Source organism: Uranotaenia lowii, chromosome 2 (assembly GCF_029784155.1).
Source record: "Uranotaenia lowii strain MFRU-FL chromosome 2, ASM2978415v1, whole genome shotgun sequence".
Taxonomy (NCBI): domain Eukaryota; kingdom Metazoa; phylum Arthropoda; class Insecta; order Diptera; family Culicidae; genus Uranotaenia; species Uranotaenia lowii.
Window position 1 is genome coordinate 337,975,292 of NC_073692.1, and position 288,358 is coordinate 338,263,649.

The window sequence follows — 288,358 nt, forward strand, 5'->3', positions numbered from 1 at the left end:
TTTTTGTTGATGAACACTGATGAAAACTATAGTATTCAAGTATCACACAATCAATCCTAAAAATATAGTTGAATTAACTATATTTGTAGTTCAATACCTAGAATCAATCATACATTTGTAGATGAATATGTCATATTTACGATTGAATCTATTATACCCATGCAGTTGAATATATCATATTTATAGTTAAATGTTAGAGGTAAACCAGAAATTTATAGTTGAATTTATTGTATTTATAGTTGAAAACCTTAACTCAATCAAACAATTGTAGTTTAACTTATCGTATTTACGGTTCAATCAATTATACCATTACAATTGAATCATATTTATAGTTAAATGTGAGAGACCAACCAGGAATATATAGTTGGATATATTATAATTGATTGCATAAAATCAATCATACAAATATAGTTGAATCTATCAAATTAACAATTGAATCAATGCCTAAAATCAATAATTCAATTGTAATTGAATCTATCATATTTAAAGTTGAATCAAATATATTCATAGTTGTCAATCAATCATCAGTTTGTAGTTGGAAGCCAAAAAATCAACTACGATTTGATGATTGGTATAACCAGCTGAAATTACAACAACTGTGGTCTTTTTTCTCCGTGCAAAGAAAACTTTGTAAAAGACTGGATAAAAGTAGCAGTCTGTGCTGAATCTTATGAGCAGTCTTCGATCAAACATTCGATGACGGGCTTACGATTGACTGGAATCTAACTGTGAAAGAAGACTATAGAGCAAATAAAAGTAAAAACTAAATAAATTTGCTCCTAAATTGTACTTAACCTGATCATTTTACATCGTGCTTAGACATAATGGGACGCCCTATATATCATATCTTCGATAAACTTAAGGGCATCTCTTAGAGTTTGGATGGGTAATCAATGGAGGGAGTCGTATGAACTATTAAACTCTATCTTGGACGTTTTAAACTATCGCTCAACACTCAATTGAGGCATGAATAAGACATATTCTGTACATTTTCTTCATTTTCCTATCACTCAACGTTGTTCGGTTTTTTGGCACGTGTGAGGTCTTCGATTTCAGGATAGTCTGCCCCACTCCGTTTCTGAAGCCACCAGCTAGCCAGCTCATGTGTGGTCCTGCCGAAAAGGTGAATTCGGTTGTCATATTTTGTCGTCACTCTGCTGTTGCTAATCGATTTCGGTGGCCATTGAATCTTTTGTGCTTTTTTTGGCAAACGGAGATGCCCCAGTGCTTTGGTACCTGTTGAGTCGGGTTCCTCCCGTAAGGTTGTTTTTTTTTTCTTCATATGTGTCGGCAGGTTAGATCACATTCAATACTCACAGCATGTAGATTTTTTTTTTTCGTTGGCTCAGACGACCAACAAGGGATGGAATCCTTCGAAGCACGCTTCCCTTAGCTTTGGTCTCCTTTTCTGATGCTTTTTTCTATCAGGGATGCTGCACCGTTGATGAGGGGGAGGAGAATCCGATATCGGGTCATCCCCGGCTTCTTATCATGTGTGCATATCGACTTGGGTGATGCAATATCCCTGTCAGGATTTGGAACTCCCATGTTTCACCGACAGAAATGCTAGCACAAAACGGAACGACCAGTAAGCTTCTAATCCTAACATGTTTATTTGTTGACATACAGGTTTATTTATTTGCTGGTGTCTTTTCCTCTCTCCAGCTCAAGCCGATGTTAGCTTTCGGTCTTGGATGACTTATTTTCTATCCGGACGGATAGTCAGTCAAGGATCGAATCCTTTTCTGTTATCCTTTATCTTGCACCGAAGGCTTTGACCTCTCTGCCTAAGGTTTATCCTGCAGGACAGATTAGGGCTGTTAATTACAATCGTTGGATCGGAAACAACGAAATAATAGACATGCGATTTTGCACCTTAACCCTGTTTTCTTGGCCCGACAGAAAAAAAAACTAGAGAAATCGTCTGCTGAAAAAACACAACCCTAGAAGACGGAGAAAATCCGATTTAGACTGAGATTGGGATGGCGCACTCCCCGGGGGCGTAAAAAGTGCACAAACACACGAGCCAATCTCATCATCGATTTAAAACCTAGCCCTGGCAGCCGGAAAAATCGGGCAAGGTACCTAATTATTTCTATCCCAAAAAAACATACCCAAGCACAGGTTTTCAGATCGCTCGGCTGTAATTGGATGATCCGGCTTGGAGTCGGTGCTTTATCCGATTCGACTGTATCGGAAACTGAAAATGTTTGGAAGTTAAAGGAAAAAAAAAAGTTCAATTCCTTCACCGTTCGGAAACTAATCTGGTTCTGAGATTGACTTTGCAATTATTTCCAAACGAGATTCTTGGAAAATATTTTCACTCGCCTAAGAGAAAGTCAAAACCATGATCCTATTTTGTTGGGGGCTTTGGAATGGAAAATTTAAATATGCTGATTGATTTTTTTTTCCTTACTTTTGACCTTTGGATAAGAAGAGCTTGATAAAGCTATCAGTTTGACTCTGACGGATGATCACCATAATCCCGAAAATAAATGAACGTTTGACTGATTCCAAAGAAACAGTGAAGACAGATATGAATTCGAAACTCAATCTGGGAAGTCAAAATAGGAGATTCAAGGTGTATGTACACAAGACCACTGCAAGCTTTGTATAAAAATTTCAAATTTATTAAATTGTATACCTTCCATAACTTTTTACTGCTACAAATTGCTATTTGGAAGCAATTAATTCAGTCGTGAATTAGTGCAACGAGTTTAAATTTTGTTTGAAAATTTTTATAGGAAAAACAAACTTTCTCATTAAAAAATCACCAAAGATGTAGTTCTAAAAAATAACTTTGGATTATAAATATTTCTAATTTGTACCCCAGAAAAATATCCTATGTCATACAAAATTTATTTTTCAAAACACGTTCGATGGAAGCTTTGGTGTATAGCATAGACCATGACGGCTTGTGAGTCAATCCAAACGATCAATTGCTGAAGCAAATGGATGATAATAACCAAACAGTAGCGCCACCAAGTCCTCCATAGTACAGTTTAAAGCATTTTTGATTTTTTTTTTTTGGAAAATGCATATAAAGCTAATAAGCTAATAAAAATATTTGACAAAGTGGAAGAAACCGATAAAACAATCCAAATACACCATGTTGGCCAAGTAGACCAAATACGAAATTAACGAAATTGACAAAATTGACAAAATTGACAAAATTGACAAAATTGACAAAATTGACAAAATTGACAAAATTGACAAAATTGACAAAATTGACAAAATTGACAAAATTGATAAAATTGACAAAATTGACAAAATTGACAAAATTGACAAAATTGACAAAATTGACAAAATTGACAAAATTGACAAAATTGACAAAATTGACAAAATTGACAAAATTGACAAAATTGACAAAATTGACAAAATTGACAAAATTGACAAAATTGACAAAATTTACAAGATTCACAAAAAATTGATAAAATTATTTCACAAAATTGATGAAGTCGTCAAAACTTGACAAAATTGACAAAATTGACAAAATTTACAAGATTCACAAAAAATTTATAAAATTATTTCACAAAATTGATGAAGTCGTCAAAACTTGACAAAATTGACAAAATTGACAAAATTGACAAAATTGACAAAATTGACAAAATTGACAAAATTGACAAAATTGACAAAATCGACAAAATTGACAAAATTGACAAAATTGACAAGATTGACAAGATTGAAAAAATGACCGAATTGACAAAACTGGCAAGATGAAAAAATAAAAAATATTGACATTTCAAAATTGTCAATATTTTCAGATTTTAAAGTTATTTCTACCCATTATTTCACCCTACGTTGCCGCATCGTATTTTACTCTAGCAATTGTAATTTTATCCAATAATTTTATCAATGTAAAAGATGCCTGATCATGTATTTCAAATATTTCAACCATTCAAGTAAAAGGAAACAATTTTACTTGAGTGGTTAAAATATTTTAAATACTTGGTCAGACATCTTTTTTCAAATTGTAGTCTTAATTTTCATACCTCTTCCATTTTAAAGAAACCATATGCTGAAGCTTTTCAAGGACTAAATTGAGTGAGATTATAAAGTCATAGAAACGGAATCATACAAGATATTCCGGAATCCAGTCATTCAAAAATCTTCAATAAATTGCTAATGATGTAATTTATATGAGAATAATGATTACAGACCCCGTTCGTTTTTGGCAACATTCGATTTTAGCAAAATCCCATAAAATTATTGAAAGCTTTAGCAAGCAAAGCCTGGCAGTTTTGAATAATATTCGATGGATTCAGGTTTTTTACGATTATAACATTTTTTGTGAAATACTTAACTTTTTCTCATGTCGACAAAAAATTAAAGACAAACTTCATTTCAAGCTTGTTTGTATTACCTGGATGATTTAATATGCAAATTTTTTTTCTTCTATTAAAATTGAAACGCGTTGCGCTAACTCAACCAAATCTTCTCATTTCACATAATGCTTGGCGCCTCAAAAGGCATCGAGAAAACATATGGAAGCAAAAGCTTAATTTTTGCAGATGTTCTATGACGTGTACATGAAAGGTTTAACATGAAAGTAAAGAAACTGACAAACCAACTATTAGATTTCAACTTTTTCAAATTTGAATACAGTACTCGCTCGATATTCGAACGCTGTTGGGACCAGAGAGTGTCCACGATTAGCGAAAACGTCTAATTACCGGGAAAAAAAACGCCCTTACTCTGTTACCCTGTGTAAGATTTTAATAAGTAAGGAAAATGAATTGAAAACGAATTGAAAATGCTATAATGTTGAAAAAAACGACTGTTAGACTTACTTGCTGTGCAATGAGCCACGAGTTGAAATAATTATTAATTAACTGACCATAAGAAAGCATTGTCAGCTGACGGATTATTTTTGAAGAAAACATTTGATCGGTGGAACATTTTTCAAGAAAAGTTTCATTTACTGGGCTAGCTTCAACCCCAAATAAACGCCCGATTACCGAGCTTGTCCGATCAAAATGTGTTTGATGAACTGTACTGTACTGTAGTATTTTTTTTTTTTTTCAACTAAAGCTTAGTTCTTTTAGAAATGGACACATTTTTTGGTAATAGCTCATTTACTAGTAATCAAACATTCAAAAATTTGATAGCATATTTCTGACTGTAAAAAGTACTGTCAGATTTATTTTGTTGTCAAAATTTTAAATTTACGCGTTTTTTAGATATTTGCGATGTAAGAGAAAAAAAAATTATGCACAGTTTCCTACATAATCCGTCATTATAAAATTGATAGCTGATAAAACCGTTTATTATTCAAAAAATTACTGTGTGATAGTGGTGGAAAAGTATGCAAACATTGTCCACAAAGTTAAAATCAAGCATTGGAGTAAAGCACATGATCGGCAACTACGGTTAAGGATCATTAGAGAAGTGAAGTCTCATACCAGCATTATTAATTTTAAATAAGCGAAAAAATAAGTGTAGATCGCTGAAATGTTTGAAAAATTTTCCGATAAGCTGAGAGTGTTACCTAGTTATGAGTCATTGAAACCTAAGTTCAAATAGCAATTTTTTGCTAGTTCCAGAGCTCGTAAGCTGTATAGTCGGTACCGAGGCTATGCGACAGATGATTTCTGATGAACGACAAAACTTATGAAGAACCCTAATTCAAACAAATTCCAGCGTATGAATCTTTTACCATGTCTGCTCGTAGCAAGGTCCCTAGCATACTAAAGTATGTGTTTGCTGATTGTTTTGTATAAAATAGAATGATTTGTTCAAATTCTGCTCCTGTGGAAAAAAAACAACAGTTTTCAAAACGAAAATTGGTGTTTTGACTATTCAAATTTGGACGTATTTTGCGTAACTCACTCTTGGCGACGAACGTGTTAAAGAATTTTTTTTTCAATCGAAAACATATTAACATCGCTAGAACGTACTCACAGAACCTTTAAATGAACCAGATTGTTATGGTGATGCTAAGATAAGCTTGCCAGATTTTCCGATTTTACCCGGACTTGATATTTGACTTGATATTTCTTCTTTTTCTTCTTCTTCTTCTTCTTCTGGCATCAACATGGCCAAAACTTGTATGCATCCTGGAAAATGAAAAACTTACGTTCCTCATTTTACTTTTCAACATAGTATCTGATACATAGAACATACATTGCAGATACTACTACGGCCAGGCCAACCATGTGATGATAAACGCCAAAGATACAGGAACAAGGGAGGAATGAAGCGTGGAGATCCCTGCCAAACGCTTCATATGACTGTATAGGGTTTTTGGTTATAAATTTTCAATAGAATATAAATAAATAAATAAACAGAATAAAAATTATATAGAACGTGCTCACCAAATCAAAGGGAAACTATAATTTCGTATGATTCAGGACGCAAGAATAGCTTTAACTGCAGAAAAAATTTCTGGAAACTTGGCTTGACTGGATCAGGGGATGTTGGGAAAACTGCAAACTTTGCTTCTTCGCAGGAACACTAGTAGGTCTTCATTTGGGTGGGCTTCTATTCCAGAGTCCGGTCGGTTCCATTACTCGGACTTTAGTCACCAAATAGCTTCCGATTCCGAATATTTAACATACATCACAAATTGCAGCAAATTTTCCTGTCAAAAAATCAACATGTCCGCTTTCTTCGCCCACAGCCTACTTCCATGATATTTGACGCAAAATTCAGGAAATTTTCGGTCTGGCCCGGTTGCCCGGTTTTCGTAGAAAAAAGCCTTAATTTTGTACAGATTTATTCACTTTATTTCCAAAATTGGAAAAACTTCAATTGAGTTATGAGTAAATTTTTGCGTCCAAAGACATTTTGTTTTAGCAACTTTTAGCTGAATAATCAAGTAAATCTGCTGATGTGTATTGCTATAAAAATATATTTTCAAGTGTGTTCTTTTGTTTTTTATTGGATAACTCCATGGTTTTTACCAAATTTGCCTGAATATAACCAGGATTTTGGGTTGAATTTTTTTTTAAATCAAATGGCCGGATTATGCAGATTTTTAGATAAAATTGTCCGGAAATTTTATTTAAATGATTTTCTGTGCTAAACCAATGAATTTAAATTGAAGCTAATTTAAGGTTTAAGTAAGTCAATGAAACTTCATAGAAGTGTCATTTAATCTTTACAGCCTTATCGAGTTGAGAATATTTCTAAGATAGAAAAAATAGGCTATGGAATGGGTGACTAGTTTGGGTCATGATTTTACGAGTGCCCGAATGAATGCATTTTTAGGGAGATACGTTTTTAACACAAGGCAAGAGTTTTATGAATTCACTAACTCAAAAAAAAAACAAAAACTTTACAAGGTGTTAATACATTTCGATATAATATTTTAACTTTTAAATACAATACGTAAAGAAGCTCAAAACAAAAACTGGGTTGGTTTTTGTTTCTTGTTCAAATGAACTTTAGAAATGAAACTAATTTAAGCTTTTATGAAGGTTTCATAATGATTAGTAAGTGGAATAAGAGAGTGTTTTTGTATGCTCCCATCATGTTTGTAAAATACCGCTATCCTTAAATAACAGGTCGAACAGAATAAATCTATGATTTTTATCATGAAAACTTTGAATCTAAGCTCAAATAAAGATCTTAAGAGAGAATTGAAGATCTCAAAACAGTTTTGATACAGATTTTCTTATGGATGAACTGCCTCCATAATATGGCAACCCCAAATTTTGTTTATTCCTTGAAATAATTATAGACATAGATTTTTATACAACTACAGTTTTGCCGTATGAAAGTTATCAGTTTCTAGCATTTTCAATGAAACACGGAAATATTTCCAAAAAAACATAAATCTCGTTTAGCTCGCACAGTTTGAGGTTCGGCGTTTTAGTCAACAGTTATAATAAAATCGTTTTTTCGAAAACTGAAGGAGATTTCAACACACAAATTACTCCAATGTATAGAAAACAGATGCTTGCTAATATTTATGTAATTTTTGTACTCATATTCGATGTTATATTTGATTAAATCAGCGTTCTGCTTAATAGGCGCATATAGTCTATTCTCTAAGGGTGCTGCATAGCATACGTTTAGGTAAAGAAAATACAACAAAAAATTCTACTAGCTGAAATCATAAAAATTTATCTTTGAATGGATGAAATTTTCGAATTAACAATCGCCTGATGCGAAAAACCGTATTCCAGCATATGGAAACGAGATTTAAAAGTTGAATCTTAGATTTGCATTTTGATGCATTTTAACCCAGACTGATAACTGAATTATAAAAATATATATTTAAAATAAAAGGTGACTGTCCGAAAAATATTTTTACACAGTGTTGGTATGTATAGGATAATAAAAACAATATAAAGTTTGTAGGTTATATAATTTAACCAATCCGTCATAATGGATTTACGGCATCGAAAAATGTAAAAAAAATATACATCTGTTGCTTGAGTTTTTAAATTTTTTTATGAGAATCAGAAACTGAAAAAATATCTCAAGTTGTCAGAAACAATGTCTTCATCGTTTTGTAATTAATAAATGATAACTTTATCACATTATATAAAAATAAAAATTAAATAAGTGTTGTGGTATACAACTGTTGCCACATGTCATGATATAGGCTAAAAATGAGATAAGATCAAACATGGAATACGGCCACAATTTAGAACGAAGGCCTTAATATTGAGAATGTAAATCAATAATTTGAATGGATTGTTCTCAAATTACCCACAGTATCAAAGCCAAGACAAATTTTTACTACATTCCAGGCAAGTAAGCAAACATATTGGTCGAAGGATAATCATAGCTTCACATAAAAAACATCGAAACACAAAAACCGTTTTGTTTATAATATTCCTAACTTAAACGACACCAATGCCTCAAGGATGGTTAAGCGTCTCTAAAGAAACTGTACAAAAAAATGGAACTCATAAAGATTAAGCAAATTATAAAAAAAATTTCATCTGTGACTAACACAGTTTTGTTAAGAAAAATTCATTATCCATTCATCATTCGGTATAGATCCTAAGATTTTCTTATAAATATCAGTGTCAAAAAACAAACTAAAATAAGTTGAATTTATCATTAACATTTCTTATCAAAACTTTTATCTTAAAACATGCAGACATTCATTACAAATCAATATAATCTGAGTTTTAAACAACAAGGCAGGTTCGTCGCCCATGCTTTGTGTGTCGATTCAAGTCCTTCAAAAATTGTCAATTTATTAGTATTTGGAGTAAGCATCAATTTTCCCTGCCAACCTTGAAAGAAACCCTTTCCGAAATACCTTCGATGATTCAGTTTCTCGAACTTCCAATCGAAACGCTGGAATCCTGTTAAAACTGGAGATTTCTGAATTTACATAAAAATGGAGCACATTTTGCCTGTTCCCGTTTTACAAGTTGATCGGCTTTAGTTTAAGTTTTCATTTATGGAATGGGAATGTCTTTCGAAGTAATTGAAGCATTCTTTTATTTTCAGAATTTGTTTATTTTCAAATTGAGTGAGTAAGTGTAGTGTTTTTCTTTTACTTTTTAAACCTTTTCATCTATTCAACTTCGAACTCAAATAAGAATGAAGAGCTGCTACAGCATATTCTGCAACTGACTTTTGGATTTTTTCCCGTTTTCAGAATTGCACACATTTCAAACTAAAGTCTTACATTTTTGAGTTTGTTCTGCTTTTGTAGGTTTCTTTTCTTTCAATTTATTTTACAGAAAAAAAGGGAAGCGAATCAAACATTTTCGCTCGCATCAATTGAATTTACAATAATGTCCTTTCTGCGGGTTTTTTTTCTTTTTGTTTTCATTGTTTCAGTCTTCAAAAGTTTTAAAGTGTGTGTTGCCTCATCAACTCTAAAATCGCTGCATAAGTTTAAAGTTAGATTTTTTTTAATCCTTTTCTATATTAAATTTGTTTTCATCTGTATCGACCTCAACGCAGCGGATCTCTTAGAAACTTTGCTGAACTATAAAATACCTTTTCAAAGTTTTTTATCTGCTCTTTCCAATCAAAGTTAAATTGAAAAAGAAAGTTCATTCCTTAGCTTTCCTTTTTCATTGTTTGCTAATTGCTTTTAAACCTATCTTGAATTTATCGTTTGAGCTTGAATTTGTTTTCACGCCAAAATTTCAAAGGAAAATAGATTTTTCCAAAGTTTTAATTCTTGGGGTTTGAACTTCATCTCAAAGAAAAAAATCCCAACCGAAATAAAGAAAATTTGCTTTAGCCAGGACACTTTTTGGGTAGCTTGAGCAAAAAAAAATTACCCGTTGCGTACAAGCTTGTAAGCAACATTGTACGGAATACACTGACACAAAACATTCATTTTATTCTGACACGCTTTCGGTCGTTTCAGTTAGAAAAATGTATTTAAAACTTTCAAAGGATAAATTGCAATTCTAATTTCAGGGTAGGGTCCTTCCTTTTTCTCATCATGACAACTGAAAAAATGTAATGAAAAAAAATCAAGGTTTGAGATGTATCAATTTTTCAATGCATTTTTGATCAATTTGAACAAAGATTTCAGACTATGATTTTCTGCGATTTGGTGTCTTTGATTTGAATAGTGAATGCAATTCACATTAAATTTGGGTGAAAACAAATTCGAAACCCGTTCACGATGGGGAAAGCTGACTTCAGATTGATATGAATAGTACAGAAAATTTTCATCGTTCAACCGAATGGTAATTTGATCAAGAGTTTGCTTAAAGTTTCTCTAAGATTATGTCACATTTCTTTCGTTTTCGATTGTTCCGAGACTAAGCGATGCGCACGCGATTTTTCTTTAGAATGTTGATCTGTTTCAGGCGCCCTTTCCAATAATGTAAGGATCTGTATCGATTGATGCATCATTTAAGGTTTTCTTCATATTTTAGGTAGGTAATATCATAGCTAATTTCACTGCTCGTTTCATTTGTTTTAATAGCACTGCGAGTTAAGACTACCATTTCAAATGTTGTTCATAAAATGGGGAGAAAAGGGCGGAAAGGTGGTAGTGCACGTCATCTTTTGGATTAATGGGGTTAAGCTATAAGTGGCTTTTAATCTATGAGCGTTTGGATTATTCTCCCTAGTTTCTATGCGTCTCTTGCTAGAGATCGTTAAATCTGCATTATTTCTTTTCGTTTGTCCTTTAAGTACTACCTAGTAATGTTGAGAAATAGTAGTTTGGGCTGAACATAGTTGCAGGGAAGATTTGAGTAAGTTCTGTGAGTATGCTCGCAAACCTTTCCCATGTAACTCGGCTACATTTAGGTCTTAGTTTTGCTTTTATTGTAATTTTTATTTTCTAGATTTTTTTTTAATTCAGTAGGACAAGGAAAATACATTTTGTATCACGCGCAAAATTTCAGCTATCAGTTTCGGTATTTGTCTAGGTTCTATATTTTGTTTAATGCTTAATACGCAACTCTTTGCCTAGCAGTATTTGCCTAAATGCTACTGTCGCACTTTCGTATTTCAGTTTATTTCATCTAAATATCAAATAGAAAGAACCGGAAATGGGTGAAACACGCCATCTTCCATTTTTTTTCTGAAGCTGTGTCGCTCCACGTTTTTTTCCGTTCGTCCTCCGGAACAGAAAAATAAGATCTGGTGGCAAACTTTAATAGCTAATATCACTTTTATCACTTCTTTTTGCACTCTCCATCGGCACTGTCCCCCCTTCCCTTGACGATCAGGTCATTGTCGCTGTTCGGTTCCGTTTCGTCGGACCCATCCGTTTCCGTTTCCTGTTGTGGGTGACTATGCTGCTTGTGATGATGATGATGGTGGTGGTGATGATGTAGATGGCGATGATAGTGAGCAAGATTCCTATTGCTGTCCGAACCACTCGAGGAGGTTCGGGAAAGTGAGCAGCGACGTTCCTGAAGGGCGGCAACGATGGCTGCCGGAGCATCGGAACAGGTCCGTTCTTCCGTTCCCAGATGGATGTCGGTCAGTGAGCCATCATCACAGGGAGCTGATTGAGACTGGGAGATGAGATTTTTCAACGGGGTGCGTATCTTGCGGACGTGTCCATGGTCTGTCTTGTAGAACCGGAATGGAAGCTTCGAATGGTTCTGTTGTTGCTGCTGCTGTTGTTGGCTGTGGGTTCGTTCCTGAGGATTTATTCCACGGCATGAGCCCGTCGAGTGATTGCCTTTGTACTTTTTCAACGTCGCTGGAAGACTCAGGGAGCCGTGGCGTTCCATGGTGAAACTCTATAAGATAAATAAGATTCCTAGTACCTATACCTTCTTCTCTTCATAAGTACAACATTCAATACTCACATCACTATCATCCAAATCATCCTCCTGGGAGCAGGAAGTTCCACCCATCTGGTGTTTCTTATTCAGGGCCGCAGCCAAACAGCTCACGCAGATATCGTTATCCCGATCGGTCGGAAGAGCTTCCTCGGTTCCAGCTCCTTCGCTTTCGTCGGCACAGTGGCCGGAAGTGTCTACGCAAACGGTAGCCTCCCGGATCAACGATTGTCTGTTTGAGTGAGGATTCGAGCTGGATCCCATCCGGTGTTGTGGCCTCTGCCGGTCATTGTCCGAATCCGATTCCGAGGAACTGCGAGATCTCTGAAAATAAAATAAGAAACATTTTAGATTTAGAAATATTACTCCGTTAGGGAAACTTTAACCACTTACCGGATTCTCGCTGGAAGCCCTGATTTGGGGCAGAGGACTGACGCTATTCCGGCGCTGATAACCACCCCCATCGGTGCTGCTGTGGTCATCGATCAGGTCGCCCTCCTCCATGTCCAGATCTAACTGCAGAATGCTCTCCTGGCTGCCGGTGAACTGTTCCGATTTTGGGATGAATGATGAAGAAAAATTAAGGCATTTGGAAACAGTTTTAAACTTAAACTGATATACAGTATGATGTATGAGAAAGGGTTAGTAAAAACAGTTTGTGAATTATGAAGTATCTACAAAAATCTACAACCTTAATTAATTTTTAATATCTAGCAAGAATGTAAAAAAATATAATTTCTAAAAAACACATGCTACCTTTAAGAACACAAATTAAAAATTTAAGGACAATACAGAAACTTAAAATTTGACTGGGCGATGTGAAAACACATTCAACGCCCTTACCAGACTTATTTACAAATAAACGCATAAATCAATTCTTAACAGCCTAGTAATATTGGAGTTCGTAAGGAGTGTATTCGAAAAAATAAGCAACACTTTGTTTCATGATTAGCTTTTGAATGCATGGGCAGAAATTGATGAAATTTTCAGTAGAACTGCCTAGTAATGTGCTATGTATACGTGCACAGAATTTGGTGACAATCTGTCGAGTGGTTTTTGAGATAGCGTCCAATACTGAAATTCATAGATAAAATTATTTGGGTAGGATCGAGAGATATCCAGAAAAGTCCCAGTGGAAGACCCAAAAACAGCTGAAAATCAACTAATCGACCAAAGTTCACAAGGTAAATCTTTAAGTCCTAGAGGACCCAAAAGTGCGCTAAAATTTTAATAAAAGTGAAGATTGTTGATTCCATGAAGTGAGAAGAATGTGAGTAATGTTTTCATATGTTGATAAAAAGTCAATTTTTTTTCTGAATTGTTCGTCTAGCTGACTTATAAATAGGCTTGACTACATTTCTACAAGGTAGAAAAGCTGCCCACCGGTAAAATAAACTAAATACGGTGGTAAAATCGTGCGCAAAATATTTGGACTGCTTGTGGAGGGATATTTTAAAAAAAAATCGTAATAGACAGCAAAACGAACTCTTTAGCGCGCATCTGGCAGGTTTCCAACCAAAAACTTTTCGTTGACAAGTCTTGCCTGAATTTTTCGCAGATAAACAAGGGTGAAAAATTGAAGAATTTATTGTCTAGTACTTGAGGAGGCAAAAATCGCCTTGATTTTAAAAAAGGTGGTTTATAGTATGCATTATAGATGGCGCACGTGTTGCCCCCAGGTAACTTCGCTGAAAATTTCATCAATTTCCATCTATGCATTCAAAAGTTATTCACAAAACAAAGTGTTGCATTTTTTCGAATACACGCCTTACTCATAGGAGTTTATTTCGACTGCAAGCTCTTTTGTTCCATCCAAGATCAACTCCTTGTGTCCCTGATCAGACACAACTACCAAATGTTATTCTTGAAAAGCCAATAGTCCTATTTGCCGCTGATAGTGTTCGTAATATGATGCTGTTTGTTTCACCAACACTTTTCCGTTTTGGAACAATCAACCTAAAAAACGACCATGTGTGTCGACCGGCTGCCCGTTTTTTGTTCCGAGAGTTTTTGAGGTTAATTGTCCCGTCTCATCTGTACACGCTCAGCAAGTGTGCGTAAGAAATGTCAAAAACAACTCTATGCAGAAACATTTGAAACGGCATCAAATGAGCTGATTTATTAGACTGAGTCGATTTGGGGTCATCAAACCCTGTGGTATTAAAAGCTTCGTTTTGCTTCAAACATAATTCATGAGCTTTTGCATAATTTTGAAGGAACGTTTACATGAGTAAATTTGTACTTTTGGGTTTTTATGGGAAAATTGAATATTTTTTACTGAAAAATCAACATCATTTTTGTTTCTTCTGTGAAACCGAGCCTGCTTGTAATTTTTATGCCAATTTATAAATTCAGTGAAGGAAATCCGCTGAACAACTTTGGCGAAGACTGTAACTTATTAGCTGAATAACAGGGGTATGTCTTTTGGCATTAAAAACAAGAAATTCAATTGACATCTTTACTTGTGCCTCGCCATGCAAAACCTTACTAGGCACCCAGGAGTGATTTCAATTGAATTTATTGTTTTCCAATGCTAAAAGACAAACCCCTGAAACAAAAATGATGCTGATTTTTCAGTAAAAAATATTCGATTTTCTCATCAAACCTAAAAGTTCAAATTTATTCATTTAAACGTTTTTTAAAATTCTGGAGAAAATCATGGAATAGTTTTGGATCAAAACGAAGCTTTTTAGACCCCAGACTTATCAAAATTATAATGAATTAAAAAATAGTAAGGAAAATGTGCCTTAGTTTAAATAGTTAAATTTCAAATTCAAATAAGTTTAGTTTTTTTTATTTTTTTGCATCATATTTGAAATTGATTTTGTTACAGCTGTCTTCAATCGAATATTTTCTTATGTTCTTTTGATTTGTAATCCAATTTATGAATTTTTATAAACCAGCTAACCCGGCAAGGAATATTCAAATAAGGTAGTGTCGAGAGCCATATTGGTTTTTTTGTGACGTCACAAAAACGATTGTATCGATAGTTTATGTGAGAATGGTAGGAATTTCAAAAAAAAAAACACGTTTTAAAACAAAATTGAATTCCAATTTCATTTTGATTTTGTTGTAAGACCTCTATTTCACTATGTTATGAAGTTTTTTGTTCCTTTGAAGATTGCATTATGTTTTTTCGTAATTTATTAATGAATGCAATGTCGCCTAGAAGCTGAACGTGCGTAAATGAAGAAAATATCAGCTTCAAGAAGGTGTAGATGGTAGATATTGAGTGTTTAACAGATTGTCATGATTTTAATCCAACCAGTTTACCATATACAATTCTTATGTAGAACAATTAACATCAATTCATGATTGTTAACTCATTTACTAAAATGCCAATAAAAGATTGTGGTTTCGTACAAAAAATGTGTTTTGATCACTTCATTGTAATGAGGAGCTAAAATCTACCATTTTTTCGAACTTCAAAGGCCAATTTTATAGAAAATTTGTTCGAAAATGCAACTTTTTTTTTGTACCCATCTTGAAGAACAAGAATCCTTCTACAATAACATGTTTTCAAATTGGAAAATTTCCAGCAGATTCTTCGAATTATCATCGAAAAAGAAAAGTTTCCTAGTAAATTAACAGATTTTTCGTGATTGTGACGTCTCAGCCTATACCAACACTTGAGCAGGGCTGCCTTGGCACTACCTTCTTTAAATATTCCTTGCTGACCTGACCCGGTGTGTTTTGCTATCTATTCCACGGAAAAAATTAAGTTCTTTAAAATTACTTTAATTAAAATATACTTTATTTTAAATTAAATTTCAACATTATTCAAAAGCAAACTAATTTTCATGGCATCTAAGCGTCTAGATTGCTTTAAGTCTCAACGTTCCAGGCTGAAAGTTGAAGGAGCCACAATTATTAAAACCTTCTAATAAAAAAGCCTCTTTTTAAGCGGGAGGGGTTTTTTAATATGGGCAAATTTGAACATAATCAAAAAGTGTGTCAAACTTTATGAAAGCATTAAGATTGGTTTTGTTATCATATGTATTTTACGTTTATTGAATAAGAAAGTCTTCATTCATTACAAAGGGAAACGTCTATTTATACGGTATATTATCTAATTTTGTGATAAGTGATAACTTATTTGTAAATTGTTTATCATTTTTGTCCAAAAATCTTTCTAGAATTGTTAAAATTTGGTCGAATAGTATATTTTGATATAGAACCCTCTTTTTTGTGTTCAGAGGAGTTTAAAAGTTAAAAAAAACCATTCCCGGTCTTAAAACAGCTACACACAAAATTTCACGTTGGTAGATTCAGTATTTTCCAAAAATTGTTCTAATTGTGTTGAATTTTTGTTATTTTTTTTATGGGAGCGCCCCTTTTTCGAATTCGGAGAGATTTGAAAGAAACCATTCTTGGTCTTGAAAACGTCTACATACTTAATTTAGCGTTGGTCGGTTTAGTAGTTTAAAATTTTTCTTTTCAAATTGTGTCATATTTTTATTCATTTTGTATGGGAGCTCCCCTTCCTTTAAGTCGGAATGGTCTGAAAGTATTTTCGAAACCATCTGCGACCCCAAAAACTGATACATATCACATTCATTCAAACATTCATTTTTATATAGGGGAGAATGAGGATACTTGATCCCTGGGGATACTTGATTCCTTAGCTATATCTCGAAACTGGAATGTCTTACAAAGATCAAATGTTCTAGAAAAATGTGCCAAAATGAGCAAAATAACAATGCTTGTAGTTTAAAAAATCTTAATAAAATAATTGTTTGAGTAATTGAACTTTGTTTGAAAAATTTCACAAAATGTAACTTGAAGATCTTTTTTCATCACTTTAAAATGTTCCTTATATGGGAAAATTATGAAAAAAATATTTGTTCCAATGTATCAATCGTTTGAGCGTAAAATGAACTCCATAATGCCATATTTTCAAAGTAATGGAAAACTCTCAACTTTTTTCAGAAAAAGTTTTCTAAAATGTTGATTATGGGTATAATTGATCCCCTAGAGTTGGGTACAATTGATCCCCCTCCAAACGGCGTATTCTTCTTCTGAATTGATCGTTATGATTGCTGATTACGAAATTATTAATATTTAACCAAAAACTAATATTTATCAAACAATTGTCTGAAGAAGAGAGCAAAAATCATTAATTTTCTATTAATTATAAAAAAATAGCGCCTTTAAGTATGCAATGTAATTAGCGTTGAGACAAAGTTATAAAATTTTCTTCTTATGTCTTCTATAAATTGTGAAATGAGAACAAACATGACCAAAATAGTCAATTAACATTCTACTTGCGGTTTTGTTTGATTTTTATACATGGATTAGGGCTTCCTGAATAAAAGATCAAGCCTCCTTCAATAGGGGATCAAGTCTCCCATAACTTCAGAAAAATCGCAATTTTTTTACTCCTACGAAAATGCTTCTAGTTCATCAACGGGTTCAAGTATCGTTCTAATTTTTGGAGCATAGAAACTTGAAGTTACAAGCTGTCAGAAAATGTCAAAGACGGCGAGTTGCTAAATTTTTTCAAAAAGATATGGTGAAAATAAGAAAAGGGGATCAAGTATCCCCACTCTCCCCTACAGTTTTTTTTAGGAAATCCCTTGAAAGTGTTTGATTGGTGCAATACAACATATAGCTTTAGGAGGTTTCCTTTACAAAAAATGTAAGGGGTGTTCAATATAAAAAATCATCTCTTTATATCAAAACACTCTCGAACCCATTTCGAAAGTTAAAAAGTCTTTCAATGCAGTAAATTAAAATAAGGATAGAGTACCAAACTTTAGAAAAATACTTGAAAGTTGTTCTCGATGATTATATTCATGTGGTCAAATCAAAAACTTATCGTTTTTTGTGAATCACTGAAGAATTTCTTTCTGTATGTTGGTAGCACTTTTAACAAGATCTGATTTAAATTTTCAGCAAAACCATTATAGCGTTTGAGTTACGCTTGCTTCGTGAAGTGAGGTTACAAAAAGAATTTCTTCACGACTCTCGTTTTTGTAAGAATTTTTTTTTTTGGCAAAAATATCGTGTTTCTACAACCATACTCGCCTTATTAGGCTCTATGTGACTTTTGGCTTTTCAACAAACTCAAAAGGCCACAGCAGGGACACCGTTTTAACTGATTTGAGTATAGACACTATAATTGTATATAGTCTGGCAAAGAGCTAATCGAACTGTCATTTGCGGGAGCCAATCGAGCAAACTTTCTAAATATTGGAAAATCATAATTGATTTTGGGCTTGAAATATAGCTCAGTTGGCAAGTCAGTTTGTTCCTGAGCAGATGTTCGTGAGTTCGAGCCCAAGAGTGAACATCGAACACAGTTCTACCGGATAAGTTTTTCAATAACTTTCCGCCATTGATAAAGTCGCGTATGCCACGAATGTCGTAAAACGACTATAATCGAAACAAAAAAAAAGGTAAGATTTACAAAAGTTATAAGGTAAAATTTTAGCTATTTTTTTCACCTATTGATCTTAATTATTGAAATATTTTTCAAAAGCGTTTTCGAGTTAAAGTGATTAAAATAAAATGTAATTAACGAATATTTGAAACTATTTTTTAATTTGCAACTGGAAAGTAGACTGGCCCAAATTTGTATGGGATGATTTTTACAACATTTTTTTCAACGCGGCACCCCCTAGATTGGTGCTTTTAGGTGAAAAAATGACTTTCTGAAAGTTTCAGGTCATTTGGCCGAAGCACGAGCTGGCGCAAATGACTTGAAATTTGTATGGAGATTTTCGGAAAAATGTATGAAGAATCGACATACTTTCACTCTTTGTGTTCTAAAATATGTTTCCAGTACGCTAGAAAGCTCAGAATTTCAGGAATTGTAGTTCAAACAATGACAAACAAGTTTGTAGAAGATTGTGACGCGATACGAGTTGACTGTGATGAGCTATGTGCAATCGAATGTGTGATCTTTTTTGCATTTCATCGATATATCGTGAACGGTGTATAGGTGGATTATTAGCACTAACTTGATCGCATTGTCACACAATGAGAATAACAGATAGAAAGTTTGTGTCCTTGGCAAAGTTGTTACTTTTTTTATAACAAATATCTTTGCAAAAAGTTGAAAGAAAGGTTTGAAAAACTATGAACTGCTGCATTGTGTGACGATGCGATCAAGTGAGTGCGATTATTAGCCCATACACCGTTCACGATATATTAAAGAAATGGGAAAAACACACATTCAATTGCGAATAACTCATCTCAGTCAACTCGTATCGCGTCACAACCTTCTACAAACTTGTTTTTCATTGTTTGAACTACAATTCCTGAAATTCTGAGCTTTCTAGCGTACTGGAAACATATTTTAGAACACAAAGAGTGAAAGTATGTCGATTCTTCATACATTTTTCCGAAAATCTCCATACAAATTTTAAGTCATTTGCGCCAGCTCGTGCTTCTGCCAAATGACCTGAAACTTTCAGAAAGTCATTTTTTCACCTAAAGACACCAATCAAGGGGGTGCCGCGTGGAATATAAGGATTTTTTTGGTTATGGGCCAGTCTACTGGAGAGAGAGTTATCAAGAGCTTGAGCATTATCATTGAATGCTCGATTGGCTCCCTCGAATGACAGTTCGATTGGCCCTCGTCATTCTCTCTGCCAGACTATATGAAATCATAATGTCTATAAATTTAGGGGATAAAAGCCGATTGAAGAAGGCGTTGACATAATTTGAAGGAAATATGAAGGCGATATACATATGTATTTGATGTAAAAGAATACTTAGAGCAAGTTCACTGGTGTTGGGAAAAAGTGGTAGAAATTTTGACATTTTGAAAATTTTACCATGCAAAAATGTTTTCAAGATCTTGGGGCGTTGTATTTTTTTACAACACTGTTTCTATTTCAGCCGTATGTGATAGAAATATTGCTATTTTTGCATCACAGCATGCAAAAATACAACACGTGTTGTAAAAAAACTAGAAGTCCACAGATCTTGAAAATGTTTTTGCATGAGAAAATTTTCAAAATGTGCCGTAAGTGTCAAAACTTCTACCACTTTTTCCCAATACCAGTGAACTTGCTCTTAGAGATTTTGAAAATATAAAAAAACCTGTCAATTTAATCTTAGTAGTAGGGGAGAGTGGGGATACTTGATCCCCTTTTCTTATTTTCACCATATCTTTTTGGAAAAATTTAGCAACTCGCCGTCTTTGACATTTTCTGACAGCTTGTAACTTCAAGTTTCTATGCTCCAAAAATTAGAACGATACTTAAACCCGTTGATGAACTAGAAGCATTTTCGGGGGAGTAAAAAATTGCGATTTTTCTGAAGTTAGGGGAGACTTGATCCCCTATTGAAGGAGACTTGATCTTTTATTCAGGAAGCCCTAATCCTTGTATAAAATCAAACAAAACCCCAAGATAGAATGTCAATTGACTATTTTGGTCATGTTTGTTCTCATTTCACAATTTATCACTGACAGAAGAAGAAAATTTTATAACTTTGTCTCAACGCTAATAATACTGCATACTTAAAGGCGCTATTTTTTATAATTAAGAGAAAATTAATTATTTTTGGTCTCTTCTTCAGACAATTGTTTGATAAATATTAGTTTTTGGATAAATATTAGTAATTTCGTGATTGGCAATCATAACGATCAATTCAGAAGAAGAATATTCCGTTCGGAAGGGGGATCAATTGTACCCAACTCTAGGGGATCAATTATACCCATAATCAACATTTTAGAAAACTTTTTCTGAAAAAAGTTGAGAGTTTTCCATTGCTTTGAAAATTTGGCATTATGAAGTTTATTCTACGTTCGAACGATTGATACATTGGAACAAATATTTTTTTCATAATTTTCCCATGTAAGGAACATTTTAAAGTGATGAAAAAAGATCTTCAAGTTACATTTTGTGAAATTTTTCAAACAAAGTTCCATTACTCAAACAATTATTTTGTTAAAAAATTTTAAACTACAAGCATTGTTATTTTGCTTATTTTGGCACATTTTTCTAGAACAATTGATCTTTGTAAGACATTCCAGTTTCGAGATATAGCTAAGGAATCAAGTATAAAGGCCTTGTGATTCATCTTATTACTTCAAAACGGAGATGTGTGCCAAATTTTATCAATATAGTTTGCAATGCGTTCGAGTTCTGTTACATTTTCTCTAATTCTATGAAAAAAAAAATGGAATTTTATTCACTTTTTGTATCCTTAATTTCATTGAATTTTTCAATATGAAATTACGAAATTTATAGGTTCTGTGCAATGATATAGTTCACAATTTTGTCGCGTACAAGTTTTTGTGCAATTTATTTATTTTTTTTCATTATTTTTCATTATCTTCTCCCTCCTTCGCAATGTTCCAATTTCGAGTGACAAAATAAGAACTTACTTACTTACTTAATGATCCCGCGCCGATCCTCCGGTGCATAGGGCCGTGGTAAAAGACCTCCACTGTTGACGATCCGGAGCCAGCGTCTTCACCTGGTCCCAGTCAAGATTCTCGTCGACAGTTCGGATTTCAGCGGCTAGGCTTCGCCGCCACGAGTTTCTGGGCCTGCCTCTTCTTCGATGACCTTCTGGATTCCAGTCAAGCGCCTCTCTGCAAATCTCGTTTTCATCTTTTCGCAGCGTGTGCCCAATCCATCTCCACTTTCGTTCCCGAATCTCGATTTCTAGCGCCCTTTGATGACACCGGCGATGTAGTTCCTCATTCGAGATCCAGTTGCCAGGCCACCAAGCGCGGATGATGTTCCGCAGGCAGCGGTTTACAAATACTTGCAGTTTTCGCGTCGTCACCGCATATGTGCACCAAGTTTCGCACCCGTACAGCAATACGGATTTGACGTTTGAGTTGAAGATTCGGATTTTCGTTCGTAGAGAGATCTGGCGTGACCGCCAGATGTTTCGGAGACTCGCAAACGCAAATCGGGCCTTTCTGATCCGGGTTTCGATGTCTTTCCTGGTACCACCATCAGGCGTTATCTGGCTACCAAGATACTGGAAGCACTCCACTTTCTCAACTTGTTGCCCAGCTACCATGAAACTGGAGGGATTTCCTGTGTTGATCTCCATCGACTTGGTCTTTCCGACATTGACTTTGAGACCTGCTGCCTTGGAGCTTTCGGTGAGGTTGTCGAGTTTGCTCTGCATGTCCGGTTGTGTTTGGGCGAGCAAAACAATATCGTCAGCCAGGTCAAGGTCGTTCAGTTGCTCCATTGTTAAAGGATTCCACGGCAATCCTCGGTTCGGTGCACAGTCGATCGATCCAGTCAGAATCTCATCCATTACGATGAGGAAAAGTAGCGGTGATAAGATACATCCTTGTCTCACTCCAGCAGTTACCGGGATTGGTTCGGACAAGACACCATCGTGCAAGACCTTGCACGAAAATGCCTCGTATTGTGCTTCGATGAGATGGACTAGTTTCTCTGGGACCCCTCGTCGCCTTAGAGCCGCCCAGATGTTTTCATGATTAAGTCGGTCGAATGCTTTTTCGAAATCAACGAACACCAGCAGAAGAGAGTCCTGGAATTCGTTGATTTGTTCCAGTATGATTCGTAGCGTTGTGATGTGGTCCACACATGATCGTCCGGATCGGAATCCAGCTTGTTGCCGTCGGAGTGTAGCGTCGATTTTCTCCTGGATCCTGTTCAGGATCACTTTGCAGAGTACTTTGAGGGTTGTACAGATCAACGTTATGCCTCGCCAGTTACCGCACTCTGTCAGGTCTCCTTTCTTCGGGACCTTAACGAGGATACCCTGCATCCAGTCGGCCGGGAATGTTGCAGTATCCCAGATGTCAGCGAAAAGACGGTGCAACATTTGTGCTGAAAGGGCAGGGTCGGCTTTCAGCATTTCAGCAGGGATGCAATCGATCCCAGGTGCTTTGTTGGATTTCATGTTTTTGATTGCCGCTTCTATTTCAGCCAGCGAGGGCGCTTCCGAGTTGACGCCATTTATGCGACTTACTGTTGGCGCTTCAAGCTGCGGGTTCTGTTGACCATCGCTATTCGTGACTCGGAAGAGTTGTTCGAAGTGCTCAGTCCATCGTTTGAGCTGATCTGTTCGATCGGTCAATAAATGACCTGCTCGGTCTTTCAGCGGCATTCTTGCATTAGTCCTTGCACCACTGAGGCGGCGAGAAATGTCATAAAGTAATCGGATATCTCCATTGGCGGCGGCTCTTTCCCCCTCTTCGGCTAGGGAGTTTGTCCAGGCTCTCTTGTCTCGTCTACAAGCTCGTTTAACTGCCTTTTCCAGCTCCGCATATCGTAAGCGGGCGGCTGCTTTGGCTGACCCGGTACATGCCTGCTCAATTCCGACTTTCGCCTTTCTCCGATCATCGACCATCCTCCAAGTTTCATCCGACATCCATTCACTTCTTCTTCCACAAACTTTACCGAGAGTACCATGGCTCGTCGTGATAAAGGCATTCTTGATTCCACACCACTGTTCTTCGACTGTTCCGTCTGTCGGCAGCTCCGAGGCCCGGGATTCTAGCTGTTCAACGTATGCCCTTTTCACCTCTGGATTCTCCAACCGGCGGACGTCGTATCGACACCCGACTTTCTCCTCGCGCCGTTGGACACGCGCAACTCTCAGTCGTATCTCGCCAAGGACGAGGTGATGGTCAGATGCAATGTCTGCGCTTCGCTTGTTGCGAACATCAAGAAGACTCCTTCTCCATTTTCGGCTGATGCAGATGTGGTCAATTTGATTTTCTGTTCGGCCATCTCGGGATACCCAAGTGACCTTATGTGCTGGTCGATGGGGGAAGAGCGATCCACCGATCACCATGTTGTTATTGCCACAAAATTCTACAAACAGCTCTCCGTTTTCGCTCATCTGTCCTAGGCCATGGCGCCCCATGATGCGCTCAAGGTCTTGATTGTCGGAGCCAATCTTTGCGTTGAAGTCGCCCAAATGGATTTGAATGTCACCCTTCGGAATTCTCTCTACCACGCTGTTCAGTTGACTGTAAAATTGCTCTTTCTCCTGCAAATCGGCAACGTCAGTTGGCGCATAACACTGGACCATTGTAAGGTTTCTAACCCGTGTTCTAAAGGATTTTAAATTTGTTCCGGCGCAAAATTCATACCAAAATATAGCTTTGAAACCATTGTAATATGTTTCACTACTTTAAAAAATGGTTCAATTGTGTAAGAACTATATAGAACCGAAAAAGTGCTGAAAATTAAATTCTTTAGCTCCTATGATTATGCATAAGGTTGCCAGAATTTTTCAACACGTATCCGGGCCGAGCAAATCCGGGCAATTTTATATAAAACCTGGCAAAATCCGGGCACTTGATATCAAAATTGGCGACCAAAAATCGTTCGATATCCGGGCTAATTTTGTCAAAACCCAGAAGCTACTAAACAAAAATTAAGAAAAAATTTTAAACAGTCTTTAAGGCTTCTGAAAAACCTTTCATGATGATTTTTATAAAACTGGCTCAAAAAACCCCGTTTTTTATGCATAAATAAAAAAATCTTTCAACACAGTTTGTTGTTTTTTTGTTTGATTTGCCAAATATAGTGAATAAATCCGGGCAAATCCTAGCATTTTTCAATGAAATCCGAACAACAGCGCCAGGCCCGACTGTTCCTAAATTTTGTTTTAAATATCCTGGCCAACCATGGTAAAACCGGGCAACCTTAGTTATGCAGTTTTGAAAAAAAAAAATCCTCAGCAAGTAAAAGCAAATTTTAATAACTGAATTTCAGTCAAAACTCTGATTGAAAATGTTAGATATTAATTTGATTTCAAAATTGCACATGAACATTGCAATTGATGTTCAGAGATTCTGTTTTTTTTATTGCGAATATAATCATATAAGTACTCAAAACTCAATTCTGCAGTGTTTCGCAATACGATCACGAATGTTTTCTGTTTGTTTTTGAGATATTAATTTTTATTAAATGCTTCAGGGCTAAGATCATTTCCGGTATGAGAATGCTTTTTTCCACTTATGTTCCATTTTATCGTTTAACGGGCAAAAAACGATTCACAAATGAAAAGTTTTTCAAATATTTAACTCAAATAAAAAGTAAATTGCTACAAAAGTTGATCGTTTTTTCATCAATTTTCTAAATAAGTTCCTGTTTCGTCCAAGATAAAAAAAAATATCGCTAGTTTGAACATAAATTGGTGATACCATTGCTGAGCAACTGATCCTTTATACCATTAAGTTCATTGGAAAAGTAATTTGAATGCACATCAACGGTTTTCATAAGTTTTCATACTAGCTACTTGCTTATTTGTTCCATAGTATATGTGATGTGCTGATTTTATAGAATTCAAAACTAGATCAACTTACTACTGACAGGTAAAATTTTTAAATTTTAATTTTCGTCAGCCGATTTTCAAGGTTGAAAGAGACTAGCAATAAAAATTAAGTTCTGTCAGTTTTTGGATCCAAACACTTTTTATCATGTACTTTTTTCAGATTTAGCTTATCTGTATTTGCACATCCAAAACATTTTGTTTTTGTGTTATAAATCTTATTTCTTACACAGCTGTTCATAAAAAAAGATGAATACTATTTCTTCGGAATAAAATTGCTAATTCTATATTCAACTGCAACCCATTTTGAATAAGCTAGTTTGTTTTATTTAAATAATATCGTTCCACTTATATAAAAAGGACTTTCAAAGTATACCCTTTACTACACCCTAAACCGAAAATAACCTCCACCAAAATACCACCTTAATGTTTGTTAGTAACAACTGAACGAAATGAAGAAAACTGAAAATTAACTTACATTAGCAAAACCAAGAAGAACAGCGCAGGAGGAAGAACTGAAGAAAAACCTGCATCTAGAGGATGGAGATTCTACAGCAGAATTGGTGTTACATCTTAGAACGAGCTACCGCACATTATCAATAATTTTTCACAACCGAAAACATTCGACATTTTCCACGTGGTGGTACGTTCAAATTTAGACAAACTGTTCTCCCGTTTCGCGCCGAGTGCAGTTTTACCGAATTTACCGATTTCAACCGTGTTTTAGCAAAGACAGAAACCAACTGAGCTGAGAAAACCCGAACAAAACGAACAAGATTTTTCATGTTGCGTGACATAAAACTTGAGTACGATAAGTTACATGCAATAATCACAAAAAAGGTTTGTGTCCTGTATGAAGTTGTACGAAAGTTTGAATGATTGTATGAAATGAAGAGAAGGATGGAACACGGAGAGAAAAGTAAAAGTTGATTCGGCCGGAAATGTGAAAACAGGAAAACTTAAAAATTGTTTTTCAGTAAAAGTTGTGTTTTGAAAAATTTATTGGGTATTTTCTTTCCCTTTTCACACATTCGAAAAAGAAAAGAAACTTTAAATACGGTACGGTTATTGCACGGTTTGCTGCACACACACTTCTACTTTTAGTTTCTAACTTTGTTGGTTTTTAAATCTAGTTTATCTTGATGCTGCTTTTTATTTGTGTGTATCGGTGTGTTCCTATAATTTGTTTAATATATGTACCTACATCGGTTGTTGAGTTACGAGTTTGCACCTCTGTTAATCTTGTTTAATCCTAAGAACGGTTTTGTTTGTATTTTTTTTTTCAGTTCTGTTCGGAAACAAACTAAAGCAAACGTAAGACTTAAACAGGTTGAAATCATCAACTTCTACTATTAAAGGTCGATAGGCGTAGAAACTAACATAAGAGACTATAAGCACAACAAACTGACTTCAATTGATCTCTACCATAGAGTGGCGGGAAAAGGGAACGAATTGAATATTCTGTCCAAATTAAAACAAAAAGGATAGGAAGAAGGGAGTTTTTAAAATCTATCTTCGAAGATATGAGCAAATCGCTATGTTTAAAAGGACTTTACTTAAGTTGTATTTGCCTAAGTAGTTGCAGTAGTAGTGATGGTAGCGGTAGAAGTTTGCATAGTTTTTTAACACAAAATTCACATGTTTCACAATTTATATCACAGAGGCTAGCACTACCTGTATGTAAATTTGCATAATTTGGCGGATCAAATTTGAAAACTCTTTTAATAGTTATGTTTATTGAAATTTAGGAGTTGTTTTTTTTTGCGGAAAAGTTTAGTTCAAAGTTTCTCACCAGTAAACTGCCTTCAATGCCAAAAAAAAGCTCCGCTTTGCTTAGTTATCTGACGAGATACTAAGTTATGGTTGACGAATTTGTTGGCCCGCTTTCAGAGTTAATGGAAAAAAAACAAGTTCGTTTTTCAGAGCAAAATGTCAAAATTTTCCATACAGAACCGAAAGTTAAAATTTACTTATGTAAACGTGACTCGAAAGTTCTTCATAAAAAAAACAATGGACAAGTTTTGAACCAAAACGAAGCATTTTAAAATTCCGGGTTTCAGAAATTCTAAAATGACCCAATTGAAAAAGTAAACATGAATTCTCTATACAAGTCCTCATTGATGGATTCTTTGAGAATGTTCCATTATTCTTTGATATTTCCAAAAATATATGAATATAATAAAGAAATCAAAAAATAAGAAAGGTTTCATAATCTATTGTAAAACTTTTAATCAAATAGATTTTTTTAGACAATGAGCAAGATTGAACGGCTTCTCCTAAACCACAAAAAGAAGAGAGAATACAAAACACTATTTTCACTCCGGCTTCCAAATAGAGATGCCAACTGTTTCTCAGAAAAGTCTGTTCTATTATGAAAAAAAGTCTGCAAAATTGTGGATCACAAACTTAATAGCTAACGATCTTTTTTTTTTTGGTCGCCTGATCAAAATATTGGAGACACTCATTACTTTATAATAATCATATATATTCTATACAATCCCAATACTTCACTTCCTGTTAAAATCCATCTTCGTAGCATTCCTCACTATTCAATTACTAAACCGAGTAAATTTCTGCCATTTCTTTATTAACTTTTAATTTTCACTATTTGGTAAAAAAAAATCATGTTCAAATTAAAAAGTCTGAAAAGCCTGGAAGTAGTGTCAAAAGTCTGGGAGTCTGGATATCTAAAAAAATTTCTGACGAAAGTCCGGAAGTCCAAAATTCAAACAAAATCTGGAAGGTTGACATCACTGCTTCCGAGTGCAACAGTGATTTCAACCGTCCAGATTTTTCTAGATATTCCAGAATTTTGGCCTTCCCCCAGACATTTTTTAAGGTTTCATTACTATCAGACAATTCCACACTTTGGAGCTTGGACATGAAATGTTTAACAAAACATCCAAAATTTCAAATTTTCGTGGTAAAATAACAGGGAATGATTCAAATTAGTAATTGTAAAGTGAGGAATTTGACGAAAATGGAGTTGAAACAGGGAGTAAAGCATTAAAGCTTCCGCCACATTAGTCATCTTGTCATATTGATATTGTTTGAAAATATTGCGATCTGGCGTCAAAAAAAATTTAGTCAACTTTAAAATCGCCATCCAGACTTACCAGACATTTTTTTAAAAATCTTCCAGACTTTAAAAAAAAAAATGGCATCTCTGTTCGTTTGCTGATCATCCTCCACTCGTTTCCGAATCTTCACGAGCTGTAGGAACGAGTTCTACACGAGCAGACAGCAAGTGCGAGAGCAACCTCAACTCGGAGAGGGAAAGAGAATTCTAGCCACGACCCCCGTGGTTGAGTGACAACCAGAGATGCCAATGTACCTGATTTTTCAGGATTTGCCGGATTTTTCGAGGCTCAGCCTGACACCCTGATAAGCCATTGAATTTCCCTGATTTTTGAAAATAGGCCTGATTTATGTGAATGTGATAAAAAATGAGTTGTAAGGAACTGGATTAGGTACTATTGCTGAAGTTAAGAAGTGAAATAGTGGTTGAATCAAAGAAATCTAAAGATTCCCTCTTATTCTTATTTTTCAAAGAGAATTGATTCAGTAGAATTATTCTTCCGAGTAGGCTCACACACAACACATATAAGAGTGAAAACGTGGAGCGATGATCAAAAAAAGGTCATCACTTTGAGCGACGTCTCCGTTACTTTAGCGTAGCTCGATTTCGCCTGATTTTTATTTCACCATTTCCCTGATTTTTGAAAATAAACATTTCAGCAACCCTGGTTACAACATAAACATCAGTGAAAAAACTGCGTTGACTCTTGAACAAAACATAAAAAACACATTCAAATCTGTTCATTGACTTGAATAAATCTTTCTTATTTCTTCTGTATCTTTTAGTATAAAGTCTTCAGCGAAATCAGTATTAACAACCCAAAAGGTCACAATTAGAATATCTGATATTATTTCTCATAGTTCATGATTTTCGCATATACTCTCTAATTCTGTCTCTTCTTAACAAAATGTTCAATCGCTTTGGTTTCTATTTCCAATTCCAAAACGTTTTTTGAGGTCTTCATTTCAAAAAAGAAAAAAGTATACAAAATCTCGAAAAACCATCTCTTGTACATATAGAATCTGAACTAAAAAATAAATCAAAATTCTGTTTTTCTAAATAAATCTGTACATGCGAAAACTGTGGGCACAGCTTTTTTTGGATTTTTTTTCTTAAAAAAATGACTGTCTTGTAGTAGCTCAACAAAAAACTGATTTCGCTCTAAGAGTTCTCCTCTACACAATACGCAATAGAATTTTCTACAGGAGGGATTTCTTTTTATCAGCAGATGTGAATGCTCTCGCTCACTTTCATGTGTTAACAATCTCACTCTTGTTAGCAGTGCGATTAAGCTCTCTCCACAAAGCATGGGAGGAACAGTAGAAAAAAATGCGATGTCTTTAATTGGACAATCTGAACTGATGAGAAATTCCAATAATGATAATGAGTGTGGAGGCCATGAACATGAAGAAACCTGAAATCCGTCCATTTATTCCAATTTTCGTTAAAAATTTCTTAAACATCACGTTTTTGCAGAAATATGTATTTTTTTTTCTCAGTCTCCATCAAATCAACCTTGAGATATTCTTCAGAATGATCAGATTTTTTTTAACTTTTAATGTATAATTACTCAAAAAATAGAAAATGATTCGATGACAACCTTGACCAAAGTTTTGAAAATCCTACACGGAAAATTTAAAAAAGGTAAAATTTATCGAGATAGTAAGGTTAACGCTAGTGAAAACCAAAAAGGTAACTTCTACCTCTTCGCGAATCTATTGAGGTTTTAGACATCTACCAATTTGTCAACCAGTATCAGGAGAAGCAAAGGAAAGAATCATCTGATCGGATCATCACAAAAAAGTTCGGAAAAAGCTGCGTTGGTTAGCTTGATCTGGTTCCTCGTTTGAAATATGGCGACAGGTATGCTATTCAATAAGTTTTAATTCCGCTAATCAGAAACAGATTCAGTCAAATGTACGACCCGCTGGCAGTACGAAATATAAACAAATCTCATAATATTTAAGCAGAAAACTCAAGGTATGAATAAAATCAATTTTCAAATGAATTCTATTTATTGAAAAAACCAACTAGAACAAACGTTTAACTTTTGGCAGGGTTAATGAGAAAACGCTACAATTCACTATTTCTCTAAGTGTATGAGCAAAAAGTAGAGTCTAACTTTTTTCAGAGTGAAAATCAGAGGGGTTAAATTTTCCTTTTTGTTAGGTGAATGAAAAAAGTTAAAATTTACTGAGAAAGAGGGGTGAACAAAATTACCACTGCTTCGCGCAAAATTTTACCTGTTTTTTATTTTAAGTGTAAGCTGGAAAAAACAAACCTTTTTAATTTTTTTAAATACTTCTCAAGATAGGTTAAAAATTACTAATTTTTTCTTGATAGATAGTATATTTTGAAATCTTGAGGGCAGCTGTAAATGTGCAACAGTGTTGCCAAAATCTGTTTTTTTTTTCATTTTTAATGATTTTATTTCTTTTGGAGAACTATTTTCAATTCCGATCTTAAATATTCTAGGCTGAGATGCTTTTTTTTTATCAAGGCAGGAACAAATATTCAATTCTTCTTTTGTCACACCCCTCCCACGATTCGATTTTTCTGAAAATCACGAAGGGAGGGCGAGAATGATAATTTCTTAAATACAAATATATTGCAAGCTTCTGTCCAACTTAATCCAATTAGGCCGGAACAAATATTGATTTCTTCTTTTTTCACCCCCCCCCCCCTTTAAAATTTTCAAAAAACCCGAAGGGGGGAATAAATAAAGTTTGAAGTTTTTTATGGAAATTTCGAAAAATTTATCAAAAATTCCAAAGATTACAAGAGTTAAAACCAAATTGTGGAAGACGGCGTTTTATCACCGTCTGTATTCTTTATTTTAATGATTTTTTCGATAAAATATCACTTTATTTATAGGTTTTGTGCAAGTATGTAGTATGAAATTTTTTGGCATACAAGCTTTCGTGCTATTTATCCCAATTTCTTATTTTTTCGCATTATTTTTTATTACTCCCCCCTCGCGATGTTCCAACTCCGAGTGACAAAAGAAGGATTTGAAGTTTGTCCCATCCTTATTGAAAATTTGGATTATTTTCCATTCCTAGTGACACAAGATGTATTTCAATTTTGTTCCGGCCTAATTGTGCTTTCATAAGAGAAAGTCGAAGTATCGAAAAACCTTGATGAGCTGTTCCAGAAATCTAAAATGGTTATTCATATTTTGGAACTTTCATAACATGTACGGGAAAATTGGCATTAACCAGCAATCAACAATCTTACATTTTTATAGAGCCAACCTTGGCCAATAATTTTTTTTCCAAATTTTGAAGCTCTAAACAACTTTATTTTTCTGAAAAATTTGCCGTGCGAAGGCTTATGTTTAACCAATTTCAAACCAGTTAAATTTTTGAAACTATTGATTAAAGTAAGGAAATTAATTCTCATAAAAATAAAATGATGTTTAGTAAAGCTTGTCGTTTTTAATGGGATTCAACTGGCTTTTACTTTTGCAAGATGTACAGGTGTATACTGAAAATATGTGTTACAAGTTACAGGAATATCATGTTGATGTCCCAAAATAAGAAAGCAGTAAGTTAAAGAAAATCTTCATGTTATTTTTTTTTTAATTTTCGTATGGCAGTTCAATCCAAAATAAGGTTTATTTTATTTGACACAATATTTTAGAAACCATTTTTTTTAGAATCTCGACTTCGCAGAAGGCATTCTTAATTTTTTCAACAAAATTATTTTTACAGTACATTGGGTTGTTATCAGAAGATGATGTTATAAAAATGGCCGTGCAATGTTTTACTCTGTCCGAAATGAAATTACAAAATAGTTCATAATTTACAAAATGATGAGAACAATTTTTATTCAAACAAAACAATTGGAATTAAACAGCCCCCAGAAAGAAACTTCAAATAGTAACAGGAAAAAATAATAATTTTACAAAAACTTCTGTGATTTGCAGCCTGAAATCAATGTCCTTTTTGTAACTGTCTTTGCCTATAACTTGTTTTAATCAGTGAAGTCACGCTTCTTCGAAATTTAAAAAATAAGAAAGGTCAAGAATGTTACAGAAAATAGTAACATTAGATATTTGCCTAGACAGCAAGAACAATTTTAAATTATTTGCAATTTTAAACCTGCTCTTTACACTTCATGTCAATTTCATGATTGATTTTTCGATGTGTATTTTTCCAAAAATCTTGCACAGCTGAAGCTGAAGGTGTAACTGGATAAAACTTATTTGTTTTTGGATATCAGTGGTTTTTGCATTCAATTTCATAAAATTGCAAGAATGTTTAAGCATTATCTCTATCCTTTTCAATAGAACATTTGGTAGTCTCTTTTTTAATTAGGCAAAATTTCAAAGATGTAAAATTTTGGGAAACAGAAACAACCTATCATCGAAATATGTTTATACGTTATTGCAAAATTGTTGCTGTTCAAAGATCGATCAGTCATATCTTACACGATTAACATAAATCGACTTATTGAACATTGAGAAAAAATCTCGATTAAAACAGTTGGTCAGTAATTAAAGATGTTAACTTAAGTTCACAGAAGGGATGAATCATTCTAAGGGATGAAAATCCCGGAAAAAAATAAGTTCACAGAAAACAAAAACAACTCCTATTAAATTGTTATAAGTTTGAGTTTGAGGTTTGAGTTTCGACAAGAATCGCTTGTCGAATCATCGGATTCGTTAGCCTGTTTTGCTTGACTAGTACCTGCTGCTGGAAGAAAAAGTTGCCATGTTCATGTAACAGACAATCTTCGAATCGCTTGACAAATACGCTTCATTCATACTGTGTATAAAGCTAGTCAAAATTGAACCGGTATGGTTTCATATTTAAATGTAGAATATAAAAATACTATCTAGTTTAAGATGCTTCCTAATCACGTAAAAAAACGAACTGTTCATTCGTTTGTTATCATGTATCGTAGTATGACCTATCGCTATCGCCGACGAGCTGCGAATCGAAGTCTAACAGGTTAAGAGCTAAACACGTGTGAATCAACGATTGACGTAATAAGGTAGTTGAAAATATTAACTTGGCACGACAATAGGCTCGTTCCATTTCTCTCTACTAGCTTATTCTCTAATCTAAAAAAAGTTCACACGACCCGATCAAAATAGAACAACTGACAGAAACATCACATTCCCATCAGCCACGTGGCGCGTTGATCGATGACGAGCGAGCGAGAGAGAACGGGAGATCAGACATCGGTAATTTGTCGACTGTCACTAAGTTTGCCACCCGGGAACCCGGAAGAGGACGACGACGACGATGGACCATTTCCAGAGGAGCTTCCACTCAAATGTGAGCTTCTCTCGCCGCTGATCGGAATCTCGCTGCCACTGTTGATGTTTATGATGATCGTCACGATTTGATCGGATTCGACGTTACCACCACTACTATTGCCACCGCCATTGTTGGTAGCCACTAGGACCCCAGAGCTACCAACGGTGATCGAGGTATCTCCCGAGGATCCACCGACAACGGAACTCATACTTGAACTCTGCTGACGTTGATGATGACTGGTAGCAACGGCCACGGCTACACTACTTCGACTACCATTCGGGGGGGCATTGGCGCTACCATTACTACTACTGCTACTATTACTACTACTGTTACTACTATTGCTACCGCTACTACTATTGCTAAAGAATTCGGCCATTATCGGATTGGACGAGTTGATGATGGCGGACGGGGACGAGGACGAGGAGGAACCCACCACAAAGCCGTAATGCTTCAGGATGTCCATCTTGCACATCGGGCAGGTCCGGTGCTCCAGCAGCCACGGGTCGATGCACGCCTTGTGAAATTCGTGTCTGAAGAAAGCCAGGAAAAAATGATAAACAAAATTCGGCTAAAAGTGCCAAAGAAAATCAGAAGATCACTCACTTGCAAGGAAGAACGCGTATCACATCAGTCACTTTGTATGGCTCGATGCAGATGGCGCAGCAATCGTTGTCGATTTCCTGAAAAATACGAGAAAAACATATTAAAAACACTTTCAAGCTATTTTTCGATGTACATTAAAATCTGGTTCTGAAGTTTCCTAAAAGATTTAGTTTCAGGAAAATTGCGATTTGATGGAAACAACTTTAAAGTTTTCGAGAAATGATACAATGCAATGAGTTGCACGATAAGCTACTTAATTACCGTTCATTGAATTTTCAGAACTTACTTTTGGTTTTATATTCAGCCTATTTTTGTAAAGTATCGCAGCGAAGTATGGAGGAAATTGATATTCTGGTAAATTTAAATTTATTGCGGAAATCTTGAGTCAATATACTCAAAATCCAGTGCAAAGTTGTATTTTAGTGCAAGAAAATTTGCAAAAATAACAAATTCACAAAAAGTTAAAAGAAAGAAACTTTGTTAAAAATTCTGTGTTTTGTGTTTTATGTTTTGTTTTGACAAACTTGAAACGCAAAAATATGTTAAATTACGTCAACTTTTCAATCCCCTTTTCAAATTTATCTGGTGTGACTTAAACAATTTTGACGGTTCATTTTTGGAAAAGTACGATTTTTACAAAACTTTTTTACATTTTTTGTGGTCATGATCTTTACAAAATTCAAAATCATATATCTTTGAGTGCACTGTATAGCTTCTAACATCAGCTTTCTTGGACACTCAGTAAAATTTTGTTCGAGCACTCCATAGCTGATTAACAGACACATACCACGCGCTTGTACCGCTCAAAAGTGATTTTTATCCGTTTGCGTATCAAAAAATCTCAAAATTGTCTATAATTTTGATGATTCAAATCACACAAAACCAACGGAAAAAGGGAAAAAAGTTTTTTTACACATGTTTTAGATGATTTTGAAAATCATTTTTTTTTGTTAAAAAAAGTGGTGTTTTTGACAACTTTTACAAAATCATTAATTTTAATATATGGATGATTTTTTTTTGGAAATATTTTTAGTATGATCAGAAGCGAAAAACACGGCTTCATTTTGTAGAAAAAAGAATTTGTTTATATCCAATGTAGTTGGTTTGAAAAGCGAACATGTGCAAATGAGTGAATCCACGTCGCAAAAAAGGGATGGTTTTAATTTTACGAGAAAACTCTGACTTTTTTTTAAATTAAAAAATGAGATTTTCGTTGAAAATGATAAGACGATTCTAAAACTTAAAAATTTATAGAAATCGGTTGGAATCTAGCTGAGTTACAACAGCGCGAATGAGTGAATTCACGTCACAAAATTTGATTTTTTTTTAAATTTTCTATGAAAAATGTGCTCTGAAAGCGGTTCCGACATTCTAGATGGTCGGATTTTTACAAATCGAGCATAATTTAGTTGATTTTTTTAATAAGTTCATTATTTTCAAATAAAAATACAAAAAGATTGAAAAAAAAATAGAATTTTTTTTTGGTGAATCTTTAAATGAAGACAGTAGTAATTTTAACATATGATCCCTCAATATTTTGCTATTCAAGGTCCAATCAAAATAAGGAAAAAGTTAGGTGCAGATACTGAAAATTTATGATTGCAAAAGTTGGAACAACAAAATATCGTTTTTGAAAGTGTACATAAAATTTGAAGACTCCAAAGAATGGTTCAGTATAACCACAGTATAACTTTATATTTTGTGACGTGAATTCAGTCAACTACCCTGTTCTGTTTGAACTGAGTGAATTCACGTCACAACTTCAAATAAGCATAACTTCGTTCGTTGTCGTTCAATCGAGAAGCTGCGTACATCAAATTGTGGGTAATTATTTTCTTTACAACTCATTCGAAGACACCAATATTCTATTTCCACAGAGAGAACAGGAAATCAAAGTTGTATGTACTTAAGTCCAAAATGGTTAATTGTAGCATGAATTCACGTCACAAAAGTAATCAATCACAACTAAAACAACTTATATTTTTCAATGACCAAATTATATTCATTTTGAAGGAAATTCAATTTTCGACCGTTTGCTACAATTTTTTTTCATTTTCAAGTAAATTGGTTGACTTCTAGAGTGATAACAGTGCAGAAAAGTCCGGAAAAGCGATTTCACGTCAATGACTCGATCGTGGACAAACCCTTTCCCAACGATTTCCTCTGCGAAGAAGGTAAAGCCTTATCCCCGCAGCTTCAATCGTCGGGAGCCACACTACTCAGATACTCCTGGAAAGTGGAGCATCCTACGCACGAACGAGGCATACCCACGACCTCCGCTACGTAGAAGATGGCCTTCCGTCGAGGGAGTCAGTCTACTCCGATCATTGTCCGGTCTTTTTGTATCCCTTTGGATGGCAACCCTTGGACTTTTGGTCCGCGGCTTTTTCTGTCCGTCGAGTGCAGATCGAAAGCAGCTTGTCCTGGACTTGCACCTGTTGCGGCATACATTCGGGACTTTAAACACTACGACTTGGATGTTTCCCGACAGTGACGACATTCTACACCGATTCGAGAGGCTTGTCCGGCATCGAGACTACTGTCGTATCGGGCCCAACGCAATCCTCGAACAGGCAAACACCACGTTTTCGAGTTTCTTCTCTTCGTCACCACAAGCTGGGCAATACAGCAAAGCCACATGTCCAAACCGGTAGTGGTACTTCATGAAGCATGGATTACGTCATATGGATGTCCACTTCACCCTATCTTCTTCCGATCCAGCTCCCGATTTGTGGGATCAGTCGATGTGTCCAACCTCCTCTTGTTGAGCTGTCTCACAGCTGCTGCCATTTGGACATAGAGTCCTCATTGACAAGATCTTGTACATTGGGCATGCCTTTATTGTTGTAACATTATACATCCTCTTCTAACAAAACCGAGATGAGAATGAAACCCGCTACTACGCAGGCTGTTTCGAACGAGATGGTTCGGTATCCACTGGCAACCCGCTGAACGCTGCTAAGTCTCTACAGGTTACACTGTCTTCCCAAGGCTCGCCTCCAGGTCTCTGCTTCATACCGTAAAATTGACGTGGTTACGCTTGACAGTATCCTCTTCTCACTACTGCGGATTGCCGAAAAGTTCCATGTGAGTGCGGCCGTGGCCATTGCCGCTATCTCACGTAATCGACATGACTCGTGAAGCTGAGTCTTTCGTCGATCATCACTCTAAAATAGGTACTCAATTACGCTTTTGGACTCGATATCACACGGCCCAACTGCAATGGTATCTGTTTGCGGTGAGATTAGGTTGGTGGGCTAGACGCAAACACTTGAAGTGCATCCAGCTTTCCACTGCCTGGATATGATACTACATCAAGGGGTAGGCCGTGCTCATGTACTTATACATCTCACCCTTTTCCTTTTCCTCTTTCTCAATTTTGGTCTTTCTCCTTTATCATTTTTCTCCTTTATCATTTTTCTCCTTTATCCTCTTTCTCCTTTATCCTCTTTCTCCTTTTTCCTCCTTCTCCTGTTCCTCTATCGCCAATTCCAGACTGGTACGGAAGACCCCGAGACGTGTGCCGCTTATGTAACGCTTTCACAGCATCCGCGCCCGTCACAGTATCCACTCCCGCAGGATTTCTAGACACCAAGGCATGGCCGATTGAGAAACTACCAAACTAGAATCCCGTCACGATCACCCCGAATGGTATCTCCGCTTCCTTTTGCTGCAGGAATGATCGTAGCTTTAGTATTGACCCCTGTAGTAAACCAGCCGAAACCTCTTGTGTCCGTATGCCATCACAGGTCATATAATGATGAATGAGCGACTGACGCTGTTGAAGGCGTTCTTCAAGTACAGAGTAACAACCACGCAAAAGAGAAGTCCTCTCCACATCGCCCTCACTTTCAGTGTACCTCTGTCGATTCTGAATCACCTTCTCCAGGACCTTACCTCCTGAACCTTTGGACCTCCTGGACCTCTGGACCACCTGGAGGCTTACCCGGTTTTGGGAGAAGCACTAATTTCTGCCGCTTCCATGTGTCACCCTTTCCGTCACATATCGTTGCAATGATGACCAGAACATTTCGGAAAACTCCCTGATCGCGGCCTTCACTGCGACGTTCGGAATGCCATCCGGTCAGAGGGCCTTCGTTGGTTGGAGAAATTTTCGGAAGTTTATCCCCCGTAATCGTCTCCTTTATGCAGGTGTCCTAGTCATACGGGACTGTTGGCAATTTGTCTGGGCACTGTTTTAGCCATGACTATCCGATAGGCATCGCTTCATGAACAGTCGTTGGCGTCACGACATAGTTGTTTGAAACGTGCCCTCTTGCTAGCATTGAAGGTCTTGCGAAGGGCTGATCTCGCACTTGTTAAGAGTGGCTTAAGCTCCTTTCTCTCTTCTCGGGTACTTGCATTATGTATCTTGCGCCTTGCCCTATGGCTCAGCTGATAGGTTGTCCAGCTTTCTTTCTCAATGCTACAAGGCCTCGTCTACCTGTCCGCGTACTTGAGCCCAACCGATTGCGGAGGTCTCGCATATCATCCAATTGCACACCAACCCTGGGCTACCGAAGGTGACATATATGGTCGACTCGCTCCCGTTCCTGTGGTAGGTCCTGGTGCTACCTACGTTCGCCAGGTCTACATTCAGCATTGCCAGGGCTACAAGAAGGATTCTTCTGTGGTTCATGAAACGGCTATTCCATTCCCCGCCCCGCGCGTTAAAGTCGCCAGCTATAACAATGGAGCTTCTTCCCGTAAGCACCTCAACAATCTTGTCAACCATAGTGCCGAACCCCTCCAAGGACACTCCTGGGGGTGCGGAGCAGCTACAGAAATAGATCCCGTTAGCTTTGGCTATCACCATGCCTTCGATTTTAGTCACCACCACCTTTTGTATTCAGAAACTACCTGTTACCCATATCGCGGCCAGTTTGGCGTCATCGGGCACCGAATTAATGCCATGCGAAGCTCTACGGGTCTGCCTCTAGCGCGATGTCCAATTTTTCGTCAACTGTCACCTGTTAAAACAGCTGGTGTGCTGTATACCAGTGGTTGAGGTTGAGTTAAACGATCTCTCTGTTCTTGGTACCCGGGGTTACACCGCCTGCTCTTTTTTATAGCCGGGTCACCTAGGGTTGCCAGTTGTGTGGTCTCCAGTGCAGATAGGGCATTTTGCAGTTGACCGACTTGTGGCCGGTTTCACTGCAGCGCCAGCATATGCCACTTCCGTCTTGCCCAGTGCAGTCAACTACTTATGGCCGGACTCCGTGCACTTGAAGCACATGTCCGGTTGCTGGGGTATGGATATCTAACCTTTAGCCATCCACACTTAAGTGCAGATACAACCAATCCAGATCTGGGGGGTGAGGGTGCATTCTTCAAACAAACTGCTTTTTCTGCGCTTCAATAGACAGCTCCGCTCAGTTGCCTGAACAGTGGAGGCAGGTTACTAAGATGCATATGCCTAGAGGTCAAGGTGTGTTGGATCTCGTCTACCCGTGATCATATTCTTACGAGTATGATTCTTGTTTCGGATGTTGAATAAACTTCTTGTGAAAAGGTCGTTGGAGCATTCAGCGAGGAATAAACGAGGGTATCGGCCTATTTTAGGATCAGATCGAAACAAAACGGTTCTTTTCAGGACTAAATCAAGGGTAGTGATTTTCATCAAACGGTCTTTTTCAGGATCAACTCAAGAGTCACGGATCTTTTCGCGAACCAGATTGAAACGCACAAAACTGGAAAGGACCGTTTAGTTTGGTCCTGAAAAGAGTCGTTACCTTTCAAACTGGTCCTAAAAGAATCGTGACTCCTGATTTGGTCCTGAAAGGTCCTGACCTGATCCTCATATAGGACCGATACCCTCTTTTGGTCTTGAAAAGGACCGTTTGCTCTGGTTTGGTCCTTACAATTCAATCCATAACCAACTCACGTCTTGGCTGTTTTTGCTCTCATAAGGTTTTCAAAACTATAAGTTTTGCACATATCGGTTGAGAAACAGCGAAATAGCGATTTTAAGCAAGGAGTGTCAAATTGTCACTCAAGGTCTGATTAGGGAGTTTTTTTCCTGGGTTTTTAGGGTGCATCATAAATAAAATAATGATGCAAAATTAAAGATTTCAAGATTTCAACAGGTGTTTCCGAACAAAATTACAAGCCGCCAAACTTCCTATATTGTCATATTGACACACTAGAGCGGATAAGATTAAGGTGGCCATTATGCCCTTATCTCCTAGTTTTAATTATTGAGTAAAAAACAAAACTTTAAGCGTTATTTCAATAAATATAAATATCATGAATTTTAAAACTTTTACATACGAGCATTATAATTTTGAGTTGAAGGGAGAGAGTTATTTATATACCTACTCCTATGTACATAGGACTCGTTTATCATGAGCATTTCGAGAATTTATCCGGGCTGCCCGGATGTTTGATAAAAAATTGAAGACAAGTCCGATCCGGCCCGGATGCTCGAGATTGGAAATTTAATTGTGATATCAAAAGACTTAAAAATAGATGAAATGTCAAGATCCGGTGTTGTCTCGAAAATAATTTTTTGTAACACATCGATTTGCTGGCACTATAACAACCTCTGGGATTTAGCATTTCTGGACTTCCTTTGGTTCCCCCTTGAATGACTTGAAATCCTAATGTAGATTTTTGACCAAAAACGTCGATTTTATAAATTCGACATGACCTTTTTGGCTGCCACTCAAATAAGTGAATAAATATTTTTATTTTTCGAAAAAATTGGACTTTGCATAAAAAATAAAAAAATAAATAAGATTGTCTATAGAGCAAGACCGTGCGAATGGGAGGGGTTTTAGGGGTTTAACCCCCCTCCCCCCTCTCCCCATGGAGATTTTTCCAAGTAAAATTTTCATCGTAGTTTCGGGAAATTACTTGATCTTAAAAGGTGTTTGAAAATAAGTGTTGACAAGTAGGTCAGAAATTTGGCTCACCTCCGGCAGAATTTAGTTCTAAATCACCCTAGGTTTGAGACATGTCCTTTTACAACACTATTTGACGTTCATGAATTGAAACTAATTTCTTGTTGTAAATTTCGATTTGCAATTCAATTAACCTTTTTTTTAGAATAAGGAGCTGAGCATCGAAAGCTGGAGGTTCTATAATATACAGAAAAGGAACGAGGCTCTCGAAGTGGTCTTTACCGTGGACGAAAATTCTTTGAGGGAGCTAGAGGAAAGGAAATTCGTTATCTACTACGGATTCGGTTCCAGCAAAATCTGGAAGTTAAACCGGAAGAATCCAACAGACAGCAGGGTTGACCGAAGGGAAAACACCGTCAAAGCTGCTCAAAAACCTGGGCTGCCTAAACCGGGCCTTGTAAAGGACCAGTCGGCGATAGACCAAGTCCGATCCGCAGAAGGAGAGATGATTAGCAAAGGTACCACTGAGGCCTCACTAGATCTCAATGGACTGGAGTCTATGAACCAGGGCCAAGCTATGGACCAGGGACAGGACCCCGGGACTAACGAGAACAATGAGGAGAGCCACAGTGGATCCAATGCCAATTGCTCACCGGAAGGAACTGGGAAGTTGTATAAGAGCCGCACTTTGGAACTTAATCAACAAAAACCAGGGCCGAGCGGGATGAGCAGCGTTGGGGGCATTTTACCCTCCAATAAACCTGGTAACACAAAATCGAAGACCGATAAAACGGCTCCGAAAACACCGAGCACATGGAGCAAACCGCAAAAGGAAAAGCAAACATGTGCAAATGGCAAAAAGCCGGTGAATTGCCCCACATCCACGGGCAAAGCACTACCAAAATAAACACCTTAAAGTGTGTCCAGGCGAATCTTCACCATGCCGTAGGAGCCTCGTGCACACTACTCAGAAGATTCGCCGCCGAAGACCTGGACCTTGCCTTTAAAGCAGTTCTCACCCAAGGGCTGCTTTACTAGTAAACAATAGAATTCAATTTACTCCCTTTACAGAATTCATCAGCGGAGACATCGCAGCTATACGGATCGAAATACCAACACCGAAAGGTAGGCACACGGTAAGTGTAGCGTCAGCGTATTTCCCCGGAGATAGCACAGATATACCCCCACCGATGGTTGTAGAATACATGAGAAAGTGCCGGGCTCAAAACCAGCAATTCCTCGTATGCTGCGACGCTAACGCACATCACACGCTGTGGAGAAATACCGACATCAACGCTAGAGGTGAGTCCTTTCTAGAGTTTCTTTCACAAAATAATATCGAAATTTGCAATGAGGGAAACAAACCAACGTTTATAACGAGAAATAGACAGGAAGTCCTCGACTTAACTCTATGCACACCACTACTTCTAGATAAAATTAAAAACTGGGAGGTATCGGATGAAGAATCACTGTCTGATCACAGACATCTCTCATTTGATATAGTGGGAGGGGTTATAATCAAGGACATTTATAGAGATCCCAGGAACACCAACTGGAGTCTTTACAAACACACACTTGAAGCTTGCAATCCTTTGTTGGAAACGAAAATACGAACAACAAAACAGTTAGAGGCAGCTTCAAACAGTTTCACAAAAAAAATCATATAGGGGAAGAGGGGGCATAATGCCCACGTTAAGAAGAAAGCCTTGTTTTAGAGTACATTTGAAAATATTCACTCAAATTTTCGATTGTGTTTGGAAGTTTGGTTTATTTTTTGTCTAAATCTGATAGTTTGAATAACCGGGATGTCAAAAAAGGCCACAATTTTAATGAAGTTTGAGTGTAGCTTGGAAATTGGATTTCAGAATCAGTTGGGGCATAATGCACATATGTGTGTACAGAACGAACCACAACAAAGGGTTAAAATCCTCCATAATAAAGGGGTAAAATGCCCCAAGTGAAAATCTATTAGTAGATCCAGAGCTATGGTTATGTGATTTTAAATGAAAATTCTAGACTTATCATTCTATAAAGTGTTTTTAGCCTTATTACTTTATTGAATTTTGTTATACGGAGTCATTGATGCGTTCTACAGCTATGTCTTGGATAACAGATCAAATTTTCAATTGATTCATAAGTTTTTCTCAGAAGAAGGGTAATGCGATGGATACATGAAAATGAAACACTCGTAGGTTGAAATTAATTCTCTTTTTTTATTTAAATTCATGTTTACTCACATATTCTTTTGAAGTTCAGAAATTGATTTTTTATAAAGAAGTAGAAAAAATAATAATAGCAAAGTAAAACAATTATAACAGCAAAGTAAAAAGATCATAACAGCTAAGTTGACACGAATGCCACGAAGATCGTAAAGTGTCACTAATAAAACTTAATAATAAGCTAAGTAAAAAAATTATAACAGGAATTTAATAAAGATTTCACGCTTTCGTTTCTCTTCAAACACACATTCCACAAGTGATTGAATCAGGATCGGGAGCACACTTAGTGTGAAACCATGTCGTATGGGAACCTAAAAACTGTCGATAAATGTTACTATTTCAATGAATTGATCAATTCATAAAAAGATTTACTTACCGTGTTGAAGCCGGTTTCGTCAGCATTCCAAACACGGCTGGGAGGTAATTCTGCACTGTCGTAAACTTCTTTGAAGAGCTCATAAAAGCGATCAACATGGGTCCGATTTAACCCTTTGAGTCGAGCTAGAGACGTTGGCTCCGAGGATCTGAGGGAAAGCTCCGGATGCCGCTTCAGGAATCCCGACAACCTATCACGTCCCGTGAGCTTCTTGTCACAATTGAAGGGATGCTTCACTCGATTTTTCTCTGCTTGTTGAAAGGCGATGCTCTGCATTTTATGTTTTGTCACACCTAGGCCTGATTCACTGATTCATTCGGACGACGTATTGCACCAGGTCCTTTTCTTGGGCAGCTTTAAACACGGTAGAATAGCTTCCCAGGGGCGAAAATGCCGGAGTCTGCTCGCTCGTCGAATCGATTTCCAGATACCGGGAATGTGTTTTCCTGGGTATTTTGTAAATCGCCGAGGCCTGTTTTCGATAGTCCCATCTTGATCGCGTTCAAGGCTGCCGCAAATGTGTCTTCTGACCACGCCCGACGGTCCGTTTTTCTGGCGTAATTATGAGGCATTTTTCACTGTTTTAATCCGCTAATCCGATCTAAAAAACACAATTGACGAGCTCGACGACGCACTATTTTGGTTTTTGACGTTTCTTTTTTGTGTATTGCTACGCGCGCATGCGCTAGGGTTTGGCTGTAAACAGTGTTGCTGGAAAGAGGATTTTTTTTATTTCGGAACAGTTTAGGTACATTTTTCTTTGTGGAATTTTGAACAACAAATGCACTTAAAGCATGTATAATATTTTCAGATACATAATTTTGATATATTCTAACATATCTACTACATTTACAAGTCATAAAATCAATATAATCAATAAGAAACCTGGAATAAATGCTATACACATTATTGATTTTTTCTGATAATGTTTGGGTGCACTGCAAAAATTGCTTGAGTAATTTCGTCCTTATAGCGGTGCATTTTGACCCGTAGTGACTTAATGGACTAGATTAGATTAAATTTTGCCAAAATTATCAACTAAATTATGTTTTGTAAGATTACTTATATCGTAAAGACCAGTAATCATCAGCAGAGCAACAGAGAAGTGAGTAGTTTTAATTATAAGAGAAGCAAACCTTACGAAAGTCAAGGCACAAATTGCACGGAATAAGGCTTGAAAAATATTTTCGGATTTTTGAAGTGATTTATCGCATATTTGATTCTAACGTTTTGTACAGAAGGTTTCTTTTGTTAATTAGAAGGGAATAACGTACAGAATTTTCAATATAAGTGTATATCAAGCTAGATATCGCAGTGGGGCGTTTTGGCCACACTGGGCATTATACCCCCAGTTCCCCTACGCATTCGAAGCCAGCTGCCCACTCAAGGAACGTGTTTCAAACAGGAAAGTTCCTTGGTGGAACAGACAACTAGAAAAGTTGAGGAAAAAAACAAGAAAACTTTTCAACAAAGCAAAAGCTAACTCAAACTGGGACGATTATCGTAAATCCCTAACAGAGTACAATAAAAACATTCGAAAAGCTAAGAGGAGTAGTTGGAAGCACATGTGTGCAACCGTGCAAACTACACCCGAAGCTGCCATACTCCAGAAAGTTCTATCTAAAGAACACTCAAATGGACTGGTTCAATTGAAGAAAAACAATGGGGAGTTCACTACAGACCCAGAAGAAACACTTCAATTACTACTAAGTACGCATTTCCCAGGATCCATTGAAGGGACAGAGATTATAGACACTCCGGCTGGAAGACCCAGACGAAATGTCAGACGCGAGGAAGCTCTTTGCAAATCGCGCGCAATCTTTACACCGTCAATGGTTGACTGGGCGATAAGTACATTCGAGCCATTTAAAGCTGCTGGTGAAGATGGAATTATACCAATCCAAATACAGCAAGCAAAACAAATGGTAATACCTGCCTTGGTAGAGATGTTCGTCGCCAGTATGACCCTCTGTCGTATTCCAACTCAATGGAAGAAGGTGCGCGTGATCTTTATCCCGAAACCAGGGAAAAAAGATAAAACTCAACCTAAGGCATTCAGACCTATAAGTCTAACGTCCATTATTTTAAAAATAATGGAGAAGATACTTGACGAGTATATTAAATCGCAGTATCTTAGCTTAAGTAAGCTAAACAACTTCCAGTTTGCTTACAAAAAAGGTATGTCCACGGTTACGGCCTTACATACATACTTTTACACAAAAACTAGAAAAGACTCTAGAGGCAAAAGAAACAGCACTCGCTTCTTTTTTAGACATTGAAAGGGCATTCGACAATGCATCTCACACTTCAATCGAAACAGCTATGAAAAGACGAGGGTGCCACTCGGCAATTGTTAACTGGACTAGTGCCATGCTAATAAACAGAACCATTTATGCAAGCTTGGGAGGACTTACAATCAAAGCCACACCAACGAAGGGATGTCCCCAAGGCGGGGTTCTATCACCATTGTTGTGGTCCTTGATAGTGGACGACCTCCTAAACAAACTTGTATCCATGGGATTCGAAGTTATTGGCTTTGCAGACGACGTAGTTATTATAGTTCGGGGAAAACATGAGAATGTGTTGTCTAATAGAATGCAAACTGCTCTCAACTACGCACTATTTTGGTGCAGGGAAGAGGGACTAAACATAAACCCTACCGTGATAGCCTTCACTAGGAGACGAAAAATTACACTAAAACCTCTAACATTAGATGGGGAAGTGTTAACCCTCGAATCACAAGTGAAATATTTAGGCATAGTACTAGACTCAAAGCTATCATGGAACCCACAGATAGATCATGTAATCGCTAAGGCTACAACAGCTCTATGGGTCTGCCTCAAAGGAGTAGGGAAAAAATGGGGACTACAGCCGAAAATTATCTGCTGGATATTTACAGCTATTATAAGACCCAAACCCAGCTAACATGAAATCGTAATAGAAATGATAATCCAAATCGAATATTAAGACATTTTCAATAACTATCGTAAACACGTTGGTATTGAGTGATTTTCTATCATTCATTTACGACAAGCTTTGCCCAAAAATAGTTGAGTCGGATAGCAGTTAAGTCAATTCGTAAATATGTTGCCAATATGTTGAGAATATGCTAATTCAACATTTACGATTTGAGTGAACCGATATACGATAAATGGGCGGTCCTTCAATTGCCACTCTCTCCAGTCTCTTCCTTTGACCGGTTCGTAAAAAGAAAATCTCATCTATAGAGCTATAGCGTGGACCTTATCGACTGATGAGTTGGCATAGTGGTAAGATACCGGACTGCGAACGCGGAGGCTTGAGTTCAACTCTCGGTCGAGGATTTTTTTTTCGTTTATTTTGCATTTTGTTGGAAAATCGAATCGTTAGAATCTTGTCATTGTAGATATATCGCCTCCACTTTTGTAGCTATATGCTATTTTGGTAAGTTTAATACAATCTTTTTATCTGATATATTTGTTTGAATAATTCTGCTGTTCCTGCGTTATACCTTCATAAATGTTTGCTGGGAAATCTCTTATGCCTCCTTAGTATGGTGGACCAAAACTATGCAAATTACAGTCCAGAAAAAACTGGCGAAGCTTCAAAGACTAGCAACGCTAGCTATAACTGGCGCAAAGCGAAGCACACCGAATGAGGCTCTAAATATACTACTAAATATTCTGCCTCTATATCAATTCGTTGAGTTAGAGGCGGAACGCAGTGCCTTGAGACTCTCCAAACACAAAACGCTCTATGAAGGAGATCTTACAGGACACCTCAAAATCCTAAAGAAATTTAAATTAAACTCACTCATTGTGAAAAATGATGACTGGATGGAGCCCGTTTTCAACCTAGACATACCATACAATGTAACTATCAACGATAGGGACGTGTGGGAGTCAGGTGGACCTGCGGTTCCTCCCAGATCGATCCTATTCTTCACTGATGGGTCAAAAATGGATAATAGAACTGGGGCAGGGGTTTTCGGACCTAGACTCAGGATCTCAAATCCTATGGGAAACTGGCCAACAGTATTCCAAGCCGAAATTCAAGCAATTCTAGAATGCACTTTAGCCTGTTTGAAAAGGGGATACAGGTACACAAGTATCTGCATATTCTCTGACAGCCAGGCTGCTCTTCAAGCACTAAGTACGTTCACATGTTACTCCAAATTAGTTTGGGAGTGTATAGTTGCACTAAGAAACCTGGCCATAAGGAACAGAGTATCTTTATTCTGGGTACCAGGCCACTGCGGCATCCTAGGGAACGAAGAAGCAGACCAACTAGCTAGGGAAGGATCTCAGGGACTGTTGATTGGACCTGAACCTTTCTGCGGAGTATCGAGAAGTGCCTTGACTATGGAGCTCTAGAACTAGGAAAGCACCAATATTGTTTCCAACTGGAAAACAGCGGAGGGAGCAACTCAGGCAAAAAGATTCATTGAACCAAGCGCACGACTCTCCAAAAACATGTTGAACTTAAGTAAGCACGAGTTAAGTACTCACACAGGTATCTTGACCGGACATTGTCCAACAAAACAGCATCTCAAAAGGATAAACATAATTCTGAACGATGACTGTCGGTTCTGCGGGTTCGAAAAAGAAACTGCAGAGCATCTTCTATGCAACTGCTGCGCCCTCCTAAATAGGAGAGAGCGTGTACTTGGGGCAAAGTTAATAAGCGCACAAGACATATGGATGCATATCAGCCCTAAGAAGGTTATATCATACATCTTTGATATCATACCCGATTGGGATAAAATGCTTAGTCAGCAATCAACTGTCACTCCAATCAATAGTGCAGGTGAACCTGAAAGCATATAGTAACGCGGGGTAAATACTACAATAGATCAACTACTGGTCACAGTGGGCTCTCCCCCACAAGGAAAAAAAACCTTTTGTATTAAAAATCTTAACTTGACATACAAAAACCTTCCCTCGTCTTTAGAGGGGGGTTTATTGAGCAGCGTAACTTAACTAGAACAAAGTTTCAAACGAACCATTTCAACTTTAACAGTAATCCATCAAATGTACCTCAAAAAAATTTACATTTTATAATCAGCTTTTGATATTATAATAACTTTTGAAAACAGAGGTGAACCAGCCTGTGGCTGAAAACCTCTTTAATTAAGGCAAAAAAAAACTTTTGAAAAAAGGTTAAAATTATTTAAGAAAATTAGTTTTTTTTTAGACAAAACTTTAAAACAAAAGCATAACATTTTAAAATAGAAGTTTTAATTTTTTTTCTTTTTTATGGCAATTTAACCCATTAAGGTCATTCTTTCTCGAAATGTTTTAAATCAATTATCATCTTTCCTCAAGACTTCAAGTAATTTTGAGTTCAGCGCAAAAAGTGATAGAAATTTTCTATTTGTTAACTTTTCCTCATTCAATAAATTTTCTTCTTTTTCTTCTTCTTCTTTTACCAACATAGCCAAAACGTGGATTATGGATATATGGATATGGATATGCATATGGATTACTTAAATACCTACAGCATAATTTGAAAATAGCTACACTAATCTAATGACAATTTGTATTAGGAAAATAACGTTTAATATAATGGAAAAGGTTTGATCTCACCAAATAAGTCTCGGAAGTTTTCGACTAGAAAACTTTTCCTCTAGTCCGGAGCAACTGACTTTAAAATTCCTTCCGAACTCTCTCAACCAGGTTTCAGCATGCCGGAACAAAGTGCGAACCACTCCGGGAACAACCACCAGTCACTTATTCTATCATTTTCCACTGTTCAATTTTAAAATTTCTAGTTTTATTGTAATTGATTTAAAAAAAATTCTCTTCCTCATTCAATAAATTTTCAAAAAAATTTTAAACCATATTGAACTTTTGATATTTTTGATGCATAAATATAATCGTTTTGTAGGTTTCAACAAATTTGTTCAATGAAATCAAGTTTTTTTTAAACTTTCTCCAGTAAAGTCAAAAATATTTGTACCTTGAGCTGCTAATTATCAGTGTCAGACAGCCGATAATATGATAATATCAAATTAAAAAAAACTGTTGAATTTAACTTTTTTAGATCATACATAATCATCATCAAAATATTTTTCCTTAATTGAATGAAGAATAATAAATTAAATCAGGATAAGATTTATTCTTAAATGAAGGATTGATAGTAAATCAGTTATCATTATCAATGAATGATTTCACCTAAAACCGACACATATTAAAACTCCATATAACCAAAACTAGATGTGATAGTCCAAATTTGACAAATGATTCGAGGTCAAGACGCTAAAACCTTCCAATTCAATCATTAAAACATAAATGCTTCTCCCTTGAGTTATCAATAAAATTCCACAGGTAATTTCTTTTAATAGTAAGACGTGTTTATTGAAAAAAAAATTGTTATTGGTAAATCTTTAAATCTTCATATTTTGTTTAAATTTTCAAATGAATTTATCGAATTTTACAGGGCAGTTTTTTTTTCAATTTTTCAATAAATTTACAGAATTTTAAGTCAAACTATTTAATTTTTTTAAAATATCTCTGATAAATTTGTCTAAGTTTTTCAATACCGAATATTTGGTGTTCTAAAAACACAATCCTTTAGTTTATTTTCTATCAATCTATCTATCTATCCAGATTTTTTCCCAATGAAAAATTCACATTTCAAATTGCGATTAACAATTTTTTTTTCAAATTCAAAACCCTACACTGGAATTTTTCAATCAACCCTTAAGTTGTAAATGAAGAAAAGATATTAAAATTAAATTGAATAATAAATAACAATTAATATCATTCTCCTAACAATGATTCATGGTTAATTTTCTACCTGATCTGACCCAAGTAACTCTGATTGTTTTATTAGATTCTCCAAGCCTCTTGTGAAACTTAAAGTTGATCTTGTAGCCGGTTATGAAACCTGAAATGTTGCTTGGAAACATTTATTTAAGAATAAATTTTATTTTTAAATAGGTGTTTTGGAAGTTTTTATTTAAATTTTTAAACTGAAGCAAATTCCTGGTTCAGAATAAAAAACATCATTTTGAAAAAAATATCAATGACTTACCAAAAATATCTTGATTTTAAACTTTCATTGTGATTTGTTTTGGAAGTTTCAATTTATTTTATCAGTAAAATTTATTATTTTTTGAGTTTGTGTGATAATTATGAGTAAAAAAATGATGTAAGAAATCCATTTCCTTATTTATTGTGTATTTTTGGTATTGTTATCATTTTTGACTATATTTTAATTTCAAAAACCCCCCTCATGGACGGGTCCTTCGCACGGGCCTGCTATAGAGTGTCCATTTTCCTGCCATTTCAGCGTTCCCGGAAATTGCCATATCAGACGATCCTTTCCCCTAGAATTCTCGGGATCCCAGGAAAAATGGAAAATTAGGATAAACACTCAAATGCATACTTAAATACATGGTATTTTTCCATGTTAAGATATTAGTATTGCAAAACTTTTAAAATGCTTCAAAAATTTATTTGGTAATCATAAAACCCAAGGCCCAAAAACAAAGTACTTTAACTAACCGACACACTTGACTGATGCTTCCTGCAAAAATTTGAAATAATTGAGAAAGCATTTTCACTATCGATAGAAGTTGGTTGACTACACTTCAGGCTATTCATCAGTTGATTTAAATTTCGTAAATTGTCAGATAACTATCCTTTTGTTTCAAATAGATTTATGTATCATTTCTTTGCCGGTGATTTTGCTCTTGTCAACAGATCAACTAGTTTTCAGGAAAAAAATTTCAAATCTAAGCCATATATCAAAGTAAAGCTATCAATTTCCTTACTCAATCTGATCCAGTTTTAATATTGAGGTCGGGTAAATTTTTAGTAATTTGCAACTTTTTATTCGTTTCGTGCACAGGAATTCCCGGTCGGATAATCTCGAGTAGAACAGTCTAATTGTCTTTGAGGAACTTTAAAGTAACATAAAGCTAGTCTCAGATCAAAGCACTTGATACATCTAAACCATATCATATCGTGAACCTCCTCAAAATACATGATTGATCTTAAACAGAATGGGACATTTAACAATGGGTAACAAAACGCAGAATTGAATGAATGAAATGAAAACTTCAAAAGAAATAGAAGGAAACGAATAATGTTATAAAAGATGTAAGAATAATAAAAATTGATTAAGAATCTTCAAAAATTAACAGTTCTTGAATTGAATAATGAAATTGGAAAAAAAACTCTAAAATCTTATCAGAGATCAAGTTTTGTTCTGTAATAAACATGTGAATGCGACTTCAAAATATTCAGGATTGAATAGAGCATAAATTTAGCTTAGATTAACCCTCTAGAACCCATTTTTGTTATCGCTGAAAAATTCACAGAAGTTGTATTTTGTTTACGAAAAACCATATTAATGGAAATTACTTTATACATCAAACACAGGAAGCTTTTTTTCATAATTTTTAACCAACTTCGGTTAAAAATTTTCGTTTTTTTATCAATCTAGAGACTCTTTTTTACATTTCAGGCTTAAAATTTATGATTTTGTGTCAGAGCGAAAAAGTATGATATGAGACTGCAAAAATAATTTTTTTTTAGCAAAATGGGCCATTTTATCATTTTTTTTTTTTTTGGTTTTAATATTTCTCTTAGTTAGAAAATCTTTTCAATCATTTAGCGAAAAAAAAATTTGTAAAAATAACTATTCAACTGTCTTGGATCAATTCAATCCAATTCTTTTAAATGTTATTGAATTATTCTCGATTGAGAAATAAATCCTGAAATATATTATGCTTAAAACACTTGAAAAACGTATTCGGTTTACACAGTTGATGAGTGGAGTGAATGTCGAAAATTCATTTCAATATAAACCCACCCCAAAAATAATCAGGATTCAGTTCAATATTCGAGTTATACCAATGTTGAAAAAGTTAAACTTAAAATTTGGACTAAATTTTCGAATTCAAATCAATTTTTTCAACTTGAGGTTGTCAATTTTTTGCTCATATATCCGAGCCAATCCGAACCATTTTATCTAAAATAAGGTTGCCAGATATTTTTAGCAAGTGCCGAGTCGGATAAATCTGGGTAATTATAAACAAAAACCTGGCAAAATCCGGGCATTTGATTTCCAAATTTACAATCTTAAATCCGGGAAATATCCGAGGAAATTTTATCTAAATTTAGAAATTACTCAACAAAAATCAAGAAAAAAATGTATTTAAGGCTTCTAAAAAACCTACCATGATTATTTTTATTAATCTTGTTAAAATTTCGTTATGGAGGTTTAAATTGAAAATTTTTACAACACAATTTGTGTTTTTTTTCGGTTTTATTTGCCAAATTTTTGAATAAATCAAAAATCCGGGCATTTTTCAATGAAATCTGCGAAACCGAGCCGTGTCGGACTGTTCCCAAATTTTGTTTTAAATATCCGGGCAAACACGGATAAAACCCGGCAGCCTGGCAACCTTAACAAAAAAAACTTAGTAAAATCCGGGCACTTTATTTAAAAGATTTCAACAGTAAAAGCGGACAATTTCCGGGAGGGTTTTGTGCAAAACCCAGAATGATTTTATTAAATGTAGGAAGAATATCACTAAAAACTCAATTTTTTTATCAAAACAAATCAGTAGATTTTAAGAGGTATCTTAGGCTTCCAAAAAATCGTGTGTATTTCGATAAAACTTGTCCGAAAAAAAGTTTAAATAAATCAAAATTTGAGATAATTGTTCGGTTTTTGGAAATAAAGTGAATAAATCCAGCCAAAAACAAGGCATATTTCAACGAAATCTGGGCAACCGGATCAGAACCTTATTATTTACTTGATATTCGGGCATGTAGAGTAGACTGGCCCATAACAAAACAAATCCTTATATTCCACGCGGCACCCCTTAGGTTGGTGCTTTTATATGAAAAAATGACTTTCTGAAAGTTTCAGGTCATTTGGCAAAAGCACGAGCTGGCGCAAAGGACTTAAAATTTGTATGGAGATTTTCGACAAAATGTATGAAAAATCGACACACTTTCACTCTTTGTGTTCTAAAATGTGTTTCCTGTATGCTAGAAAGCTCAGAATTTCAGGAATTGTAGTTCAAACAATGACAAACAAGTTTGTAGAAGATTGTGACGCGATGCGAGTTGACTGAGATGAGTGATTTGCAATTGAATGTGTGATTTTTTTAAATAAATATTTTAATAATTCAGTTCGGTGTCTGGAGTAAAATGCAACAAAACGAAAATCAAAGAAACGCCTTGTAAATCTCATTTCCATGTGCTGGAAAATGAATGTTTTGCATCACGCGTTTGTAAACATTGAAATTTCTTTCATCCAAACATATATTTTTATGATTTCAGCTTGAAGAATTTTTCTTAGCATTATTTAACCCCTAAATGTATGCAGCATCCTTATTTTCAGAAAAAATATGAAAATTAGTTTTTACGGACCAAAAATTGGTGTTTTCATGCGCAATGGTCTTATAGGCATCGCAAATATATTAAAAACTATAAATTTCCATACTTGTTATAAGATTTTTCATTAAAAACAAAGTTTGTTGCAAGTTACCCCATTTTCTAAGGAGGATGAAAATCGCATGTTTTTAGAAAATTAAAAATAACTAAAGAAACCAATAATTTTTCTTACTACGCCAATTTGATGTCCCATCATCCTTTAAACTTTTGATGCATAATGGGAGGGATTAACTGTGAACATCAGTTTTTTAGAAGCCATTGAAATTGAAAATTGTTGCATGTTGCCCCAGTTGACATAATCAATGAAATGCGAAAATAATCACACATTAAATTGCAAATAACTCAACACAGTCAACTCTTATTGCGTCACAAGCTTCTACAAACTTGTTTGTCATTGCTTGAACTACAATTTCTGAAATTCTGAGCTTTCTAGCATACTGGAAACATATTTCAGAACACAAAGAGTGAAAGTGTGTCGATTTTTCATACATTTTGCCGAAAATCTTCATACAAATTTTAAGTCCTTTGCGCCAGCTTGTGCTTCTACCAAATTACCTGAAACTTTCAGAAAGTCATTTTTTCACCTAAATGCACCAATCTAGGGGGTGCCGCGTTGAAAAAAATGTTGTAAAAATCATCCCATACAAATTTGGGCCAGTCTAATGTAGAGCTTAGTTCTTTTAGAAATGGGACAGTTACAAATGCTTGTATCTCAAAAACCATTCGTTTGATCTAAATACTTCTTTGAAGTAATTAAAGGTAATCTTATGATAATTCATAAAAAAAAATTTGTAAGAAAATTTTCTACTTTATTCTAGGTACCTCCAATCGGCCGGCGCACATTTTTTCATTCATGATATTCATTAGATTTTACAAACTTATACTTCGTCTAATCTGTATTTTAGGTAGCTGAATGCTCCTCCTTCAATTTCTGCTAGTCAATATTTCTCTTTTAAAAGAAACTGAGGGCAATTTAGTGGGTATAGATTTTTCGAAATTAACAAAACTTGAATATTTTAAGCCACTTAAAAGCGTTTTTAATGGAATTTATGCTGGCAAAATCTGACTATATCGAAACAAAACCATCAAAAGTTTTAAAAACAGCAAAAACTAAAGTTTTTGTAGATCATCGAAAAATCGACATCGAACCAACATCAAAAAAGGTTATCTGTGGAAACTATAAACAAAATCTGTAGTTTTTTTTTTAAATTTTGTTTGACTGTGGATACTAGTTCTGTTCTCCCAATTTTTCAATCATCAAATACTTGTTTAAAATCCGTAAACTACTTTTAACTGTTATCACTTCTCAAACGACATGGTTTCGTTTGTCTATTTCATAACGCTTTTGATGGTTTTTTATTTCAAAAGGTGAAATCTGTACTTATCTTAGCATGATACTTAAAATTTGACTTTGTTGCTTTATGAATCTGTACCAAAAATTAATGAATAAGTCTGTACTTTTTAAGATAAATGTGTTCTTGTGGCTACCAGACCCACTGTTGATTGCTATTTTGATTTTTTCTTGAAAAAATAATTGATAAAGATGGCGTTCAGAGCACAGGTTCCAGGTGATTTCGTCAAAAAATCAGGACACCACGAAGAAAAAAACAGCATTTTCAGGACACCAGAAGTTTGGTGTAAATAAAATTCAGCTCTTCTTAGATTGCATAGATGAAGGCAAAATAATAGTGCTTCAGACGCCTTATTTTATGCAACAGAAGAGATAAAAAGATAAGAAGTTGGCTGGCTTGCGGCTTATTTCCAAAAACACTGTTTAAAACCCATCTGAACTGAAGATCACCATCGGTTTAAGAGGTTGAACTGTTTTATTACAGTTTCTTTTGATGATTGGGTGTTTTTTTTTTTTTCAAAAATCAGGACGATCCGAGAGTTTTTGAAAAATCAGGCTGCTCTGGCACCTCTGGTTCGGAGAGCAGCGTCTTTTCTTAAGAACGTACCAAGAAAAAACTATGTTAGCTCTCAGATTTCTCCTCAACACAATGCGCAATAGATTTTCCTGAGAAGGAAATTCTCTTCATCAGCGGATGTAAACAGTGTAACTACATCAAAATCTGTAGTTTCGGGCAAAAAAAATCTATTTCATTTGTACTTTTTTGAAAAAAATCTGTACCAAAATCTGTACCAACGATATATGAAAACTCAGTGCCATTAACACATTTTTTTATCAGTTTTACAACTCCATTGTATGTAATAGATACAATTTCGAATATGTTTACCATTTATAGTCTCTGAAACTTATCTCTCTAATAAACTACAAATATTTCATTAAGTCTGTATAACTACATGGTTTATTTAAAGCTGCACTACTATACATTACACCTAATGCCAAAAATCTGTACAAATCTGTAACAAATTTTAAAAATCTGTCATCTGCACGTACAGTATCTTTTCAAAAAATGAGTCCAAAAATTTGTACTTTTCTAGATAAATTTGTTAATGCGGCAACCATGGATGTAAATGCTCTCGCTCACTCTTATGAGTTGACAATCTCACTGTTGATTGCAGTGCGACTCATTCTTCCCCGCAAAGCTTGGGGAGAGCAGACGAAAAAAAGCACTCTCTTCCACTGGACAAGCCGATCTAAGGAGTTTGGCCATCCATTCTGTTGGACTTCGAATATTTCAGAAATCTTGTTCAATTCCTTTTAATTTACTTGCCTTTAAAAGAAGACTTTTATATTGCTTTGAGTGTAATTGGTGTTTGCTTATGTTAAATTCTACTTCAAGAAATATATCATTTTCACATTTTGCTTGTGAAATATTTATGCATAATAGGAATGCTGCCGGATTGAAGTAATTTTTTTAATCTGTTCTTCATTTCCATTGGAGATACAATTATAGAAATGTTGATAACAAAATGCAGTTTGTTATGAATTGACTAATTACAAAAATTATACACATTATGAAACACTCTTCAACCTTAACCTTAATTACCGGTGCAACTTACCTTGTCATCTGATTTAATACTCTTGGTAGGAATTTTGGCAATAATTCGTTTTGCTACATTGCAAAGTCGTCGCTGCAACGGTCCGAAAAGAGTGTAAATAGAAAGAGAAGAAAGACAAAAAAACTCGGATTAATAAAAGCCAGTCAAAAAATAGAACAGCCTAGGTAGGTTACAACAATTGAACAATTCGGTTAACCGTGACTCGAAAAGAGATCAGAAGGAAACAAATGGTGATTTTAAGTAATAAGTCAACAGACGGTTATGATCTGTATGTTTTTTTCGCTTCAAACTGTGTCAATTCCTCGATTTACCGGTTGTTGTTGTACTGTAATTCACTTCTCATAGGCTGTTCGAGGGAGGGTGTGTCTGTTCGTAAAGCAAATCTAAGCCGGCTAAGCATTCGAGTCGTCACGATTCATAAGACACACCTCGCGAAAAGCAAATATGGGTACAAATCTCGACCTAAGAAGGTCCTACAACAGCTTACCGATTGTTTATCTTTGGTTTGCAAATACCGAAACCGTTGGACGTAGTAGAACACCAGCCAAACGAGCGAGATGATCATCAGCACGATGAACGAGATCGACACAAACAGGACCGAGGTTCTAGAAAAATGGAAAAATAAAGATGATGAAGATATGATTAAACAATTTAAAAATTAGGAGCAAACATACCTGTTGATGCTCGTTAGTGATCTGTACTGCTTCCTGCCTTCTGTAATAGTCATCGTGACGGAGAAGTTTTCACGATCCAGAAGTTCGCTCAGCTGGAGCCCTTTCGCTAGCGTTGTGAAGACGGCAGTTATGTTTCCTGAAAGCAATAAGAGACAAATTCCAAGTTTTAAAAAAATTACTAAAAATGATTTAGAAACGATTGTAAAGGGTAATAAATGAGCCCTAGAGAGCCACCAGTTTTGAGTTCAAAGCCCACAAAGGGTATTTGAAACTTTTAATTTTTTTTACAAAAATTTTTTTTCACACGAAACCACTTTTCTAAAAACCAAAACATTTTTTTTTAAATTAAGATATTTCTTCCCAAATGATGGTCTTGGTCATTGACTTGAGTTCGATTCATGATTAACCACTAGACAAATAAACTCATGCCTTCCTCTGTTCCTCTTTTCCGCACCCTTAACACCTGTTGAGGATTTTAATTAGTTGTTTACTACGAGGCGTCGTGGTTGTAAACAGACATTCTTTCGCGGCGTCATTTGAAAAGCGAAAAAATAACGAATGCCCGATTGATGATAGAGTAGTACCACGGCACCTACATATATAAAACAGGTCGTCTCACCACCATTACAGTATAGTGTCTGAGCCTGGGTACATATGTTATCTAGAATGGGTAATCAACAATGTATTATTTACAAACACGATTCTGAAGTGTCTCTTGAACGGGCGAGTTTAATTATCTATGGATACGTCGCAATAAGGTTCGGTTTTTCGTATCAGATTGAACGATGAAACCATCTGGAGGAAGACCTATCATTGTCCAAATAGTTTCGATTGTTTAGGTTCGGCTGAATTTTTCTAATTACTTATTGTTGCATCAGCAAGCGTTCAAAGGTGACGATATGTGATACAATAAACCATTAGATTTAAAAACCATACCATAGTTTACTTGGTGATTGAATGATCAAGGTGCTTGCTCAATCTGTGAGGTGAGACCAAAATTTTGCTCTCATTACAAACGAGACAAAAATACTTTCACGTAATGCGATTGATGTCATTTAAAATATCTATATACAAATATAAATGAGCAATTTCGATAGTTAATGCTGAAAATTCAATCCTTCTATCGAAAAACTTATCAGAAACAGCCAAAAAAAATTTTTTAAGAAATGGCTACGGCACAAACAACAGACAGAGCATTGACGCCGTTATTTGCTCACGGTGTCTTTTTATGAACAATTTCAAGAAAAAAGTCGGCATCTCTGAAATTTTGCCACATTATAGAGGAGACACTCCCTTATCCAACGCACTATCAGGAAAAAAAAATCGGTTGGTGTCTAGATAACATTAAAATCTATCGAAATGTAATTGGATACTCGAAATAAATATTGTCAGATATTCAAAAAACAAACTAAAAAAATAAAAAATAAAATGGCAAAAAATAAAAATTAAAAAAAAGATTAAACTGTGCCAATTTTTTTTTGCGATAAATATGTATTAAAAGCCCCCAAATAATGAAACAAGCAATGGATTATGCTGAGTACTTAGAACAAATCCAGAAAGAAAGTGTTGAACATCTTTAATAAGTTTTGGATAATAAGTTTTTTGAAATGCTTTAAGAAGAACGCGCTACGAGCGTATGTAAATGCAGTTGATAGTTTTCTATGGAAAAAAAATAGATATACTGTCATTATATATTTTATAATTTTTAAAAATGTTAACAATGGCTCATTCCGGTATCAAAATTCAACATTATGTAATTCCATGTTTTGTTGTAAATGTTGCAAAAATAAAGCACTTTACAAACATGGAAATTTTGCTTGAAAGTTGCTACTTGCCATCATTTTTGAAACTTTTCATAGATTAACTTGAAACTCATGATCGATTCATAAACGATGATTTAAAATAAAAAAAAAAGTGACACGCATATAAACTTTCAAACGCATTTCATATAGTTTAAAATTTAAAACTCTGGATGTGTTTTTGCTGTTAAAATATTGGTTCCTGACAAGGACAAAATTAAGAAACTGTGTTTTCCATTTTCTAACTTTTGAACTGTCGTTGATGTTCAATGTAGTCGATTCAACCATCCAATTTTGAAAAAAATGTATTGTAAAACTGTTAAGTACTGCAAATTCAAACAAATGATATCTTAGAATTCAACATTGATTACTCTTCAAAATTATTAATGATGTTTGTACCCAAGAATAGAAAATTTGAAGGTGACTTCGGTTCAGAGATGATCTGTTTTCGATAACTTCAAAAAACTTTTAGTGAGCTTTCAACATTTAAAGTAAACTAAGGATAAAACAGTGTAAATTAAAAAAGCGAAAAAATACACACATACAATTGAAAACATGCAAAGTAAGTTTTTATCATGGATCAACAGAGTTCGGAAGTCTTTTTTAGAAATTTCTGAGTAAATAAAATTAAAACAAACAAATGTACAAGAAGATTATCCATCTTGAAAAATGGGATAATCTCTTACAGAGATGTTCATAAGATAGAAGATAGGAAAGATTAAAAACAGTTTTATCTTTTGAAGAAAAAAAATAGGGCCAAATCTATTCAAGGTTCGTAGAAAATGATGGATGTAAAAAATGTTTTTCGTGAAAGGATGAATAAGCATTCAAGAGAAATTATTTCAAATTTCTTTAAATCAAAACCTCATAAGAATAATTTTTTCCTTAATTTGAAAACGATAAACAAAGTGAACACTCTCAATGAAAACTATAAAAAGACTAACGAAACTTACATGGCAAAACTTGGGCCGATTTCTTATAATGATGAATGTAAATCTTCCAAAATTTCGAATAGTCAAACGATTCATATTGATTTATAATTAATGTAAACCCGAGCCAGGGTGGCCTCAATCAGCTAGTTCTTAACAAAATTTGAAGAAGATTTTGTTTTCAAAAAACCAAAAATTCATATTTAAAAACCAAACACAAACATATTATAAAATATCTCAAAAAATTAAAATAGTTAACATAGATATACGTTCAATTCATTTGAAAATTTAAAAAACTATGCAATAATATTTGGTGAATATATATGAAAATACAAACAAAATAGGGAAATCAAACAAATGAGTTTTTTAGAAGAATTTGTTTTTTTTCAATAAAAACCTTCTACCATTTCGAAAATTTATATATAGAATTCAATTAATTACAAAAGGAAACAGCATTTTGGTGTCTATGCAAATTTGGTAGATTTCGAAGTTTCCGAAATTTTCCTGAACTCGAACATTTACATAGATTTTGACTATCGCCTTTAGTTAATAAGTTAAAACATGTTTCAGTGTTGAGTGAAATCTATCATTGATAATTGAACTAACCATACTTACATGAAAACAAACTGAATCTTAATTTGTTAAATATTATTTGATAAAAATATTTGATTAAAAGTATTTAAATTTAAATTTGATTAAAAATATTTGATTAAAAAAACTCCATCATTATTGAGCTGAGCGGCCATTTTCTTCATAGATACAATTTTTCAATTTGTTTCTATAACGAGTTGGTATCTAAAAGCCTACTCTTCACTTGAGCAAACCTGATGCAGCTGAACTGATGTATTCATAGAGCAAAATCATACAAAAAACTTAAATTGAGTTATTTTTATTTTTCATTTTTGCGCCCGGAAACAATTTTTCGAGCAAGTTTTATCAAAACAATCATGAAACCTAAAAAACGAAAAAAAAAATTGTATACCCAATGTGTTGTGGATTGTGATGCAAAAATAATATTTCAAGTTTTTTTTTCATGATGTTGTTTAATAATTTCGTGATTTCGTCCATTTTCACCCGAACATTGATTGGATTTTTATTTAAAACTAGCTGACCCGGTAAACTTCGTTTTACCTTAAACGTAATAAATCATTAGAAAATGTTTAACTTCATCTACACATCTTGAACGAATTCTTGCTCGTGAATAAGTTTTCATAAAAATCGTCTAAAAGTTGTTCAAGTTTTGTGCAATTTAAAGATGATTTTGTATGGGAGCCTCCCTTCCATAAAAAGAGAAATTCTCGAGGCTATTATACAAACCATCACTGACCCGAAAAACCCTCGGATACCGAATTTCACCTCATTCTGACCATCCGTTTATACATCATGGTGTTACAAAGAAAACGCCTCCATTTGCTTATACAGGATTTTTGAAATCAAAAGCACGAATGTTGCTGGATTTTTAGATGCAAAATTGCCCAGATTTACCCGGAAAATTTTTTTGTGGAAATTTTTGCATTATGGATCCGCTTATGGGCTTTTTTTTGTAAACATCGAGAGAAAAAACGTTTACATCAATTCGTGGGTGTTCGATAGTCGAAATTTTATTATTATTATTAAACATTTTTTATTCTGTAACGTAAGATATTACATTTTGTGCGTTGATTGAATTCAAGTGCCTTGAATCTTATTTTAATCTTCTTATAACAAGATATTTGAACAATTAAAAACTAACTTAATTTGTGAAGTGCTCAATTATTCTCATCTTAAAAACTGCGAACGAGGTTTCCAGTGTTGAAGAATTAGGAAGGGCATACCAATAACTCACACCTCTAACAAAAACGAATTGCCATCCAGCTCTGATCTGTGGCGAGGAATAACAAATTTTAAAGCTCTTGAACTTCTTAGCTGAGATAATTTTATATAGAGGCATGGGGTTTTACTATAAATAAGATTGTAAATAAAAAGGCAGCATCTTATTTAAGAAAAACTTTCCAAGGAACATCCAAACAAACGAGTTGTAAATGTGAAACGTGATCCATCCGGTTGAGGTTGAAAGCAAATCTTACACATGAATTGAGGACGACTCTAAGTTTGTTAAGAACTGTTAGGGAAACTTGAGATAGTAGAAAATCACAAGCTATAAAATGAGGAAATATCAAAGCCTTGAAAAGTTTGATCTTCATATCTGTATTCAAAAATATTTTATGAAGTCGAAGAGTTCTCGAACAGTTCTAAATTTTCCCGCACTGCTGAAGTACATACGAATCAAATTTAAAGTTGGATGTATTTTAAAACCTAAAATTACAGCCTCTGACACAATTATAATCGGAGTGTTACAAATTTTCGGTATTATTTGCATCGAACTATTCTTATTCAGAAAAATTGCATACGATTTATTCACATTCAGAGACAACGCGTTTCTCATTGACCAAGCATGGATAGACTGGAGGTCATCTTTGATTCGAAAATTAATGCATTGTTCTGTCAAGTTGCAATCTGAATAGAGTTGTACATCATCTGCTAAAATGGGTATTTGAAAAAATCTTGGACCATTTGGTATATCGGTGATATACATGGTGAAAAGAATGGGTTCTAAAATAGAGCCCTGAGGTACTCCAGATATAATCGGTAGAGGAGATGAGAAAAAACGCAATTAAAATGCGTTTTTTTTGTGGGAGCCCTCTTTCCATATACTTTAAGGGTCACCATTTTTGGCCAAAAAAAAACCCTCGGGTAGAAACGTTTAAATCATTTTCAAACCCCGTTTATACGTGATAGGTTGCCGGATTTTTTTTTGCGGACGTATCCGGACCGGAAAAATCCGGGCAATTTTATTTAAAAACCTGGCAAATCTCGTGCATTTCAAATTGCAAATAAAAAAAAACTCCTAATTTTTTTTCATCCACTACATCAGCAGATTTTAATTCGTAATTCAGGATTCCAAAACACAAGTCATGATTATTTGGAAAAAACTTGCCATAAAAAATCCTTTTTGGACGTGAAAATGAAAAATTATAATTACTAATTATTTTCCAAAACAGGTGAGTAAACCCGGGAAAAATTCGGGCTTTTCCAACGAAATTCGAACAACCGGGCCAGACCGGACTTTCCTCAAATTTTGTGTCAAATATCCGGGTCAGTCCGGATAAATCCGAGCAATCTGGCAACCTTTGACTGATAGTGTTACAATAAGCTTACAAGATTGCCCGGGTTTAGCCGGACTTGTCCAGATATTTGACTTAAATTTTAGAAAAAATCTGGTTCGGCCTAGTTGCTCGAATTGCAAAAAAACTTAAATTGAATTTTAATAGTTTGAGATTTTTCATCCAATAACCATTTTTTAAAGAACTTTTTTTTTTAAATAATAATGACCGGTTTTTTGGAACCCAAAACTACGATTTAGAATCTGCTGCTGTGTTTTGATGCCAGATTGAAGGAAAAAAATATTTTAAATCTTGATTTTCCTTGATTTTTATTCAAAAGTTCCGTGGGTTTTCCTTGATTTTTATTCCTTTTCCTTGATTTTTATTCCTTTCTTTCCTTGATTTTTATTCAATAGTTCCGTGGTTTCGACTAAATTTACCCGGATATTGCTCGAACTTTCGGTTGACAATTTGAATGGAAATGCCCGGATTTTGCCGGATCATTAGATAAAATTGTTAGAATTTGCCCGGTTCGGAAAAATTCTGGCAACTTATGATACAAAGAAAACGCCTTCATTTTAATATATAAGATTCATGCACATTAGTGCAAATTATACCTACTCGACAACCAACGTTATCTGCTGCGTGGATTTCATTGGAAAGCCCGGATTTGGTTTGGGTGTATTCTCATTCTCAAATTAAACTTAAAAAAACGAATTGTGTTGTAATTTTTTTTAAATTTATGCATCCAAAATGAAATGTTTTGAGTAAGTTTCAAAAGACAGACATCAAATACAAACATTTGATATCGACATTGTCGATGATAAATAAAAGGTTTTTTGAAAGCTTAAAATACGATTTCAAACCTACTGATAAACTTTGAAGAATTTTTTTTCAAGTATTATTTTTTGATTTTTGAAGAGTTATTCCTGGGTTTTAACCCAATTTGCCCGGATATTGCCCGGATTTTAGTCGACAATGTCGACATCAAATGTCTGTATTTTTCTAGGTTTTTAAGACAAATAGACCGTATACGTGCTGAAAAAATTCTTACAACCTTAGATAAACTATAACCTTTAGGTAAACTCTAACAATTGAGTGTTTGTTACATGAAGAAAAAAAAATACTTTGAAATGTTACGTTTTGTTTTCTATCTGCTTAAACAATAAAAAAAATTGTTAAACCATCGAATCAAGCCGATGTCGAATCATTCAATCATTCAATAACCCAATCCAAACCTGCATAATTACAAGCACGAACCAACGGCAGCAATTAGATTTCGCAGATAATTGGGCAATCGGTCTGGCATGCTGCACAGTCAAAGTTCAGCAACCTCTACGAAACCAAATAATTGAATCGTGTCGTTGGAAAGCAAAACAGTACGTCAATCAAACTGCGGACTGGGGAGGGAACTATTCTTGCACAAAACCCATCATAATAGTTGCTGCAGTCAGTTGACAATGCATTTGTTGTAACCTTTTTCGACAAAGAGCAAAAAGTTAGCCACCCAGTGAATAGAAATCACTCATTATCGCAATCGGTGATCTAGATCCTAGGCAATTTGAAGTAACTATAGAGGTGTATTTCAAAATTTTGATGACCGGTAGTCGCAAAATTTAATTTAAGGTTTATTTCTTTAAACTCGAACACAATTATTGTAAAAATAGAACTAAACAGACTTCAAACTTGCAAGGCAGAAATATACCTAACTATAAAAGTATTGCGGAAACACCCAAACTCCAAAGACTCTTTCCACTTACAGGCTTATGAGTTTGAGTATCTTAATTGATGTAGTGCCTTTGATTTTTACTCCATCAGAATAAAAACAACGGAAGAGCTAAAGAGCAGCAGTAAACTTACTCAATCGTCTAATCGAAAGTTCCTGTTCTCACGCCCTTGGTTTTGAAATCATCAAAGACCAGTAGGTAGTGTGCAGGCATGGCAGGAGAACTTTGGAGCGAACGAGGTTGGGGATAATAAAAGTGAATGATCATTCTCACAGTTACTAGGCATCACCAACCAGAAGGGAACAAAATTACCCCTCGTAGCCGGCCAAGCACACGTTGCCAATCGATAAGTCAGAGAGTGGTCGGTTAAATACCGGACGGGGAATAAAAACAAAAATACAACAAAAAATCCTAACCACCCCCCACATGCTTTGCATGATTTATTGCCTTAGGAAAACCCATTATGATCGGAGTATTTGTGGTTCGAAAAAGAGGCTGTTATGAACTTGAAACCGCAGTTCAAAATGGGTTAACTCGTTGGACTAATCTTTATATACACACTTTTTTTTTAATAATTATTACGTAGACTTGTTTTAGTGTCTATTGGATCTGTGCGGCAAAAGTCAACTGAGTTCACAGTCATTGACTGAGCAGAGCAATACGTTTGCATTCTCCAAACAATTCAAACGTTCCCAAGAAGTGGAAGAAAAATACAACAAAATTCCGTTCGCATGAAGCACGTACCTACGACGGTGGAATTGTTGCATGGAACTATTTTTTTAAGGTGACTTATTGAAACGGAAAATAAAAGTCTGGCACAGCAAATATGTAATAGCGTATGCAGTAGACTGAGTCGATTTAGGGTCATTTTTGAGTTTCTGGAACCCTGAGGTCTAAAAAGCTTCGTTTTAGTGCAAAACTCATCCATAATTTTTTGCAGAATTTTTAAGAAACGTTTTTAAGAGTAAATTTGAAATTTCAGGTTTTTATAGGAAAATTGAATATTTTGTACTGAAAAATCAACATCATTTTTGTCTCTTCTGTGGAACCGCTAATGGTTTTTGTGCCAATTTTTTAATTTGGTAAAGAAAGTTTTCTGCTGATCAACTTTGTCAAAGACCGCAACTTCGTATCTTAATGTACAAAAAAGTTATTAGCTGTTTAACAGGGGTATGTCTATTGGTATTGAAAAACAATAAATTTAATTGACATCACTGCCAGGTGCTGAGCGAGATATTTCACGAAAAATAATTAAAAGGTAAAATTTGCCAAGATAGCAAGGGTAACGCTCGTGGAAGTCGAAAAGGTAACTTCTACCTTTTCGAGGTGAAACTAACCTCACAGTGAGGTAAAGTTTACCAGGATCGAGCTGAAAAATTCACCGAGGTAAAAGGTGAATCCAAAAAAGGTAAATCTTACCTCATTGCGAGGTAAAGTTCACCTAAATTGACCTGAATTTAAAAAAATAACTCACCTAGAAAAAAATGGTAAACTCAAAACAGGTAAAACTCACTTCGTAGCGAGGTGAAGTTGACCTTTACCTGAAACAAAAATCAATTTTTTAATACTTTTTGTTTTGGTGTTATTTTTATTAAAAGAACCAACCAAATCAACTTGCATTTAACTTTTAAATCAGTGAATCGGAAAACGGTATTATTTCCTATTTTGCTTGGTGAATGTTAAAAAGGTAAAATTAACCTTTTGACTAGGTGAATTGAAAAAAAAGTAAAATTTACCTTTATGCTAGGTGAATAAAAAAAAGGTAAAAGGTAAAAAATCACCACGCTTCTCGGTAAATTTTACCTTTTTTTTATTTTCCGTGTGCATGACTACTTTTCATGCCTAGCAGCAAGGTTGCCGAGATCACAGACAAATCTACGATTTTTTTCGGCGCGTAGAAGGTTCTCAACATTCTCCTAGGGGCTGAATAGCATTCTCTTCGGCCATTGGAATGAACTTTGAAGTAGCTTTAATTTCTTAAATTTAAGGCTGATTAGCATCCTGCACAGCACAGCATCTGCAAAAGCTGATGAAGCTTCTATGGTACCTCGATATGGAACTTTTACTTGCTTTGGGTAGCCATAAATTTTATTTAGCTATGGTAGTTCCTTATAATAATATTTTGCTAATATTACAGATTGCCCAGATAGGGTTCCAGAATTTTCTCGGAACAGTCACGATCAATATTAACTACCAGTTGGCCGGATGAGTCGAACGGAGGAGGCTGGGCACATCCCAGCAAACAAGGAATCGTATCAGAAATGATAACTGAAGTCGTTTACAAGGGTGATCCGAATCGCTATTCCAAATGCAAAGTGAAAAGATCGTATAAAATGTCGCCTGAAGTCAGTTTAAATCGGATACGATAGAAATTCCGCCATGTTCGTAATTTTTTATATAATTTTTTTTCCACGCGGGCTTAAAGTGAGAAAATCATCGTCATGTTCTCTTTGTAACCATCATGTTTACAGGCGTGTAATATTCAACTCGCACTGAAAATTCCGTCATATGTGATGTTTTTTTTATTAACATCATATGTGATGTAATTTAACAACTTTTTTCTGGTCACACAGAATTCTTAACAGCACTGAAATAAAAATTTCTTAAAATTATACGACATGGAATGTTATAGGACATTGAATTAATATTCAATGAATATTTTAAAACCCTGAACGCGTTAATGCCATGTAAAAATACAGACTGTCAAAAACAGGCACACACAAATGTCAACAAAGTGTTAAGTCAAGTCGTGCACCATATATAATATTTTATAATATTTTATTGAAGCAGTTTTCCCGCGAGTGAGTTAATCCATCTTGCTGGTTGCTGGAGATCTTTGATGCGGATCTGGAAGTGCCGTTTAATAAAATGAATTATATTAATTATAGAAAGATTTTATTTTTTATTAGGAAATGAGAAAATTCCATTATTGAATCATATTAACGATTAAATAAATAAAAAAAAAATTCAATTGGAAAGTTTTTATTCCAGTATTCAGTGATTTTATAATTTACATCATTTTGATTTTACACGTTGCAAAGTTTTACATCACTTTTATTTTACACGTAGCAAAATTGTACTGGCGTGTAATTTCAAACTAGCACTGAAAATTCCGTCATATATGATGCTTCTTTTTATTTACATCTCATGTGATGTGATTTTACAGATTTTTTTTTGTAGTGTGTACAGTGTACACCAATTGGGCCTTCTCCGACACCTTGGCTGATATGAATAAAGCTCAAGTAATTGCTTTTGCTATTTTCGAGCAGTTTTGTGAGTCGAATACTCCGAATGGCAAGCATATTTTTCGTCCGGAGCTGGTTGAAAGTAAATGTTCTACTCTGCTTTTTCATATCTAGTTGAGCAAATGCTTTCAAATTTTGCCATTCTAAAGTTCGAGCTAAGTAAAAGCTATCGAAGCAATTGCTATTTTCTTATTCATACCGCCTCTTATTCGTACCTATCGGAAGAATGCAAGAGAGCGCAAGGTTTTGTTCTCACAGCTTTCAAATCTTTCCCAGCGACGATATTTTCTAGTTCTAGTTCTAGTACTCTTATTGGTCAATATTACTCAAATCCTATCTGATATTTAGCCATCTGGAAGCCCTGCTGATTGCAGAGAGAACATTAGAGAACCTGCAACGGTTCAGGTGTAAATATTGATTTTAAGTATACCGGTTTGTGCACAATTTTAAATTTTGAAATCGGCTAAAACACGCGCTCTCCACCGGTGTGATGGCAAATTTAAAACGGGTACACTTTTATTGCAGACACTCAATAATTGAGAAGAAAAAACTCATTTGATTAGAAAAATTGCTAAGTTTTGAGTCATTATTCTACCAGAATTTCATTAACATAAAGTCTTTTAAATGATGTTTGTTCGAAACAAGGAGAAATGGATTGACGATTGAATACCTTTTTTTCCAATTGACTTCGACCGATATCGGTTTTTTTTAGCCAGAAACTGAAAGGGATTTTTTCTAAGAATCTTGTCAGTTTAGTCAATGTTATCGAACATCAATGTTATGATATATTGTTCGTGTAGATTATAAATATTGTTAACAACTTTTGACAAAAATCGGTCATTACACTGATATTAATTTTTTTTAATTTTTTTTAAAGTTTATTGTTGTTTTGCGTTAATTTCATTAGGATGCTTCTGTTATTTTCCTTTTCTTAGTCATATAACGTTTGAACTCGAGAAACGCTGTTTGGGCTCACTAATTCATTGAGGCCAAAAGCTATTTATTAAAATATGAAGTCTAGAATAGTGTGACATACATTTTTTTACTTGATACGGTTTTTGTTAACATGTTTTCTCAATTTATGTTACGTATTGACCGGTTTTGGCGGGAAAAAACATTCAAATAATTTCTCAAAAAGAAACAATTATTACACCCAATGCTACCCAAACATGTGTGATAATAATCGTCATTGGCTAAAATTTTCTCACCGTGAACCCCAAATGTCTAAATCGGTCTGTCGTATGTTTTGAAATCCTGTTCGAAATTTGCATGAATTTGGAACAAAGGCGTATAACTGTTAGAAATTTTGAAATCGATAACTGTGCTAAAACAGCAATTTACGCCACCGGTGCCAGACGGACTGTTTTAGCGTGGTCGAAAACCGTGTTTTGCATCTACCGTTGGGACAGCCCTTATGATGATTTTCTCACTTGAAGCCCGCACGGGAACGAAATCATTTCAAAATTTACAAATATGGCGGACTTTTTATCATAGCCAATTTAAACTTACTTCAGACGACATTTTATACGATCTTTGCACTGTGTAGTTGGAACTGCGATTCGCAACACCATTGTAAACTACTTAAGATATCATTTCTGATATGATTTCATGTTTGCTGGGTTATTTCCAAAGAAGTGTGCAAAACCATAATTATGTATTTTATGGTAACGATGATTGTATCCCATTTACCCGAAAACCATTGCCCAGAATGAATTTTTCCCAGAATGACAAATACCCGAAATCAAACCCCAGAATGAACCATTTCCCAGAAAAAAATTCCCCAGGATGCACCATTTACCAGAATTTTTTTCCCAGAATGGAACATTTCCCAGAATGGTACAAATCCCAGTTTTTTTTATCTTGTATTTTTATTTGTTTTTTTTTTTCTAATGAATTCTTGTAAATTTCATATGATTCGAAAATAATTTCTCAAAATGATTTTTTTTAATGAAACTACAACTTTGAAATTTTCCAACTAAATTCATTTTAGAACCAATTTTGTGCTTTGTTTATGGTTTATGGTACTTTAATTGATTCAATGCTTACCATGGTCCTTTAAAAAACCGTTTTGGTATCCGACTCCTCACGCTGCGCGTTCGAACTTGAAAGACGTTTTGTCCTTCACGCTGTCGCGTGGCGGACGGGGCTAAGAGATCACCCCTAGCTTTCACGCAGACCTAGGAAGCCCCAGCAGACCTAGACCAATGTAATGGGGCCGCCGCTTCCGACGGCGGGTCGGCGGCCACCTCGGATTTGGGAGCTTTGGTGGCTTTGTGCCGCCTCAGCCCCTTCATCCTCGTTGGTTGCGGCTTTGCCGCAAAATAATTAAGTTATGAAACCCCATTTTTGTCTAACAATTCTTTTTTTTTTATTAATTTCTAGTAAGGATAAATGTTTTCAATTCTCTAGGAAATGGTTCTTCTGGCGAAAAAATTTCTGGTAAATGGTTCATTCTGGTGAAAAAATTTCTGGGAAATGGTACATTCTGGCGAAATTTTTTCTGGGGAATGGTTCGTCTGGGGGAAAAAAATCTGGGGAATGGTTCTTTCTGGCGATTGAAATTCTGGGGATTTTTCATTCTGGGCAATGGTTTTCGGGTAAATGGAGTACAACCGGTAACGATAGTCTTTTTCTTAAGAAAAATCAAATTTTCAATGAATGTGTGTCTTGGTTTTTTATTTTTTGATTCCAATGGTGTCCATCCAGAGCAACTAACATTCACTTTTTAAATAGGTGGAATGAAAAAAAAATCAAAATTACCTTTAAAATCAGGTCCATTCCTGCTAGAATGTACCTTTCGGCCAGTGAATCCGAAAAAGCAAAAATTTTCCTTTTTAAGGTAAAAAGGAGAAAAGGTACAATTTTGCTAAGTGAATGAAAAAAAGGTAAAATTTACCTCGAAAGAGGGTTGGAAAAAAATACCCTAGTTAGTTACTCGGTAAATTTTACATTTATTTTTTAAATTCTCCTTGTGTAGAACCAGAAGGTTTCCTTCTACAATAGTTCTTCATACCTCCACACCAGTTCGAACTAAAAGCAAAACAAAATTGACCCTGAACGTCGTCACCGAGTAGGTAAACATGCAAACTTGGCCGTGAAACCATAACTTGCAAATTGAAACTACAACAACGCGATGCAAAATTCTAAAGAAACCACATGCAGTAAGTCAATAAAATAGAAGAGCTCACTCTGTTTGGCTAGATATGCAAAAAACGGATGGAGACCTACCATCTGTAGTTCACAATAATACGACAACAAATGTATGTTGCCTCTTTCATATTCAAGGAGTTCTAAGTGTCTCCCTTACTACTTGACAGGGTCGAATCGAGTGAAGGGCTCTCACGTTTGTTTTGTATTAAGGGTATCTCTCTTGGGGCTGATTTGCATGCTCAAGCTGAATAAACATTGCAGTAGATACTATCTCTTTTATGTTGATTTTTTACTTTTAGTAGAATTGAGATACAAGACGACTTATTACAAAACACCAAATTTAGGGAGCACTCACCACAGTTTCCAACAAAATTACCCAATCACTATGCAAAACTTTTTCAATTACCTGCGGCCAAAGTTCACAGCTAATTTCCATCATTACTTCATAACTGCGGTAATCACTTTGAAAAGCGCGCCCATCACTCTCCTCTTTTCGATAAAAGTCAATCGAAAATAGATTAAGGGTACCCACCAACCACTTTTCATATGCATCTATCTATGGAAAGCCATCATTCCGAAATCGATTATTGTCGGCATCAGCAGCGTGGTGATATCCAATATGGCGGTCACGACGACGAAAGTGAAAGTTCAATCAAGGCAGTTTCCCATACCGGGCACCGAAATGTTGCCGAAGTGATTGCTGCTTTTTCCTTGAATGGGAAGTGCCGGTTGTGAAGTTATCAAAACAATTATTTCGAGCCAGCTGTATATACAACATACACGAGAGGAGAGGTTGCAACTTATTGATTTGGATAATCGGACAGGCATTAGGAGTGATGTTTCGTTTGAGTTTTCTCCGTACCCTCTCTTGATAGCGGCTGTTTGACAGCTCAAGACCATGTGTATGAAGTTGATTCGAACAAAGCTGTTGCTGTTTGAATCATCAAGTAAGTGCTTTAATGAGAAATTTCATAGATGTATATAAGCGAAGTACATAATATATAATTTCCGTCTAGCTCTAGCCTCCAACCTATAGTTCTGTTCCAAATAATATTTAAAAATGATACTCCCAAACACGTAGCAGGTTTGGGCGGATTACTCCACCCCGGGAAGTATCCGACTTGTAATGAAGATGTGTGGTTATAATATGAACATTTCCGATACAGACCTTTTAACAACAGTTACTTGAATTTATGGTGATTTTTTGGCTTTCAGTCTGTTCAAATAGCAAAAACGACTATTTATTTAACATTCCAACGTTTAAATCCATATAGGATCGTCATCAGGGACTAAAATGTGTCGTATTTCTTGTCAGGTTTGATTCGGCTGATCGGGTAAAGCTGTCATTTGTGTTGTGTGAAAATCCGTATTTCTCCCTATACGGCCTGAAAGCCGAAAAAATCACCTCTTAGGGAAATTTATGGCATCGTGAAGTAGTTCCACCTTCTTGTAGTCAAGAGAGTAAAGACCACTGAGGCAACCACGGATGAGAAGTGGGCTCTTTACAAAGTTAAACAGGCAACTCAAGACATGTGACCCTTGAAAAACGTCCCCAAGGACAGTCGATCCTGCAAGATCCGGTAGAGTATGAGCACCTTAAAGATCATCGGTCGAGTGGCAAAAACTGAACACCCCTCATTTTTTAGGTTTGTAGAATGATGCTTCTATTTGGATTTTGACATTAGACCATTTAGTAATCAAAATGGCGTTCACATTTAAAGCACTACGAATCAAAATTATGTATAAGCGTCGTGAAAATCCAAACTACATGCTCGCAGAAATAGCCAAATTGATGAATGTGGTCAAATCAACTATCCTAAAAGTTATAAAAGTGTTCGGGGAACGTTCGACGACAACTAGGAAGCCTGGATATGGGGGAAATCGAAAGCCGGGAGCCACAGTGACGAACAGAAGAGTTGCTAGCGCTAGTTGCGTGGTAATGGACGACGAAACCTAAGCCAAGGCAGACTATAGACAGCTTCCTAGATAAGGGATTATACATTAGACTGAGCCGATTTCTGATCACTTTTGAATTTCTCAAACTCTGGGGTCTTAAAAGCTTCGTTTTGGTTTAAAACTCAAGCATGATTTTTTGCAGAATTTTTAAGTAACTTTTATATGAGTAAAAATTGAATTTTTTGATAGGAGAACCGGGGGTAAAATCGTCACCGTTGGAGTTTTACTAGAAAACCTGGACTTTCAGTGTTTTTAAACATGTTAGTATTTGTAATTTTAGACATATTGATGAACATCAAACTCATCGTGCAGCATCAAACGTCAAAATAATAAACAAAACAATCCGGAGTGCCGTTGATGCGCAATCGACTGTAATTTTTCGCAAGTAGAATTTAAGGTTTAATTTGTGAAAAGAGTTCCAAATCCGTCGTTGTTGGTGTGCAGTTGGTATCTTTTCTTGTTGGTTATCGCTGAGATTCGAGTTGAGGTAAGTTCCCAAGCAACCAAAAGTCTCTTATCTACTAAAACTCGTGCCGCCAAAGTTCGAATTTCGCTGAACAAAGGTTCTAAAGGGATTTGGTACCGAATTTTCTCAAATGTAAGCATGAAAGATACAAAAGGTTCCTCAAAAAGCCTTCTATGGACTTGAAGTTCCAAAAAGTTCATCGAATAGCTTATTTTGTGACATGTTAATCGTATCCACACAGTATAAAAGTTACAAATTAGTTCTCATATAGCCTTCTGTGGACTTCAAGTTTCAAGAAGTTCCTCAAATAGCCTTTTTGTGACATGTCAATCGCATCCACACAGTATAAAAGTTACAAATTAGGTCTCAAATAGCCTTCTGTGAACTCCAAGTTCAAAGAAGATCCTCTAATAGCCATCTGTGAACTTCAAGTTCCAAGAAGTTCCTCAAATAGCTTTTTTTGTGACATGTCAATCGCATTATTCAAAATAAAAGTTACAAATTGGTTCTCAAATAGCCTTCTATGGACTGGAAGTTCCAAAAAGTTCCTCAAACAGCCTATTTCGAGACATGTCAGCCATTTCATGAATATGAAATGTGAACGAACATCACATAAGGGCATATAATAAATAAATCATTTTTTGGAGCTTGGAAATTGTTGAAATGTATAATTTATATTGAAACTTCAACTCAGAACAACTTAAAGCTAACTCGCAAATGATTGTTTTTGAAAGATGTAAATATTTTGACTTTAAAAAATTTCGTCCAACTGTATTTACTTACCACGAATTTATCACACATTGAAAGTCAGTTGAAGCAATTCATTAATTAAATTTCAAGATAAACTCAAGAATTTGTATAATTTTAACCTTAATAGTTATAAACAAGGAATTCCATTTTTTTTAAACCGATATTATTTTAAAGGATGATTTATTTATACGCCGTTTCGTAATGCTTCTTAGTCATAATCAACATGCGTCTCTGCTGCTGGCTGCCCTTGCGGGTATTCTAGGAAGCTTATAACCACTTCGAATTTTAGCTGCCGGTAAGGCAACATCTAGGCGTGGCGTCGTGGCAGCGTGATTGGCTATCATCTCGGAGGATCGGGTTCAAATCTGGTACCAGTACTAATTTTTTCCATTAGGTTGTTTAATCGCTTGAGTAAGCGAATAAAATAATTGTGTAGCAGAACTGGCGGGCGGGCTGGCATGTATCGAACAAAGTTAAAAACAAAGCAATTAAGTAAGATCAATTGAGGGAGGTGATGGGATGAATAAAGATGAATGCCTGGAAACCGGCAGCACCACATGGGCTGGTGGTGACCAAAGTAAGAGAGGAGAGGAGAATTTGATTAAACGTTTACTTGTGGGCTGAATAGAAGGCCGTTCAAATCTGTAATGGAACTTTAAAGTTTCAATAAGAACTTAAATTTTGGGCTGAATAAAACGAACTTCAGCACATTGATTATGCTGATTAAGCTGTGTTCGACCTTTTTAACGAGACTTTTGGTTGCTTGGGTTAAATCTTAAAAGTGGTACAAATTTCATTCTTAAAAATATGAGGTAAGCCTGGCATATTTAGTTTGCGATAGTTAGGTTACTAAAACATATTTTCTCTTATTTCAGATGCCTAGTAAGTACCAAAGGAAAACTATCCATGGTAGATGGACCCTTACCCTTGCAAAAGAGGCTATCGTGGTAGGGCTTCTGTTAAAAGTGCATCCAAGACTTTTGGAATCCTGAGGACCACATTACAGGATGATACGCTGAAGAAGGTGGCTAGCTCTAAACTTGTGAGTAGAGGTGTCACATGAAGGGAAATAAATCAAGTCAGAAAACTAGCCATTTGATGTGTTTATGTCTTAAAAAGACAATAGAAATCCCATGTATTCAAGATATGGGCAATTGAGAACCTTCCTGTTATATGGAAAAGCATCCATAAAAATTCTTTAAAAATGTTATTTAAACCCTGGACATGTGGCACCCCTCCCCTCTACCGAACCAACTCCCTCCCACTTAACTGTCCACGAGGAGTGTGGACGGCCTCCTAAACATTAAACATCACTTGAGCTTATCACTAAATTTTAGTGTAATTTTGTGTGTCAGGTGATAGGTATATATAATGTCTAGTTCCTTAATTTCATATTTTGGAAATTGTTTCGGTAAAATCTTTTGAACCGGTAAACTGCCATACTTATCTGCATCGTGCAGAATAAATAAATCTTTCATTGAGCGGTTTTTGGGTGTAAATCAGTTTAGTTTATTATTAGAAAATAAACTATTTATTTCAGGTGCCTACGGGGTGCTGGTTTTACCCCCACTAGTTTATGAGCACTGTTTTTGTCACTTTTTTCATGAATTAATACCACTGACCATACTGACTGGACACTCGATTTCGTATGTTGAATAATTTTTCCAACAGTACGCAATATCGATTCCAGAGTGCGCATCGATCGATTTGAAGAAATGCTATTCCAGTTAGAAAGTGCCACCCAACTTTCAAAAAAATAGGCAATTTCTACGATAAAATCGAGTTAAATACTTTTACAAAATATGAATTTCTATTTTCGATTTTCTATTATTATTTTTTTTTTTTCGATGTCGATGCAGGAAATAAATTCCTTTCAAGGATTTTTTCACCGATGTCTCATCATTTATGCAATGCGCTACGCTGCTGCCTACGTACTTTGTCCATAGTCTAGAGTCAGTTTTTATTTATTTTATTTTTCCCTATCTCGCATCATTAGCTATCCCTCTACACATTTGCATCACTATCTCTAACGCTGGCAAAAGCTTATTTAGAAGTAGAGAGCTAGCTACTGCACTTGGTATTTGAGGCCTGACTAGACTCGATGTGGTAGGAACTTAGTGAGAATAGACCCTGCCGGCTGTTTGACATTGACAGTGATGGACACTCACTGGCTTGTTATGTCAACTGCATGAGCCGTTCTTTTTTTTCGCTTGCTGACTTGCGTTGTATTATCATGTCTATTTTCTAAGGTATGCCGGTGTGGTGGGCTCAAAAACAGTTCCAGTACTTTCTTGCTTCGTTTCGTTTTGCGATTGCGGCATCATCGGTTTGCGTTCTTTGATGTGTTTTCTGTTATGGTTGACCTCATGGGAAAATTATGCGACAACAGGGAAAGATTCCTGCTAATTGGCTGTGTATATGCATTTGCTGAGACAAAGACGATAGCGATTTATGGACGAAAAATATCTCTAATGTAATTAGTGTAGAGTGTAGAGTATGTATGTATGCTACAAGTGTTTGTTTACAATTCTCTTATAAATCCGATTTGATCCCTATTTTTGGTTGGAATAAGTTGGATTATGGTATCGTTACAAATTGATTCATACAACGTTATCAGTCGTTAAGCTGATTAAATTTATTTCAGTTACCCGAGAATTAATTTCTTAAATTCATCATGAGGCATTCACCGTTATGTTGTTTACGGACGACCATATTCAGGAAACAAAATCGACCTCAAAGATAGTCATTCAATCTACGCTCCCCTGCAGCAGCAAGTCATCACGATCTCGAACCCGTTAACTTCTCATGTGCCCCCACAACTGTCTTAACCCACACAAACACACACACTCTTCAGGCACTTACCCCTACGACGTTGCGGTTCTGCTTAATTGAATATAGAATTTTATGACTTGCACTGCACAAATGATCGTTTGTCAAGTGTGGCCCGAGGTCAGCCCCCCAGTAATACTTAAGTACCCGACATTCATTGATTGGAGCCCTTTTTGAATTGACCACTGACGAACTGGCTGGCTGACCACCGGCTGCAGCATTCGAGATAAAATCAGCCGGTTCCCATTCAAACGTCATATATCTATGCATAGAAGTAGATCAGTTAAATTCAATCGTGCTTTTCCTATCTTTGTTTCTGTCGTATTTTTTTCTCCGTCGTATTAAGTTTTCTAGGATGACTTCGATAATAAGTTCCATTTATAACAATGAAGATGTTCAGGTGTCAGGTATCAAAAAAGGGATAGGCTTAATAGCGGCAGGTTAACCAAACGAACAGGAAAATTGGGCCTAGCCTTTACTTCGCAGATTTTATCACATACCTGAGAAACCTAAAAATCTTAAAAAAAGGATAAGCAAATAAATTCAATGTATTAAATATGGCATAAAGCCTGTCCACTTAGAGATTTTGAAGCATTGAAGCTCATTTCCACATTGAGTGAAGAATGACAGAATGTTATTGAATATTTGAAGTGGTTTTATCGCTGAGTATTATAGATTTGAAAAGATAGACGGATAGACCATAGGAAGAAAGTTACTAAGGAGAGCGAGGAGATTTTTTTGAATAGAAGCTTGACCATGAAAAAAAAAGTGAACAGTTCGGCGAAGCTTCCGTTTGATGTCGAAACATGAACGTTGTACGACCTTCATGTCAACTTTGTGAATATTTACATCTCTTGATTCTATCAATCAATCGTTTGTAGTTCTTGGCTCTCCAATTATTTTGTACACCAATGAACTCAAAATTGAAGGCAAGAGAAAGAGAACGAAGTTCTTTTGCTTGCGAGTAATTTTTGGGGATTTTAAGATATGGAAAACAGTAGAAGCCCCCTTACTTTCACTTTTTAAAATGTTGTACTGTGTTACATTAAAATTTATTTTTATTTCATTAATCTCAATATTGATACGTTTAAAGCAATAAGCAACATAACTCACCCAAAAACCCATCCCCATGTTAAGCAGCGTAAGCGTGTATGAAGAATAAACGCCCAAATAAGGGAATGATACTGAACGTGCAGAACAAATAAGTAAACCATACTGAGCGTGCAAAACGTCCAAAACGTCATTTTCGTTTCCGGTGAAAAGTTGAGGTGGGCGAGTTGAAACCAGGGTTTTTTTAATTGCCCCAAGTTCTGTTTCCAGCACATCACTGGAAGTGCATACGCGGCACAAACACGGCCACGCCACGTGCATACTTGGCACGGAATCCAGCCTTAGAACAGTAAGCCGGCCCTTTCCCACTTATTTCATTTTTTCTGAACAAATTCCGCCGCCTAATCGGACCGAATTCCATTGCCGCATCAGTGGCGAAATATCCCGGTGGAACAGCCGCCGAGTCCGAGGCTATCGATCACCGAACGAGTGGCAAAAATCCCGGCGAACCGGTGCCGAACTCAACTGCATACGATCGCCGCATCAGTGGCGAATATCCGGTGGAGCAGTCGACGATTCCGACCGCTTTCGATCGCCGCACCAATGGCGAACATCCGATGGAACCACCGCCGAATTCGTCTGCATATGATCGCCGCACCTGGCGAAAATCCCGGTGGTACAGCCGCCGAATTCAACCGCATTCAATCGCTGAACGAGTGGCAAAATTCCAGCGAACCGGTGCCGAATTCGACTGCATGCGATCATCGCACCAGTGGCGAATATCCGGTGGAACAGCCGCCGAATCGGATCGAATTCCATCGCCGCATCAGTGGCAAAAATATCCGGTGGTACAGCAGCCGAATCTGACCGCATTCAATCGCCGCACCAGTGGCGAACATCCGGTGGAACCGTCGCCGAATTGTAGTGCGTCAGATCGCCGCACCAGTGGCGAAAAAATCCCGGGGGACTGCTGAGGAATCCGAGGCTTCCGATCGCCGAATGAGTGGCAAAATCCCGGCCAAACGGTGCCAAATTCGTCTGAATTTGATCGCCGCAACAGTGGTGAAAATTCCGGTGGACAGCCACCAAATCCGAGGCATCCGATCGCCGATGGCGAAAAATTTCAATGGTTTAGGGGCCGAATCCGAGTGCCACACCAGTGGCAGAAATCCCGGTGGTATAGCACCGAATTCCGGCCGCTTCAGGTCGCGTCAGTTCGCCGCACCAGTGGCAAAGTTCCGGGTTTGTCGCCCGCGTTAATCAGGCGCTCAGAAGAATTCGGCTTGTCATCCGACAAGGCGAACGAACCATCGAGAAAGGAAGAGGCACATCGTAACATTGTGAAAGCCTGTAAGTACTCGCAATTTTAGGGAAGATGGGAGGGATGAGTCCGTAAAGATGTTGGCCAATACACATGAAATTAATTATACATTGATTTCATTCATTTGTGGCAACGACCACGATCCGCCTTATTAATAACTGTTCACATTTTGCCGAGATTTTTGTGCAGTTCCTAGAACTATGCAACGCGCTCGCGTAACGCTTCTTGCTTCAACAGCATTTTGAGCAAAACTGGGTATACATAAACAAAACAAAAAAACACTGGCGAAAAGAGGAGAAAAATAGCTAACACCTAAACACTCTCATTTTCTCTAAGCTCGTTTATGTTTGAGTATTGGGGCCTCGAATTTTAGTTGACACTCGTTGTTTGCCGCTGCCTGCGGAATTCGCGCTTGGTGGCCTTGCAATTGGATCTCAAACGTGGAACTTCATCGCCGGTGCCATAAAAAGGCGCTGGACATCGAGATTCGGGAACGTAAGTGGAGATGGATTGGGCACACGCTGCGAAAAGATGAAAACGAGATTTGCAGAGAGGCGCTAGACTGGAATTCAGAAGGACATCGAAGAAGAGGCAGACCCAGAAACTCATGGCGGCGAAGCCTAGCCGCTGAAGTCCGAACTGTTCACGAGAATCTTGACTGGGACCAGGAGAAGACGCTGGCTCCGGATCGTCAGCAGTGGAGGTCTTTTACCACGGCCCTATGCACCGGAGGATCTGCGCGGGATCATTAAGTAAATAATAATAAATACCCGTTATTTGCTGGTTGTTTTATAAAAAAAAAATGCCAAGGCTCTGCTCCTGTGGAAAAAACAACAATTTTCAAAACAAAAACTTTGATTTTAGCTGTTTTATATAAAGTACTTTTGGATGTATATTTTGCAACCTACGATCCTAACTAACCAATTTCACTTTAAGTTCAATCTCATGATGGTTTTACTTCGTTTTGGTCAGATTTTGCCAGGACACAATCCAGTAAAACCGTTTATTAGTGGCACAAAAATAATCAAGTTTTGTCAATTTGCAAACTCCTGTATCTACCAAATTGCCCTTAGTTTCTTTCAAAAAAGAACTATTGGGACAAAAAGAAGCGGACATTGAAGGAAAAGGAGACAGTCACCCAAAGTACAGATTTTACAAAGTACATGTTGGAAAAAATGATCAATATCACTGAGAAGTGTACGCCAGCCGATGGGAGATAGCAAAAATAAAGCAGAAATGTTTCTTATAAAAAATAAAAATAATTAATTTTTTTTTAATTATCATAGAATAACCTTTATTTCCTTCATGTATTCTGGAGAGATTGCCAGAGGCGATAAGTTTGATAATTATGACCGTAGCAAAGAAAGGCTGGATCATTTTTGCAGTGGAGTGCTAGCAAATGCCAAGTGTCCAGAATTCTTCGACATCGTCGAAATGATCTGCTGTCTTTCACATGGCAACGCGAATGTTGAACATGGTTTTTCAGTAAATTCCGAATGTTTCTTCGAAAATATGCGTGAAGAATCAGTGGTGGCTAAACGACAAATCTATGATGCTGTTTTTTATGCTGGACGGATAAAATCAGTCCAAATATCCAACAAACTTATCCAGAGAGTTCGAAATTCACATGCTCTGTATTTGGAAGACAAAGATTGCCGCAAAAAGGAAGCTCTTAAATCAGATCAAACAAAGCTGATGAAGCGTCATCGAAGCGGAAGCAAAATCGCTTGAGGTGAAACGGAGGAAATTTTTTAAGACGCACAGAAGAAGGCTGATAGCTTGCAAGAGAAAATTGTTGTGCTGAAATCATAAGAATTTCTACAAGTGGATACGAACTGGCTGACTTATCTTGAAATGTTAAATATCACAAATAATACTTCCATTAAAATTATCGTAATAAATTAGTATTCTCGACTCAAAGCTTTCTGTGCGTTTATTTTCGGGAGAAATATATTTTTTATAACTTTAAGTTGCTTCCTCAGGTTGTTTTTCAAACCTGGAACTTTCTTGAAAAACGACTGGAAAATCAGGGAAAATCAGGGAATTTTATTACCAGTTATGAGTCGACACCCTGCATAGAAAAACAATAAATTCAATTGACATCACTGCTGGGTGCCTAGCGAGGTATTGCATGAATACCTTTCTTGCTAAGCTTAGCGAGGCACCAGCAGTGATGTCAATCTAATTTATTGTTTTTCAATGCCAAAAGACATGCTTGATTTAAAAAAAATCAACTAACTAAACTATTCAAGCTTCAGCTTTTCTCGCATCTTTCAAAAACAAACCCAAGTTAAAGGGTATAAGTCTTAAAGTTGAATTAATATTTTCTTAAGTAAGTCGTCAATTTATGGATATCATCTTTAAACCAGAAATAGCCATTGAATGTTTTAAAATAAGACAATGAAATCAATCAAACAGCACTTTGCTACTTAAATTATTTAAAACTTATGCAGCCTCATGTGATATTAATTGTGATAACTGTCGTAATTGCCACCGGGCGAAAAATAACGATAATAATGCCACAGTACCAAGATGATAATCAATGTACCGTATAACCAGTGTGAATCACAGAGCAATTTATTTTACTTCGCTGCTTAGAGTATATCGTTGAATATCAGTTTTCCAGTTGGAATAACAGACTTCATCAACTGATTGAGATGAGATTAAGATGGCTGAAAATAGAGCTGCATTAGAAATTTTCAACTTAAAATATTTCTAGCAAATCATCGGTCCAATTTTGTCCGCTACTGAAGTCAGCAAAGTTCCAGTAAAATAATCGATTATCGATTAGCAGTAGCAGTTTCTTTCCTCCCATCCATCACGAAGAGAACGAAAATTAGTAATCAATTAAAGCTTCCAACTTCCATACTACCTCTAGTCTAGCAGTAAGGGTAGTTAGCACGTCGCACACCGGTTAAATATGAGGAAATGACGAGCGACAAAACACTACTTGAGTAGGTTGCCGCCAAGCATATACAACTAACCGAAACCGTTCGATCGAACTAACTGGTTAATTTGACTAGAGAACCAGTAAAGAGGTGTATGTATATGGAGCCGCGATTCAGAAGATCAAGGCTCCCGAACCGGGCGGTCATTCGAGTGAGTTGATTGATTTTAAATGTGCAGCCCGGCTGGCTACTTGTCAGTGCACCAACTTGCCGGTAGTGGAAAAGTAGTTTTATAGTTGTTTTATAACTTTGAACTTGAACCTTTGGGCCAGTGAGTTGTTTGGCTTACTTGAACTTGTGAAAGAACAGAGTGCAAAATACTTAATCAAAAGTGGCAACTAGCCATCGAATCCAGTTAGACTTTTGAGGGTATTTGTGTAATGACTCCTGTAGAGGATAGATGAAATAAAAGAAAAAAAAGGATTGACGAAAGAAAAGAAAAAATTAGCGATTAAAGAAAACACATTTATGTTCAAACAGTTTATAGTATAACATCTAATAAGGTTTGCAAATTTATCGTGTAAGCAGAAAGCGTGAAAGAAATTTCAGAGTGTACAAAAAAGAGCCAGTTGTTTCGCGACCATTGTAAAGTACAGATGCTTGGTATCTGAGGCAGTGTGCTTTATGAAGACAAAATTACCGGCGGATTCGACAACTCCCTGAACTTTGGATGACCTGTTTAAACAAATTTAAACGTTTTTGGTTTTTTTAAATGTTCCCAGCAAACATGAAATCGTATCAGAAATGATAACTTAAGTCGTATACAATGGTGTTGCGAATCGAAATTCCAACTGCATAGTGAAAAGATCGTATAAAATGTTGTCTGAAGTCAGTTTAAATCGAATATGATTAAAAGTCCGCCATTTTTGTAAATTTTGAAATTATTTTGCCCCCGCGCAGGCTCGTAGTGTGAAAATCACCGTCGTGCTATCTTTGCAATCAGCAGTGCATCCAGATGGTTAAAAACCAGATAGGAATTGAGTATAATTGACCAATGAGAGAAGTGGAAAATATTTTCGCTGGCAACGATTTGAAGGCTACGAGAGCAAAATCTTGCGCTCTCTGGCATTCTTCCGATAGGTTCGAATAAGGTGTTGGATAACGCCCAATTAGTGTAGTTTTCATCGCTTTAGAAAGAAAAAAAAATGTTTGTATATTGCCTCCAATTTGGTAGGTATGCTGTTTTTCATACGATTATTCTATTACGTATATGGAACGTATATCAAAACAGCCTAAGAATAAAGCTACAAAAATAGTTACAAGACAACTACACCCACAAACCAGACTCTACTCCAACAATGAACTTCCTTGGTGGTGGAGTTATCGGCATAAGATTCTATGCCAAACCGGCTCAAACAAGCTTTCTAATAACTGGCATTGTCCGCTCGCCGCCACAGCCGCCTTGCATATTTATGGAATAAACCAAATAAAACATATCCCAATCCTATCACTAGACAAAGCAGAATGGAAACAATCAGCCACCAAGGATATTGTCGAATGATGTAGTGAGCGCTGTTTGTGTATGTAAACAGGCATCGGAAAAAAACATTCTTTGTTTCCAACCGACTATAAAAAAAAACCACCAGCCAAGATGAGCTGTGTATGTGTATGAAAACTAGCCGGCAATAGAAAACAGTTTCTAGTTTCCCATGCTCCTCTTATTCTCATCACTTTCCTATCAACGACAAAGGAGGATGAAAAAAAAACACCGGCCAAACGGCATACGGCCATTGCAGTTCGCGTTAGTTTACCGACTCAGATGGTGGACTGGGTAAGTCACCATGCAGCAAGCCGAGATGAGATGTCGCAGTGAGTTCGATTCTCACTTTATTTTTTTTTAAATAAATTTTCCAATAGGATGAAAATCTCATAAAATGTTTTTCTTGTTTTGCTTGAACGTAGTGTTCATGCATCATTTCGTTCGGGAGCTCGAGTTTTTATGCCAGTAGTGCTTTTCCAATCATATCATATTTAGTACAGTACACTTTTTTCTTCCATGGGTATAGATACAAAGGTTATAGATTTTTTTCGAAAGTTGTTACTGATTTGTAGTGTGAACGTTAGGGGGACTGTTAAAATTAAATAACAACTCAACTACCAGCACCAATTGATTGGGGACCAATTAATAAGTTTCCATAACATGTGCCTCTGAATTTTCTCTTCTCAAAATGTGCGGCGGCCGGCCCGGTGCAAAGACACCGATTAATCTCTACTTATTGTTAATGACTGCTAGCTGATGCCATTCTAAAAAAAAGAAACTCTAGCTAGTAGGTATCCAACATTCTTCCGGTTCGTGTCAATTCGAATGCCACCTTGCTTGTAGCGGAATAAATCGGTTGTTGTCACTCTTGCACCCTCTCTAGGTTGGGACCTGCTGTATGTTTAAATAATATTTTTAAAACGGTGGCAAGGTTAGGCGCTGCCCCGCCATCATCCGCGTCAAGAAGCCAGACGCCACACGATCGGCACACGATCAATGGAGTGGTAAACCGTGACTGGGTCGTTAATATCGCTTTTTTTTTCTCTACATTACAAATTTACACACGAAACAGCTTGCGGTTTTAAACGGGGTGAATCCCCTTACAAGTGCAAATTGACAGATGCGATACCTCCAAGGGATTTTTGTCCAGTTGAAATAATGCACCTGTTTGTTGTTTATCGCTACCTTATCTGATGCTATGATGATAGGTGCCATCAATTGCGGTTCGTTCAATCGTGTCATTACAATAAGTTTCACTTGCTCAGAATGGTTTATGTGACGGAAAGATTTAATTCAAATTTATCGTTTAGTTAAATTTCCATTTACATGCAATAAAAAAAAATGAAAATGTTTTTATTTTTTTAATTCAGCTATTCTTCCAAAGAAAGTAATCTCACACATCGAACGAAGTGTTTATTTTTACTGCCAAAGAGTTGTCACATTCCTTACACCGTCACGGCTGATGGGAATTTCCTATTTTTTTTTTTTCAATTTTTCAAACCAACAAATTCCATTTAATTCGAAGATATGTGATAACGTGCGAATCAGCAAAATGAGACAAAAAAAAATAACACATCAGGACACACGACTGAGCTGGGCTGGGAGAAGAAAACCCGTGAACGTGAGGTAATCTTGGTTCTTCTTGGCTGTCTCAAGTAGCAGCTGCGAAGATGTTCTTATCTGCACAGTCTATTTTCTATTTTATATACGTTTATTTGGATGGAATCACATGACATGGTAACCTATTTTTTTCAGTGCAAGATAAAATGGGTTTGTTTTTAAATTCCCTAGTTGACGATAAGCAATGTTTTAATATCTCAGAAAAAGCGACTGAAATATTGGTAAAACTTTTCTTCAAGATAGAATTTAATAAATTTTATACACCAGTTAACATCGAATACCAATAAACACCGATGAAAATTATGCAACTGAACGAATCGAAACTTTCCACCTCGAACAATGCCCAGCAAACATTTTTGCAGCTATATTCTTATGCGGTTTTAATATACGTTCCATATAAATATATTATAGAAAGATCGTATGAAATTTGAAGATACAGCATTTACCTTTACGTTGGTAAAGAGTCACAAATAAACAAAAAAAAACATTTACTTACAAAAGTGGAGGCTATATACATTCACAAATTTCATTTCTTTCTTAAGCGACGAAAATTACACAAATTGGGCACTATCCGACACCTTATTCGTACCTATCGGAAGAATGCAAGAGAGCTTCTTCCGCAAAGTATTTCTCTTATAGCCTTCAAATCATTGCCAGCGACATTATTTTCAAGTTCTCTCATTGGTCAATATCACTCAATTTTCATCTGATTTTTAGCCATCTGGAAGCATTGCTGGTTGCAGACAGAACATGACGATGATTTTCTCCCTTGAAGCCGCGTGGGAGTAAATCATTCTAAAATTTACAAACATGGCGAACTTTTTATCAAATCCGATTCAAACTGACTTCAGACGACATTTATACGATCTTTACACTACGAAACAGATGGAATTGCAATTCTCAATACCATTGTATACGATTTAAGTTATCATTTCTGAGACGATGAATTGAAAAATGCTAAAGAATTTTTTTAAAGCTGTAGAAGACATAAAACCCTACTCAAAGCCGTTTTGGAAATTAACCAAAATTGTGAAAAAGCCCCAGAAGCCAATTCCTACTTTGAAAGATGGGGATAAACTTCTTTTAACTAACGCAGAAAAAGCTAAAAAATTAGCCCAACAGTTTGAGTCTGCTCATGATTTTAATTTGAACGTTGTAAGTCCAATTGATGCTCAAATTTCCCTTGAATTTGATGATATTTTTTCTAAGCACATCAACTTTTGAGTGTAACTAATATGATTAACGCTAACAAATCTGAAGGTTATTCAACTGGTGTTGCTCTTCTTGATATTGAAAAAGCATTTGACAGTGTTTGGCACAAAGGTTTAGTAGCTAAATTAGCTCGATTTGATTTTCCTGTATATCTCACTAAAATTATCCAAAATTACTTGACTAGCCGAACCTTACAAGTAAGCTATCAAAATTCATGCTCTGAAAGGACTCCCATTAGAGCTGGGGTCCCCCAGGGCAGTATACTTGGGCCGATTTTATACAATATTTTTACTTCTGATCTTCCTGATGTACCAGAAGGAAAAGGTAGAAGATTATTTGCTGATGATACTTTGCTTTCAGCCAAAGGTCGAAATTTACGGGTTGTACGCAGTAGATTGCAACAAAATTTAAATTCCTTTTTAAATTACTTGAAAACTGTGGAAAAAATTCTCTTAACGCTTCCAACACTCAACTTATTTTATTTCCCCATAAGCCAAGAGCTAAATTTTTAAAACCTAATGAAAATCATTCCATAACTTTTAATGGGGTTTCATTAGAATGGTCTGATCACGAGAAGTACTTGGGACTTACACTTGATCGGAATCTTACTTTTAAAAATCAAATTGAAGATATTCAATCAAAATGTAATAAATAAACAAAATCTCTTTATTCTCTCATCAACAGGAAATCCCGACTATGCCTGAGGAATAAGATGCTGATATATAAAAAGGTGTTCCGACCAGCGATAATGTATGCAGTTCCGATTTGGTCTAGCTGCTGCGCGACGACGAAGAAAGCCATCCAGAGGATTCAGAACAAGGTTCTCAAAATGATTTTGCGGCTTCCACCTTGGCACAGCACCAAAGATCTTCATCGGATAGCGGGCATTGAATCGATCGAAGAGATGGTCAACAAAATCATCTACAACTTCAGAGGCAAATCGATGCAGTCTTCCATCGCAGAGATTCGTTCTCTTTATAAATAGTTTTATTTTAGGATAGTGTTTAGTTTTAAGTTTAAAATTTTTTTTGCCATTACAGGATGTTCTCCTACATTAAATACTTGATTGCGGTCAGCAAGTTTAAATCTTATAAATAAATTTTTATTATCTAGTTAAAATATAGGGCTCTGAACAGTTCATTATTGAGCTAAACACCTAATTTAATATAATAATTTAATATAAATGTAATGATAAATTGATATAAATAAAGACATATTTAAAAAAAATAATATTACTTAAGTGTTATGGCGTGAACTAAAGTCTTTTAGTGTTCTTAACTTTTTTAGAGTTTAAATTACTTTCTTCATTTTGGAATATCAATAAAAAGTTGTATGAACGAAAGGTCACACAAAAAGTCATTCATAACCTAACAAACCCTCACAACATTGCAGTGATTTGAGCTCAGCGTTTCAAATTCTTAAAAATTCATATAGCCCCGGATGGTGAAACTCCTCAGAACGGCTCGTCCAGTGAAAGAGAGTGCAGTTATTTTCACTTGCTCCTCTCATGCTTGACGGGAAGAGACAGATTGCACTTCAATCAAGATCCGTCAGATTCGTCAGATCTAAGCATTTCTAGGGAGCTACGGATCGTACTCGAAATCTACGGTTTCAGCATTTCAAACGGATTATCGAAAAAATTTAATGATTCTGCGGATAAATGAAAATTCCACCAGATGACTAAAAAAAAGGTCATCAAGTTTCTTTTTGTCAAAATCAGTACATTTTTCGATTTTCGTCAAACCTACGGACTTGAGCGGTTTGCAATCTGGTAACGCAATGTCAACACATGAGACTGTACGAAAGGATTCACATCAGCTAATGAAGAAAATTCTCTTCTCCGAAAAAATCTATTACACACAGGGTTGCCAAATTTTTGCTCTCAAATTCAGGAAGTTTGAAAATAAAAATCATTTTGGCCTTTTTTTATTCAAACTGTAATATTTGAGACACCAATCAAAGCTTTGGCAAAAATATTAGTATTAGTGGTATTGATATTAGTTCGCAAAATTAAGCTTAAATGAGGTAGAATTGAGTTTTCGTAGAAAAAAATACGCAAGAACAGTTTGATAAACTTGAAAACCAAATTTGGTTTCTATAGCAATGTGAACAAATGTTTATATATGCCAATAATTTTGTTTTCCAGTCATTAATCCTATCGTCAAATAATTTTGATAAAAAGTACATTTGCTAAGGTATTTTAAATTTAAATACAAATCAATCATTCATTCCGTTCCTATACTCATTATTTTGAGCATTATACAATTGACTGATTTTTAGGGAAATACATGATATGTTTTTCCATAAAACATACAGCTTTTCATGAGGAGTTTCGCAATATCTTAAAAAAATATTATAGTTTGATTTATTTTTAATTTTTTTCCAAGTACTTTTACACATAAAGTCACATATATTCTAGTAATGTCAATTTTACTCAGATAAAGGTGCGATTACACAAGGCAGCAACATTAATTTTTTCAGGTGCCAAAAATGTTAAAATGCGTTTTGACTAATTTGGCAAATAAACAGCTATTTATTTATTTTTTCTATTAGCTCTGGTATTTGAAATAACTTTAGAAAGTAGGTAAAAATTCCTTTTAAAAATTCATGTACCTTTTCTACAAAACTGTAGAATAAAACATGATTTTGAACATTAAGGTTTGGATACAATAATCAACTTTCCCGAAAACCGCAAGTTATTTTGACTATGAAGTTGAAGTTGTTCCCCGTTCTGTTGAAAAGCAATTCCAATGAAATTTTAACCCAAAATGAATTATAGATATTTTTGAAAAAAGATTTAAACGCTTTGCAGTCTTCAACAAAAAAGTAAAAAATTATAAAAAGATATCATTGAATGATTTATTATAAAACTGTTTTATTTTAAACGTCTTATCAGTAAAACTAGAAGCAATAGTCAAAATCTGACAAAAGATTCGAGCTCAGGACTTCCAATTCTTCTAAAACCAGTTAAAAAACATTCATAAAAGATTTGAATCCTGCAGTGTGAAATTTTTGAGTTTTAGGATAAATCCTAATTTATCAGGACATCTGGCACCTCTGGAGCTAACACAGTTTTTCTTGGTACGTTCATAAATAAAGACACTGCTCTTCAAATCAGAGGTGCCAGGGATATTCTGATTTTTCAAGAATTATTCTGATTTTCGGGAGACCGTCCTGATTTTTCAAAAACTCTTGAATTGTCCAGATTTTCTAAAGGAAATCGAACCTTTAATTGAATTTCCCATTAAACGATCTGTAATAAAACACTTAAACCTCTTAAACCTCTTAAACCGATGTCAATCTTTGATTCAGATGCTATTTAAGCGGTGTTTTTTGATGTAAACTGCAAGCCAGCTAAGAAGTTGATATCATCTGTTGCATAAATGAAGGCGTCTATGCCGTTATTTTTCCTTCATTTATGCAATCCAAGAGCTGCAATTTATTTCCACCAATCTACTGGTGTCCAGAAAATTACTATTTTTTATCGCGGTGTCCTGATTTTTTTTCTGGAAACCACCTCGTCTTCGAACGCCAGTTTTGACAGTTATTTTTGCAAGAAAAAAAAACCAAAACAGCAAACAACATTGGGCATGGTAGTTACCGAGGTTACCGAAATCACAGACTGTCTTTTCACAGAATTTTCAGCAAATTTTCATAACAGAATCTATGTTACAGAACACAGAATTTTAAAATTTTCACAGATTTCACAGAATTTTTAAATTTTGAATGGATCTTGAATTCTGGATTGGATTTTGATTTCTTACTCTAAATTAGAAAAGTATGATGAAATTGGCCATGGTAATTGATTTTGCCCAACTAAAATATGAAAAAAAAACCAATTTATAATGAATTTTCCTTGAAATTCAAGGAAATAGCATCACAGCATCCGTCATAGAATTTTTGGAAAAAACTCAGATTTTTTCGGCAACCTTGGTAGTCACCTGTGCTGATCTATCTCTAAAAGTACAGTATTTTCTTTATTTTAAGAAACATATTCTGTTCGCACAGAAGACAGATTTTAATGTAAGTAAGTAAATAAGTAAATAAGTAAATAAGTAAGTAAGTAAGTAAGTAAGTAAGTAAGTAAGTAAGTAAGTAAGTAAGTAAGTAAGTAAGTAAGTAAGTAAGTAAGTAAGTAAGTAAGTAAGTAAGTAAGTAAGTAAGTAAGTAAGTAAGTAAGTAAGTAAGTAAGTAAGTAAGTAAGTAAGTAAGTAAGTAAGTAAGTAAGTAAGTAAGTAAGTAAGTAAGTAAGGAAGTAAGTAAGTAAGTTAAAAAGTAAGTGAGTAAATATGTAAGTTTGTAAGTAAGTAAGTGAGAAACTTTTTGAGTGCGGCCTGCCGCAAAAAATTCAGATTCAAATTAGCTCGTGGGTTCAAAAGATTGCTCACTCTTGATTTCCGCCATTCAAAATTAAAGCGAAGCGTAAAGAAAGTAGTTGTAACTGGTCCTGCAAAAGGTAATTGTTGGTTATAAAATTTTTCTTAAATCAGTTTTGTCTTAAACTGCCAAATGAATCTGATGTGATTTTTCATTTGAAAGATCTATATATATGTAAGTGGTGAAAATTTTAACAGGTCAAGTTATCATCAGATTGTCAAGATTGTAGTTTCAAATGACGCTCTTTTTTGCAGCTGAACTTGAGTGTTTATAAAGTCGAGTCATAAGTAGCGGGAATAAAATTTAGAGAAAATCAAGAGAAATCCTATTTTACCGAGCAGCTTGGCAAAGAGTTAATCATTAAGCTAAGTAGCAATTGACAGAAATTTCAGAGACAGTTGCATTTTATGTTCAGTGTACACAGTTGAAGCAATACTTGAAGTTCGATTGTTAATTTTTTTTAGTATCAATCTTGAGAGGAAGGCAATATTACATTAATCTCATACATTCTCGATGCGCTTCCTGAAAAAAAAAACCGAACCAACCTTCACCTTTTCAAAAGTCAAACAACGTTGTCTAGAGTAAACTTTCTCTCTGACACTATCTATGTTTTCCCAACAAACCGATCTTCTTTATTTGATCGTCACGTTATACAAACGTGGGGCTGATAATCCTTAATCGGTCGTCTTGCCGGGGTAAGGAAATACCTATTCGATCCGTGCAATATTTATATACGGTTTGTCCACAGCTTAAACAAATTTGTGAGGCAAACCAACTCGACTGTAGGTTTATTTGCATTTTTCGCTCCCGGTGTGTGTGAATAAGTATTTATTGAGCAACAATTCACTCACTCATATGTACAATGTGTACATAAACAGAGTACAGTCTAACGACAGCCGGAATTCCTGTACGTTCTCACAGTTCACGGACCTTCCGTTGGGCCAGGCCCTGATGTTATTTTTTTCCACTCTATCTATGATGTGAACGTAGGATAAACAATCATACGATTCCGTAGGTCGTCCGTCTATTCTTAGAGCCGTCGGATCGAGGAATACCCTCGAGGTTGAGCAGAAGCTAACGGAAAAAGTCCGACAAAAATAAGAGCTCGGGCTAGCTGACTAACTAACTATCAATAATCGAGAACATTGATGTCCGGTTCTGATAATGCTCCATTGCGTTCGGTCCCAGAGTGCATTCAAAACAAGCCCCGATCCGGTGATTAACTGGACATCGAGTGTGTCTGATCGCCTAGCTTTATTAACCATATTAGTTGGGGTGCAAGGAGCGCATTTGATTGATTAATGGATTCATTAAATTGATTGCTCTTCTTCCTGTTTTTGCAAGAAAAATAAAGCTTCTTCTAGGTATAATTTTTTTTAGATCATTTAACTGTTATTTTAGTTTAAGATTTTGCAGACACCTATACTGATTTCAGAATTCATGTAGTGTCTATTTCCGGGTGTTGCTTGAAAATTAATTTTTAAATCCTGAACTGTAGATAAAATTTAAAGTTTGATTTTTGTGTTATAGATACAATCAAAACTATCATCAAGCTTGCGTTTAACCATCAAGGGTGAATTCCTCTCCCACTTATCACTTCGATCGGAACAAATTGCTTTTCGATTCCACTAATCTAAAATAAAACACCGTGAATTAAACTGCTTATCAAGCTCCGTGGAGTAATAACAAAAAATAACCTTCGGAATGTGCAGTTAAAAAATTGCACACGAAATTGGCGACCTGCTTCAAAGCGCGCTCGTGGGAAAAAATGACAATCGCAAAACTAACTATCGGTTGTAAAGTGTATTTTAGGCTGTTGTTTTATCTAGTTGTAGGGTGAACACTCCAATACCTGGAATTTTTAATGTTGTTAAGTAAATTAACAAAATTAGACGAAACCAGAAAATTAAAAAAAAAAAGAGGCTTAAATTTTGAAAAAAAACATGATTAAGGTATATTTTATATTTAATTTCGGTATTCGGTAACTGCAGAAGTCAAATTGAACAATACCTTAAACAATCACCTTATAGTACCTCTACCTCAAGCCTTCTCATCTCCGTGATCTCGTTTCGACCCCTTTTTGCTGTTATTTTCTAGTTATAACACCTCGAGTTTGTGCGAAAGTTCTCAGCTTTGATAAAGTCGAGAGCCACCGCACCTAGCAATTTCATCATTTAAATCTGCGTCAGCTAGTGGAGCAACACAAATGCTATGTATGTCGGCAGTTTATCTCGGAAAAAATGGTTGCACCTTGCAAATTTTGTTTAATTTGTTTAATTGTTTATTTGAGTAGTTCAACTATTATAATCGTACTATTGGCATATGGGGTATGTAGTTTAGAATTTCAAAATTGTATTTCAACATCAAAATATTTAAGGATAGAATAGGGATAAATTTATCTGTGGATGTGAGTTCCCAATTGTTTCAATACATTTTTGAAGGGGTCTAGCGAGATTAAAAGAGTTTGACAAACAATTAATTTATTAATCCGTGTCTCTGTCTTCTATAAAGATTTCTTTTGAAAAGAAATTCTTTTAAATAGAAATCAAGTTAAATTTAATGTTATGAGCATTCGTAGATAGCAGCACTGACAGATTGTTGATAACCACCTCAACTATCGAGCAACTCGTAATGCTTGTCATTCAAATACATTGTTGATGGAATATTTTAATTTCAAATGATCACCTGTATACACAACGGGAATTTTCTCAAATGGTAAAAAGCATCTTATGAAAACTTTCGATAGTTCAACAAGCAAAAGTTTTGATTGTAGCCTTGAGCGAGATTTCTAAATTTGACACATATTTTGAATAAGCTTACGTTTTTCTAGTCTTTAAGAAATTTAATGTTCTATATTATTTGTCTTAAATTGTGCTCTTGTAACAGAATTTATCATTCTTAAAAAAAATTACAGAAACACATCGAAAAATAAACATTGGCGATTTGTTAGCCCAATTCTTAAGAAAACCAAACAAACCACACAAATTTACTGCGGCCAACAGCCACCACCACTTAGCACCACACGATAAAGACCATCTTTTACGTTGTTTTTTTTTCAGTTTTTTCCCATCAACAATAATATGGTCGTAAAGTCTGAAATCTGATATGCGAGGGCGTGTGCGAAAATTCTCGACTTCGATTAGATTGCCCTCCTCCGTTGCTGCTCTGTTTCATCGTCACCCGTTCAGTTTTTTATAACCTACGAGTCGATAGGCCTGATAGCAGCTAGCTAGTCACCCTCTGACGTAAGATATAGACCTATCTACAGTCGGTTTAACAGCTGATTGAAGCTGATTTTTAACTGATTGGTATAGAGAAGTATGTAGAATTTTTGTTATTTTGCCGTTTTGTATTTGTAGGGATGAGATGAAAGATATACAGAATATAAATAAAATTTAATTAAAAATAACATAAAATAATATTTGTATTCGGCAGCACTGAAGATAAATAAAATAAAATATACATATGTCTATGGCAACGTTTGTTTTTTCTAGTGTTGCCAAATTAACAAACGTTGCCAAAATAACGGTCTTTGAATTGAGACAATCAGAATCGTAAAATCAGGACAGTATTTATGAAGAAAATTTTGGAACTGAAATCAAAAGACAAAAATATTGTAACTTGAAATATCATCACAATGTTCGACGTTCTTCCCAAGCAAAAATTGTTTTTTAACACTAATTCGCTCTTGAGTGTCGATATGACACAATTGGAAGTTTGACGGCATGTTATTTTATTCGGGTGCATCCTAATAATACAATTTCTTGAGGGACCCTGAATGAATTATTGAAATCTTAAATTTTGTTGTTTTTTTTTATGGACGCACTCTGAAAGCCCAGGAAAAACAATTTCTACTAAAAAAATAGTTCTGGAAACATCGTAATGCAACTCAATGTGTTTCTCACGCATGTTCAGCTACAACACTTCAGTTTTTCGTTATTTAAAGTCTAAGAAAAAAAAAAATCTGAAAACACATGCCTCAGAAAAAAAGACTGTAGATCAACTATGGAATGATAAAAAAATCACTTAGTGTCCATGAAATCTGAAGTTAGAAGCTATACGTTGCACATAAGGATATTTTTTTTTTTAATTTTATAAGATCATGACCACATAAAATGTAAAAAAGTGGTGTAAAAATCGTACTTTTCCATCAATGAACCGTCAAAATGAAATCACACCAGATAAATTTTGAAAACAGAATTGGAAAGTTCCAGTAATTTGGCACATTTTCGCATATTTAGATTATCAAAATACAATCACAGAATTTTTGACGAATTTTCAAAGGTAGCAGTTTTTTATACTATTCGTCAATTTGCGTTTTTTTCAGATTTTCTATCACTTTAATTAAATTTTACGCTGTCTGGTAAGTTGACAAAAAACTCAAAAAACAGCTGCCTTTGAAAATTCGTCAAAAATTCTGTGATTCGTATTTTATCAATCTAAAAACGCGAAAATGTGCCAAATTACGTCAACTTTCCAATTCTGTTTTCCAAATTGATCTGGTGGTATTTTAACGATTTTGACGGATCATTGATGGGAAAATACGGTTTTTACACCATTTATTCCGGCCGGGGGTGGTGACTTGTTGTCCTCTATTGGTAGAAGCGATATCTTGGTGATAGCACGACGATATGTTGATCCTTCGCTAAAGACATCTACGGCGCGTACCAAATTATCACCGCCAGGGAACACTGCTGTGATGCGGCCAAGTTTCCATTCGAGGGGGGGTCGGTTGTTGTCATGGAGGATAACGATCATGCCAGGTTTGATGTTGTCTTGCACGGATGTGTTTTTCTTCCGCACCTGAAGAGATGACAAATAGTCCCTGGACCAAGCTCTCCAAAAGTGCTCACGCATAAGCTGAACATGTTGCCATCTGTTTAATCGTCCTATTTTCTCATCACAATAGGTAGGGCCTGATGGTGCTATCAATGGTCGACCGATGAGGAAGTGTGCTGGCGAAATTACCTCCGGATCAGCAGGATCGTTGGAAATCGAATACAAGGGCCGGGAATTGAGGATGGCTTCGATTTTACATAACAGAGTGGCCATTTCTTCGAAGGACAACAAAGTGGTACCGATGATTCGCTTGAGATGATATTTGGTGCTCTTTACAGCGGCCTCCCAAAGGCCACCAAACTCGGGAGCATTTGGCGGGATGAAATGCCAACCGATTTCTTTCGACTGGCAAAACCTATCGATTTTGCTGGCTTGCTGCTGATCTTGGAACTGCTGGTACAATTGATGGAGTTCGTTGCTGGCACCTTTGAAGTTGGTTGCATTATCGGAATGCAATTCGGCAACCATTCCTCGGCGGCTGATGAACCTCTCCAGGGCAGCGATGAATGCATCGGTCGTCAAATCTGACACCAATTCCAGATGGATTGCTTTTGTGGCCATGCACACGAACACCGCGACGTATGCTTTGACCACCTTCGGACGATAGGTACCTTGTTTCACTTGGATCGGACCAGCATAATCGACACCGGTGATGTTGAATGGCGAGGAAAATACCACACGCTGCTTTGGCAATTCACCCATCAGTTGCTGGACGTTGGTTGGATTCACACGGAAACACTTGATGCATTGTCGTGTTACATTGCGAACGGTGGAACGGGCGTTGAGCAACCAGAAACGTTGTCTAAGCGCTGAAATGAGCCCACTCGGACCCACATGGAGAAACTCAAGATGCAAAGCTCGGACCAGTAGCTTTGTGACCGGATTGTTGTTTGGTAGGATGAGCTGATGCTTTGATTCGTCGGGCAAGTTGGAATGTCTCAGTCGACCACCAACTCGAAGAAGACCGTCGGACAGGATGGGATTGAGAGCTGCTAATCGTTTGCACGGGACACCTTTTTGGACTCGTTTGATTTCGTCGTCAAATTCCAAACGTTGAATGACACGAACGATGACCAACATGGAATTTCGAAGCTCGTCGATAGTCAAATGCGGATGCAACACACGTTCCTCTTTTGGCTTGCGGCGGTTGTTCAGATACCTCAACACCCAGGCGATAATTCGTTGCAGCCTTCGGAAACAGCTCACATCGGTGAAAACGTCCAACGGTTTTTGATTGGTTGCCAGAGTAGTCACCAAGTTGACTTTTAACTCCGGCAATTCATCATCGGGGATGTCTTCTGGGCGCTCTTCGATGAAAGTTGCTTCGGTCAGGAATTGTGGGCCTTCCCACCATGTCGTATTTTGGCTCAGCGGGAACGGCAGTAGGCCTCTCGACACAATATCGGCTGGATTCAACTGCGATGGAACGTAATGCCACTGTTCGTGTTGGGTGTGGAGATTAATTTCAGCTATTCGATTGCGCACAAAGATCTCAAGTCGGTCGGGGTGTTTTTTGATCCAAGCCAAAACGATTTGACTGTCGGACCAAAGTAGTACTTGACGAAAAGTGATGTCAATAAAGGAAACTATTTTTGTCACCAATTTGACTAGAAGCACTGCAGCACACAATTCTTTTCTTGGAATGGACAATTCGTGGAGGGGGGCGACTTTTGATTTGCTACTCAGCAAGCGAACCTTACAGGAACCATCGGGGAAAATGCTTCGTATGTAGACACATGCACCATATGCTACCATAGAAGCGTCGGCGAAACCATGCAGCTCGTAAGCCACAGCCTCGTTGAATGTCACTTGGCGGGGAATTGCAATTTCGTTGAGGTGAGAAAGTGACTCTCGGAGGTCGTTCCAATGCTTGAGGCTGTCGTTGTCGAGATGATCGTCCCAGTCCAATTTCTTTCGCCAAAGTTGTTGAACCAGGAGTTTGGCGATGACGATGGTTGGCGATATCAATCCCAATGGATCGAACAATTTGGCGATTTCGGAACACACAATTCGTTTCGTGGTGGGCTGCTTTTCGTTCACTGTCGGGGGAGTGCATCGGGCAATTAAAAGTTGATCAGTACTAGGCACCCACAGTACGCCTAGGACCTTAATCGCTTCGTTGATGTCGAATTCGTCGTAACGTTTGGTGGTTTCTTGCTCATTCACCGGGATGTGTTCGAGCAATTGGGTTGAGTTGGAGCACCATTTGTGGACAGGAAAACCACCCTTCAGCAGAATGGCCTTCAGTTGTCGTTGGATTTCAATCACCTCGTCGATGTTGTCGGAACCAGACATGATATCGTCAACATAGCAATCATGTCTTAAGATGTTAGCAGCTTTGGGAAACTTGTCTCCCTCGTCGTCGGCGAGTTGTATCAAGCACCTGGTTGCTTGAAACGGAGCTGATGCGGTCCCATAGGTGACGGTTGTCAACTCTAGAACCTGCAGGGGGTGTTTCGGGTTTTCTCTCCAGAAAATGCGTTGATAACCAGTGTCGTCGGGATGCACTCGTACTTGTCGGTACATTTTGGCGATGTCAGCAGTAAAAACGTAACGATGTTTGCGGAACCTTAGCATAATGCTAAACAAGTCGTTTTGAACCACTGGGCCGACGGTGAGGACGTTGTTGAGGGAAAGACCAGACGGGGATGATTTTGCGCTTCCATCGAACACCACTCTGCACTTTGTGGTGGTGCTGCTGGGGCGAAGTACAGCGTGATGTGGAAGATAATATTTCCCACGCTGGGGCGGGTCGTCGGCTTCGTTGATTGTTTGGCAGTGAGCAAGTAGTTGATATTCACGAATGAATTCAACATACTGGGACCACAGTTCGGGATTTCGTTGCAAGCGATTTTCCAGCATGAAAAACCTTTTCAATGCTAGGTTTCGGCAGTTGTCCAGCTTGTCGGCATTTGGTTTCAACGGCAATCGAACGGTGTACCTACCGGAAACATCACGGGTGTGGGTGGCAACAAAATGTTCCTCACATTGCTGCTCTTCGGCTGTCGTTTTCGGAGCGGTTGGAACTTCCTCAAGTTCCCAGAATCTGGTGATGGAATTTTCGATGGATTCCACCGAGGCTAGTTGGGCATATTGGATGGGCTCATAGTTGGATTTCGTTGTCAGGGTACCAGTCACAAGCCAACCAAGGTGTGACTCTCGGAGTTCGGGTAAACAAGAATCCAGTATGAGATGGCCGGTCTTGAGTATGTTGAAAAACAGGGCTGCTCCAACCAGTAGATCGATTTTGTCGGGCTTGAAGAAGTTCGGATCTGCTAGTTGGATACCATGGGGGAAATGCCAATCGGTAATATCGATGTTGGTTGATGGGATCGGACCAGTCACCTTCGGAATGACTAGACACTCCAGCTCGGTGCGGAAATCACTACAGCGTGATTGGAGGTGAACCTTGATGAGATGGCGGGCGACAGTTTTGATTTCGTTGATGCCACCAATTGGAACTTCGACCTTTCGTTTCTCGAGACGCAGCGTGTTGGCCAACTGATCGGTGATGAAATTTACCTGGGAACCACTGTCAAGGAGAACTCGGCAGGTTTAGGGTTGGTTGTCGTTATCCAGGACGTGAACGACAGCGGTGAGCAACAACACTGTTTTGGGAGAAGCAGTGTAATTGCATGGCATGGACGAAACGGTTGGTTGTTGTGCGGCTTGAGAAGGGGCATCGATTTGGGTGGTGGGTGTAGCTATCGGTTTCGGTTGTTGTTGTTGTTGATCTTCGTGGAGCTGAGTGTGGTGTCGCTTACCACACTTCTGGCAGTTCTTGGTTGATGGACAATCCTTCGAGCGATGACCCTTGGTTAGGCAATTGTAGCACACTCCGGAAGCTCGAACCTTTTCCATTCTTTCGGCACTGGGTAGAATGGACAGCTTGTTGCATTGGAAATTTCGGTGCGGGCCATCACAAAACGCACATTGGATGGACGGTTTGTCGAACGCTGCGGTTGCTGCGTACGACCGCTGATTGGGGACCTTCGGTTGAGCTTGCTTGGTTGTAGATGGTTTCGGAATCGGGATCGGGCAAATGGATTCGCATCGTTCCAACACTTGGCACTGACTCTTGAGAAAAGCAATCGTGGATCGGTATTTCGGCAACTCTCCGGATTTGAGTGTTTGTTCCCAAACCTTCCGTGTTGATGGATCCAAAGCTGACGTCAGCAAGAAAACGACCATCAATTCGGACACTCCAGTCAATTCTTGCTGCAGATAATCGAGACACTCGACATGCTTGGAACACTCGTCGAGAAGATTCCGCAGTTCTTTGTAGGATTCGGATGTCATCTTTTTCAGCGAGAGCAAGCCACGGATGTGGGTCTCGACGATGATGCGATGATTTTCGAATCTCTCGGTGAGGATTCTCCATGCGTGTGCGTAGTTTCCATCGTTGATCGTTTTGGCGTCTAGAACGCCAGCGGCTGCTCCGATGAGTGCTTTGTCCAGGTGGTACAGCTTAATCGCATCGGAATCGCGCGACTGAGCCATCACATCCTGAAACATCGCTTTGAATTTGGGCCAATTGGTGTACTCACCGTCGAATGTCGGGAATGGCGCTTTCAGTGGCTGTTGGTGCACGATGACTTGCGGATGTGGTGGAGGATGTTGATGTTCCATTATTTGGGCTTCGATGCTGGCGGACGTCCAATCGTAAAGCTGCTCGAAGCGGATGTAGTTTTCCTCTTGTGAGGTTAGGTCTTCGGCGGGTAACAAGGCGACTATTTGGCTGTGAAAACTGGAGAATTCACCATATGCTGCTTCCAGTTTTCGGGTGTACACCTTCAGCTGCGGTAAATCCAGAAGCATTCCCTTCACTGCGTTGTGGATTCGGGCTACCTTTTGATACACCTGATTTCGTTGGCGGAACAGTGAAGAAAGCTGCTTCATCGTTTCGGCGTCGACAGCAGCGGCCGGCTGCTCGAAAGATGCAAGCGGTACCATCGGATTCGGGAACATTGTTTGAGTTTGATCACGTGGGGACTCGGAACCGTCGCTTTGGAGGTTATGTTCGTTCGGATTCGGAAAACCTAAGAAGTCGTTCGTTTCGTCGGGATCTGTTCTGGCGGAACCTTTCGGGGGCGTTCTGTTGAGCGGCATCTTTCCTTCGGTTCAAATCCGGTTCGAAACAGGACCAATGTTCGGGCGGTGAACAAATTGCGGGTGGACTGTATAAGGTTGGAGTTGGCGTGGGCGTCGGATGATCGGGTCGGAAAATTATTCAGGCGGAGTCGGGTCGGAATGCTTGAATTTCTTCTATCGGAGAGGACGGTTCCACTTTGGAATGAATAAACTTGTAATTAAACTCAAAACTTTATTACTATAAGAGAAATACGAGATTTCGATGTTGATCGTATGCAAATTTTTCTCTAACTGACCGTTATTTTTCACTTGTGTTGCCAGTTATTTTCAACGGTCATTTTTTGTAGACTTCTTCCGTGCTGGCAGATTGACAGAAACGGAACACCATTTATTCTACATGATTTTTTTGGTCATGATCTGAAAAAATTTCAAAATTATATATCTTTTTTTGCAACGTATAGCCTCTAAGTTCAGCTTTCATGGACAGTCAGTGAATTTTTGTTAGTATTCCTTAGCTGATCTACAGTCTTTTTCCGAAGCATGTTTTAAAGGATTTTCTCTTTAAATTTTGAATAACAGAAAACTGAAATGTTGTAGTTGATTACTGTCTGAGAAACATATTTGCTTTACATTACGAGGTTTCCAAAACTATAAAATCGGTTTAGAAACAAGTGAAATATAATGGTTTTATTTTGAAGTGTTAAATTGACTCTCCAGGGACTGATATAAATTTCAGGGACGGGTGAGGGTTAATATGGGAAATGAGAAAAAAAAATGGATATTTGGGTTACGCAGTGTGGGATCAAATATTAAATTTTCAAGACACGCTTGTTTTTGCTATAAATTGATGTAAGGTAAATGTTAACCCAGTTTTGGTAAAACATTGTGTATCATATTTAAGTTTGGAAAAAACAATGATAAAAAGATAATAAATCTTTATATTTTGGGATCGGTTTATCGGTTGTCTTCCCAGCTTTGAAAGTTTCGAAAAACTCGAAAGAAAAAAATAAATTAAAAATAAATAAATAATTTTTTTTTAATTCTATAAATATTTGAAAAATTCAAACAAAACAAACCGTGGAAGCTGTAATTTTTTCATCCTCGTAATCGTGTTTTTCTAGTGTTTGATGTGAAATTAACCAAAATTTTAGAGACACGAAAGACCTTTTAGGCTAAAGCGTCAATGATCTATACAAAATGAAAAACGAAATTTCAATTTAATTGCTTTCAAGTTTTGGATCAATTTCCTAAAATTTTCTTTGCATTATTTTTTATTATCCTCTGTCCCCTCGTTATGTATAAACTCCAAGAGGCAAAAAAAGAATTTCAAATATGTTATGGCAAGCATTTTAAACCGATAAAACTGAAAAAAATGATGAAAATGACAAAAAAAAAAGACAAAAATGACAAACATTACAAAAATGATAAAAATAATCCAAATGACACAACATATTGACAAAGTTGATGAAACATATCGAAAAAATTCATGAAATTTAGGAAACTGTCCAAATCGACAATTTTGGCCAAATTGACAAAATTTCCAAAATTTAAAAAAAACTGACAAACTTTACTAAATAAACTATATTGACACAATTGACAAAATTAACAAATTTATAAAATTGATCAATTTAAAAAATTTAAAAAATTGAGAACATTGAGAAAATTAAGGGAATTAAGAAAGAATTAAAAACAATTGGCAAATATGTCAAAATTGAGAAAATTGACTAAACTGATAAATTTGACAAAATTGACAAAATTGACAAAATTGACAAAATCGGCAAAATTGACAAAATTGACAATATTGACAAAATTGACAAAATTCACAAAATTAACTAATGTGACAAAATTGACAAAATTGACAATATAGACAAAATTGACAATATAGACAAAATTTACAAAATTGATAAAATTGATAAAAATTGAAAAAATTAACAGGATTGCCAAAATGATTTAATGAAAAAATTGAAAATATTTATAAATTAATGTTTTCAAATTTTTTTATATCTACAGTAAATTCGAATAATTTGTACCCTGCGTTGCCGCATCGTATTTTACTCTAGCAGTTGTTATTTTACCTAATTATTTTTTCAATATATTCGCTTCCTTTACTTGAGAGGTTGAGTTATTTGAAACACATGTTTGGGCATCTTTCTTTAAATTGTATTCTTTATTTTTATACCTCTTCCGTTTTGCTGTGACTCCAAATAAAGTAAGTTAAGTGAGATTATAATGTTATAGAAACGGTATCATACAAAATATTCCTGAATTTAGTCGTTCAAAAATTTTCATTTTTTTTGTAAATTATGTTATTTATATGAAAATTATTTTGAAATTCATTTATCCTTTGAAACTTTTTGGATCTAAATACCTCTTATTCGTTTTGGATTTACTGCGTTCGAAATTCTTTAATCATAATTCTCAATGTAGAACTCTATCATTTATTTATTATTTTGTGTCATGTGAAACCAAACATGATTTACAGGCTGTAAGAAAGGCTACAATCCACTGTCAAGTGTATTAAGTCAGTTTTCTAAGGCGATTAGACCAAGCGAAATTAAATAGGTTCATCACTAAATCTTGATTATTTTTCAATGATTGAAATGTTTTAATTAATTTTAAATGTTTAGCGAATATTCGTTAGTTTATGAAAATGAATCATCATTTGCTTCCTTCCTTATTATTTATTAAAAACGAAAAATGTTGTAAGCCTTTCTGTGAATTAAATCATTTGCTGAGAAAAAACCTTTTTTGTTCAAATATTTTCTATCATCGCTTCCATTTAAAAGATTTATGGGGCTGACCTTAGCGACTTTTTTCTGTGCCCATTTTCGAAAAGCTTTTTCCCAATTAATTTAAATTTTCTCGCGAAGCCATTTTTTCTTCTTTTTCATTATTTTTCAGTGCCGCAATAAATCATTGCATTGAAGTGTTGAGCATGGTTTGAAAATCATGAAAAATTCATAATTTCACAGATTTTAAATCAGATTTGTCAATCTTACATTTAACTTTTATTTCTAGAAAAATTTTACACGTTTCATAATCGTTTTTTAAATTGATAATAATACCTCTGGGATAAGCTTTCAAAAGCTAAATCATGAAAATTTTAATGAAATTGGTAATGCGGATTGCTTATTTTGAATTGAAATTTCTAAATTCAATCAATGTTATTTGCCTATGAAATTTCTGAGAATAGCATCACACATAATACAAGATAACAAAAAAACTTTTTCCGAGGTGCAAGGATCTGAAAAAATGATTAAATTAGTTTTTTATTGTCAACAATAGTTTTCGAGATAACGTTAAGAGGTAAAAAAATTGTTATTCAATTAAAGTTCTTTTTTATATTAAACTGTAAAATACAAATTCTTATTGATTCGATGGTCAACTTTCCCTAATACCGCAAGTTATTTAGAATTTTAAGAAAAAAATGTTTAAAGTTTTCTTTTTGTTGTTTTTTTCAAACCTAAATTGAATCATTGATATTTTCAAAACCGCAAATCATTTCGCAGTCTTCAACAAAGTTGTTGAATAAATTGAAATCTGTAGTATCTCAAATTCTATAACTTTCTTTAACGATGTCAAAAGAAGTTGTAATTTTATTTTTTGAAATTTTAAAGGATGCCAGTTCCGGTAAAAAAGATGGACTGAACGAACTAAAAAAGCGAAAATTTGAAAAGTTGCTGCTTGGATGTTTTGAAAAGATGCCAGCTCCGGTAAATAAGACAGGCCGAAGAAGCGCAAGTTGGAAAGTCTACTGCTTTGTTTGTATGAAAATGATACCAGTTCCTGTAAATAAGACGGATTGAAGAAGCTCAGATTTGAACGTCAGCTGCTTTGTTTGTATGAAAATAATTCCAGTTCCGTTAAAAAAACGAACTGAAGAAGCGCAGTTTTGAAAGGCTGCTGCTCTGATTGTATGAAAATAATACCAGTTCCGATAAAAAAAGACAGACTAAAGACGCGAAGATTTGAAAGACTGCTGCTTTCTTTGCATGAAAATGACGCCAGTTCCAGTAAATAAGACGGACTGAAGAAGCGCAGATCGCTTCAGATTAATTGTCAGTTCACGACAGACAACTAACCACAATTTTATCAAACATCCAAAAAAAGATTATTACAAATCCTTTTGACATAGGTCGAGCAATTTAAATCCCAAAATTTATCTTTCCCAAAAATGTAAACAAAAAAAATCAGTCGGTACTTACGTTCCTTGTCGGTGATTTTCATTTTATCCAGCCGCGGGTCGCTCTTATCGTTGTAAATGATGGCGGCCGAAGCTCCCCGCTGATACACATGCTTAACCTTCTCCTCGAAGTTGCAGTTGCCCCGCTTGATCAGCGCTATCCAGGGTTCGTTGGCCGGTGGCAGCGGGGCACCTCCGGTTCCGGTCAAGTTCTCGGTACACGCGAAGTGATCCTCCACATCGTTGGATCGAGTAATGTGTACCAGCTTTCCGGTTCGATTGAAGATATGCCCTTCGCCGTACTTTCCGGCTTCATCCTGATCCGTTACCACTTCGGAATCATTGTTCACGTAACTGTGGGTCAAGAACGCTAGCGTATAGCTGTCGTAGGCCATCCGGTCTTCGGCCGGCAGGGCAAAGGAGGACACTCCGTTGGAGAATTCGGTTGGCGCCGAAAATGAGGTGAGATCGTGATGGCTGGGGGAAGAATTGGCCGCCACCAGAGAGGCGCCGACCAACAGCGAAAGGAAGTTATTCATGTTCACCTGATAACTGATGGCAGACATTCCGAGACTAAAATGGCTAGAATGGAATCTTCTTCGTAACTTCTTGTGGTAATTTTTTCGTTTTCTTCTGGCTTGTTTGCTCGAGGTTAAACCAAGCCGAGAAGTCAGTCAATCACTGTGAACTTTTTCTTAAAATCTAAAACACAAACGTTTTCGCGAGTATTGTGAAATCCTGTCACTTTGGACACTGGTTCAACATGGTTCTGGTGGATCACTCTTCAGCCAGTCGCAGGAGTCGCTTTCTCGCAGCAAATGCAGCGAACCTGTCGGGGTCGTTTGTTCACTAGAACAGACTAATAATGGAACTCGTGTGACACTTGTCGATGATTGGCACCTTTGTAATCATAGCTGCTGCGTCCATTCCCTAATAGCACCACCTTGGCCTAGGCCTATCGTTTTGGCGAAGGCGAAATCGTAGACACTACCTGAAATCAATAAGAAAGAAAGAGGTTTGGAAGTTAGTGAATGAATAAAAAAAGAGTTTTGAAACAGATGTAAAGAAGAAAGTTGTTAAATCTGAATATAAAAAACCGTTGAAATGAGAGATTCAACGAAGGTTTCAGTATTGGAATAGTGTTAATTTATTCACTTCATCAGTAAAGGGTGATACGGTCAAAATTTGGTCAATGGAAAACGCGTGTAAATCGGTAAAATCGTTTATTAAAAAAAAAAAAACAAATTAAATTTCTTTTTCAAGTTTAATTAGTCCGCTTTTCCAAATCCAAATTACCGGGCCTTACGCTTAACCCCTGCCATCAGATTTTGTATAGCCACCTTGTCCACCTTCTTCGCCGCATAAAGTCAGTTTGCCTTGAACTGCTGCTCGTCCTTAGCAGTTTTTTTGGTCTTTTTTAGGTTCCGCTTGACAATAGCCCAGTATTTCTCAATTGGGCGGAGCTCTGGCGTGTTCTTGTCCTTGGGAACCACCTGCACGTTGTTGGTGGCGTATCATTCCATGGACTTTTTACCGTAATGGCAAGATGCCAAATCCGGCCAAAACAATACGGAACAGCCGTGTTTCTTCAGGAAAGGCAGCAGACGTTTATTCAAACACTCTTTCGCGTAAATTTCTTGGTTGACAGTCCCGGAAGCTATGAAAATGCTGCTTTTCAAGCCACAGGTACAGATGGCTTGCCAAACCAGATATTTATCGCGAACTTTGACAGTTTCATGTGCTTGAAAGTATCTGCTAACTTTCCCCTTCCTTTTGCCGTATAAAACTCCTGTCCCGGAAGCTGCTTGTAGTCGGCTTTGACGTAGGTTTCGTCGTCCATTACCACGCAGTTAAACTTCGTCAGCATCGTCGTGTACAGCCTCCGGGATCGCGCTTTGGCCGTCGTATTTTGTTTATCATCGCGATTTGGAGTCACAACCTTCTTGTAAGTCGATAGTCCGGCTCGTTTTTTGGCTCGATGCACGGTTGTAGACGATACACCCAGCTTATTTGCGGCATCTCGAAGAGATAGGTTAGGGTTTCGCTTGAAACTACCGGCAACTCTCTTTGTCGTCTCAGCGGCTTCCGGTTTTCGATTTCCCCCCGATCCAGACTTCCTGGCTGTCGACAAACGTTCTTCAAACACTTTAATTACATTTGTAACGGTTGATTTGGCAACTTTAAGCGGTTTTGCCAGCTTTGAGTGCGAGTAGCTCGGATTTTCGCGATGCGCAACATTCTACACACACACACCTTCAAATTGAGGGGTGTTCAGGTATTTTAAATGCAAAATTGAAACAAACACGTCAAGTTGATATTGACCAAATTTTGACCGTATCATCCTCTAAGTCCTTACAAAGCTACACCTTATACTAGTGAAAGCTAGTTCCTTCAGCAATTTATAATTGGTAATTTCTCTAGAATCTTATAACAATGAACAAATGTGTTGTTTCAGTGTCGGAATAGAGTTAATTTATTCACTACTTCAGTAAGGTCCTTACGAAACTACATCCTATACTAGCGATTGCTAGTTCCTCTAGCAATACAAGTTTGGTGATTTTTTTAGAATGTTATAACAATGAACAAATGTGATCCTTATGGAATGAGGGATATTGTTAATTCTCTATTCGCTCCTTTTCTTGCGAATTGGTAATAATTAATTTGAGTAAATTTACCAATTGACAAGTGAGCTTTTGCAATATGCAATGGTTTCCAAAGCAATACCTCAGTGTAGCATTTTGGAACCCCTTCTGTTTACCTTATAAATATGTTAAAAAATTATATAAATTGAAATTGCATGGTAAATCGTGATTTTTTTCTGAAGATACCGCCTTGTCCTACGAGAACTCTGATTTCAGGATAGTGGTTGTTGAGATATAAGTTGCCGTATACCTCAATGCTAACCTACCTAATCTATTAACCGGATACCGAAATTTCACAACCAGCTTCAAGTTTTCCCAACAGTCGTTGTTCAAATCGTTTAAGAATCTTAAACTTGACATACTGATAAGATAGAGAAAAGATGTATTTATATGTGGGTTCGCACCACCGTAAGCTTCGTATGCCATATGTGCCCCTTGGATTCACCCTATGATTCTACATCGAGGGGTAGGCTGTGCCCCTCACCCTTTTAACTTGATCCTGTTTCTCATTTTTACTCTTTCTCCTTTTTCCTCCTCCTCGTTTTCTCTCATCCTTCTTTTTTCTCTTTCGCCTTTTTCTCTTTCGCCAACTTCAGACTAGTACGGCAGACCCCAAGACGTATATCGGCAGAAAAACATTGCATGTTCTGCCCTTTCATCCGTATCAACGCCCGGACAATATGGCGACCCATGACTCGAAAGAAACTGCGCCAGGTAAAAGTTGACCTCTCCATACTGCTGATTTACACAGAATTAAAACCGTGGGGTTAGCCCATGCATCCATCTTGCGTTGCTTGATGGGTCCCATTGATCCTGTCGCTTAAGCATTGATGATGCTTGTTGAGCTTTACGCACTCCTCTAACAGCACTTATCACGCAACATTATTTATCCTCTGTCAGAGAGATGTCGATGGGAATTATGCCCACAAAGACAAAAACTGCACCTGTTGAGAAGGTCCTGCATGCACATCAAACTCGCAAGCTTCAGGCCGCTCCTCCGTATCGTAGTTTTGATTGTGCTACGCTCGCAAGGAGACATCTGGCAGTTCGGCATAGTCCAAGTCAGTGTTCTGAATATCACTCATTTTCAATGAATGTTTCTGATTGCACTTCGCACCTGAACGTACAGCGGTCGGGTTTCGTTATTGATTGCTACTGGACCTACCCGATCATCGATCGTTCAATTCATCGCTAAAATACAGATCACCTCGCACGATGCTTGCTGTCAAAACAGTGCAGCACCATCATCAAATTGGAATATCACCAATGCGCAATGCATATGGCGAATCTTGTTGGTCTTCGATCAGGAGTGAATGGATCAGGCTGTGAGTGAATGATACATGAAGCCGATCATTAGCGTATTTTGTTTGATTTGATATAAAGCAAATTAATAAATTTATTTGTTGTTATAACGTTTTTTAACATCAGTATGATCAAAATCAAATTGCAGTTGTGTTTGTGAGGGAAAGACGTTCACTTTCGCCGTGTTTTTCAATTTTTACAAGTTCTCTTATTAAAATGTCGTACGTCACGTTAAAACTACTGAGAATTTATGGTGTCCCGCACAACTGTTTGATTTTTCTCGTCCTGCAAAAAATAATTTTGAATTTCATATAATTCAGGCAGATACTGAGTGAGCTACATTCAGAATGGATCAGTTTGTATCTCACTCATCTCCGATATGCGATGTTTGCTGAACCGATGATTCTGAATGATGCGACTCGGTTTGCATAGCTGATAGGAGCGCTGATCGAGATTGCATACCAGCCAGGCGAAGCAGTAGCGAGAGGCGCTATCCCATTATACAATCGGAATGTTTCCAACAGGAAACGCATCCTGAGTGTTTGTTTTGATTGATTTTCGGACCATTGGTCCAAGTCAGTGAGTCGAAAACATTCGACGCACTATCAAAACAATATTTGACATGTATACAGAAACTTAAGCGGCCGTCGACCATTACTCCGAGGTATTTCAGCGGCTGTTTCGAAGATGTGGTGTGTCCTCGAACAGTAATCTCCATGTGCGGCACAACTTTTCTGTTGATAACGAGCGATACTTCGGTTTTATGGTTGTCTATCTGAAGCTTGACTCCTTCTATCCAGATGCCAACCCTTTCCACAGACACCGTTGCAAGGTCCTCTACCTCCTCGATTGTTTAGCCAGTGTTCATGAGCAAGATATCGTCTGCAAATCCGACTATCTGCGCGCCTGCTGGTAGTTTCAGCGTTAACACCTCATTATACAATCTCATCTTTTGATACACGCGTTTCGCGTACTCTGTCACCATTCGGATGGCGTCCACAGTGGATCTCCTTTTCCAGGAACCGAACTGTCTATTCGACAGTCCACTTTCACCCTCTGTGCAAATAGTTAGTCTGGATACCAAGGGTATCCGATAGACAAATAGGTCTGTAAGATGACAGATGCCCTGAGAGTTTTCTCGGTTACGGTAGTAACACCAGCTTCGTGATTTTTCACAGGTTGGGAAAAAATCCCACTTTTGTAACAGCAGTCTGAAAGTATCTGGAATGGTCAGTACTGCCATCTTCACCACTGATTTCGGGATTCTTTCTGGGCCTGGGGCCTTGTTCACCGCAAGTTTCTTTGCGATGGCCACAAGTTTCTCGTTCGTTACTGGCTCGATGTCGGGGAGTTCCACGTCGTACGGGGCTAGTGGCCACTGCTCCGGGGCATGCTGCGGAAAAGATTCGCAACGATCTCCTTTCATTTTTTTCCGAACTCTTTTTCCGCTTGTCGACTCCGGGCCACCGATTCTCGCTAGTGTAACTCTAAAGGCTTGGTCCCATGATACAGTGCGTATTGCTCTTTAGCAGTTTTCTCTGCTCGTCCTGATAGCTCGTGCTACCCTGGCAGCTCGATAAACGGCACCTTTATTTTCTTTGTCGGCATCGTTTCTCGCCCGTTGAGCTAGATGCCTGTCTATAAGATAGCTAGCACGCAAATCGGCATATTCTGAGGTCCTCCAGTAAGCTGGTGATCACCACCACTTGGGTATATTTCTTCTGGGCATAGGCATGTCGCACACCGCTTCTATCATTTTCGTAAGCTGTTCAGCATTTTGCACTAGCGATGCTCCCTGCATGTTTATAGATTCAACGTAGTCTTCCTGATCAAAAATGGTTGTCTTCCATCTCCGCTCTTGGACCGGCAGTTGCCTCGTAACAACAGGATTTCGGTCTCCTACGCTGTAGCGTATCGCTTGGTGATCGCTGTGGGTGTAGTCTTCATACACTCTCGAGTTCATATCTGTTTTAGGTGACATCAATCACTGACGTTCTGTCTGGCATTCCATGCTTGCGATTGGTGCTGGTAGCTCCAGTGTTACGCAGTCCAACCTCCAGTATAGCAAATGCCTCTAGTAAGCCTCTAGGATCATTGCACCTGCTACCCCAGTTAACCGCCCTAGCGTAAAAGTCTACTCCTATCACAACAGGAGGCTTCCCTGTATGTGTTGAACTCCCCGATCGTTCATCTCTGTGGAGCGTAGCAGCTGCAGAAGAAGATACCGTTAATTTTTGCAATCACGAATCCGTTCCGAGAATCTGTCACTATCTTCTGAATAGGAAAAAATCCCATGACGTAGACAGCGGCTAAGCTAGACCGTTTTGCTGCCCAGTTACCATTTCCAGCATGAATTTCAGTTGATGTTTGCAAATTCTTGCGAAGCGTCCTTCTTTACCACATCTTCGGCAGCATCCGGTCGGGAGCGACGATTTATATGTTGTGTACATAGATTATTTAGTGCTTTATACATCAATTATACATTTTAACTACATAATGAACTGTAGAGGCTACTATTATAATAAACACTAATAACACGATTATGCCAAAATTTACACGAGCAAATAGTATTGAATTTTGCATTTTCTTAAGCTTCTGGGCTTCTTAATTTTTAATTTTCTTTTGAGTTTTTACGGTATGACAAATTTGAAAATTTCAAATACGGAGCTTAATATGGTTATTAGGCTGAAATACTTGAAACATTTTTTTCTGCTGACGACATACATTTATTGCCTTCATGCAGTATATTTTATATTCACTTCTACATAGAAGCAAATAAGAAGATTGTCGTAAACTGTAATGTACTGTAAATACATATATTGTTCCAATCCCAAGCAACCAAAAGTCACATATTTACTTGAATGAAGGCATTGAAAGATACATATTGGCTGACAAAGAAAATCAACTGCCCAATTCCCTTTAGTGAACTTTATGTACTCATTAATGAACTTGAAAGTTGCATAAGCGATTAATATGTACGTTGTATGTGACATGTTTTGCCCAATTCACATGAGTGAACTAAATGTACTCATTAACGAACTTGAAAGTTGCAAAAGTGATCTATTTATACGTTATATGGGACTTAAGTCACATAAAGAGCACAAAAGTGCTCAAAACGGGATTTGGTAGATTTAGATTTAATGTTTCGTTTATTCATGTAACATAAGACTAATCTTTTAAATCGTTACAATTTGAGTTACAAATCTGATTTCGTTTCTGAGGCGTTTGATAGAGAGAAAAAAAAAATTACACTAACTATACTAAGACGGTTGAGTTGCATTTTAATTAATTCCCCTGTTAAGTCTAGCCAGAATATCCTTCTTGAACATAAATTTAGTTTTTATAAGTTTGCTTTCAATGGGTAAACGGTTCCAATTAGCAATGCCTCTCACCATAAAAGAATTACCATAATAAGCCGATCGGTGAGTCGGGATGGCAAAGCTTGATATTCGTTCACTGCGTAAAGGTACCAACAAAGTGTGAAGGTAGTTAGGCTTTTTGGAAGAAATTATCTTATGTAAAATCGTGATGGATCGATATTTTAAAAAATTTTCGAAAGAGCATCCTATTAATTGTAAATGAAATTGAGAAACATTGGCATAACGATTTAGGTTGAAAACGTATCTAACGCAAGCATTTAATGCTACCCGCATCCTTGAAAGTGATTCTGAACTGGCATTGAAATAAATAAAATCACAATACATTAAATGGGGAAGTAAATAGGTTTTGAACAGTCTTATTTTGGTATTGACATCGAGATGACGAGTGGTTAAATTTAACTGTTTTAGCGTAAAATAAATTTTTGAACACTGATTGTTTACTTGAGATCTCCAAACAAAATTATTTTCCATTATCAAACCTAAGTTATTAGCTTTTTCAACAAAAACTAGGCTGGCTCCATTGATTGATAATCTTGGAGCAGGAGGTTTTATCTTCAGTTTCGATATAAACATAGCTTTAGTTTTTTCTGAGTTGATGGGAAGAGAATTGTTATTAGACCAGATGCAAAGCTTTTCAAGATCACTATTGATTCTAAGAGAAACCTCGATGGGGTCATAAGTCTCGTCAACACATAAATATAACTGAACATCATCAGCAAAAATATGAATCGAACAGTTTTCAAATATTGTCGGTAGATCGTTGATAAACAAGGAGAATAGTATTGGACCCAAAACTGATCCCTGGGGAACTCCTGAGGCTATAGGTTTAAAATTAGAAAATGTATCACCGTATGAAACAGATTGACTTCTACCCGTTAAATAGGAGTTTATTAGTTCAATTGCAGGTTTCGAGAATCCGAATTTCTCACTTAATTTGAATAAGAGCTTTTGATGAGAAACTCTATCGAATGCTTTCGAAAAGTCAATAAGAACTAGAACAGCAATACCTCTTTTATCAATTGTTTTAGCTATATCATTATGAACTTTTATAAGCGCGGTTTCAGTACTATGATTTTCACGGAATCCTGATTGGTAGTCATGAATTAAATTAAGATTATGACAGAAGTCAGTGATTTGGTGTTTAATGAGTTTTTCGAACACTTTAGATAGAGCGCTGAGAATACTTATAGGACGTAAATTCGATATGGCAGTAGATTTAGGTTTTTTGAGTATGGGAATTATTTTAGTAAGTTTCCATTCCAACGGATACTGTGAAGTTTTTATGATTGTATTAAAAAGGTGCATGACAAAAGGCAGTATAAATGGTAAAGCTAGCTGTAACAGTTTAATTGGTATATTGTCAAAGCTCATAGCATTAGATTTAATTGAGTGAATGGCATTTACAATTTCGTAGTCTACGACAGCATGAAAACTGAATGAACTGGAAAGATATGAATTATTTGGTTCAAACTGATCATTAGTTGAGAAATTTGAAACGAAAAAATCATTAATTTCATCAGCGGTGTAATTACAAATGGTACCAATATTGTTATCTTTGTTTATTCCCAGCCTCTTTACATTTTTCCATAATTGTTTGGGAGGAAGTTCAAAGTTAATGCTCTTTTTATCATGGTTTATTTTTGATTTCATAATAAGTGAAGTAACTTTATTGCGTAGCATTTTAAATGTTGTCCTATTTTCGTGATTTCTATTTCGTATCCAATTTTTATAGGCTAAATCCCTGTTGACCATCGCCAACTCTATGTCTCGATTGAACCAGGGGCTTCTTCGGGTTTTAATAAATCTCAAGGGAAAACAGCGTTCATGAAGTAGGCTTAAATTTGAATTCAAAATTTCCAGAAGTCGGTTCGGATCATTCATAGAACAGAAATCATACCATTCAAAATTCTGTGAAGTTTGTAAAAATAATTCAACGTCGAAACGTGCGTAGTCACGACGCCAAAATCCTACAGATAAATCAGTCCGAGAATAATTTAAAGTCGTAAAAATCAAATCATGGGGAGTTATACCTGACAGAGAAATTTGGTTGAATTTAATGATGTTCTGTAGCGAATTGGTAATAAATAAGTCCAGTAAAGAGCACCCATTACGATGGAAAAAAGTCGGTTCAGAATTAACTATATGAAAAGAAGAACTTTCTAAGATATTCAAAAAATCGGTCAACCTTCTAGAATGCCTATTCGGGTCTGTATTAAAGTCACCGATGATGAATGTACTATCATAATTAAGAGCAAAATCTTCAAAATGATTGACTAATACGTCCGAACAGTCAACATTAGGTGGATTGTAATAAACGCCTATCAACATTGAGCTTATTCCAACGAAAAGCTCTAGTAGCATAAACTCGGTTTGATAAGGTATATTGTTATCAGAAATTGAAACTATACGACATTTCAAATCTTTTTTATAATAGATACAAATTCCTCCTCCATGGCGATTCCGATCATTTCTTAGAATATTATAGTTTTGTATTTCGATTATTGAATTGGAAATAGTTTGATCAAGCCAACTTTCCGAAAAGCATATCAGGTCAAGTCTACTACCCCGGAATAAAGTTTTTAATTCTTCAAATTTTGTTAGGTTACGAGCACACAAACTTTGGACATTCAAATGACAAATGTTCAACTTATTTGGACTCAGCGCAGCATGTAGTACTGCACTTGGTATATTCATAGAGGAGGCATTACTATGGATACGTCTAGCCATTATCACACAAAAAGAATAGCAAATTCAAGAAAGATACCCAGCATAAACCCAACAAGGAAACTAATTCTAGCAACTCACCTGATAACTTCTTATATGACATTGTGATAGTCCAAAAACTCAATCACGTGATTCAATCGATTCATAAGAAAAATACCTGAAGCAAATAAAAAGAAAATTCAGAAAGAAGAAAAAAGTAACAAAAACTACACCTCATGTAAATGAATGTTTATAACTTTTCGATGCAAAGGAAAACTACTTAGTATTGCATTGAAATGATCTAAATCCCATTCGAATCAGCAGCAAACAGCACAGCAGTAAACAACACAGCAGCTAACAGCACAGCAGCAACGAGAACAGTGGATGACACTGTTCAGGAGGGGAAGGATTCAAGGGAACGAAGGATAGGAAGCGAAAGGAAAATTTGGAAGGATTAGAATGGCAATTTAGGATAGGTTTTGATTGAGTTGTTTTGCGGTGTAGATCGGTTCCATTCCAAGGTTAGGATTACGTTGAATGAAGATGAGCCCGTCCTTTGAAACCACTTTCGTAAGGTGTCCCGTTTTCTTGAGTTTCAAGGCCTCTGATCGCAGGTTTCTGGCATGTACAGTAAGGTTTTCGTTGATGAAAATTCGATCGTCACTAGAAAAGCCCACGGTGCGTAGTGTAAGGGATCTTCGGCTTAGATAAGCACTAAAAAAAGCGTCTCTTCGTTGCTTCATGGCAAATTCGCATAGAATTAGCGGCTTAGATCCTACTGCTATTGGCGACTTAGCTAGACGACGTAAATCAACAATAGGCGATGGCACACCCAATTCACTGGCAATTTTTTCAAATACCTTGTTGAGATCTTCGTTGTGAGTGAAAGGTATCCCAGAGATAACGAGTTGCGGTGATTTCTTAATCCTTTCAATAGCTTCATTTGAAATGAACAAATCGTCACGTAACGTATTAACCTCACTGCGTATTTTGTTGACATCATCAATAGTTTGTTGCCTTAGAGAAGTGACGTGTTCCTCCAAAAAATCGATCCGCTGGCTCAATTCTGCTTTCGTGGCTGCAATGTCGGCTTCGAGTTTCTTTTCCATTTGGTTCATCCTGTCGTTCAATCCAGAAAACATTGTCTGCATGCGTGTCCACAGGTCCGTCAGAGAATCAACTTCTTCGTCCGAGTTGGTCAAATCCTCCCGTGACCGTTTAGGCAAAGCTGTTACCAACGGTTGTGATGATAAAGCGGTATTGGATCGTGTAGAAAGCTTGTTTTTGTCCATTCTGCTTGTGGTCGACATTTCGTAAACAAACAGCAATGCGACAACTGCTAAGCAAATTTCTGAAGGGGAACTGTAAAATGGTGTTGGCAGGTCGAAAATGTGAAGCTTCACTTCAACAAGATGACTTGGCTTATTTGGTCGATAATTAGCCAAAATTTGCAATTATCACCAATGGTTCAGTAACGATTGCTTAACTGTTAGTAGGAACTTTCCGACTTCAGCAAATATAGGATTTTTAGGTGTAGTTAGCAGCACAAAAACCGATTAAATCACGATCACTAAATTTACCGTACTTCAACAAACATCCCTTCAGAAACATTCGTCACATAAAGTGCATTGAAGTGCTTTCAAAATCAAATCACTACTTCAAGTTTTAGTTTCATCTAGAGATGTACCGAATATTCGGTCGGCCGAATATTCGGCGCCGAATATCGCCGAAAAACCGTTAAGCCGAATATTCGGCTCACCGAATAGTTGAGCTAAGTATTCGGCCGAATAGGCCGAATAGGCCGAATATCTTCTACAGCCTAGTAAATTTTTCAAATATTTCTTGATAATTTATAAAATATCCTTAAGTAATATTGTAAAAGCTACGCAATCATTAAAACTTTATGGTTTCAGTAAAACAACTAAGGTGTATCCGCGTATCTTTCACTGTTGATCGTACAGGAGGATGCTGAATGGTATCGCTTCATACTTTGGTAATAGTTTATTCCAGATTTTCTGGATATATTCGAGCTTGCCCATTAATCCAGTACAGAATCCAGATAAGTCTGGACGGAATATCCACATATTGTTTAATACTTCCCGAGTTTGTCTCGGGTTTATTCAGATTAATTACTAAATCAAATAAAAAACTCAAATTCCTCTTTAAAATTTTCTAGATTTTGTGTTCAACTTTTCAAACATTTCAAATTATACACAAATTTTGCCTTTATTAATTTATTTATTTTTTTTTTCAAAAATCGTTCTGAATGCCTGATCGACTGGATAAGAGTGGTAGAAAGTATGGTTTGTTTAATGTTTAAGATTATCTTTCTTTTCGTCAACTATTTTCAACTTGCCCAAATTCGACCTTCATCTAATTCAATATCAGAGAAGCAATTCCAAAAAGCTTGGTACCTGTTTCGGTATGTTTTATTCCAGATTTCACAGGAACGCAATCTCTCTGGTGATAAACGCCCTAGAAGCGACTTATCTGATGTCTTTTCAGTTATTGTTGACATTTGAAAAATCAGAAAGACCTCTACTTAAAAAATATCTTGTAAAACATCATCCGATGATATCATATGGTTGAGAATAATCGACTAAAAAACATGTGAGGCATTAATATGGAAGAAATAGAAAGCATTGAAATAATCGCTTAAAGTTTTTTCACTGAAAACTCAATAGAATATTCGACCGAATATTCGGCCGAATATTCGGCCGAATATTCGTTTGGCCGAATAGTTGTAAAGGTCAATATTCGGTATTCGGCCGTTCGCCGAATACCACTATTCGGTACATCTCTAGTTTCATCTAGGCGTAGTCCTGTGGTAGCATGTACGATTCTCACCACGAAGATCGGGGTTCGATCCCCAAGTCGGGCAAGTTTTTTTTTCAATAAGTAATTTAGTAATTGAGTGACCATTCTGATGCGATATATATAGGAAATGTAGGAAAGAAGCAATTGGCAAATTTGTCGAGTTTGGAATTCGTCGCGTGGCATCATGGCGGCACCGGTACAGAACACAGTGAACAATCAAGAGAAGGTGATATGAACTGAAGCCAAGGGTTCAGTTGAGATGAAGAGAGATTTTTTGCTCATTTTCCGATTTTTAGGAAGCTGAATTAGATGGCCGCTGGAAGCTGAATAGAAGATCATTAAGACTTGTTTTGCAACTTGAAAGTATCAGTAAGAACTCAAATTTTGAGCTGCATAGAACGAATTTCATATCAATGACGGGGCTGAGTAAGCGTTTTTGTACCTGTTTTATGAGACTTTTGGTTGTTTGGGTCGTGTGATTTGAAATTTTCTTCAATTTAAAAAAAATATCTGGTTCAACATATCTTGGTCTCTCTAAGAAGTAAAAAAAACCTTAGGCTTTTAACTGTTGCATTTCCTTGATATTTAGTATGAAACTTAAATTGCAGTTAAATATCCCATTGAGAGATCAGTTTTCCAGTACGCACTTCGGGAGCGTATGGATTTCACTGGCAGTCTAACTTTATAATCTTTCTTTCCAACATTGTAACCATTATTTACTGTTGATGCAATCCGTCTTCTGATTAACATTCATTAAGTTCCAAATTCACAACGGATATGTATAACATAGATAAAGCGACAATATTTTGTCTTAATTTTTCTTGTTGGTGTATATTATTTCCCGTTATATTAGGCCGGAACAAATTTAAAATCCTTCTTTTGTCACTCGGAGTTGGAACATCGCGAGGGGGGGACAATAAAAAATAATGCGAAAAACAAATAAATTGGGATAATTTGCACGAAAGCTTGCATGCAACCAAATTGCATATTATATTATTGCATACAACTTATAAATAATGTATTTTTTTTTTATCGAAAATTCAGTAAAATCAAGAATACAAAATGTTAATTAACTTCCATCTTCCAAAATTTTGTTTTTGGTCTTGTAATCTTTCGGATATTTGAATTTTTATTTGAAATTCACCTAAAATACTTCAAACTTTATTTATTTCCCCCTTCGGGATTTTGGAAATTTCGAAGGGGGGGGTGACAAAAGAAGAAATTAATATTTGTTCCAGCCTTATTTGCATTGAAAAATTAAAAACTTGAAATTGAAGGCATTAAAATTGTTCATTTCTTATGGTGTCTTTTAAATAATCTTCATTCAAAATTTCTTGGTTTATTCTCCAATGCATGTTTCGATTTTCACAGAAAGCCTTTCCTTTTTTTAATTGAAGATAGCGAAACTGACAAGGCGATTTCAATTAAGAAGAAACATTTAAATCTCGAAATATTTAAAATAAGCTCTGATCGAACGAGTACTGTTCTCAAAAACTATCAAAAGTATAATTTTCCTCTCACACACACAAAAGAAAACAAATTTTCTTGTTAGGAAGTTGATTTTGAAAACTTTTTAAATAAAATGAGCTTTGTTTGTAATTGCCTTGGTAAAGGTACCTACTTATATTTTAAATCGTTATCACAATCAAAAAATTTTAATATTTATCTATAGTTTTCATCGAAAAATTCTATTTTCAAATAAAAAAAAATAAAAGAAAAACATTGCAATTAAGAAAACACAATAATGCGTAATTTGTGCCGAGACCAAATAACGATGAAAATTAAAAAAAAAAATCTTTTATCGATATTTTAGCATAAATTTTCGATCGTAGTGATGTTTATGTTGCATTTAATTTTTGGGAAACGGAGGTTCCCTACCAGATTTTGTTTAGTTTTTTAGGTTAAATTTAAAATCAAAGAAAATAATGTATTCAGAATCAAAATGAAAATATTATTTCCAGATTTCCCGTTTTTACCCGGACTTGTTCGGATATTTGAAACACAATTTGGAAAAGTTCGGTCTGGCCCGGTTGCTCGGATTTCGTTGAAAAAACCCGGATTTTGCTAGGTTTCATATCCTTCATTTGCTAAATCAGACAAAAAAACTCTAATTGAGTTCATAAAATTTGAATTTTTAAGTCCAAAACACGATATTTTCTAAGCAAGGATTATCAAAGTAATCATGAACGGGTTTCTGGATTAAAAAAAATTGAAATCTGCTGATTTTGAAGATTTAAAAAAGTGTTTAAAGTGTTTTTTTTTCTTGATTTTGGTTGAGTTATTCCTGGGTTTGGACCAAATTTGCTCGAATACTGCCCTTATTTTGTGTTAAAAATTTTGAAATCTAATGTCTGGAATAAGCCAGAAATCAATTATAAAATATTAAGAAGTGGAGTTTTTAAAATTCTTCAGCAATAAATCAACAATAAATCTAAAGAGGGAATTGTGGGTTAAAAAATTCAGAACCAAAAATGTGGTTATGTTTCAATTTTCCATCCACACTATAGGAATTAAAATTTTAAGTTGAAATTAAGCTTCAGATATTAAGTAGAAATTCCAATCTGAGTCTGAAAAATTGGTTTTTTCAATTGCAATTGATTCTTCAAACGAATAGTATTAACTATCAAAAATGAAATGATTTTTTTTAATTTAAAAATCTAAGAAAAAAACTGTTTATAAAGATAAAAATGGTTTTCACTTTTTAATAGTTCATTGTAGCAAATTCGTTCCTATTTCATGCATTTAAGTCCAAATAAAATTACATAATTAGTATGAGAGCTTGAAATTTAATTAAACTAAAGTTTAAATTGTTCTTTATTTCAAAATCTTAATTGGATAGGGGAGATGGGGGCATAATGGCCACCTTAAGGAAAACGGTTATTTAACCATAGAAAAGGGCTATAATATAGAGGTTACATTATTGTTTCGTGTTCAGACACTTGAAAAGCCTATTCCCTAACGGGCTGAAACGTGAAAAACTAGATGAAAACGTTAAAAAATGCATTTTAAAAAATTTTGCCAAAAGCTGAAAACCAACCACTGTGGAGGCATAATGAGAACCCCCCCTGAGGCAGTATGAGCACCATTAATCAGGGCAAGATGTGCGTTTTCTGCCGGGGAATCTAACAGCGAATTCAATTCGATGAAGTCAGGTGAGTCGTAGATTCATCCAACAAAGCTATAACAAAGTAATCTAGGTCTGTTTGTAGAATACAAACAATAGGCTAAATTGTCGGATGAAAACTAGTCAAGGTGTGGCGCTATAAATCAATTTTAATTCGCTGCTAGATTCTACGGCAGAAAATGCTCATTATGCCTCAATAATATGGTGCTCTCTATGCCCCTAGCCAACAAATTTAATTAAAAACGTGTTTTAAAATTGATAAAAGTGAAAAATCAAAAATTTTATGATGGTAAAAATTGAGAAACAATGTGTACATCATGTTGCAGTGCGTACATTACAGATCAAGGTGATTTTAAGATCATAAGAGCTTATTTCGTGGTGCTCAAAAATTATAATATTTTCGTAACTTGAGAACCAAGCTAGTTTTTTTTAAAATATCTCTGTAAAGATGTTAAGGAGATTCCTTTTTTTGTGAAAAATTAATACTATAGGAAGTACGAAACAAATCCTCATGAAAATTTATTTAAGAAAATACATACTTTCGTAGAAAAGAGAAGTGCTCATTATTCCCTGGGTGCTCGTTATGCCCCCATCTCCCCTAATTTTATTTTAGACTAAAACTTATACTTATAATTTGAAGAAGCGAAACAATAATTGATCAGAATGGTACGATATCGTATAGTTCCAAAATAAGAATCAATAAAATTTTGTAGTGAGTTTAGTGCTAATATGAGGAAGCTCAGGAAATATATTGTAGACTAGCTGACCCGTTGTGCTTTGCTACACCTTCCGGAAATAAATGTAATTTGTAAAAATTTATTCAAATTTAGATTTTAGAGAGCATTTTTTTAAATCAAACCTCATCATACTTCAGAACCAACAACTTTGAAATGGGAGCTGCAGCTGCAGTTCTGAATTGCAATTCAACGATGGTATATATTATTTTCAGTCTCTAAACTCGTTTTTCAAGATCTGAAATTTGTACTCTGTACCTAAAAAAACTTTTTGACATATGGTCCCTGCATTGAAAAGCTCTTTATCTTAAATTTACATGGGAGCTCTCCCATTTTTTTCAATTTTGTCCCCCACTGCTTGAAGATGGTAGGCAAATTTAACCGGCTCGATACCCAAACAGCACTTATCATGGTAATGAAAAATATATTTAATTAGTTATGTATTAAATACAGTGCAAATTTCTTTTTTTTTTTTAAATAAATTTACTACGGTAAACATATAAACATTTAAAAAGAATATCAGTTGCATCACTAAATAAGTTCTCAGCGTTTTTTTTTTATTTTCTCTTTGAAAGTCAAATATTCAAAAATGTAGGCAAAAACAAATTTCTAAGTTTACATTTGTCCCCTATATTGGGGCAAGTGTCAATGCAAAGCTTATGTACAGATGCGTCAGAGTAATGGCTTTAAAATGGATTTAATACGAATTCCTGTTTTTTGTTCTATCAAGTTTCACTGATATATCTGCAGTATTCCTGCAATATAAATTTATGTTTGTTACCCCACTTTTAACGAATGCTGTTCAAAGCAAATGACCTTCATTTACAAAGGCATTTAAGAATTTTAAATACCCGCTGCAGTTTCAACATTCGAAATACCCCTTCTGGTATTTCCAACATATTGAATCATTTTGAAGATGAATTTCTTAAAAGTTCGACGTTTGCCCTTGCCCCACGGTGTAAGTTGACAGAAGGGAATATTGTTTTTAACACTTTAAGGGTAAACTAAAAATTTCTCTTAAAAATTTTGCGTCCAGTTGAATATCAGTTCTAAAGTCTCGCTTTTCAAAAACGAAGCGGATCAAAAGTCTCTTTTATGCAGCCATGTAACACAAAAACACTTTTTATGTTAAGTACGTACTTGAATTGGTATGTAAGCAAAAAGAACGATGGTTTTTTCAGAATTATTTAAAATAAAAAGCTCCCATTTTCATTTCTAAATTCGTTTCAGTTGTTTATTTGGGCTGAAGTAACAATTTCTAGAAGAAAACATAATTTTTAATTTTTTTTAACGGAAAAAGTTGGACGTTTAAACATGTTCTAATGTTCCTTGAATGAAAAGTCGAATGCTACCTACAATAACACGAACTAAATATGGAAGTATTTTTGCAAATCTTTCAATTGGTTTTGATTCGATTGATAAAATACCAATCCGTGTCACATCTAGGCGTAATTTATTACCACGTGCTGTGTACAAATCAAATAAGCAAGAAAAAAACACATCTAGGTTGCATATCGTCCCACGTGTTTGAGAAACAGGCGCCTTATTGTTAAATTTTCCAGCAATCAATGAACAGTGTGCTTTGGTTACTATCCTCTTGCGACGACGTTTGTTTGCCCATGGAGACGAAAAACAAACCCCTCAAAGAAAATATGCTTGGTTGAGAAATACGCGCCAAAATATTCCTACTGATCAGTATGCTATGCCTGGGTTACTTTCTTTTGGCGTCGTTGGCTCGCGACGCCTCTACCATAGAGACGAAAAACAAACCGCCCAAAGGAAAAAAAAATCTCAAGAAAATGGATGTCATGACTTTAATTTGTTTCGAAAAACTACAAATTTTGTATGGAAGCCTCTCCTTCCTTAAGTCGGATGGAGTTTTGACTATTACAGAAACCATCCCCGGCCTCAAAAACCCTCAGATGCGAATTTTGATGATGATCGGTTCAGTAGTTTCCGAGTCTATAGGGAACAGACAGACAGACAAACATTCATTTTTATATATATAGATAACTTTGAGATTTATGTTGACATTTTCAACTCCAAAATGAGTGTATTATTTATGATTGTAAAATAAAATTCGAAGGGATCATAAAGTGATATTAAATCGATTTTTTAGACTACCAGTTATCTATAAAAGTTACGAAAATTTCACAAATCCACATTTAGACTTATAACAGGGCACTGATTCCAAACATGCAATTTGATTTTTTTTTTCTGAATTTATATATTTTGCCTTTCCCTTTGGGACTGAGCACTAGACTGAGTCGATTTGGGGTCATTTTTTTAATATCTCAAACCCTGGGGTCCAAAAAGATTCGTTTTTGTTCAAAACTCATCCATGAGTTTGCAGAATTTTAAAGTAACCTTACATGAGTAAATTTTAAGTTTTAGGCTTGTATGGGAAAATTGATTTTTTTGTACTGAAAAATCAACATAATATTTGTTTCTTCTGTGGAACCGAGCCTGCTAATGGTTTTGTGCCAATTTATAAATTCTCGAAAGGAAATTTTCCGCAGAACAACTTTGTCGAGGACCGTATCCTCTTATCTTATTATACAAAATAGTTTTTAGCTGTTTAACAGGGGTATGTCTTTTGGCATTGATAAACAATGAATTCATTTGACATCTCTGCTTGTGCCTCGCAAAGCATTGCATGAAAAGTAGTCATGCAATTCCTTGCTAGGCACCCAGCAGTGATGTCAATTTTATTTATTGTTTATCAATGCCAAAAGACATACCCCTGTTAAAGAGCTAATAACTTATTTGCCTTATAAGATCCGCAGTTACGGTCTTCGACAAAGTTGTTCAGTGGAAAATTTCCTTTCGAGAATTTATAAATTGGCACAAAAACCATTAGCAGGCTCAGTTCCACAGAATAAACAGAAATGATGTTGATTTTTCAACACAAAATATTCAATTTTCCTATACAAGCCTAAAACTTCAAATTTACTCATGTAAGGTTACTTTAAAATTCTGCAAACTCATGGATGAGTTTTGAACAAAAATGAATCTTTAGGTTTGAAAAATGACCCCAAATTGATCTACTGAGCACCCCATTTAACGTAAATTGATTTAATGAAAAAAATTCTAAATAAAATTCTGTTGTAAAACAACATATTTAAGGGAGCAACTGGGTACCTACCGCTTTGAGAACCATTAACTGTTATCACAACCGGGCAACTCTTCTGCGCCCTCACGTTCACGTTAGCGTTGATAAGCAATCGTTTCCGCTGTACTACCCCTCAAAAATCCCCGGATAGCACCGTATCAATGATTCGTTATCAATCGCTCGGCGAACCAATATCAATCAGCTCTGAACATCCGCGTGTGTACTTTTGCCGTAACTGGGGAACTCTTCTGAAACTGATCCTGGAGGGAAAACAGAAAGACCGCGCGGGAAGGGAAGACTCTAAGTATGAATGCGCACCGTTCGACCACTTATCACTGACTCGCGAAAAAATGGAAAATGCAATCCACTGTATCACACTTTCTTCACCTTTTTTTCTTGCTTCTTCTTGTTAGCTGCTCTACTTGAAAACTTTTTTTTCTTTGCCTATAGATACTCTTAAAATAGTCGCACAAACAAAAGGCGATTATTACACCACAACATTCGCGATAACAAACCCACTCGCGAAGAGACTTCTTCCTTGTCGCGTAAAAAAAAATAACACCACTGAAATCTGAAAAGGGCTTTCTAAGGACGGATTCCACGCGCGAGGTTGTTTCAGTTAGAACCGAACGTCAATTTCCTCCTCAGGATTGCAACTAAGGCTGCAGTTGCTGCTTGTTAGTCGGAGGAATTCTACATCGGAACTGATGAACGATGGCACTTTGTTAGGCCCAAGGAGCCGACCCCCAGAGCTATGACTTTGACAACCGCGGCCAGTTCTGTTCTAGCAGACAGTTCTAAGGCTTCCTAGCCGTTGTCGTTGGACCAAATCCTTCATCAACAGCAACGACTGTCGAAGGAATGTGCCGATGATGATGTTGATGTTGCGAATGGTGGACTAGCTGAAGTACCTTTGGCGAAAGTTCCAAGACAACTCCACCGCAGCACGTTGCACACGTCAATCATTTGCACGTTTTCGCTTGGTCGTACCGCGGATTTTACGGGTGGCTATCTGAAAGTAAGGGAAATTGAAAAATGTCATTGTTAGACGAGATGGTTGACGAATTGAAAAAAATCTTTGTTTTGGTATTTTCAAAGGGAATTTTACATTTGTTGAATATTTATTTAGAAAGGGGAGGTATTGGAAAAATTTCATGATCGTATTTCGAAAACCGACCATTTTTAGATTGGCCCAAAAACTGATCTGTGCGAAATTTCAGCTAAATCGGACTTGATTTATGGGTGCCTCAAAGCGCTTGAAGTTTCGGTTATTTGACCCTCTAAAACCACCAAAGTGGTGACTCCCGAATATAAATTTTTGTCAAAATCGATTTAAAAATTTAAAAAAATCACCAAAGGATGGGCCACAGGAAATTCAGAAAATCTTAATTTGATTTTTCATGCCAAATGACTAAGAAATGCATGAACCGTCGAGATCGAGAAAGTCTTAAATAAATATTTTTATTATTATTATTATTATTATTATATGGCCCATTTGGCTGCCATTATGACGATTTGATTCAACAAAATAAAAATCGAATTGTCCATATGAACGTCAAGAAGGGAAAATGCACTTAAGACTCTAACGTGTGGTCACGAAAAAACTGAACAAATTTTTTTTTTAGATAAAAGTATCAATACTACCAAATACTCCAATATAAACATTTAGCATGAAAATTCTAGAAATATCAATTTTCAATAGGTAGGGGAAAGCGAGCCATTAGAAAACGTGGACCACAATGTAATCTATAAAAATAATGTCTCTAAATCAAAATTAGAAATTTACTTGAAAATTATTTCAAAGCACTGTAGTTTACAAAACTCAAACCATTAATTCAGGAACAAAGATAAAATTCAGGACACATAAAGGAAACCAGAAAATGAATTCATAATTGAAATCAGTATAAAAATTTTGTTCTACACCATAAGTCATAAATCAGGACTGAAATATAGTGCCCAGAAATTCAATATAGAACAAATTTTAAAATTAGAATTTTCAAAGTAAAAACAGTTTATCTAATATTCTTATTATATCAAATTTTTAACTAAAAAATCTAAAATAAAAACATCAATGCTGATGTTGTGAAATCGCTTTGGTACATCTTTGTACCTGAAAATAATTACATTTTCGTGGGTGATGGAAAGAATTATAGAAACATAAGCTATCAAAGAACGAAAGAACAAAAGCCGTAAATATCATGAATTTTTCGAAAAAGATACAACGGCTCACCGGCAGGACTTGAACCTGCAATCTCCGCTTCAGTACAACGGCGCGTTAGTCAAATAAAATGAAGAATAGATTAATTCTGCTATTAATGAAATCCTACCCATGTTTGTATTAGTTGTGTATAAATAAAAACATTATTTTAGGAATGATTATATGGAAATCATATACCCCATTTTAACCTTCCCATGCCGTTCGGGTCAATATGACCCGAAGCGCACATTTAGAATCTCTTTATCATCATTCCAATATACTGAAGAACTAGGAATTTTGACAGACCAAGTATGTTCTATGAAAATAATGATCAAATTAACGTCAAAAAATTGAAATTTGAGTTTTTAAAATCGGTTCATTGGGAAATGAAATACAGCTAAGCAAAGCAAAAATTGGATATCGTTTTTTTTAAAGTTAGATTTTTTTCTACCGGAAGATCTGAGATAGCGGTCAAAACTTTCATTGGACCCCAACATATCTATACATTGTCGGATAGATGGATTCTTGACGGTTTCAAAAATCAATGAAACACTTAAATACAGAAAAGCTGTCAAAAGTTATGAGAATTTTAAAAATAAAATTGATTTTTCGGACTTTTTACTTTCTGAACCAGTTTCCGATAACTTGGTAATACATATCGACTTTATTTTAAAATTTTGAGTAATAAGAACAAATTACCTACACAATGAATATAATATCATCAAAATCGGTTAACATTCACAGCCAGGAGAACGAAATCAAACTACAACTCAAATTTCCCCGAAACGGATATTTTGCGAACGGCATGGGAAGGTTAATTATTTATTGAAGTCGATTATTTTCAGCCTTTTCAATTTTATTACTAAACATTGATATTTCATTGGATTCATTGGATTCTTAATTCATTGCATTGGATTCAAATAAGATAGAGTAAGGTGGGGTAGAAGTACGAGTCGGGTAAAAGTACGTTTTGAGATTATCATAAACAAAGAACTAAGAACAGTAAAATTTCAAACTCATTATTATTTAGAAAACCTTCATCTAGACCTTTTTTTCGTAGGAGTTGAAAATACTCCTAAAATAAGGTAAAGTTGCTTTTTTTGCATAAATGATATTTGTAATAACGGCAAACATGTTTGACCAATCGAAATTCTGGTTTTCAATGAAAGTGTTAATGTGTCTGTTTTGTTGTATTCAACCACCATCAAATGCCGGAGAAAGAATTTCATTAATATGTCTTTGTTTTGCACAATAAATTGTGAGTCACAAGAAACCTTGAAGGGGCAAATGTACGAACTGCAAATGGGGCAAAAGTACGAATGATATACAGGGTCCTCTGAAGTAAATCTAAATGGAAAATTTAAACTATTTTTTAAAATGCACTGGAAACATCAGTGCATATTTTTGTATCTACAAAAACCTTCTCGCACGAAAAATTGTTCAAATACTATGAGAACTGGATTTCGTATACACACAAAGGAAAATTTGTGGAAAACTCTGAATTTGCGCTGGTTGTTCGCCTATGTATAGAATTTGTATCAGAAGTGAACACAGAAGCGGCTGCTGTAGGCAAAGATTGATATAAAATAATTTTCCTCTTGACTTCATGTGGAATTCTGAATAATTGTCCTTTTACCCCAAATCATTCGAGGATTTGCCCCAAAGGTCGTTTCGATAGCATTTAGGCATCAAATGCGTCGATCGATAAATTTCAAAAATTGTTATGAAGAGAGATAAAAGTCTGAGGAATCAAATGCTGTTCTTGGTTTTTTCTTATAATTTTCTTAAAATAGGAAAGCACTAAGGTCGTACATTAACCCCACCATACTCTAAGCTTTTTGAAAATAAAACAGTTATTTTGTAAGTTCCTGACAAAAAAAAAGCTGTTAGCATTATATAACATTTTGCATTTAATTGTTATACTTTTATACTTATAAAAAAAAAACAACATGCTTAAACATCATATTCAACCAATAATATTAGATAGAACTTTCGAAACATCGGAAATCAAATTGCAAATTTTAATGTTAAACTTCCAATTATACTAATCGCTAAGATTAATTCTGAATTTCGTATCATCAAATCTCAATATTAATCTCACTTATGGATTTAGCTTCTGCTTTCATTGCTTGCATTTGGGTTGATTGAGCTTCTTGAATTTTCTTTTGTAATTATTTTATTCGATTTTTTGCGTGCTTGTAATCTCCAGATGATATTAAAGAAATTGCATTTCTTTCTTAACATTGAGGTTTTAACAACAGACCCTGTTCGGTTTTGGCAACACACCCGTATATTCTATGTTGCCTAAATCAATCGGATTATGTATCTCGTTTTATTTTTGTTTTTGTTTGGAATAAATCAAAATAAATTTAAAACAGAAATTAACTTATAAAAGCATTATTTTTTTTAATTGCTCAATTCTATAACTTTTCAACAGCAATAAATTTTTTTAACTGCTTAAAGCCAAATTAAATTAATTTATTATTTATATTATTATTTACATTAGTTTTGATTTATTTACAAAGAAAACGATTTTTGGAATGTTGCCAAAAACGAAGGGCTCGGCAAGAATGTAACCAAAATCCAATATTGCCAAAATCGAACATATTCATGTTTTTCTCTCGCTATCATCAACGTCATCGCACGGTTGATGCCTTTTTTTCTGCCAGATGGTTTACCGTATGGCGGTTTAGCAATGTTCATCAATAGAAATTTAAATTTTAAACCAAAGGTAAATGTTACTTGTGACGGATTTCACAGAATAAGTATAGAAATTGCTATTTGCGGTCAATTCGTCGACGTTCATGGTATCTACAGACCACCGGCTTTTTCATTTAGCTCTCTATGTGAACAAATTGAATCCCTTCTCTCTTCCGTACCTGATAAACATTCTAGTCTAACTGTTGGTGATTTAAATGTCCCAGTAAATCTTGTTAATACTAATACTGTCTGTAGATACAAAACATTGCTGGAGTCCTTTAGCTTTGCATGTACCAATATTTATCCAACGAGGCCGAAAAGTCAAAATATACTGGACCATGTAATCTGCAAACTAAAAGATATAGAACGCATAAAAAATCATACAATTTTTACAGATATAAGTGATCATTTACAGATTCTTACTACTTTCAAAATGCTGTCGGAACGTCAAAGAACGGTTTTGAAAAGAGATATCACAGATCACGTCAAACTTAATAATTTGTTCTCAAATTACATCCGAACTTTTGTCCCTGGAGAAAATGTGAATAGTGGCATACAAGAGATTACTTCAACTTACAATTGTATGTTTAGGCAATGCACAAAAACAGTTTTTAAAGAAATAAATCTCAAAAACAGTTACTGTCCTTGGATGTCTTTCGATCTTTGGGCATTGATAAAGCTAAAAGATAATTATCTGAAACGTGTGAAAAATCATCCCAATGACATACACCTCAAAGAAATGCTTGCACATATCAACAAAAAATTACATCACAAAAAGCAAACATGCAAGCGGCTGTACTTTGAAAATCTTCTTAATAATACCCCCCATACCAAACTCTGGAAAAACATTAATCAACTCTTAGGAAAATCAAAAAGGTCGTCGCAAATTCAGCTTACAGACAACGGTAAACTTATAACTGACAAAAAACATGTTTCTGATAAATTTAACAGTTATTTTTCTTCAATTGGATCAGATCTTGCCAAGGAAATTCCCACTGAATCGGAATTTGATGTTTTATCTAATATAAATGAGGTGCGAAACTCTTTGTTCCTACAACCAACCGATGAAAATGAAGTAAATCTGATCATACTGTCTCTAAAAAACAAAAAAAGTTGCGGACCAGACTGTTTCCCTACAAGCGTGTTAAAAAATAATAACGTTCCATTTTCTTATATTTTAACGAAAATTTTCAACTTAATCATTGAAACAGGCAGCTTTCCAGAGTGCCTTAAAATAGCCAAAGTTACTCCTATTTTTAAGTCAGGTGATTCGGATGATGCTAATAACTACCGGCCAATTTCAACTCTTAGTGTTTTCAGTAAGGTGTTTGAGAAATTAATGGTAAAAAGAATTATAAATTTTCTTAATCAAAACAATATCCTTTATAAACTACAATACGGTTTTAGACCTGGATCTGGCACACTCGTTGCAATCTCTGAGTTAGTTGACTCTATAATTAAGGAAATCGATTCGAAAAATATAGTTGGTGCATTATTTCTCGATTTAAAGAAAGCATTCGATACGCTAAATCACGAAATTTTGTTGGCTAAAATGCACAAATATGGAATAAGGGGATTAGCTAATGATTTAATTCGTAGCTATCTTAATAACCGAAAACAATTTGTCGTTATTGATGGAACAGAAAGTGAATCTAAAAACATCTGCGTTGGTGTGCCTCAAGGCAGCAATATAGGGCCGATTCTTTTTCTTCTATACATCAATGATATATGTAATCTTCCACTAATAGGGACAGCAAGGTTATTCGCTGATGATACAGCTCTTTTCTATACAGGGAAATCCCCAATCACAATCATAGACAATTTAGAACATGATCTTAAATTGTTATCCATGTATTTTAACAGTAATCTTCTTTCATTAAACTACAAAAAAACAAAGTACATGTTATTTCATTCTATTAGAAAAATTTTACCTCTCTACCGGGACCCACACCTTAACGAGTTTGTGATACTCAAGGTCAAGAACTTTAAATATCTCGGGTTACACTTAGATGAAACTCTTTCTTGGACTTGCCACATACAAAATTTAGAGAAAAAAATTTCCCCCCTCTGTGGTGTACTTTGGAGATTAAGAAACTTCATACCTCAACATGTTCTGCTCAAATTTTACTATGCACACATTCACTCTTTGTTAAATTATCTTATACTAGTTTGGGGACGCGCATCACAATCAAATCTCCAAAAACTTCAAACGTTACAAAATCGGTGTTTAAAAAATATCTACAAGCTTCCTTTGCTTTATCCAACTAGACTCATTAACTCAACCACATCCCATAATATTTTACCTCTAGTAGACATTTGTGACTTTCAAACTATAATGTACGTCTTTGATAGTTTACACTCAACAACGATCATCCGAAATATTCATTTCTCGACTGCAATAAGAACACATAATACTCGCCATTTAAATCAATTACAACGATGTCGATCATCTACTAGTTTAGGTCAGAAAAGAATTTCTTTCATTGGTCCTACAAAATATAACTCCTTACCTAACGAATTAAAAGAAACCAATTCTCGTTCCATGTTCAAAAACAAGTTACTCCAAATATTCAAAACTAAATTAAGTCGTTAAAAAAAGTCGAACAAAGTTAGTCTTAAGTACCTATTTTTAAATTTTTTGTAGCAATAATTTATGTAAAATTTAGTATAACATTTAAAATCTTATTAATTTTATTTTTTTTGTAAATTTGTTTAATTGTTGTTGTAAAGAATAGTAAAATTTAATTTTAACATGAATCTCTTAAAAGGAAATCTCTTTCCATTGAGATTCATGGTGTCAGTTAGTTTAATTAGTATCGTCACATTTCCCCGCATTAAATAACCTATTATTGCGTTCTCAGCATGAATTAAATTTTGCTCGCGTATAACTTTTTAATGCCTTTTGCTGCCAGACATGCTGAGAACAGTAGCGTCCATTACCAGGAGGCTCAATTGAGCCTTTTGGTGTGGGGGAGTGTGGTGGGCCGCTACAAAAAAAAAAAAAAAAAAGAAAAAAAAAACAACTTTGCTTATAACTTTGAAGTTTTGTAGATTAAAACATTGAAAAATAGATTTATTTCATCTGTCAACGCATAACATTTAGCGCAATCAACAATCATGTGGAGATAAAATAACAACTGGAAAAAGACAACAATCAAGCCACACAATGCGTTTTCAAATTTGGTTCACGAACCAGAATTGCGAGGTTTTCTGTCACAACTCGCTCATGATTTTCTGGCGATCGGATTCTCCTCAAAAAAATCCTCTACATTCACACATTCCTCCACATTTTATCTTTATATTAAACTTTATGCGCTTCTCGCAGGTCTGTATGCATGGACGATTTATTCGTTGTTACTTTAAACTATAACTTTTGGATTTGGTTTAGATGTTACATTTAATAAAAATATTATATAAAAATTTAAATAGTTTAAATATCAGAAAGAATAAAATGTTGAGTTTTACTTTGAAATTTTGTACGGCTAGTGGTTGTATAAATGTACTTTTCAATGAAATATCCCGAAAAATTCAGATCATAACGTCCGATAAACGTACAAAACATGATATAACTATTGAACAATGTCAATTGAATAGCATCAAAGTAAACTTAAATTGTGTTATTATTCTAGGATATATATAATTTTTTTTCATTTCAACCACCATCAATTATTCAAATCCGTCTTCCAGCTTTAAATTATTACGCCTGATTGTATGCAGCTGCAAAAAGAAACCTTATAGAAAATATCAAAAATTTAAGTTTTTTCGAATAAAAAATTCTAGCTTACCAATTGTTTGGTCTCTCCCAAATTTTGAAGGAATGTTAATTAACTTCTCTTTTAACAAACTTCAATTGAAAATTCGCATTTGCCTTAAGTTTTCATTTAAAAATATGTGAAATACTCAGCAGGGTTTTTGGAGTAGTAAAAATTTATCTTTTTTGTTGTCGATTTGCGATGCTTCACGGCACATACACATTTTTCCTATAGCTCACAACAATCTCTGAACCTTCTCCTTAAAATTTGTATCCATCATATTTTGAAAATCTTAACCAAATCAGAGAAAAAATAGCTTCTAAATCGCGAATGGGGCACCGGTGGTTTTTTTCTTGGCTGCTCCGATGTGAGTGTCGTGATTTTACGAATCTCAATTCAGAGATTCACTTAGACACGTCTGTCGCTCACAAGAATAGATCAATGACTGACTTTGTTTTGTTTGTTTGCCTAGTGTTGCCAAAATAGCAAACGTTGCCGTAGAAATTTATTTATCTCATCCCTACAGTGAGTAAGATTTTTTTTAGTCCTTGGCAAGGATTAGGCATAGGTCTGGTTGGCATTGATAGTGTATAGAATAAGGTTGCCAGTTTGCCAGTTTGCCAGGTTTAATCCGGGATTGCCCGGATATTTTATGCAATATTTGGGAACAGTCCAGCATGGTCCAGATTCCTGGATTTCATTGAAAAAGCCTGGATTTTTCCCGGATTAATTCACTTTATTTGGCAGATCAAACAAAAAAAATTTTATTTAGGCGTCCAAAACAATTTTTTTCGAGTAAGTTTTCAAAAATAATCATAAAAGGTTTCTCTGAAGCCTAAAATACGATATAAAATCTGTCGATAAATTTTGATGAAAAAATTTCTCTTTAAATTTTTTATCAAGTTTATGTTTGAGTAATTTTTGAGTTTTGTCAAAATTTGCCCGAATATTTCGGGGATTTTTGGTCCTCTATTTTGTAAACAAATGTCCGGATTTTGCCAAGTTTTTATATAAAATTGCCGGAATTTGCCCGGCCCTGGTACATGTTGAAAAAATTCTGGCAACCCTAGTATAGAATGTATCATACCTACTATCAAGTGATGCATATGCACCATTGCGGTCTGGCGATTAAAAAGAAGGCCATCACCTATAAAGCTCGCCATTCAGGCTTTTCCAGACATTTTTTTTTAATTTCCAGACATTTCTGAAAACCAGTTGTCATCTCTAGGCGTGAAAAAAGGGGTAGGGACAAGGGAACGGGAAACGAACGAGAGAAGGGTGTGAGCAAGGTAATATTTACTCGGTTTATTGAGCAACAAACGCTCAATTATGTGTATTTGGAATCAGGGTGGCCAACTTTTTTTTGCCAAATTCAGGGACATGAAGAATTAAAACCAGGATATATGATTTAATGGAAATTTCGGTCAAAGTGAAGAACTTTGTATTGGTCGTCAATTCACATTTTTATCTCCATTAATGTCTTTAATGTAGATCCGTATAACCCATTTTCTCAAAAAATCAGGAAAAAATCAGGCTTGCTTCCAAAACTCAGGGAAAACGGAGACTTATCAGGTTATCAGGTTGGGCTTCCAAAAATCAAACAAATCCCGAAAAATTAGGCACAAGTGGCAACCCTGTTTGGCAACTGTTTCACAAGCCACATTTTGCAACAATTCGTACATTTTCTCTCCCTTTCTGAGCATTGATTTTTTTTTTTTTTCATTTTAACTCAAATTTACTCATTTTTTACACAATTAACAACAATTTACCACAATTTCAATCATTGGCTGCACAATTCGCGTGATCATTGACGTATTTTCTATCTTTATCGCAGTTCCTCCCGTAATGATGCGAACCAACGGGTCCAGATCTACGGATTTCCCTGTATATCTACGAATTTTGATCACTTCTTATAATCTACGGATCGATTTCCGAAATCTGCAGATTATCCAGATTCCCTACAGATTTGTACGGATTATTGAAATTTATAGCAATTTTCACGCATTGACGAAAATTCCAGCTAACGACCAAAACGATCATCAAGTTTTATTTTTTCAAAAATCAGTGTATTTTCCTCTTTTTTTTGGCGAATCGACATATTTGAGCGGTTTGCAATACGGCAACGCTGATTCGAACAAAAATAAATTCAATATGCACATATGGAATTAAATTTTAATTTTTGGCTTTTTACAGTCTTAGATTTCAATCAAACAACTTCTTATTCGAAATACCCGAGTTTCGACCATTTTTTGTGGTCTTTCTCAAGGGAATTATCTGTCTGCTGCTATTGTCAATATCGTTTTTTTTTTCAACGGCTAGGTGTCCAGTTGGGAAAAAACGATACTCAAGGTTGCCGAAAAAAATTCTGTGTTTTTGAGAAAAATAATTCTGATTTTCTGTGATTTTACCGAAAAATTCTGAGATGGATTTCTGTGATGCCATTTCCTTCAATTTCAAAGAAAATTCTTGATAAATTGGGTTTTTTCACATTTTAGTTGGCCAAAATCATTTACCATTACCAATCTTATCATACTTTTCTAATTCAAAGTAAGAAATCTTAATTTAATACTGTCCAAAAAAAAAATACAATTTCGGAAATCCATTCAAATTTTGAAAATGTTGTGAAATCTTTGAAAATTTCAAAACTCTGTGTTCTGTGACACGGATTCTGTGATGAAAATTTGCTCAAAATTCTGTGATATTACAGATTTTTCTGTGATTTCGGCAACCTTGCTTCCACCCTGTTTTAAATCGGAATTTAGACTTTAAATTGTTTATTTGAATGTGGAAATTTATGGAGGATTATTGTTACCCCGAAAATGCTATGCCTTAAATAATGTTTTCTATAACGTTTTATGATGACATTCATTTGTTGGTTTGTATAAACGGGCTCTTTAAAAGCAGTTATTAAATTTTACTTCAAAATTGCTATGCTTTGAAGCATGCATGTCACGTTTTAAATATTTTAAAGCTATGTTAGAAAAAACAACATGTCAATTTCTCAGAGAATAAAAAACGTAAGATCTTACAGGGGGGGAAGGGGGGTTTGAAAAATCTTACTTTGTCTTACCAGGGGGTGAGGGAGGGTTAAAAATTTCCAAAATCGTGCTTACGTAATTAGTGAACGGCCCCAAAACATAAACCTAACATAAGAAATTAAACTCGGAAGAAATCAGCTGAATGATTTGTCCCGAAGCGAGTTTTCGCACCTCCATCTGTGGTTCAAATATGAGGAGTTTTGAAAGTTCAGAACTACGATGTTGATATTTGCATATCAGAATAAAAATGACAAAATAATTAAAAATGTTCTCTACAATGAAAAGCAAAACAAAAGAGAGAAGAGATTCATCCCTTTAAACCAGCTGATATTATTAAACTTTTTGATTGACTTAAACTTGTACAAATTAAAAAAAACATTGTTTTTCTTTCACTGTTATCGTGCTCGTGTCTATTTACAAGTTCTTTTCGTCCCCCAAACGGTACCAGAAGGATCATGACTTTGACTTTGTAGTTGGAATTGGCCAATCTGAAGCCTCCCCACAGTCACTGTCATGGACGTTAACGACTGGCATCTTGGAGCGCAAAAAGCTCATCCAACTAGTTTTAAGCCAGCATGAAGACTAAGGCCATGGGAGCCAAGATGGATAGAAAGATAGATGGCTTTTCGTTATGGTGAGTTAGGTATTTTTAACGAACCATAAGAGAACTTCAATACAAGTCATGCATGTAGGTACGCTTTTAGTCAGCATCGCTCGTATACGTTCCTACAACGAGTATGTAGCTGGATCGATCGAGTTTGACCATGAATGGCCGTCCACTGTCCATGAATGTATGTAAGTATGTGGTGTGTGGATGCAATTCTTAACTATCTCCGATTTATTGGTTTGCCCATCATCGATGGTCGGTCTCCGTATTACGATGATCGGACGATGAACTTCAAGTGGAGAAATGAACTTGGCGCTAAATTTACATTATTGCGCTTAATGAATATTGAGATAGGCGTGCTTTGAGATTGAAAATTCGCATCAAAGTAGATATGATAATTTTTATAAATTTGATAGTTAACACTATTGGAATGTATGTATGTTGAAAAACTACTCTTAAATATAGATACAAAAAAGAGCTGTATTGAGAAGGAGAGAGACGGAACTATTTTTATTTCAGATTCATCTTTCTAGAAATTCAAACAGCAAAACTTTATTTTTCAAGAATACAGAAAAATATGTAACAATCCACAGTTTGTTGTAAAATTGCAAATGGCTTGAAACAACTAATAAGTTACATATTGATTGATATGTTAAACAAACAAAATAGACTTTCTCAATATTTTAATGCAAACACAAAAAAAAACATTTTATTTTAACTTCTGCTTCATTCGTACGTTTCGTGACAAATAATAATAAGAAATAACAACACAACAACGGTGAAAAAAGGTCATTGAAATGCACCAAGGTTGATTTTGCCATAACATCTTTTTACTGGTTGGGCTTGGTTCGACGCTAGTAGGTTTAATATCTCTCCCATATAGATACCTAGTCGGACGTCGAACGGTCTTAAAGAATGGATGATGTTTGAGCAAATCGACCGACCATCAAGCGAAACCGACCAAAAGGCAGCGAGTCTCTTCTCTATGCGTTTGCGCGAGTTTTGCAAAACGGGTTTATAGCACTCTTGCTTGAACCAACGAACGGTTTCCATCACACCGTTTAGCAGAGACCGGGCGAAACTCCTCTATGCGCTTACTTCGCTGACTCAGAAGTCTTGATTCATCATTACGGTTTTGTTTTCTGTTTTGAGCTGAGGTTTTTGCACCCAGACCTGAGCGGATTTGAAGAATTTTGTTCGAGTTAACAGCCACTGGAAGATTGTTTTTTTTTCTGCTACTGATGATTTTCGGTCGAAAATCCGCGAATGAATAATTGGAATTGAATTATCTCTGGAGTTTCAGAACGGAAATAACATAAAAACAACCGAATGGATCAGTTCACTGACAACAATACCCGGAGGCAACACTCAAAATTTCCGTAGGAATATGTACTTATAAGGCTCAGATATCACTAAGATAAGAGCCGACGGGGTTCAGTAGCCATGCTTAACCTAATGAACTTTGAAACAATTGCAAATTCCAGAGGGAATAGATAAACCCGGGTTCGCGAGATTCAGACAGGTTGCGTGTCTGCGATCATCTGTGTTTTAATGTTGTGCAGTCACCTGTAAATAATACCTTCAGCCGGGTAAATAATAGAAACGTGGAATCGAGAGAGCTGTTTGAGGGGTAAAATCTCGTTCAAGTGCATTAACCAGCTATTCAAATCTCGTTGAACTGCGATAATGCTCCGGTTATTATTCTACGCGGATCCGATGATATCATCCATATATTTTCTGAATACCTCACTGAGCATCGGAGACACTAAAATGTGTTGGAATTCCACGGAACTATTAAGATTCTAAATAAAAGGAGCAGCTTGATATCACTGAGCGACACGAAATTTTCAACAACCCCGATTTGTTTAAATCTTGAATGATTATTACCTCAGATATTCAATGAGGTTCTTGATTTGTATTGATAACGTTGGATGTATTCGCTTGATGGCTTTATGATTTAATACCTTCCATGTTTGTATAAAAATGTGTTGAAATACTGTTGTGCCACGAATTTGTTTTTACAAGTTTTTGCGCTACCTAACGTGATTAGAGAAAATCGATGAACACCATTGAAATTCTGGAGTGCCAAATCAAACGTATGCATTAAATGAACAAAATCGGGCGATCCTGGATTTACTTTTTTACGCACTGACAAAATTTCTCATGCACCAAATATCTTATCTTATTGAGAACTGGGGATTTTTTTTATTATCTGACAATTCGCGCCGGAATTCTTAAGATCTTCCCCAAAATTGAAAATTTAGTTAAATTTTACGACCTTGAAACACATCCCAGCAAACATAAAATCGCATTAAAAATGATAACTCAAGTCATTAAAAACGTTACTGGGAATCTTAATTCCAACTAACGTAAGTAAAAGGTCGTATAAATCGTTACTCGAAGTCGCATTAAATGGTTTAAATTGGATATGATAAAAAGTCCGCCATGTTTGCAGATTTTGAAGGTTATTTCGTTCCTTTGACTTCTCCCGCGTGGGTCAAGAGAGAGAACAGCTTTGTTGTTCTCTCTGCGACCGTCAGTGCAACCAGATTGCTAAAAATAAGATGGTGTATTTGCAAGAATTGCCTAATGACAGAGGCAGCAAATATTGTCGCTGGCAACGGTTCGAATGCGTTGAGAAAAACCTTGTGCTCTCTTGCATTCTTTCAGTAGGTATGTATAAATATGGTGTCGAAATCTATGCTTGCCTTCGTACCCTCCGCGTTTCGGCAAATATGCTAACAAGTAGCATCAAACTTCGTCTGTTCAAAACCTTAGTTTATCCACATTTTATCTATGCTTGCGAATTACTTCTGAATGCATCTGCAGCATCTATTTACAGACTTAAAATGGCACTGAATTGTTGTATTCGTTGGATTTATGATCTAGGAAGAATCTCAAGAGTAACTCATCTTCAGAGTAATTTAATAGGATGTAAATTTAATTGTTTTTTAAAAGTACGGTCATGTATTGCCTTGTTTAGAATTGTTCGTTTCGCCCAACCACATTACCTTTTTGAGAAATTAGTTCCGTTCCGAAGTAGACGTAGGCTTAATTTTGTCATTCCCAGCCATAATACATCACATTATGGCAATAGTTTCTTTGTACGTAGTATTGATATTTGGAATACTCTTCCTAACGATTTAAAATCTCTTAATTCGGTTGCAACGTTTCGTGAAAAGTGTATGTTATGGTTCAACAGAGAAAATAATTAATGCATTAATGTTTAGGCTATAATTTTACTTTATTTTTTGTAATTAGATTAGTTAGCTTTTTGAAAACCGATTGCAATAATTGATAAGGATTTTTTCTTACTTTGCAAGTATCAATAAATAAATAAATAAATAAATAAATAAATAAATAAATAAATAAATAAATAAATCGTAAACTCTTATCGCTTTAGCCAGAAGTTGAAAACATGTATGTATATTGCCTCCACTTTGGTAGGCAAATGTTTTATTTTCGAGTTTCATACGATCATTCTATAATGTATAAGAAACGTATAACAAAATTGTTGAGAAATATACCTACAAAAATGTTTGCTGGAATGTTTTTTTGTTAAATTTCAAACATTTTTAATTTTCGAGTTAGATTCAGTTAGATTTAGTTTAGGTTTGGTAAGGAGTGTATTCGAAAAAAATGCAACACTTTGTTTTGTGAATAACTTTTGAATGCATTGATGAAAATTGATGAATTTTTCAGTGAAGCTACTTAGCAATCCAATGTTTACGTGTACAAAATTAAGTGACAATCTGTCAAGTGGTTTTTAAAATAGCGTCCAATACTGAAGTTCACGAACATAATTTTTTGGGCAGGATCGAGAAAAATCCAGATCCTATTGGAAGACCCCAAATCAGTTGGAAATTAACTTTTCGGCCAAAGTTCACATGGTGAAGAACCCAATACAGAGCTAAAATCTGAATAAAAGGAGGATTTTTGATTCCATAAAGTGAGATGAATGTGAGAGGTTATTTTAAGCTCAATCCGAAAATGTAAACAAATGAAGTGATAAAAAAAGTCAAATTTTTCTGACTGGTTCGTCTAGCTGACTCATAAATGGTCGGAATTCGACCAGACCGAACTGAACGCCATCAGCATTTTTCCGAGTCACTCGAGCTTAATGTACAAATATTTTTAACTATAGACACAATCAGTAAAAGTTGAAAACCAGAATCAATAATTTATAATCCAAGGAACGCCATTGATTATTTTAGATTTTTCGGTTTCGCATAAGAATAACAGGAGTTTCAAAAGGTGCAGTTTAAAAATTTTCTCATGGCGTTCAGTTCGGTCTGGTCGAAGGCAGGCCAAATATTCATTTTTACAAGGTAGAAAAGCTGCTCACCGGTAAAATAACCAAAAAACGGTGGTCAGATCGTGTGCAAAATATTTGGACTGCTTGTGGGGAGATATTTTGATGAATTTCGTAATGGACAGCAAAACGAACTCTTTAGCGGACACCTAGCAGGTTTCCAACCAGAAACTTTTCGTTGACAAACTCGCCTGTATTTCCTGGAGATGAACAAGGAAAAAAATAAAAACTTAATGTCTAGTACTTGAGGAGGCTAACGATCTGTGGAAACTGCAAATTACTAAATCTTTCTGAACGATTGACACGTTGAATTACTAAAAATACACAGAAATGCGACCGTTTTCTCTGCAAAGTACTTCGATAGGACCCACAAAGTTTATTTTATACTCTGTTTAGGTTGAATCTGGAATCGTGCCATTACGTAAAAACGTTGGTATAGTGATAAAAAGTTAAATATGTTGTTTTTGCGCCGAAGGAGGACAATCGGCTAAATTTGTTATAAAATTTTGAGTTATTTTTTAGGTTCAGGAAACAGCAAACTCAATCAAAAATAGCCATGATTTAAAAAAATTGGTGGTTTACAGTATGCATATAGATGGCGCACTTGTTGCCCAAAGTTAAAGTCGAAATTTTCCACTGGATGCCATCTCAAAATCCACTAGACAGAGCATCACAAAAATTTCCATTTGTAAACATTACATTACCGAGTAACTTCGCTGAAAATTTCATCAGTTTTTATCCATGCAATTAAAAAGTTATTCACAAAACAAAGTGTTGCATTTTTTTTTCGAATACACTCCTTAGGAGGGGGTGCTTTCATACCATTTTTGCATAACTCGATTATTTTAAGCAAATAGGGTCAAATGTCGTCTCCTTTCTTTTCAATGAGGAGTTTGAAAAAGAAGAGGGGTTCACCCATACTTTTTTTTTAATAACTCGAGAGAGATTTGAGCAAATTTTGCAAAGAAGGGATTGGGGTACGAAAAATGCTTTCTTAATTATTAAACAGAGCGACTATCATCATATTATTTTAATTGCTTGGAATCAAGCAAATGGAACGAAATTTGGCTTGAGAGAGGAATTTTATACAAGTAAAACATTTAATGAGGCAGAATTCAGGAACTTAGGTACAAAATAATGATTGGAAAACTAATTTTAGGACAGGTTTTGAAAACAGAAAGGACAGAAAGAATATTTAAGAAAACAAAAATTGATAATTTCCATCAATTTTAGAAGGTGCAGCAAAGCACACCAGGTCAGCTAATCTATATGTAGGGTGAATGCTCCTACTTTGGATCTAGAGCCTACTTTAGTCCCTAAAATACCGAATATTGTCAATAATTTATTTTGTTGGTAATAGCTAATAGATATAGATACTCCTATGCACAAAAAGAACTATAATTCTTCTAAAATCCTACAATACTGCTTTTTGCCATAAAAAAATCTTTCTGATATAATTTTCAACGCTTTAAAAAATGTACTTGCTAATCAGTGGTAAACCAGACAGCTTAATGAGCGAGGCGCGTTCTGAGAAATCAGAATTATTAAGGAAAAGTCACGTTTTTTACTGTCCAAGCCAAAGTTAAAAGGGAAATTATTCACTGTAAAGAATTTGAACCATACAACCTTTTTTCTTAAAAAAAAAATGAAAATCTTTTTTTTAATCATTTAAAAGCTGTTATACTTTTTTTAAGATAATATATGATTACAGATTACATTAAAATGAATTTCTTTATTTATTTTCGAAAAATCATACTTTTTAAAGGAATTTTAGTTCAAGGTCCAATGAAAGGTACCAGTTTAGTACCAAAATAGGAACAGTAGGTTCAAAGATGGAAATTTCGATCATCCATTTGATTGCAAATCTTTCAATAACGGCGAAACCTATATTGAAAATTCTTATTGATATTTGCAGATCAGATAATGAACTATAAATAAATTTCCTTAAAAATATAAACTCCCTGCCTAAAGAACTACATGATTTAAAAAAAAACAACGCTTAAAGGGTCCAATGTAGGGCAACTAACCCTATCAAAAAAAGATTTCTGTCTGTCTATCTATCTATCTGTATGTTTCCTATAGACTCGGAATCTAATGGACCGATTTGATGAAAACTTTAGTAGCAAGTGGGGGTATTGGATGCCGGGGAAGGTCCCAGAGACCCCCCCCCCCCTCACCACTCTCTGGAAGGGGGAAGGGGGTCTCGGAATTAAAAGCAACATGTTTGAATAACTCGATAAGCCAATCTGACACGTAAAGGTATTTGGATGTGTATAAGATTTGAGGAAAAATTTAAGACCCCTCCCTCCTTCAAGTGTGGAGATAGAAAGAGGGATGGAGCACCCATACATTTTTTTTTGCAAGATTTGAGAGCTAATCAAGCAAATGGAAGCAAATTAAACATGGTTGGTTATTTCAGGGCGAGAAATGTTTCTACGATTATTGGAGATCCCTCCCTTCTTCGTTTGAAGAGATAGGAAGAGAGGAGAGGGAGCCCAAACATTTTTTTTGTATATTTCCAAAACTAATCTAGCTAAAGGTACAAAATTTTACATGGGAAGGTACATATATGCACAGCTTTTTTATGCTGGAAACCAGCAAAATTTTGCTGGTTTATGTCCCGCTGACTTTCCAGCAAAATTTCCAATTGCCAAAAGACCAATTGCTGGAAAGTTCAGCAATTTGGAAACCGATTACTGATTTTCAGCAAAAACTCAGTAAACTTTTTTGTAGGCATGTTTCTCAACAAACTTTGTTAAACGATTCATATACATTAAAGAGTCATCGCATAAAACTCGAAAAATACAGTATTTACGTACCGAAAATGAGGCAATAGGTAGGTCACTTATAGAATTTTTAGCATATTTCGAGAACGAATCATGTAAATGGAAGCAAATATGATCAAAGAATTTTAAGAACAAGAAATATTTTTAACATGTTGGAAGACTCTTTTCACTTGGGAAATATGAACGAGAAATTTTTGCATGAATCGAGGACTGATCGAATTTGGCATTGAGAAATACGAGAAATGGAAGGGAAAAAATTCCATAATTTTTTTTTCGACATCTCAAGAACTTATTTTTCAAATGGAACAAAATTTAACTGCGAACAGAATTTAATATTTGAGTACAAATTTCATTTTCTATAATTAAATATTTGAGCCTCCTCACTCCATTTATTGGAGTAAAACAGGGAGCTCCAAATCAATTTTTGGCATAAGTCTAGAACTCGTCGAGAAAATGGGTATAAATCTGGAAGGGGAGATCATTGAGGAACAAGAAATATTTTTTTGAAGATTTGGTACCCTCACGGGATAGGAAGGAAGAAGGAGGTGTCCATACATTTATTTTGCATAACTCGAGAGCATATCAAATAAATGGAACCAATTTACTTCAGGAAAGAGTGCGTGGGAAAAAGAAATAATTCTATGGTTTTTCTAAACCTTTCCCTTCTCCCTATATCATGCATTAACACCCAAATGGATAAAAATTTGACAGGAAAAAGTATAGTTATGAGTACAAACAATTCAATTTTTTTCGAGATCCCTGTATGAAAGATGATAGGGAGGAGCGAGAAGCTTCTATACTCTTTTTTCGCAACTCTTAAGAAGCAACTCTTTTGAGAATCCTTCGAATTTTAAGTTGCAAATCTCAATGAAAAGATATCGAAAAAAAAACGAAAATAATGAACAAATAAATTAAGACTCAAATAATTTCACAAGTTTCAATAATTTTTAGAAGGTGTAGCAAGCACTCCTGGTAAGCTTGTTGTCAAGAACGAAAATGTTGCTTTTACAGTCTGGTCATATACTAAGTAAATTAACTTTTCGATCAAAGATCATTTTAAAGCTTCATTTTCACTACCGATGAAAAACTGAGCGCATAAACGTAAAAATTGACAGCAAAATGTGCAAAACTTGTAGTGACCTCGTGCAAAACTGGGCATAAACGAATAAATATAAGATTATTTATTGGATGAAATTTGAAGTCAGTTTTGCTGCAAACATTCTACAAAGCACGGATAAAAAGTGTTTTTATCTGCTCTTATAAGCACTTTCCCATTTTGTTAGAAGCGGGCAGTTGTTTAACCATTGTTTGTTTACATGCAAAAAAATGTGATTATTTCTTTTATTACTCTTAATGATTATGCAGATGGTACTTTTAGACACCATTCAAATCTATTATTTTAATTTTCATGTTAAAGGTTTGTATTTTTTTTAAGTAATTTAATTGAATAGCTGATAAAATTTCAATGCGTTTTGACGATTTCCGTTGAAAAAAACAGGGTTATGTAACTTTATAAATATATTTTATTTTAATATAATTTAATTTACAAAAAATTAACAAATCTAGCTCGAAAAATAAAAATTCTAGAAATCTGAGAAAAATGTGTACTTATATATCGTAAAATGAATAAAATTTTGAATTTTGAGGAAGATCTGAAGGCCTCCGGCGCAAACTTGTCAGATAATAAAAAAAATCCCCATCTTTAAAATATTCCTTGTTTTGAATTTATTCGAATCTACAATTACTGTAAAACCATAAGTAATCAATATATGCATCCATCATTTGATGACATAACTGGCATTGAAGTGTTGTTGGTTAACCTAATTTTACCTTGTTATTGAGCTTGTTATTTCGTTTGTCACGTTTGCGAGTACTCAGAAATGGTTTCGCTATCAACTGCCGCATGCTGTCTTTTAAGTCAAGGTTTTTTTTTGCAATACTTTTTACGAAATTGATCCATAATCCTAGCAATTGAAAAGCTCGTTGGGGGTGTAGTATCGGTTTGAGTGAAGTGGCACACGAGTTCGGACGAATTTCAAGTTTTAAAACTTATTCACGATAATGCTTGTTATTCGAACTCATGTGCAAATATTCAAGAGGTTTTCTTTGCAGCTGATTGTGAAAAAAAATTATTATTAATGGGCTTTTTTTAACGATTCGGGTATTGTTTTAGTAGACAATACTATTTGTGATTCATATGATTGCATCACAGCTGAAAGCTCGTATAAATATCAAAAGTTTAAATCAATAAAAAAAAAACATTTATAAACAGTTACGAGTTCAAGTTGCAATGCCACTTCCGAACTGCCATAACTGTTCTTTTGTTTTGGTTTAACGTAACAACGAAGAACAGCCTGTTATGAATCACCTGAGCGCGCCATTGACTTGGTCGAAGGTAACGGAAATGGCGATGCCCGGCGACAGAATAGTCGCGCCGTATTAAAATGTTGCATTTCTGATTTCTTTTTTTTTCTGGTCCCCAAACACATACGATTCAGGAAGAAATCAACCAAATGGGCAGAGTGGGAGAAAGAACAACATGCAACTGAGGCACTTAGTAAATGGCAACGAACTTATTGCTAAAGTTGAAGCACGTTGGCGAGACCGGCATCGCCCGCTGCCTCCCACACGTGTTCGGCGGAGGATTTCGTGATTTTGAACAGACTTAATTAATGCACATTTGAAATGTTTCTTTACGATACATGATGATTGGTGGGGATCTCTGAATATAATATATTGGATTTCAATTCAGAATGTGAAATTCATGATTCTTGATTGTTTCCATAAGAATATCAGTTTGAGCTTTGTGAGGACTAACAACAATCAATGTAGCTGCCCATTTTTATTAAATTTTATTTATGCATTAAAATACATACACCGTCTTAGCCGATTTAGGCTTTCCAGACTGAATAAATGACGTGGACAACTTGAGATTAACATTCAACACCCAGAACCGAGATGGGAATCGAACCCATGCCACAGTGGACCAGCGATTACCGCCTTACTACGCTAACCACTCGACTACCGAGACATACAATGCAATTAGTTACCCTACTTTGGTCCTAAAATGCCGATAAATTGATAAATAACACATTTTGAAATACTCTTATGCAAATAATGAACTTCTTATCAGCACTGATCCTATCATACCGTTATTTTCCATCAAAAGTAATTCTTATAAATTACCAACGTTTTAAAAAATGTAGATACTGCCCCTTCAGTGGTAGAATAGACAGCTCAATTACTGAAGACAAAACTTCTTCAATTCATACTTTCTATCTCTCACGGTAGATTTTCTCAGCCGCACACAAACTTATTCTTGTTTCTTCATGGTCTTTTGAACCGTATATTTGACATCGATGTACACCAGCAGGCTTCGGATTCAGTTAAGAGCAAACACTCATGAAGCTAAAATCTGCTCCCAGTCTGCAAGAAGGAATTAGAAGGATGGACTATCAGATGTGCAATTTCTCTAACGAGAATCACCTACGTAAAAAGTCTGGATGTCTGGGAACCCAAAAAAGAATCTGGCGGAAGTTCAATAAGACTGGAAGATCCAACAAAATCGGTGAGGTTGACATCACTGGTCACTAGAAACATTCATTGTTTGTTGATGCTATTATTGTGCACACCATCGTGTCAATTTTTGTTTTGATTTTAAGTGGCTTGGAGCAATCGGCTCTGTGTTTTTTCACCGTGGTGCTCTTCGGTGACTAACTGTCGCACCCCAGAGCTATTGGAATAAGATGTGTGGCTCTCGAAACATGGGTGCGAATAGTTTGTGGAGAAAAACAAAAAATCTCACCGGGTTGTGTTGCGTCTATCGTTTTTTACTCTCCGTTCCCCGTCTTTCACGGTAGAGAATATCATCTCTGGTGACCATCTGCGGCAGATGATCTGCCTCAAAGATGGTACACTCCTAGGGAGTTAATTTGCCTCTCACTCAGCTTTAAAAAAATACATGAGCGCTCTATGAGAGTACATCCAGTGATGCCATACATAAAAATTTTCCGATATTTATACCGATTTTAGACGAAATTTTCGGCCAAGAAACGTTATATACCGAATAGCGTGTTACAGCAGAGAATCAAATTGCCTTTTGTAATTTGAATCATATATTTTCAACTTAATGATATAACTGTAAGACAGCACAATTTTTCAAACAAAAGAGATTCGACAGTTGAAGAGAGATCAGAGTAACAAAAGAGATACAAATCAATTTTTTTTACGTATTTCCATACACACAGATTGTTTTCAGCTCAGTAAATTTTTTAGATAAAGCAAAATTTTTATTAGAGATGTAGCGAATATTAAGTGGTATTCGACCAACGACTGAATATCAAATTTAGACCTTTTAAACTATTCGGCGAAACGTTAAACTATTCCGTCGAATATATTGTAGAGCTATTAAGAAGAAAATACATAAGGATTATTTCTATTTCCTTTTAATTCCTCCATCTGAAGGCCCCCCATATTGTAGAGTAGATTATTTTCAACCAGATGCGTAGTGCTTAAGATCTTCTCCAAGTACTGGTCTCTCGTCAATCCAAGATTTCAAGAGTTCAATTTCATTTCAACGTGCTCTATTGAAAGACCGATTAATTTTCAAAATGTTATCCCTTGCTGAAACGACATTTGATTTCTAGTTGCTTCTAGAGCTTTTATCAAAAAGAAAATGCATTCCAGTGAAATCTGGGACAAAAACTGACGAATGAGGTGTTAAAAAACTTGAAATTGCCTATGAGATTTTGTTGATCAAAGAAGTTGTCAAAAGATCGATGATCCTTAACTTTTAGCATATCATATTATTCCAAAACATACAAGAGGAAACTGAATGAAGATTAATTGCCATTTAAACTGATCATCGAATCACATCAGCTGAGTTCCAATCGTATTTAAGGCTTAAGGTTAAGTTGGTCTAAAAACTTTTACAAATCGTTTTTGGATTCAAAAACTAAACTTTTCTAAGATGAATTTGAGTTATGATTATCAAAATATGTGAATAAACCTGCGCAAATCCGGGAAATTTCTATTAATATCTTGGCATCCTTGAATTTATGGGCAAGCCTACACGCTCCCATTTCAAACTCAAAATAAAGTTTTTTTGTTTCAATAAAGCACTTCAGAGGAAGCCTTCAACATTGAGTTGGACTGGATAATCTCAAAACTAAGTTCTTATAGGCATACTTAAAAATAAGTTTGGCACGGGAAGTAACATCCAGAAGATTCGGTACATTTCAAGCGGCTCATCATTTGATGACGGACAAAATTTTACGCTGACAACGGCGGACATTCCATTATGACGTTCTTTTGCAGTTCTCCGGTATTTTTTCGGAACGACTAAAAAAAGCGATGTATTCCTTAGTTGCTTTTCCGGTTCGAAGTGAACTCGCTAAGTTTTTTCAGTCCAACGAAGAGAGTTCATAAGGTTGAACTCAGTTTTACTTCCTCGCCGAAGGAAATAAAAGAGATCAGTTTTGAGTTCGCAGTTCAAACTCCATTTTAACCATCGCAAGAAGAAAAAAAGATCTTAACTTTAATATCATAGAATCGAACTTTGTTTGATTCATGGTAAATAAAAAAAAATCGGCTCGACTAGGAATCGAACTCGCGTCTTCGACACCTTACCAATAGGCTAAATCGTCAGATGTAAACTAGTCAAGTTGTAGCTCCATAACTCGAGTTGAATTTGCTGATAAATTCAACGGCTAAAAATGCTCATCGTGCCCCGATTAAAAGTACTCTGTTCAATTTAAAAGTGTTCTGATTTTAAGCTACCTTGATGCCTTGCTGGTTGCAGAGAGAACATGACGATGATTTTTGATTGGCTTGAGACGAAAACATTTCGTTTTTGAATGCAATTATCAAAAATTATAAAACCTAGTTTTGAGTCTTTTATGTTTCTATAAATAAAGTAAATTTGTAGATCCGGACATATTCAACAAAGTTCGGGTAACTGGGCCGGACCAAACTTTCTCTATAATTTGAGTGGACTATCCGGGGAAGCTCAGGTAAAACCAGGAAATTTCGCCATGTTACTATGGATCAATTATTATTTGGCAAGTTAATTGAACAAATGATTTTTAACCTTATTTGGAAAATTTTGCCTTGATCCATTACACGGAAGTTGCATCATCCAGAGAAAGCATTTTCAACTGGATCAAATTGAACTCATAGATACTGCCTATTTCAAATATCGTATAAGGCCCAACAAATGTGAGACTTATGAAATGCCATGAAGAGTCCAATCGAATATCAAGTATAATTTTGAGAAATAGTGAAAAACATGTGAGTTCTACGATGTTTTAAACAAAAATCTGTGAACTGTAACCACATAAAGATGGCGATTTACGCTTTTTAAAGGATAAGTTTGGATTCTTGTAAATAAAGTCACGAATGAAACATGTTTTAACCCTAAACATATCGACACTTTGTATAGATATACCTATTTGTACCGTCAGGAGTCAAATGACCCCTAACACTTTTTCCGCTAAAACTCTCTTGTTTCTTCTCAACCGTTATTTACAAAATTAATAGTTTTGACAAGCATAAAACATGATTCAAATATGATTTCCAGACAATATTCAGCTACAATCATTCATATTAAAGTTATTCAAAGTCGAAGAAATCTTCGAGAAAAAAGCCCTAAGTCCGTTCTTAAATGTTTGAATAAAAAGTCACTTAGTATTTAAGAAAGCTGAAGTTAAAAGGTAGATGTTGCAAATATGAAAATATTTTTTTAAAATTTATTTAGATCATAAAGTCTGCTTCATTTAATATTGGAACAAATTCTTTTGCTCATTGTGGCGCTCCTAGTGGACGGATTTGGAAACTTTTTTCACCCACGTGTCGGGAAATTCATTACCTTTCACCATGTATTTATGTCATAACACCAAACGATAGCATTTTGTAAACAACCGCCATGGAAGCCGAACGGAGAGATCAAATTGTGCACAGTTTTCTTGAAAATCCATTGTTGTCGGCATCGAAGCTAGCTAATCAGCTTAAAATGCCCAGAAATACCGTATGGCGTGTTATCAAGCAGTACAAGGAAACATTGACGACGGCTCGGAAGCCGTATTCGAAGCGTCGGAGTGGAACTGTCGACCGGAAACTGCGTGGGAAAATCATCAAGGCCGTCAAGAGGAATCCCAATCTATCAGACCGCGATTTGGCCAATAAGTTCCAGGCCGCTCACAGTACGGTGCGACGAATTCGTCTCCGGGAAGGAATAAGGTCATTCCGAGCCAGCAAACAGCCAAATCGGACGCTGAAGCAGAACAATGTGGCCAGAATCCGTGCTCGAAAGCTGTACGACCAAGTGCTGACCAAGTTCGACGGATGTAAAGTCTGCTTCATTTAATATTGGAACACAAACAATTGCGTGTAGTTCAGTCATTTATTAACGAATTCATAATTTGTTTTTCATACAAATGTAGCATTTTCTTTACTCTTTCATAAAAAAAATTAAAAAAAATTATTCATTGCTGTTTCGAAGAAATTCTCGTACTCGTAAGAAAACTGTGCACAATTTGATCTCTCCGTTCGGCTTCCATGGCGGTTGTTTACAAAATGCTATCGTTTGGTGTTATGACATAAATACATGGTGAAAGGTAATGAATTTCCCGACACGTGGGTGAAAAAAGTTTCCAAATCCGTCCACTAGGAGCGCCACAATGAGCAAAAGAATTTGTTCCAATATTAAATGAAGCAGACTTTAGCCAAAAAAGTGTAAGAAAGTTATGTAAAAACCGTACTTTATAATGAATCAGCCACCAAAGCTGTTCCAATCATAGTAGAAAATTTTTGAAAAGTGAATTGGAAAGTTGACGTGATTTGTGACATTTTTTCATCTTTGGATTTCTAATACACGAAACACAGAGTTTTTGACAGGTATTCAAAGGTAGCTGTTTTTAGAAATTTTAAAATGAATTATAGTGATGAAAAAATACGTGCATATTGAAAATAAAAATAGTCATGAAGAAAAATTTGCAAAAAAAACAATAATCATGGGAGTTATAGTCATTTAAGTTCGAAAAATGTCATTTGCCCCCCTCTGATACGTAGAGTGTGAAATCAGCAGACTTTTTTTAATGACATAATGTTAGGCTAAATAATTTCAATTCGAATATTTTAATTTCATTTCTGTTTAAATTTAACTCCAGCAATCAATTATTTTAAACGTAGATTCCAACAGCACGCTTCATACAATAAATTAAATCTATCGAAATTAACCAACAGTAGGAAAGTCCCACCGGACAGTTTAGCTCTGAAAGCACCAGTCGAAAGTGACGACACGTGCGAAATCACTTTCCAGTTGCATGACCCAGATTGAGTTTGCCTCATTCTTGCTGCAAATTTTCAACCCTAGCACTAAATCGTTGTTTTCAGAGAGTCGTTACCTACTCGTTACTCTTCTTTTGATGTCGTCGGTTGCTAAGTAAACGCACCAGCTGGATCTTCACCGATTTATGGGAGGGAATGTGCGTTAACCCTTTACACTCTACGATTATAATTTCAAACAAGTTAAAAGCAAGGTAAATTTCAGCTGTCTCTATAGCTTTATAATTTGAAAAAATCCTCAGAATTCTAAGAAAGATTGATATTTTTTCCTAACAGACAAAGGGATCAAAATCAATCAAAATAGTAAGTACCCCTGGAGAAGTTCCTCATCCGGCAGGTTGCAAAAACGGCATGCACTTCGACTTAGCTCTAAAATCCCTTCGCTCTCTCTTGGAGAAAAGTTAATCCCCGGCTACAGCTGTTGCTTTTTGGATGCTGCCGATCAGAGGAGCATCTACTGGCCTAGACACATACGACCGTTGACCCAGTTTCCCGTTTTGCATTCGATGAAGGTTTCGAAATATGTCTACGTACAATATAGGTTAAACTTCCTTCTTGTTGGCTTGACTTAGAGCTGCACCAAGAAGTAAAGTTGTACATGTACATGGACCAACTGAACCGGGAAATGGGATTTAAATTTTCCTTTGGAGATTTTACACCGATTTGTGTAACTTCTCCTTCAAGGTTCAGGTGAAGGTGCACTTTTCTGGTGTGGGCCGTAGGATAATTTTCTTACCTTTTCTCCTTCTAACGGAAAGTCGATAATAGCAAAGTTGTAGGTTACAGTTGGGCCGGTTCGTTACTTTGTTTGCCTTTATATGGAAGTCAACTTTCTGTGGTAGTGCCTGATCTTGCATTGGATTTATCACAACATTGTTTTGCACAGTTTCTAACGTACTTTTTTGGAGCAACTTAGTCCAAAAGTGTTGAAACTCGAATATAAACTAAATAAATGAAAATTTTCAGTTTGATTATAAAATTCATGGATAAATTAGTTGACCAAGTAAATTTCGTTTGATCTTAAATTCAATAAAAATTTATAAATGTTGAGTTTTTTATATTTATTCAAAATTTTAATAAAGCATTACAAAATAACACCCACATAACAATTTTACATGCAGCAGTATTAAAATAAACGAATCGCTTTGACGAATATTCGAGAAAATGGTGATCAAAATTTCGTTGGAAGAGTGATTTGCCAATCGTTTCACTGCTAAGAACATGATTTTGATTTTAAACCATTTTTAGTCGTTTAACATTCATCTGTCCCTGAAATTTTTACCTTTTTATTTGACACTCCTGAATAAAACCAATTTATCTCTCTTATTCCCCAACCGGTTTAAAAAAAAAATTATAGTTTTGGAAAACTTTTGAAAACCATCAATATTCACCTCTAACATTTGAGGTTTTCGTTATTCAAAGTCTAAGAAAAAAATCTAAAAACATGCTTCGGAAAACAGACTGTTTCTTAGCTACGGAATGCTAAACAAAATTTCACTTAGTGTGCATGAAAGCTGATGCTAGAAGCTATACGTCAGACACACCTATAGATAGTTTTGTTTGAATTTTTTGAAAAATTCAAAAAGCAGCTACATTTGAAAAATCGTCAAAAATTCTGTGTGCAGTATTTTGTAAACTTAAAGATACGAAAATGTGCCAGATTACGTCAACTTTATAATCCTCTATTCCAAATTTAACTGGTGTGACTAAAACAATTTTGACGGTTTAATTTTTATTGAAAAGTAAGGTTTTTACACCACTATTTGCATTTGTGGGGTCATGATCTTCAGAAATTTCAAAAATATATCCTTGTGCACAACGTAAAGCTTCTTACTTCAGCTTCCTCGGATAACAAGTAAAAATTTTTTGAGCATTCCGTAACTGATCTACTGTCTTTTTTCCGGAGCAAGTTTTTTGAGATTTTTTGCTTAGACTTTAAATAACGGAAATGTAAGTGTTGTAGCTGAATACTGTCTGGAACAGGTACTTGAGTTGCATTGAGAAATTTTCAAAACTATAAATTGGTTTTGTCTGGGCTTTCGGGGTAGTAATGCAAATTTCAAGATTTCAAAAAATTATTTAAGGCCTCAGCAGACTTTTTTTTTATTTGGATGTACCCGAATAAATTTACAAATCGCCAAACATTAACAGTGTCATATTGACACTCAAGAGCTGATAAGAGTTCAAAATTTTTTAGACACTCAAGTAAAACAGGTTAAGCCAACTAGCATTAGAAAGTTTTATTATAATTTTATTTTGGCATTTTATATATAGTTTTAAAACTTTTTTATAATAATTATGAGAAATACTCTGATTTTTGATTCAGCCTTTTATTTCAGGGTTTTTTGTTTTATAAAGGCACGCCTGATTTTAAAACCGTTATAAAACTAGGTGACATTTTTCGATCAAGATGTCAAAGCAGGACACGCGCAGGGTAAATTGAACATTAGACTGAGTTGATTTGGGGTCATTTTGGAATTTCTCAAACCCTGGGTTCAAAAAAGTATCTTGATCTTAAACTCATCCATGATTTTTGCAGAGTTTATAAGTAACGTCTACATGAGTAAATTTGAACTTTTAGGTTTATATGGGAAAACTGAAGGTTTTGTACTGAATCAACAAAATCAACATCTTTTTTGTTTATTCTGTGGAACCGAGCCTGCTTATGGTTTTTGTGCCAATTTATAAATTCCCTAAAGGAAATTTTCCACTTAACAACTTTGTTGAAGATCATAGCATCGTATTTTATAAAACAAAAAAGTTATGGGCTGTTTAACAGGGGAATGTCTTTTCAAATTAATAAACAATAAAGTCAATTGACATCACTGCTGGGTGCCTAGCGAGGTATTGCATGACTAATTTTCATGCAATACTTCGTGAGGCCCCAGCAGTGATGTGAATTAAATTTATTGTTGATCAATGTTTGTTTGTTTGTTTGTTTATTTATAACAGTAGAGTAAGAATAGAATATTCTTTTAATTTACTACTTTCGGTGTTCACATGAGTAAATATCGTTCACTATGAGTTTCCTTAACTATTACCTTTATCTACTATTTTAATCTATCCTACATAAACCAGCCGTATCGAAAGGAAGAAACTTGAAGAAGTGCTAATTTTGATGCTGTTTCCAGAAATTTAAACATTCTCTTTTGAAAATTGCTTCCGATTGAATACGCTTCAGGTCAGGCGGTCAAGAATTGTAGTTGACAATACCTCTTCCAAAGAGAGAGCTTGCATACAAAGCTGTTCTGTTAGCAGGTACGACATAATTCTGCAAACGGCTTCCTTGAGCTCTTGTTAGTTTTTCGAACAGAACGGGGGGGGGGTAACGAGTTGAGCTGAGTTTCCTCACGAACAAGCAGGATCTAAAAGCGTACAGGTTTTTCAAAGGACATCCTATCAGGTTGCTCTGGAGATGACTCACTCTTTCGTAACGGTTTAGGTTGTAGATATACCGCACACAGCAATTTAACGCAACATTCAATTTTTGCAACGCTCCTGCACTGGGGCGAACATGAAGTACATCGCCAAACAGAAAATGGGGAAGAATCAATGCTTTGAACAGATTAATTTTAGTCTCGGTTGATGCAAAGTATGTACTGCTGTAGAGCGTGTGTAGGCAGCCGTAAATTTTACCACATTGTTGCATGATCATATCATCCCATATCAAATTTTCATGAAATACGTATCCAAGGTTGTTCGCAGAAGATTTCTAAAGGATTCGTTCGCCATCCATGAGTATACTGGGAAGAGAGGCTGTAGAAGTCTGCCGCCTGGACTTGGTAATATACAACGCTTTACTTTTGCTATGATTTACCAACAGTTTATTTTCAAAGCACCATGTAACAACTCTTGCAACATCTTCATTTACCCGTCTGACAAGTTCATGTGAATTCCGGGTTCTATCAACAGCGTACAGCTGGACGTCGTCGGCGTATAATTGGATTGAACAATGTTTCAGTACCGGAGGCAAATCGTTGATATAGCAAGTAAACAACAGTGGCCCGAGAATAGAAGCTTGTGGAACACCGGACGTTACAAGCGTGCTTCGTGAGAGTTTATCATTGCAAAAAAACTGTTTGTGTTCGTTCTGACAAATATGATGAGATTAACTTAACAGCAGGGATTGAAATATTGAATTGTTCGCTGAGTTTTTCACAGAGTTTTTCGTGCGAGATAGTGTCAAAGGCCTTGCTAAAATCAAGCAAAAGGAGTACACCTGATTTTCCTTTATCCACTGCTGATGAGAGATAGTCATAAACACGGATTACTGCTGTCTTCACACTTAAGCCTTTACGAAAACCAGCCTGGTCATCAGTCAGCAGATTGTGACTATTAATAAACGTAGACATTTGATACTTCAGAATTTTTTCAAATGCTTTGGATAAAGCGCACAAAATGCTTATTGGTCTGAGGTTTTCTAGAGTGTTCAGTTGGGGCTTTTTCTTCAAAGGGATTACTTTTGCGCGCTTCCAGCAAACAGGATAAATCGATGTACTTATAATCGCATTGAAAAGGTGAGTTACATAATGAACAATTAGAGGCAACACTATTTTGATGAACTTTATTGGTAGACGATCCAGGCCCTCCGCGTTAGATTGTATTTCACAGATGGAGTTAACAACTTCCCAATATTGCACTGGTCGAAAAGAAAAATTGAACGGTGATGATTCGAATCCACCTCTGAAATGCCGAAGCCTATCCTCTCTTGTGTAGTTGTATGAAAAAATTCGGTTAACGTCGTCTGGATCAAAGTTACAGGGCTGCCTTGTTTTGACTTTTCCAACACCGAGGTCTTTTACGCGTTTCCAGAGAAGGTTTGTAGGTAAATGATCACTAAGATATTGATTTATGTGCAGCTTCTTAGTTCGGGTTATTAGAGAGTTGGTCCGGTTTCGTAGAATATTATACTGGCGTCGTTTAAGTTGTTTTAGATTTGATGGGGCTCGGCGCCAATCATTATATGCTCGGTTTCTTTCTAAAATAGATTTTTGTACAGCATAATTAAACAAATCATTCGATTTTCTTCGTGGAGAGGAAGTTCGCAATGGTACAAAAGTATTATGAATCAGACTTAAGTTTCTGTTAAGAAATTCCGTCTTGTCATCTGGGTTTTCCATTTCGTAAAAAACTGTCCAGTCGAGCGAGCTTAAAGCACGTTGAATACCGCCTATATCGGAGTGTTTATAGTCTCGATAGACATTCGCCACGGGATTGCCTACAACGTTGAAATCAACTGAGCAAAAAATAAGATCATGTTGCGATAAACAGGGGAAACTGACTTGTCCAAAACGAATAACTTTTTCACATTTACTGGTTACAAGAAGATCCAACTGGGAACGCCCATTGTCGTGGAAAAATTCCCCTGTTAAACAGCTAATAACTTTTTGCCTTATAAGATATTCAACGGAAAATTTCCTTTAGAGAATTTATAAATTGGCACAAAAACCACATTGGCTCGGTTCTACAGAAGAAACAAAAATGATGTTTATTTTTCAGTTAAAAATATTCAATTTCCGCACACAAACTTAAAAGTTCAAATTTACTCATGGAGACGTAATTGAAAATTTTTGCAAAAAATCATGTATGAGTTATAGACCAAGACGAAGCCTTATAGATCCCAGAAATTCAAAAATGACCCCAAATCGACTCAGTCTATTGTACATATAAGAATTAGAATTCCCATTTTTATACATGCAGCCATCTTTGATTTCAAGATGGTGTCAGAAAAAGAGATTAGACTTCATCTTGTTTAGTCCTTTCACCCAATACCCATATTGTAGGGTTTTCATGAGATTTTCAGCGATTAACAGCACTTAGGGTAAATGTACCCGACCTTGGCACCTAAGGCATGGTTTACCCTTTTTTTCAACATTCCAACTTTCCTGTTGAGTGTACCATAGAACACCCTTTGAAGAATTTACTTGCTAACTTGCTAAGAGTTCAACAAAAATATGTGTTCTCTATGGAACTTTCAATAATGTGAGCAAAATGCATGCAAAGTACTCACTGCGGTGCTCCAAATACTTGGCCGCCGTACCAATTGTTTTCCGTTTCTATGATCCAATTCTTGGCCACCAGCAGAGTGCAATAGATCTTTACCAACAAGGCTCAATTGACAGTTAACAGAATCGTTGGCTATTCTGGATATAAGGCCACTGACAGAATGACGTCAGCTGAGCGTAAAGTTCTATACGACGATGGAACACCGGGCGCCACTCATACAACAAAAAGGCTTTTGAAAACATTGATGAAATTTGGTTGAAAGGGAAGCACAAAATAAGCTTTCATTTCAAAAAGTCGGAAGTCCAGAAATTCCGCAATGCGATTGCGACACATAGGGTTATTTTCACTACCAAACAACTGTCTTCATATTGTGGAGTTTGGCTCCATAAAGTAAGAAATTGAAAAATTCCTTGAATGGTATTTTAAAACTTTGCCCTTTTGAATTTGTTAGCTGAGATTATGAGCTTCTGGCAAGAGCCATCTCGAATGCCCGGGGCGTTGCGCAGTGGATTGATACGCCAAAAAGATGTTATAATGTAAACCTTACTGTAAACATTTTTTAAATCGACTCACATATTTTAAGTAATAATTGGAAAGAAAACGATATTTTCCTGAACTTCCAGGTTCTGTTTCCAAGAAAAAAATTGGAACAAAAATCCAAAAAAAACTCTGAGTATATGGTTCCCAAGCAATAGAAAACGATTCCAAAACTCAATTAATTGTGTATTTTATATACTAAAGTCATAAATTGCCATCGATGTAACAAATTTTGGGTAAGAAAAACATCTTAAGTTTAACTTATTTTTTTTTATATTTCAAACCACTGTGTTCTGTAGGAGACCACGTGGCTTTTGCTCGGCAGACTGCAATGCAAATGCTGTTAGCACGCATACCAATGTACCTTCGATTCATGGTTCCCAAATAGCGATTTTTGCATTTTCAATGCTTGGATATGACTTTTAGTTAGTCGAATTACTTATGTTCTCCAACTTATTTCAAAGCTTAAGTTGATAGAAACGGTCTTATCATACAACCCAATTAGCATGAAAATATTTATGCGTAGTTTTAAATGAAGTTTTGGGAAAACATCATCCCAAAAATACCACTTTAATTAACATGTATTTTTTCCAGCTTCCAACACTGGTGGTGTATTTCGATTGAAGTTGCATGCCAAGAAAAGGAACAAAATAAGTTTTAAATTTTTATTCAAAACCTCAATAAATATTCACTCTTTGGTCTTTCTAGTATTTTTTGATTTTTTGTCGAGTTTAACTGTAAGCATGAGTATTTATTGCAAATTTTTCAAATGAATGGCCGCGTTTGAAATCGCATGTGAATTTAACAGTTGCACTAGAAAGGTGAGTTCATCTGATTTTCATACGGTGATTTCTAACATAATTTCCTCGGATGCAGATCGAAAAAAATTTACTTCTTTATTAAAGTACCAAGAATAAAAAAATTCGGTATGCACAGATTTGAAACAAATTATTCTCTTCGCAATGAAAATATATTCAAAATTTTTCAAGCTCAATTTGGACCTGAAAAACATGAAAAGACATGTTGGCATGCCAAGAAAAGGACCATGCCAAAATAGGGCTCACTTACCCTAAACCTAAATGGAAGCCGACATATTCGACTACTTCTACATTATCCCTTTCACCTAATACCCATAGCCGCACAATTTAATGCTATTTTCAGTGATTACCAGCTATTTTAACTTGAGAGGGAGCCGCCATTTTGGATTTTGAGGTTTTCATTCGATTTAAAGTCATTTACAACATTTTGAAGCAAAGCGGTAGCGGTCAGCTTGGGTTCAAAGATGGCGTCAGACAACGAAATTTGACTTTAACTCATGGTATCATTCCACCATTCATTCACAACCAATACTTTATTTATTTCATTTGAAAAGTCTGTCCTCATTTACTGTACTTATGGTGAACATCTCAGATATAAGGAACTCATCCTAGGCGTGTGATTGATTGGCTTGCGAGAGAAACATCGAATTTTAACTATTTATATGGCTCTCAGAAAACCGATTTGAAATTTTTCGGACCTTAATAAAGCTATCAAGCATTGAATTGACCAACGCCATGTTAGATGCAAATTGGAAAAGTCACAAAGTGAAGCCATGTTGATGGGTTCACAATGTCAATTATTTGAAAATATTATTCCAGACCTATGTTCAAACAATTCTATTATGTTTGCGATGTCATTTTGTCATGTTTAACAATTAGGTTTATTTATTGAAACATATTTTTCGTTAAATATTTTTATAAGTGTTTTAATAGCTTTGGTGAAAATAATTTTACAGCATAGTGATTCTAATCGAAGATTAAAAAAATACTATGACTTTTCAAAAACAGCTGGATTTTAGTTTGATCAGAGTTCTGTTGATGTAGAGAATGCGCTAAAGTTTTTTATGAAGATTGATGCTATAGTTCTAACGTAAGGTTTACAGAATTTTTTTTTGCACGTAACCAGGCCGGATAAATCCGGGCTCGTTTATATAAAAAACCAAGGAATATTTAAAGAAGGTAGTGCCAAGACAGCCTTGCTCTAGTATTGGCATAGACTGAGACGTCATTATCACGAAAAATCTGTTAATTCACTACGGAACTTATCTTCTTCGTAGATAATTTGAAGAATCTGATGGAAATTTTCCACTGTTATTGTAGAAGGATGTTATTGGATGTAGAAAGATGTTATTGTAGAAGGATTCTTGTTCTTCAAAATCGGTGCAAAAAAGTTGCATTTTTGAATAATTTTCTCATAAAATAGACCATCAAAGTTCGAAAAAATGGTGGATTTTCCCCACTGAAATTTGCAAAACTTTGAAATTATTTCAAAGATTTCCATGAAAACCATTAGTTGATATCAATACTGATGTTATGAAATCGCTTGGTACATCTTTGTACCTGAAAATGATCACATTTTCATATGTGATGAAAGAAATTAGAGAAACATGAACTATCAAAGAACGAAAGAACATAAGCCGTAAATATCACGAAAATTTCGAAAAAGATACAACGGCCCACCGTTGTTTCAACAGAGCAACACCTCCCTGTGTAACTGGTCTGCTCGGAACCTTGAGCGGCACTGATTGCCTCTTCATCTGACCGTAAGTTGCGGCAAACCCGAAGCAATCGACCATGTGCTCGCTCGGCTAAAATCCCGAGTCGATGGGTGGGGTTAGAGAAACAAGAGAGATCAATAGAGGGAAAGATCACATGCGGGATATACATGGTGTTTCGATAGAAGGTCCAGCAGTTGATCGGCAGAGCTCGATTGCTCGTGTTCGCCGGTTCCATCACGTTCACCGTGGTGGAATTGGCTAACGCGCCGTTGTACCGAAGCGGAGATTGCAGGTTCAAGTCCTGTCGGTGAGCCGTTGTATCTTTTTCGAAATTTTCGTGATATTTACGGCTTATGTTCTTTCGTTCTTTGATAGTTCATGTTTCTCTAATTTCTTTCATCACATATGAAAATGTGATCATTTTCAGGTACAAAGATGTACCAAGCGATTTCATAACATCAGTATTGATTTCAACAGAGCAACACCTCCCTGTGTAACTGGTCTGCTCGGAACCTTGAGCGGCACTGATTGCCTCTTCATCTGACCGTAAGTTGCGGCAAACCCGAAGCAATCGACCATGTGCTCGCTCGGCTAAAATCCCGAGTCGATGGGTGGGGTTAGAGAAACAAGAGAGATCAATAGAGGGAAAGATCACATGCGGGATATACATGGTGTTTCGATAGAAGGTCCAGCAGTTGATCGGCAGAGCTCGATTGCTCGTGTTCGCCGGTTCCATCACGTTCACCGTGGTGGAATTGGCTAACGCGCCGTTGTACCGAAGCGGAGATTGCAGGTTCAAGTCCTGTCGGTGAGCCGTTGTATCTTTTTCGAAATTTTCGTGATATTTACGGCTTATGTTCTTTCGTTCTTTGATAGTTCATGTTTCTCTAATTTCTTTCATCACATATGAAAATGTGATCATTTTCAGGTACAAAGATGTACCAAGCGATTTCATAACATCAGTATTGATTTCAACAGAGCAACACCTCCCTGTGTAACTGGTCTGCTCGGAACCTTGAGCGGCACTGATTGCCTCTTCATCTGACCGTAAGTTGCGGCAAACCCGAAGCAATCGACCATGTGCTCGCTCGGCTAAAATCCCGAGTCGATGGGTGAGGTTAGAGAAACAAGAGAGATCAATAGAGGGAAAGATCACATGCGGGATATACATGGTGTTTCGATAGAAGGTCCAGCAGTTGATCGGCAGAGCTCGATTGCTCGTGTTCGCCGGTTCCATCACGTTCACCGTGGTGGAATTGGCTAACGCGCCGTTGTACCGAAGCGGAGATTGCAGGTTCAAGTCCTGTCGGTGAGCCGTTGTATCTTTTTCGAAATTTTCGTGATATTTACGGCTTATGTTCTTTCGTTCTTTGATAGTTCATGTTTCTCTAATTTCTTTCATCACATATGAAAATGTGATCATTTTCAGGTACAAAGATGTACCAAGCGATTTCATAACATCAGTATTGATTTCAACAGAGCAACACCTCCCTGTGTAACTGGTCTGCTCGGAACCTTGAGCGGCACTGATTGCCTCTTCATCTGACCGTAAGTTGCGGCAAACCCGAAGCAATCGACCATGTGCTCGCTCGGCTAAAATCCCGAGTCGATGGGTGGGGTTAGAGAAACAAGAGAGATCAATAGAGGGAAAGATCACATGCGGGATATACATAGTGTTTCGATAGAAGGTCCAGCAGTTGATCGGCAGAGCTCGATTGCTCGTGTTCGCCGGTTCCATCACGTTCACCGTGGTGGAATTGGCTAACGCGCCGTTGTACCGAAGCGGAGATTGCAGGTTCAAGTCCTGTCGGTGAGCCGTTGTATCTTTTTCGAAATTTTCGTGATATTTACGGCTTATGTTCTTTCGTTCTTTGATAGTTCATGTTTCTCTAATTTCTTTCATCACATATGAAAATGTGATCATTAGTTGATGTTAATTGTTCTTAATAAGAATTGTACATGGTAAACCGGTTGGATTCAAACCAAGAAAATCAGTTAAACACTCAATATCTTCCAGCTAGATCTTTCTTCATTTTTGCACGTTTTAGCTTCAAGACTACATTGCATTTATTAATAAAATAGGGAAAAAAAAACATAATGCAATCTTCAAAGAACCAAAAAACTTCATAAAATAGAGAAATAGAGGCCTTACAACACAATCAAAAGTTGGAATTCATTTTCGTTCTTAAACGTGTTTTTTTTTTAAATTCCTACCATTCTCATAGAAATTTTCGATACAATCGTTTTTGTGACGTCACAAAAAAAATCAAATATGGCTCTCGGTAATACCTTATTTAAATATTCCTTGATAAAAACCTGTCAAAATCAAGAAAAACAAATGGAAAAAAATTCATCAAAATTTTTTGACAGATTTTAAATCGTATTTTCCATTCAAAAAACTTTTTATGATAATTTTTATAAAACTTGTTGAAAAAATTCATTTTGAAGGCATAAAAATATTACAAAAATCTGCTTTTTTATTTGCCAAAAAAGGTGAATAAATCCAGAAAAAATCCGGGCATTTTTCATTGAAATCCATGCCGGACTGTTCTCAAATTTTCTATTAAATATCCAGGTAAACCCGGATAAAACCGGACAATCTGACAACATTACTCTAACAAAGTTGTGCTGACCGTTGACCACAATAAAGCTCTCTACTCTCGACCATGCGGACTAGGGATCTGATATTTATATCGAGGCTTACTTTGAGAAATTACAGTTTAAAATGCAATTCAACATGGAGACGACGCTTTTCATAGAGGTCGCCCCTATAAAACGTCCACTGTTTAAGCCAAACTTTAATCAAAACCAAGGAACCAAGGAGAAATATTTGTCACAATTATATTGAGAGGTAACGAAGTTATTCAAGCTTATTTCTCGAAAAAAGATGCTATATCAAAAGTGAATTTAAGTTTTTCTCAGTAACATTTATCAATGAATTACCACCTCACGTTCATAAGTTAGGCGATCAGGAAGAGAAAAAAATAATGTGATGAAAAGTTTTTCAAATTAAAATACCCTTCCGCTCATTTTCACCATCTTTCATCTTATTCTAATCTTCTATCCGTCTATAATTTTTCAATTCTTAAATATTCTTTCTCAAAAGAATATAAAATTTCACCGATATAGCCGAAAAATTTATTTCATAAAATATGAGAAAAAAATTATTTCCAACAATTATTCAGGGGAAAGTTCAATATTTTCTCAAGTTTAACATGGACCAGATTTGGTTTAAATGATGGTGTTTTAATTGTCGAATAAATACATTATTGGTAGGAATTCCTAAAAGCGCACAATCATTTTTGAATTAACCCATTTGATAGATCATTCAAAATTACTATTATTTAACCATAAACAACACAACTCAATTCTATCCTCATTAGCTGAGTAAATTGAAAAATGCACATTTTTGGGGTGGAAATTCTCATGAGCACATTTCATGTTTTACTAGGAAAACATCAAAATTAATGATTGAACCTAAAAAGAGCTGTTAATAATGACTGGGTGGGGTACCTGTTATAACAAAAGTGTCAAACATTTGGCTTTGCATTGAGTCAAATGGATTATCTACGGTTTTTGAGACTTTGTGTTCTGGTCGTCTGAAATTGTAAATCCTCAAGTTGTTTCGTATCTTTTACATGTTTGAAGCTCATGTTTGAAGTTCAGTAACCATACTTCTAAATTCAGTTTTATTCACTATCATTTGATTAAGTCGTTCGTTAAATTTTACTTTTAAAGAAAAATAGCTCTAAGGGCCGTTATCTGTTTCGACATGGAGAAAACTTTACCTATTTATGCAGTTCGCCTTAACCATATACATAACTCCAAGTAAGCACATTATGCACAGGCTAAGATCAGTTGTTTATGTTGCTTATGATGGAGAGCAGAAATCCGGCATTGATGATAATGAAGTGAAAGACGATGTGATTAGTTTTATGGAAATTTCAGTGAGAGTTATTGTTCCCAACATCACTCTCACTACTTTCCAAACTGAGATGAGTTCATCTTGTGGAAAAGACAATTCTTGGTAGAAACTTAACTCTCAAAAAATTAATCAATAAAAACTTTTTGTTAAGTTTTTTTTTTAATTTTTAAGATAAATTTCTATAGATAATTAACTGTTACACAACCATTTCAAGGTCCATAAACTTTCTACCCATTTTTTTCCTCTGGCTTCAATGTTCGCAAATTTGATAACTTGTGCATTGTTTTCGGAAAGCAAAAAAAAAATGAAAACCGAAAATAAGCGCCAGGCAGCTAGGCTGCCGAAAAAAAAATTTTTTTTCTTCGCTCCGATGGGATAACACTTTTGCGCTTGCCTTGGGTCACGGTTTTGCGATTTTATTCGACTTTCTGCTGCGGCTGTCGGCACTTTATTTTCGGAAAACCAAGCCGAAAGATCATCAGTTTTCCTACGTTTTTTTTGCGAACCACAACTAGCGAAAAAAAACGATGAATTCATTTGACCCATTTTGATGACAATTGGTTGCTGCCGGGTCGTTGGGAGTGAGCGCAAATAGCCTCAATAAAGTCAAATCCAATACAGGACTGTGATGGTTTTATTGGTTGTGGTCAGTACCATTTTGATATGTTGACAGAACATTCCCAAAGATTTTTTTTTTCTTCTATTCAAGATGTCGGTTTAAACATTTATAAAAATATAGGAACTATTTGAAAAATAAAAAAAAAAATAAAAGAAGATTTGTAACTTTTCTACTCATTTTTGATTTTTTAAATTAAATTCTTCCTTCACAAATTTTCAGAAATTTTCGATAGTGTTTCGAAGAATAATTAGGGATATTGGAACAAAAATTTTCAACTTTTTTAGACGTTAGAATGATGAAGACATAACGAGCACCCGGAGTTTAGTAACACATATTTTCTAAAATAAACTTTCATGAGGATTAGTTTCGTGCTTCCTACAGAAGTAATATTTTAGCGAAAAAGAAATCTCTTTTTCATCTTTACAGAAATATTTAAAAAAAAAAAAAGTTGGTTCTCAAGTGATAATATTATTATAATTTTAGAGCACCGTAAAATAAGCTCTTATGATTGTTAAATTATCTTGATCTATAATGTACGCATTTAAAAATGATGTACACATTGTTCCTCTATTTTTACCATCATTAAATTTTTGATTTTTCACTAAAATCAATTTGAAAACACGTTTTTATTTCAATTTGTTGACTCGGGGCGAACAGAGCACCATTAATCGGGGTATGAGTATTTTCTGCCGTAGAATCTAGCAGCGAATTCAACTCGATGGAGTCAACTAAATTATAGAGCTACATCTTGACTAGTTTACAACTTACGATTCAGCCTATTGGAAAGGTGTCGGATAGGTAATCAGAAGACTCTAGTTCGGTTCCTGGTCAAGGCGATTTTTTTTTCATCTACCATTCATTCTCGATTATTTTGCGTTATACGGCTAGTAGCATCATCCTCAGAGTGTCATATGTGTGTTTCCGGAAAGCCATTAAATTTGGGCGTAATAATATTGTGGGTTCGTACATCAAACGACTCCAACAACACATAAAATCATCAGAGCGATACTTTAAACAATAAATTAATTTTAAGGGCCGTTAACATACTAAAATGCTCAACAATGCCTACGACTTCTGTCCGTTAAAAGGAAACAGTTCATGATCAACAACAAACACTGAAACTACAAATTTTCAAAGGACTCACATAGGTCAGCAAAATTAAATATCATAGATCAGATCACCTTCAAATCTGCAGACCCACATCCGAAGTTCCTACTGACCTACAAAGTCAACCGGTGAAATCACTTCCTAGTTCGAACACCTCCTTCCTTCAAGAAAACTATTGATTGACGAGGAGACCCATCGTAAGCGGGTGAAAAATCAAACTGCAAACGATTTCGCGGTCAAATTCGAAAGAACTAACTGCAGTAGCTAGTAGCCGTCTAGTAAAACATCCTCTTCTAACAAATGCCGGGCAAAATTTAACCCTCAGACACGGTCAGTTGAGCTGGTTGTATTTTTAATTCCTAATGGTCTTCGGCGGGGCTCCATATGAGACGTCGAATTCCATCAACAAACAAGCTGCCGGCTGCTCGCGATCTGCAGCGAACCGTGAAGTTATGAAGAGCCCCGAACTTGATTTGTAGGAGGTGCTGCTATACTAGTGAGGTTTATTATTTTTATCTTTATCTCGATTTTTTCTGCTGTTGCCTTTTTTTGACGTATGAACTTGCTTGCCTTTTGGGGGTGGACATTGCGGTTGACATAAGATTGAGTTATACAACGGTTAGTAATTGCAGAGATGATTTGCAGAACTAGGCGGAACAATCGTTACCGGTATGGGGGTGAATTAATTTATGAAACTACCAAGGCGTTATCGGCTTAGTTTGATGAGACAGCCTTTAAATGATCTTAATTATTTCTGAGATTCTTAAGCTGCAATGGTATTTTTTGGGAAAATAGTCTCGAAAATCATTACCAGGAACAAGTGGACTCAATTTGACTCAGCAAAATTACCTTGATACAATGCACTCATGGAGTGAAAGACTGATTTCACCCATGTCGTAAGAGGCGACTAAATACAGTAACCCTAGGATAGTTCAAAATTTTCTAATTTCTTTCTATATTTTCCTTTCTATTTTGTGCATTCTTCTCTACTTGGCTTAAAATTAGTGAAAAATGTAAACAAGCCTTAAGTAAGTTGTGTCTAGCTTTGCTCTGATATATCTCAATACGCCTTGGTCTTCAGAAGATGTCATCATGACCTTCCTTCAATGATGAGGCAATTATGAGTGCTTGTTTACTGAGGTCCAATCTCACAGGGAGAGCGGACATTACTGAAAATCAGTGGAAGTTCACCAGGCGCCTTCACCAGAAATAGACTAAAGGTTGTTCATGGTTCATCATAAAATGGTCCTTCGAGCCGGATAATGGAGCCAGTTTCTCCCGAAGCAATACATCAATTTTTGTGAAATCGGAAAAGAAAAACTTTTAGCTGATCATAGTTAAGCTTAAACTCTATTGGACTATTCTGCACAACACCAAAACAGAAAAAGCTAACCATCACAGCGAGATTATTGCATAGTCTCCACCTGCTTTGGAGTAGTCTATGCTGCAGCTTTGCAGCCCCAGAAAAAAAACCTGTTCCTAACCATCGTCTTATCGTACAGCTTCGTATTCCTACGAATCGTATGGAAAATTAGCAATAGAAGACACATAACATGGCATTAGAAATGATTACTTAATAAGTCGTTTATAACGTTACTGCAAATCGCAATTCCATTTAAATAAGCAAAAGATCGTTAAAATGGTTACTTGAAGTCGGTTTGAATGGTTTAAATCGAATATGATAAAAAAATCCGCTATGTTTGCAGATTTTAAAGACGATTTTGCTCAATTGATTCTCCTGCGTGAGCTTTAAAAGAGAGAAAAGTCTTGTTGTTCTCTCTGCGACTAGCAGTGCAAACGGATTGCTAAAAATCAGATGGTGTTTTTAAAAGAATTTTCCAATGAGAGAAGCAGCAAGTATTGTCGCTGGCAACGGTTCGCATTCGTTGAGAGCAAAAACGCTCTCTTACATTCTTTCAGTATGTTCTAATAAGGTGTCGAATAGGTCGTATATCGTCCAATTCGTATAGTTCTTATAGCTTCAGCCAGATGTTGAAAATATGTTTGTATATTGCCATCTTTTTCTAAGGTAGATGCTGTTTTTTCGAGTTAAGTACAAATATTCTACAGCGTATATGAAACGTATAATAAAGTTGTTGAGAAATATACCTACAAAAACTGTGCATTGATAAAACGATATCTAGGGAATCGTTCTATTAGTTCAACAATCCAAACTACAACAACTGCATCTCTGAATTGGAAGAGAAAAACTTGTCACCGAACCAGAGCAAGCGGTTGACTTCAGCGTTTCTAGCTGTATAAGACTATCAATGAGCGACAAATCATCGCAAAACACTTATTCTAAGATTCCAGTTACAAGGGGTATATTTTCTGGCGGGGAGGAAGTTCAAACTGGAGACAGCCGTAACTAATAGGTTGCTGTTGCGATTTTCCGATTTTCGATTCCAGCTGCTGTAAGTAAACGGCTTTTGTCAAAGCCCAATATGGCTCAGGTAGTACACTGGTAAAGTGTTCGGTAAACTGACGAGAGCGTGTCATGGATTAAGCCTATTAGGGCCAAGCCAGAACAAACGATCATTTTCAAACTAGGGCATCGGTCCTATTTTAGGATCAGATCGAAACGGTCCTTTTCAGGACTTTATCAAGGGAAGTGGTCCTTTTTAGGACCAGATCGGAACAAACGGTAGTTTTCAGGACTAAATCAAGAGTCACGGTTCTTTTAGGACCGTTTTGAAACTCAACGGTCCTATTCAAGACCAAACCAAACGGTTCTTTCAGGTCTTTTGTGTTTCAATCTGATCGTAAAAAGAACCGTGACTATTGATTTAGTCCTAAAATGGACCATGTGTTCCGATCTGGCCTTAAAAAGGACTGGTACCCTCGATTTGGTCCTGAAAAGGACCGTTTGGTTTCGATCTGATCCTAAAATAGGACTGATACCCTCATGTGGTCCTGAAAATGACCGTTTGTTCCGATTAAGTTGACTGACCTTCCTCCATGGTTGCGCTCTAAATGTACTTTGTCACAAGAAGAGCCGACATCCGTGAGTCATACTCGTGAGAATATGATCACGAATAGACGTGATCCAACACGCCTTGGCCTCTAGGCTGCGTCTTAGAGACCTGCCTCCACTGTTCAAGCAACTGAGCGGAACTGTCTTTTGAGGCGCAGGAAACGCAGTTCGTTTGAGGAACTTAAGTTTGGGCGGCTAAAGGTGGGATGTATGTGCTTAAAGTACACGAAGTTCGACCATAAGTCGTTCGACCTGCACTAGGCAAGACAGAAGTGGCATATGTTGGCGCTGCAGTGAAACCGGCCACAAGTCGGTAAACTGCGAAATGTCCTGTCTGCACTGTAAACCACGCAGCTGGCAACCTTAGGTGCCCTGGCGCAGGCGCAGGTGGTACAACCCCGGGTACCAAGAGCAAAGAGATTCAACCACTGCTATATCAGCTGTTTTGGCAGATGGCAGTTGAGGAAAAATTGGACATCGCGCTAGTTGCAGACCCATATCGTAGAGCTTCGAATGGCATTCATTGGACGATCGATGACGCCAAACTGGCCGCGATATGGGTAACTGGTAGTGTCTCCATACAAGAGGAGGCGACTTAAATCGAAGGCATGGTGATAGCCAAAGCTAACGGGATCTACTTCTGTTGCTGCTCCGCTCCCCCAGGATCGTCCTTGGAGAGGTTCGGCACTATGGTTGACAAGATTTTTGAGGTGCTTACGGGGAGAAGCCCCATTGTTATAGTTGACGACTTGAACGCGTGGGCAGGGGAATGGAGAAGCCGTCTCACGAACCCCAGAGGAATCCTTCTAGAAGCCCTGGCAAGGCTGAATGTAGACCTGGCGAACGTCGCACAGTGGGCCAGGAACCACACTTTTGCGGTCAAAATTGACTGCAGGCCAGAGGCTTCGTTGTAGCTCATTGGTGTCTTCTACAAAATTACTCGACTATATTTGCGCTATCTATTGATGGATTTGAATTAGTTCTATTTTTCTCCGCATGGTGGCGCCAAAATCTAACTTTTTACAGAAGCAAGATACAGGCATGGTTTCTCCTACAAAGTTGTTCATTATACCTTTAACATTAACTTTGTAGAACATTGTTAAGCTCTATGTTGTGTACTTAACTTGCAAAAAAAAATGGTTTTTTTCACCTATTTTTGTGTTTAGCTATACAATACCTCAAATTTCCACAGTATTCGATTGGAATAGACTTAAATGAGATATTCTAGTGGAAAACTTATTCGTTTCGCCGATTTTTTCTGTCAAAATTGCAAAAAATTGGTTAAAATTATACATTTTTCAAATAGCAATAACTTGCTTGCGAGCAGTTTGGCGCACCTCATTTTTCGAGAAGTGACAGCTGTGATTATGATCTAAATGCATGTAAAAAATGTAGGTGGGTTCTCGTGGGTTCCTTGCCAAATGATTTAAAAAAGTTGGTAAGTTTTCAATACAAATCCACATATTTTAAGACATTTTTCAAAGAAAACATCCGAATTTCTCGTAGAAAATTCGAATTTTCATCGTTCGACGCGTCGGTAACACCAGGACCTACCACATGAACAAGAGCGAGTCCACCATAGATGTCAGTTAGATGGTGTGTGAAGCGCATAGCGACCACTTCACAACCCGCTTCGGTTGGACTCAAGTACGCGGACAGGTAGACGAGAGTCTAAGAAAGGTGAACGCCTCTGGAAGACAACACAATTCGACTAGAACGTCTTCGTCGAGGTGTTGCATTGGGAGAGGAACCTGGACAACCTGTCAGCTGAAGAAATGACGAGGATTAAAGCTCGCGCTTGCGATGACGAGAAGGACCAAGCGTAAAGACACTAAGCCACCCGGCTACTGGTGAACTGAGGAAATCACAGGTCTGCGCGACAACTGCCATAAGGCAAGGCACAGCTCTGGGCTGGTAGTTCCACCTCCTCGTGGTCCAGGGCCGAAACGTGTCTGCAAGTCCGGCGTATTGCAGATGTACGGCCAAGAGAACTATCACTAAACCCACTAGAGGCCGTCGACGGGTCTGCCAAACCCACGCGGAAGAAGTGGTGCACCCGGGTACTTTGGTACCAGTACTCAGATGTGAGGGTCCAATACGCGTTCGGGGTATCGTGACCCTGAATTGCGGAGGTGACCGATGGAGAGCGATCGCCAACTCGTTTTGCGTTTCGGTGGGTAAAGATTCGACTCGCAAAATAAGTAGATGCGCAAACTGATGACTAATGGTGAGTTAACACTTAAAGACGTGTCAGACACGTCAGTGTCAGTGAGACACAGTTTTATGCCGGAGGTGTAAGGGTTCAACACGCGTTTCGGGAATTGATGCACCTGAACCGTGAGTGCGACCTGATGAGGGCGGTCTAAATACAGCTCGATTTGCACTGCTGTTTACCTATACGATTTGGGAGTAAAGCACCCGACTTGGAAATTGGGTAGTTGCGCTGAGTGGTGACTTAAGTCAACACTAAAGAGTTCGGAGGAGTCTGAGTCCTACACGTGGCTTAGGAGGCTTGCCTCCTGACCCGCGTGTTCGAACAGAGAAAGTGTCGTCGACAACTCGCTTTGTGTTTCTGGACTTCCTGGACTAAATCCACAAAGTTAGTAGTTGCGCTAAATGGGGACCTCTTCTAACACGATGAAATGTCGGGTCTTAACTCGTCAGAGGAGGGGTTGGGCATCGAGTTGTGTAGGAAAGAGGTTTTTGCTGATAGTGGATTCGGAAACGAGTATTACCTTGGAGCGCTTTAGCGCGAAACGACCTTCCACCATTAAAGATAAAGTGTGCAAAACAGTCCTAGGTGAGAACAAAGGTCAAGCGGCCCAAGGTGGACTTTACGGTGTACGGGGTAAAATGTTCCTTAGCATTGTATAATGAGTCGTCCAATGGCACCCATGGACCCTGGGAGCAAACTGGGGGGGCGCGGTGGCTCGCCGTGCCTTAGAATGCAATCCGTAAAAAGGATTTACCACCTGGTTCACCAACTAATAAAAAAGGGCAAGGGAGAGCGGAGCTTAGGCCATTCTCTGTAGGGCCATCTATACAAGCAAGAGGGCACGTTTTCAAACAACTACGACGTGACACCAACGACTGTCCATGAGGCGATGCTTATCGGATAGTCATGGCCAAATCAAAAAAGTGCTCTACCTGATACGTGCTCAAACAAATTGAGAGCGATCATCAACGAGCTGTTTCCACAACACGATGTTACCGCTGATCAACAGCCCCGTACGGCTGAAACACTTGTATAGAGGAGACGATTACGGTGGATGAACTTCTCGAAATCGCTAGGTTTCTCCAACCAAGGAAAGCCCCCGGACCGGACGGCATTCCGAACATCGCAGTGAAGGCCGCGATCAGGGAGTTCCCCGAAATGTTCGCCAACTACAGTATATCACAGGTGAGGGCATACAGTTACAAGAGGGTGTATGAACTCATAGGATTTGCATATGATGTAGTCCTCTTGGCGAGGGGCTCCTCGACAGCGGAGGTACAACTACTTGCCACAGTAGCTATCCAGGCAGTAGAAAGTTAGATGCACTCCAAGTGCCTGCGAAACCGAGATGGTGTTGATCACCAACCTAAAAGCACCCCGAACATTACAGTTAGACCGTGTGACATCGTGTCCAAACGCGCAATTAAGTACCTAGGGGTGATGATCGACGACAAACTAAACTTTGCGAGTCATGTCGACTACATGTGTAAGATGATGTTGAACTCCTCAGCAATCCGAAGTAGCAAGAGGAGGATACTGTCAAGCGTGACCACATCAATCATGCGGTACGTAGCACCCAGCAAACATTTTTGTAGGTATATTTCTCAACAACTTTGTTATACGTTTCATATACATTATAGAATGATCGTATGAAACACGGAAAAACAGCATTTACCTACCAAAGTGGAGGCAATATACATACAAATTTTCAACTTCAGGCTAAAGCGATAAGAGTATACGATTTCGACACCATATTCATACATACTGAAAGAATGCAAGAGAGCACATTTTTTTTCTCTCAATGCATGCGAACTGTTGCCAGCGACAATATTTGCTGCCTCTGTCATTGGGCAATTCATGCAAATAAACCATCTGATTTTTAGCAATCTGGTTGCACTGCTGGTCACAAAGAGAACCACAAAGCTGTTCTCTCTTTTGACCCACGCGAGAGAAAAAAAAGGAATCGTCTTCAAAATCTGAAACATGGCGGACTTTTTATCATATCCGATTTAAACCATTTAATACGACTTCGAGTAACGGTTTTTACGACATTTTACTTGCGTAAGTTGGAATTATGATTCGCAGTAACGTTTTCAATGACTTGAGTTATCATTTTAATGCGATTTCATGTTTGCTGGACAGAGGCCTGGAGGCAGGCCCTGGAAAGACAATGTAATCTGCAGAGACTTAGCAACGTTCAGCGGCACAGGATAAACCTGCCGGTTATCAATGGATAACGGACCATTTCGTCCGATGCCGCCAGCGTAGTGGCGGGCGTTATGCTCATCTTGGTTTTGTTAGAGGAGGATGTCTAATGTTACGACAATAAAGACACGACCAACGTAAAAGATCTCGCCACTGAGGACTCGATATCCAACTGGCAGCAGCGTGTGATCCGCACATCGGGAGCTGGATCGGAAGGAGACACGGTGAAGTGGACTTCCATATGACGCAATTCCTAACTGGTCATGGATGCTTCATGAAGTACCACTACCGGTTTGGACATGTGGCTTTGCCGTATTTCCCAGCTTGTGGTGACGAAGAAGAGACACCCGAACAGGTGATGTTTTTCTGTCTGAGGTTAGCGGCGGTTCGTACCAACATACTTTCCGTCTCGTAACCGGGCGAGCCTCTCGAGTCGGTTGAGGATGTCGTCAATATCTGAGTCGTAGCGTTCAAAGTCCCGAATGAGTGCTGCTCTTACGACGGGCAGAAAAAGTCGCGGACAAAAAATCCTAGGATTGCCAGCCAAAGGGATACAAAAAAATCGGATAACGGTCGGAGCAGACTGACCTCATCGACGGGGGACTGCGTGATGTGCGTCCGACCCCCCGGTTTGAAGCTTCTGCGTAGGATGCTCCATCTTCAGGGAGTATTTGAGTTGAGCGGTTCCCAACGACCGAAGCTGCGGGAATAAGACTTTACCTTCTTTGCACTGGAAATTGTTGAGAAAGCGTTTTTTTGACTATCGGGGAATACCCACAGGTAGAGTAGCTCTCGACGCCGGGCAAGCTATTCGAGTTGGTGTAGGGTGACGTCTTCGTCGGGAATCATCCGGGAATCATAAAGGTGGCAAACCTCTTATCTTGGGAATAAGAGGTCAGGCTTCGAGTCGTTGAAGGAGAGATCCCGCCTCGAGTCTTCAGGAGGAGAGGTTTGTGTGGTCAACCCCGAGTCTTTACGATAAGATGTCGAATTTTGAGTCGCAAGAGGAGAGATCAGGCCTTTAATCAACAAGAAAAGGGGTATAAGTGTTTATCTCGAGTCATTATGAGGAGAAGTCAGATCTCGAGTCTCTACAGGAGAGATCGGGTCTTAAGTCGTGCAGAGGAGAGGTATGTGGATGTCAACCTCGAGTCGATGCGAGGAGGGGTCGGATCTCGAGTCGTAAAAGGAGAGATCAGGCCTCGAGTCGCGAAGAGGAGAGGTTTATGTGGGAATCTCGAGTCATTGCGAGGAGATGTCGGTTCTCAAGTCGTTAGAGTAGAGTTCAGACTTCAACGCGTAATGATGAGAGGTATAGCTGAAAGTGGTCTCGTCTATGAGTAATGCCTTGGAGTGCACTAGCGCGATTAGACCTCCCACTATTGAAGAATAGTGCGTTAAACAGTTCGAGGTGGGTACTAGGTGGAGTTTAGTGAGTAGAAGGTACACACGGAGTATATCACGAGTCTTCCCAGAGTTGCAAACTGGAAGGACGCAGTTGCCTGCTGTAATCAACTAACAAAGTGGACAACTACGGGGATCATACGAGAAGTGCCACTCCCTACGAGTGAAACGGTGGAGTCACAAGGTATAATGCTTTTGATATCGTGAGAAATTGTAGACTAACTCTCGACGCTGCCGAGCAAGATGTCTTCATGGAGAATCTTCCGAATCGAAGCGTTAAGTTTCGAGCGAGTAATAATCGAGTGGCACACAACTTTAAGAAATGCGGATCAAAGGAAAAAAAGGTTTTTAGATACGTTTAGATGCGTGGCAGTAAAAATTATTCATTGTTATTTTTTATCATTTTTTTGCAAAAAAAACTGCTGAATATGACATCCAGTTCAAAAACTAGACAAATTGATGAACAATCGCAACTTCTATCTTCTATATATAGAAAGCAATTTCTGTGGGTTTGTTTGTTTGTTTGTTTGTTGTCCTCTATAGGCTCAGCCATCTTAAGAGCTAGAGAGCTGAAATTTGGCATGGATACTCATTAGGACCAGGAATGAGGAAAAATGTTTTCAGATTTTCGGATGAACCCTTCTAAAGGGGGTCGCCCAAACAAGACAAATATTGTTTTCGCGATATTGACGTTATTTTTCGTCGGATTGTAACAAAAATTTGCACATAGAGGTTTTGATAGATGGAGAATTGATTCCAGGTATTGATTTTTGTGTCAGAGGTCGGCAAAAGGGGTCATCCATATGAACTTATCAGTGTTTTTACTATATTGACGTTATTATACATTGGATTGATACGAAAATTTGCACATGAGTGTTTTGAGGAATGAGCAATCGATTCCAGTTATCAAATTTTGTAGAAGGGGTTGGCAAAAGGGGTCGTCCATATCAATTGTTCATTGTTTTTGCGATATTGGCGATATTATAGTTTTGATCTTGATAAAAAATTTGCACAAGAGTATTTTGAGGAACGATCAATCGATTCCAGCTTTCAAATTCAGGGTCAAGGGTTGGTCACATGGGAGTTTTACTGCACATGTTATTGATTTCATGTGTAAAATACTGACAAAGAATCAGTAAAAGGGGTCGTCCATAATATTTTCGATTTTTTTTGCAATAACTGCGTTGTTAGGAATAATCAATTTCTTATTTTAAATTACCGTTTGGTAGACAAGCAAATAGATCGCTTGCAAATTCTGTTTAGTATTTTGAGCAATTGTTTCGTGAAAATGCGTCCCTATTACCAACCAAATAACAAATCATTAGCTTTAATGTTAAAAGCGAAACAAAGATCGTACGGGATCAGCTAGTAATCTATAGATAAATGTAATACTTAGTTTTTTTTCCACACGATGAAGGAATGTTACCTGTAAAAAAAGAAGAAAAAATATTAATAGTGTTATTTATTTGAACAAAATTATCAAAAGAAAATCATTCATCAGAAGTGAAAAGGGAAAATAAAAGTGACATTATTGAGTGGATATCAATGAATTAAAAGTTTCAAAAGATTTTACTAACAGAGTTATTTTGGCTTTATTGACTGGTGAACAAGATCCAAGGTATTAAATTAGATCTCTTCTGAAGACTTTCGGAAAATTGTTTGATTTTTTTTCTATCGCATTTAATTTTTGTATCTGAGTGTACTAACGCTTTCAATTAACTTCCTTACTGTACTAGTACAATAACGACCCTTCTAATGTTCTTTATTGAAGACCGGCCTTTGTAATTAGGGTAGGATATAAAATTTTATTCGAATAATTTGACAGCTTATATTGTTGAAATCAGTTCAACTTAGACCAATTATAGTCGACTCATAGCATTAAAAGGCAGCAAAAGGAATTATGTCTCCCCTCGGGAAACAACTCGTTCCGTCCTAAGGCAATTTGTTCCTCCAATCGAAATCGGTCCGGATCAATCCCTCGTGATTAGCCGTTGGAGAGCTGGCAACAACACGCGTTCGCCCGCGTCAAACTTATAGAAACCGGCAATTAAGAACTCACTCAAATTATGACGACTGCGCGCGTCTGTTTAAATCTCAGATCCCTTGAAAACGCAAAATCTTAAATATCTCTACCGGCAGCAGCAGCTGATCGCAGGAAAGGCGCGGCACGGCACGCGTTGTTTGGTCTTGAACCCGGTAGCGAATGGCTTCGATATTTTTTTTCGCGGTCTTCTATCTGTATGTGCCCCGTTGAAAATCGTAAAAGTATGCCCTAATTACCTCCCGCGTGTTGCGTTGCGTTCAGATGGCTGATCCCCGTTTGATTTCCATGAAGGTACCAACAACGAGAGATAAACGATGATTTATTCATCACGTTGCACTTTTGCTTGCGGGATGCCGGAGTGAGAAATTCGCCTGGAAGATGGTGAAAATATATAGACGACAGTTGAATTTTTGTGGCGCCACGTGGGTTATTAAACGGCGCGGGCAAACCTTTTTCTTTCTTAAACGATCAAAGGCGAGGTTTTCCATTTGTTTAACCTCGTTTGAGAACTGTCGGACAGGAAGCATTCGATCTGGTTTCGCATTTTCTTCCAGCGCGGTTTGCGGATTTGATCGTATTTTAATCTATAATTATAGTAAACTGGATGTGTGAAGCATGAAACATGGCAGTATAAATTTTTTCATCTATTCCTAAACCAGAAGTAGTAGAGTTTTCTCAGAAAATTTAAACATTGTTAATATTACTTTCGTCATTGTTTCTAATCGTAACGATAATCTTAATGGTGGTGGTTTACAACATTATATAATAATAATGCCATATTGTCGCAATGCCTCATTATTTTATTGCGACATCCATAATATTATCATAACATCATCAAGCGTTCACCGGTACTTCCCAGTTACTGATACGCGCATTTTAAGGTGGCTGATAAAAGTACTTGTAGTATTTACTTATACGATACGGTGTCATTTTACTATATTTGGTTCTTGTTAGAGCACATGTATGATTCACGGAAAATTTTATTCGTTACTGACTGATGATAAGTTTAATTTTTGCAAAATCTATATATATAAAAATGAATGTTTGTCTGTCTGTCTGTTCCCTATAGACTCGGAAACTACTGAACCGATCATCGTCAAAATTGGCATCTGAGGGTTTTTGAGGCCGGGGATGGTTTCTGTAATAGTCAAAACTCCATCCGACTTAAGGAAGGAGAGGCTTCCATACAAAATTTGTAGTTTTTCGAAACAAATTAAAGTCATGACATCCATTTTCTTGAGATTTTTTTTCCTTTGGGCGGTTTGTTTTTCGTCTCTATGGTAGAGGCGTCGCGAGCCAACGTCGCCAAAGGAAAGTAACCCAGGCATAGCATACTGATCAGCAGGAATATTTTGGCGCGTATTTCTCAACCAAGCATATTTTCTTTGAGGTGTTTGTTTTTCGTCTCCATGGGCGAGCAAACGTCGTCGCAAGAGGATAGTAACCAAAGCACACTGTTCATTGATTGCTGGAAAATTTAACAATAGATAAGGCGCCTGTTTCTCAAACACGTGGGGCGATATGCAACCTAGATGTGTTTTTTTCTTGCTTATTTGATTTGTACACAGCACGTGGTAATAAATGACGCCTAGATGTGACACGGATTGGTATTTTATCAATCGAATTAAAACCAATTGAAAGATTTGCTAAAATACTTCCATATTTAGTTCGTTTTAATGTAGGTAGCATTCGACTTTTCATTCAAGGAACATTAGAACATGTTTAAACGTTCAACTTTTTCCGTTAAAAAAAAATTAAAAATTATGTTTTCTTCTAGAAATTGTTACTTCGGCCCAAATAAACAACTAAAACGAATTTAGAAATGAAAATGGGAGCTTTTTATTTTAAATAATTCTGAAAAACACCATCGTACTTTTTCTTACATACCAATTCAAGTACGTACTTAACATGAAAAGTGTTTTTGTGTTACATGGCTGCATAAAAGAGACTTTTGATCCGCTTCGTTTTTGAAAAGCGAGACTTTAGAACTGATATTCAACTGGACGCAAAAATTTTAAGAGAACACACGGTGGGGCAAGGGAAAACGTCGAATTTTTAACAAATTCATCTTCAAAATGATTCAATAAGATTTAATGGAAAGACCAGAAGGGGTATTCCGAATGTTGAAACTGCAGCGGATATTGAAAATTCTTAAATGTCTTTGTAAATGAAGGTCATTCCCTTTGAACAGCATTCGTTAAAAGTGGAGTAACAAACATAAATTTATATTGCAGGAATACTGCAGATATATCAGTGAAACTTGATAGAACAAAAAACAGGAATTCGTATTAAATCCATTTTAAAGCCATTACTCTGACGCATCTGTAAATAAGCTTTGCATTGACACTTGCCCCAATATACGGGACAAATGTAAACTTAGAAATTTGTTTTTGCCTACATTTTTGAATATTTGACTTTCAAAGAGAAAATAAAAAAAACGTTGAGAACTTATTTAGTGATGCAACTGATATTTTTTTTAAACATTTATATGTTTACCGTAGTAAATTTATTTAAAAAAAAAGAAATTTGCACTGTATTTAATACATAACTAATTTAATATATTTTTCATTACCATGATAAGTGCTGTTTGGGTATCGAGCCTGTTAAATTTGCCTACCTTCTTCAAGCAGTGGGGGACAAAATTGAAAAAGATGGGAGAGCTCCCAAAAAGTTGTTTTTGGGTACAGAGTACAAATTTCAGATCTTGAAAAACGAGTTTAGAGTTCAAGTTTCAGTAAATTATATATACCATCGTTGAATTGCAATTCAGAACTGCAGCTCTCATTTCAAAGTTGTTGGTTCTGAAGTATGATGAGGTTTGATTTAAAAATATGCTCTCTAAAATCTAAATTTGAATAAATTTTTACAAATTACATTTATTTCCGGAAGGTGTAGCAAAGCACAACGGGCCAGCTAGTATACAATAAAAGGTGATACGGTCAAAATTTGGTCAATATCAACTTGACGTATTTCTTTCGATTTTGCATTTAAAAAACCTGAACACCCCTCATTTTGAAGGGTTGTGTGTGTAGAATGTTGCTCCTATTTTGATTTTGAAATTCACTCTTCAGTTGTCAAAATGCCGCCCGAAGAAGAAGAGCAGTGATCAAAATTTTGATCGCGCAACGCGAAAATCCGAGCTACTCGCACGCAAAGCTGGCAAAATCGCTAAAAGTTGCCAAATCAACCGTTACAAATGTAATTTAAGTGTTTGGGGAACGTTTGTCGACAGCCAGGAAGTCTGGATCGGGGGGAAATCGAAAACCGGAAGCCGCTGAGACGACAAAGAAAGTTGCCGGTAGTTTCAAGCGAAACCCTAACCTCTCTCTCCGAGATGCCACAAATAAGCTGGGTGTATCGTCTACAACCGTGCATCGAGCCATAAAACGAGCCATAAAACGACTTACAAGAAGGTAGTGACTCCAAATCGCGATGATAAACAAAATACGACGGCTAAAGCGCGATCCCGGAGGCTGTACACGACGATGCTGACGAAGTTTGACTGCGTGGTAATGGACGACGAAACCTACGTCAAAGCTGACTACAAGCAGCTTCCGGGACAGGAGTTTTATACGGCAAAAGGAAGGGGAAAGGTAGCAGATATTTTCAAGCACATGAAACTGTCAAAGTTCGCAAAGAAACATCTGGTTTGGCAAGCCATCTGTACCGGTGGCTTGAAAAGCAGCATTTTCATAGCTTCCGGGACTGTCAACCAAGAAATTTACGTGAAAGAGTGTTTGAATAAACGTCTGCTGCCTTTCCTGAAGAAACACGGTTGTCCCATACTGTTTTGGCCGGATTTGGCATCTTGCCATTACGGTAAAAAGGCCATGGAGTGGTACGCCGCCAACAACGTGCAAGTGGTTCCCAAGGACAAGAACCCTCCCAACACGCCAGAGCTCCGCCCAATTGAGAAATACTGGGCTATTGTCAAGCGGAACCTAAAGAAGACAAAAAAAAACTGCTAAGGATGAGCAGCAGTTCAAGGAAAACTGGCTTTCTGCGGCGAAGAAGGTGGCTGTACAAAATCTGATAGCAGGAGTTAAGCGTAAGGCCCGGCAAATCGGGTTTGGAAAAGCGGAAGCCTAACTGAATATTTTTCCTGAATTTTATACTAATTAAACTTGAAAAAGAAATTAAATTTGATTTCGTTTTCCCTTCGCCAAATTTTGACCGTATCACCCTTTACATGAAAAACAAGATCAAAAGCCGTAAATACCATGAATTTTTCGAAAAAAACACAATGGCCCACCGAAGGGACTCGAACCCGCTGCAACAAACAAAGTTTCAAAATATTCCCATCTTTAGAACAACAGTCCTAACAAACGTGCAACCAGGTTGCACGTGAATAAGTGCTGTCACATCCCCGTAACTAGCAGACTGCAACCATGCACTATTTAATTACGGAAACACGAGTCGGTCCTGTTCCCGTCCTCCTAATCCTAATCCGATGGTCACATGCCGACATTATTACACAAAACGGACACATTTTGACCACCACCATCACCCGTTGCCATCGTAATGCACATGTTGCTGGTGGGATACAGCTCATAATCACCTTGCAAACTGGCCTCGACTGCTTTGGCATGTAACTAGGAAATTAAGTCACGTGACTCCCTCCACGGGAAAATGGAAATTCGAAAACTCTCCCTCGACCAAGTGAAAAGTTGGTATTTTTAATTAGACTGGGAAAAGGATTGCACATGTAGAAGGGTTTTGAAAACGTTTTTCATTTTTTTCACAAATTAAAACATATTGAGGGGAGATAAGGAAAACGCTTATTAATCATTAGAAAATCCACAGGCATTTAGTTTAATGATAACAAACAACTTTTGTTTTACAAAAGACTGTATCATTGAGATAATTTATTTAATGTATTCAAAAATGGCATGACCACAGGGTCTATAGTCTATATTTTTAGTACTTATTGTAGTTGTACGCTGTAACAATTTTTCCGAAAATTTAAACCACATTCATACTGCCAGTATTTTTTTCATTACTCTGTTAATCCTTCGTTTTATATAGTAACAAATTTGCAACAACTAATGTATTGAAAAAGTGAAAAATCGTTATTTAATTTAAACTTTTTTCTTGACCTACTCATAATTTCCAACTGTAAAAAATGATTTAAATGGAAAAATTAAAAAAAAAACATGAAATGAAGGGTTAAAATTGTCCCACAAACAACTCAGATATTTGAACTTTGAAGGAAGTTAAACTAGAAACATATTTGCCAATTGATTGTCGTTTTTCTCTAACCCTCTATTTAGACGGGGTTCATAGCATCCTCAGAACGTTATTGACTCGATAACGCACTGAGGATGCTAGCAAGAAGCTAGTGAAACACTAGTATTTGGGTTTTTCAAAAACTGTGGCTGAATTCAAAGGAATTTATCGACTATTTTTAAAACCTAGTTTCCTACAGTCAATAGGTTCTTCTAACCCTCTTTTTGAATATAAATAGCTTTCAAGAAAAAACTGCACCCACAAATCAGACTCTAATTTTTTGAGGAGAAATTATCGGCAAAAGATTCTATGCCAGACCGGCATTACCAAGGTTTCTAATAACTGGCATTATCCTTCCAGTGTAACCGCATTGCATATGTCTGAAAAAAAAAATCAAATAAAACATATCCCATTTCCTATAACAAGACAAAGCAGGAGGGAAACAATCAGTCAGCAAGGAATTGTGAATGATGTACCGAGCGCTCTGTATGTTATGTAAAAGGGCATTAGAAAAAAATCTTTGTTTCCAACCGACGGCAAATAACCACCAGCCAGGGTTGGCATTGTGGCTGATTTTTCAGGAGTTGCCTGTTTTTTTTTTGAGGCCTAGCCTGACAACTTGATAAGCCTCCGTTTTTTTTTCTGATTTTTGAAAATAAGCCTGATTTTGCCTGATTTTGTATTTATCATGGAAAACTGTAGGGGAGAATGAGGATACTTGATCCCTGGGAGGCTATATCTCGAAAGTAGAATTTTCTACATAGATTTAATGTTCAACAAAATAATGCCAAACGGAACAAAACAACAAACCTGTTTTACAAAAAAAATTTAAAAAAATTTTTTGATTAAGTGTTTTTTGTTTGAAAAATCTAACAAAATGAGACTTGAAGATCTTTTTTTATTTTTTCAAATGGTTTCCCACACGAAAAAATTATTATTAAAATAATTGTTCCAGTATGTCAATCGTTAGAATTTTATATGAACTTTTAATATTTTAAAAGCAAAAGTAAACTCTCAATTTTTTATAGAATATTTTTTCCAAAATATATGTTATACTTGATACCTCGAGTCCAAAAATATTTTTTTTCTACTGAATTCTTTTGATGTTGATCATTGCTAAGCACGAAATTATTAATATTTATCCAATGACTTATAGTTATCCAATCATTCACTGTTAAAAAGGGCTAAAAAAGGGCTTTTTATCGAAAATTTGAAAAATGCCCTTCAAATTTGCAATGAATATAGGGTAGTAGACAAAATTTTAAAGTTCATTATACCTGACCAGGGGACTGAGATAAACGGAGAATCATCGTCAATGATCAAACAAATTTTGCTGCCGATGATTGAATTTGTGGTAATTTGTTGCATTTTTTTTAGAGAGAATTAGAAGGTTTAAGTTAGAGAGAAACCCGAGCTCAGAGAGAGTGAAAATGTGCTAATTGTTGCAAATTGTTAAGCTTTGTTAAGCAGTTGTGGAATTTTAATCATTACCATTCCAAATGCAAGAATTCTCTCTCCACTGCAATCCCTCGTACCTGACATTTATAAACTGTGAAATGAAAACTAAATTGGGTTAAAAAAGTCGATGGAACTTTTATCTACAGATTTTGCATGATTTTTGCCAAAGCTTAGGGCTCTCTGATAGAAGGATCAAATTTACATTCAGCTTTTAATATATTACAATTTTTTAGTCCCACGAATACGCTTCTTGTTCATTCACGGGTTCATGTATCGATCTAACTTTTGCAGCATATAAATTTGAAATTACACGCTGTCAGCTAATGCAAAAGACGGCGATCTGAAAAATTTCTCCAAAAAGATATGATTAAAATAAGAAAAACGGATCAAGAATCTGCATTCTCCCCTTTGTCTCAATAAACTTAATGATGTACATTTTTAACCCTAATCCGTTATAGTTTGCCAATATGACACTATTGCAAGTTTGGAGGCTTCTAACTTTCGTCAAGCGCACTCAAACAACAAAAATTCTTTTGGAATTTCCCATGAATTCATGAAACGCTCCCTGAAAGCTCTGACAAAAACAAAAACCGTTTACGGATTTAGACTGTTAATTTACCACTCTTCACCTGAAATCGCTTCATCCCGCTTGTTTCTCAACCGTACAAGTCGTACATTATTTATAGATTTTGAAACCTTGTAACGTAGCTCAAAAATGATAATGAGAAAATAGTCAGCTACAAGCACTCGTATTTATGTTATTCAAGGTCGAAGAAAAACACTGTCTTCTAAACAGGCTGCGAAATAAAGGCTCTAGATCACTCATCAGTTGCTGAAAAAAATCCCTTAGTGGCTTAGAATGCTGATGTTAAAAACTGCATGTTTTTTTTATTTTTTTTTTCGAGATTATGGTCACAAAAAAGTTGAAAAAACATGTGTAAAAATCGTTGTTTTCAATCGATAAACAATCAAAAGTATTTAAGTTACTGCAAAAAACTATTTTGAACAAATGGTAAGAAAGGTGAGGTAATTTTACAGTTGTTTGACGAGTTTTCGAAGAAACATGTTTTTTTTTGCTTTTTGTCAATCTGCATTTTCTCTTATTATTCTTACGTCTAAATTTAATTATCTCGTACTCTAAAGTAAACGCAATATTTTTGCAATAAAACTTTATTCACAAGAAAGTTTATTTCATACCATAGTGAAATAAATATATTTGCACTGCGATGTTTCACAAAAATATGATAGGCGATCTTAATTGTATTTATCGAACATACAAATTACCTATGCACGTACTCTATGTGATACTTTCAACTTAATTTGTGATCTAAATTCTGATTTTAAAATGCGTATTTCAAATCTTATCGAGCTTTTGCAATGAATTTTTGTTTTGGAAAATCTGGATCACAAAATTTGGATTTCGAATCCCACTTCAAACACATGATTCGTAACAAATGAGATTTTTTTCCAATCCTAATACCCATTCAATTTCGTTTTCGTAATAACTGTATATAAAACTCTGAATACAAGGACATTTTTCACCATCCAACGAGAAAACTAACTGGTCATATTTTATCTAATGTCTGTTGTTAACTTCTCATACCTCAGAAAGAACACAACAAGTGAAATTAAAACAATTTGAAATAAACGACATTTCAAACTATTTGAATATGAGCAAACATTTTCCATGAGCATTCATCATGGATAAGTTCTTAGGACCTGTGTGCTCGAAAACGTTGAGAGATTTTTCGTACTTCTCACTTCTATATTTTTATTGGTTGATGGATACATTTTTTATAGGGGCCCTTTTTTATGTTCAGGTTCATCAATCCTTTTGTTATTACAGATTCTATCGTATTAGAATTAGTATTTTTATTTCATTTTTAATTTTTTTTATCATCTTTTATGGAGCCATGATAAGAACGTTATTCATGAGAAATAGTACATTTTACCTAATGAATATTTTTCTAAATATTTCAAATTATTTGGATAATGAGTAAATCATCGAGTTTAGAGAGAGAGTTTAGTAAACCATCGAGCTGTGTCGATAGATACCTAAAAGAATTGGTCTATACCCCATAATTGACTATAATACCATGATCGATAACTAAACATTTTTTTTAAGAAAGACATTTAAAAATCGGTAGTACAGCTTTCTTATTCAAGCCTGATTTATCCTGATTTTTGAATTCAAGGTTCCCTGAATTTTGTAAAAAAAACTGTTGGCAACCCTGCCACCAGCCAAGAGGAGCTGGGCATGTGTATGTAAACAGGCCGGCTATCAGACGTGTGTAAATTCGCTTCGGAAACAATCGCTCTGCCGATTTCTACCAAGGTTAACACGTTTTGTGCAGATTGATTTAATCTTCGTTCCAATCATTACGTCAATGCGCACAAAACGAAGAGAATAGTTGTGCATTGATGATTTCGAAGCAGAGCAGAAATAAAATCACACAACGAAACAACAGAACGAAGCTTACCGAACACAAAATGCGCACGAACGTTCGTTGTCCGACAAACCGAACGAACAATGGGTCGATTCACGATGACGTATTCTCCCTTTTGTGGTGACAGTTCGCACGTCCTGTTTACAAAATTTAACGAACGAGAAATGAGGTGCGGCGAAATTTTTCGTGTAGCTGCACGGTCAAGAAATTTAACTCAAAACTCAGTTTAAGGATAGCAAAAAAACCAAGTTCCATTTTGTGAATTAAATTTAGCGCATTTTTTGGTTTCTCATGTTTATCTCTTTGGAAATGAACAGAAAGTTGAAAATTCGTAAAAAAAATTCGAAAAGGAGGTTTGTTTATTAAAATGTTTCAACATGTTTTCAAACCCCTTCTTCAACGAATTTGTTCTGGACGAACCCACTTTGCATTGAATATTCTGGGAAAGCGCGTCAACTTGAAATAAAAAATTCCTTAAAATGTCCAAATGTGGAAACTTCTAAAGAATTCGAATGTGCCGAATCGATTTTCCGGAAATTTCTTGAGTTATTTTGACCGGAAGCTGTAAAACATATTTATACTTATACGACAACACTATTCAGGGACAGAAGAATCTAATAAAGGAAAATTCTCCGGAAAACATTCCGAAAGAAAAGGCTTAACTATTTTAAATTTTAACGATATGATATTTTCGAGGAATAAAAATAACGTCAGTTTAACCACTAATTACACTGACACGAGACTTATTGAACAAAATTCCTCCCAGTTTTTGGCTAGAAGCCTCTTATCGTCGACATTGCGCGGCAGCAATTCGAGCATGAAAATTTTACTGGTATCGACATTTTCGTTCATTTTCGAGCAGCGCCAAAAACCAAAATCGAGTGTCCAGTCATTGGTCAGTGGTTAAACTTTTAAGTTTAAGTTCATCTATTCCAGCTGGATTTCAGCTGGATTAACAAACAAAATGATTGATTTTTAATTATTTGATACTGAAAACATCTAATTTTTCTTTTTAATTTTTTTATCCCAAAATTGAGCTGAGTACTTTTGCTAAAAACGTGTGAATCAGAATTATGAGGACCGAAATGTTTGCTTTGCTTCCTCAGCGTGTAGAATTGGAAAATAAGGAATCAAAACAGGAATTGCGAAATGTCAAAACCAGTGAGGCCAGGCAGTGCATGAATCGACCTATGGGTCGATTCACGATGACGTATTCTCCCTTTTGTGGTGACAGTTCGCACGTCCTGTTTACAAAATTTAACGAACGAGAAATGGGGTGCGGCGAAATTTTCCGTGATGCTGCACAGTCAAGAAATTAAACTCAAAACTTAGTTAAAGGATAGCAAAAAACGAAGTTTCATTTTGTGAATTAAATTTAGCGCATTTTTTGGTTTCTCATGTTTATCTCTTTGGAAATGAACATAAAGTTGAAAATTCGTAAAAAAATCGAAAAGGAGATTTGTTTATTAAAATGTTTCAACATGTTTTCAAACCCCTTCTTCAACAAATTTGTTCTGGACCAACCCACTTTGCATTGAATATTCTGAGAAAGCGCGTCTTCTTGAAATAAAAAATTCCATCAAATGTCCAAATGTGGAAACTTCTAAAGAATTCGAATGTGCCGATTCGATTGTCCGGAAATTTCTTGTGTTATTTTGACCGGAAGCTGTAAAACAAATGCACATACTTATACGACAACACTATTCAGGGACAGAAGAATCTAATAAAGGAAAATTCTCCGGAAAACATTCCGAAAGAAAAGGCTTAACTATTATAAATTTTTACGATATGATATTTTCGAGGAATAAAAATAACGTCAGTTTAACCACTAATCACACTGACATGAGACTTAAAGAACAAAAATCCTTTCAGTTTTTAGCTAGAAGCCTCTTATCGTCGACATCGCGCGGCAGCAATTCGAGCATGAAAATTTTACTGGTATCGACATTTTCGAGCAGCGCCAAAAACCAAAATCGAGTGTCCAGTCAGTGGTCAGTGGTTTAACTTTTAAGTTTAAGTTCATCTATTCCAGCTGGATTTCAGCTGAATTAACAAACAAAATGATTGATTTTAAATTATTTGATACTGAAAACTAATTTTCTTTTTAATTTTTTTCATCCCAAAATTGAGCTGAGTACTTTTGCTAAAAATGTGTGAATGAGAATTAAATGAGGACCGAAATGTTTGCTTTGCTTCCTCAGCGTGTAGAATTGGAAAATAAGGAATCAAAACAGGAATCGCGAAATGTCAAAACCAGTGAGGCCAGGCAGTGCGTGAATCGACCTATACATCGCATCACTCTCTCGTTCATTTCCCGTTCCCTTGTCCCTACCCATTTTAGCCACGCCCCACTGCGTCGTCCGATTGATGTGTTCGGCTGCCAAACGAACACGAGTTTCAATTTTTAATTCGCAGAACTGTACGTTCGTTTTTCTGATGTTTCCTTTGATTGCAGTGAACTCGACCGAGTTTATCCGAAGTTCACTTACTGATAGGGTTGCAAACATTTTTTTTTTTCAAAATCTGAGACTGGTGAAATGAAATCAAATTGACGGAAATTTCACTCGAAGTGATAACCTTTTTTGGTCGCCTTTTTCACTGCACCAATGTTATCTTATGCAGTACCTTACTACCCATTTTTCATCACATTCACAAAAAGCAGGCATAATTAGGCTTATTTTCAAAAATCGGGCACATTGGCATCTCTGCTTTTTGATGCTTTTCAAGTTGAACCTACCGATAGCATCATTGCAGTTTGAGTTGAACGAAATAGAATTGATCTGCAAATATGGAAAAGTGCAATTTTAACATGACTACCGGCAATAGAAAACAGTTACTAGTTTCCCATTCCCACCGCATTCTCTTCCCATTCTCATCCGTTTGCCCTCAATGACAACGAGGATGACAAAAACACCGACCAAATGGCAGACGGCCAATGCAGAGCGTTTTTTGGTAATCGGTGTAGGGGAAAGGTTTCCTAAATGGGCCTATCGGGTTAAATGACCCTACGGCTGTTTGATGAAATGGCTGACTAGACAGCTTATCTAACCAATGCATTTTGAGGATGATACGCTTAGAACATAAGACAAAAAAGAATTTTTTGAATTTTCAAACTCAAAAAAATTTAAAAAATCATGCAAGGTTTTGATACATTTTGATGTAATATTTCGACTTTTAAAAATTATACGTAAAGAAGCTTAAAACAAAAACTAGGATGGTTTTTGTTTCTTACTCAAATGAACTTAAGAAATTAAACATATTTCAGCTCTTGTGGAGGTTTAATAATGATTATATAATGGAATAGTAGAGTGTTTTTGTATGCCCCCAACATGTTTGTAAAATGCCTCCATCGTAAAATAACAGGTTAAATAGAATAAATAAATGATTTTTGTCATTGAACCTTCAAATCTAAGCTCTGAATAACATCTTAAGAGAGAACTGAAGATCTAAAATCAGATTTGATAAAGTTTTTCTCATGGATGAACTGCCTCCATAGCATGGCATCCCTATCTTTTGGTTTATTTCATAAAATTATAATATACATAGATTGTTATAAAACTTCAGCTTTATCGTACGAAAATTATTACTTTCTAGCAGTTTCAATGAAATTATACGGAAATATTGCCCAAAAAACAGAAATTTTGTTCAAAACATAAATAGGCGCATTTAGCCCGCACAGTTTGAGGTTCGTCATTTTAGACAACACTTATAAAAAAATCATTTTCTTGGAAACAGAAGAAAATTTTAACATAAAAATTACTCCAATGTATAGAAAACAGATGCCTTCACACGTGTATATAGTTTTTGTACACATATTCGATGTGAGATTTGATTAAATCAGTGTTCTGCTTAATAGGCGCATATAGCCCGCTCCTCCCCTAGGCAGCAAAACTATGACAATAAACCTTCGTTTGATAATCGAATAAGATGGTGCACTGGGTAAGATATCGGACTGGCAATCCAAGATGAGAATTTTGCAGGGAGTTCGATTCTCACAATATTTCTTGGGATAAATTATAGAATGAAAATCCCATAAAATACTTTTTTTTCGCTTGAATTTATTAGTCATGCATCATTTTGCTTGAGTTTGTATCCCAGTAGTTTTTTTCAAATTATATCATCTTTGGTACAGTACACTTTTAGCTTATTTCGACACAGCGAACTGCTAAATAGGCATTGGATTTTGAAACCTCTACTATGGGTAAAGGTTTCAGTGGGTTATTTTTATAATACAAAAAAAAACAGAACACATTTAAAAGATTCCCAAAATACCCAAAACTCTCCTCATAATGCCCTTTATTAAGGTCTATATCAGAATACGACCACAGATATTCAAGCCAGCTTAACGTACTTTCATCGCTACACGAAACTCAATTTTCCACTTCAAGTCACAGAGAAAACTTTGTCGCTCCCAAAAGCTAAAAAGCGCATGAAGTCAACTCTTTTTCTTCAGATTTGCAATGCAGCCATGCCTGCCGAATGCCGACGACCCAACCGGGCACGATTGGCCTTGGCTAAATGACCGTGAATTAGCAAAAGCAACATTTTCTAGCGGCTAACGTCAGTGTCGTCGGTCGTTGTCAAGAATGAAAGGGGGGTGAGATAGAGATGTTTCCCGCATTAGCTATTCTCTTACCGGTGGTTTTTTTTCTGCTGTTTATGAACTTTTTTCTTGCAATTCAAGAAACCCGTCCCTCAACAACAACCGTAAGATGTCGACGAATGAATGTCGCAATGCAAGCAGAAAAGATGCGATGCTCGCGTACAGCTTATTATGTATTTAGCATTTTATACATACTTGCCGGCTGAATAGCTTCGAGAGATGAAATTACAACATCGCGGCTACTATTAAGAAGAATCGTCAGATGTGAACTTAGAAGGAATGAGAAAAATAAAACGTCTGTAGCAATTTCACAGATGGCAACAGGTTCTAAATTGCAGTGTTACGTTTTTTTTTTTTGACAAAAACCAGGTTGTTATCGACATTTTGGTATATGATTTCTCTGAATTCAGATTTCTGCTGTTCAACCAACTTATCATGTTCACACAAAAATCTCATTGTGAATTCAAAACCACCCCAGGCTCCTCCATTTGGATTGATTTCAACGAGTAGGTATGCTAAATGTATTATTGCTAGCATATTGCGCGCGAAGAGCCGTCAAAATCTGACATAAACCGGTCTTACCGGAGGAGCTTCCATACGCGAAAAGAACAATAATGAAAGGCATCGAACAAGCCCCATCTCAACTGAGCTTTGGACACATCTACTGAATAATTCATCACAACACCCTCACCTCCCCATTTGGGAGCAGCAAAATCTGCTGAGGAATAATCGATAAAAAGGCGCGCGATTCAAGTAAGTAAATCTTGTGGGGTGAACCGCACGATTAGAGCAGAAACGCGGAAGTTTTCCGCGGGGTGGCGTCTCAGAAAAGCTGAAAACCCACATGGTCATATAATGATGCAAAGTATAACTTCGTGAGTGAGTTCCACAATAACATGTCGATCGTTATGGGGGGATAGCAGAATGTACAAAAAAATATCAGACTTCAAATTTACCCCGCAGTATATGCAAAACACGTTGTCCGGAGATGTCCGTCCGTCTGTTCGTGTGCGTCATTACTTCCTGCAACAGGTTCTGACCGAAAGATTTTGCGCTAGACAGATGCCCAGAAACATTCATTGTTTGGTGAAATAGATTCGCGCCAAAAAGTCGAGGGGAACAAAGGTTTTAAGATATCCGGCACTTTGAGGTGATTGAGCGTAGATTTTTATCTCTTCACGATGCGTGACTCCATTAATCGCCCGTGGTTTATTCTAGTGCTTGAAAAATGATTTTGGTGATTATTCGTGATCGTGCCTGGGTGTTTGGGACTTCTTTGTTTCTTGTCAAATGATCACTATCACCAGTCGAAGTGCAAAATTCATAGATTAATGTAGGGTTTTGTAAAATGTTAAAAAAACATACGTGTCAAGATTCACTCAGACACATCTATTACTTACAAGAATAGATCAATGACCGACTTTGTTTTGTTTGTTTTGCCTAGTGTTGCCAAAATAACAAAAGTTGCCATAGGTATTTAATTTATTTTATTTATCATCAGTGTTACCGAATTTAACTATTATTTTATTTTAGCTTAAGATAAACTTGATTTATCTTCTGCATATCATTCATCTCCTCCCTACATTCCTTCTCATCTCTATTCTCAATAAAAATTTTTTACGCATCGACTTTTGTTTTTTTTAGAACAAAATATTATTTACCAAATATCCTTAATTTTCATGCCATATTCTACATCTTTATTCTCCATCCTACAAATTATATTTTATTCCTGCATATCCTTCGTTTCATCTCTACATTCTTTCTAAACTCTTTTCTCAATAGAATCTTTTAATTAAAGACTTTTGTTTTTCAAAAATACAAAGTTTTATATTTAAAATATCCCCCCATCTCAATTCAACACTCCATTCTCTGCAAAGCTTTTCAAATCAAAATTTTTTATTTATTTTTTGCATATTCTTCATCCAATCCGAAAATGTTGTTCATAAAAGCCTTCCCAATTTGTGCTTTTACTGTTGCTCTGCAGCTTTCTCAAACTGTGCTTTTCTTGTCACTCTGTCTCTGTTTACGAGAGCCGGAATAATTCGATAGTATTCTTAAAAACAGTCTTCCTAACCAGAATGCCAATTCAAAACAAACAATAAGCAGCAGTAGCCTTAAATCAGAAGCAGTAGCCTCAAAAATCTGGGTTTCTTAAGCCAATCCTTTCAATTTACACTAGAAGGGCAAATCAAAACAAACAATCAGCAAAAGCAGCCTTAAAAATCTGTACTTCATTAGCCAATTCCATTTTTTTTTTTTCACGGAAGGCCAACTCGAAGCAGACAATCAGCAGCAACAGCCTTAAAAATTTTCCCTTCCAATGCCAATTCCGTCTTTTTCCACCGAAGGGCCAAATCAAAGCAAACAATGAGCAAGAGTAGCCTTGACAATCTGCACTTTCTAAGCCAATTCCGTCTTTTTTCCAACACAAGTCCAAATCAAAGTAAACAATCAGCAGAAGCTGCCTGAAAATCTGCGTTTCCAAATCCATTTCGTCTTTTTCCACCGGAAAGTAAAATCATAACAAACAATCAGCTGCAACAGCCTTAAAAATCTGCACTTCCCATGCCACTTCCGTCTTTTTCCTTCTGATGGCCAAATCAAAGGAAACAATCAGCCGCAACAGTCCTAAAAATCTGCGCTTCTAAATCTATTCTGTATTTATCCACATGACGGCAAAATCACAATCAGCAACAGGAGCCTTAGAAATCTGCGCTACTTTAGCCATTTCCGTCTTTTTCCACCGGAAAGCCAAACCAAAACAAACAATCAGCAGCAGCCTTAAAAATTTGTGCTTCCAAAGCCATTCCGTCTGTTTCCAGTGGCCGAATCAGAAATAGTTTTACAATACACACTAGAGATATCTATATTAGGGTGGCAGCCAGATGGGTCATGTTGAATTTCGAAAACCGACCAAAGACATATTGTAGATTAGTGAACCTTCATATAAGAGAAGCGACATCTGATCCCTCTTAAAATAAAATATGTGGCAACATCGCCGAAATATTGGACAAAAAAATCCCCAGCACTGTTTTCTGGCTCAATGTGCAAGCTGTAAAGTGAACGCTCCTTCAATCCATCAAAACAACATTGAACTCGATGCCCGAAAGATCGCGATAAACGGTATGAATGACTTGAATTTCGTTAATAATCAGTTAGTTTCCTAGCTAGAAACACGATTCACCAAAGCATTGAAAAAAATTGCACCTAATCATAAATTCATATGACCAGCTAAAAAATTATCTGTTTGAACTAGAACAACAATCACAATACCTTCCTTGGTTGAGTTTTCAATAAGAAAGGTAAAAGCTCTGCGACAAAATGCTCGGATCGATTGGAATCGATTTTGACAGTTCTTTTGCTCGATTGGAATTTTGTGTTTCAGATGTCACTTCTCTTATATACAGGTTCACTATTGTAGATAAGCCCAAAAAACTGAGCTGTGCAAAGTTTCAGCTCAATCTTACTTGATTTAGAGTGCCTCATAGTGCTTAAAGTTTCGGTTTTTTGGCCATTAAAAATACAAAGAGGAAGGCAAGGGAAATTTTTATTTTGTTGACAAATGGCTTAAAAATGCACAAAAAATCGAAATTTGGTGAATGAAAGCAATCGAAAGATTCCCTTTTATTCAACCATGGTCTTAAAATAGTTCAGATACCGGTTTCTCGATAGCAACTTAATATCTTCTTCTATGAAGAAGATCTTCTACATACAAGATCTTCTAAGAAAAAGATAGTAAGTTGCAATTGAAACACCGGTATCTGAACTTTTCTCATACCGTGGTTCAGTTAAAAGGAATCTTCCGATTGCTTCAATTCAGTAGAATTATTCAACCAAGAAGTCTCACAACACATATCAGAACTGGTCAATTTTATAAAAATGAAGAAATGTTAGGGGAGGATGGGGATACTTGATCCCCTTTTCCTATTTTCATCATATCTTTTTGTGAAAATTTAGCAACTCGCCGTCTTTTGTATTTTCTGACAGCGTGTTATTTCAAATTACTATGCCCCAAAAGTTAGAACGATATATGAACTCGTAGATGAGCTAGAAACATTTTCGAGAGACAAAAAAACTGATATTTATCAAGTTACAGGATACTTGATCCTTAACTAAAAGAGACTTGATCCCTTATTCCGGGCGCCCTGACCCTAGACAAGAGTCTAACAAAATCCGAAGATAAAAGGTCCGTTCACTATTTCTTGCCATATTAATTGTAATTTCACAGTTTGTAAGTATCAGACAAAGAGAATTGTTAAAGTTTGTCTTCTACCTTAGAGTCATTGCATGCTTTAAGGCGCAATTTTCTAGTTTTTAGATAAATACAGTATTTTTTAACAGATAATTACTCGATAAACATTAGTTATTGGTCAGATATTAGTAATTTCATGATAACCAATGATCACGATCCATTTAAATGAAAAATACATCTTTTTGGACACTAGGGATCAATTTTACCCATTACATACATCTTGGAAAATTTCTTCTTAAAAAAATGAGAGTTTATTATTGCTTTAAAACATGGCATTATGAAGTTCATATTCTATTCTAACGATTGAAATAATGGAATAAATATTTTTATAGTCATTTTTTTATGTAAGAAACATTTTAAAATGATAAAAACATTTTATTATACTTTTCAAACAAAGTTCAATAACAAGAAAATTAAATTTTAAAATTTGTTAAGATAACAGCATTGTTGTTTAATTCTGTTTGGCACATTTTTCTTGAACATTTGATAATTTTAAGACATTCCTGTTTCGAGATATAACGAAGGGATCAAGTATCCCCAGGGATCAAGTATGCTCATTCTCGCCTATATGCTGAAGACCTTTTTGAATAGAAATTGACAAAAAAAATATAAACATAATTTTCACTATAATTAAATCACATGAATATCATAAGTATAAACTCAATTTTGGCCATTTATTTTTCATTGACTGAGTAACCTGATATGTGTGTTAACATTTAAATAACGCAAAACGGAGGAAGAATGACCAAGCTGGTTAAAATCCATTATAAATAAACAAAATAGAATAGAATAGAAATAACGCAAATAGTGTGTCCACTGTTTAATAAATAAAACTGATCTAAAAAATATTATGATGGGAAATTCTCGTGACGGTGAGAAGGCGATATTTTGAACATCAGGTTTGATTTCAGCAGAGCTACACCTCCCTGTGAAATTGGTCTGCTTGAATTTCAAGCAGCACTGATTGGTCCTTCATATAACCAGGGTTGCCAACATATTTTTTTTAAAATTCAGGGATATGAGAGATAAAAATCAGAAAACATGGTTTGACGAAAATTTCGATCGAAGTGAGGTTTACTGCAGTTCGGTACTACCGATTTTTATATCAAGTTACAGGGAAAATCAGGCTTAAAAAAGGGTAAAACAGAGGCTTATCAGGTTCTCAGGTTGGGCCTGAAAAAGTCAGGCAAATCCTGAAAAATTAGGCACTTTGGAAATCCTTCATATGACCGTATGTAGTGGCAAACCCGAAGCAATCGACCATGGGCGCGCTCGGCTTAAATCCCGAGTCTATAGGTAGGATTAGGGAAACACCACGAGCAGGGTTGCCAACTGTTTTTCAAAAAAGTCTTGAAGATTTTGAAAAAAATGTCTGGAAAAGTCTGGATAGCAAGCTTAGTTGTACGTGGTGATCTTTTCATTATTTGTTTTTAATCGTCAGATCTCAATATTTCAGATAGTCTCTAAAGGTATAATTATCATATGCAGCTGTCACTATGAATGCCTGAGACTATTTTCTTGCTCTGATTATTGAACTCTATGTTTCATACATATATATATATATATATATATATATATATATATATATATATATATATATATATATATATATATATATATATATATATATATATATATATATATATATATATATATATATATATATATATATATATATATATATATATATATATATATATATATATATATATATATATATATATATATATATATATATATATATATATATATATATATATATATATATATATATATATATATATATATATATATATATATATATATATATATATATATATATATATATATATATATATATATATATATATATATATATATATATATATATATATATATATATATATATATATATATATATATATATATATATATATATATATATATATATATATATATATATTTATATATATATATATATATATATATTTATATATATATATATATATATATATATATATATATATATATATATATATATATATATATACATATATATATATATATATATATATATATATATATATATATATATATATATATATATATATATACATATATATATATATATATATATATATATATATATATATATATATATATATATATCTTCGTATCTTCGTAGCATTCCGTATTAATAATATCTTTAAACACTATTGAGCTCCTAATTCTCAACGATTCCTTTGTTATTAAACCCAACTCGACATGAACGCATGCTGAAGCCTTTCTCTTCACGTTCACCGTGGTGTAATTGGCTAACGCGCTGTAGTACTGGAGCGGTAGTTGCGGGTTAAAGGCCTGTCGGGTGAGCCGTTCTATCTTTTTTAAAAATTCACGAAATTTACGGCTTACATCATTTCTTTCTTTATTATATCATGTTTCTCCGATACTTTCCATCACCTTTGAAATTGTGAATATTTCGGCAAAAAATGTAAAAATAAGGTGTACACTCATCCTTCGAAGTGCCTGTACATACAAAAGAGAGGGGAAAGGCTTTTTGTTGCGCGAGCGACTAACAGAGAGAAAATTTATTTTCCGATTATTTAACTGCCTTTATTTCAATGCGATTAGGTCGTTGGTGACTGCAGCGGCGATACAATAAAATTCCTGCTTTTTTTTTTAAATTTGATGATTTAATGGGTTTTTAGGTAGTAATTTAAACAAGTGACTAACGTTAAATTACTCAATCTCCTTGCTATGTTCGCACTGCAATAACGTCCCTAAACTCGTGAGCTGTTTGAAATTGTAGGTTAGGTTCAATTTGTAGCTCTTTTAATTACCTGCTGGTTTGTATTCGAAGATACACAAAAACTGCTCTAGAACCGATCAAGGAAATGGTACCAAATTTGGCATGAGAGAGTATTTGGGTTCAAGAAAGGAAGGGGGCCACTTGCAATTTTTCTCATAACTTGAAAGCTTATCAAGAAAATGGAACCAAATTTGGCATGGAATAGTATTAGGGTGCGAGAAATGTTTCAATGAATATCCTCTCTTCAGTGGGATTATATGAAGAAGGGGTGGGGGCTCTCTTACATTTTTTTTTCTGCATAACTGGAAAACAAAACGATTGAATAGAGTCTAATTTGACATGGGAGGGCATTTGGGAACGAGAAATGTTTTCATGATTATTTAAGACCTCTCCCTTCTTCCAATGGGGAAATAAGAAGAGAGGAGCTGGGCTTCAAAAAGTTGGGCATGGGAGTTTGTAAAGGTACGATAAAATGTTTCTAGGAACCTTTGTGTACCTATCCTTCCATCCAGTTTAGAGATAAGAAGAGGGAGGAGCCCTTCGTAATTTTTTAATATATGTTGAAAACTATTCAATAAAATGGAACTAAATTTGGCTTGGGAAAGTATTTGAATACGATTGATATTTCAATGATCCCTCACTTCTTCCACTGGGATAATAGAAAGAGGTAGAGGAGCTTTCATACAATTTTTATATTGTATAACTCGAGAAATGTACGAACAAATGGAACCAAAGTTGGCATGGAACGGTTGCCATGGATTTTGTTGTACACAGAAAATTTTTTTGACTATTACGTGTCACTGAAAACTGCAACCTTAAATATAAATCACGTGTAATTAACAAAACCTGTAATTATAAATTGTTTTCCTTGAAAATTAACGAAGATTCATTTATTATTACAGCAAATGTCCTGTAAAAAAGTTGTACCCAGGAAATTAAGTGTACGTTATCATGTTTTCGACCTGTAAAATTACGTTAAATGTCCTGCTCCTTTTTGTTACAGGATATTTGCGTAATTTTACAGGAAATAATTTTTGCTGTGTACAGCTTAAGAACCTATCGATCAATGGAATCAAATTTCCTACAAGAAGGTATTTGGGAACTGTTAGCGCAGGGGGTTGAAAAGATGAAAGCTGTTAAGTCTTCGAAGGTTTCGGAAGTAGTTTTAACGATAAGCTGGTTACCTTGATGTTTCACTAACTTTAATTTATTTTGAACTGATGGATTACATTTCATTTTCTGGCCTTTTATATTCATTTTCGTCCAGACTCTACTTTCATACATGTTCTAGGTCTCAGCTTTCCTTTATTCGGTCGTCCAGACTCTAGAGGCACTGGGTCTCCTTTCTTTTGTAGACCTTAGGGTCTGATGAGATCCTTTTTCTACCTATCTCGAAGCTTTGCGACGCTTACTTTACCCCGTGAAAGTGAGTGGAGCTGAGATCCCCTTTTTCCGATTATTTGGCACCCCGGATTTTGCTAAGGTGAGCACGTTCTCTCTCCTAAAGCCTAGTCCACACTAGGCAACATGAACTGCAATTTCTGTTATGAGACGAACTTTGTTGTCTGTTGTTGTTGTTGGAAAGCTGAGACGGTCTCAGTGTCTCCCGAAGAAAATGGGAGACGCTGAGACCGTCTCGAGACGAGCCGTCTCCTAGTGTGGACTAGGCTTAAGTCTACCTAGATATTATGAACGTGCTCCAAATGACGAAACATAAACAAACCACAGAAATTCTCGAAGTATAAACATTTTTTCTTAGCTTAATTTGGACTTTAATTAGGCTTTTTTCCTCTACTTTTAGGTTTCACATACATACTTATCGCTAGGGTGGCCCTCTGAGTCCTTGCAAGAAGAAATTTTAAATGGAAGGTGAGTTATTTATGAAATATGTTGGTGAAGTGGATGGTTGTAATTTGGCCTCCCCAGGATGAAGTATGCTGCTGGAGCGGCACGTATGATTGTGCCTCGGCACTGGGTTGAGGCCGTAACAAAAACCAAAAATGGATGATTGTTAGCAAAGACAACCTTCTTTAAGCAGGGGAAATGGATATGGGAAGTGGAATGGGATCCCATATATTTTTTTTAAATAAATCGAATACTTAACATGAAGAAAGGGCCTTATTTTATAAGACAGGTGCCAAATGTGGCATGTGAGGTAAATTAAATACCAACAATGTTTTTATGGTAGTTGAGAGCCCTTCCCACTTTGGAAAAGGGTGAAACTGCACCATTCAAACATACAATATGGAATAATCAAAGAACTCATGAAGCTTTAAAAACAGAGTAAAAATGTCAGATCTTGAAACATATTACGAGACCAAGATTCAGTGAATAATGTGAAACAATTTTTGTATTGCCATTAGAAACTCCAGCTGGTACCCTGATTTTGAAGTTGTTACTTTGAAATTATGCTGAAATTTGATTTTATGCCTACAGTAAAATCTTCTTGAAATAGTTTTTAAATAAATTCTTTATTTTTCGAAGGTATAGCAAAGCACATCGGGTCAGCTACACCCACAAATCAGACTTTACTCTAATAAATTTAATGAATCTCCTTGAAATTATCGGCATAAGATTCTATGCCGGACCGGCATTAAAAAGCTTTTTAATTGTCCTCTCAGCGCAACCGCATTGCATGTGTTTGATTCCAAACCAATTAAACATATTCGATATCCTATCACAAGACAACGCAGGATGGAAACAAGCCAGCAAGGATATTGTCGAATGTACCAAGCGCTGTGTGTGTATGTGAATCGGCATTACAAAAAAATTCTTTGTTTCCAACCGATGGGGAAAAAAACACCATCCAAGATGAGCTGTGCGGCAATAGAAAACAGTTTCTAGTTTCCCGTTCTCACCGCATTCCCTTCCCATTCTCATCCCTTTCCCGTCAAAGAAAAAGGAGAATGAAGAAAAACACCGGCCAAACGGCAGACAGCCAATGCAGTGCGATTTTTTAAGAAATCGACAGTGTCAGAAAGACTATGACAATAAACCTTTGTTTGCTAACCAACTCAGATGGTGCACTGGGTGAGATTTCGGACTGGCAAGCCAAGATGAGAATGTTGAAGTGAGTTCGATTCTCACTTTATCTTTTTTGTGGGGATTTATCCAAAGGGATGAAAATCCCATAAAATGTTTTTCTTGTTACGTTTGAATGTAGTTGCCATGCATTATTTTGTGCTTGGGAGCTCAAGTTTTTATGCCAGTAGTGCTTTCCCAATCATATCATATTTGGTACAGTTCAGCGCATTTTCGGCAAAGAGGTTTGCTAAATAGGCATTGGATTTTTTAAACATCCTCTATGGGTGTAGTAGGACTCAAGAATCGGTTTTGCGTTTTATCGCATCACTTCAATTCTTCACTGTGACATAATCATGTTATCATAAGCTTATTGAGTTAACCGGTACTTCACAGTGTCTGATGAACAAACTTCAAGTTGGTTGACAACAGAGACATGTGACAGAGCCGTCACTTTATTTGTTCCTGGTTTGAGTGACTCTTGTTGATTGTTTAAGTGTCTTATAACATCCTACAACTGTTACCGATTACACAACGATCAAACTAGGTTATTGATGGTTTTCTGGGTTATTGTAAATTTTTATCCTCAACCCATTCCTCGTCATTATTTGTGTAAACAACAAAACAAGTTTCGACTTAATTTTTATTTATGCGTCCAAAACAAAATTTGTTGATCCAGTTTCATAAAATTAATCATGAAAAGTTTTTTGAAAGCCTTAAAATAGGATTTAAAAACTACTGATAAAGTATAATAAAAAAAAAAATTTCACGAGTTTTTTTTCTTGATTTGTGTACAGTATTTCCTGGATTTTGACAGAATTTTCGAAGATAAAGCCCGGGTTTTTGGTCGAAAATTTCGAAATCAAATGACCGAATTTTGCCAGGTTTCTAAATAAAATTGCCCAGATTTGTCTGGTACGAATAAGTGCTGAAAAATTCTGGCAACCTTATACTAAAGTTCTATCGATATCTCACCTCACGGCTCAATAAAGCATCTGCACCCACCAATGACAACATATCGTTCACCCATTAGTCAGCTGCATGCCAGCCTGGCAGCTCTCAATCGAATCCACTTTCAAAGGCACACTCAATTAAATCCTCAAACGATTGGGGCGGCGTTAAGGAGCAATTAACACATTATTGTCTTCTGGAGGAAGAATTCGGCACGAGATGTTGTTGCAATGTTTCATTCAAATAGTTCAACTGCAAAACAACTGCTGCTGGTCGTCGTATCGTAGGTACAAAACAATAATACAAACAAAATCCCCGTTGACCCAATTTGCATTCTTGTCGTTCGTCAAACGTAAATGTGGTGAACTGTGTGGCCTAGTTGATACTTTTATTGAATGAAGAAAGTTGTTGTAATTATATCAATAATTTAATAGTCATTGGGATGAAATCAGAACCTTTTTTTCCATTCACATTTTGATTGTTGACACCAGAAAATTAACTGAAGACTAAATAAAAATTAAAATGTCTAGAACGCATCCCTAAGTGGATGTGTTTATTTTTTTTTCCTGTTTTCAAGCCAACAAAACGTTCAAACAGCTGTCTTCAAGTAAACAGTGAATTTCGCTCTCGTTAGTCACCGGATTTGGATCAACTAAATAAATACGTACTGAGCACAGCAAGAAGAACACAAATCGACCTATCGTTTACTTTCCTTTGCTCTTTTGAATGTTTCTGTAGTTTGATTCAAAATCTGCCTAGAGTAGCTCGCCTAGTCATTCCTACTATCGTAAGAGCAGCAAAATATCAGCTGCGGTAAGAGCAAAACAAACCGAGATCGTTCCGTCGTCCGAGAGTAGGTCACGAAATGTTACAAACCCCATCGTCATCTTCACGAATTTTTATTTTTTTTTTTTTTTTAAATATTTCAATGTTTGGCAGAAATCTAACGATGAGAATATGTTCACTTTAGTGTATTAACACTTTCGAGACTCTTTGTTCATTTACATCAAGGAAGGTCTCATAATAGAAAACAAAACAAACAAAAACTGTAAGGATCCATTATTTTGCGTAATATTCTCTCCTCAAAAAAATAGTTCATAACTCGCAACATTTTCGAAAATTTCAAGGTTTTTAGAGGTGGAGTGTCTATGAGGCTTCTTATTAACCCTCTGGAGAAAAATCAGAAAATTTCAGTCGAAGGGCTTGAGCACAAACGTTTAAAAAAAAGTTTGCTAAGGCGGGTAAGATGGGCACATAAGTTTCTCCAGATATTTTAAATTTTGCATAGGTTTGATCCAACATAAGTCTTCAAAAGACCTTGTCAAGAGAAATTGTCAGTCGAAAAGCAATCAGCATGTCGAACAGGCCGTAGAAACTGTAAAAACTGGATCCGCGGTGCGAACAGCACCCATAAAATACGGAATACCGAAAAACACCCTGTTTTGCTTCTGGACTCGGATCAGTTGGTTTCATTTTGATTCAAAAACGTTCTCAAATACTTAACTCACAAAAGTATGTAATTTTGTGCCAATTTTTCTGGTAAAATATTTTTTTTATACCAATGCAATAATTAATGCATGCTATCGCACTACCTAAACTGCGCATTTGCGCGAAGACTGCGATGAAAAAGAAATATCAGATTTTTTAATGGATTTTACCTTAGGGTGTCCGTGTTACACGACTTTACCCTTCACCATATCTTTTTTGCAGTAATTTTGCACTTACACCATTTGTGCATTTTAAAAAAGTTCATTTTTAACACCACAAGTACTGGTACACTGCCGCTTTTGGCAAAGTCCGTCCCATTTGCATTTTTATCATTTTCCAGTTTATCACTGAAAGCACTATCATTTTCATGTAATTTTAAAAGAAAACATTATTTTCAATACTTTGTTCTGATGAACGCTGAGGAACTCGGTTGGTTGTGCTGATACGTGACAGACTTTGGCGATGCAAAATTTAAGAACATTTTTTATAAAAAAATGAAATCAAAATACCTAAAAGTATTTTATATAAAATTATAGTTTTATTATCTCGGTTTCGTGCGAAAATTAAGCCGAAAGAAAAAGTGGCATAAAAAAGATGACGTTTTTGAAGAAAGATTGTGACCATCTCGACTTGAATAATGAAATGTTACTATACCAGCTGAATTCAAGCCAATTTAAAGATTTATATCAAATAAAAAAGTATGTGGTTTCTTAAATCAAAGCCAAAAGGCCGGAACAAATATCAAATTCTTCTTTTGTAGAGATTTTTCAAATTTTCGTTCAAAATTCACTCCATTTTTCGATTACAAATCGATTGTAAATATTCTTAATGAAGATTTAATGCAAATTTGTTGCATGCAAGCTCTTCTCCAAATTGTACCAATTTATCGAATATTAGGATTTTTATTTTGATGTTTTAACTACAAGTGACAAAAGAAGGATTCCAAATTTGTTCCGGCCTAAATAGAAATGTAAAGAAAACTGAAAATCACTTAACTAAATGATGAATGAACGAAGATCGCAGAGCAAAATCGACATACATCTCATTCAAATCTTAATATTTTTAAATTCTATGATTAAATACTTAAAAAGGGTGACCAAATCTTCTCATTATATATTTATCACTTTCCATTGCAAATGAAGCAATTTTTTTTAAACTAAAATTCCACGACTCCATTAAATCATTGTTTTTTTTTTTCTATATGAACTTTTAAAATAACAAACTGGGGTCTGTAGGACCTAACTGATTTTATATAAATAAAAAAAAGTTTCTTAACGATTTCAGAAAAATAATTTCTATTTGTTGCAAAACAGTCATTTTGAATGACATTTTAAATTTAAGGTTAATTTCTGATTACCAAAAAAAATCATTACCAAAATTTGTATGCAGCATCTGATAGCAGAAACTTGGACGATTTCAATATAGTGTAGTTTTTGAAATTCGGTTCAGAAGCTTTGATTTTATATCCATAACAGTCATCCGGTTCTATGCGACTCTAACAACAAATTGTCCTTTTTTAGATGAGTGACTGGGTAGTCAGTTAAATCTAAAAATGAGAATTTGAAGAAGAACTTCTCGTTTTAACAAGGCCAGAAAATTTCATGAATCTAGTATCAACTGTCTCTGGGATATTGCATAGAGAATGTACTTCAATCTTGGATTCTGATGCTTGAAATTAGAAATGGGAACTTAATAACAACACCATCATTTACAAATGGCATTTTTCATACAAAATTTTTCATGTAAGGCCAAAACATCACATTAAAGGAACATTCAATATGAAAGTGTCAATATAAAAATTAAAAAATGAAGTGTATGAATAAAGAATAAATATAAAAAAAATCGACACGTCTTTGATTTCAAACATCATGAATCATAAATTTAATTTAAAAAAAATACATATTTTAATTGTAAAATATCAAATAACCTTAAAAAAATGAAAATTATTTCATAATTTGAAAAGTGTTCGAAAAAATGACCCCTTAATTGAACAGTAATAAGTATTTGCAAAAAAAAATAAAAGTTTAAAATAAAATATATGTACTACACAAAGACACTAATGAAACTTGGGAATTGAGATGGATAAAAAATTAACAGAAACAGGATGTCTTCAAAAATCAACTTCATTAAAAATTTGAAAATCAGTTTGAAAAATATTGAATTTCAACACATTTTTTTGGAAACTTCTACAAGGAAAACTTCTAAACATCAGAAGGTTTGATAAATAATAAAGAAGACTCTCCCCTCTCCAAAGTATATTCGACGTAAAAATCCATAGGGGAGTCACAAAAAATTGTTTAAAATATTTGCAAACAAAATTCACAAGAAAATTTTAAAACTTTTACTGATAATTATTTTTTAACATGGAACTTAAAATTTTCAAGCTTAAATTTACACTTATTGTTAATATGTACAAACACGTAAAAATGTTGAAGATAAACTCAAAATTTATTGTGAAAATTTAGATTAAAAAGGTATTAAAGTTACTGGCAACACACAGGACATTTTTCAAAAGAACTTCATGTATATTTTTATGCTTTGATATGCGAGTATCAGAAATACAACGGTTAAAAAAATCTATAATTTTCAGAAACTTCAATAAATAAGATTACAACTAGTAAAATGCCTTAATAAACAAACCTATGAATAATTTAAACATACAACTATTTCTGACAACACTCATGAAAATCTTTGAGTATTTATTATTCAAGATTTCACCAACAAATTTATTAAAGATGCAGAACGATTTGACTTATGCTTTTTAAAATATCAAAGATTATATTTGGGAATCTTTTTTTTTTTTTTGAAATTTTGTCAAAATTTTCGAATTTTTTAGAAAAAAAGGAAAAAATTGACAAAAATTCTATAACTATAAAAAAATAATCTTTATTTTCAAGATCTTTGCAATGTTCTTTAGCAGAGATGAGCAACAATCCTAAAACACTCTTTTGCGGCCCGCGAAGGCATTTCTGAAATTTAATATATTTCTTGATTTTTTTCGATGGTCTATTATCTCGAGTAAATTAAAAAAAAAAAAATTCAAATAATTTCACAATCTATCCATTGTCAATTATCATAAAATTTGAGTACATACTAAACAAAAATATGATACGTCAATAACTTCATCAAAGTGCATATAACTTGTTTGCAGTTGCATTTGTTCCAAAAAAATCCGATTCATAGATTTTTTTCTTGCATTTTCATCCAATTTTATCCATTTCTATTTGCACTCAAACGATGACAAAAAAAAAATCTTTGACAAGCGAAACACTTCCGCTCTTGGATATTTATGGATATGACTCGAATTCTTTAATAATGAAGACTAGTATGTGCGATCTTAGATTTTTTTTATTGACATGACTCAGCATCAAAGTCGCCTTCATAAATTTCCAGTTGATTGCTAAATAATATCTGTAATAAAGTGATTTTGTCAACTCTATGATGATTATCGTTCGTTGATTTTTCGTTGATTTAATCCGAAAATCATGCCAAACATCGATAAATTGAGTCGTTCAGAGTTTTTTTTTTGAGTCACCAGAAAATTAGCAATTTTCAAAACCAATAATGTCATAAGATTTTCTCAAAAGAGTGTGAGAAATACTGTTTTTGAGCTATTTCAGTATTCAAAAATTCAAATCTTTGAAATCTGTAGAAAATTCTAGAGCCATGAATGTACGGTAACCTCGCCTAAAAAGCTGATTAATTGTGGATTTTTCTATGGTTTCGACAACCTATCACAAAATCGGAAAGGAATGTTTTTATACGGATTTTAAAATGAAAAAAGTTTTTCCATTGGTTCCAGGAAAAAAAGTCAGAGCTTCAAGGAAAAAATATGAATTGTGGAAAAACTTTACAAAAATAAAGACAAATGAAATTTTAATCAATTAATTTCAATCCAACGTCCAACACTAAAAAGAATAAAAAACTTTCAAATGGAAGTGATTTAAAAAATAATGCAAATTCCGTCTCCGTTTGGAAAATTGAACAAGTTTTTTTTTGGGTTTGAAGAAAATATCGAGGTCAAAGAAAAATTGAAATTTTGCGATAAAAAAAATTTTTTTTGTTTCAAATAATCTTTTTTGTTTGGAGGAATTTTTGCCATAGACATTAAACAAAATTTTGATTCAATTTTTTTTATTAAAGTTCAAAAGTTAGTATTTGGTATAAAAAACCCCCTTTTACCAGATTTCGACGAAGAAGTTAAAATCAACTAAAATATTATATTATTCAGTAAGGCCGGAACAAATTTCAAATCCTTCTTTTGTTACTCGGAGTTGGAACATCGCAAGAGGGGGGGGGGGGGGGGGGGGTAATAAAAATAATGCGAAAAACAAATAAATTAGAATGAATTGCACGAAATCTTGTATGCAACAAAGTTCCATAGAATAACATTGCACAAAACCTAAAAAATCAGTAATTTTTTATCGAAAAATTCAATAAAATCAAGAATACAGAAGGTGAAATAACTTTCATCTTCCTAAATTTGTTTAATTTATCTTGTAAACTTTGGAATTCTTGATTTTTTTTTCGAAATTTACATTAAATACTTTAAACTTTATTTATTTCCTCCTTCATGTTTTTGGGAATTTCGAAGGGGGGGGGGGGCGACAAAAGAAGAAATTGATATTTGTTCCAGCCTAATCTACCAAAAATATTGAATACTCAATGTCGTCTGGTATTGTCCGCTTTGCATTTAAAAAAATTAAATTAAATCAAACATAAATTCGTTTAAGTTTTCCTTTTTAATTTTTTTGCGTTTTTAATTTATTTGAATCAAATATAAAGGTTGAATTTTAAAAATTCCTTCCAACTGTCAATGACACTTTTCAAGTTATAACTGTTATTTTAAGTGCGGCTTGCCGAAAAAAATTCCAATTTAAATTGGTCCACTGGTTCAAAAAATTGCTCACCCTAGTTCTATAGTTTTACCAAATAAGTGCAATTCTCAAAAGTTGACTCTTGTATCTCGAAATTAAGAGCTGATAGCGAAACAATATTCGCCTATTTGAGCCCAACAACCCCAAAATAGTCGGAATGAGCACTTCAATTGTTTGCACCTCCGAAAAATGGTGACATTTGTTATTTATTTTTGAAGGAATGTTTAAACTTTTAAGTTTCAGAATCTTCACAAATCTTAAAAGAAGCTGTTTCCAACAACCGATGATTTTTTTCGTGCATAGTACAATGAATAGCGAAAAGTCTCCTCTTTAATGTGGAATATATTCAGAGATCCCATTTTTGTTTTCATGAAATATTTTTCTAGAAGATACCTTTGGGTTTTAATTTTTTATTCAAATTCTCTATTCCAAAATCAGTGTAAAAATTTAAATTGTAATAAAATTGATCATAGTGATAAAAAAACAATACCAAATTTAGTGTTAAATATTTAACTTGCAATGAAATGGAGCATAGTTTTTTTTTTGTTTCGATGATAGTCGTTTTACCATCTTTATGGCATTCGCGACTTTATCAACGTTACAGTTGGCGGATCGTTATTGAAAAACTTATCCGGTACAACTGTGTTCGATATTTACTCTTGGGCTCGAACTCGCGGACATCGGCTCAGGAGACAACAGACTTGCCAACTAAGCTATATCACAAGCCACTAGGAGCATAGTTTGAAAACACTAGCTCACAAGACTTTCTTCAATTATGTGAATTTCCATAATCTGACATCGATTTAAAAAAAACTGGTTAGGAAGAAACTTCTATTTCAATATGTACCTACCGAGTTTCGGTTTTTAATAACGTTTTGAAACGAAACCTTATCAATATTTAATTTGAGGCTCTTTGAAACTAATCCTTCCGGAGCAACGTTTGTCATCAGAATATTGAATTAAATTTTAAATTGTTCCACCCACTACATAGAAGCCATCCCGTCTCAGTTTCCTAATCAAATTCATTCCCAAGCACGAATCGAACGAACATCCGGGATTAAGTGTACCGATGAATCATCTGCCGGTCCCATCCCTGATTGACCTACATTTTTCTGGAGCCCGGCTTTTTACGCTTCCCGATTTTCTGCAACAAACTCCCACAAAGAACCAGACGGGACCGGGAAATTCTCCTTGTTTTCCCTCGAGAGGGGTGAATGAATGAAAATGTGCCACATGTTCTCAAGTCGAGTTGTTCTGTGAGAGCGAAAGGATTCCTACCACAGTTCATTCGTTCATATCATAGGCAGGGTTGCCAACTATTTTTCAGAAAAGTCTGGAAGATTTTGAAAAAAGGTCTGGAATTGTCTGGAAATGTCTGGACACCAAAGTTTTGAAGGTGGCTCCCTTTTTTTTGGTCCCCATAAGGGGTCGTTCACATACCACGTGGACAACGTAAGAGGGGGAGTGGGGTATGGAAATGTCCACGCTTGTCTACGGAGAGGGGATTAGGGGTTTGTGTCATGTCCACGTGGACATACTTTCAAAATATTTTCAAAAGGTAAATAAATATTAAGAAGTTTAAACCAAAATCTTCAAATAGTATACCGTCAAACGGGGCATCATGCAACAGCGGGGTTCGATGCAACATTTATATAACACTACATTGAATCAATTTTTAATTTAATGTATTGTTATAAAGTTATCATTTAATGATAACCAAATGATGATGACATAACTTCTCGCTTCTTAAGCTAATTGTCTTAAGTATTTTATCTTTATGTAAAATTTGAAAAATCGAGCAATAAATGTACAAATTTTAACATTTTTTGATGCCGAAAAAACTTTACCCAGTATGACGGATCGGCTTGATAAAATTACCTACAAACTTTTTACAGGTTTCCTCATATCATACCAACATTGTTGGAGTAAAAATATTTTTCGAACAATCACCCAATTTTTTTAAATGAATATTTTTAATAATCAGTAAAGGGTCTGCGGTTAAATGCAACAAAATGCAAATCAAAGAAATACCTTGTAAATCTCTTTTCCATGTGTTGGAATACCGTCAACTGGGGCAACATGCAACAATTGTCAACTTCAATAGCTTCTAAAAAACTTATGTTCACAGTTAATCGTATCCTTTATGCATCAAAAGTTTTAAGGATGCTGGGACATCAAATTGGCGTAGTTAAAAAAATTATTGGTTTCTTCAGTTATTTTTAATTTTCTAAAAACATGCGATTTTCACCCTTCTTAGATAATGGGGTAACTTGCAACAAACTTTGTTTTTAATGAAAAATCTTATCAACACGTACGAAAATTCATAATTTTCAATATATTTGCGATGTCTTAAAGACCATTACGCATGACAACACCAATTGCAGTAGTTTTTGGGTCTGTAAAAACAAATTTTCACATTTTTTCTGAAATTAAGGATGCTGCATACATTTAGGGGTTAAATAATACTACGAAAAATTCTAAAAGCTGAAATCATAAAAATAAATGTTTGGATGAATGAAATTTAAATGTTTACAAACGCGTGATTCAAAACATTCATATTCCAACACTTGGAAACGAGATTTACAAGGTATTTCTTTGATTTGCATTTTGTTGCATTTAACCCCAGACACCTAACTGAATATTAAAAATATTCATTTAAAAAAATTGGGTGATTGTTCGAAAAATATTTTAACACCAACAATGTTGGTATAATATGAGGAAACCTGTAAAAAGTTTGTAGGTAATTTTATCAAGCCGATCCGTCATACTGGGTAAAGTTTTTTTCAGCATCAAAAAATGTTAAAATTTGTACATTTATTGCTCGATTTTTCAAATTTTACATAAAAATAAAAAACTTAAGATAACTAGCTTAAGATGCGAGAAATTATGCCATAATCTTTTTGTTATCATTAAAAATTAAACTTTATTACAATACATTAAATTAAAAATTGATTCAATGTAGTGTTATATAAATGTTGCATCGAACCCCGCTGTTGCATGATGCCCCGTTTGACGGTATGAATGTTTTGAATCACGCGTTTGTAAACATTTAAATTTCACTCATCCAAACATTTATTTTTATGATTTCAGCTTGTAGAATTTTTCGTAGTATTATTTAACCCCTAAATGTATGCAGCATCCTTAATTTGTTTATACAGACCCAAAAACTACTGAAATTGGTGTTGTCATGCGTAATGGTCTTTAAGACATCGCAAATATATTAAAAATCATAAATTTTCGTACGTGTTCATAAGATTTTTCATTAAAAACAAAGTTACCCCATTTTCTGAGAAGGGTGAAAATCGCATGTTTTTAGAAAATTAAAAATAACTGAAGAAACCAATAATTTTTTCAACTACGCCAATTTGATGTCCCAGCATCCTTAAAACTTTTGATGCATAAAGGATACGATTAACTGTGAACATAAGTTTTTTAGAAGCTATTGAAGTTGAAAATTGTTGCATGTTGCCCCAGTTGACGGTACTTTTCCAATTTAAGTTTAAAAAGTAAGCAGCTACTTGAAAGCAAGTGATAAATATGGTAATAACGAAATTTAAAAATTTTAATTTTTAAAGGAAATTCTTATTCGGTTTTTCAAAATCAACCATTTGAATAACAAAAAGGCAAAAAGTGGTGTTTTCTTACTTTTAATCATAGGTATTTAAAATAAAAACTTTTTCAAATCTGTCCACGTGGACATCCGGGGAGGGGGGTAGGGTAGACTGCCCCAAATTTGTATGGGAATTTTAAAACCTGTAAAATGTTATACGCTGCAGGCTAAAATTGATCCTGGGCCTAGTAAAAGATCTCATGCCAAATTTGGGCTAGATCGGACCACGGGAAGGGGTCGCTCAACGAGCCTGAAATTTGTATGGGATTTTGAGACATTTTGTTCGAGAGGAACATGAAAAACCAGAATTTCGTCAACAACTTTTGTTTCTTTCGGCCGATTTCTTTCAAAAACGGGTTTTCTTAAAGCCCAAATTATGTCAAACATTTCATCCGAAGGTTGCATTTCAATTAAAGTTAAGATAAAAAAGTTATTAAGCTTCAAAAATTGACTAACTTTTTTAAGGGTGATATTCATCACTGTTTTAATGAGGCGACTAAATGTCTGACCAGAACACTCAATGTGAAATGCATGCCGTTTCGTCAAATAATGACCGATTTTAACCATTGTTGTTGCGTTCGATTGCAACTTTTTAATGTTTTTCAAATATTTGAGTTTGGATGATATTCACTTGATAGTTCGGAAAGAATAAAGGGCGGAAAATTGCTTGACAATTTAAAAAAATTGCATAACCACAGGGGCTTTGGAACAAGACTGAACAATTTGTGGTGCCAGTAAAAAGATGAATGTTCGAAAAACAGGTCCATTTACTGTCTTCTCGCGTTTTTCTATAATTTTAAATGTAGTTAAAACAAAGTACATCATTTTGTTAAGAGTGTTTTTTATTACAAAAAATAATGAGGTTGACACGTAAAGTTATTTCCTAGTATGTTTTAAACTAAAAAAAATATATTTCAAAATCTTTTTCTTATTCATAGAGTAACTAACAATGTTCCAGTTTTATGCACAACATTTCAGATCAAATTAGTTTTTTTGGGAGAATTGAATTTTTTTCGATTTGCCTCATCTACCTTCAATAAATATTGCAGTTGTTCTTCATTTTTGGTTATTTTACCATTAAATTCCGAAATCAATGCAACGCCTCTTTCGGCACAATCGTTCACTGCGGTTACCATCTTTAAAACCTCTCTGGATTTTACATAGTCTCGGTTTTGATTCCATTTGTTTGGATTTTCTTTTAAAAAGTCCATAGAACCATTTTCCTTTTATTATAATTGTAAGAAATATTTTCTGTTGATCCGAAGTTCGTATAGGAATTTTGAATAAGAAAAACAAAGAAATAACATCATAAATTGGTTCACTATAATTGAATCATCCGGTCCTAATTTTAGCCTGAGGGCATTCTTCTTGGGTCGCTCAATAGACTTCCGGAAGCAACTCCGGTTGATAGCTTGATTGGTCATCCAACTGGTGAATGACGTTGAAAATTGGGCCAAAGATAATCAGGATTTGGGGTGGAACCAGTCGTGGTCCTGTAAAAATGCAAGATTTTATATGAAATCTTACATATTCACTTTTAGATTAACGGATTAACACACACTTACCATTTTTCATCAAGAATTCTCCTAAATAGCTGTCTCTTATTCGAATTATTCGCATTCGATTTTTGCTCAATCCAAAATATCTTCTAAGTTTGAAGTTTCAATTTAAAGCAATTATTCCTTTCTGTTGAAAACATTTTTTTTTTTTGGTTGAAAGAAAACTCAATTCAAAAAAAAGTGCAAGTGGACAAATATCTTTTGAATCCAAGAATTTGTTCAAAATTAAAGTCCAAATTTATTCAGTTCAAAAAATTAATTCTTTCTTTCCAAAATTATTGTTTCGAATCATAACAATAATTTATTGATTCAGAGAAAACAGGAATGTGATTCAAAAAACTGAATATTTTGAATCAAAGTCAGTTTTGATTTGTTTCAAAATCCAAGTTTTCTCTGCGTTTCGTATTTTTCTGTCACTATACCAGTCACGTGCTCTGACTGACTCTCGATTGAACATTCATCTTCAAAGCATTTGCGATTATTAATAAGTTTCGAACACTTTTGAATTTATAATTCATAAAATCTATCATTTCCTGTCATATCCCAAGTAACAATTTTAGCTTTATTATGGTCAGCAAAATATCGTTTGGACTATCGCATTAATCTTCATAGAAAGCTAAAGCCCATTCTATAACATCACCTGGACTCTAATAAACCCAAAATCAGGCTATTTGGCCCTACCCTAGAAACGTCATCAAGACATATAATTGTTGGTCATCAATATTGGTCACCAAAGCTTTTAAAAAGCTATTATAAAACATGTTAGAAATTTTTGTTTTTTTTCGGTTCTGTCAGTTCTCGGAGTTTTTTTTTATTTTTTCCAGCAACCATAATGGTTGATGAATGATGATTGCATTATTCAGATATGATCTGGTAAAATTAATAGCTAAAAAAACCAATGTTTTAACCACATATTGAGCTTCTTTTCTACTGCCAGTCAAGATTTTAGGTAAAATGTATATGAAATAGTATCTTAAAATAAATGCGCCTCGTTAAATCTGATGGTCAATCATGATGGAATTGATGGAAAAAGGCCTGAAAAAATATTTTCCAATGCTTGCATTGTGAATCCATCAACATGGCGTCATTTTGTGCCCTTCGATTTTGCAACCAACATGGCGTGAGTCAATTCATAGTTTTATTATGGTTTAATGATGACCCCAAAAAAAGCTACGATTTGACGTTTCTCTCGCAAGCCAACCAATTACACGCTAAGGTTGAGTTCCTCATTTCTGAGTTGTTAATCATTAGTACAGTAAATGAGGACAGACTTTTTGAATGAAAAGGGATTGGTTTTGAATGACCCGTGGAATAAATCATGAGTTGAAGTCAAATTTCGTTGTCTGACGCCATCTTGAAATCCAAGATGGCGGCTTCCGCTGAACTTTAAAATGGTGTAAATGACTTGAAATCGCATGAAACCCCAACAAAATGGGTATCGGGTGAAAGGGCTAAACGAGTAGAAGTTGAATTTAGCTATCAGACGCCATCTTGAAATCCAAGATGGCAGCATCCGCTCAACTTTTAATGCTTAATGCTGACAAAAGGTCGCATTAAACCACCACTATACGGGTATTGGGTGAAAGGGCTAAACTAGAAGTCGATTTTTTTCTTTCCGACGCCATCTTGAAATCCAAGATGGCAGCTTCCACTGAATTTAAAATATTGTTAATCAATGAAAATCGCTTGAACATAACTTTTTTCACGTAATACTACATTAAAACTACTATTTTAAGACAATTTAGATAATTTTAAATCACTTTTATTATTTTTTCATTATGTTTCTAATGCATTTAGCACTTTTCTTGTTTTGTTTATAGTTTTTGATTTTTTTTGCCATTTATGTAATTCTATTATTCCTATCATGCTATTATGTTTAAATTGTATTGGTCTTATTCTAGCGAAAACTATAAGGTTATGTTGTTTCTGTTTACCGTCTGATTTAGGCACATGTGCCAAATTCGATGTTGCCAAAACCGAATGTTGCCAAAATCGAATGTAGCCAAAATTACACCATGGCCAATTTGAATTTTCATAGTTTCTTATAATTATTAATGTCCAAACCCAAAAGTCTGGAATTGTCTGGAAGAAATTTCAAAAGTCTGGAAGTCTGGAAACCTAAAAAAATGTCTGGCTAAAGTCCAAAAAGTCTGGAAGAAGGTTGACATCCCTGATCATAGGACTTCAGGGAGGGAGAGCAATGGCGTTTCCCCCCAGTTTTGAATGTGTTTACCTCTCGGATCAAAATCGAAAACATCGCCCTTTGTTTGAACTTTATACGTTTGAAGCCAATCTTAATGATTTTCCTAATGAACACGAATGGTTTACACCATTTGTAGAAGTAAATAAAAACAGTTCTCATATTTAGAAAACCCCATCAAGGAGGGGGTATCCTGCAAAATGTGTGTTGTTGACGCTTTGGCGTGCCGTCCAGATGGCGTCATCAGTGTGTGAGCGAATGTTGTTTGGGATTCTCTCACGAATCGGGACACTTTGAAGTGCTCGCGGCAGCAGACTAGGTTAGTGTGAGCAACTTTGTGGGTGTGACAGAGTTGCCGGTTGCTAGTTCCGGCGCTCTGGAAATTCGGAATTGGTGCAATTGAATGATTTTTTTTTTCAGGGATTTTCATCCTTTCGGATGATTCATCCCATTATTATAATTGAATGATTTTTATTTTAATCATGTTGTTTTTATTGAATCGTGTTGTCGGAACATGTTTACCAAAACTCAAGAAAATTGTCAACTTAACATTGAAAAGATACGACATAATCAATGAGCCGACGAGATTTAGCATAGAATCCATTTCAGGCCCATTTTCCTCAGCTTTAATTTTTCCTCGTTTACAAAACAAAGAACCATGTTTACAAGCTTGTGAACCCTTCCTTTTAATATTTCCCGAAAATTCAGTAGGGAGGTATATATAAAGTTTAAGGTAATTGATGAAAAATTTTATAAATATTTCAAAAATTTGAACGGTCAAATTGTAGAAGATGGAAATTGAATAACCATTTTTGTACCTTTTGCAGCTGACTTCAGTAGGGGAGATTGGAAATACTTGATCCCCTTTTCTTGTTTTCATCATCATCGCAATTTTCTAGTTTTTTGATAAATACAGTATTTTGAATCCTTTTTAACAGATAATCTATATATATAAAAAGCAATTTCTGTATGTTTGTTTGTTTGTTTGTTTGTCCTCTATAGACTCAGCCGTTTTAAGAGCTAGAGAGCTGAAATTTGGCATGGATACTCATTGGGTCCAGGAAGGATGAAAAATGTTTTCAGACTTTTGGATGACCCCTTCTGAAGGGGGTCGTCCATTCAACACAAATATGGTTTTCGCGATATTGACGTTAGTTTTCGTCGGATCGTGTTGAAAATTTGCACTTGAGTATTTTGAAAGACGAGAAATCGATGGCAGTTATCAAATTTAGGGTCAGGGGTCGGCCAAAGGGGTTGTCCATATCAACTGATGAATGTTTTTGCGATATTGGCGTTATTATACACCAGATTGGGATGAAAATTTGCACATGAGTGTTTTGAGAGACGAACAATCGATTACAGTTATCACATTTAGGGTCAAAGGTTGGCCAAAGGGGTCGTCCATATTCACTGATTTTTTTTTGCGATATTGGCGTTATTGTACATCGGATTGTGATGAAAATTTGCACATGAGTGTTTTGAGAGACGAGCAATCGATTACAGTTATCAAATTTAGGGTTAGAGGTCGGCAAAAGGGGTCGTCCATATTCACTGATTAATGTTTTTGCGATAATGGTGTTATTATACACCGGATTGTGAAGAAAATTTGCACATGAGTGTTTTGAAAGACGAGCAATCGATTTCAAGTTTCGAATTGCGGATCAGAAGTCGGCTGAAGGAGTCGTTCATACCCAACTTTAATGTTTTTGCGATTTTGACGTTATTCTACATTGGATTGAGATGAAAATTTCCGCATAGGAGTTTTGAGGGACGCTCTTTTGCTTTCAGGTTTCAAATCTTGACTCAGGGGTCGGCAAAAGGGGTTATTATCTGTTCACTGTTTTTACGATTCTCTCTTGATTGAGCATAAAATTGTAATGAAAATTGGCACATGGGAGTTTAACAGAAAAAATAATTGATTTCAGGTGTCAAGTTTTGAATCGTGGTCAAAAAATGGCCGTCCATGTTAGTTGCTCACTGTTTTCGCGATATTGTCGTGATCATGCATCGAATTGAGATGAAAATGTTCAGATGAGGGGTATAAACTATGAGCAATTGACTCCAGGTAGCATGTTCCGTGTCAAGGGTCGGCGAAAGGGGCGTCTATATTCACTGATCACTGTTTTCAAGTTCCTGACGTTATTTTACATATAATTTCAAAAGAAAAAATGGCACAAGGGAGTTTTGAGGAACGTAAAATTGGTTTCAATTATCGAATTTTGGGCCATGGGACAGAAAAAGAGGGTTTCATTGAAAGTTCAGTGTTTTGTGCAATAATTTTGTTGGAGGCAGTTAATTGATACCAATTTAAGTGTGAAGGTCAAGCAAAAGAGTCGTGCACACAAACAAATAGTACATGTTTCTGCCATAATGTCTAGATTTTGCAACCGATCGAGAAGAAAACACTCTCACATAAATTTTAATAAAAAGCCAATTAACCGTTTAATTTGAATTTCAAGTAATAGTAATAGTAGCGACTTTAAACACTGTTGAATTTTCCCCCAAAACTGTCGAATGAATGTTTCGAATTCATTTTCTAAACTCATTTTGACGTACCAATGATTTAAAGCGAAACGAAGTTCGTACGGGATCAGCTAGTCTATATATATAAAAAGCAATTTCTGTATGTTTGTTTGTTTGTTTGTTTGTTTGTTTGTTTGTTTGTCCTCTATAGACTCAGCCGTCTTAAGGGCTAGAGGTCTGAAATTTGGCACGGATGCTCATTAGGACCAGGAATGATGAAAAATGTTTTTAGATTTTCGGATGACCCCTTTTGAAGGGGGCCGTCCATAGAAGACAAATATTGTTTTCGCGATATGGACGTTAATTTTCGTCGGATCGTGATGAAAATTTGCACATGAGTGTTTTGAAAGACGAGAAATCGATTTCTGGTGTTAAACTTTGTGTAAAGGGTCAGCCAAAGGGGTCGTCCATATTAACTGTTCGGTGTTTTTGCGATATTGACGTTATTAAACATCGTTTTCAGATGAAAATTGGTACACGATAGTTTTGAGTGACGTGCAATCGATTTGAAGTATCAAATTCAGTGTAAGGGGCCGGCAAAAGGGGTCGTCCATATTAAGTTCTCAGTAACTTAGTGATTTTGACGTTTTTATCCATCGGATTGGGATGAAAATTTGCACATAGGAGTTATTAGGGACAAACAACTGATTTTACTTATCCAAACTAAAATCAGGGGTCGGTCAAAGGGGTCGTCCATATTAACTATTCACTGTTGATGCGATATTGTCGTTATTATACATCGGATTCAGACGAAAATTGATACACGAAAGTTTTGAGAGATGAGCAATGGATTTTAGGAATTAAATTCCCGTACGGAGCCGGCAAAGGGGGTCGTCCATATAAACCTTTCAATATTTTTGCAATATCGTCGTTATTATACATCGGATTGGGATGAAAATTTGCACACGGTAGTTTTCAGGGACGGGCAATCGATTTCAGATGTCAAATGTTTTGCCAGGGGTCGACGAAAGGGGTCGTCCATATTAATTAAATTTTCACTGTTTTTAGCAATATTGACGATATTGTACAATGGATTGCTTTGAAAATTTGCACACGGGAGTTTTGAGGGAAGCGCAATCGATTTCATTGTATAAGAGCCCCCGAAAGGGGTTTAGCTTTTTGGCAATAATTGCGTTGTTATGCAATGATTTAGTCGAAATTTATACACGTGGTTTTTTGGCACGGTCAACTGATTCCTGATTTAAAATTTAGTAGCAGACGACAGACAAAGTGATCGTCCAATAATTTTGCAATTATTACTTAACAATGAATTCAGAAGTGCATCTGGAGAATGCTTGGCAATTGACTTCCATACAAACTGTTCATGACATATTCCAAGTTGAAAGCGAAACGGAGTTCGTATGGGATCAGCTAGTCTATATATATAAAAAGCAATTTCTGTATGTTTGTTTGTTTGTTTGTTTGTTTGTTTGTCCTCTATAGACTCAGTTGTCTTAAGAGCTAGAGGTCTGAAATTTGGCATGGATGCTCATTAGGACCAGGAAGGATGAAAAATGTTTTTAGATTTTCGGATGACCCCTTCTGAAGGGGGTCGTCCATAGAAGACAAATATTGTTTTTGCGATATTGACGTTACTTTTTGTCGGATCGTGTTGAAAATTTGCATATGAGTGTTTTGAAAGACGAGCAATCGAATTCAGGTGTCAAATTTTGTGTAGGGGGTCAGCCCAAGGGGTCGTCCATATTAACTGTTCGCTGTTTTGGCGATATTGACGTTATTATACATCGTATTCAGATGAAAATTGGTACACGATAGTTTTGAGTGACGTGCAAACGATTTGAGGTATCAAATTCAGTGTAAGGGGCCGGCAGAAGGGGTCGTCCATATTAAATTTTCAGTATCTTAGTGATATTGACGTTTTTATACATCGGATTGGGGTGAAAATTTGCACATAGGAGTTATTAGGGACAAACAACTGATTTCACTTATCCAAACTAAAATCAGGGGTCGGCCAAAGGGGTCGTCCATATTAACTATTCACTGTTGATGTGATATTGTCGTTATTATACATCGGATTCAGACGAAAAATTGTACATGAGAGTTTTGAGTGACGAGCAATGAATTTCAGGTATTAGATTCAGTGTAAGGGGCCGGCAAAGGGGGTCGTCCATATAAACCGTTCAATATTTTGGCAATATCGTCGTTATTTTACATCGGATTGTGAAGCAAATTTGCACACGGTAGTTTTCAGGGACGAACAACCGATTTCAGATGTCAAATGTATGCCAAGGGTCGACGAAAGAGGTCGTCCATATAAATTAATTTTTCAATGTTTTTTAGCAAAATTGACGTTATTATACAATGGATTGCTTTGAAAATTTGCACACGGGAATTTTGAGGGAAGAGCAATCGATTTCAGTCATCAAAGATTGTATAAGAGCCCCCGAAAAGGGTTTAGCTTTTTGGCAATAATTGCGTTGTCATGTAATGATCGAGTCGAAATTTATACACGTGGTTTTTTGGCACGGTCAAAGGATTTCTGATTTCAAATTTAGTAGCAGACGACAGACAAAGTGATCGACCAACATTTTTGCAATTATTACTTAACAATGAATTCGGAAGTGCATCTGGAAAATGCTTGGCAATTGGCTTTCATACAAACTGTTCATGACATATTCCAAGTTGAAAGCGAAACGGAGTTCGTATGGGATCAACTGGTCTATATATATATATATATATATATACATATATATATATATATATATATATATATATATATATATATATATATATATATATATATATATATATATATATATATATATATATATATATATATATATATATATATATATATATATATATATATATATATATATATATATATATATATATATATATATATATATATATATATATATATATATATATATATATATATATATATATATATATATATATATATATATATATATATATATATATATATATATATATATATATATATATATATATATATATATATATATATATATATATATATATATATATATATATATATATATATATATATATATATATATATATATATATATATATATATATATCTATATATATATATATATATATATATATATATATATATATATATATATATATATATATATATATATATATATATATATATATATATATATATATATATATATCTATATATATATATATATATATATATATATATATATATATATATATATATATATATATATATATATATATATATATATATATATATATATATATATATATATATATATATATATATAAAGCAATTTCTGTATGTTTGTTTGTTTGTTTGTTTGTCCTCTATAGACTCAGCCGTCTTAAGAGCTAGAGGTCTGAAATTTGGCATGGATGCTCATTAGGACCAGGAAGGATGAAAAATGTTTTCAGATTTTCGGACGACCCCTTCTGAAGGGGGTCGTCCATACAAGACAAATATTGTTTTCGCGATATTGACGTTACTTTTCGTCGGATCGTGTTGAAAATTGGCACATGAGGGTTTTGAAAGACGAGCAATCGATTTCAGGTCTCAAGGAGTATGTAAGGGGTCAGCCAAAGGGGTCGTCCATATTAACTATTCACTGTTTATGCGATATTGTCGTTATTATACATAGAATTCAGATGAAATTTGGTACACGAGAGTTTTGAGGGACGAGCAATGGATTTCGGGTATTGAATTCAGTATAAGGGGCCGGCAAAGGAGGTCGTCCATATTAACCGTTCAATATTTTTGCAATATCGTCGTTATTTGAAATCGGATTGTAATGAAAATTAGCACACGGTAAGTTTCGGGGACGGACAATCGATTTCAGATGTCAAATGTTTTGCCAGGGGTCGACGAAAGGGAAGGGCAATCAATTTCAGGTATCAAAGAGTGTTATGTTATGCCACCGAAGCGGTTTAACTTTTTGGCAACAAGCGCGTTGTTATGCAATGATCGAGTCAAAATTTATACACGGGGGTTTTTCGGCACGGTCAATTGATTCCTGATTTCAAATTTAGAAGCAGACGACAGAAAAAGTAATCGTCCAATATTTTTGCAATTATTACTAAACAATGAATTCGGAAGTGCATCTGGAAAATTTTCGGCAATTGACTTTCATACAAACTGTTCATGACATATTCCAAGTTCAAAAGCGAAACGGAGTTCGTATGGGATCAGCTAGTTAATGAATAAACATTAGTTATTGGACAGATATTAGTAATTTCATGATAACCAATGATTACGATCGATTCAGAAGAAAAATACATCTTTTTAGACTGCAGGTATCAATTTTACCCATAAAATATACATCCGGAAACTTTTCCTTAAAACAATTTAAGATTAAACTATTGCTTTGAAATTTGGTACTGATGTTCTTTATGACCAGGAATGATGAAAAATGTTTTTGGATTTTCAGATGACCCCTTCTGAAGGAGGGTTTTATTTAAATATCTTTATTAAAGAGATTTTCAGCTTTCAGCTGGTTCATCTCTTATCCTGCAGGGGGTTGCCCATACAAGACAAATAATGTTTTCGCGATATTTATGTTATTTTTCGTTGGATTGTGCTGAAAATTTACACATGAGTGTTTTGAAAGATGAGCAATCATACAGTACACGAGAGTTTTTAGAGACGGACAATCGATTCCATGTATCGAATTTGGTGTAAGGGGCCGGCAAACGGGGTCGTCCATATTATTTTTCAATATTTGTGCGATATTGTCGTTATCATACATAGGATTGAGATGAACATTTGGGTATAGAGTTATTTGAGACAAGCAATTGATTCCAATTAACCAAATTTGCGCTAGGGGTCGACCAAAAAATTACTGTATTTGCGATATTGACGTTATTAGGGGGAAGTCGTCTATGGCCGGACATCGCCTATGGCCGGACAACATAGATTTTTCGAAAACACAACATCCTAATAATGTTTTAACGCCATGAAAATAAAGTAAATAGTAGCCTGATATGGTGTTAGAAATATGGTAATCCAATCTGAAAAAGTAAACTAATGATAGGCATCTAAAGCTTTTGCCTAGTAGTACGGAGAGGATCGCCTAAACTTTGCATTCGTATTGTAATCAGTTTTTTCGGCTTGTAAAATTTAAACTGCACATGAACGACATCGTTGATTGGTTATCTTTCGACTACAGTAGATATAAGATAACAAAACGAAAGTACAAACGAAATATTAGGAAAATTAAAAAAAGTGCGATTTCTCTATGACCGGACACCAAATTTTTGTCTATAACCGGACAAGAAAATATTCAAGATTATAGATGATTTCAACTTGAAACTTTCATTTTTTCATCTCTATAGCACCCTCATATGGTTAGCAGAAGATAAGGATTCAATAACGAAACTATTTTGGTCCTCTGAGAAACTTTAAATTTTGCTGTCCGGTCATAGACAATTTTTCTTTAGTTTTTTCGGAACAAATATTTTATTCTGGTTTGTCAAAAAAACTTATATGACTGGCTTCATAGAACGTTCAGTATTAGAAAACACATATTCACAAGACCTGTGCAAGTGATTTCAGTCATTTTGTTACATTTATGTGCCACTGATGACAACTTTGGTGTAGTAATTCGAAGTGTCCGGCCATAGACAACACTTTTGTAAATGAGTGAAAACTAACATGAAATGATTTCTCTTGCCACATGAATATGTATTAAATTAATTTTTTTCTAATATAGTTAAGTGATCATAATATTGGTACTCTTCAAATCATTAGAGGAACCAATATTTACAAAAAAATATTTTTGAAGTTATTGCTTAAAAACCTTAAGTGTCCGGTAGTAGACAACTTCCCCCTATATATCACATTGGGATGAAAGTTTGAACACGTTAGTTCTCAGGGACGGGCAATCAATTTCAGATGTCAATTTATTTTTGCCAGGGGTCGTCCATATTCATGAGTTTTTCACAGTTTTAGCGATTTTGACGTTACTATGCAATGGATCGGTTGAAAATTTGCACAAAGTAATTTTTAAGGTGAGGCAATCGATTTCAGACACCCAAGATAGTATAAGAGAACACCAAAAGGGGTTTAACTTTTTGGCAATAATCGCGTTGTTATGCAACTATCGAGTTAAAATTTATACACGGGAGTTGGGAAAGTCAATTGATTCCTGGTTTTAAATTTAGTAATACACGACAGAAAAGAGATCGTTCACCATTTTTGCAATAATTACCTAGCAATGAATTCGGAAGTGCATCTGGTGCTTGGCAAGTGACTTTCATACAAACTGTTCATGACATATTCCAAGCAAGGTTGCCGAAATCACAAAAAAATCTGTAATTACGCAGAATTTTGAGCAAATTTTCATCGCAGAACCTGTGTCACAGAACACAGAACTTCAAAATTTTCACAGATTTTACCAAATTTTTGAATTTAGAAGTGATTTCCAAAAACTTTAATTTTTTGGCCTATATAAAATTTAGATTTTTTACTTTGAATGACAAAAGTATGAAAAGTTTGCGGTCGAAGCAATCTTTGGTCGAGTGCGGACGGAAAAATTTTATGGTGCCGGAAATTTAAATTTTGTTTTTTTCCCAATTTGTTATAATAACTGGTTTGATTACATTTTATGGAAAATTAAGTGCATTTTATATCTATACCTCCCGTGAAGTGATGAATAGTTATGTATGTGAAAAGACTTGAATTCAAAGTGTGTGATTTGAAAGGGCCAGTGCTACGCTCCCCGGATCTTTCCTGGCCCATTTTTCAGCTAGGCGGGTGTTCAATTTTGAAGAAGCGCCTCATGTTTACCCGTAAGCTAAGTGCATTTATTGTTTAATTTATTTCCTGTTGTACGAGGAGATTGATAGATATTTGAATTTATAAAAATATGTATTTTAGATTATTTTCTCCATCAATATTTTGCATATTTCATATTTTTTTTCATATTTCACCTCGTTCAACTTCACATCCGACTGATCCAACTTTTTCATCTCGTATACAAGTTAACCCATGAAAAGTCATATGGTGAATGTTCCTTCCTTTGAGCTTTGAGTGTTGCTTGAAAGGCTGCGTATTCTCTTAACAATTTTATGAGCATTTATGTTGAAACAACCAAATATTTAACTGAAACCATATTTTTTTCGCCAGCTAATTAGCCAAGAAGGTTTTATATTCAAAATTATTAAGCGTCAATGTATGATGGATAGTGAACTGATTCAATTTTTATCACCTAAAATGATCTCAAATTATGATGAGTGCAATGTTGTAGTAAAATGTAGTATTGGGAAGCTTCGGAGATTGCAAAAAATAGCTGTAGGCCAGCCATCTCAACTCATTTTATTCAAAGTTACTCAGAATAATAGGTCAAGATTGATTGGAAATGCTAGTTTTATCAAATTATTCACAATTTCAAGCGTTCCTAGTTGAATTAGAGACTTATTTTAATTGTGAGATTAAAATTAAATTATGATAATTAAATTTTTTACCATTGACAAAATCGAGATGAATGATACCGCAGCAATCGAAATTATTCCATCTTTAGCGGATTACCTTTTGTTAAATCTACAACAATAATACACTGGTTCAAAGAATGTAAAAGATTGTTTCATGACTGATGAAGTTAAAACAAAGTAATGATTATGTTAGCCTGTAAAGGTCTATTTGTACTTCTTTTGATTTATTGGTGAATGTTATGCATTATGATTTAGCAAAAAAGTTATTATTGATTTAATTTTTTTTTTCGTGCTTTGAATAAAATCGTTTGAAAACAAATGCAATAAAAAAGAAAGCATTGGTTGAATAATGTTAACAAATAAGGAATTTCAAGTAGGGTAAGAAGATGTTCAGTACAATTGTTTTGGTTATTTGTGGAATATAACATGAAACACAATACATTTGCTTTATAAATATTTCACATTCCTTCAGAAACCAATATAAGTTTAGGATAAAAATTACAGTTTTTTCAGATCTTTACACTAGTCAAAAGTGTCTCCTGCTCATATCCTTTCACCCCATCCCAGAAAAAGTATTTGCTAGGATGTAGAGGTGACCTCGGTCCTAAAGCGCAAAGTTATATCTTTCATCCCTTTCTAAATTTTTCCCAACTATCTATTGACTACTAGGACGTGGCCAGCGCCGTTATTGATGTTCAAAGAGAGAGCATCAGACAATGAGAATGAACTACTAATCTCAAGTACCATTCTTTTGACCTTTGTACAAAACTGATGGCCTCGGTCAATCACGGAGTAGCAACCATTGGCGATGTGCAATCATTTCTACTGAGCCACGCCTGCGATCATGGTGTTCGAAATGCACAAATAAAAATGATAATAATCAAGATATATCCGTAAAATACATTCAATTTAAAAAGTCAGCAACATGTACAGAACCAGGACTAAAAAATCTTTTCAAATCTAATGATGAGGCATTTCGGATTCAATGATTAAAGGTGGATGTGATTACTCAATTAAGCTAAGCTAAGCTAAGCTAAAAGTATGAAAAGATAGCTGATGTTTATTGATTTTTTTTCCAATTTATCATGAATTTTCAAATAAATTAAAGGAAATAGCATCACAGAAAACCATCACAGAATTTCTGGCTAAAATCACAGAAATTCACAGTCTCAAAATAGGTTGTTTGCATATTTTCACAAGCTTAATTAAGGTTATAGCTTAAATATTAAAAATAAGGCATAATCTATACAAGCTTTCTTAAAAATAGTGGTTTAAAAGGTTTTTCGTGATTCTTTGAATATACATTCAAGGGAAATTATTTTCAATTAAATTGAGCAATAATATGAATACCATAAACTTAGTAAATAATCCCAATAAAAACTCAAAAAAGACACACCCCAGCAAACATGAAATCGTAATAGAAATTATAATCCAAATCGAATATTAAGACATTTTCAATAACTATCGTAAACAAGTTGGTATTGAGTGATTTTCTATCATTTATTTACGACCAGCTTTGCCCAAAAAAAGTTCAATCGGATAGCAGTTTAGTCAATTCGTAAATATGTCTCCAAATAGTTGAGAATATGCTAATTCGACATTTACGATTTGAGTGAACTGATTTACGATAAATGGGCGATCCTTCCTTCTTTCTTCCTTTGACTGGTTCATGAACAGAAAATCTTACATATAGAGCTATAGCGTGAAGCATATCAATTGATGATTTGGCATCGTGGTAAGATACCGGACAGCCAACTCGCAGGAGTGGAGATCAAATCTCGGTCGGGGATTTTTTTTTTCTTTTTACTCAAATTCTATAAATCGTATATTTTGCTTTTTGTGGGGAAATTGAATCGTTAAAATCTTGTCATTGTAGATATATCGCCTCCATTTTTGTAGCTATACGCTATTTTGGTAAGTTTAATACAATCTTTTCATCTGGTATATACGTTTGAATAATTCTGTTGTTCCTGCGATATACCCTCTTAAATGTTTGCTGGGACATAACTTACAAAGCTTACATGGCCAAACATGGTCAAATTTGATATAATGATGAATACAAAATTTCCAAAATTCGGAAAAGTAAATGACTCAATTTAATTTATATGTTACTAGCTGGCCCGTTGTGCTTTGCTACACCTTCCGGAAATAAATGTAATTTGTAAAAATTTATTCAAATTTAGATTTTAGAGAGCATATTTTTAAATCAAACCTCATCATACTTCAGAACCAACAACTTTGAAATGAGAGCTGCAGTTCTGAATTGCAATTCAACGATGGTATATATAATTTACTGAAACTTGAACTCTAAACTCGTTTTTCAAGATCTGAAATTTGTACTCTGTACCCAAAAACAACTTTTTGGGAGCTCTCCCATCTTTTTCAATTTTGTCCCCCACTGCTTGAAGAAGGTAGGCAAATTTAACAGGCTCGATACCCAAACAGCACTTATCATGGTAATGAAAAATATATTAAATTAGTTATGTATTAAATACAGTGCAAATTTCTTTTTTTTTAAATAAATTTACTACGGTAAACATATAAATGTTTAAAAAAAATATCAGTTGCATCACTAAATAAGTTCTCAACGTTTTTTTTATTTTCTCTTTGAAAGTCAAATATTCAAAAATGTAGGCAAAAACAAATTTCTAAGTTTACATTTGTCCCGTATATTGGGGCAAGTGTCAATGCAAAGCTTATTTACAGATGCGTCAGAGTAATGGCTTTAAAATGGATTTAATACGAATTCCTGTTTTTTGTTCTATCAAGTTTCACTGATATATCTGCAGTATTCCTGCAATATAAATTTATGTTTGTTACTCCACTTTTAACGAATGCTGTTCAAAGGGAATGACCTTCATTTACAAAGACATTTAAGAATTTTCAATATCCGCTGCAGTTTCAACATTCGGAATACCCCTTCTGGTCTTTCCATTAAATCTTATTGAATCATTTTGAAGATGAATTTGTTAAAAATTCGACGTTTTCCCTTGCCCCACCGTGTGTTCTCTTAAAATTTTTGCGTCCAGTTGAATATCAGTTCTAAAGTCTCGCTTTTCAAAAACGAAGCGGATCAAAAGTCTCTTTTATGCAGCCATGTAACACAAAAACACTTTTCATGTTAAGTACGTACTTGAATTGGTATGTAAGAAAAAGTACGATGGTGTTTTTCAGAATTATTTAAAATAAAAAGCTCCCATTTTCATTTCTAAATTCGTTTTAGTTGTTTATTTGGGCCGAAGTAACAATTTCTAGAAGAAAACATAATTTTTAATTTTTTTTTTAACGGAAAAAGTTGAACGTTTAAACATGTTCTAATGTTCCTTGAATGAAAAGTCGAATGCTACCTACATTAAAACGAACTAAATATGGAAGTATTTTAGCAAATCTTTCAATTGGTTTTAATTCGATTGATAAAATACCAATCCGTGTCACATCTAGGCGTCATTTATTACCACGTGCTGTGTACAAATCAAATAAGCAAGAAAAAAACACATCTAGGTTGCATATCGCCCCACGTGTTTGAGAAACAGGCGCCTTATCTATTGTTAAATTTTCCAGCAATCAATGAACAGTGTGCTTTGGTTACTATCCTCTTGCGACGACGTTTGCTCGCCCATGGAGACGAAAAACAAACACCTCAAAGAAAATATGCTTGGTTGAGAAATACGCGCCAAAATATTCCTGCTGATCAGTATGCTATGCCTGGGTTACTTTCCTTTGGCGACGTTGGCTCGCGACGCCTCTACCATAGAGACGAAAAACAAACCGCCCAAAGGAAAAAAAATCTCAAGAAAATGGATGTCATGACTTTAATTTGTTTCGAAAAACTACAAATTTTGTATGGAAGCCTCTCCTTCCTTAAGTCGGATGGAGTTTTGACTATTACAGAAACCATCCCCGGCCTCAAAAACCCTCAGATGCCAATTTTGACGATGATCGGTTCAGTAGTTTCCGAGTCTATAGGGAACAGACAGACAGACAAACATTCATTTTTATATATATAGATGTGAACCTGAGCCAGGCCGGGTGAAATCAGCTTAATAGTAATGCTTTCAAAGTACTTTTTCTTTAAACTTATTGAATATACTCTAAGGTGTGTAAGATTTGAGCATTTTTCGTATTTCATAAGTGAACTCTAGTCAATAACTTTCTAACTATAACCATGCCGGGGAAGTTATGTATAGCTATTTCGTTTTTGTTTAAATCTACATGCAGTCTTACTATATTCAAATTGTTGCTAGAGAAGTTCCTTATCAGCGCTAAGAGAAGAAAATATTGATAAAAATTACTATATATTTGAAATTCAAAAATCCAAGTTTGACACACTTCATTGATATAGTGTTCAAGAGTAAATAATTTGATTTTATTCGTAATGCAAAATGCTTGTAGGACTTTTCAACTAAAATGAAAGACAGAAATTATGTTCAGATTATTGCAGAAAAGACTGAGTCGATTTGGAGTCCTTTTTGAACTTCTCAACGCCTACGGTTTAAAAAACTTGGTTATGATTCAAAACTCATCCATGATTTATTGCAAAATTTTTATGTTACGTTTACAAGAGTTAATTTTAATTTTGAGCTTATATGGTAAAATTCAATATTTTGTTCTAAACATCATCATAATTTTTGTTTCTTCTGTGAGACCGAGCCCGCTTATATGTTTTGTGACAGTTTATGAATTATTTGAGATAAATTTTCCGCTGAAAAGTTTTGTCGAAGACAGTAACTTTGTATCTTTTTCGGCAAACAAGTTATTAGCTGTTGAATAGGGGAGTGTCTTTTTGAATTGAATAACAATCAGTTCAGTTGACATCACTTCTGGTGCCTAGCGAAGAACTGCATTTTCACCAATACTTCGCTAATCACCCGCAGTGATGTCAACTGAATTGATTGTTTTTCAGTGCAAAAAGACATATTCTTATTCAACAACTAATAACTTGTTTGCCTAATAAGATACGAAGTTACGGTCAAAGTTAATCAGCGGAATATTTTCTTTAGAGATTTGATAAATTGGCACGAACGCCATAAGTAGGATTGGCTCCACAGAAGGAAAGAAACTGATGTTGATTCTTCAGTACAAAGTATTCATTTTGCTCATCCATTGAATGGATGAGTTTTAAACCAAATTGAAGCTTTTAAAACCCCAGCGTTTGAAAAAATCAAAAATGATCCTAAAATCGAATCAGTCTATTGCAAAATGAGGCGCATTATTTTAAATACGCATTCTGCAGCAATTTTGAGATGTTTCGGGAATGTTTGTCTCTAACGATTAAATGGCATTTTGTGATTCAAATTACAAGCAAAATTACAGTTGCATAGTCCAGGCATGGGAATCATGCACTACAAAATCTCTTCAAGATACAATTAAGGAACAAAATAATTAAAACATCATGAATAAATGTTTTTATTAAATTTAACATTGATCAAATATATTAACCGTAGCGCACTAGACCTATCTGCACACTCATGACTACGACATTTGTGCGAAGTCGTACATTTGTGCTAACCCGTACATTTGTGCAACCTGTCAAATCAGTGTAAAATCTGTCGGAGTTCTACACGCTAACCGCTTTTCAGTCAACCTTTGTACGGATAACTGCAACTGCAAAACATTGCACGAAATTCAATTTTTAATAATAGAGATAATAACTGTTGAAACTTACGGTTTTCGGTTTCGGATTTGAACGCAATCTGTCTTCTCCGTCGACACAACCAAAACATATTGTTTTGGTTCTCCGTTTGTTTTCGTCTATTGAGAGCAACAGCAATTGATCATCGATGATTGTGGATGACAGGCGATGATAGTAAACACGGTACTAATGTTTACATCATCACACTATAAACTGAAATTACATACTCATACGGTGGTTAGCAGTTAAACTGCGGTGTTGGCTGATTATAATGAATACTAATCGCATTTTACTGATTGATAAAGAGAACTTTCCAAGTTAGGGAATATTTGAGAAGTGGAAAATCTCAAATAACTATCGCTAATGTAATGTGAACCCAAGCAAACAAAAGTCACATATTTACTTGAATGAAGGCATTGGAAGTTGCATATTGGCTGACAAAGAGAATCAACTGCCCAATTCCCGTTAGTGAACTTTATGTACTCATTATTGAACTTGAAAGTTGCAAAAGTGATTAATATGTACGTTGTATGTGACTTGTTTTGCCCAATTCCCATGAGTGAACTATATGTACTCATTAATGAACTTGAAAGTTGCAAAAGTGACTTATGCGTACGTTGTACGCATCTGAAGTCACACAAAGGGCACAAAAGTGCTCAAAACGGGATTTGGTAAGTCACATAAAGGGAACAAAAGTGCTCAAAACGGGATTTGGTAAGTCACAAAAAGTGCATTGAGGGGCTTTCAAAATCAATTCACCGGTTCAAGTTTTAGTTTCAGTCAGAACAACATCTATGCGTGGTCTAGTGGTAGCGTGTTCGGTTCTCATCACGAAGGTCGGGGTTCGATTCCCAAGCATGGCAAGTTATTTTTCAATAAGTAATTTGGTAATTCAGTGACCGTTTTGATGCTAAATCATCATTTTTTTTTCTTTTTCAAATTATATTGAAAACTACCTTAGCATAGTTACTCTGTTAAACATTACAAAAAACCATAGAATCGAGTAAACGTATCCTGCCAAAACCCATCATTATTCCGGCAGAACTGGAAGCTCTGTTTCCAGTCCCGTTTCTCGGTAGCCAACTTTGTTGGATACCGAGCACGCTGGGGACTGGGGCTGGGTTCAGGTTTTCCGCTTCCAATCGAAACAAGCTACGGCAACGGGACGAAAGAAGAAAAACTAGAGAAGAAACAAAACCAGAAAAAAACAAACCAACCACCACCGAGGTTATTGAATCGTAAATTCTCATCTACAGCGAGCTTGAAACAACAACGGTTTAAGAGAAGAAGAAGAAGAAACCCACCAAGCCAATAAGGAAAAGATGTGTATGCTATTTTGTTGCGGGATAGCAACATATAGCCCAGTATACCAAACTATTGGTAGAAGCATGAATGAGAGGATGTTGTATACATACTTAAACCCAATGCAGATAGTTTTTTTTTCTTCTTACAACAATAACAACAAAGATGTCGTTCAAGTTTTTCCAAGTTATGTAAAGATTTTCCTTGAGACGTACCTTCGATTTCTCTGGACACAATGTTACATCCGAAGTATGGTATCCACTTTAAATTCCTTCCCTTGGTTCCGGGCAACAAATTGTGTTCTAGGCTTGTTTTGGGTGGCTGGTGTTTATGAATAAATTATTGGCCTTTTGGTAGCGATTACACTAGTTTACAAAATTTAAAAAAAATCGTGAACTTGATTAACTGACCATCTTTTTTAATGTAAAATCGGGCGCTGAATCCGAAAATGAAATTCAAAAAAATCTCAGTAGAACCGTTTTTGAGTTATGCTCCAAATATGAAATTTCGAAAAAATTAAAAAAGTTCTTGTACTTAGATTAAAATATCTCGGACGGCATAACAGTAATTTGAAATCCCTCTTTTGCATATTGAAGGTGAATAAGTTATCTATCGATCATCTGAACACTAATTTTGCGTTTGACCAACAGTATTGTTGATATTAGTGACTTTATGAGAAAAAAAATTATAAAAAACGCATTTTTTTAGAGAAAATTTTGTTTCAACGAAAGTTTTAGACTCGATGGTAGGATTTAAAAAATCTGATTTTCTTTTGCGCTTGAATGTCAATTTAAAACAAAGATTTCAAGTGGTTATTTATCAAAATCGGTTGAAAATTGAAGAAGTTATGGCTACTTTACCATAACTGAAAATTTTGGAGTTTTTAATAATTTAACGAACCGCAGTACACTTATCATAGTATAGGAAGAATGGAACATGATAAATCTCACTCGCTTTAAGTCAAAATTATTTATTAGCTTACCAGAAGGTCACATACCAAATTTCAGGAAGATCTGACCATAGGGAGGGGTTGCTTAAGTCTCAAACGTGAATAAAATTTTGAGGTATTTTGCCCGGAAGGAACGAAAAATACTGGTTTTTTATCAATAACTTTTTTCATCACTAGCTGATCGTTTTTTTTGGTTGATTTTCTTAAAGCCCAAGTTGAGACAAATATTTCATCCGAAGACTGTAACTCGATTGGATAAGAAACAGAAAAGTTATTGCGGTTCAAAGGCCACAAATTTTGTCCAATACGCAATGAGTACTTTTTACGCATTGCGTTTTATACGACAATTTTCGACCAAAATACAATCTTTGAACCGCAATAACTTTACTGTTTCAAATCCAATCGAGTTACAGTCTTCGGGTGAAATATTTGTCTCAACTTGGGCTTTAAGAAAATCAACCAAAAAAAAACAATCAGCTAGTGGTGAAAAAAGTTATTGATGAAAAACCAGTATTTTTCGTTCCTTCCGGGCAAAATACCTCAAAATTTTATTCACGTTTGAGACTTAAGCAGCCCCTCCCTATGGTCAGATCTTCCTGAAATTTGGTATGTGACCTTCTGGTAAGCTAATAAATAATTTTGACTTAAAGCGAGTGAGATTTATCATGTTCCATTCTTCCTATACTATGATAAGTGTGCTGCGGTTCGTTAAATTATTAAAAACTCCAAAATTTTCAGTTATGGTAAAGTAGCCATAACTTCTTCAATTTTCAACCGATTTTGATAAATAACCACTTGAAATCTTTGTTTTAAATTGACATTCAAGCGCAAAAGAAAATCAGATTTTTTAAATCCTACCATCGAGTCTAAAACTTTCGTTGAAACAAAACTTTCTCTAAAAAAATGCGTTTTTTATAATTTTTTTTCTCATAAAGTCACTAATATCAACAATACTGTTGGTCAAACGCAAAATTAGTGTTCAGATGATCGATAGATAACTTATTCACCTTCAATATGCAAAAGAGGGATTTCAAATTACTGTTATGCCGTCCGAGATATTTTAATCTAAGTACAAGAACTTTTTTAATTTTTTCGAAATTTCATATTTGGAGCATAACTCAAAAACGGTTCTACTGAGATTTTTTTGAATTTCATTTTCGGATTCAGCGCCCGATTTTACATTGGAAATTACCTTCAGTTTACTGAGTTCAAAAATGCTGTAAACTAGTGTTATTTTTAGACCTGCCTCGAAACTGAGCACTGAGCTGTGTACCTCCTATGTGTTGGATCAAGAAAGGCTAAATAATCACGCAAATCCTTTTCACTTTCAGCTGCAGGGCTTTCGATTACTTAAAAGCTTCCTCCTACACTAAGCAAAATGCAAACAATCTTTGTTTCACTGAGCTGCTGTTGGCCATAGGAACAATTCTCACAGGCACCGAAAAATTTCAATTTCTCACTCACAAGGTGCTTTCGCAATTAAATTTGCATGGATTTTCGATCCGTTTAGGCTCCGTTATTCGATGAAACCCACCCTCGCACTCAATGCAGCATCCAAAAAAACACGCTATGCTACTGCTAGCAAGAGGTACCGAATCGATACATCGATTTAATCACACTTCCGATTTTTAACAATTATGGCCTTGATTCACTCGAAATCCTTTCGGAACCGCACGAATAGAGTATCCATTTCGATCGAAATCAACACGAGGAAACAAAATTCTACGCATTCGCAAATTCGCTCACCACCCCTCGGGATAAAACAGAGAAAAAAAAATTATAAAACAATCTGAAAGCTAGCCCCACAATTCAGGACACAACACTCCAGATAGCCCCGAGACCGAGCACGCGATCTTTCTAACCCAGCGTCAATGAGTGTCTTTCCTCTCGAGCAGGCAGACATTAACTGACGGAGAGTGGAGAGTGCGAGAGAAGCCAAACCCCTAGCGAAGAACGCGGCGCAACGAAAACAGAGTCGAACAAAATGTAAACAAAGGCATCGCTGCAGAGAGCGCTACTCAGCTGTGATTTTTTGGGCTGTCAGAAAAATACGGCAAACGATGGGAGCAAAACAGAAAATGAAATAAATTTTCCCGTCTGACAGTTGCTGTCAAAGAAAATGCGCCCGGTTGATAAATATGGCAGACAGGGTTGCCATTATATAACTGATTAAATAAAATTGTATTAGTTATTGTGTGTATGTTTCAGGGGGATGGCAATCTGGTTCTTCTTGCGAGAAAAAATATTTTCTTCTTTTCAATCAACCGGTGTTTTCAAATATAGTTAAACAAATAAACCTCACTGTCAGATTTCTCCATACATCTTATCGCATGTCAGCACCACCTACTGACGAAAGTTCCTACTAAAGTCAATGATAGACCACCATCTTCACCACCAGCGGCAACAGAACCACCTACAAAGAAATCCGCCAGAAGTAGTTGAGATCGTCGATGTTTATACACGGTAGTTAGAACTTTCTCCACAAGACGGCGGGCTTGATGTGTCGCCTTGTTTTTTGAAGAGTGAGGTATGTTGGTTTTATTCTATATTTGGTGTTTTCCTCTCAAAGTAGCACAGAGCTCAAAAAGTCAAAAGTTTATCCAATGAAGAACCAGAAGGATTGTTGTTTAGTGTGATATCAACCATAATTCTCTAGCATTTGAAGTTAAGTTTGGGTTAGGGTTCACAAAATCGTGGGCACATGATTTTGATGGTTGTCAAATACAATGACAAAGAATAGGGATGATAAAACTTTAATTTGCAAGTTTACAGGCAAAATAATCTACACGTATCGGTATCGTGAGAACAACATAGTTTTATCCAAATGATTTTCACATAAAAGCTACGAAATGTATATGTTAACTCATCCATATAGGAATTGATGCTTGATGAAAATCACCTACAATTTAAGTGAATTTCTAATCAGTTCAACACGACGAGATGAAGAAAGCTGTGTGAAATATTGGTCGGATTTTTGTTTTCTTTTTTTCTTGTTGTCATACATAATCATAAGAATAACAAATATGATTATAAAATTCAATTTATTTTATAAACAGTCACTACCACTAAATTGATCACTTTTACTGCAGCAATCCCTACCACTTAAATGAAAAAAAATATATATATATCTGGATTCCGGGTGGATGACCAATGCAGATTGGTTTTTACGATCCTGTAAAATTTGAAATAGTAAAAATTTAAAAACTTTAAAGAAAGACAATTTATCTTATGCAACTTGTTCCTTATGTCATCAATTCCGGGAGTTCCACCAAAGCATACGCGAACATGGCCAGACTTCTAGAAGCTTTTCCGAAGCTGAAAAAAAACACTAACAAAAACACAGCTTAAATTAAAATAATTTTCGATGGGTTAATCTATAAACACTAACCTCCTTGGATTCCACGCACGATGTTTAGTGTGATCTACTGCTCGTCTTCAGGGGCCGTTCATTAATTACGTAAGCACAAAGGGGAGGTGGGAGGGTTTCGCATGTTTACTCACAAAAATAATCACATATAATTTACTATTTCCTTGTGAGCATTATGTTTTTTTTAAGTTGAGCGAACCTAGATGAAATCAAACGGACTGTGTTATGTATATATTTTATAATGTAAAATGCAATTAACTGATAAATTAAAAAAAAATTATCCATCTACACAACTTTTGATCCTTGCAATGACTTTGAAAAAATATGATCGAAGCTTTCAGTTTTAATTCAACGGCTTTTCTATGATTGCAAACTGTTTCCATTTCTAAGATTTTAGCAAATTTTAAAATGTTTTGAGTATATTAAAAATATGGACTAGTTTAGTTCAACGTGATTAAATTTTCCTCGCGTTTTCGTTTTCTTTCTTGTTTTCTGCCAGACATCATGTGAACAGATAGCGTTCATTACCAGTAGGCTCATATGAGCTTTTTGGTGTGGTGGACTGCTTTATATGTTTAAAAAAAAGTGGTCCCATTTCGGCATTCTATAGAATTTGATCACAAGGATTTTTATATTACAATTTGTTCCTGTTTGATTTATTTTCACTGTTAATTTCGGCATTCTAAAAACGAACAAAATAAGACAAAACAAAGTTTGAGGATGTCTAGATAACTAAAGCCTAGTCCACACTAGGAGACGGTTCGTCTCGAGACGGTCTCAGCGTCTCCCATTTTCTTCGGGAGACACTGAGACCGTCTCAGTTTTCCAACAACAACAACAGACAACAAAGTTCGTCTCATAACAAAAATCGCAGTTCATGTTTCCTAGTGTGGACTAGGCTAAAGACTGGAAAATCAACACCGAAAAAAACGGACGCTAAACTAGTAACGACTGCATGTTGTATAACTTATTTATATGTTTTTTATTCAGAAGTAGTTAAGTAAAATTTCCTTTAGTTTTACAAGTTTGTTGTGCCGCGTTTATTTGTTTCTCTATATAAGTAGGGGAGACGGACTTAACGGTTGCAGCGACTCAACTAAAATAGTTAAATGGAAGAAAGGAGGTTTATAGAGGTAGTATTCAAAATAATGATACCATAATGATATCTATTTTTGCAATCACGGTAAAATCGGTAAACTCAAAATACGCGCACTATACCGATAACGAAAAAAATTGCTTTTTGTGTTCAATTTTGAACACCTGAATAAATCTAATTTTTCATCACAGAAAATTGAATACCAAATCATGGTATCATATTGATCTCACTTTTCTGTTTTATCGTAATAAATGAAACCTTAGTTATACCTTGTTTTGTTATCTTAAAAATAAAAACAAAACCAAATGGTGCTCTCATTTTGGTCTCAATGTCTTGTTAAGGTATTGATTTGGCATCATTTGTCGACATATGGATGCTTGAAACCTTGACACATTAGGTAATCCCATTTTATTTATATTGATACTAGCTGACCCGGTGTGCTTTGCTACACCTTCCCAAATTTATATGTTTTTTTGTTACATAGTATTCCGTCTCACGACATAACTTGACGAACATAATTCCTAAAATTCACTCGGTCCATGGCAACCGTTCTCCAATTCCTCGGGCACCCCACGTTCGCCAGATCACGCTCCACTTGGTCTAACCACCTCGCTCGTTGCGCCCCCTCTCGTCTTGTTCCTACCGGATTCGTAGCGAACACCTGTTTTGCAGGACAGTCGTCCGGCATTCTCGCAACATGTTCCGCCCAGCGTATCCGACCAGCCTTAACCACCTTCTGGATACTGGGTTCGCCGTAGAGTCGCGCGAGCTCGTGGTTCATCCTTCGCCTCCACACTCCGTTCTCCTGTACGCCGCCAAAGATGGTTCTTAACACTCGTCGCTCGAATACTCCGAGTGTACGCAGGTCCTCCTCGAGCAATATCCATGTCTCGTGCCCGTAGAGAACAACCGGTCTAATGAGCGTCATATGCAGGTTAAACTTCGTGCGAGGGCTAAGTCTTCTCGACCGCAGTTGCTTGTGGATTCCATAGTAGGCACGACTTCCGCTGATAATTCGCCTCCGGATCTCACGGCTGGTGTCATTGTCTGCGGTCACTAGTGAGCCGAGATAGACAAAGTCTTCGACTATCTCCAGCTCGTCGCCGTCGATCATGACCTTGTTATTACTGGACAAGTGGGTTCGGTCGGTCTCGGTTCCGCAGGCCAGCATGTACTTCGTCTTGGACGTATTAATCATCAACCCAATCCTTCCTGCTTCGCGTTTCAGTTTGCGGTAGATGTCTTCCACCGCCGCAGATGATCTGCCGACTATATCAATGTCATCGGCAAAGCAGATAAGTTGACTGGATCTGTTGAAAATCGTGCCCCGCATTTCGCCCACCGCTCGTCGAATAACACCTTCTAGCGCCACGTTGAACATCATGCAGGATAGACCATCACCTTGTCGAAGCCCCCTGCGCGATTCGAATGAACTCGACAATTCACCCGAGATCCGCACACAGCACTGCGTTCCATCCATCGTAGCCTTGATCAGTCTGATCAGCTTCCCGGAAAAGCCGTTCTCGTCCATGATTTTCCATAGCTTGTTACGGTCGATCGTGTCGTATGCGGCTTTGAAGTCGATGAATAGATGGTGCGTAGGGAACTGGTGTTCACGGCATTTTTTCCACCTTTTGATCACCTCACGATTGTCCGTCAGGATGCCTCCGTCTTTATCCCGGCATATTTCGGCTTGCGGCACGAAGCCTTTGCGGGATGCGTTGAGTTTCTGATAGAACTTTCGTGTTTCTTGGGAACGATGCAGCTGCTCCAGCTCCTCGAGCTCCTCCTCCTCCGGGCGGCGCTTTTTCTCCTGGAAAATTCGGACTCGCTGCCTCTTCCGCTGTCGGTGATTTTCCACATTTCGACGGGTGCCTCTTTGCACTACTGCCGTCCGCGCGGCATTCTCTTCGTCCATCACCCTCCTACACTCCTCGTCGAACCAGTCGTTCCGTCGAGTTCGCTCCACATAACCGATGACGTTCTCCGCAACACTGTTGATGGCTGTCTTGATGGTATCCCAACAGTCCTCGAGAGGGGCTTCACCAAGCTCGCCCTCTGAAGCTCGAAAGATGAGCTTTTCTATATTTCTCGCGTGAACTTTCATAACGTCGTATGAAAAAATGTAAACAAACTGTTTATTACAAAGGAATGCTAAAACTGGAACAAACTATTCAAAACATTTTTCCATTAAGAATATTTGTAGTTTCAACTTGGTCAATATTTACACATTAAAGGTCGTTAAAAAATCTCAGTCGAGAAACACCAAAATTCGGAATTTTATATCTCATAAACTACTGTACCAAATTTTATACATTTAGAACCCAGCAAACATAAAATCGTTTAAGAAATGATAGCTCAGCTTGTTAAATAAATAAACGATGGTAAAAAAGGTTTCTTAAAGTCATCAGACTCGGATATGATAAAAGTTCGCTATGTTTGCTAACTTGTTCTCCCGAGAAGCAGCAAATATTGTCGCTGGCAACGGTTTGCATGCATTGAGAGCGAAACTTGTGCTCTTTCACATACTGTCAGGATGTAGGGGAAAAGTTCATATAACGCCCCATGTGGCTAATACGCGCCACTCTTGTTTTGAAGAATCTGACACATTTTAAGCCTGCAAAATATTACCAATTTGTTTTAAATGCTGTTATTGGTCATGGCAAGTATGATTTTTTCCTTGAAATGCCTCTGTGTCGTGATAATTTCACAATTTAGGTTTTTCTTCATTTCGATCTAAATTTTAAAACACTTTTAATAAGGTGTCACCAAGCAGAGAAAAACGAATAAGACAATATTTTCTGACACATCGATAGAGGAGAATCTAAATTATGATTTTATGCTAAAAAATCATACTGAACTCGCTAAGGTAAGCTTTTCATGGGTATGTTCTATCACGGCCCATGCGCTCTTTATAACGCGCCAATCATAGTAGGCTGAAAATAGCATTAATTTTTCAAAAAGGCCAATTTTCATTGAAAATTAACAAAAAGTCTAAAACCATATTTTGAGCGTTAATTCAGCCCAAAAAATCTATTTTTCATTTTTTGTTAAATTTCTATTAGTCCATTTTGATTTTCTTTTCAGTCAAAGTTTCTGTAAGTATTGGTGTGTTTTCGGTCTTCGGCTGCTCTCGGGTGAGTTCGGCTGCTAGGCGCGTATTGAATACACAGCGGCGCGTATTCGCAACACAGTTTTGTTTTGTGGCTTTGAATATGGTTTTTAAAAATCATGTTTTTTGAAGAAACTATAGCAATTTGAGTAAAGAAAAATCATAGGAATTTGTAGAAAACACTTTTCTTCAACGATTGCACCCATTTTTAACGCAATTTGTACGTGGAATACATAGAAAATCAGCGATTCGCTTAGGTGGCGCATAATAGGGCATGTTCCCCTACGGTACAAGATGTTAAATATCGTCGAATTTGTACAACACTTATCGCTTAAGCCAGAAGTTAAAAATATGTATGTAAATTGGCTACACTTTGGTAGATAAATGCTGTTTTATCGAGTTTAATTAGATTATTTTATAATGTATATGAAACGTATAACAAAGTTTGTTGTGATATAAACGTACGAAAATGTTGCTGGGTATCTTTTACTTACTGAAAATGTAATATTAAAGTTTGTGGAATAAAGTTCCATTGAATTTATTAAGCTTGATTTCAAAGTAAGAGGTTCTTTAAACCTTCTCTTTGACTCTAAATAAAACATGAGTTATGCTTCTAAAGGCAGTTCATTCGCCACAAACAGAAAAACGAGATATTTCGTATTTGGTTATTAACAAAAAAAACATAAAAATGATATGTAGAAAATCATGTGTAGAGATTTTATTTAAACTGAAAAAAGTTACCTCATTTTTGTAGTCTAATAACTTTTTTGTCTAGACTTGAATCGAAATGCAGTCTTCGAATGAAATATTTTTCATAATTCAGGCTTTAAGAAAACCCGTTTCAAAAGAAAGGTCGAAGGGGACCGAAGTTATTCTTGAAAAACTGGATTTTCGTTCCCATACAAACTTTAGGCTCGTTGAGCAACCCCTTTCCGTGATCCAATCTGACCTAAATTTGGCATGAGACCTTGTTCTAGGCTTAGGATCGATTTAAACCTGCAGCGCATAACATTTCACAAACTTGAAATTTCCCATACAAATTTGGGGCAGTCTAAGGTTCATGCTAAAAAAATATTAAGTATTAGTAGATTGAAACGCAAAGCACACATTTCACGGAATAAAAAAAAAGATTGTGATACTTTGACAAATTCAGGTTTCAGTTCCGATTGAAAATATGTAAGTTTATTTTTCCTGTCTTCATATTGAATAAGACCTTTGCGGTCTGTGTTCTGAAATTTTAAACTAATGATCCATAAATCAGAAATTAATTTTGCATTTTTTTTTTAGTTTCTGATGCTCACCTCAAACTACTGATAGCGTCGAATTTTATACTTACCAGGCATTCTGGAATTTTATTTAGATTCTCATTTATAATATTGATGTGTTTTTAGAGCCTAAATTCTGGGTGCTGGATTTGGCATACACATATTCTGGCTAAATTCTTTATCGAAATTTTGAAAAATTTTCTCAGAAGGAATTTTTGCTTTTCAAATTTTGCTTTTTTGTTATTAGCTCGCAATGCAGATAATTCCATAATATTGAAACGTGATTCCGTCACTAATATGATCTGTAATTTTAGAATTCCACAAAAACTTGGTTTCTCGATCCACCTTTAACACATTCATTCATGAATGAAATAACACGGTAGCCACCCAATTTAAAAAATTGCTGCATTTTCCTCGCATAAATATTGAGTTAATTGTAAAAACCTATTTTTGAAACCATATAGTTTAAGTCCCTTGAGGTTTTGCTACTTGTCAGTAAATTGAGTTATTGACTAGTTTTTTTAAATAGTTTTTTATAAATGAAAGGAAGAGTTAATCACCGTAAATTTATTTTAAGAAATTATTTTATCGGCTATATTGGTGAAATGTTATATTCTTTGATAGAGAATATTTTAGAATTGAAAGAGATGAAATGTGATGAAAAGTTTTTCAAACTAAAATCACCCTTCCGCTCATTTTAAACGTCATTCATCTTATTCTAATCTTCTATCCGTCTATTATTTTTCAATTCAATTGATAAATTTTAGTGTGTATAATACATACATATAACACAAATCAAGAAGTTTTGATTTTATTACAATTATTTATTTTTAAAAAGTTATGAAGAATTTCTTAAATTTACGTAAAAAAATTCATTTGCAATCATGAATTCAATTTTCTTTAAACCTTTTACAATGAGACCTTTGTAAATCTTTCCTTTAAAAAAGGTGATCTACAGGTGAGCTGAATTGCGTTGATGCATAAGTTATATCACTCTCACTACCTTTTATTAACCCTTTATCTATACTAATTCACAAATTGATTCGATTTTTTGTTTTGACTCTTCAAAATTGTTCTCATTAAATTTCTGCTCATTTTTCAAGCTTTAACACAGACACTGACAAAAAAATGTAAACGCAAAACAAAACAAACTGTCCAAAACCAAAATAGTTTAGACGATGGCTTGTCAGTTGTAAGTTTAAATTTAAATTAAGATTTATATGTTATTTTAAAACGTTAAATATAATGTTAGTGTCCACTTAAGACAAGCAAATGCCAGAGTAGTAATTCGTTTGATTATTATTAAAACTCACTGAAAAACGTCAATAACTTCGAAATAAAGTTTCGATTCAACATAACATGATTTTTCTTAAAAAGAGCACCTAATGGAATTTTGAAAATTATTCACTCTGGACCTACATATGTAGAATAAATCCAGTAACAAGATATATATGAAGTTAACTACAATTTAACATCAAATCTTTGATGTTAACTACAATTTAACATCAAATCTTTGAAGTCGTTATATTATTTGAATAAATTTTTTTTCATTTATTTCTTCATCCGGATATAAAGGTCCACTTTTGCCTGATATTCGTTAACAAAGTTTAGTAAGGTTAAGAATATTTAGATTGTACATTTCCAATTCACTGCACAATAACCGTGAACTAAGAAAACGTTAGTGGTCGAGAATTTTTTTCACAACGATTAATTACACTAGTTTACAAAATTTAAAAAAAAATCGTGAACTTGATTGACTGACCAATATTTTTTATGTAAAATCGGGCGCTGAATCCGAAATTCAAAAAAATCTCAGTAGAACCGTTTTTGAGTTATGCTCCAAATATGAAATTTCGGAAAAATAAAAAAAGTTCTTGTACTTAGATTAAAATATCTCGGACGGCATAACAGTAATTTGAAATCCCTCTTTTGCATATTGAAGGTGAATAAACTTTCTATCGATCATCTGAACACTGTTTTAACGTAAGATCTACAGTATTGTTGATATTAGTCACTTTATGATAGAAAAAATTATAAAAACACGCATATTTTTAGAGAAAATTTTGTTTAGCGAAAGTTTTAGACTCGATGGTAACATTAAAAAATCTGATTTTCTTTTGCGCTTGAATGTCAATTGAAAACAAAGATTTCAACTCGTTATTTATCAAAATTGGTTGAAAATTGAAGAAGTTATGGCTACTTTACCATAACAGTATTTTTTGTAGTTTTTAATAATTTAACAAACCGCAGTACTACTTATCATAGTAAAGCAGTGTTCGGCATCGCTAACTGCAAAATAAGCGCCGCTAATTGAATCGCTAACTTAGTCAATGTTAGCGATCGCTAATTAAAACCGCTAAATGTGCTGAAAAAGTTATCGCTTAAAGCTTAAAGCGCTAATCGCTAACCGCTAACTGTTACCCAACAAAAACGTAAACCAAAAAAATTATTTTTAATATTTTTTTTTAATTTCATGTCATATGAATGTACAGTACAAGTGCTACACTCAAATTGCAAATACAGTTGACTTAAACTTCTAAGAACAACACAAAAATATCAACTGTTTATAGTCTTTTATTCCAATGCTTTGCAAACATAAATAGTGTAGATTTTTTTTTGGAGAATCTTTAACCAGTTTTCTAAACTTGCATGATTCTTATGATAAGAGCGATTCCAAATTAGAATCTTCATACAATATCTATGCCATTCTTAATAGAATACTTAACGTTCAATTCAATGTACCTGCTTAATAATGTCATTTTTTTCTTATTTAACATTAAATGATCTGTGGAATTAATAGAAAGAACTAAATTTTTAAAAGTGAGTATTTTATCCACTTTAAAAACAATAAACCTATTCAAGGATGAAAAAAAGTTCAATAATGTTGAGCAACTTTTATTGGATTCTTTTAATTTGACTACTGCGAAAGAAATACTAAACGAATTTTGAAGTTAATCTCAAGGTCATTCAAATACAAGCTTTACTGACTTTTTCAATAAGTAGGCGATGAAGTGTGGTGATGCTCGTTATCTTTGTTTACAAACTAACACTGTGCTAAAATAAAAAGGCAAGCATAGGTCTCAGTTGTTCTATGGATTAAAGGTAAATAAAATTAACAAAGCAATCAACATGGCTGATTTTAAAGATCGAATCACCTGTTTTTTACCCCCTTGGTTAATCTGCGTGACTGTGTTTGAGATATAGCGATCTTCAATTAGCGGAACCAGAGAATAGCGGAACTTTTTAATTCGCTAGCTAACCAAAAATTAAGCGGCAAAATTAATCCGCTAACAAAAAGTTTGCGGACTAATTAGCGTTAGCGGATTAGCGCACTACTGCCGAACACTGTAGTATAGGAATAATGAAACATGATAAATCTCACTCGCTCCAAGTCAAAATTATTTATTAGCTTACCAGAAGGTCACATGCCAAATTTCAGGAAGATCTGAGCATAGAGAGGGGTTGCTTGAGTCTCAAACGTGAATAAAATTTTAAGGAATTTTGCCCGGGAGGAACGAAAAATACTGGTTTTTCATCAATAACTTTTTTCATCATAAGCTGATTGTATTTTATGGTTTATTTTCTTGAAGCCTAAGTTGAGACAAATATTTCACCCGAAGACTGCAACACGATTGGACTTGAAGTAAAAAAGTTATGGCAATTCAAAGGCTGCAAATTTTGTCCAACACTCAATGAGTACTTTTTACGCATTGCGTTTTATACAAGAATTTTCGACCAAAATACAATCTTTGAACCACAATAACTTTCCTGTTTGAAACCCAATCGAGTTACAGTCTTCGAGTGAAATATTTGTCTTCACTTAGGCTTTCAGAAAATTAACCATAAAAAACAATCGGCTAGTGATGAAAAAAGTTATTGATGAAAAACCAGTATTTTTCGTTCCTCCCGGGCAAAATACCTTAAAATTTTATTCACGTTTGAGACTCAAGTAACCCCTCCCTATGGTCAAATCTTCCTGAAATTTGGCATGTGACCTTCTGGTAAGCTAATAAATAATTTTGACTTGGAGCGAGTGAGATTTATCATGTTTCATTATTCCTATACTATGATAAGTGTACTGTGGTTCGTTAAGTTATTAAAAACTACAAAAAAATACTGTTATGGTAAAGTAGCCATAACTTCTTCAATTTTCAACCGATTTTGATAAATAACCACTTGAAATATTTGTTTTCAATTGACATTTAAGCGCAAAAGAAAATCAGATTTTTCAAATGTTACCATCGAGGCTAAAACTTTCGCTGAAACAAAATTTTCTCTAAAAATATGCGTTTTTTATCATTTTTTCTATCATAAAGTCACTAATATCAACAATACTGTAGATCTTACGTTAAAACAGTGTTCAGATGATCGATCGATCGAGAAAGTTTATTCACCTTCAATATGCAAAAGAGGGATTTCAAATTACCGTTATGCCGTCCGAGATATTTTAATATAAGTACAAGAACTTTTTTTATTTTTCCGAAATTTCATATTTTGAGCATAACTCAAAAACGGTTCTACTGAGATTTTTTTGATTTTCATTTTCGGATTCAGCGCCTGATTTTACATTGAAAATGACCTTCAGTTTACTAAGTTCAAAAATGCTGTAAACTAGTGTTATTATATACATTATAACCTATAAATATTCTGGACATGGAACTAGAACACTTCAGAGCATTGAATTGCGCTAAGCTCAAAAACCCGATTTGGAAGAAATTCCAGGTTTTTCTGGTCCCATTTTCAATTCCCGATTTTCCCGGTTCGCTGGCCACCCTGCAATAGACAGAAATATGAGATAAATGTGTCTGGGAAGTACTGGATAAGTCGCCACACACCAAAAGATTTTACTGTATTTTTTTATTTACCGAGTTAACTGATATATATTATAAGATTTTAATAAAACTGATAGTTTGTCGACTGTAGGATTTATCCAACAGACGAAGAAAATCTATGGGAAATTCTCGTAACCGTGAGAAGGCAATATTTTGGTAAAATTAGGTAAAAATGGGGTGCATATTCATTTTTGGGAGCAACTGTATGTTTTAAATAGAAAAATAACAAAAATTCGGAATCATAAAATCAAAATATTCAAATCTCTGGTGAAATGAATTGGAAAAAGCTCCACTTTTTGTCCATGCAAAAGTAAGCTTTACAGCCTTTTCTCTCTTAAAGTCCTTCTACAAAGCATCGTGTCTTATGAAGAACCTCAGGAATGATTCAAGGCTCTTATAATAGGTTTAATATGAGTTAGACAGCAGTAAAAAAGGAATTTAAAAGTAGTCTATTTAAAATATCGTCTTACAATAACTTAGTTTTTATACATCTTAGTACAACACCATTGAAAACGTTGACAGATTTAAATCGTTACTCAGGATGCAATGGGGGTGATGCGTTTATTTAACTATAATATTCAATTACAAGTTTTGTTTTTGTAACAATTTTGTCATTTTATTAAGAAGTTTGAAAAAGATTAAGATGAAATTCGACTTTTTTCGACCTATATAGTAACTTCAGTTCAACTCATCACTGCATTTCAAAAGAACACGTCACCCCAACGCTGATTCACTATCAAGGTATCGTCATTTTTATGAAGCAGAAAAATTTCTGACCTTGTTCAGCTTAGCGATGGCATTAAAATAGCGAACAGCAAATCCTGCACCAACGATTAAAATCATCAACAAAATCGAAGCCAGAACGATAACTTTGAACCAAAAGGATCTTCCGGAGCTCTGAAAGAGCTCATCCTGTAGATCTTCGTCACACATTTCGTAGTCCTTATTTTTCAAACTGATGAAATCATCCTCTTTAAAGCCTAGCTGCTGAATAATGGCGGTATGTTTTTTCAGCAAAAAATCTCTATCCAGCATATCCTCCTTTAGAATGGAACTTTTCTGCTGCAGGATCCAAAAGTGGGCGACAAATTCCTTACGAGAAGTGGCCGCACGTCTGGCGCAGAAATAGAGAAGCCACTCATCCGTTGGATGGACTCGTACGAAAGGATCTCCTGATGCAATTTTCTTCTCGTCAAAATGGGTCACGTAATAGGTCATGTCCGATTTTCGCCCCCACTTCCAGCTCTTCAGACATCGATCGGCTCCAAAAGATGCATCAAAGAAAAAAGAAGACTGACTTCCGGTTTCAGCAACGGTACGTTCCGATTCTGGAACGGTCAGCATAACCGGAATCATGGAACTGGGAATGAGCGATTCGTTCGTGAATGCAGCAACAGTTAGACTCATTGAATCCTTGAAAGGTTCAGCACAGGTTCCATGACCAGATATTGATTCGACGGGGGAAGTCATATGAGTTCCCATGATGGCTGCTACCAGCCAACGCAGTATGACACACCGATTGCGAGGACACATTTTGAGTGATGCAACAGGAAATCGTTGGCCGTATGCCCCACTCGATTGAGTTGATGCAGATGCATTGATAAAGCTATAATCGTACACTTAGATTATAGATACATTGATGAAATTGTGTCTATTACACAGGAATACAAAGGTTTGGCACATATTTTTCAGACACAATTTGAATTTTTGAAATAGCATGTCGAATCTATTTAAAAAAAAAACTAAATTTCATTTTTTCCATTTCATGATTTAGACTAGATTAGACAATTTCACATGTTTTCAATTCAATTGTTCTCTTTTTTTTTTTATTGTCGGGTGTAATTGCGTTCAAATCAATATATTGAGGAACTGTATTTTTCTAACACCTACTTGTTCTTGAAAGTAAAAAAGGCACTATTGTAAGTTTGGCTGCTTCAAACTTTATTCAAGCGCATTCAATTAAGTGTACAAAATTCTTTCGGGACCCTCAATGAACTCAATGATTCTTGAATTTTGCATAATTTTTTATTTGGACGCACCTTAAAAGCTCAAACAAAAAAATCTCCCTAATCAGACCTTGAGTGTCAATCTGACATGTCTCGCTCAAAATCGCTAAATATCTCTTGGTTCTCAACGAAATTGTACAAAACTTATAGGTTTGAAAACCTCGTGTTGTAACTCAAAGAGTTTTCTGTTTGTCAAAACCGAAGAAGGAAAAAAAATCGGAAAAACATGCTTCGGAAAAAAGACGATACTAAACAATTTACATACCTGATGTTCAAAAAATCATCAACTGAATTTTGAAGCTATACGTTGAAGAATATATATTTTTGAAATTTTCCAAGTATATACATGATTTCAAAATATGTACAAAAGTTATCAAGAAACCCGTACTTTGCAACTGAAGAACAGAAAAATGGATATAGTCAAAGTAATTTTTTTATTTGAAAAATGTGTCTGACAACAAGAACTCTAAAAGTCCACTACTTTATTAGACTGAGTCGATTTGGGGTCATTTTTTATTTCATCAAACCCTTGTGTCTAAAAAGCTTCGTCTTGATCCAAAACTCATCCATGATTTTTGCAGAATTTTTAAGTAACGTTTACATGAGTAAATTTGAGGTTTCAGGTTTGTATGGGAAAATTGAATATTTTTGGAATGAAAAATCAACATCATTTTTTATTCTTCTGTTAACCAAGCCTGCTTATGGTTTTTGTGCAAATTCATTAATTTCCTTAAGTATATTTTCCGCTGAACCACTTTGTCAAAAGTCGTAACTTCGTATCTTACTAAGCAAAAAAGTTATTAGCTGTTTAACAGGGGTAAATATGTCTTTTCACATTGATAAACAATAAATTCAATTGACATAACTGCTTGAGCCTCGCGAAGTATTGCATAAAAAGTAATCATGCAATACCTCGCTAAGCACCCAGTAGTGATGTCAATTGAATTTATTATTTTTCAATGCGAAAAGACATAGCCCTGTTAAACAGCTTATTACTTTTCTGTCTAGTAAAAAACAAAGTTACGGTCTTCGACAAAGTTGTTCAACGGGAAATTTACTTGGAGAATTTTATAAATTGGCACAAAAATCATAAGCGGGCTCGTTTCACAGAATCAAAAATTATGTTGATTTTTCACTAGGTACAAAATGTTAAATTTTTCCATAAAAACTCAAATGTTCAAACTTACCCATGTAAAGGTTACTTAAATTCTGAAAAAAATTCATAGATGAGTTTTGGACCAAACCGAAGCTTTTAAGAACACAGGGTTTGAGAAATTCAAAAATGACCCCAAATTGACTCAGTCTACTACTTCATCTTGGTTGCATACTTAAAGGCGCAATTTTCTAATTTTCAGATAAAAGCACTTTTCTGAGTTCTTTTTAACAGGAAATAATTGGGTAAACATAAGTATTTGGATCAATATTAATTATTTCAATGATCATGGGCTAAAATTATTTTTGTATTTTTTCATTCATATTTTTCTCTTTTCATTACACAGTGTGGGGAAGTCATTTGCCGGCGTCAAAGTCGGAAGAAAACGGATTGCCGAACCTAATTCAGGTCCACCGGCCAAAAAAGTTGAAATTTCCAATTCATTCAATGGCATTCATAACATCGGTGATAAGGAAATATTCAATTTTAATTCTAATAAGAGTAATAAGAAACCTTCTTTTATAATACTCTTAAAATGAAAAGATTCCACCAAATATGGTCACGATTCCTGACTTCAATGCCTGTCAAGGATGTGAAGATTTTTTTCAGATCGGTCGAAAGGGAACTGCTCGTATATTGGCGGAATCTTTTGATGATTTTCTAAGAATATTTAATTATTTGAATATTGAACAGAACCTATAGTTTACTACGACTCTTAAAGTGATCTTCCTTTTAAATTTGTACTTCGTGGCCTCACCGGCGATCAGACACCGGAGGAGATCACAACCGAATCAAATTCTTTGTTAAATTCTCGTCCGATTCAAGTTATTCAAATGTGGAAAATTACCATCACGAATAATACCAGTAGTGTTGGTTTCGCTGCTAAGCTTTATTTGATCCATTTTTCAAAGGATCAGGTGAATAATTTTCAAATTATTAAAAAGGCTCGTCTTATGTTTCATTGTCGAGTCAAAGTTGAACCTTTTCGAAAATCTTCTACCAATTTTTTACAAATTAACTTTTAAGCAATGTCGTCGTTGTCAAGCTTTTTGTCACGGCACTAAACATTGTAGAATTAATGACAGATGCATGCTTTGCGACTTATTAGATCATGAAAAATCTGAATGCCATTTGGTGGTGATAAAACACTATCTGAATTCTTCAAGTGTGGGAATTGCGCAGGTAATCATTCCTCGAATTTCATCGACTGTCCCGTCAGGGCAAAAATTATTGATTCTAGGAAAAATCCAAAAGTTGTCAGAAAAGTTTTTTCTCCTCCCTTCACTTTTTCGTCTTCACACGTCAGGCCGGCAAACAATTTGCCTGTTCGCGGTCAGTCTCGGCCTTCTTTAGAATCACGTCTCGATTATGCTTGAAGTGATTTAAATGTTACCTGTGCTGATTCTGCGCAACAGATTCGTTGTTTAACGTTCTCAGGGGTGGTTGAAAATGGGTTGCCCTCTTCAGGTTTAACTTATAAAATTGGGAAAAACCCAAGTCTCAACGTTCATGCGAAGGCTTGGGGAAGTCCCCGAAGTTCAAATTCAAATACCTGTTTTTCTTCTTCATTTTCTGATTCTAACAATTTTGTTGATTTGGGTGAGATAACTGAGGAAAAATTAAAATTTTTGCATCAAAATTTAATGGAAATGATGCAACTTATGTTGAAAGCAAATTCAATGTTTGAAGCTTTCCAAACTTCTTTAAATTATGCTAACAAAATTATTATGACTTTACGATTCCCTCATGGATCCAAATAGATGTTTAAATATTATGAATTGGAACGCCAGATTTTTGCTGGCTAACAAAGATGTTTTATTTTATTTTTAAAAACTCAAAACATACATATTGCTTCTATCACTGGACTTTTTTCAATGCCAGTCAATAAATTGAAAAGCAATGCTTTCTTTATAATTTTACGAAATGATCGTCTTGATCGACAAGGTGGGGTTGTAGCTAATTTCATTAAAGTCGTCTAAAATTTATACTTCTTCGTTCTTTCAATACAAAAGTCTTAGAAACAATCGGAATCGGATTAGAAATATCTAAGGGGAAAATAATAACTGTTGCCGCATACTTGCTTTGGCTTGCTTGCTCCATTGAAATTTTGTTATTGAAGGGAGATTTACAGAAACTCAACAGAAATAAGTCAAATTTTTTTTATTATTGGTGACTCTAATGCAAATCACCGATCATGGAATAATATTTTATCAAATTATAATAACAATGACTGCTCTGCAGGTTATTATACTGTTGAATATCCTAATGGGCATACATGTTTCTCAACAATTAGAAATCCCTCAACAATTGAATTGGCTTTAACGGATTTAGGCGAGCATTGTAGTCAATTAGTTACTAGTTACTAGTTACTAGTTATTGATTTGGCTGTAGAAAACTTGACTACTTTAATAGTCAATGCTAAAGCTGCTTCAATACCCAAAGTTAAACATAAATTTAATCAACCTTTGATCGATGATGATCTTCAGTTTTTGATACGACTGATAAACATTCGTTGACGTCAAAATCAACGAACTAGAGATCCTTCTTTAAAATTTATTAATTGCGACCTTCAGAAAGAGATCAAACGTCGTTTAAATTTTATTCGTTACGAAAATTTTGCAAAAGCAGTAGAGGACATGAAACCCCACTCAAAGATATTTTGGAAATTAACTAAAATTCTGATAAAAACCCAAAAAGCCAATTCCTACTTTGAAAGATGAAGATAAACGTTTTTTTTTTACTAACGCAGAAAAAGCTCAAAAATTAGCCCAACAATTTGAGTCTGCTCATGATTTGAATTTAAACGTTGTAAGTCCAATTGATGCTCAAATTTCCCTAGAATTTGATGATATTCTTTCTAAGCCAAATGTATTTGAAAGTTCTTGTGAGACAAATATTGATGAACTTAAAATTAATTTTCTAAAAATTTAAAAATATGAAGGCTCCGGGGGGAGATGGGATTTTCTCTATTCTTATTAAAAAGTTGCCTGAAAGTACTACAAATTTCAAAGTTAAAATCTATAATAAATGTTTTCACTTGGCTTATTTTCCCAACGAATGGAAAAATGCCAAAGTAACTCAAATTTGGAAACCTGGAAAAATTCTTCAAGTAATCGACCAATTAGTTTGCTTCCTTCTTTAAGTTAACTATTTGAGAGAGTTTATTTTGAATAGAATGATGATTCACATTAATCAGAATTCTATTTTCCCTGATGAACAATTTGGTTTTCGTCATGGACATTCTACTACACATCAACTTTTGAGTGTAACTAATATGATTAACGCTAGCAAATCTGAATGTCATTCACTTGGTGTTACTCTTCTTGATATTGAAAAAGCATTTGACAGTTTTTGGCACAAAGGTTTAGTAGCTAAATTAGCTCGATTTGATTTTCCTGTATATCTCACTAAAATTATTCAAAATTACTTGACTAGCCCAGCAGTCGGCAACCTTTTGAGACAGAAGAGCCAAAAATTGCAAATTAAGGAAATGTCGAAGTTTCAAAGAGCCGCAATTAATTTTATCCTTACTACAAATAATGATTATCGCTAAGATACATTGCATCCTTATGTTAACTCAGTTTCATTATCATTTTTCACAATGCCACAGATTTTCGTTATTTTATTGGCAAACGGAAGCGATTTTCATTCTTCTGAATCAATACATTTTCATAACGGGTACATTTTAGTAACGTTGAAATTTTGGCGATTTACCATTGTGACCTGATAAAATTTATCATTTTAAACTTTGGTTCAATTCTTTCCTAACACCTATTCCCAGATAAAAAATAGACTTTCGATGTGTTCTGTTGAAATATTAAAAAGAAGCATTGATAATTTTATATAATAAATGCATACTTCAAGATGCAAGTTAATATAAAAAAATGTATATGAGGGTTTGCCACTATTATTTTTCCTTCAAATTCTACAAATAAGCCTTTAATTTTTTTTTGGTTTTGAACATCCGTTAAAATCCATTGAGGTTCATTTGATTGTTATGCGCATAAAACTATCATTTTAAATAGATAAATATTGTTCGAGCCTTAGAATAAATAAACCAACAAATTTTAATTCATAAATGCTCGTTTTACGGATTGAAAAAAATAAGTCAAAATTTGACAAAATTTAACAATCGGTCGCGAGATGTGGTCTATAAAATGTGGTTATAAAATTTCTTTTAATTTTTTTTTTTCATTACACGCATTTCGATTCAGCTCTCTAGTTCTCATTTTGATTTATGATAAAATAATAAAAAAGGTATCAAAAATTATATTTTTCGATAACGAAAATTTAAGTTCAAAATTCTCAATTCTGTTCAAAATCGTAACCCTCCCAAGTTTTTTCTTCTCCATACTAATGAAATTCTCAAAATAATGTCTAAACCTCTGAGTTTCAAATATATCATGGATTCAGATTGAACCTTCAGTCAAAGTTGCTATGAATTCTAATCACAAATTCATATTTTAAATTTTTATACAACTATTGATTTAGAATTTAATCTTTTTGATTTTTTCAAACAAATGTTTTATTTTGTTGAATGAATTCTCAGTTTTCACTTGCGAATTTGTAATGTTAAATATTATAGTAGTTTGTTGGCGGTTCCCTGACCGAAAATGTTAGATAACCAATTTTAATGATATAAGATTCGTTGTGTGAATAATTTATTCTAAAGTTTTAAATATTTCAAACAATTTCAAATATTTTAAACAGTAAAAAAATATTTTTTAAATACTTTTAATTCTTGACAGATTTGCTGTATTTCAGTGTATCTTAAATTTTTAGAATCGTCAAGAATAGAATCAACCGATGATGTAGAAATATGCTGGGGTCCGATGAAAGTTTTGATAGCTATCTCGGATCTCCCATAACAATAATAAATTTTACATAATAATAGACATCTAGTTTTGGCTTTGCTTCGCTGTATTTAATTTTTCAACGAACCGATTTTTTAAACTCAAATTTCAGTTTTTTGACGTTTGATCATCACTACATAGAATAAACCAAAACCAAAATTCTGATAATGTTTTAGAAATCAAAATCAACTTTTAAAACAGCCATGACGTTTTTAAAAATAACTGCAGATTTAGGAATTAGGTTTAGAATTTAAAAAAAAAGTAAAAGTTGTTAGAAGATATATTAAAGTTTATGGAAGAAAATGCTTCATTATAAAATAAAGTTTCTCCTTCGAATAAATTCCCAAAATTATTCATATTATACATGAAATTCTAAAATTAGACCAGCACTCAGCTCCCAGTTTACAACAATATTTTTTAACAAACTTGAAAATTTTGTTCACTTAAACTCATGTTCAATTTTAAAACGAAGAACTTGATTTTTTCATGGATTTGAAAAGGAACATTGAGAGATATTATTCAATTTTTGAAAAATTTAAAAACAAAATGTTTTAAGAAAGTAATTTTAATGCACATCAGTATTCGAAGCATTATTAAAATCATCTTCAGATATTCGTATTTGATCAGAACGGTGGTAGAGCAAATTTATTTTTAAAATATTTAATTCAAGGAAAACAAACTCAATTGCATAATCTTAACAGTGAGGACTTTATTTGACAATTAAAAAATGCTCGGTTTTTATCCGATTAAATCAGAAAATACAGAATTTCTTAACATTATTCTAATGCAATTTCACGGCACTTTTCGCGGCGAAATAAATCGTAAGTGCATAAAGTGCAGTGAAATTGTGATGGAGCAATGTGAAGAATTTGTGTATTTAAGTTTTTTGTATAAAATATAGTTTTCTGAAGATTCCTGAAGGGTAGTAAGTGTAAGAGCAAGTTTACTGGTGTTTGGTAAAAAGTGGTAGAAATTTTGACACTTGTGGCTCATTTTGAAAACTTTACCATGCAAAAACATTTTCAAGATCTTCAATTTAGTTCAGCCTTCAGTTTTTTTACAACACGTGTTCTATTTTCGCATGCTGTGATGCAAAAATAGCTCGTTTTCTATCACATACGGCTGAAATAGAAACAGTGATGTAAAAAAATACAACGCCCGAAGATCTTGAAAACATTTTTGCATGGTAAAATTTTCGAAATGTCAAAATTTTTGCCACTTTTTCCCAACACCAGTGAACTTGCTCTAAGGAATATTTTATTTAAAATTTACCGAAAAGTATCAACCAAATAAGCAAACTAAGCAACCCTATAAAATAGTAGAAAATCAAATTCAACGGAAAGCTTCCCGTGCCAGCGAAGAAAAATTTCTCCAGGCTTCCAAATGCTATATCAGACTTTTATGATGAACGTTAACTGATTTCTAAATCTCAGCTTGGTTGCAGTCTGACAAGATGCTGTTAATTTGTTCTATTTTTAGTAGTTTTTTGGTTTCTTTTTTAATCCTGGGAAGTATTATAGTATTATCTGAACTGAAGGAACTTATGTTGCGTCCGTTTACTCTAGAAAATTTCGAGGATTTTCAAAATTTTCACACATTGAGCAAAAGAGCCGCAGTTATACATCCAAAGAGCCGCATGCGGCTCGCGAGCCGCAGGTTGCCGACCTATGGACCAGCCGAACCTTACAAGTAAGCTATCAAAATTCATGCTCTAAAAGGACACCCATTAGAGCTGGTGTCCCTCAGGGCAGTATATTTGGGCCAATTTTATACAACATTTTTACTTCAGATCTAACTGATGCTGCAGAAGGAAAAGGTAGAAGATTATTTGCTGACGACAAATTGCTTTCAGCCGAATTGCGGAATTTGGGGATGAATCGCAGTAAATTGCAACAAAAAAAAAATTAATTACTTGAAAATGTGGAAAATTTCTCGTAACGCTTTTAAAATTCAACTTATTTTATTTCCCCATAAGCCAAGAGCTGATTTTTTAAAACCTAATGAAAATCATTCAATAACTTTTATTGGCGTTACATTGGAATGGTCTGATCACGTGAAGTACTTGGGACTCACATATGATTGGAATCTTACTTTCAAAAAGGTTTCAGAACAAGGTTCTGAAAATAATTTTGCGGCTTCCGCCTTGGCACAGCATCGACGATTTTTTTTATCAGAATGCGCACAATGAATAGATCGAAGAGATGGCAAGCAAAATCATCTCTAGCTTCAGAGGTAAATCGATACAGTCTTCCATCGTAGTGATTCATTCTTTTTTACAATTAGGTTAGTTTTTAGGATATAGTTCAGGCTTTAGTCAATAATTGATTTTGTTGCTATACAGGATATAATCCTACATAGATATCAAATACTATAATGCTATGTATAGCAAATTTAAGTTGATTTACTTAAAAAAATTTATAATAAATTTGAAGCAAAGAAGCAATCTTTCCACGTTACAGTTGTCCTTTTTTTTCTCTCGTCGTTTCTACTGAATGCCCATCCACTTTAATTACTATCAATTAAAATTTATATGTACTTTGAAAGAGTTGAATGCGCCGCATTACACAAATTCATTCATGACAATCGGAACTGATAGGTCAAATCGCAAATATACTCAATCGATGACTGACGTGTCCTCCATTCAACATGGGAAAATTCATCGTAAATGTTGCCCTAAGCTTGATTCTTACCCTACCAACTGCATGTATCATTGTATATGGTAATTGCAGGTTTTACTCATATTTTCACAACAGTTCGAACAAAATGGAACAGATTGAGCGGCTTCAAGAACCACTGATTCCAGTGTTTCTCACCAGACCAGAACTCAGACGTCCCATCGAGCTGTTCAATACCTCGTTAACGCCAAGTGAGTTCTATTTTGTCGGAATATTCGGTCAAGATCATTGCTTGAAAACAACCCAAGTGGGATTGAATAAAGATCTTCAAAAACCTGTGGAGAATAATTTCCTGGAAAGATTAACAGCCACCAATGCGGCCCTTCTTCAATTGACACAGGAAGATCTTCTTGTTTACATGTGTGGTCAAATCAATAGCTACCTGATGGCAAAACATCTCTGGATTCTGCAACTCGAAAAATCAGTGACGAAAACATCGATGGATGTGTTCGATTTGTGGAGAAAATACGGTACGATGATATCGAAGCTTGGATTTCGTGACCGGGATTTCCTTGCTTTTTCAAACGACGATTTCAGCTTTTGTGACTATAAGCTTAACAAAATGTTGAAACGAAAAGGACGACATCATTCCTGGTTCAGAACTGCCGTGTGGATATTGTTGGCCGGTATGTTGCTGGTTTCGATTGCCGGATTCTCGCTGCGGTATTTCGGAGCTTTTACGAAACTGAACAGGGTCAGGCATATTTCACCGGTCGAATAAACTATTTTTATTCAGATTTTTTATTCTTTTTAATTAATTCTAATCCGTCCCATATTTTTTTACTCGATAGGGTTCCTGGAGTGTCAATTTAGCATTCTTAACTAAAACCGACAAATCTCTCTTGTTTCTCAACCGATTTGTACAAAAATTTTAGTTGAATATTGAACATGACTCATAGGTATATGATTTTCAGACACTTTTGAGGTATCATATATGACACTATTCTTTTTCAACCATACAAAGTATTAGGAGAAAAAAAAAACGAAAAACATGCTTCGAAAAAGAACTATAGACCAGCTACCAAATGCTCGAAAAAATTTCAATTAGTGCCCAAGAAAGCTGAAGTTTGAATCTATATGATGCGTGCAAGGATATATTTTTTATTTTTTTTTTTTCAAAATTATAACCAGTGGCTATTAACCAGAAAAAAATGGAAAAAAGTATTTTAAAAACTACTTACCTATTAAGCCTACCCTTTTCTTAACCATATCGTCAATAGTGTTTCCAGATCATTCACACAATGATCATCTAAATTTAAAGTTCTAATCCAGTATCAGATTTGACAAAAAAGGTTGATTATTTCAATTGCAATTTTTAAATTCTTTTTTTTTACAGTAACTACCTACTAATTAACTAATAAACCTACATAAAATCCAAAATCTGATTTTAAATCTATTTATTACCGTTATTTCATGCAGTTTCAAGATATTGCCTAGATTTTCTTATATCAGAGAAACAATGCAATACTTTTCGAAAGTTTTTAGGAAATTAAATACAAAATGATATTACTATTACTGATATCACAAAAGGGCGTTTTAATTGTTTTGATATTGAAGATTCAAATTATCTTAACAACTATGTAATACACTGCAAACGTTTTCTTTTCAAAAATATCTAAGATTAATTCTGGTTTTTAATTTTTTCCGATATTTAGTCAAATAGATGTGTTTCCTCAGAACTGTAGAAAATTCAAAGAAAAAACTTTTTTATCTCAGGAGTCAATTTAGACCCAAGCATCTGCATTTATAAATCTCTGAAACATTTGAGTGATTAAAAAAAATGCAGATATTTTTAAACACTCCCAAATCAGTCAATATTAGCTCTAGAATTGTTGGCACCAATTTACATTTTGTTGCCTTATGCTATAAGAAATGGATCCTTAATTATATTTTTTTTTATTATTGTTTCGAGAACATCGTTTTGAATAATTGGTGCTATTGTTCCTTTTAAGGAGTAAATAACAATTTTTCATTTAATGCAGAATGCAGAGCCTCTTTGGAACAAATATGTTACTATTCAAAACTAAGCTTGCCAGATTGCCTGGTTTTATCCGAGTTTGCCTGGTTTAATATCCAAAATTTGGGAAAAGTCCGAATAATAGGTTTTTTCATCTAAAATGTAGGATTTTTTCATCTTTTTTTTCTTGATTAATTTTATGCATTTCTTGGATTTCGACTAATTTTGCCCCCACATCGCCTGGATTTGTGGTAAACAATTTTGAAATCAAATTCCTGAATTTTGCCAGGTTTTTAGAGAAAATAGCCCAGATTTGTCTGGCCCGGAATTGTTAAAAAATTCTGGCAACCTAAACAAATGATTCAAACTTGATTAATTTTGTCAGATAAATTAAAAATAGGAAGTAAAGACGTTTGATTATTTAATTTCAAGATTAAGTTTGGATTAAGAAAAAAAATCATTGACCATTCACAATGAGGTATGATTTTAAGAATTGATAAAAACAACACGATATTTTCGATTCTGAAAAGAATAGCAGCGAGATATTAAATTATGCAGACTCTACACTCAAAATTTTAAATTCCAATTCTAATTTTGATGATTGAGGTTATTCAAGAGTAACAATCTTGATTTAGAACTGATGCCAAAACCTCGAAAACTGATCCCAGCTTAAGAATTCTGCTACAGTTTTAAAAAAAAATTCACTTGTTGACAGAAATTCAGTTCAAAGCTTAAATTTAAACCGTGAAATAATTCATTTTATAGGCTGAGGTTTGACAAAAACAAAAAATTTTTCAATTTGCATATTGAGAATTTTGTATCCAACTGAGATGAGGATTCTTATCATCAGTTCGAATAATGATTAGAAATGAGAAATGTAATGCTTTTTTAAAATCTCAGTTCAAATTTGGTTACATCAGTTTCAAAAATAATAAATCTTTGTTTTGAAAACCATAAATTTTCAATCAAATTTTCATGGTTTTCGAAGCTTTAATCCATGATTTTTTTAAACCAATTATTTATTTCATGAATTCCGAAACTTATATGCAATAAAATGTCTAAATAGTAATTTTCCGAATTTCTTAAATCACAATCAGATTCATAATTTGAAATTAAGATAGCACATGTTGAGTTGAAAATCGATAATTAAAATAATGACTTCAGATTGAAACCAAGACATTAGAGTTAAATTATAGATTCATGCAACAAAATTCACTTCTTGGCTTGTATTTAAAATTCTGCTCTGGAATTGAGTCTCAATTTTTTTTAAATACTTCAGAAATCGAGAACAGATTCAAAATTTAAATTTTGAACTCAGGTTTAGAGAGATTCAGATTTTATATCAAAAAGTCAGTTTCTGATTTAGCTCGTAAATAAGTTTTAGAATCAAGATATCCAGATGAAGTTGGTTGAGGAATTTAAATCGCAAGAGATCGCTCGCATACTGACAATATTTATTGTTAATTCTCTAGAAAATTTCAATTTTTAAATCAAAGTTGGTTTGTATAAAAAAATTCATCTGTAAATCACAAATATTAATAAGAATTTTATTTCATCAACCAATTCTTGTTTAGTAAAAAAAACCTTCAAACATCCAAAAGATTTTAATTATGGAATATATTTTTAAGAAAAAAAAATACTTTGTGAAAAAAACATTCAATCTTCTAAATCAAAGTAATCGAAAGATTCCCTTTAATTCAAACACGGTACCGTTTTTGAATTAAAGGGAATCTTTCGATTACTTTGATTCAGTAGAATTATTCAACCAAGTAGGCTCACAACACATACTAGAGCATTTAATCTTCTCTTAAAGAATCTGCAAGGAATTTTATATTTTCTTGGTCTATTACTTAAAATTATTATTATTGCAGTTTTTATCAATAGCCAATATTTAAACTAAAATCTTAAGTTTAGATCAAGATAGCAGTTATCAGATTTGAACTGCTTATTTTCATTCTTTCTTTTAACTTTTAAACTTATGATTTGTTTACATCGATGGTTTAAATATTAATTTATGTTCAAGAAGTTTTTAGATCCAGTTTTTGATTTGAGCATAGAATACGTTTTTTTAAAGAAATTGTACACTTTGAAAAACTGATTTTACGCTTTAGACTCAAGACTAACATTTTACCTGAAAACTTCCACTCGATTGGACTTGAAACAAAAAAATTATTGCGGTTCAAAAATTATATTTTGGTCGCAAATTGATGTTTAAAACGCAATGATTACATTTTACTCATTGCGTTTTTATATGACTATTTGAGACGAACATACAATTTTTGACCCCCAAAAACTTTTTTTTTTTAACAGTTAAAAACAGTCCAGTCAGTTTACTGAATATGACATAAACTTAGCTCTAAGTTGGGACTTTTTCCAAAAACTGCACCTCAAATTCAAACCCGATCATCTCAGGCCAAATAGGCCAAATCTCAAAATTCGAGTTAATACCAAAATTTATCAATACCAAAATTTGGGTTTTGAAAGTACGTTAAACCGGTATTCTATATTAGAAAACTATTCCTGGGACACCGATTTAAGCAAGTCCTATCTTTTTTTTTTTGAACAAAATGAAAATTTGAATCCTTAAAATGTGTTTGAGTCTTCCTGATTATATAGAAATTTTTCTAAGGGGCCATTCAAATATTGAATATTGAATTTATGAAATGTGTTTGAGCCACGTAATTTTTGAACGGCCTGACTGATTGATTTTTTTTCCAAAATTTCTGATTTTCAAATAAAAACATCGATTGTTTTCTATGTTGTTTTATGCTCGTTATGATAAACTTTCTATTTTCATGCGAATCTCATTATAGACGTTTTACGTTTATGCCACTTTTGCTGACTCCCATCAAATATATTTTTCAATCATCGCTGGACAACGCAATTTTTCCCTCATTGTGGAAGGAAGCTCATATGTTTCCTGTCCACAAAAAAGGGGACAAGCGAGATGTTAGCAACTACCGTGGGATATCAGCTCTATGCGCGATATCCAAACTCTTTGAACTGGTTGTTATGGATCCTATTTTCTCGTTCTGCAAGCCTCACATTTCCAACGACCAGCATGGATTCATGCCGAAACGATCCACAACTACCAACTTACTGAGCTTCACATTTTTAATTCAAGACTGCTTTGCCAGGAAGACCCAAACTGACGCCATTTACACTGATCTCTCTGCTGCGTTCGACAAGGTGAACCATGATATTGCTATTGCAAAGCTCGGACGCTTAGGATTCTGTGGATCTCTTCTGGATTGGTTCCGGAGTTATTTAATGGGACGGAAATTATCCGTTCGAACTGGTGAATCCTTCTCCAGGCAATTCCCTGCCCCTTCAGGTGTGCCCCAAGGAAGCCATTTAGGACCGATAATTTTCGTAATCTACTTCAATGACGCACTCTCGCTTCTGGACGGCACCAAACTCGCTTATGCTGATGACCTCAAACTTTTTCACGCCATAAACAACCAAGACGACATCGACTTTTTACAGCAGCAATTTTCCGAATTTGCTCACTGGTGCGACATTAACTGCCTGCCTTTGAACCGCAGCAAATGCTCGGTTATGACATTTTCCCGTAAGCGACACACTCTTCATGCTGAGTACATCCTTGGAAGCGATACCATCACCCGAGTCGAACACATCAACGATCTAGGAGTTATCCTCGATCAACGGTTGGAGTACAAGACTCACACGAACTATGTTGTTGACAAAGCTTCTAGAAACCTTGGATTCCTGTTTCGCATGGCCAAAGACTTTAAAGACGTGTACTGCCTTAAAAGTCTTTATTGCTGCATAGTTCGTTCCATCCTCGAGTACGCATCAGCTGTCTGGTGCCCCTTCTATCAGAACGGAGCTGAACGAATCGAGGCTATCCAGCGGCGCTTCCTGCGGTATGCACTACGTCACCTGAATTGGCACGATCCGTTTCGTCTGCCAAGCTACGAAAATCGTTGCCGCCTCATAGATTTGGATACGCTTCAAGTTCGTAGGAACGCTACTCGAGCTCTGGTTGTGGCTGACCTGCTGACATCGAGAATCGACTCTCCCACGCTGCTGGAGGCTGTCCCTCTTAGTGTACGACCCCGAGGATTAAGAAACCAGCATTTGCAGCTTTACGTTCCCATTCGTCTGAACAACTATGGGGCCAACAGCGCTTTTGTGGGAATCTTAAAAACTTTTAATCGTTTTGCTGAACATTTTGACTTTGACGTTTCGAGAAATGTGTTCCGAAGGAAAATATTAGACGTGTCTAGAACTGTGTCGAGTGGATTTTAATTTTAGAAAGTTAATTAGGATTAAGTTATCATTTGGATCAACATGTGATCCGTTGATTTTTTATACAAATAAACAAATAAACAAATAAACAAAAATGTTTATATCAAATCAAATCATTGTGACTTAATGTTTTTATATTTTCTCAATCCAATAATCAAAAATCATAAAGTTACATTCGATTTTTTTCAAGTTCTTCTCGCATACAGATATTGCGCATCTGATTTTATCGATTATTTTTTTGAAAAACTAGCAATGAAAATGCGCCCCACATTAAACCTTCGAAATTTATTAAAACAAAACAATTAATTTTCTTTATAATAGCATTCCGTTTGGTGAAAATGTATTTTTCCTAGTCTTCTTCGTCAGAATTTTATATAACATTACGCGAAACTAATATTTTTCTTCAATATACGATAAAAAATCGCTTTAAACGCAATAACATTCAATAAAAAAATTTTTTTTTAAAACATTTTCCCTTTAAAAAATGGCGAATGAAGAATAATTCCTATTTGATTTGTAATAGTCAGTTATAAAACTAGATTGTCTAGATAAATCTCTTTTCTGGAATAACTGCACTTGGTTGAATCCCTTATGCATCTTATAGAACATGGGTGGCCAAACCATGGCCCGCTACCAACTTTTTGTGGCCCGCGAAGCTCTTTTTGGATATTCTAAGAATTGAACGTTTTTCTTAGTCTGCCTTCATCATTTGAATAAATACATCTGAATCCACATCAACTAAATTCAAAACAAAGGTCTGAAAATCTCTTTGTATTGATACAAGCCAAATTAACTTCTAGAAAATACGCTTTTAAATTGTTGTGTTTTACTATTTTCCATACATTTTTCGATCATTTGAAATTCCAAACTTAAAAGTATGCGAATATAATTTAGTCAAATCTTTTCAAAATCATCAAATATTATTTGAAACATGGAGAACCGTTCAGCATTATTTACTCAAAATTAATCATTTTAGCACTTATACCCCTTTGGCTCTGAGGGCCTCTTATAATTTAACAATAAAGGTTACCGGCACTAAATAAAAAGTTACAAATATAATTACAATTTTTTTTATTATCAAAATGTACGGTATTGGTCACATTGTCTGTAAATTCCATCAAACGTTTTTCTATGTTTTTCAATTGGGTTTTGGTGACTACATATCATTGGTATGAAGAACATTCAAGTGGGCTCTAGTTTCAATATTGAATAGTTAGGATAGCCTCGGAAAAGTAGTAAGATCGTATCAAAATCATTAAACAATCGCCGAATCATATCAATATCATAATTAAAACTATACTTTAACAACAACTACTACAACCATTCGCAACTTAAATTATATTTCAACAACTTCGTTAATCCATCAAAATTTAAAACCTTTGGCAATTATGTTTAATATCGAAAGTTTTCTCTGTAAGTTTTACAATTTGTTATTTTTTGCCAAATTTTAACAGAAAAGGGTATATTTATGAAAATTAAACCAATTCCAAATATATTTTAACTGGCATCGTGCTCTGTATTAATGCCCATCATTATTGAAAAATTAGACAGAATTTACAGTTGGGTAGTATAATTCACTTATTTTTTGATGCAATGAATTTTAAACAATCAAATTCGTATTCATCCTGTTTAAAGAAGGCGTTCCCAATACATATCTATGTCAAATCGAGATACTGGGAAAATTAAAAAGAGTTGGATTAAGTTGAGGTTGAGGTCCATGCCTTGAAAATCAATATTATTTATGGTAGAACTTAAATTCTCTGAAAAAATATCAATTTCAATGGCAAAAGCTTGTTAACGTTACTTTTTTCATTTGTCTATCATTTTTTTCAAGAAGAACGGTAAACTTGAAAACATTGGAAAATGGATGGTCATTTTTTATATTTTGAGACCATAAAATTGACTTAATATCCATTGCAGTTACGCGATTTGACATTTCTGGGATGAATAGACCGAGGAAGTTTTAAATCTTTTGAAAAGATTGACGTGTATACACAAGTTGGGAGAAATGATTAAATGCGTATTGCATAATATTTCTACTATTTTGCAAATGGAGCAAAATTTGGAAAAATTTGCAAGTTTCAAAAATGACTTATGAAGATGAATCTATACACGAAGTGACCTAGTAAAATGATTTTATAGCTTTTTAAAAAATCTGTTATTATTTGTTTTCTTTGAATACTTCAAAACAATTGATTTTTTTTCCTGCCCGCCAGCCACATCGAAGAGAAGAAAATTATACTGTTTCTTCAAAAAAGTAATTTAATGGACCAAATATAAAATACAACATCAAAAATGAGTACATCCAACAACTAAAATGAGTACACACGACGAACACCATTCAAAATTTTGACAAGCCACGGAGGAAAAGGGATGAATAACACGAGAGTGTTAAAATCCTAGCAAAACAAACAAAAAAAAAACCTGCCCGCCAGCCAATCTCATTTTTGAAATTTGGCCCGCCTGTTGAAAATGTTGGCCACCCATGTTATAGAACATTCCATTCTACATTTTGTCTTGACGAAAACTATATCCGGAGTAATTTTTCGGCTATAAAACTATTATGTTTTATACAAAGCTTTCTTTTTTAAGGTTATTTGACGTTTAACTAGAGCGTACAGAAGAACCCAGATGGGTTTTGGTGGTTCATCCGGCAAATTACTATCCCAAAATCCAGCTCGTTACTACGGCAAACCGGATACTCATTTCGGACAAGTGAAGCTGAACGAACTCGGATCTTGGATTGTGCGCCGCGAAAAGAGTCCCAAAGCCGAAGTCGGGACTGTGGTCAGTCGCGCCTTGTGGCGACGATAGCACAAATAGTGGCAACCAAAGCGGATGGGATCCGCTCTGATTTTCCAGGTCATAGTTTAAGGAATGCTTTTACGGTAAGCTGAAGCATCATCGTAACAACAAGTACCTCAAAAAGAAGCAAGAAATGGAACACGGTATTGGGCCAGTGAATGTGGGTGCTGTGGATTCGATGTGTTATTTAAGATCAAGAACGTCACAGCCTTCCGGTGGGCATTTTCGAGTCAAAACATGCTCGATGAAATTAACTGGTGTAACTGGTGTGAAGATAAAAAAGGAAATTGTATTGACAATAAATTTTACAATATATAAAAATGCAAAAAGTTTGTTTACATTCTGTTTGGCGTTGCACATTTTTTTCTTGACGAAGTCCATATACGGAGTATCTTGCTACCTATAAAACTATTAAGTTTTATTCAAAGCTTTCTTTCTTTAAAAGGGTTATTTAATGGTATTTTAATAGTCAATTTGTAATACTATTAAACTGTAAGGTTTTAATCAAGACTTTCTATATTCATAAGGGTTGTTTAAGGGTATTTTGACTGTCAATTTGTAATACTATTAAACTTTTAGGTTTTAATCAAAGTTTTCTTTCTTTATAAGGGTTTTATAAGGTCATTTTGCTGTTAATTTCTAAAACTATAAAACTATTAGGTTTTATTCCAAGTTTTATTTTTTTATAAGGGTTATTGCAGAGCACATCTACAGTCAATTTGTACTATATCAAAGCAATAATGATTTTTTTCAGAAAATATTTCAGGTTTTATAAAGAAGTGTGGAAATGGTTTCATAGAACTCTTGAAATCTCTTATAAAAGACCTCAGAAGGAATATAATTGACACTTTTAGAAAAAGTTTTATAAAGGTTTTGTAGCTATCTTGTAGAACGTTTTTATAGAGTTCTTATTGAAATATCTTTAAGGATAACAAAGACTTTTTGAATCTTTTATAAAACACCCTTATTTTCTTACAAAGCCTATTTGAATTTAAATTGTTACTTGGGTAAGGCTGTCCATGATGAAATTGCCACGCACAAATTTGATTCGCAAAATTCGAGTTTTCATCCGATTGCCATCAAATTTTCAGGGATTGAAAAATAACTAATGAATTTCATTTCACCATCATAATCGTATTTTATTTACAGTCCATATGCAAATGCCCGAACCTTGGCCTTAACCCCGGCCATAAGATTCTGCACAACCTGTGAATCAACCGTTTTTTGCATGTAAATCCAAACTTTCTTCAGTTCCTCGACTGTCTTCACTACCTTAGGTCTTTTAAGAGAGTGCTGCTTCATAATCACCCAGTACTTCTCGATGGAGCCGAACTCCGGAGTGATGGGAGGGTTGAACATTTTCGGCGTGAAGAAGGAGTAAGAAGGAGTCAGAAGATTGTTGGGACGTTGTGGGCCTTTAGGAGAGGAAGCAGCCGCTTCTGGAGGCACTCTTTCATGTATACCTGTCCGAGCATCGTGTCCCGGATCACGAAAGATGCACTCCGCTTCCCGCACGTGCAGATGGCTTGCCAAACCAGGAATTTATTAGCAAATTTGGACATCTCCTTGTAGCAGTGATTGAAATCCTCACCAATTTTCTCATCAGAGGCATTCAAAATACACACTTTGAGGCCCCGCATAGCTATACAGGAGACGATACATATACATTCATTCAAACCTCCCCCCATGAGGAGGATCTGCTCTGAGAGACACTATTCGTTTGCTGCCCCGAACGAACTCTCTCAACGTTCGGTTGCTACATGATGCATGAAGAAGACGAGGCACACATACTCATTTACGTTGTTGAATTTGAATAACTCGAATAACTCCAGCCGATAGCTGTCGTTGAGGAGAACATCTTCAACTTCGCCGCAAAGGTTGAGGCAACAACAAAAACAACCGAACTTATTGCATTGCACGGCCCGCAACGTATAGTGCAAAGAGGGGGGAGGAAAAAGAAACGAAAAAACTAGCTGCCTGCGTGCGGTTGCTGTGCAATAATAGCAATAGCAGAAAAACCTCACGCATTCGATCCAGGCACAAACGAGGAGACTCGGGTTTGCTCTGCCTTTTGAATTCGGTTCCCTCAAGGTTGTAACAGGAGATGAGTGAGAGCCATTCGTTTGGTTTTTTGGATTCGCTGCCTCGAATGTATACTGCTCCTTGAAGGCGGGCCATATTGAGAGCGTATGCATCATCGGTTTTTTCGTTTTCGCTGCCTCAAAGCAACCTTTGCTTCCTAGTAAAGCAGTGAGCGAGAGAAGGTTGATCAATTCATGCTCAGCAAAATTCAATCACTGCCTTGTAGAAGTGTGTATATATTATTCAAACAACATCAAATCACATCGCCCGACCCCTCGATGCAGTGGAGAGTTTAGTTAAAGATTGGAATGAGATCGGGAGAGGCGATAATCGAGCGACACGATGCGATAGGGAGGAAACAGAGAGGGATTCGAAGAACGGCAGTTGGTGAGTAAACGGTGTGAGGAAGGTCGTGCATTTGGGAGTGTCCAATAAATCACGAGACCTTTTTTACTTATCCGAACAATTAGTGAAAGTTTATAGGGAGGTTCCTACAAATTGGCGCAGCTGGTAGAAAAGAAAAGGTAAGCCTACGTGTAAATTTTTTTTGAAGGTCTAGTTCGACAATTAACCCTGCTTGTGAAGTGAAAATTTGTTTTCAATATGGCGTCCCAGTAGCATTTTTTTCCTTCCTTTGCCTTACAAAGTGTGTAGACTTTTGTTTGAATTTAGTACCTAGTGTGGAAGTGCTTTGGAACGCTGAACTTGTCCTTGTCCGTTAAAAACAGGTTGCCAGGGATCTGTTTGAAGTCGGCCTTCACATATGCTTCGTCGTCCATAGTGCAGCATTCAACTTTCGTCAGTATGTTGAGATACAACTTCCCGGCACGGGTTTTGGCAGACTTCTCGTAGCGATTAGGTGCCTTTACCTTGAATGTTCGAAGCCCAGCCTTAGTTTTGGCCTTCTGGACAAAACTTCGGCTTGGGTGCAGCTTCTTAGCCACATATCGAACGGAGGCGTTCGGGTTTCGGTTGAAGGCCCCAATTCCACGGTTGTGATTTTTAGTGTTGTACGGAATAATTTTTCCTTTACTTCTGGGCCAGTGGTTAATCGTTCCTCGAACCGCTTCATCACTCGCGACACCGTGGAATTCGCGATTCCCAACGTTTTAGCGATGGAACGATGCGAAAGATCCTTGTTCTCGTGATGAATGCGCAAGATTTTATCACGCACTAGCTGTTCTTTCGACTCCATTTCCGCGAGTTTTGATCACAGGACTTTAAAACTTGCAGGATGTAAACGATGCACTATAAACTAAATCCACCCAAATATTCCCTAAATTCTACCCAACGGTTAAAAGTAAGAGCAATTTCATAGTTTGGCAATTTCATCGTGGACACCCTTGAGGAACACTCATCTGTAAATCAGTGCTGATAAAATTATGCAAAATTTCTTCAAAATCCACGCAAAGCATCATAAACTGGATGTAAAACAGTTGATAACAAAAAGAATGCTTGGATTCCAAGCATTCTCCAAGCATTCCTCCCATTGAATTCAAGCATTAAAGAGCCCAACCGATTCTACTTGAAACTGTTTTCCCGGTTCAGAATGAAAGATCTCGTTAACATCTGTCATGATTTGATTGTATTGGTGTGATAAAAGTTTGCTTATGTGTGCGTGCCATGGGAATGTGTGCGTTCATATGTGTGCGTTTCGAAAAATCAGCATTCAAGGAAGATTTTCCAAAATTAAAATTTAATTCTCTGTAATCGTGTTAAATTTCTGATAATACAATAAAACACATTAATCAAATTTTACGGTGGGTCGAACTTATTGCACAACGGTACGCAATCACCAATTTTAGTCGGTTCCTTCCTAAATGCCTAGATGCTGTTTCGTCACACGTTTTCGAGCGCCCGAGGTACTTAAAGTTGGGGCAACATGGAACCTCGGTGAAGCTCATCGACATCCAGCACACCTAACATTGCATCCGTCCTCAGTAGTCGTTGCTTAAAAAAATTCAGGCCTGCTTGGACCACAAACACTTACAAGCAAAAAGCCGTTAAAATTTTCAAACAGTATTGCACAGGCAGAGAGTTGAATTGATTGACTTTGTGTATGTGCAATCGGTGCAATCAGCTGACTACACCGATGTACGTTTAGAGATAAAACCCCAATTTATGGCATAGAACGCAGCCCTACGCGCGAAATCGCTCGCTCAAGGTTTTGAAAGGGCCTGGTGGTTTCAGCTCTCTCTATTCTTTTTTGACATTTTAGTTATTTTTCTATGTTTTGTAATTTCTGTCATTTATGTAATTTTTGTAATGTTTGTCATTTGTATCATTTTTGTCATTTTGATCATTTTTAATCTTTCTGTAAATTTGTCGCTTTTGTTTTTTTTTTGTCATTTGTGGTTTTTCGTCATTGTCTATTTTTTCATTTTTGTAATTTCAGTTATTTTTGTTTTTTTTTCATTTTTGTTATTTTTGTCATTTTTTCAAGTAGTTTACATGTGGTATGGACCGAATTGTGACATAATGGAGATAAAAGTCGATTGAGATTCAAATTGTAGAAAATTCACCTTTAAGTAAATAAAAACTTCTACTGGAGAGAAATTGGAACCGAAAATGGAGACTTTTATTAACAATTAAAAGAATCTGTAGATAAAGACTTCTTCTTATCGTCATCAATCAAATCAAAATGATCAAACCATCCATTGAATTAGTAAATCAACAAGTTTTGACAAACAAGTTTTGAAATAGTTTTTTTTCCGGATGAACTAAATGCGCTACAACCATATCACTTTTATATCAATTAGTTTTTATTTCGATTTCATAATTGTTCATATAACAGTAAATATCAATAAGTGCCAAATATTTTTCTTACAATTTTTACCTTACTTTAAGTTTTGTTTTACTGCTTCCCATTTCTGCTTCTTCGTCATATATATTCTGCTTTTCGCCCTATTCCTCAATGTGTTTATTTGTTTTGACAGATTTTATAAAATTACATGTTCTTGTTACGTCTTTTTGTAAACGTCTTTATCTTCCAATTGAGGTTTTTCTTTTTCAACTTCTGGATCATTTTCCGAGAACCGATTCAGTGTTGAGAAAAAAAATAGTTCATTTCTAAATACACATACGGAATCAATTATTTAAAACGATTTAAAAAGAAAGTGAAATACTATCAGCCGAATTTGATCAAATGTGTACACTGTGCTTCGTTTTTGTTTTTGTTTACATACACTTTTTTGTTTATTTTTTTTTGCTTTCTTTAGTTTGCCTTTCATTATAAATAATTATGCCTAAATAACAATGAAATTTTCTTTCCTCAAATTGCCTAAATTGCATTAGTTTTTTTTTTGTATTTTTTCGTCTTTACGTTCTCACCTTCGTGTTTATGTTCCTAAATCTGCTTTTCGCTTTGCTGTCCCTAAACTATACATATTTTTGTCACTCGTAGTTTTGTATTTACTTCTTATCGCCAAAGTTTAAATTTTACATAGGTTTTATTTTATATTTTACTGTTCTCATTCGAAAGAAAAGTTAAACGAAGAAATTATTCAAATTTTATTTCTTTCTTTTGAATTTCCTTTATGTACATACGATTTCGTGGTTTTAATTTCGGTTACCTTTTAGATCAACTTATTAATTTTTTTCCATTAGCACAAACAAAAAGAAACTTTACACTGATACAAAACGAACCTAAAAACTTAAGTGGAAAACTACTATACCCAATAACAACAGTACAGGTTGATATCACATATCGCAAAAAGTACTTTTTTTTTGCGAAATATTTGTTTCGCTTCTCTGTTGCATTACTGTATTTTAGATTGAGGGCTTCGGTAGCCAAATTGTTTTTTTTTTCTCGTTTTGTTGTTCCAATTTGGGGTTGTTTCGAATGAGTGTGGGTGTTTATTCATTGTTATGCTTCTGTGTGTGTTTGTTTTTCTTTTACTCCTTTGTTAAATGTATATGAAATTCATTATGTTACCCTGTTTAATTCTTTCCATTGTTATTTTCATTTATTTTTCTTAGACTATTTCACTTGATGAGCAGCGCCTTTTTTGTGAGTGTGTGTGCAGGTTAAGTTAATTTTGTGAACAAATCATTTTTTTTTGCTTGAATTGTTGTTATGACTCAAATGTCGCGAGAACAGAAAATGGCATTGTTAGTTACCCAAAAGCTATGTAATCTCTTTGAGAGTGTTATTTTGAAGGGATCGGTTTCAAACGGAAAGATTGGTTTTTGAAATTTTGAGTTGAAAAAGACTGTTTGGAATTCGTTACTGCAAGGGGTACTGGAGATTGTCTATTGCAGAATGATTGGGACAAGATATATTTTGTTGAAAGTGTGCGAAAGCTGATTTACCGGATTGTTCTTTTTCTTATCTGTGGAGGGGCAATAAATTGGTTAACGTCTGTTGAGTTCGAGTTATCGTTAGCGACTGGGATCTGAACGGTTTGTTACGGATTTTCAATTTTTGTTCTCTTTGAATTTTAATATTATTGTATCTACTTTGTTTTGTACATATGGTTTACAGAGTTTTAAAATTAACCTAGATACTGCAGATTCCAATTTGGAATGTGACACTTTTCACCTGTTTCATCGCAATTTAGTTTTTTTTTGTCTGAATAATTTCTTTGCTTTCATTCACATTTCAAGGGACAAGGTATGACATTTTTCTTCAACGTTCAGTGTTTGTGCTAGCAATCAAAGTTTGTTTTGCTCTCAAACAATTTTGACAGAAAGTGAACAGAGTGACATCTAGATCTCAAGTCGTATACCTTCCAAAATGAGTTAGTTTTGCGCCCACTTTTAAATATGTGTTTCTGTTCTGTGTAGTGATTTTGGAATCGAAACTTATTTTCTTGTTCACGCTTCGGAGACCCATCGAAATAGATTGTTTTTTTTTGTCGACTTGCTAGTGTTTCTGTAAACTAATCTTGAATTTGTACATGTTCTTAACATTACAATTTTGCTCGACACTATTTGTGCTAGATTTACCTCAAAATGGAATTTATTATCAAAACAATCAACCAAAATACTTAGTCTAAACTACTGAAGAGTGTGCTGAAATCAATCACTTTTTGCCTCAAATCTGTATCTGTCAAAATAAGAATAAGTCAGTTATTTTTCTGCCTCGTAAGAAACAAGTTTTGCTTATTTTGTGGCTCTCCTCCTAACGTTCTGTTGCATTAGTTTGTTTATCTTGCCAGCAACTGGCTCCGGTTTGCTATTGTTTTTATCAATGGTTTATGATTCAACTGTAAATAATAAAATATATAAATATGGTTTGGCTCTATTGGTAAGTGTATTCAGTTTATCACGGTTTTGGTTGACGTTTGCTTGCTTTCGCGGAGAAATGAACGTCCGGTTTTTTTTCGGTTTCGGTATGTTTGTTTAGGTGCTGACCTCTGGTGGTCGGATTTTTTTTTTGTTTCCGGAAACTGTAGCTGAGGCAGTTGTAAAAGCGCTGCCCCGAGTCCGGTTTCCGCCAGTCACCACCAGAGGGCCGGCTTTCTCTCGGTAACAGAAGAAAAACATGTTTCAATAAAAAATGCATCCCGTTTCTATTGTAAATCCCGGTTTGTGTTTGATCTGTTTGCTATCAGTTTGTTTGTATATTGGCTTAGAACTTTGTATAAAAAACATCAATCTTGGTAAACTGTATTTAATGTGTTTTGGTTTGGTTTATTTCGTAGGTTGTAGTTCAATCCTTCTTTTTTTTTTTCTCTTTCTCCAAGTGTGTTTGTTCTGCCATCTAATAACATCTAGGCGTACCCTACTATTATAACGCAATTCATTCCGTTTCCTTTTTATGATTAACTGTACATTTCTGCAATTGCTCTTGTTGATTATTGTAGTAAATAAGATTAAAAAACCTGATATAAAACTGAGTATGATTAACAAATATTAAAAAAAAAATCACTGATATTCATAATTCAGGGTCCAGCATTTAGCTTTGAGATTGCAGTTGTAAGAAATATAATTTAATTTCAAAGATAAGGAATGTAGAATTGCTTAAGAAATTTGCGATTCAAATTAAAGGTTCTTGTTTAACAGTTCTGATTTCAAATTAAGACTTAAGAAATTTTTATCAAATTTTTTCAAATAAATCTTAGACCTCGGGTTTCAGATTTTAGACATTCAGATTTTAATTCAAACTCGAGATTTTAGAATCCAGAATTCCTTACTATCAATGAAGAATTTCGAATTCATATTAAACATTCCAGAATCTAATTCTAATCAGAACAAAACGATTTTTTTCTCTGTTCATATCTCCGATTTTTTAATCCTAATTATTTTTTTTAGATTTGGATCATTGTTTTGAAGGGTTTTGAAAGCTTAAAAAAGTCAGAATTCAGAATTCAGGACAAGAAATAAGGAAATATTCAGTATTTATATATAATACTCATTTAGAAATTCTAAGAAAAATCTGGACCCAGGATTCAGAATTCAGAATGCATGATCAAAAATTCAGAATCCAGAATCCAGAATTCAAAATTCAAAATTAAGAAATAAATTGACAAAATTGACAAAATTGAAAAAAAATTGACAAAATTGACAAAATTGACAAAATTGACAAGATTGACAAAATTGACAAAATTGACAAAATTGACAAAATTGACTAAATTGACAAAATGGACAAAATTGACAAAATTGACAAAATTGACAAAATTGACAAAATTGACAAAATTGACAAAATTGACAAAATTGACAAAATTGACAAAATTGACAAAATTGACAAAATTGACAAAATTGACAAAATTGACAAAATTGACAAAATTGACAAAATTGACAAAATTGACAAAATTGACAAAATTGACAAAATTGACAAAATTGACAAAATTGACAAAATTGACAAAATTGACAAAATTGACAAAATTGACAAAATTGACAAAATTGACAAAATTGACAAAATTGACAAAATTGACAAAATTGACAAAATTGACAAAATTGACAAAATTGACAAAATTGACAAAATTGACAAAATTGACAAAATTGACAAAATTGACAAAATTGACAAAATTGACAAAATTGACAAAATTGACAAAATTGACAAAATTGACAAAATTGACAAAATTGACAAAATTGACAAAATTGACAAAATTGACAAAATTGACAAAATTGACAAAATTGACAAAATTGACAGAATTGACAAAATTGACAAAATTGACAAAACTGACAAAATTGACAAAATTGACAAAATTGACAAAATTGACAAAATTGACAAAATTGACAAAATTGACAAAATTGACAAAATTGACAAAATTGACAAAATTGACAAAATTGACAAAATTGACAAAATTGACAAAATTGACAAAATTGACAAAATTGACAAAATTGACAAAATTGACAAAATGGACAAAATGGACAAAATTGACAAAATTGACAAAATTGACAAAATTGACAAAATTGACAAAATTGACAAAATGACAAAAATGACAAAAATGACAAAACTGACAAAAATGACATAAATGCCAAAAATGACAAAAATGACAAAATAAGACAAAAATGACAAAAATGACAAAAATGACAAAAATGACAAAAATGACAAAAATGACAAAAATGACAAAAATGACAAAAATGACAAAAATGACAAAAATGACAAAAATGACAAAAATGACAAAAATGACAAAAATGACAAAAATGACAAAAATGACAAAAATGACAAAAATGACAAAAATGACAAAAATGACAAAAATGACAAAAATGACAAAAATGACAAAATTGACAAAACTGGCAAAATTGACAAAGATGACGAAGTTTACAAAATTGACAAAAAGACAAAATTGACATAAAATATTAAAAAAAATTACCAAATATACCAAAATGGCAAAATTGACAAAATTGACAAAAACTTAAAAAGTGACAAAATTGACAAAAATTGGGAAATTAATTTTGCAAAGAGTTCTGAATTCAAAAAAGTGCATTCTGAATTCTGAAAGTCTAAATTCCAAATTCTGTATTCTGGATTTAGAATTCAGAATTCAAATTCAAAATTCATAAATCAGATTTAAGAATTCGGAAATCAAATTTCAGAATTCAGAATTAAGAATTCAAAATTCAGAATTCAGAAATCAGAATTCAAAATCTAGAATTCAAAATCAGAATTCAAAATTCAAAATTCAGAACTCAGAATTCAAAATTCAGAATTGAGAATTCAGAATTCAGAATTACTTTTTTTTAGGGATTTTTAACGGCAATCAGTCTCGGATTTTCAACGTAAAAACGACTCTTTTTTACTCCAACGTTTCGATCCTTATTGGATCTTCAGCATTACGAATAAAAAATTATGAATTCTGAATTCTGAATTCTACACTCTGAATTCTGAATGACGAATTCGGCATTCTGAATCCTTAATTCTGAAATCAGAAATCAGAAATCAGAAATCAGAAATCAGAAATCAGAAATCAGAAATCAGAAATCAGAAATCAGAAATCAGAAATCAGAAATCAGAAATCAGAAATCAGAAATCAGAAATCAGAAATCAGAAATCAGAAATCAGAAATCAGAAATCAGAAATCAGAAATCAGAAATCAGAAATCAGAAATCAGAAATCAGAAATAAGAAATCAGAAATCAGAAATCAGAAATCAGAAATCAGAAATCAGAAATCAGAAATCAGAACTCAGAACTCAGAACTCAGAACTCAGAACTCAGAACTCAGAACTCAGAACTCAGAACTCAGAACTCAGAACTCAGAACTCAGAACTCAGAACTCAGAACTCAGAACTCAGAACTCAGAACTCAGAACTCAGAACTCAGAACTCAGAACTCAGAACTCAGAACTCAGAACTCAGAACTCAGAACTCAGAACTCAGAACTCAGAACTCAGAACTCAGAACTCAGAACTCAGAACTCAGAACTCAGAACTCAGAACTCAGAACTCAGAACTCAGAACTCAGAACTCAGAACTCAGAACTCAGAACTCAGAACTCAGAACTCAGAACTCAGAACTCAGAACTCAGAACTCAGAACTCAGAACTCAGAACTCAGAACTCAGAACTCAGAACTCAGAACTCAGAACTCAGAACTCAGAACTCAGAACTCAGAACTCAGAACTCAGAACTCAGAACTCAGAACTCAGAACTCAGAACTCAGAACTCAGAACTCAGAACTCAGAACTCAGAACTCAGAACTCAGAACTCAGAACTCAGAACTCAGAACTCAGAACTCAGAACTCAGAACTCAGAACTCAGAACTCAGAACTCAGAACTCAGAACTCAGAACTCAGAACTCAGAACTCAGAACTCAGAACTCAGAACTCAGAACTCAGAACTCAGAACTCAGAACTCAGAACTCAGAACTCAGAACTCAGAACTCAGAACTCAGAACTCAGAACTCAGAACTCAGAACTCAGAACTCAGAACTCAGAACTCAGAACTCAGAACTCAGAACTCAGAACTCAGAACTCAGAACTCAGAACTCAGAACTCAGAACTCAGAACTCAGAACTCAGAACTCAGAACTCAGAACTCAGAACTCAGAACTCAGAACTCAGAACTCAGAACTCAGAACTCAGAACTCAGAACTCAGAACTCAGAACTCAGAACTCAGAACTCAGAACTCAGAACTCAGAACTCAGAACTCAGAACTCAGAACTCAGAACTCAGAACTCAGAACTCAGAACTCAGAACTCAGAACTCAGAACTCAGAACTCAGAACTCAGAACTCAGAACTCAGAACTCAGAACTCAGAACTCAGAACTCAGAACTCAGAACTCAGAACTCAGAACTCAGAACTCAGAACTCAGAACTCAGAACTCAGAACTCAGAACTCAGAACTCAGAACTCAGAACTCAGAACTCAGAACTCAGAACTCAGAACTCAGAACTCAGAACTCAGAACTCAGAACTCAGAACTCAGAACTCAGAACTCAGAACTCAGAACTCAGAACTCAGAACTCAGAACTCAGAACTCAGAACTCAGAACTCTGAACTCAGAACTCAGAACTCAGAACTCAGAACTCAGAACTCAGAACTCAGAACTCAGAACTCAGAACTCAGAACTCAGAACTCAGAACTCAGAACTCAGAACTCAGAACTCAGAACTCAGAACTCAGAACTCAGAACTCAGAACTCAGAACTCAGAACTCAGAACTCAGAACTCAGAACTCAGAACTCAGAACTCAGAACTCAGAACTCAGAACTCAGAACTCAGAACTCAGAACTCAGAACTCAGAACTCAGAACTCAGAACTCAGAACTCAGAACTCAGAACTCAGAACTCAGAACTCAGAACTCAGAACTCAGAACTCAGAACTCAGAACTCAGAACTCAGAACTCAGAACTCAGAACTCAGAACTCAGAACTCAGAACTCAGAACTCAGAACTCAGAACTCAGAACTCAGAACTCAGAACTCAGAACTCAGAACTCAGAACTCAGAACTCAGAACTCAGAACTCAGAACTCAGAACTCAGAACTCAGAACTCAGAACTCAGAACTCAGAACTCAGAACTCAGAACTCAGAACTCAGAACTCAGAACTCAGAACTCAGAACTCAGAACTCAGAACTCAGAACTCAGAACTCAGAACTCAGAACTCAGAACTCAGAACTCAGAACTCAGAACTCAGAACTCAGAACTCAGAACTCAGAACTCAGAACTCAGAACTCAGAACTCAGAACTCAGAACTCAGAACTCAGAACTCAGAACTCAGAACTCAGAACTCAGAACTCAGAACTCAGAACTCAGAACTCAGAACTCAGAACTCAGAACTCAGAACTCAGAACTCAGAACTCAGAACTCAGAACTCAGAACTCAGAACTCAGAACTCAGAACTCAGAACTCAGAACTCAGAACTCAGAACTCAGAACTCAGAACTCAGAACTCAGAACTCAGAACTCAGAACTCAGAACTCAGAACTCAGAACTCAGAACTCAGAACTCAGAACTCAGAACTCAGAACTCAGAACTCAGAACTCAGAACTCAGAACTCAGAACTCAGAACTCAGAACTCAGAACTCAGAACTCAGAACTCAGAACTCAGAACTCAGAACTCAGAACTCAGAACTCAGAACTCAGAACTCAGAACTCAGAACTCAGAACTCAGAACTCAGAACTCAGAATTCCGAAAACAGAACTCAGAACTCAGAACTCAGACTCAGAACTCAGAACTCAGAACTAAGAACTCAGAACTCAGAACTCAGAACTCAGAACTCAGAACTCAGAACTCAGAACTCAGAACTCAGAACTCAGAACTCAGAACTCAGAATTAAAAATTCAGAATGAGGAATTCCGAGAACAGAACTCAGAATTCAGAATTCAGAATTCAGAATTCAGAATTCAGAATTCAGAATTCAGAATTCAGAATTCAGAATTCAGAATTCAGAATTCAGAATTCAGAATTCAGAATTCAGAATTCAGAATTCAGAATTCAGAACTCAGATTTCAGAATTCAGAATTCAGAATTCTGAATTCAGAATTCAGAATTCAGAATTCAGAATTCAGAATTCAGAATTCAGAATTCAGAATTCAGAACTCAGAATTCAGAATTCAGAATTCAGAATTCAGAATTCATAATTCAGAATTCAGAAATCAGAATTCAGAATTCAGAATCCAGAATTCAGAATTCAGATTTCAGAATCCAGAATTAGGAATACAGAATTCAGAATTCAGAATAGAGAAATCAGAATCCAGAATCCAGAATTAAGCATTCATAATTCAGAATTCTGAATTCAGAATTCAGAATTCTGAATTCAGAATTCAGAATTCAGAACTCAGAATTCAAAATTCAGAGTTCAGAATTTAGAATTCAGAATTCAGAATTCAAAATTCAGAAATCAAAATTATGAATTCCGAATTAAGAATTCTGAATTCAGAATTTAGAACAAAGAATTCAAAATTCAGAAATTAGAATTTAGATGTCAGAATTCTGAATTCAGAATTTAAACACAAAACACAAAACTCTGAATTCTGAATTCTGAATTCCAAATTTTGAATTCAGAATTATGAATTCTGAATTCAGAATTATGAATTCTGAATTCTGAATTCTGAATTCTGAATTCTGAATTCTGAATTCTGAATTCTGAATTCTGAATTCTGAATTCTGAATTCTGAATTCTGAATTCTGAATTCTGAATTCTGAATTCTGAATTCTGAATTCTGATTTCTGATTTCTGATTCCTGATTTGTGATTTCTCATTTCTGATTTCTGATTTCTGATTTCCGATTTCTGGTTTCTGATTTCTGACTTCTGATTTCTGATTTCTGATTTCTGATTTCTGATTTCTGATTTCTGATTTCTGATTTCTGATTTCTGATTTCTGATTTCTGATTTCTGATTTCTGATTTCTGATTTCTGATTTCTGATTTCTGATTTCTGAATTCTGAGTTCTGAATTCTGAATTCTGAATTCTGAATTCTGAATTCTGAATTCTGAATTCTGAATTCTGAATTCAGAATTCTGAATTCTGAATTCTGAAATCTGAGTTCTGAATTCTGAATTCTGAATTCTGAATTCTGAATTCTGAATTCTGAATTCTGAATTCTGAATTCTGAATTCTGAATTCTGAATTCTGAATTCTGAATTCTGAATTCTGAATTCTGAATTCTGAATTCTGAATTCTGAATTCGGCATTCTGAGTTCTGAGTTTTGAATTCAGAGTTCAGCATTTTGAATTCTGTATCCTGGATTCTGAATTTTGAACTCTGAATTCTGAATTCTGAAACCTGAATTTTGAATTCTGAATTCTTTTTTTCGAATTCTGAATTCTGAATTCTGAACCTTGAATTGTGTATTCGGATTTCATAATTGTTAATTCTGAATTCTGGTTTAAGCGCTCAGAATTAAAAATTCGGGATTTTGTATTCAAAACTCAGACTTCAGAATTTATATCTCAAAATTCAGAATTCAGTACTCAGAATTTAAAATATGATCTTCAAGATTCAGATTTTGAGTTCAGAATTTGTATTGAGTATACAGAGCTAGGAATTCAGTTTTCAGAACGCAGATTTCAACACTTAGAAATTCTTGTTCAGTATCCAGAATTAAGATTTCAGAATTTGATAGCAAGAATTCAGAATTTTGTCGTCAGTTTAGTCTGTATTCTGTTTTCATAATTTCAATTTAGAATGTTTTCAAATAGTATTTAAAATTAGATTTTAGTATAGTTTTGGCATTTCTTATTCGAAATTTCCGAATTCAAAATCCATAATTCCAAATTCTCTAAAACTCAGGTAAATCATTTCGTACTCAGAGTTTCGAACTTTGAAACTTTTTTTTCTTATTTTCAACTTTAGAGCAAGAATATGAAGTTTTTAAATTTTAAATCTGAAGCGAAATTCAAAATTTGAAATCCAAAACATTGATAGTAAAGTCTGATATAAGGCGTACAGTTTTCAATTCTTTTTCAAAAATCAGAATTCAATTACCTGAAATCAGGTAGGTTTATGAAATCTGTAGATCTGAGTTTAATTTAACATATTTATTGATACTTGCAAAGTTAAAAAAAACATTTTTTGGTATCTTAAACTCAGAATTAGAAATCAAATTACAGAATTCCTAATTTTTAATGACTGCTGGAAAACTGCTATCTGATACCCATATATGACAACTGGAAACTAATAACTAAAATGTGGAGATCTAGAAATTGAAATTCATAACTCAGAACTTTATGAATGGGACGACTGTTTTGGTTAATTTTTTAAAGGATTTTTAACGAAAGTCTCGGATTTTTAAGTAAAATCAACTGTTTTTTACTCCAACGTTTTGATCCTTATTGGATCTTCATTTCGAAATAAGAAATCCAAATTCATGATTTCGAAATCAGGGATCAAAGTTTCTATTTCAGATTACGATTATCAAACTCAATTATTTTTGGGCTTAGATTTTCTCGTAAATTTTTTTCTGAATTTTAATGTTTGGATTCGTTTCGCTAATATTCATTATAGATTTTCTCTTGAGTAGAGCAATTTAATGCATTTGAAATCTACTTTATCTGTTTAATTTATAAAATATTTTTTTAAATTTTCAAAGCAAATATCTGAAATTTCTGAATTAAAAAAAAATTTCGAACCGGAACTAAAAACGAAAGTGTAAAGTTTTAAAATACTCATCATTAACTTTGTGTGTGTGTTTTTCTGTTCAATTTTACGTAAACATTGTAATCTTGTTTGAGGAACTATTGTTTGTTTATGGCTTTCCATTGTAACTTCCTGGATGTGGTAGTTAGCGTTATGTAGTTTCTGTTTCTTTTCTTCTTTAGCTTCGGCTTCAAAAATTAAAATTTTAACTTTTTTTTTAGTTTCAAGCGAGCTTTTCTATTAATGAGGTTTGTTCTTAAGAAAAATTCAACCCAAATAAACAAAAATAAAGAAGTTTCCAATCTACACTATCAAATTGTATTGTACGATCAAACTGGTACAGTAGTGGTGAACCGATCACTCTCCGTTCGAAGATCTTCTCATCATACACGGGTTCAAATCTCCTGGAGTGATGCGGTTTAGTTTTTTTTTTGTTATTTGTTGCGAGTTAAAATTAGTTCCATTCAGTTTTTTGTTTGCTTTGCATTATTTTCAAACGCAATCCTGTTTGCGCGTTTATTTGTTTGTTGTTTTGCTTGGCTTTGTAACAACACTTTATTCGATCTGGTTTGCTTCTTTTTCGAAACGGTCTTAGCGTTAGTCTACTATTGGTTTTATTTTGGAAAAGAAAACTTAAGGGCAGTGGTAAACAAAACATAGAAACAAACAAAAAAAAAATTGGGGGGAGTCATTCATCAGTCTTTTATTGATTCTCGGGGGCTGCTGCATTGTTGTGTTTGTGTGTTTATTCTGAAAATAAAAAAAACAATCAAGGAGGAAATGAAGAAAACAAAAAATAAACAAAAGAGTTTCGGGTAAATATTGCCGCATTTATTTATGATTTTTAATACTGAATAGTAGTTTGTTTTTTGTTGTTGTTGTTTTCGTTGTTGGTGAGTGTATTTTTTCCAGTGTGTAGCTTCTTCTTTGAAGAAAGCGCATGAATTATGTGTTTGTTTATGTGTGTATATGTTTGTGCTTAGTGTGGGTGCGTGTGATGTTGCGTTTATGTGCAAAATAAAATATACACAGGTTTAAAATAATACTAATAGGGAATGTTCCTTTTGGGCGCTTGAAAGCGCCTCGATCTGGAGTTTTTTTACAATTGCTTCAGTAAATAACGAATACATTTTTCGAGGATTCTTCTTCCAAGGTAAGGGGATTAAAATAATAGAATTCATTTAACAAAAATAAAAATTAGACTACTTCAACTAAAATAGTAATAATAAAAATACAGCTTTTTTTAAAACATTCTTAATCGCTAAAATTGGTTCACTTAGGCATAAATTCATAAATAAATTAGCTATTGTTTGTTTTTTTTTTTAGTTTACAGTTTCGAGCGTAGCTCAGCTCGAGATGAATGTGTTTGTAGTGGTTTTTGTGTCTGGTTGTGTGAATGAATTCGAGTTTCTCTGCTTCGAATTTTTTTTCTCTGTGTGTGTAAATGGATCTGTTTTAAAACTTATACTTTAACTTATATACTGAGGAAGCACGTTTGTTCATATCTCTTATTCTATTGTTTTTGTTTCTCTGTTTCGGTTTTAGCTTGGTTGTTTTACTCAGTGTTTGTTGCTGTAACTCAATCTTGTTTTGGGTAAAAGTTGTTGTTTATGCGTTCTTATTTGTTTGTTTCGTTTTTTTTTTCAGTTATTGCATTTGTTTGGCTCTCGTGATCGTATTCTTGTTGATGTTTTTTTTTTTTCAAACTAAATTGAGTTGAAAGAAAAACTAAAACTATAAAGCACCATTTTGCGTGTTTTCTTAAAACTTAAAAGTTACCTCGCGATTACCATTTTTTCACGTGGCTAGTAATTTGTAAATAATATTGCCCCAAAATTGTCTCATAATCGGTGTGCGAGATTTCGTTCTGTGATCTTCTAATAGGAAAAAATAAAATAATCTACCCAAGCTAAGTTTAAAATTTTCTGCCGAGAATCTTTTACATAGGTATTGCGTACAACGGCTTAACACTTCTTGCTTGTTAAAGAATACAATTAACTAATATCGCAATCGGTAAAGAATCATTATAAACAAAAAATTAGGAATCGTTGAAGGATTTAAAACTCAAAACGAACAATCTAACACTATCACGTTTTCGTTTTGCCGAACTTGACGCTTGTATTAAGCTCAAAGTTTCGTTCTTATTTTTTTCGTTAAAAGTATTTGTGCTTATCGCGGCGACGGCGGCTAGTCGGGCGAAAAGCTCCTCCGAGCTTTCGCCGAATGAGTGAGCGAGCGGCCTTAGCCGAGACTCACACCAGCGTTACCTTTTGCCTTCGAGCCGCCGCGTTACTTTTATTCTCTCGTTCGCTCGTGTCTTTCTCGCTTCGAATATCACACACAGCCGAATGTACATCGAAAGGGTTCGGTTCCTCACTCGTGTCCCACCCACCGGAGCGGCCGCCTTCATGTTCGTCGTCGTCGTTGTTCCGTTTCGCCTTTCTTAACCTACCCACTTGGGATACCGGGGCATTGCCTTGAGTCGGTCAAGAAAGTGTAAATATTAGTCCTGAGCACCGTTCTGCTGGAAAATCTCCCTCCGGCTGTCCAGCCCGGGTGGGCCATCTGCCCCGGATCCGAGTCCGGCCAGTCCGGATCGGTTCAGAGCGAGGGGTTGCGGGAAGTCGTCGTCCAGCGACTGTTTGGATCGATCGCTCTTGCAATCTTCGTCGATGTTCATGCTCAGCTGGTGTGATCCGGCACCGGGATGTCGATCCGGCGGCAGAAGATTCAGCATACTCAGCGGCAGACCAGGAAAACCACTCGGGAAGTCCGGGTAGAAACCCGGTGGGAAGGGATTGAAGAGCGGGTTCGGACTGGAAAGTAGCTCGGGTTCCGAGGAGGCTGACCTGGGTCCTCGCTGATCCGGACCGTTACTACTGTTAGGACCATTTCCTCCCAGATGATGACCCAAATCCTTGTCGGAGCCGTCCTTCTTGTCTTTGTTGTTGTTATTGGTTACGCCCATCTGCAGCAACTCTATCGGTGGACCACTGATGCAGTCCTTCCTCAGCTGCTCCAACTTCAAGCTCTTGCCATACTTCCCGCGAACGTACATCAACAGCGAGTTATACGGAATCCCGAATATCCTCGACGCCTGACTCGTGGTCATCTTTTTGTTCCACACGTGCTGCAAGGCCTCGGTCAGTTCGGCATTGGTCCACGATCGGGGCGGTCCTCCACGGGGCGCCGAGTGCTGTCCTTTGGGTCGATTCACTGCAAATAGAAAGAAAGAAAAGCAAAAAAGTTCAATTTACATTCGGAAGCTTTGGCGGGTTCAGAAGGTTAGGGAGGATAGATCACGATCGTGCTGGCCCACCCCCTCGAAATTTCTCCATTTTGGTCGCTGTCATAGTTCCGAAACCGTTGACCAGTCGCGAAAGATTCGGTTTCACCCGATTGTTATCGAATCAATGGAGAGATGAAAGGCCTAGCCCAGACTAGAAAGCCAGATATGAATAAAGAGTTGCTCAACAGAAGCCCGATGAGCGTCATATACTTAGTTAAGCGCTTTGAAAAGCAAACATCATCTAAT

At 35.4% G+C, this 288,358-nt stretch overlaps 1 protein-coding gene across 1 annotated transcript; it reads right to left on the reverse strand.

Annotated features, from left to right (window-relative positions):
* Positions 1 to 10,127: 10,127 nt before the first annotated feature.
* LOC129749068 (E3 ubiquitin-protein ligase goliath-like) lies at positions 10,128 to 237,256 on the reverse strand. The gene is made up of 12 exons (XM_055743909.1): positions 236,576 to 237,256; positions 234,650 to 234,799; positions 125,795 to 126,777; positions 105,974 to 106,938; positions 57,837 to 57,972; positions 57,650 to 57,767; positions 57,163 to 57,234; positions 34,365 to 34,441; positions 34,195 to 34,291; positions 12,573 to 12,725; positions 12,207 to 12,503; positions 10,128 to 12,137 (listed from the first exon to the last, which is right to left on the reverse strand). Exons 4-12 carry the CDS (start codon positions 106,515 to 106,517, stop codon positions 11,562 to 11,564), a joined length of 2,070 nt encoding a protein of 689 aa, XP_055599884.1. The 5' UTR covers positions 106,518 to 106,938; positions 125,795 to 126,777; positions 234,650 to 234,799; positions 236,576 to 237,256; the 3' UTR covers positions 10,128 to 11,561.
* Positions 237,257 to 288,358: the final 51,102 nt, after the last annotated feature.

What these genes read in the sequence shown, in the direction of transcription:
- LOC129749068 (XM_055743909.1), bottom strand. Translation starts at nt 106,517, where the DNA reads ATGTCTGCCATCAGTTATCAGGTGAACATGAATAACTTCCTTTCGCTG. An exon ending in TGAAGCATTACGGCTTTGTG is followed by an intron (nt 12,726 to 34,194) that starts GTGGGTTCCTCC and finishes AAATCGGAACAG; the next exon opens with TTCACCGGCAGCCAGGAGAG. An exon ending in ATGATTTGGATGATAGTGAT is followed by an intron (nt 12,138 to 12,206) that starts GTGAGTATTGAA and finishes TTTATCTTATAG; the next exon opens with AGTTTCACCATGGAACGCCA.